Source organism: Schistocerca americana, chromosome 4, assembly GCF_021461395.2.
Source record: "Schistocerca americana isolate TAMUIC-IGC-003095 chromosome 4, iqSchAmer2.1, whole genome shotgun sequence".
Taxonomy (NCBI): domain Eukaryota; kingdom Metazoa; phylum Arthropoda; class Insecta; order Orthoptera; family Acrididae; genus Schistocerca; species Schistocerca americana.
The window spans coordinates 615,911,846-616,200,203 of NC_060122.1; the positions used below are offsets into that span (position 1 = coordinate 615,911,846).

The window sequence follows — 288,358 nt, forward strand, 5'->3', positions numbered from 1 at the left end:
TACATGTATATCAGTAGTCTTAAATATATATTTGAACTTGTCGAAGTGAGCTGGCAGAGATTGGACATTTGCATGTGCAATATGCAGCTTGGTGCGTTCAGGTGTTGATTGCCCGAGGAGACTCCCGACAGATGTTTGCGGGTCGTGGTTAGCGGTGACAAGAGGGTCTGGCATGAGGAATGCGGAAGGTGTGTGAAGGAGGGGGAGTGAGGGAGTGTCCTCCCAGTTCTGTGCAGTGAAAGCGGCTGAGAGGGGGAGGGGGTGGGTCCCCGGGGAGGCAACGGGATCTGCGGCCAAGGTCAACGAGGTCTGCAACAGTTCTGGAAGTAGCCATGGGCTGGCAGGGGAAGGAATTTCGCTATACACAATGGGAGTAATGTGCACGTAATGGTAGAGTGTGATGTTAATTGCACTTATGAGGATAACAACTAAAGTATGATGGTGGGTTGCTAATTAAAGATTGAAGTGAGACTACCTTATGTAATAATTAACAAAATTACATGAGAAAAACAATTAGAGATGAAAACAGTTATGTGGAGAAACGAAAAGCTGATGATACAAATAATAACAAAATTACATGAGAAAACAATTAGAGATAAAAAACTGTTTTCAGATCTGGATATGACAGTTTTAGAAAAGCAGTGATAATACACGTGTGTGGCACATTTTGCATGATTACATCAAATAACTTAACTGTAACTTAGTCCCCAAGAACACTTGATTCTGCAATTTCCTGTTAGTCCTTTAGGTTCAGCAAGCCACTGTTTTAATGACTGTTGTGGCTGCTTCTTTAGACAGAAAAACTTAAATCTTACTGCAGCTATGTAGATCTGTGTTTCAAAATGCTCATCGGCTTACAAATGAGGTCCTCATAAGGAAGTTCTTCAGGATAAGAGTCTGGCCACCACTTAAGACAGAGTCTGTACATGTGAGTTTGAATTGTGAACAGGAAATAAGCAGTGTCCACCATATCTTTAATGTTGTAAGCTGTGAAGTGAGCTACCAGTTGCACATGATATTCCAGACAGTCCTCATCTTTACTGTTAATGTGGCAAAACTTGGGAGCAGCAGTTGGTTGTGGTGCTGCTTGTTGAGACAACAACATGGTCTTATGTTGAAAAATAAGCAGCAGTTGTTCAATTTGCTTTGCCTGAAACTGAATAACTTGGTTTAGAGACATTTCTTGGGCAGGGGGCTCAGACTGAGTTAAACACTTTGTTGAATACAAAGATAAAGTTGCAATTGAATTCCACTGTAACAAGCATTTCCCAACAAGCCACAATGTAAGCATGGGAAGACTATTCACTGAATAAATATTCATCCTTCAGCATCGCCATTATGTGGTGGGCAAAAGACAGAAAAGGGCCACCTTCATCAGCATTGTGGCATATTGTAGCAAGTCAAGTTCAGGAGGAGGTCGAGTGTATACAGCACACACACATATTATTAGTAATAAAGTAATTAAAACTTGAAAATGCTAAATACTTAACTTTGAAAACCAGTGACACTCACACAGATGACATGCAATTGTTGCTGTTGCTGACTCTTATAGCATTTAGCACTTCCTTACAGAATGATGGTTTCACATCAGAGTACAATAGCCTTTAACCAATAATAAGTTCAGAAAAACTGTTACATTGGCACACAGCCATATGTGCACTACGACAGTGCTGTCATCATAAGCAATGATTGCAGTGGATTGCTGATTACATGGAGAGTGGGGTGAGTGGCTCCACTCTTGGATATGAGTAACTTTTCAGTTGCAGCAGCATAAGGAAACACATGGGGGTGTTTCTATGCCAATGTTTCCGATTTGTTGCTGCATTTGGCAGCGACTGTCTTGACTTGTGGTGCCTTCTTGAGGTACCAACTTTTGCATGCTACCTTATTCTGTGGATGTCACCACACTTCCAGTTTCCTTTTTCCAAAGAATTTTCCACATATTGCTCATTTTCACATTATCATACTCCTCCCCATTGCCTACATCCATACCATGTTCATAGTATCTCTCATAGAGATGCCTTACACTGAAAATCAGATCCACTGTCAACCTTCCTGGCTAAAAACATATTGTACCTCTCTGTCCTCCTCCTGCTATCTTCTGTACTCTCTTTTCCAGAATCTTCTCAAATACCTTGGCACCATGAGACGTCAAAGTGACACCCCTGTAATTTTGACATACAACCCTTCTTTAAAAAAATTGGTACCATGACTTTCTTTTTCCAGTCTTCAGGCATACATCTTTCATTCCATACTATTTCCATGATGTGATAAAGCCATTACACTCCTGCAGTTCCAGCTAATATCACCATCTCCACACTTACTTCATCCAGTCCAGGCACTTTTCCTCCCTTCCAAGGTCTTCATCATTTCCCCTACTTCTGTCCAGGTAAGGTCCATCTCAATATCCTCTACATTTCCTTGCTCCTCATTTTTCTCTTTCATATTTTCACTGGAGTTAACTAATTCTTAAAAATATTCCGCCCACTTCTTCTTGATTTCCAGTGCATTTTCAACTTCCTTTCCTTCTTCATTGATCATCCTGACATTTTCCATCATGTCTTTTTTGTTAGTTGTATCCATTCCATAGAGTGCCTTCCCACTCCCCTAACTGTCCTCTTCCATCATTTTTGCCCACTCTTCCTTCCATTTCCTCTTCTCTCCTGGTACTACTCACTTAGCCACCGTCTCATTGTAATTCTTTCTTGCTTTCTCTGTCCTCTCCTGAAACCATATACAGAATGCTTTGTTTTTCTTTACATCTTACTGTATCATTACGTCATGGTGTTTCTTTCCACCTTCTTGCATCATTGGTTCTTTTGCAGACTTTTCTGCTGCTTCCACCACTCTTGTTTTGAACCTTCCCCATTCCTCCTCTACTGACTGCTTTTCATCACTTGGTATGTTGCTCTTTATTAGTTCCTGAAATTCTTCTTTGCATTTCTCCCCTTTCAACTCCCACACTCTTATCCTCCTCTTCCACCTTTCTTTCCCCTTTTCTTCTTTAATCCCTCTGACTGTCACCACTAAAAGATGGCGGTCACTATATAGGGCTTCTGAAGGTATTATCTTGACATCTGCAACTGTTCACTTTGCTTTCTGGCCCACGTTATGTAGTCTACCATAGATTTACTCATCAAATCAAAGCTGTGCCATATTACCTTATGATGTTCCTTCTTCTTAAACCAAGTGCTGCACGCTGCTTGTTCATTCCCTTTACAAAAGTCTTAACAGTTTTCATCCTTTCTCATTTCGCCTTCCCCACGTTTCCATTCCTGCTACTTCCTCATACCCAAACTTTCCTTGCTCATACATGTATTTAGGGAACCCATTTTCATGACCCTCTGTCCAGTTATTTGTCTCTGCATTTCCTCTTCAGAATCCTCCTTGTCTTTAGTGGAATATCCAAAATGGTGGTGCATATGTGGGGTGATTGTAATTATAGTTTCATATATTAAAAAAAGATGCTGTGACTTACCAAACGGGAAAGCACTGGTAGATAGACACAATAAAAAACACACAAACACATACACAAATATCAAGCTTTCGCAACCCACAGTTGCTTCATCAGGAAAGAGGGAAGGAGAGGGAAAGACAAAAGAATGTGGGTTTTAAGGGAGAGGGTAAGGAGTCATTCCAATCCCGGGAGTGGAAAGACTTACCTTAGGGGGGAAAAAGGGACAGGTATACACTCGCACACATAGACATATCCATCTGCACTGTCTCTTGTGTCTGTATATGTGCAGATGGATATGTGTGTGCGTGTGTGAGTGTGTACCTGTCCCATTTTTCCCCTAAGGTAAGTCTTTCCACTCCTGGGATTGGAATGAATCCTTACCCTCTCCCTTAAAACCCACATCCTTTCGTCTTTCCCTCTCCTTCCCTCTTTACTGATGAAGCAACCGTGGGTTGTGAAAGTTTGATATTTGGTGTGTGTTTTTTTATTGTGTCTGTCTACCAGTGCTTTCCTGTTTGGTAAGTCACAGCATCTTTTTTAAATGTATTTTTCCCATGTGGAATGTTTCTTTCTATTATATTCATATCAATAAAGTGTCTTTCCGCCATCCACCTAACCTTCGTAACCTGTTAGTTCATCCCTATGAAATCCCCAAACCACCTTCCCTACCCTCTGGCTCCTATCCTTGTAACCGCCCCCGGTGTATAACCTGTCCCATGCACCCTCCCACCACCACCTACTCCAGTCCTGTAACCCGGAAGGTGTCCACGATCAAAGGCAGAGCCACGTGTGAAAGCACCCACGTGATTTACCAACTGACCTGCCTACACTGTGATGCATTCTATGTGGGAATGACCAGCAACAAACTGTCCATTCGCATGAATGGACACAGGCAGACAGTGTTTGTTGGTAATGAGGATCACCCTGTGGCTAAACATGCCTTGGTGCACGGCCAGCACATCTTGGCACAGTGTTACACCATCTGGGTTATCTGGATACTTCCCACCAACACCAACCTATCCAAACTCCGGAGATGGGAACTTGCTCATCAATATATCCTCTCTTCCCGTTACCCACCAGGCCTCAATCTCCGCTAATTTCAAGTTGCCGCCACTCATACCTCACCTGTCATTCAACAACATCTTTGCCTCTGCACTTCCGCCTCGTCTGACATCTCTGCTCAAACTATTTGTCTTTAAATATGTCTGCTTGTGTCTGTATATGTGTGGATGGATATGTGTGTGTGTGCGAGTGTATACCCGTCCTTTTTTCCCCCTAAGGTAAGTCTTTCCGCTCCCAGGATTGGAATGACTCCTTACCCTCTCCCTTAAAACCCACATCCTTTCGTCTTTCCCTCTCCTTCCCTCTTTCCTGATGAAGCAACAGTTTGTTGCGAAAGCTTGAATTTTGTGTGTATGTTTGTGTTTGTTTGTGTGTCTATCGACCTGCCAGCACTCTAATTATAGTTTCAGTTTGAAATGCTGAAAAAAAAGAAACAATGCTCAGAATGACATCAAATTTGAATAGAAAATTATTGATGAAGGGGGAAATGTTATGGAAACAATAACATTTACGAAAATTTTACCACTGTATGGTGCTGTAAGTGACAGAATATGCAAAATAAAAGATTTCGAGTTCCTGCTGCTCCTCAATTTGGATCTGAGATGCTTGGCATTACTACTGCAACACAGGATTGTACACCACTGATAAAGCTCTTTTACAAGAATGGTGACTGTTCATCAGTAGTTCTGCAGAACTTCCAGACACTCAAGGGTATGAAAAAAGGTTTTGGTCCACTGTTTGCCAAGAGTCTGGGGAAAATGGTTATGAAGTTCAAAAAGACTAGTTCTTTTGAAGTGCCATATGGCAGAGGGAGGAAAACAGTCTATCCAGCATCAGTAGATGATTGCAGGAGGGGTCAAGTGGTGCTGTGCAAAAATGTAGTGCACTGGGAACAGCCCGAACTTTAGATATGACTATGACCACAGCGCATAAAAATCTATGAAACATTCTGCACTTCTATCCATACAAAATTTCCCTTGTTAGGGAATTTCTTCATGCTGATGTCCCTGTAAGACCAATGTTTGCTGTAGAACTTCTTGCTCATGTGGAAATGGACAATGAATGGCCATGGAACACTCTGTGGATGGATGAATCCCATTTTCATCTCCAAGGAAAGAACTATACACAAAACCTCAGAATATGGGCAATGGAAAATCCACTTGCACATCAACAGTTACTGCTTCATTCTGCAGAGGTAACTGTGTGGTACAGGTTGACGAAATTGTTTATCGTAGTGCCAATTTTTTATTTTTTTTTGAGAAGATGAGTCTTGCAGGTCCTGCTACCTGTACAGTCATTGGTAAACACTTTGAGTCTCTTTGTGTACCTACATCATTCCAATAATGCCCTATAAGTTCCTTTAAGTCTAAATAATTTCTCTTATTTCCACTATTTTTCAGTTCATTATGACCTACCTGACCTATTCCTTTAAGAGCTGTGTACTGAAGTACATTGGCAATAATTTCTGTGTGTCCTCTGCTTTCTTGAACTTCTAGAGCATATCTTTTATCTAGCAGGGCAGCAACTGATGCATTTTCTCCAAACTTACTTTTTAAATTTTTGAAAGACTTTCCAGCAACTACTGAGTTTTTGTGTGTGCCGCTCTTCTCATGCTGCTTCTAGGCAGACTTAAGCTCTGTTACACATTTAGAGTTAGTGAATCCCTCAATTATAAAGTTAAGCAATTCACTGTTTGTATGATGACTTTGGAGACAGAAAATTGACAGACAAAAAAATGCAGTATCATTTATGGTACTATATTTCAGCCATGGATGAATTTTGTACCAAACTGGCTGGAAATTTCTCTCTCTGTATCCAAACAAGGAAAGAGGAGAATGCCTAAATAGAGGGTTTTTGTCTTATCAGTAGGTTTCATAGCTATATCACAAACTGAATCAGTTGGATTAGTGCTGCTGGTGCTAGTGTTAGAAATAGAAAATAATGCTTTACCTTTATTTTCTTTGAGTTTTTCATTTTACAATTATTTTAATTCTTTTCTACTTCCATTTCATCATCATCAAACACCATGTTTCACTTTCTGGATCATGAGAACTAACCTCTGCAGTCACAGATGGAGATGACCTAATTACCTCATTTAGTTTAGTAAATTTTGGTTACTGACTGAAGAAGTTTGCACAAATGGTCTCAGGTTTATTTAATCCATGGGAGAGTGTCACGGAGATACTGAAGGAATGAATTGGAAGACTCTTGAAGATAGATGCAAACTATCCTGATAAAATCTATTAACAAAGTTTCAAGAAGCGTCTTTAAATGATTACTCTATGAATATGCTACAACCCCCTCGATATTGGTCACATAGGAATCATGAGGATAAGATTAGAATAATTACAGCAAGCACAGAGGTATTCAAACAATCATTTTTCCCACACTCCATACATGAATGGAACGGGAAGAAATCCTAATAGCTGGTACAGCGGGACATATGCTCTGCCATGCACCTCACGGTTGTTTGCAGATCATGGATGTAGATGTAGATGCAGATGTAGATATGCTAGGCCATTTTGCCATGTTGCTACTTTCACTTCCAGCAACACATACAATTCACTAAACAAAAATGAGACACAGACCATGATGATAGAACATCAGTGCCTGTAAAACTAAGTTAGCTGAGGAGAAACTAAAGGATCAGAAAACAAAAGGGAAAATTTTTTATAGGACAGTGGTGAAGCATTTCAACTGCTGCTGCCCTCTCAAAGAAGTAACCAGGATATGAACCAACTCTCATCTTGAAAGTAATACTCTTGAAAGTAATACTAGGCTGAAACTTACACCTAGGCTGATTAAGATGAAGCAGAATATATATGATCTTGACTGTTTATATAAAGAAACAAAGCTACATATATTTAAGGAAAAGTACAATCAACCCAAAAAAAACTTTTAAGACAGACCTTTTACACTTGAGGAAACAGATAAACAATGATGCAATAGAGTGTTCAGCCAACATTGGTAAGGCATCCTGGAGACTAATCAATAAACATTGTAAAGCCAGCAGCAAGGGACAGAGTGAACCAGTTAGCATTTGACACGAGGGCCATCTAATGAAAGATCCAAATGAAATATGTAATTTATTCCATAAGCATTTTATCTCTCTTTTTGATCGACCAGTCCCTATTATAGACCTACAGGCTGGCACACCAAGTGATTCATGGATGGTATAGAGCTCGAATTTATGGAGGTGAATCAGCAGGAAATATTTAACACAATACAGAAGCTAAAGAACAAGTGCTCATCTGGAGTGTGGTGCTAAATAAATGAGCCAATGAAATAACTAAATCCCTTACCTATCTTATCAAATGCATTATTAATGAAAACATATACCCAAATGCCTTAAAAATAAGTGTAATTCAGCCAATCCATAAGAAGGAGTAAAGAAGGAGTTTCAAATTATTGACCGATATCACTAATCCCTACCTTCAGTAAAATATTTGAAACAGTTGTCCTATCACAAGTCACAACATTTTTCTCAAGACACAGAATGCTTACCGAGTCGCAGCCTGGGTTTAGGAAAGACCTAAGCACGGCCACTGCTGTTACCAGTTTCTTCCATGAAGTATATAGCAATATAGAACAGGGTATGCACACAGCCAGAATATTCCTTGACCTGAGCAAATCTTTTGACTCAGTAAACCATGAGCTTCTCTTAAAAAAACTGCGGGTGTACAATATTAGTGATGCATTAATGAAACTATTATCCACCTCTCTGGTGAATTGAAAACAGTGTACCAAACTTACACATCAGATTGACAATAAGATCTTAATTTTTAAATCCACAAGTGAGACAGTGACACAGGGGGTCCCTCAGTGCTCAATTCTTGGGCCTTTCCTCTTTTTAGCATATATTAATCACGTTGTACACCCCATTAACTCGCACATTGTAAATTATGATGATGACACCTCAGTTTTATTTCATGGTAAAGATTGTGGGGAACTGAAATTTTCAGCAATTAATGGGATACTAGAATTAAGTTCATAATTTCATGCACAAGGATTAAAGGTCAATGTAAATAAATCCCAGATTCTAATATTTACAACTGGCAGCACACACCACTCATGCATAAATGAGGTATATGGCATAGTGGCAGAGGAAACAAATGAGTGTAAATTTCTAGAGGCCCATCTAGACTCAAACCTCTGGCTGATTAACCACATTAATGCTGTATACAAAAAAGTCAGCAATGGGCTGTATCTTCTTAGCCAACTGTCAAAACTGGTGCCCACCCACATGCTTAAAACTGTGTGATATGGGACAATCTATCCCCATCTTAGCTATTGTATAGAAATACGGGGTTGTGCTGCAGAGATTCATGTTAACAGATTACTATTGCTACAAAAAAGAGGGTTAAGGATTATACACAGACTAGGCTATAAAGACTCTTGCCGTGATGTTTTCAGACCGCACTAGTACTTCACCATATACGCTTTGTATCTTTATAAATTAATTACTTTTTTGTCTCAAACTACCGACGAAGAACAAGATTAAAAATGACGGACTAGAGCCCATATACTAATGGACTGATATGGTATAATAAACTGCCAGAGTCCATGAAAAACAGTAATAAAAAGCAATTCAAATCAAAACTAAAAGAATTCTTAACTGAAAAGTGTCTCTATTAACTCAACAAATTTTAACTGGTTAAGTTTAAGAGCTGTAAAACAATGTATAAAAATAATTGGCTCTATTAATGTGTGTAAGATATAATTTATTTTGACAAGCATCAATTTACTGTTTAATTATTACCTATAAGGCTAAGATCTAAATGTATTTTATGTTTGTAACAGTACTTGATGTTTGAAAAAGCCATCATATTGATGACTCCACGCAAAAAAAATCTAAATAAATAAATAAATAAAAATATGCTTTTATTGTTTGCTGTTAATGGAACTTATAAAATACATGTGCAAACACAAAACAGAAACTAGGGAAGAACCACTCTTTCAGTAGATCAATCGACTAGTTCATTTGCTTGTTTTTCAACATGCACAGATCATAGGATAGATTGTCCACCTGCTTAGCTGGAAGGTAATGTGTTTGCCTCCCATGCAAGCAGGCTCGGGTTTGACCCCCGGCCAGGTTGGAGATTTTCTCTGCTTGTGGGCAGTGTTGTGTTTGTCCTCATCATCATTTCATCCCCATCACCAGCTTGCAAGTCACACAATGTAGCTTCGACTGAAATAAGACTTAAACTTGGCAGCCAAACTTCCCCAGATGGAGCCTCCCAGCCACCAGTGCCATACACTCATTTCATTTCCATTGGCTAGATTAATGTTAATTTCATCATTATAAAATCCACTTCAGATATATTTATTTTATTTTATGGCTTCAATATGGGCCAATGCAAAATTGCTTATCAAATTAACAGAGTGGTTTGTCATATGTCTCTAACTGTATGCAAGTTATTTTAATTTTATAAAATGAAGTTTGGCTTTAGAGTTTGATTCCAAAATTTGTCTGCCTTATTTGGGTGGGCCAAGCAAAATTTGGGTGGGCCCAGGCCCACCCCTGATGCTACCACTGTAACTACTGCCACTCCACATCTCCTTCCTTCCTCATTGTCAGTCCAGTACAGACAATGTCCAGTCCTCAATTCCTTACTTCCTGTAGCCTTGCACCTGGTTTCTGACAATCCTAGAATATCTAGTCTCCTCCTATATGTCAAGCACACCGCTTCCTACACCTCCTCTATCAGTGTGTGTGTCTGTTCAATGTACCAAACCATATTATCCATTTAATACTAATTGACCACTGACTTTGAGCTCATATTCTGGTTACATCACGTGTCGCATATCATTGTGTTGTATCTTGCTAGAATCATAGAAATGTCTGCTTTTATTCTATTTATGAATACTACATTTTAGTTGAAAATGGGGTAATATTTGCAATAATATTTAAGAAAAAGTGTCCTTCTTTGAGCATTTCCTTGTGAGGGTCATCTTTGAGGAGGCATAGAAGCCGGACCATAATTAGGAGGAAAGTTCCCTTTGCACTGCTTAAAGATACAACCAGGTTCTGTATGTAGACGAACTTCCATTATTTTCTGAGTAGTTGTTTTATCACTTGTCAAATGCCACATGCTGTGATTGAGCTTACATTGTAGCTTATGCGGCGCTGCTTCCATTGTATGTTATTACTACTGAATACTCCCTATATTTGTCAGTTAAGAGTTTGTAAAGTAATTGTGCTAGTAGTTCCAATCTATGTGAGGCTGTGGTGAAGCGTAGTTGTCATAAAAGCATGCTGTTACTCTAGTAATGTGCCAAAAGTGCCCATTCACCAGCAATTAATTGCAACTTTTTACTTGCTCCTAGTACAGCTTTGCCACAGTTAACTGCTGCAAGTAGAGGGCAATAAAATGAGAAATTGCAAATGAACAAGCAACATACAAGCAGCTGTCATAAATGAACAATGAAATTTAGTGTACATTTTAACAGGAAATGAAAAATTGATTAGCTTGAATAAATTATGCAGGAAAGAATGATGAATGAAATAAAACCTACGTTCATCACCTTCACTGGTGGGTGATGTCCTGTTGCCACTATTGCAGTTGCCTACCTGGAACAGCAATGGTTCTGTTGCTGTGTCAAGATGATGGGCTCTTTGCGTGTACGTGTTTTCAGGTGTGTACACATGACTCACTGAATTGTTCAAGACACTCTGAAGAACACTTCCCAGTGTGAAGTGACACAACTGTGAAGTATCATTGATCTGAAGGGCAAGAATGCACTTACCTGCTACTCACCAAGGTGTGTGGGCACAATCACTGGTTATAACACTCTGGCTCGCTGATTGCTGCAGTGTGCGGGGTTTGCGGTTCTGCAATTTTGACAGGTTACAGTACACTGGACTACTAAAATCCACAGTGTGTGGGCTTGGTCTGTAATCTGTACTGCAAGTCCCATGGCAGATCTTGCTCTTTTAGTCATTTTGATCATAACACAGTAGATGAACATAATTTGTTTATGTGGATCATTGGAAATAATAAACAAAAATGAAAGTGCCTGCAGAAGCTGCTGTGACCATTTGGTTCTTGGTATGCCATTTAAAGAAGGAAATATGAAGCAGATGTGGAAAACACATATGCTCAGTGCATCCTTCCCTGCACTAAAGAAATACAAATGGAGTTTTTGTCGCCTTGCGCAAGGTGTTAAGAAAATATGAGGCTAAGTTTTTTAACTATATCAAAATGTCAACATCTTCCTTTTATGAACTGCTTTCAAAAATTAGAGAAACAGTAAATGGAATGACAATGCACTTGTGCTCATGTATAGACCCTGAAGAAAAGCTACTGGTAACAAACAGATAAGCATCTTAATATTCAATTTAAATATTTTAATGCCATCAGGTTTCATATAATTAAATACACATATCAGTAATACAAGGAGCATACAACAAATAATGCAACACATTTTTTTCTCAGCCAATTTCAATTGCAAAAATGTAGAATTTGTTGTGGGACATTGTGGAATATTCCTGTTTCAGCCTCTGTAGTTTCATGAAATTCCACTAGGTGATGGCAGTATACATAACCTTCAAAATGGCATCTGTATTGGAGGTGCATTCCAAGCAGTGAGCTGTCAGTGAGTTTCTGTTGATGGAAAACCAGAGTGTTGCAGATATTTGTAGACACTTGCAGAATGTCTGTGGAGAGATCTGCTAGTAAACAAAAGCACGTGAGTTGTTGGTCAGTGCATCTGTCATCATCACAACAAGGTTGTACAGAATTGTCTGATCTCCCCTGTGCTGGTCAGCAACAAACAGCTGTGGCTCTTGCAGTGTGGGAATGTGCAGACACTCTCATTCGAGGTGATCAATGGATCACAATCAAACATCTCACAGCTTAATTAAGCCTGTCTGTTGGTAGTGCTGACACACTCATTCACCAGTTGGGGTACTCAAAGGTGCACACCTGTTGGGTTCCTCACTGCCTAGCATGAGACCATAAAGAGCAGTGAAGAATCATTTCTGTGGAACTGCTTGCACATTACAAGGCTGATCGTGACAACATTTTGTCAAACTTCATTGCAGGTAGTGAAACATGGGTTCACCAAACTGAACCAGAAAAAAATCAACAACCCCAGAGTGGCACCACACTATCTCTCTTCTGAAGAAAAAGTTCAAAGCTGTGCCCTCAGCCTGTAAAGTCATGGTTATCTTCTGGGACTCTGAAAGGGTTAATCTGTTTGATCCCCTCCAACATGGTGCAATGATCAACTTTAAGTGTATTCTGCTACATTCAGAAAATTGAAGAAACGGCTTCAGTATGTTTCTTGCCACAAAAATGCAAACAAACTTCTCCTCCTCCTTGACAAAGTGAGGCCTCACACAAGTCTGCCCACCTGCGAGGAGCTCACAAAACTTCATTGGACTGTTCTTCCTCATCTGCACTACAGCCTGGATCTCACTCCATCTGTTTGGGCCAATGAAGGATGCACTCTGCAGGAAGCAGTACATGGGTGATAAGGGGGTTATCGATGCAGCAAGATTTTTGCTCTGATATTGACCAGTAGAGTGGGCATACAGGCCCTCTCAGTACAGTGGCGTAAGCATTGGAAATTATGCTGAAAAATAGGGTTTTGTAGCCAAAATAGTGGGGAGTAATGCAGTGTATTGGAAGTCTGAGTAAAACCAACCCACTTTCAGAAGAAAAATGTTGCATTACTTATTGAATGTCCCCCGTACACACTGTGTCATTGTAACTCAATAATAATTGTTTATGTTATTCTGTGTGTTAGCAGTTTGGGATCATTTGATATCTGAGAGGAAGTTTCTGGAGACGTCACATCAGCTACATTTACGTATATGTTTGTGTAGCTAGCTGATGGCTGGATGGTACTAATTACAGTGGTGTTCCATGGATAGATCTGGGGTGGTCGGTTCAGTTGACAATGACTTTCATAGTATTAATTTTGGTTACTGTCTTCAGATGTTCAGGCAGTTGTCTGTGATCATTCAGCATTGATAACAATGAAGTGGGAACATTTAGGATTGCCGCTTACAGGTTACTGGTGCAGTGGGCCAGTATCATTGCCACACATACAATAGTACCTGACAAAGGTCATGTCTGTACGGTTATGCATTTATCTGTGGTGAAGGAATACACCTTCAATTAATAATATATTTTAATAATGAAAATCTGTGCTCTCATGATCGAATCGCCACAGTAACAGGTGTTGGACAATAGATCTGCTCAAATGCTGTTCCCAGAGGGTGTACACTCCTCAGTGATAGAGCACATTGTCCAGTCAAAAAACGCTAAGAAAATTATGGACATGTGAGTGGACAAAACTGGTAACTGTCTTCCCAAACCACAGGCCGCAGTGTGCTTTCAATCGGAATGAAACGAGACTGATGAATGGACAATGCTGACTAAATTATCCCATATGTGTTGTGGGGAGCTCACATTAAGCTGGAGCCACATGGCTTGCAGCAAACAGAATCAGGCGCCTGGGGAAGCATCTACAGCATTCCACTGCTCAGCTCTCAGTGATCTCTGCTTTGTCTCCTGCATACCCATGTACCTCAAGCTGTTGCCGAAATTTGGCCTGATGGTACATCTACGGGCACACTGATGAATGCTGGGCTCCCTAGCTTGTGTTGGCTGGAGCTACAGCTTTGGCATTCATGCATTTCTCAGTGTGGCTGCCACACAGATCTGCCCTTGGAGAAAGGAGCTCAGGAGCTGTGAGAAGGCACTGTGAGAAGGCACCAGTGATCAGCTTGTTGCTAGCATATTTGGAGCTTGTGCACTTTGTTCTGACATCAGCATGAGTGCGATGGTGGCAGGCTGGTCTGTGGTGATTAGGTGGCAGCCAATGGCAATTGACACTAGTTTGAGTCATAGGCTGTTGGAGGTATTGTGGTGGAGGCTGTCCAGTTATTTGATGCTCTGCTGTTCACAAACAAAGTCCTCAATGTTCACAGCAGGAATGGCACAAGTGTGGGACAAGCAGTTGATGGTGGTATTGTCTATGCCAGAAATATTCTGAATGTCTGTGGAAAACTGTAACATGTACTTCAACTGTGGGGACTGGCACGACAAACATGTGGTGTATTTGCATAAAGTGTCAGCGATGGGCTTGTGGTTAGTGTAAATAATGAAGGAATGGGCTTCTGCTGATGGGCAGAAGTATTTTACTGGCCCATATACTGCAAGCAACTCGTGACCATAGCCACTCCAAGGACAATATGACGTTGATAGCTCCCATGAGAAGAAGTCGAGTGGCTACTAACTACCAGCAATTTGCTGCTGAAGCACTGCAGATATAGTGGTCTGGCTAGCATTCACAACCATGGCCAGGTCAGCACCATATACTGGGTAAGTTAGCAGTATCACTTCTGCAAGGTTTCATTTGGTTTCAGGAAAGCCTTTATCCAGAAAGTCCAGCCAGCATCCAGTGCATGGGTGTCCTTCCCTTCATGGTGGGACTGCGTAGAGCTACTGTCAGTGGTTCCTGCACATTGACAGCATTGGAGAGATGGCACCAATGAAAGTTCAGCATACTGAATTATAGTGGCATAATTCTTTATGCATCTGTGGGGGCAGCATTTTTAAGAACACCTGTATCTTGCCAGGTAGTGGTGTGGATCTGCTCAGAATTATTAAGTGCCCCAGAAACTCTATTTCCATGGCACTGAACATGCACTTCAAGTGGTGAATAACAATGTCAGCCTCAGACAGGCACTGAAAGATGGTTGTTAGATGTTGGCGTTGGAGCTTAGACAACTTTGAGGAGACCAAGATGTCATCACGATATGCGAATATGGTAATCCAAATAAGATGCCACCCAGGAAGTGCTGTCAGGTCTGAGCAGCTTTCCAAAGGCTGAACATCATATACACTATGTGATCAAAAGTATCCGGACACCGCCAAAACATACATTTTTCATGTTAGGCGCATTGTGCTACCACCTACTGCCAGGTACTCCATATCAGCGACCTATCAGTAGTCATCAGACATCATGAGAGAGCAGAATGGGGCACTCCACAGAACTCAATGGACTTTGAATGTGGTCAATAACTGGGTGTCACTTGCATCATACACCTGTACACAAGATTTCCACACTCCTAAACATCCCTAGGTCCACTGTTTCCAATGTGATAGGGAAGTGGAAACGTGAAGGGACATGTACAGCACAAAAGCATACAGGCCGACCTCATCTGTTGACTGACAGAGACCGCCAACACTTGAAGAGGGTTGTAATGTGTGATAGGCAGACATCTATCCAGACCATCACAAAGGAATTCCAAACTGCATCAGGATCCACTGCAAGTACTACGACAGTTAGACGGAAGGTGGGAAAACTTGGATTTCATGGTCGAGCAGCTGCTCATAAGCCTCATGTCATGCTGGTAAATGCTAAACGACACCTCGCTTGGTGTAAGGAGCATAACCACTGGACAACTGAGCAATGGAAAACCATTGTGTGGAGTGACGAATCATGGTACACAATGTGGCAATCCAATGGCAGTGTGTGTGTATGGCGAATGCCCAGTGAACGTCATCTGCCAACGTGTGTAGTGCCAACGGTAAAATTCGGAGGCGGTGGTGTTATGGTGTGGTCGTGTTTTTCATGTAGGCAGCTTGCACCCCTTGTTGTTCTGTGTGACACTATCACAGCACAGGACTACACTGATGTTTTTAAGCACCTTCTTGCTTTCCACTGTTGAAGAGCAATACAATTGCGTCTTTCAATACAATCGAGCACCTGTTCATAATGCAGACTGGTTACATGACAGTAACATTCCTGCATTGCACTGACCTGCATAGAGTTCTGACCTGAATCCTATAGAACAATTTTGGGATGTTTTGGAATGCTGACTTCATGCCAGCTCTCACTGACCAACATCAATACCTCTCCTCATTACAGCACTCCATGAAGAATGGGCTACCAATCCCCAAGTATCCTTCCACCACCTGATTGAATGTATGCCTGTGAGAGTGGAAGCTGTTTTCAAAGCTAAGGGTGGGTCAACACCATACTGAATTCCAGCATTACCGATGGAGGGCGCCACGAACTTGTAAGTCATTTTCAATCAGGTGTCCGGATACTTTTGATCACATTGTGTACGTGCTCTCGAAGAGTCCAGATGGTGTGCTGATTGCCATTTTTTGAATGTCCTCAGGTGCCATTAGAATTTGCATGATCCACTTTTTGCAGCTGGTTTTGCTGAAAATTGCTGAGGCCTGTCTAAACGCCTGAATGTGCAGTACTGGATATCGATCCAGAACTGCTCGTGAATTCAAAGCATGTTAGTCACCCACATTGCCGCCACAAATTGTCTCTTTTGAGGAGTAAGTGCAAGGCAAAAGACAATGGCTGCTTGATGGTCAGACAGTGATTTGTTACAGCATGGCCGTGAACTCAGCCTTTGCTGCAGTGAGCCCACCGGCTGTAAGTCGACATGTATGGCATAAGGCGGGGGGACCAAGTGTAGTTTTGGTGTGGTGGACCATCCAATGTTTCACGTCCCTTGGAGCACCAGGCAGGCAAGTAAGCTCTGGAAATTTGTCATGATGTTGGCGTAGGGTATGGGGCACTTGACTGGTTTTACATTGATGAAAGTGATCTGCCACCATTGTCCCACTATATTCAAACTTGTGGTTGCATCTATCAGCTGATGAGGGTTTCTTTGCCTCATATTTAGCCCACTGATCCTTTATGGGTCCCCAGTGAAGTGGGAATGTGTAGGATCACCACTTACAAGTTAGTGGTGTATTAGGTTGGTCTCATTGCCACTGCCAGGCATTGTGTTCAGGGCGTAGGCCATGGTGACAATAACTGACAAAGAACATGTCTCCACAAGTATGCATTTATCTGTAGTAAAGGAATACACAACCAATTGACAATATTTTCTAATAGTGGATGTCTGTGCTCTCACAATCATGACTGCAATAGCAGGCATTGGACAATAGATTTACTCAAACGCTATTCCCAGAGGGTGTACACTCCTCAGTGATACAGCACATTGCCCAATCCCATAACAGTGAGAAAGAAATGGACACTTGAGTGGTCAGAACTGATAACCCTCTCCCTGACCCATAGGGTGCTGTAAAGTTCACAGTCATGATGAAACGAGATTGACAAATGGACAGTGCTGAGTAAATTATCTCATACAAGTTGTGAGGACCTCACATTAAGCTCAACCCACATGACCCATGGCAAGCAGAATCAGACTCCTGCAGAAGTGACTACACCATTCTGTTCCTCAACTCTGACTGGTTTCTGCTTGGTCTCCTGCTTGTCTGTGCACATTGCACTGTTGCTAAGATTTATTCCAACAGTGAATCTGTCGGCATGCCGGCAAATACCAGGTACTGCTAGCTCGTGCTGGCTGGAACTACAGTCCTGGCATTTCTGCATTTCTTGGTGTGGCTGCCATAATGGAAACGGATGGTCAGGGTCATCATCATTTCTTGCCAGACTTTCTGTCAATACTCCAACTAGCTATACTCCTTTGTTTTCAGTTTCTGTGTACTAGCCTTTGTCTTCTCCAGCCTTAAGGGCCTTAACGTGGAAGTCTCATATGGTTCTTCAGTAGCCTCAACTCTTTGTCCTGGTGTCCTATTTCAGTAGAACCGAAACTGTTATCCATATTATTTCTTACAACATTTACAAGAAACATAACCTCACTGAAGTAAACATAAGTGGATTTCCTTGTAGCACTTGATCTTCTTTATAAACTGCTGACTTTCTTATACTACTTCCTGAAATTATCTCTCACATTTTCCCATTTCTTTTGCAGTGATTTTCCTGAAAAGAAATGTGTTTTATTTTTTATGTACTTGACTTCTGGATGTTCTTTCGCTGATATTCACTACACATATTGCTTGGAAAGAACTGCAGTCAGTGAAATTATGCAACAAGTTTGTGAAGTGATATGTATCAATATGAAAGCAAATGTCTAACCCAAGTGACAGAAGAATATTGATTGGATATAGCTGACAATTTTGAATCCAAAGCGGATTTTTCTCATATTACAGGGACTATAAATGAGAAATATATCTGTGGAATAAAACCAGGCAACATTATAAACATTTTTTTCAGTAGTTTTAATGGCACTCTGTGATAGAAAATATAAATTCATGTACATTGATATAACCACATTTGGGGGTTGTTAGTCCCCCATTATGCACCTCCTCAGGTGGTGGACTGGGGAAGCCTCCCGGATATGGATGGCACTGGGGAAATGAAATACCTGAGGTGAAGCAAAACTAGCAGCATAGGCAGTGTTTGTACTCCAGAGGAGCAGTCAGCCAAAGATGTCTGTACTCCACATTAGGAACAGTCTCAAAAATTGGATTTCGAATCAGTTCTGAACCAAGAATGGTGATTACACTTCAGACCATTGAGTCACAATCTGCCACAGGAAGGTAAAATATTCCAGAGTTAAATTAGCCCAATCTACAGATCTCTAGGTGGGAAGCTGTTTTGAGTCATGACCTGTGACACTAAGGTAAAATATTCCATAGTCAAATTAGTCCCATCTTCAGATCTCTGGGTGGGAGCTGCTCTAGTGTCACAAAATGCTAAGTCTTCAATATGAGAGAAGCAACATTTTCAAATGTACCCATACTATTATTCAGTTTCAGTTTCAGTTTATTGAGCACCCATTTTATCATGTACAATGATATGGGATTTGTCATATGTTACATACAGAAAAAATATGAATAACAACATATTATGTAAAAACTATCAGTGAATAATCTGAATTAAATATATGGGCAAAACAATTATAGCTTACATGATATAAATTTGTAACAATATAGGACACAAATAAGTTACATATATTCTGTGTATAATGGACAGCAACAAGAAACAATGATTATAACACTCTATATTGACAGATTAATTAATTTTTGTGTGTACATAAAAGAGTCTACCCCACAACACAAGTTTGTATATGAGTGACTTATAAGATAGGTGAAGGCACGCTATCTTTCTGAAGAATTCATATATTCACTAACACTGTAAAAACTATTACTGATTAACATTCTTTTGAGTTCACTTTTAAAACTGCTCAGCTGCTGAATCCTTTTTATTTTTAAGGGAAGAGCACTATAGAGAATTTTTGGGTGGTATATTGCACTCTTGTTGTATTGGGCTTTCTTATGCACTTCTCTGTGAAATTCATTACTCTGTCTTGTTGTATAGTCATGGAACTCACTGTTTAAAGAAGAAAACTGGGGGTGAGACTTCAGAAAGCATATACTTTCATAGATGTAAATGGATGGAAGAGTCATGATTTTATATTCCTTGAAAATTTCCCTACATGGATCTCTAGGTGCAGCTCCTTTTATGATTCTTATCGCTCGTTTTTGAATAATAAAGGAGCGTTTTGCCTGACTTGAATTGCCCCAAAATATGACACCATATCGCAAAAAACTATGCATAAATGCATAATATGTACACAATACTGTTTGATCACTGCAGCAATTTTTGAGCATTCTAAATACATAGCAACATTTACTTAACTTTTTATTGAGCACATCTATATGCTTGTCCCATTTTAGATGCTCATCTAACCAAATTCCTAAGAATTTTGTATTTGGCGTTTGTAGTATATTCTGTTGGCCTAGCTTCACAGTTATATTGGGCTTCATATTATTTGAAACATGTCTGTAATTCATCCATAATGTTTTCCCCTCATTCACAAATAAACTGTTGTCCCTGAACCATTTACTTGCTTCAACTGCTGTTGTTTCAATTTTGCTGTTAAGGTCAGTCTCATTCTGAGCTTTAATAAAGAGACTTGTATCATCAGCAAAAAGTACACAATCAGCTTGTGTTAAATAGTTTGGCAAGTCATTTATAAAGATCAAGAACAACAGGGGTCCCAACACCGAACCTTGGGGCACCCCATAACTAACTTCCTTATAACCAGAAAAGTATGACTTTCCATCATGAACTATTTCTACTTTCTGGGATCTGCCAGATAAATATGACTTAAACCATGCATGAGTCCATAGCAACTAAGTTTTTTGAGCAGTAGTTTATGATCAATAACGTCAAAGGCCTTTGATAAATCTAAAAAGACCCCACAATTTACTTCATTATTATCAATGGAATTTAGGACAAGTTTTAGAAAGTTGTATATAGCTGTTTCAGTTGATCTATTCTTTTGAAAGCCATTTTGTTCATCGACCAATATTCCACTTTTTTTAAGGAAAGTAGAGAGTCTTCCATACATTACTCTTTCTATAATTTTTGAAAAACAAGATAACATTGATAAAGGCCTGTAGTTTTTTACATCATAATGATCCCCATTTTTGTATAATGGTTTTATAATTGATTGTTTCAGCTTTCTAGGGAAAGTGCCAGTACTGAAAGATGCATTAATTATATCTACAAGAAGAGGAGAAATATATCTGCTGTGTTTAATGATTTTGTCTGGAATGCCATCGGTGCCACAGGATAATTTATTTTTTAGTTTGCTGATGGCATTCTCTACCTCATGTACTGTTACAGGATACAAAAACGTAGTTTCGGAATTCAATGTGAAGTTATGACTGATGTCTGTACTACTTTGGGTTTGTATGAGGTTTTGAACTACACTTGTAAAATGACAGTTGAATATATTGGCAATTTGTAATGGATCATTTATAGTTTTGTCCTCAGTTTTAATAACAATGTTTTTTCTTACTTTGCTTCTTCCTAAGTTACTATTGATCACTTTCCAAACTGATTTAATTTTTTTGTTGCCATTATTTCTACTGATATATGAATCATTATTTAATTTTTTTGCTGCAGTGATTACTTTCTTGTATAATTTCCTATAACACATAACACGTTGTTTCAAAGCAGGATTTTGTCTTGCTGATTTACTTAACATTCTGAGTTGCTCTCCAGATTTTCTTATGCCCTGTGTTATCCATGTGTTAATTTTGCCTTTTACTTTCATTTTCTTAAGGGGAAAAGCAATTTCAAAGTTATGTTTGTAATCAGCTAGAAATGACTCAAACTTCATGTCTATACTATCATGTTTATCTAGATCCCAACTTGTATTTTTTAACAAGGAATTAAAAATCCTAATGTTGTCCTCATTAATACATCTCCTGTGGATGTGTTTCTCACTTGGCCTAGAGTTTTTACAGACTACATTATTTATACTAAGTTTTAGTGCTTTATGATCAGAGAATCCAGTGTCAATCACTTCTACAACATTGTCTAGTTTATGTAAGTCAAGAAATATTTGGTCTATTATTGTTTCAGAGTTCTTTCCATGTCTAGTGTATTCAAAGATAGTTGGTGCTAAATTATGCGAACAAAAGACATTGGTCAATTTTGTAACATTTAAACAGTTGATTTTGAAGTTGACATTGAAATCTCCAAGTACAATAATGCTTTCTGTAGAATGTCTTAACTCACTAAAAAGACTTTCAACACTGTCCAAAAATTCCATAAAATTACCTGATGGGGAACGGTATACACACACAATAATTATTTTAAGGTCTGTTAGTTTGCAAACGCAATATTCAAATACTTTTTCAATGTTTTTATCTTACTAAACTTGATTTCTTTATATTCAATTCCTTGTCTGACATAAATGCATGTTCCTCCCCCTTTAATAGTTTCTCTACTGAAGCTACTAACCATTTCATATCCTGTTATTCTGGCAGCAAAAGCTTGATTTTCTTTTAACCAATGTTCACATACACATAAAACTGAAACATCCTTTAGTTCATCAAGCAATAGTACTTCTAATTCTGGAATCTTACTAATTATACCCTGTACATTTTGATACAAAACTACTAATTTTTTATGCTTGGCATCTGTTGCAGTGCTCACTGCATTGGCTGATTGGTGCCTGCCTCCAATAAAAAATCTTTGAGATGGCCTGGTGGTGACACTCTTCTTTTGCTTAAGGGGCGGGTGGTTTTCATTGCTTCTGTTCGGGTAGTTGGTACTGTTGTTGAACCTGTTAGTGATGTAAGTTGATCTGCTTCTAATGAAGATGGTGATTGTAGTACTGGAGAAGATGCTGTAGACTGGGCTACTGAAGGCAGAAGAATAGTGGGCTCACTTTCCTTAGTAGGTACTGTTGTTGAAGCTGCCAGCAGTGTAGGCTGATCTGCTTCTGTTGAAGATGGTGATTGTTGTCCTACACACGATGCTGTAGACTGGGTTACTGGAGGTGGAAGAATAATGTGCTCACTTTTCTTGCATCTGCCTAGTGAACAAAGGAAGTCTCGGATTTTTTGTCCTAATACAATCTTTCCCCTGTTGTTTAAATGCAGGCCATGTTGGGTATAATGTTCTCTCTCCAGTGAATCTACACTAATGAAATGTGAGTTCTGAAATGGTTTGCACATCTTCTTGAACTGTCTGTTAGCCTTAATAATTTCTTTATTTACAATAGAAGTAGTCATAAGATCGTGTCTATGGGGAATACCAACGACAATTACAGGTGTTCTAGCAAAGCTCAAAAGGCAATAGAATGACAGAAATAGAAGATTAATTAGAAAAAATAGCTACAAGAGTAATTAGAAAAAAATAGCTGGAGCTATAGTGAAATACGTCATAAAGGTGAAAAATTCCTTTAATTGAATTCAGGAAATCTTTTCTGTTTCTGTGGTGAACCAAATGGAAACCTAAATGGAGCCAGATTTTAGTTAATAAAACCATAGTTAGTTAGTTAGTTAGTTCCATGTTCCATGGATCATTTTGTATGATGGATCATAATCTTATGGGATGAATCATTTTATATTCACATTGCAAATTAATTTGTACATGTGTTATCTTGAATACCTACACCATGGTGTTGACCACCATGTGACTGCAGGTCACATGTCACTCAGCCTATGGCCAGCCATTCTTAGTACAGGCACGGTGCTGGCAAATAGGGTAGTGCAGACTTGGCCCAGCACATGCCCCACCATTGTACTCACATTAAATAGCTACATGACGGTACCATGCCAATCATAGCATCTCACACTGTTGTAGACTCATACTCCTATGGTGCCCAGGGCTTTAGAAATGCGTGGAGCTCTCCAATTCAGTAGTCTCATCTTGGATTTTGCTACTGCTGGTACTGTGACACTACACCGTTCAGATACTATCCTCAGGATATCAACCCCGCTCTGGAACTGGACTACCCTAGGGATTCTGCTTCATGGCACTCTGACCTCAGTGTCAGCCAAGGACTTTGCTGATAACTGCCCCAGTGGCTGCTCTAGATCATTCCATGCTCTATAGTATTATTCTCTTTTGGCTTTACCCTTGTTGCAGAGTAAACCTGTTGTCTACTCACAACTAGTGCTCCAAAAATGAGGGTGTTTAGCTTTAAGTTTTGGGGGAGCTTCTCTTTGCTCTTGTGCTTGTCTTACTTTTTACTTATACTTTTTTGCCATGGCAGCTGCCCAGCAAGAGAAACCTGCATCATTACGTGAACTTCTTAAGTTTCAGGCAATGCAGTTAGATCAACTGATGGACAAGATGTCATTACTGTTGGAGGACTGACAGCTTCTGCAACAAGCCCTCTTCAGTGTCACCCACACTGATGAGAACAACAGCAGACACCATTCAGTTCCACCATTCCATAAGTTTGATGCTGCCATAGAGGAATGGGACAAACTGCAACTGTTTCAACATTTCTTGGCCTTCAACATTTCGAAAGATGTTTAATGCACATATTTCTTTTCTTGGGTTAGTATGGATATCTTGCACATTTGCATTAAGTGTTTCCCCCTTACTCAGCCCGAATATGTTCCTTTCCTGGAAGTCACTACCACTCTCAATAAATATTTCAACTCCCAGGTGTTGGTTGCTGCTGCTTGATATAAGTTCTTTTGAATGAAGCGCCGACGTACACAGCCCTATCAGCTCAGGTTCATGGTTTTACATGATATGACCCACATCTGCAAATTGGTATGTCCTTGTGGTATGTCTTACGTGGGTGCCATGGTGTGGAACACTAATGTTCAAAATGTTACTGATTCCCAATTTTGGGCTGAGGTCCTCAAACTATCAGACCCTTTGCTTGAGGATGCCATTCATATAACCAAGGCACCCGGATTGTTTGACACATCAGAGCTGGAAATGTTGCCTTCTGTGCTGCCTGCTGGCAATATCCACCATTCTTCCCCACGTCGTATGTCTGCTTCTTCTGGACACCATAAACAATCTACAACAGTCTGCAGTGGTCTCACAATGGTGGCAAATTGCAATCCTGCCCTCAGTGTTACATCTCTCATGATAAGGATGCTTGTCATTTCCGCCGAGCCAAACATTTGGTTTTGCAAAAAGGTTGGGCACATCCAAGACATTTGCTGAAAGAAACTGTGAAGCCTGTCTGTTCACATGGCAATCCACAGTTCTGAGGCAATGGATGTCCATCAGGTCAATGTCGATGATGCCACAATCCTGAACCACATGGCTGGGGGTGAACAAGGATGTTTAAACAGTTGCTCCCTGGCAACAAATTTGCGATGATGTCATGGGGCCATTTTTGGATTCATGGTGCCTTATTGTAGTGGACACTTTTTCTAAATTTCCTTTTGTGGTTCCTTTGAATTCCATGATGCTGGCCAGCAAGATTCAAGCTTTAGTGACTATATTTTGCCAAGAGGGATTACCAATTACCATTATATCTGGTAATGGCCCACAGTTGACTTCAACAGAATTTGTATCATTCTGTAAAGCCAAAAGTCTGCTCAGCTACTTTCTCCCCACAATCCAATGAGGAAGTGGAAAGATTCATGTGTACATTCAGGGTGCAAATGTTTAAATTAAGGCAGTCCCATTTGAAGGAAAATGCTCTGCTACTATTCTTATTGATCTGCTGTATTATGCTGCAGGGGAATAAGTCACCGGTTGAACTTCTGCATGGCAGTTGTCATGGGAATATGCTACATCACCTCCATCCTCCACCTTCCCCAGATGCCACCTCATCCTCCTTGAAATTTCAAGCCACTCATAAAGTATACTTCAGGGTTTTCAGCAGTGGTCATTCGTGGGAACCTGAGACTGTTGTCCAATCTGTGGGCAGAGCAACCTATGTTATTCAGGACAGGTCATGACACAATCATCTGAGACAGCAGAATCAGCTGTGCCCACAGACTATTTCTGATCCTGCTGTGGACCTTCCTGTTCCAGAACATGCTCCAGCAGATGATGTCTCTCCTAGCAGTCATCCATCGCAGGTTGCAAGCCAGCTCACTCCCTCCACCACAGCAGCCCAGCTATCACAGGCCCTGGTGTTACACCCGCCACCATCACAACATCCTTTGGTCCTACCACTGCCATCCCAACTGCCACTGCTTTCCTCTTCAGTGTCATCTACTGTAATGCCTACGGACCTGGACACACCTTTTCCATCACAGGAGTGCTCACACCCAGGGGGAGGAGGAGCATTCTGCCTCTGGTTTTTCTTCTAAATTTTCTGGGTTTCCAAGCAGTGGATGCTGGGATGTGGGTCAGCTATCTCTGGACCCAGCTCGTGGTCCGACCTCATCACCCTGCCTCCGTCCAAGATCTCGCCATCATCCCCATGGTCCTGCACAGTACATCACCATGGTGAGGCATTTTGGTGAAGTATATGTGTGTGTGTGGGGGGGGGGGGGGGGGGGGGAAGGGGGAAGAGTGTGGTATCATCAATACCTACACCATGGTGACAGCCACCTTGTGACTGCAGGTCACATGTCACACAGCCCATGGCCAGCCATTATTAGCACAGTCACATTGCAGGTGAGATGGACAGCAGAGCACAGCCCATGCACATTGCTGTCTTCATGGTAACGCAGCAATGCTCAGACACTGTACCCAGGTCAAATAGCTACAGGACGGTACTGCGCCAGTCACGCTATGCCATGCCACAGTAGCCTCATTGACGGTGGGCATATTCCTATGCTGTCCAGAGCTTTATAAGGACGTACAGTCCCTCACTCGAGCAGTATCATCTTGAACTTCACTACCACTGATACTATGAGGCTACATGATTCGAATTCCCATCATCAGGATTTCAACTCCACTCTGGAACTGGAGTACCATAAGGATTCTGCTTCACAGCACTTTGAACTCAGTGTCGTCCAGGGCTCTACTGATAGCCATCCCTATTGGCTTTACCCTTCTTGTGGAATAAACTTGTCTACTCATGCCTGCTGTTATTTGTTGTTCCCCCTTCATGAGCCTAAGAGTATGTGTGGTTACATCCTTAAAATTTCTAACCCTTTTTTGCGATATTAGAAGGAACTTCAAGAAGATCAGCACATATGATCTACAAAATATCACAAGGTTATAAAATCCAAATACTCTAAGCGTGGTGCATCTACTTCTGTTCACTTGGATGAGGTGATAGAATCTTTCTGAGTTCCTGAAAGAAACCTGTGAAAAAGGGAGAGCTGGTTTTTATAAATTAATAATGAGTGATTTTAACGCCAAAGTTAGAATGTATGAAAAAGGTGATTCATTTAATAGCAGATATGGAACAGATGAAAAAATTGCAAAGGTGAGAGATTGGTTCAATTTGCTGAATGTAAGGCAACACCTATTATGAAAACATTCTTCAAGAAGCAGCCTAGTCACAAGTGCAAAATGAAATAGACTTAATTTTTGCTAACAGGTCTCAAAATGTTAAAGATACCTCTGCGCTGAACAGTTTCAATGGAGTGATGATGATCTTTAGTTTGTGGGGCGCTGAACTGCACCCGTACAAGTTCCCAATTTTTTCACAGTCCAGTTTTTTACACAGTCCAATCTAGTCATTGTCATGAATGATGATGATGATGATGATGATGATGATGACAACACTAATACCCAGTCCCCGGACAGAGAAAATCCCCAACCTGGCCGGGAATCAAACCCGGGACCCTGTGACCCAGAGGCGGCAACACTAGCCACTAGGCCGCGAGCTGCGAACTTCAATACAGTGATAATTGGTTAAAAGTAAGATTTTAATTGAATGCAAAAGATGATTAATGGAAAAAGAAAAATTCTAAATTTCTAAAATCTTGAGGAATAGAAAGAGGAATTTCAGGAATGAATTAAGAGAAAATTAAAAAGAATGTGAAGCAGAAGAAGTACTAAAATTTACCAATCACAACAGCTGAAGAAGTGGGTGCACAAGGTGCAAATCTCAAAACCTAAGAAAGAAGCTTACAAATAAAATGATAAGTTTGTTGGACAAGAGAAGAAAAAATGAAAGTAGAAACAGACAAAGATAAGACAGAATATACAGAACTGTGCAAGGCTCTAAGAAAGAGCATGAAAGAAGACATGAAGAACTTTGAAGAAGATACACTAAAAGACAGTATCAAAAATAAATCTAGTTTAATGATGACCAAGTGGAAGCTTATGGTTGGAAAGGATCAGCTAATAGCTTTAGACACAGATCAAGGCTGAATTATGGATAGGAAAGAGATAAAATGAACTGCTCCTTGCATAATGAAAACTTATGTTAACCTGGCCTGACACATTCCACATCATTACAAAATATCATAGTCGTGATCTATGAAACAAGTAACAATGTAATGTAATATATCGCACTGTCAGTACAGTCATACTGCACATCATTTTTAGCAAAATTTTGACTGCCAGATTGAGCAACACACTTGACATAGCTCAGCTCACTGAGCAAACTGGATTTGACACAGGATTTGCTACAACTGATCGTATCCTCACTCTATGCCAAACCTTTAGTAGAACAAACGAGTACCATCTACCTCTTTGCCTTCCATTCATAGATTTTGAAAAGGTATTTTATTTGATCAGTCAACCATCTGTGTTTGAGGCTCTAACAGAACAAGGACTAGAACAGGAATATGTTACATTTTCAGATTTATTTGTTTTTCATTTATTTATTTAACCAGATCGGATTAGGGTTATCAGGCCCTCTCTTACATTGGAACAGGGCTTCACACACACGCAGTACCTTTTTTACATCATAGTGATCTAAGAAATAATAATTTTAATATGAGAAATAGTATTAAAATGATTTTAGTATCTAAAGTGGCAATGTGAGTAAATAATACTGACTATGAACTACTAAAGTTAATACCGGCAGTACTTGTACTGGCACTGCTACCAGTAATAATGGTAACAGTAACAACAATAATGATAGTGGCAGATATAAAAAGAATTTCTAGGTGTAAAAGATAGATTTTTTCTGATATGGCAAGTTCTGGTGAAAGGAAATGTAAGGAGACTACACTAGCTAAGAACACTGGGAGATGAGTACAATCTAGATGGAAGGCAGGATGTACAAGAATAATAAGTGTGTACAGGCACAATGGTAATCATTATTCTTATCTTAGTAGATATGTCATTAATTGTCTTTTGAAGCTGGAAATGTTATTCAGTTCTCTAATATAATGTGGGAGATTATTCCAGAGTTTGGTTCCTGCTATTGAAAGTGACTCAGAGAAAATGGCTGAACAATGGAGTGGGAAGTAAGGATTCTGTTCTGGTGGAAATGGGTGTTTCCACCATGTTGTTCTGACAGGAGTGTTAAGGTCGAGAAGAGAAATGGGGGACAACGTACATTGATAAAACAATAGAGAAGACAGAGGGTATGAAAATCTTTGTGCTTGTCTGTACACAGCCAGAATAGCTGTGAATATGAGGGTGAAATGTGATGATCTTCAAATATCAGAGATATAAGGAACACAGACATTCATAACCAGTGCCAGACACTGTGAGCTTTATTGAGAAAGGCCTTGCAGGATAACATTGCTGTAAATAGTAACTGGAAGTATAAGTGCTTGTACAAGTTTCTTTTTCAGGTCAAGAGAAAAGAGCCTTTTATATTTTTGTAGGGCATGGAGAGAAGCTGATGTATTCTTGCACATTGCAGTTAAATGCTCAGTCCAGTTTAAACTTTCATCTATTGTTACTCCTCTACTCTTTGCTCAAGGAGAAAAGTTGATATTTACTCCATTCAGGCCTAAGGAAACTAGGGATTCCCGATCATTTGGACCAATGAGCCTAGAATGACCACCCAGTACCACTTGAATAGTGGATGGGTTGAGCTTTTAATGCTATGCCTTGCACCCATTTTGATAGAGCACACAGGGCAGTACTGAGATTCTTGATAGTTGTTGTCAGGTTTATTGGTTTTGCACTTAGATACAACTGGGGGTCTTCAACGTAGATGTGGTATCTGCAGTAGTATAAAACTGATGATACATCATTGACACACAATGAAAAGAGTATAGGAGAGTATAGGACCTTATACAGAACCCTGGGATTCCTTGATACTACCTGCCTCCACTGTGACTTCATTGTGCCGAGCATACCACATTGCTGAGATGTCAGGTCTGAGTGAAACCATTGCACTGCATCTGGCAAGAAATTTAGGCTGCTATGTTTGGCAAGTAAAATGTTGAAGTAGATGGTGTCAGAGGCCTTGCTGAAGTCTAAGAAGCACATTATAATTGCCTCTTTTGCATCCATGGCAAGCTTCATGTCATCTGTCACTTTTGTTAAGACAGAAGTTGTGCTGTGGTGTTTATGGAAACCGGATTGGCATTTGTCTAGTAGGTTGTTTGTAGTTCAGTAGTTTGTTAGCTGGTCATGGACTATATATTCTAAGCCCCTGGACAGTGCAGGAAGAATGCAAATAGGTTAGTAAACAGAGGGTACTGTGCAACATCCTATTTAGGTAGTGGCTTAACTAGTTCCTGTTTTCAAGCTTCAGGCAAAACACTTTTGGATAAAGAGAACTGGAGATATCTGTTACAGTGGGTAGTAGTGAGTCAATACTAAGCTTCAACATTTGGACTGTGATGCCAGAATGTCCAGTAGATACTGATCTGATATGCATGATAGCTTTTTTTATGATATTCCAACTCCTAATGTAACCAAATACTTTCAAGAAAATGTCAGTTCAGTTGTACATAAGCTACCCAATCATACTTTAATCATTGGCAGAAGCTTTAATCATCCAACAATTAATTGGGAAAATTACAGTTATGTTAGTGGTGGGTGTGATAAAATATCCTGTGAAACAGTACAAAGTGCCTGAACTCCACTCATGATGGAAAAATATTGGATGTAATTACACTGAACAGACCTGACCTCTTTGAGGATGTACACATTGAAACTGGTATCAGTGACCAAAGTGGTTGTGGCAACAATGATTACCGAAGTACAGAGGACAACAAAACCAAGCAGAAAGTTATGTGTGTTCAATAAACTAGATAAAAAATAAGTAGTGTCATATCTCAATGAGGAACTTGAAACCTTCAGCATAGGGCAGAAGCATGTAGAGGAACTATGGCTCAAGTTTAAAAGATAGATATGTATCCAGTAGAACTGTCCATAATGGGAAGGAACCTCCATGGCATAAAGTCACTGTAAAGAAACTTCTAAAGAAACAGAGATTGAAAATAGTTGTAAAACGAAGTGTAGGGCTATGGGTAGAGAGATGCTGAGTGAAATGCATTTGGCTGCCAAGAGAGCGATGTGTGATTCCTTCAATGAATATTATAGCAGAATATAGTCAAATGATCATTCACAGAACCCACAGAAATTCTGGTCTTATGTAAAGGTTTTTAGTGGCACCAAAGTTAGTATCCAGTCCATAGCGAATGAGAGAGAAACTGAAATTGAGGGTAGCAAAGCAAAAGCTGAAATGCTTAACTCTTATTCTCTAATGTTGCTTTATGGAGGAAAATCCAGGAGAACTGTCCCAATTTAACCCTCGTATCTTTGAAAAGATGAAAGAAATATATATTAATGTCAGTACTGTTGAGAAACAGCTGAAATCATTAAAGTTTAACAAAGCTTCAGGGCCTGATGGAATCCCTGTTAGGTTCTATACTGAATTTATGGCTGAGTTAGGCCGTCCTCTAACCATAATCTGTCATAGATCCCTTGAACAAAAAACCCTACTCAGTTCTTGGGACCGAGCAAGGTGGTGCAGTGGTTAGCACACTGACTCGTATTTGGGAGGATGATGGTTCAATCCCACATCCGGCCATCCTGATTTAGGTTTTCTGTGATTTCTCTAAGTCACTCCAGGCAAATGCCGGGATGGTTCCTTTGTAAGGGCACGGCTGACTTCCTTCCCTAATCCGATGAGACCGATGACCTCCTGTTTGGTCTCTTCCCCGAAACAACCCAACCCTCAGTTCTTGGAAAAAGCAAAGATCACATCCATCTACAAGAAGGATAGTAAAAGTGATCCACAAAATTACCATCCAGTATACTTGACATCAATTTGTTGTAGAATCTTAGAACATACTGTGACCTCAAACATAAGGAGTATCTTGAACAGAATGACCTCCTCAATGCCAACCAGCATGGATTCCAAAAACTTTGATCATGTGAAACCCAACTTACACTGTTTTCACAAGACATTATGAAAGCCTTGGATCAAGGCAATCAGGTAGATGCAGTATTTCTTGATTTCCAAAAAAGCATTTGTCTCAGTAGCGCATCTACACTTATTGTCAAAAGTTTGAGCATATGGAGTATCAACTGAAATTTGTGACTGGATTGAGGACTTTTTGGTAAGGAGGATATAGCATGTTATCTCAGAAGGGGAGTCACTGTCAGGTGTAGAAGTAACTTTGGAGGTACCACAGGGAAGTGTGTTGGGATGACTTTGCAGACAATATGAATAGTAACATCAGGCTTTTTGGAGATGATGCAGTTATCTACAATGAAGTACTATCTGAAAGAAGCTGTATAAATATTCAGTCAGGTCTTGATAATATTTCAAAGTGGTACAAAGATTGGAAACTTACTTTAAATGTACAGAAATGTAAAACTGTATGCTTCACAAAATGAAAAAAACATAATATCCTATGACTATAATATCAATGAGTCACTGCTGAAATCAGCCAACTCATACAAATACCTGGGTGCAACACTCTGTAGTGACAAGGTGGAGAGTGGGTGTAGGGCAGCTATGTGCAGTCTGGAGATTAGACGGAGGGAAGGGGAGAGGTGGGGAAGGGTGAGGGTAATGGGAAAGGAGAGAAGTAAAAATACTTGGTGTGATGGTGGAATGAGGGCTGTGTAGTGCTGGAATGGGAGCAGGGAAGGGGTTGGATGGGTGATGACAATGACAAACTGTCCTGAGAAAGTCTATTAACAAAGTTTCAAGGACCGGCTTTAAATGGTGACTGTAGGAATGTACTACAATGTCTTACATATCGTTCACATAGGGATCATGAGAATAAGATTAGAACAAATTTCTGCATACAAACAATCATTCTTCTCATGCTCCATAGGTGAATTGAACAGGAAGAAACCCTAATGACCGCTACAATGGGATGTACCATCTGCAATGCACCTCACGATGGTTTGCATAGTATAGATCTAGATGTAAATGTAGATGTAATGTGCTTTAGATAGAATTTTTCATGGCTACAGTTGTTTACCCCCATGAAGTAATCAATGAGTCTGTTTCATTTGTGGTTCAGTTGTGGTTGTAGGTAATGTGAAGTACCAGTTCAGTTCTTCAGATGGAGTAATTGGATCAGCTGTAACTTTACTTTGCCTGTAGCAATAACATGCAGGTTTTTCCATAGAGCAGCTAGTCTATTTCTGTTGTCAGTAAATGTATGGACACACCTGAGTTTTGTATCTGTCCCACGTTGATTGATTCTGTTCTGCTTCTGCTTTTAAGCAATATGATTTTCAGGCCTGGGGTGCAGTTTTTATGCTCATTATGCAGTGTGTCTGAAATTCATGATCTGTTTTAGTTTTTCATTTACCCAAGGTGCAGGTTTTCTTTTTACTTTCCTGGCCTTTATGGGGGCATTTTTGTCATAAGCTTGGTAAGTTTGTTAGTAAATATATGAGGTTTTTTGTTTATGACTGAGAATTGAATAGAAGATTTTCCCCAAACTATTTCTTGTGCCTCAGTTGCAGGTTCAGATAAATGAATGTGTTTGAAGTCTCGGCATGTAGTCAGTTGTATTTCTTTCTGGAACATTCTAGCAAGTATGTCACGAAAATTATGTCATGGGTAGACATGCCAGGAGCAGATATTTGAGAGATATGAATTACTGTGTTTGGGAATTTTGTTGCAAATATATCTATGAGAGTGTGACTACTGTTTGTATGATGGGTAGGAGCAAGCTGAAGGAGTGACAAGTTTGAAAAACAAAGTATCTGGTTAAATTTCACACTGGAAGGACTATTGTACGGAAAATTTATGTTAGTGCCACCAGCTATGATTAAATGCATGCATGTCAATTTGGGACTTGAAAGAGCAGTTTTGAAACAGCCAAACTTGCTTATTTTAGGAAATTTGTGGAATACACATATTGGGCACTTTCTGTTAAAGAACTTGGTGAATGTATGTTCAACTTGTTTACTTCACTATTGTTAGATGTGTGTAGCACAGTAGGTGATAAATCAGATTGTGTTTATGCCCATATTCCACCCCCTCCCCTTCCACCTCCAGTCTGTTGCACCTGTTGTGCCTCAGAAAGATTGAGATTTAGCCATCTACATTTACTGAACATGTGAGAATACTTTGTTTGAACCAGGTCTCCATCAAAAGTATTACATAGATGTCTATGTCCTGAAATATGTGACAGAAATCTGCAATATGAATTGGCAGAGATTAGACATTTGCAAGTGTAATGTGGAACTTGGTACGTTGAGGTGCAGAGCTAGTGAGAACGCCACTGCTGGAATATTAGTGCCTCTGTGACAGGGCTAGCAAAGAAACAATGGATGGTGAAGCACACTGAGGTAGAAGAGTGCAGTTTTCCAGAAGTGAAAGCAGGAGATATCTCCAGGATGAGAGAGGTTTTGTGGCGAAGGCCGGGGGGCTTTGCATTGGTCATTAAACAACTGACTGGTGACAGGAAAAGAAATTTGCTAAACAGAGCTAGAATAATCTGTGCACAGCAGTATTGAAAGCAAGATAAACATAATAAAAACAGAGTGTACTATTAACAGTGCTAATGGTGTTTAGCAGCAATAATATGATAAGACATTGCTAAATAAAAATGGAGTAAGCCTAAGTTGATACAGTGATTGACACAAAAAAACTTGAATTAATAGTGAAGGAAATCAAAATGGTTAACACATTAGTTATGTTATGGTTAACTATAATCTACAATAACAATACACACAAACTGGCAGCAGCAAGCTCCTAAAGACAGGTTTTCAAGTTCATTTGCTTTGCAAACTGAACTTTTTCAGTTTCTGGTCTTCAGCATTATCCTGCCGTCATCTGTCGATATGTTTTGTAGCCCAAATTTTGAAACTGTGTTGTTCAAAATGCTTAATTTTTCAGAGGTGAGATCCTCTCATATTTTCAAACCTGACTTAATGATTTTCTTCTTTGCTTTGAAGATTTCAGATCATTTTCTGTATGACACAAATTTCACTATTATTGATCTAGATTTTGTAGATCCTGGCATCCTACATTCATCTCTGTGACTTCTGTCAATATCATTCAGTGTCTCATGGGTAAGATTAATCACTTGTTCATCTGTGTTTGCTCTACTTTTCTCTGGAATCCCAAGCAGTCTGAGATTATTGTGTCTCTGTTACAGTTTGTCAGACTTATTGACCAATCTCCATTCAAGCAGTCATGCCCTATCCTCAGTTTCTTTTAATGACTTGTTCAGAGTGTGGATATTGTTCCCATTTGCCTCCACAGTTTGCTGTATTTTGTTTTTAACTGCTGTAGTGACAGTATCAGTGTTGGTCTGGGCAACATGCCCAAGTGTGTCCTGTGCTTGCAGAATGGCACTAACCTCAGCCTTGATAAGTGCAGTGAAGTCAGCAATGCTGGGTGAAGCAGCCACACTTCCTGGTGTTGACTCGACCCCAGCATTCTTGGTGGCTTGTCTGCTGGTGGTGCTGTATATGGTTCAGTGGTTTTCCATTTTGAGAGCATATTCATGTAATATATACTCAAACTGACACTATGCACTTGCCACATGACTCTTGAATATATGTTGTTGTTGTGGTCTTCAGTCCTGAGACTGGTTTGATGCAGCTCTCCATGCTACTCTATCCTGTGCAAGCTTCTTCATCTCCCAGTACCTACTGCAACCTACACCCTTCTGAATCTGCTTAGTGTATTCATCTCTTGGTCTCCCTCTATGATTTTTACCCTCCACGCTGCCCTCCAATGCTAAATTTGTGATCCCTTGATGACTCAAAACATGTCCTACCAACCGATCCCTTCTTCTAGTCAAGTTGTACCACAAACTTCTCTTCTCCCCAATCCTATTCAATACCTCCTCATTAGTTACATGATCTACCCACCTTATCTTCAGCATTCTTCTGTAGCACCACATTTCGAAAGCTTCTATTCTCTTCTTGTCCAAACTGGTTATTGTCCATGTTTCACTTCCATACATGGCTACACTCCATACAAATACTTTCAGAAACGCCTTCCTGACACTTAAATCTATACTCGATGTTAACAAATTTCTCTTCTTCAGAAACGATTTCCTTGCCATTGCCAGTCTACATTTTATATCCTCTCTACTTCGACCATCATCAGTTATTTTACTTCCTAAATAGCAAAACTCCGATACTACTTTAAGTGTCTCATTTCCTAATCTAATACCCTCAGCATCTCCCGACTTAATTTGACTACATTCCATTATCCTCGTTTTGCTTTTGTTGATGTTCATCTTATATCCTCCTTTCAAGACACTGTCCATTCCGTTCAACTGCTCTTCCAAGTCCTTTGCTGTCTCTGACAGAATTACAATGTCATCGGCGAACCTCAAAGTTTTTACTTCTTCTCTGTGAATTTTAATACCTACTCCGAATTTTTCTTTTGTTTCCTTTACTGCTTGCTCAATATACAGATTGAATAACATCGGGGAGAGACTACAACCCTGTCTCACTCCTTTCCGAACCACTGCTTCCCTTTCATGCCCCTCGACTCTTATAACTGCCATCTGGTTTCTGTACAAACTGTAAATAGCCTTTCGCTCCCTGTATTTTACCCCTGTCAACTTCAGAATTTGAAAGAGAGTATTCCAGTTAATGTTGTCAAAAGCTTTCTCTAAGTCTACAAATGCTAGAAACGTAGGTTTGCCTTTTCTTAGTCTTTCTTCTAAGATAAGTCGTAAGGTTAGTATTGCCTCACGTGTTCCAACATTTCTACGGAATCCAAACTGATCTTCCCCGAGGTCCGCTACTACCAGTTTTTCCATTCGTCTGTAAAGAATTCGCGTTAGTATTTTGCAGCTGTGACTTATTAAACTGATAGTTCGGTAATTTTCACATCTGTCAACACCTGCTTTCTTTGGGATTGGAATTATTATATTCTTCTTGAAGTCTGTGGGTATTTCGCCTGTCTCATACATCTTGCTCACGAGATGGTAGAGTTTTGTCATGACTGGCTCTCCCAAGGCCATCAGTAGTTCTAATGGAATGTTGTCTACTCCCGGGGCCTTATTTCGACTCAGGTCTTTCAGTGCTCTGTCAAACTCTTCACGCAGTATCTTATCTCCCATTTCATCTTCATCTACATCCTCTTCCAGTTCCATAATATTGTCTTCAAGTACATCGCCCTTGTATAAACCCTCTATATACTCCTTCCACCTTTCTGCCTTCCCTTCTTTGCTTAGAACTGGGTTGCCATCTGAGCTCTTGATATTCATACAAGTGGTTCTCTTCTCTCCAACGGTCTCTTTAATTTTCCTGTAGGCAATATCTATCTTACCCCTAGTGAGACAAGCCTCTACATCCTTACATTTGTCCTCTAGCCATCCCTGCTTAGCCATTTTGCACTTCCTGTCGATCTCATTTTTGAGACGTTTGTATTCCTTTTTGTCTGCTTCATTTACTGCATTTTTGTATTTTCTCCTTTCATCAATTAAAATCAATATTTCTTCTGTTACCCAAGGATTTCTATTAGCCCTCGTCTTTTTACCTACTTGATCCTCTGCTGCCTTCACTACTTCATCCCTCAGAGCTACCCATTCTTCTTCTACTGTATTTCTTTCCCCCATTCCTGTCAATTGTTCCCTTATGCTCTCCCTGAAACTCTGTACAACCTCTGGTTCTTTAAGTTTATGCAGGTCCCATCTCCTTAAATTCCCACCTTTTTGCAGTTTCTTCAGTTTCAATCTACAGTTCATAACCAATAGATTGTGGTCAGAATCCACATCTGCCCCTGGAAATGTCTTACAATTTAAAACCTGATTCCTAAATCTCTGTCTTACCATTATATAATCTATCTGATACCTTTTAGTATCTCCAGGATTCTTCCAGGTATACAACCTTTTTTTATGAATCTTGAACCAAGTGTTAGCTATGATTAAGTTATGCTCTGTGCAAAATTCTACAAGGCGGCTTCCTCTTTCATTTCTTCCCCCCAATCCATATTCACCTACTATATTTCCTTCTCTCCCTTTTCCTACTGACGAATTCCAGTCACCCATGACTATTAAATTTTCGTCTCCCTTCACTACCTGAATAATTTCTTTTATCTCGTCATACATTTCATCAATTTCTTCATCATCTGCAGAGCTAGTTGGCATATAAACTTGTACTACTGTAGTAGGCATGGGCTTTGTGTCTATCTTGGACACAATAATGCGTTCACTATGCTGTTTGTAGTAGCTAACCCGCACTCCTATTTTTTTATTCATTATTAAACCTACTCCTGCATTACCCCTATTTGATTTTGTATTTATAACCCTGTAATCACCTGACCAAAAGTCTTGTTCCTCCTGCCACCGAACTTCACTAATTCCCACTATATCTAACTTTAACCTATCCATTTCCCTTTTTAAATTTTCTAACCTACCTGCCCGATTAAGGGATCTGACATTTCACGCTCTGATCCGTAGAACGCCGGTTTTCTTTCTCCTGATAACGACGTCCTCTTGAGTAGTCCCCACCCGGAGATCCGAATGGGGGGACTATTTTACCTCCGGAATATTTTACCCAAGAGGACGCCATCATCATTTAATCATACAGTAAAGCTGCATGTCCTCGGGAAAAATTACGGCTGTAGTTTCCCCTTGCTTTCAGCCGTTCGCAGTACCAGCACAGCAAGGCCGTTTTGGTTAATGTTACAAGGCCAGATCAGTCAATCATCCAGACTGTTGCCCCTGCAACTACTGAAAAGGCTGCTGCCCCTCTTCAGGAACCACATGTTTGTCTGGCCTCTCAACAGATACCCCTCCGTTGTGGTTGCACCTACGGTACGGCCATCTGTATCGTTGAGGCACGCAAGCCTCCCCACCAACGGCAAGGTCCATGGTTCATGAGGGGGAAGCTTGAATATATAGAACAGCCTAATTGCTTAATAAAACCTTCAAATTTATGGTAAACTCATGAGCCAAACTAGCATTTGTCACTAACTCACTACCATCACACAACACAGAGCATACAGGGTGAACATTAATAAAACTGACAAACTGCAGGGACGGATTTCTGACTGGAAATGGAGGGAAAAAGGCCCTATTAACACATGTCTGGAAATGTGTCATTGCCACTTTAGATGGCACTGATGAACGAAAGTTCCTCAGACCATACGCCGTGTGTTCCTTGTGTGTTGCAGGCTGTGTGATTGTGCAGCATACTGTAAGCAGCAGAAGGGTCTGGTATTCATATTGGGAACAGGCAGAGATGATGTTTGTGTATGGCCAAGCAGATGGAAATGGTCAAGAGGTAGCATGATTATACCAAAACAGGTATCCTCACAGACACCAACCACATCATACAACATTTCAAGCCCTTTTTGGGTGTTTGTGTGATCATGGGTCCTTTCAGACAGAAGAATATGCAGGGAGATGGTAGACAGTGTGTACACCAGATTTGAAGGACTGAATTATATAGGATATTGAGACAAAACCTAGTACAAGCTCCAGGCAAGTGGCCCACTATCATGGTGTAAGCCAAAGCATGATTATGTGTATGCTGCATGATGATGCTACTACACCTATCACCTGCAGTGGTGCACGGATCATTAGCAGCAGATTTCATTCTACAGGACATATTTTGTCAATGGTTTTGCACCAGACCACTGTAATTATGAGATTTCTGTCACCAGTCCTCTTTTACAATGAAACAACCTTTGCCAGAACTGGGATCATCAGTTTCCATAATCATAGTCTGTGGGCTACAAACAATCCTCAGGGAATGGTTGAGGCATCTCATCAGCATCGGTTCAGCGTCAGTGTGTGGGCAGGGATTCATGGTGACCATGTATTTGGACCAGTTATTATTCCACAACACCTCAACAGAGGAACATACCTGGACTTCCTGCAGAATACTCTGCCTGGGATGCTTGAGAATGTACCTTTGGAAAAATGGCAGGTTATGTGGTTTCTGCATGACAGAGCACCACTCCACTTCTGCATTACAGTTTGCCAACACCTCAACAGCATCTTCCTTGGATGCTCCATAGGACATGGAGGCCCTATAGCATGGCCTACTACATCACCAGACTTAAACCCCCTGGATTTTTACCTCTGGGCATCTGAAAAGCACTGCATATGCTGAAGCAGTTCCTGATGTGCAGACCCTTCAACAATGTGTTCACTAAGCGTAGCACCCCATGGAGGCCACTTTAAGACTGTGTTCTGGGACAGTTTGTTGTCATTGCACACACACTGTCCATTTCTGGACACATGTTCATAGGACCTTTTTTCCTCTATTTCCAGGTGGGATTCCATCGCTACAGTTTGTCGGTTTCATTAATGTATACTCTGCATACAGAACCTCCACAGCATTTGTGAAAATTGTTACAGAAACCAATGAATTTCTCATTGACAGGAGTGTAAAGCAAGAGACTATATCTCGAAAACTGTTTTAGCTGTCTTAGAAATAGCAATGTCTAAATTTTATTGGAGAATGGAGGGAATCCAGACATATGGATAAGAGATTAAATAATCTAACGTTTGCTGATGATATTGTTCTGTTTGCAAATAATATAGAAGAACTTCAAATACTGCTTAGTGAACTTGTGTTAGTCCACTCTGAATTTGGTTTAAAAATGAACCATGATAAAACCAAGATCATGATGAATGAATACACACTGGAGGGAAAAATATCTGTTGTAAGTTTCTATCTGTGAATGGTTACATAATATGTCTATATAGATTAACTTGTAAATATGAAAAGAGACCTAAAGCCATAAATATTTTGACATATTAAATTATTCTGGCAAACTTTTGGTGGAAACTCTTCAGTTTCGAATTGCAAGATGTCAGCTGCACTGATGAAAACAGTTTTTCACCATTGCATACTGCCAGTAATAACTTATAGGTGTAAGATATGGACATTAAATGAATTCATTGTTAGAAAACTAATAGTAACCCAAAGAGGAACGCAAAGATCAGTGCTGAGTTGCACAAAGAAAGATGAAAGATGGAAAGAAAGCATCTGATATCGTATGGACAACAAAGGTCAGTGACATAATGGAAATGGCAGTGAGCTGGTCATGCCACTAGAAGAAATGGTGGTGGCAGGTGGTCAAACCAAGTGCTAGATTGGAGCCTAGTTTACCAAAAAAGATAAAGGAGAGGATAACTGGGCAGATGGGACAGAGACTTAAGAAAGATAAGTGATGATAGCCACAGCTGTTGAAATTTATGGTAAATTGACTTGAATAAAACCAAAAACAGCTGTTACTTGATGATTTATTCACATGACTGGCTTTGCTGCATTAAAGCAGTATCATCAGGTGATACTACATATAGTTAAAAAATTAAGGATAGCGAATAGAAGTAAACCTAAATGAAAAGTAATTAAAGTAGTGCACATAGATTGACACACAGGGATTCCCCCAGTGTTCACCATCACAGAATCCAACCCCATGAAGAGGAGAAGTAGTCAACAAATAGTATTAGGGTGAATGGTGCGGAGGATGAGGGACTACGGCAATAAGAACCATAGTTAATGTAATAAATATGATTAAATTGTAATACAAGAAGCATAAAATAAGATACTAGCAGCAGAGTGTTTGTTTCAGAAACATAACCCATTAACCAGCCCCATTATTACAAAGATAAAAACGACAGAACAAAAAAGTTACACAAGATTAAAAATCAGGAAATGAGAAGATAGTTAAGCTATTGGGCCTACATGTGCAAACTGAATGCAGATAAGGACCAAAAGGTATTTAAAAAAACTTACTCGTGTTCCCACCCAGATCTTTGTCCATCCTTGTCATCCTGTAGGTGGTGTCTCTCATCCTCAGGTCTGAGTGGTCTGCCATTACTTTTTAACCTTCCACGGCCTGTCCTTCCTTCCTCCCTGACAAAGGAAACATAAGTTCTGAAAACTGCATAGTGTGTCCCTTTCACTGTTATGTGTTTCTATTAGCAGCATTATACATTTTGCCTCCTGAAGGTAAAATAATGGTCAGCAATTCTGTCTGATTTATCAGTTTTCTTGATTGAATTTTCCTTTGATAGGATTGAGTGACACATCTCATGGTTAAAACAAATTTTTGTAACTACACACAGATCACAATAACGCAGCACGGGAGCAGGTAACACATTAGTCTTTTAGATTATAGAGAGAGAGAGAAGAATTAAGGAACAGTACAAATACTGTAATTTGATCTGAAGTGATACTGTGACTATCTTTTAGTTATATGGGGCTCCCAAAGGCAAGCGATATGCAGGTCACATGAGAACAGCCCCTGCTGTAGTACAGAAGCTTCCCACAAAAACACACACTATTGTATGTGCAGGTACCATTAAAAGTCCATTACAATTTTGTAAGTTGTTGAGGATTTATGATGTGGGGATATTTGACTGCTAAGCCACTCACATGAAAACAAATGAGATCTAAGTCAGCTTATGATATTGAGTTGCGCAAACAAGTTGTGATGTCTCTAATGCCTATCATGTGAAGGAGTCTGGGGAAGTTTCTGTGATGAACGTGTAACCTTATGATAGATGTTAAATATTGTCTGCTGCATATCCAGCCTATGATGAAAGCTCCTGTAATGAAAGGGTAACCTTATGATGGATGTTAAGTACTATCTGCAGCATGTACAGCCTGCGAACCATGAACATTTATGGGAAGCAGGTTGTTCATTATACTACTGGCAATCTCTCTGCTATTGTGTTTCTGACCACTTCTCTTTACCAGGTGTTATGTTCTCTCACTTTTTAAGTTGAAGGATGTGGCAAGATGCATTGAAAATGGGGATACTTGACTTCCCATATTGGATCTGTTGTTTTTGAGAAGGTCAAAATACTTATTTTATTTAAGGTTTCACTGCAATGGAATTCAGAGAAAGTATGCCAGTGTTCCATACTGCTGAAGACTTTATATTGATTCCCACATCTAAAGAAATTTGTGACTAAAAAATATTTTGAATCTTATGATGATGTTAGCAGATCTCCCATAATTACGCTTCAGGAATGGAATATACTCATTGAGGAAATACTGGACAAAGCACATCGGCCTAAAATACGACTATATCAAAAAATAAATCCTTCTTTGACTAAAAAAGCATAGTATTTCTCTGACAGGATAAGACATTTTTGCCTTATCCTTGCAAATCTGTTCATGTTCTATTTCTGAGGTAGTCTGGCTATCCTCTGCCTAGTCTAGGTAACATATTTAAGTGATTAACACTGCAAGATCGCAGGTTAATGTAAGTGTAACCACCAGAATGTTGAATGCAAGCCAAGAATGCAAATGTGCATTCATTGTGTTATACAGGAGCCAGATGTCACTTTGTGGGGTGGATTTCCAAGCCTGTTGCACTTAGTCAGACAGTACAAGGACTGTTAATGCCACTTGTGGATGATGCTGGAGTTGTCATCTAATGATGTCCTGCGTGTGCTCCATTGGAGACAGATCTGATGATGGAGCAGGCCAAGACAATATGTCAATACTCTAAAGAGCTTGTTGGGCTACAACAGCGATATGTGAGTGAGTGTTATCCCACAGGAAAATATCTGCTGAAATGCTGTTCATGAATAGCAGCACAACAGGCCGAATCACTAGACTGATGTACAAATTTGCAGTTAGGATGTGTGGGATAACCACGAGAGTCTTCCTGCAGTCATATAAAACTGCACCCCAGGACATAACTCCAGCTGTAGGTCCAGTGTTCTAGCCATCACTGGCGCTGAGGAAGAACCAGCTTTCATCAGAAAACACAACAGACATCCACCCCAGTCTCCAATGAGCTGTCAATTGACATCACTGAAGTCACAAATGGCATCAATGGGATCAATGGCATGCACACTACTGGTCATCTGGTTCGGAACGACCTTGAAGTAACCAGTTTGTAACAGTTCATTGTGTCACTATGATGTCAACTGCTGCTCATATTGCTACTGCAGATGTAGTACAATATGTGAGAGCTACACACCGAACACAATGGTCTTTCCTCTTGGTAGTGCCAAGTTGCTGTTCAGAGCCTAGTCTTTGCAACCGTACACTCTCGTGACCACCACTGCTAGCAATCTTGTCCAATGACTACATTTCTGCCAAGTCTTCCTGTAATATCACAGAGGCAAAATCCAGCTTCTTGTAGCCTTATTACTTGACCTCATTCAAAATCAGTGAGGTTTTGATAGTGGCGTCTTTGTCACCTTAAAGGCGTTCTTGACTAACATCAACTCACCATATCCAATGTCAAAGGTAACTAATACTCATGACCATTACAGCATGTATTTAAAGCAAACTTGATTTACATTCTCGTAGTGGCACTACTAGTGTGAAATGTGAATAGACATTATCTTTCAGATGTAGAAACACACCTGTCCACTTCTATTAATGTCACACAACACCTTAGTGTTGGGATTTTTTTTCTGTCAGTGTATTTGTGTTGTACTCTCTTATTAGAATTGTGAGCCAATCTAAAATGAAGAGAAAGATTGAAGTGCTGAGAATAAATCTGTATTATTAGACCATAGTGTATGAACTGTTAGATGTTTTATTTGGGTTTGTTTATGTGCCCAGTCTACACTGTTGGCGAGCTCTGCAACAGAAATACTTTGACAGTGGAACAATCACATATGGTTGATGATGAATGGCTGGCTATCACTTGCTTTCAGGAGTTTTTTTCTAGGGAAGAAATAGGAACTGGTTGGGAAAGTAAGGCATTTTTGGTGGGCGGCGGGGGTGGGGGAAGGGTGAGAATGTCCTAGACACTAGTTTGATAAGATCACAACAGTTGTGATGATGAGAGGAGGCAAATGTAGGACAAAAGTAACAACAGAGAGTAGAAGTACAAAGGGAATGCAGTGGTAAGTGTAGGGTAGTTTAAAAGCACACAAGTTTTGATATATCCCTTTATGAACTAAATTTTTTAAAACACATTAACAAAATACATAAACATGTTCATTATCTTCCCATTTGTGGTATGGGAATAAATGCCTGGCTTATGACCTCCTCTACTGTGCTGGCATGCAGGAAATCTGCCCTTGTAATTCACTATAACTACCTGATAGGACTCCACTTGTATTTCACCAATAACACATCAAATTTCCTCCTTTCACTTGTGGATGCTACAGGGTTTATCAACATATGTCAGTGGTTTAAGATAACTCCAAAGAAATAAATCACAAGGTGTTGAGCCACATGGCCATGGTTGTCACTGTTGGTCACCCTTACATGAGATGAGGTAGCCTGAAAACCATTTGTCGAGCAACTCAGTCATTTCACAGGAAGTGTGAGAGATGGCACCATCCAGCCAGTACCACCATTTTTGAACATCCATTCTGTTGGAATAAGTCCACAAAAAGATCTGTCACTTCACAAAATTGGTATCAATTAATAAAGCATGTCTTGCTTCATATTCATTAAAAAAGAGCTGATGGTGCCACCCACCGAAAAGCCACACCCAACCATTAACTGCTGTGGGTGCATTTCCTACTCTTGAACCATGCAAGGAATTTCTGACGTGTGGATATGGCAATTCTGTTTATTCATAAATTTATGTAAGTGGAAGTTAACCTCATCACTAAAGATGATGTTCCTCACAAAACTCCTGTCTTCTTGTTGTGTTCTCATAAACCAGTCAATAAAATGTTGCCTTTTCTCTTGATTGGCTTCTTTCAGATGGTGCATTAATTGAATTGTAAGGGTGATAATAGATAGAATTCAATGTACTGAAGAATACCCTACGCCCAATTCTTAGGAATGTCAACGAACTGCCTTCACTGGCCTAGCAGCCACACTGTTGCAAGTCACCCACATCAACCAGAATAAGAGCACCAAAATTAATATTTGCTGTTGAGTCCATGTCATTGAAACTGACAACAAGTCTGTGAAATGTGGGTTCATTTAGTGCTAGACTGCATGAAAGAGTCACACACCTGCAGCACAACTTTCTACATTTTGATAAAATGTTTTCAGTATTAGCACATGCTGCGTGAAAGTAAACTGCTTTTTAGTTTGACACACAGTAAGAAATGTGAAAAATTGAGACTGAAGCATCGACTGAAATGTTTATGGAAACTGAAATGATAGAAGACAATGTGATCATGTGATAAATAAAAATGTACTATGCAATTAAAAGCTGACAAGATTCTTGTGCCATGTTTCATTGGGAGATAATTGAAATGACACGGTGAGAAGTAAAAATGTATTAAAAGAGGAAGAAAAATGAAAAATGGAAAGAATAATACAATTTGGAAATAGCAAGCAAGATGAAAAGTTAGGGGAAAATTTTAAATATTAGGGAAGACTCCTTTGATCCTTACACTTCTAAAAAGTCAAAAGCACTCCCCTTGTCTCTCAGCACCACCCAGGCCTTGAATTATTCATTAGATAACTCTGCCAGTGCTATGATTCTACCAAATTAAGCCCTGAAAGCAAATCATCTATTCTTGATATCCTCCCCACACCAGCCGTGGACACCTTCTGCTGCCCTACTTACTCTTGCAGTGTCTTCACTTGACTGTATTACATACCCAAACCATTACTGCTACCCTTGTAATTTTTCCTACTGCAAAATCTGCCCCATGCAATTGCTACTACATACTGAGCCCAATCACTGCTAAGTCCTACAACATTACAGGCAGAGCAACTTGTGAAATCATTTATGATGTTTACCAACTGACAAGTGATCACTGCATGGCCTTTTATACAGGAATGTCACCATTAAACTAGCTGTGCACATAAATGGACACAGGACTATCCACCTTCGTGGTACCCATGCTGGACACACTCTACAGCTTGATTCGTGGGATCTGAGTCTGCTAAATCACATAGGTCATGTCATTATCACATAGGCCATGTCATCATCACATTTGGATCCACTTATCCAGTTCTGGTTTCCCAAAACACTGTAGATGGGAGCTTTCTTTCCAGCAGACCCTCTCATCTACCACCCTCCTGGACTTAACATTCATTAATAACTCCATTCCTTCCCCCTTCAACCCTTCCCCCCCCCCCCCTCCCCTCCTTTCCCAGTTTGGTAGAATTTTGTATATTAAACTTTCTTTATTTTCCAGTCTCGGTTACAATAAGGATCATAACTGTTCCTGATTTCTTACAAATTCATCATGATATGATGTTTTTAAAAAGAAAGGGAAAGGTGGTAATAATGAAGCACTGCAAAAGTAGATTGCAAACTCAAACTTGTGTATTGCCTACAGGTTCACACAATTGACTACATTACACATTCATCAAACTATGACTGAACAAGCCAGGAGAGACACTCATAGTGTAAACTATCCTGATCGGTGGAACTGAAGCCAACAGTTAACTGCATAACACTATAAAGCCTGTAAGTCTTAAATAATAAAAAGAAGATTCACAACACAAAACTGAATGTGAGCTATACCCTCCTCAAAGTAAAAATCAGTAAAAACTACTTAACTACTGATACAACTGCCAGACATTGACTAGAAGCAAGTTAGATGACATTGCCTACATGTACAATCCACAAGAAGCCAAATACTGTGGAAAGAGGCATGTCATTCTCAATGGAGAGAAGTCTTCAGAAGTAAGAGTGATTTCAGGTGTGTAGGACCATTGATATTCACAATATATATAAATGACCTTGTGGATAACATCAGAAGTTCACTGAGGCTTTTTGTGGATAATGTTGTAGTGTTTCGAGAGGTTGTAACAATTGAAAATTGTACTGAAATGCAGGAGGATCTGCAATGAATTGACACATGGTGCAGGGAATGGCAATTGAATCTCGATGTAGACAAGTGTAATGTGCTGCGAATATATAGAAAGAAAGATCCATAATCATTTAGCTACAATATAGCAAGTCAGCAACTGGAAGCAGTTAATTCCATAAATTATCTGGGAGTAGGCATCAGGAGTGATTTAAAATGGAATGACCATATACAATTAATCATTGGTAAAGCAGATACCAGACTGAGATTCATTGGAAAAATCCTAAGGAAATGCAGTCTGAAAACAAAGGAAGTAGGTTACAGTACACTTGTTTGCCCATTGCTTGAGTACTGCTCACCGGTGTGGGATCCATGCCAGATAGGGTTGACAGAAGAGATAGAGAAGATCCAACGGAGAGCAGCGTGCTTCGTTACAGGATCATTTAGTAATCATGAAAGTGTTACAGAGATGATAGATAAACTCCAGTGGAAGACTCTGCAAGAGAGAGTCTCAGTAGCTTGGTATGGGCTTTTGTTGAAGTTTCGAGAACATACCTTCACCGAGGAGTCAAGCAGTATATTGCTGCCTCCTATGTATATCTCGTGAAGAGACCATGAGGATAAAATCAGATGGATTAGAGCCCACACAGAATCATACCAACAATCTTTCTTTCCATGAACAATACGAGACTGGAATAGAAGGGAGAACCAATAGAGGTACTCAAGGTACCCACCGCCACACACCGTCAGGTGGCTTGCGGAGTATGGATGTAGATGTAGATGTAGATGACAGATGTAAGGATTTCATTATTTACTCAATATCTGTTAATGTGCAAATATAATTTTATCTTCATTTTCCCCTCATTGTCTCTGTTCCACTCTCTCTCTCTCTATCTACAACTTTTTGAATTTTTCCATTTTCTCCTTTATCCTTTTTTCCAAGGGGGTGCACTCAGTCCATGATGCCAATCGTGTAGTTACTTGAATGAGAAGTAGCAGCTAGAAAGCCAATAGCAGTTAGAAAAGCAACATGCTGATCCTGTGCTCCTCGATAATGAATCCAAATGATGCCATTAGCACAGGGTGAAACAATTGTTGCTAAGTCCTGGTTAGCCCATCTGGGTCAAAACTTGGAGCTCTTCTTCTTCTTCTTCTTCTTCTTCTTCTTCTTCTTTCTATTTCCAGACTGAATTATTGGTTTCACTTTTTAATTCTCTTCTTCTCTTAATCCATCTTTACTTCTCACTCTGCCCCATCTGTCATTGCTGAACTGAAACTGTTGTGGTGCTTAACAATACATTCTCTGTGACCTCCTACTCTGTCACTCTTTACGTCATCTTTGCAGCTCCAGGTCCTCACAACCTAGTGTGTAAGAGATCTAACCGCACCCCTATCCCTCAACCCCACCCTCCCCTTTTCCAAACTTCCACAGGCAATCCCTCTGTCTTCTCTGGACAAGGGACATCTAGTTAAAAAACTAGAATTACTACTTTCTGCATTAAGTACCTCTGTCAGCAATACAATACATAATGTTTTGGTGGTTAGTGTTGGCCAGTCGTTCTATTCCTGTATTTTTAAAAATTTCCTCAAACTATATTTTCTATTTGATGCCATAGATTATAGATGGTCAGATCATCCCTAAAGTTTAGTTTTCTTTGTATTTAAGTGAGGTGCTGGATTCATACCTTTTTTTTTTTTTTTTTTTTTTTTTTTTTTTTTTTTTTTTTTTTTTTTTTTTTTGAGATGATTTTGGTGTGGGGGCAGGGTAATGACACAGTTGTACTTGAAAAAATTATATAGGAGAAATGAAATGATAAGAGAATTCATTAAACTGCACCTTTGTCTTTATATGTCATTTTGGTTGCACATAGTCAGAACCTTACAATACATTACACACAAACTTCTCAAACACAGGGCACCTTTATGTTCAGCTAATTTGGGAGAATAACAAAGAAACCACAAATACAGTTATTATTTTGTTAAAAAATGAACTTGGTTGCTACTATTTGAATTCCACAAAATATCTAAAGGAGATCTCGTATTCAGCCAAAAAATGCTGCACACTTTCACTTTATACAGAACAGTAAATATTGTAATCCTATACACTGAGTTCACTTAATTAAACAGTGCATGCCTCCACAGCTGGCCTAAAGAGGCCACCTCACATAGGCAGAGAAGCACAAAGTAGCTGTATACAAGCCAGCTCACTGGGCCCCTTGGCCACTCTGATGCTTATGGGACTTACAGATTACTTTGCTGTCAGACTGTGTTTCTATGTCGTGTGTTTATACTTTTAATTACATTGTTCAGTGTTTCAGTATATTCCTGCGCATGGAAGCAGATTAAAAATTGGTTGGTGGGAATTCTGATACTGTGTTTGTGCACCATTACAATACTTTTGGCAATGAGTGCAGTATTCTACTCAGCATATTTCATTTCGAAACTCACGATCACCAGTATGTCAGTAGAAGAAATTCTTCAGTCTCTTGTAGATTGTCAGTGGGCTCTCACCAATCAGCAGCAGGCTCTTTCCATTGCACTAAACAATCCAATGACATAGTTGATGCACCAGAGCTCCCCGCTGTTGATGTGACCCCTGCTGTTTCTTTCATCTCATGATACTGCAGTATATTGGGATTCTTATGAAAAACATCTTCAGCAACATTTCCAAGCTTTTGGTGTCTCTGAGCCAGAAATGTGTAAGGCTCTCTTTCTGTCATGGATTTCTCTTCCTGTTTATCACTTTTTGTGTCAGCTTATCCCTCTTTAGGAACCTGCCAGTCTCTCTTTTGATGAAATGTGTCAGTTGTTCTCTATCACTGTAAATGTACCCATGTTATAGTTGTCTCCATTGAGTTCTACCATTGTCAAAAAGACCACAACAGTCATACAGAGTGTGTGTAGCAGAACTTCATGGGCTTAGCCATTGTTGTTAGCGCTCACAGGGACTCATATTCTGATTCAATGGTTTGTGAGGCTATAATACAGTTGATGCCTGTTAGAGAAATTCATGAATGTGCCTTACAATATGAAAATTCCTCTCTCACAGAAGTTTTGAACATTGCTCAATCTTTTGAAGTATCCAGGGAAGCACAAAATCAGATAGAAGCTTTGTATTAAGTAGGTGCCATTACTTCTCCCTCTCAGCTGCCATTGGTTAGCTCATGGGGGGAAGATGAGACAACACAACCATGCAACCATAGCCTCCGTGTCACACAGGACAGCATCATGCTACACAGCAACAGCAGTCAGTATCACAACAGTGACCGCATGTGCCTCTCCCATCATGCCCTTGTTGGTTTATTCATTATGAGCAGGCTGTGTACCCAATGCGTTGCGTGATGTGCAACCGTAGTAAAGAAAGGAGACGTATTGTGTCTGTATACAACTCTCAATCTCATTCATCAGACATGAACATGGTCATGAACAGTGTTTCCCAAGTGATTGAAGCTCCAACCAAAAGTTATGTTGAAATACACGTTATGAACAAAGTGTTAAAAATTCAAGTGGACACATGTGCGGCAGTAATAGCTTTGTTAAAGTCTCAACCTATGTGGATATCAGATCACTGGCATTGTCCCATCTCTTGTTATTTGGTAAGTTACAACCAACAAAAACTTCCTATATTGGGACAGTTTTCAACTCATATAGTGTGTAAAGCAGTGATTCAAATTATACCAATACCAGTGCCTTCCATTCAGCGTCGCTAGCACCCCTGCTCTTTTCCAATGATTTTTGGAGCAACTCATGGCTTCCACACCAGACCACATTAATTACCTGGATGATACTGTTGTCTCTGATTCCTCAACAGATGAACACTTGCAGAACCTTTGTGCCTTGTGAATGGTACTGCAGGCTGCTGGTTTGAAGTGTAACTTGGACAAATCACAATTCTTTCAACTATCTATCATCTATTTTGATTTTGAAGTCTTGCATGCTGGTGTCAAGCCTTTATGCTAGCAGGGTGATGCCATTATGCTTTGCTGCATCCTACTAATATCAAAGAGTTACAGGCCTTTCTATGAAAGGTTGTGTGCTACCATAAATTTCTTCCTGATGCAGCCACAGTGACTGCAACTTTGTACTCTTTTATGCAAAGGTGTTCCTTTTCCCTTGTCACTGTCTGCAAACATACTTTTACTCTATGGAAGTAAAAATTGCACTTGGCAACTTCCTTGATTTCCTTCCAACTGAACCAACATCTTGTTTTGGCCACAGATGCCTTCCAGGATGGCCCTGGGGCCATTCTTGCACACAAGTACATGGACAATTCCACACACTTGTCTGCATATGCTTCTAAAACTCTTAATCAGATGCAACAGTGCTACTCACAGATAGCAAAAGAAGCCCTTACTATGGTGTATGCATTCAAAAAAGTTCTTGTTTTCCTTTATGGTTCTAAATTTAATTTTATTACAAATCATAAACATTTGGTTTCTCTTTTTCACTCTTTGGCATCTTTACTGGACAAATTAGGTCCACCTCCTGCAATGCTGAGCTCAATTTTTGTCATGCTATGAGATTCATTTCTGACTCAAGCACAACACTCTGTTGCAGATGCTCTTTTGCAATTGCCAATTGGCCCCAATCTGGCATTTGATCAAGATGAAATGTTGTGTTTTCATTTAGCTGTTGAAGCCCAAAACACTGTGGATGGATTTCCCATTACCAATTCTTGGACTTCAGCAGCTGTCATGGATGATCCTATTTTGTATCAGGTTGTTCACTTTGTCCAATGCAGCTGGTCAGATGAATTACTGGGCATCAGATCCCTTATGTAATTATTGTGCTCTTTGCCATGACCTCACTGCTCTTGGTGATGTATTACTGTTGGCCACTGAAGAGTCAACCCCCAGGGTTGTGTACACATCTACATTGTGACGAGACATCAAGTGCCTTCTCCACCAGGACCATTGGAATGTTTCTCATACAATAGTGGCCAGCCACCTATGGTGTGTTTTGGCTGGGTATTGACAATGAGATCACACACATTGTGTCAGCCAGCCCACAGTGTGGCACCCATCAAGCAGCACCATGGGCCTCCCTTTCCACATGGCCCACCCTTAGTGCCTCTGGGAGCATATTTGTGCTGATTTTCTGGGTCCCTTCCTTAGCTCCTTTTGGGTTGTGGTAGCTAACGCTTTCCCAAAATTTCCTTATGTGATTTGTTGCCAATCTACATTCACAGGAGCTTTGGTCAAGGCCCTTGCAAAAATCTTTTCCTTGGAAGGATTACTGTATACACTTAGGATGGACGATAGTCCACAATTTTTCTATTATGATTTTGAAAATTTTTGTACAAAGAGTGGCATCTGGCATGTTACAGTCCCTCCGTTTCATCCACAGTCAAATGGTGAAGTGGAGCAGCTGATCTGTACTTGAAAAACATGGATTAAAAAATACATCACATAGTCTTCTCCCTAGGAAGCCCTCGATAGGTTCTTGAGCTCAGGTAGGTTCGCTCCCATTGGTGACCAAAGCCTGGCAAAGCAGCTTCACAGCCGCCAGCCCTGTACAGTGCATCACCTGCTCTGGCTGACACCTGGCCACCCACCAGCACATGTCTCGCAGTGGTTCCATCTGGCTCTGCTGTTTGGGCCCATGGGCTAGGCCAGCGCCCTAAGTGGATACCTGTTGCTATCCATCACTTTTGAGGCCACAATCTCTGTTTTATGCACACCTCCAATGGCCTGGTGCCACAACAGTACAACCGGCTCCACCCTTGCATGACCAACCTTGTACCAGAGACTCTGCTGCCCCTGGTGTTGCCTCTGCCATCTGCACCAGCCCCTGCAGTGCAGTCTGTGGCCCTTTTGACTCCTGCACTCTCTTCATTCTGGATGCTGCCGCCTCCAGGTGGGGTGGTTAGTGCCAGGCCACCTCCATCTCTAGCCCCTGTTACTGCCACCACTGCCACTGCCACCACCATCCCCTTTGTTGTCTCTGCTAACCCTGTCATCGAGTGACTGACCGCAATGTACACTCATGCTCATAAATTAAGGATAATGCCGATACATGGTGAAACAATGCTCTGGTGGGCAGTTTGTGGGTTTAAATCAACTTGGGGTATGACCATGTGGTGCATTTGACCTGCGGTCGTCGCACGGTGGCGCTGGCAGTGGTCCACATATGCAGAGGTGTGTTGGTGCATGTCAGAGTATGGTGCAGCGAGTAAGTGTGCAGACGTTTTCAGACATGCTAATGGTGACTGTTCATTGAGCACGACTAAAAGAACACATATTGATGACGTTATGGAGGGTAGAATACTAGGACGACTGGAGGCTGGTCAAACACAGCAGGTCGTAGCACGGGCCCTCCATGTTACACAAAGTGTGATCTCAAGATTATGGTAACAATTCCAGCAGACAGGAAACATGTCCAGGCTCTACAGTACGGTACGTCCACAGTGTAGAACACCACAAGGAGACCAATATCTCACCATCAGTGCCAGCAGACGGCCACAGATTACTGCAGGTACCCTTGCTTGGAACCTTACTGCAGCCACTGGAACAGTTGTATCCAGACACACAGTCCACAGACAACTGAACAGACATGGTTTATTAGCCCGGAGACCAGCAAGATGCATTCCACTGACCCCTGGTCACAGGAGAACCCATAAAATCTGGCGTCAAGAACACAGTACATGGTCATTGGAACAGTGGTCCAAGGTTATGATCACAGATGAGTCCAGGTATAGCGATTCTCACCGGGTTTTCATCTGCCATGAACCAGGAACCTGATACCAACTCCTTAATGTCCTTGAAAGGGACCTGTATGGAGATTGTGGTTTGATGGTGTGGGGTAGGATTATGATTGGTGCATGTACACCCCTGAATGTCTTTGTCAGAGGAACTGTAACAGGCCACGTGTATCTGGATGCCATTTTGCACCAGTATGTCTGCTTTTTTCAGGGGTACAGTAGGTCCCACCTTCCTCCTGATGGATGATAATGCACGACCCCACCAAGCTGTCATTGTGGAGGAGTACCTTGAAACAGAAGATATCAGGCAAATGGAGTGGCCTGCCTGTTCTCCAGACCTAAACCTGATCAAGCACATCTGGAATGCTCTTGGTCAACATATCACTGCACACCTTCAAACCCCTACAACATTTCAGGAGCTCTGACAGGCACTGGTGCAAGAATGGGAGGCTATACCCCAGCAGCTGCTCAACCACCTGATCCAGAGTATGCCAACCCATTGTGCGGCCTGTGTACGCGTGCATGGTGATCAAATCCCATATTGATGTCAGTGTACATGCTCAGGAAACAGTGGCGTTTTGTAGCACATGTGTTTCGGGACGGTTATCTCAACTTATCACCAATACCGTGGACTTACAGATCTGTGTCGTGTGTGTTCCCTATGTGCCTATGCTATTAGCACCAGTTTTGTGTAGTGCCAGGTTGTGTGGCACCACATTCTGCAGTTATCCTTAATTTATGAGAATGAGTGTTCATGGACGTGACACCCCAATCAATGATGCTTGGTTACGATCTCTCATGAGGGAGTGGGTGCCATACCTATACACGCTTGCACCATTTCAGATTGTATTTTCTGGTAAAGGCATACCTGATCCAGCAGTTGTCCCCTTCTGATGATTACACAGACATCTCTGCAGTGAACAATTTTCCCCAATGGGGAAGGAGTGTAGTAAGCCTACACAGCGAGTGCACACAATTTCTGGCTTATCATTTCCCATAAGGCCAAATGTCATGGTGAACCACCAGCTAAATATAAGATACAAACAATAAACTCCACCTTTGACAAAAAGAAAAAAAAAAAAGAAAAAAAAAAAAAAACCACGCACACTGGTCAATGCTGCCAGTATGCAAAAAAAGGTAAAGTTAAAATGTAACTTGTATTTTACAAGTGGCTAAGTGGTTAAGTGTCCTACTATCAAGCTAAAGCTCTGGAGTTCAATTCCCAGTTGATTCAAGTATTTTTTGTTATTTTTCTTTCACATTTGGTAATGTGAAAAATACCAAATGCATCATGGTGCAGAGTTCACACTAAACTGTAGGTCCCCCTACAACTAGCATAGTAAGTTACTTCAAAGTTGATGAGAAGGCAAGGGTGGAACAGCTCCAATAGGACCACACTTAGTAAAGCAATGTGGTGTTCAAACCAACCTTGAATTCAAGGAAAGTTTTACCTCACTTTCCCACATCCTTCACTTTATATTGCATAATACTGAGAGTAAAACAATATTTTGATTGAAAGGCCAATTATTTTATTTTAATGAAATTAGTTACTGACAAATTAATGTCAGTTTGTAGTCCTTACACTTTTCTCCATGTTAGTTGATTATACACACATTCATTATACATACAACACAATACATAAATTGTTTGTCTTATATTTGTGCTTTTAACTTCAATTTATCAACTGTGTAATTACTGCAACCAGAAATATACAGAAGTTTAGCATTATTTACTTGTGCAGTTGCCTTTATTATTTTGAAAAACAAAAGTTTTGTTCAGAAAAGTAATATATAGTCCCTTTCAATAACAACACTATTTTCAGTCAGAAAATGGAAAGCATTGACTTGTTCAGCAATAAACTACATGTAACCTAAGTATTGTTTAATTTTTATATCACTGTGTCTCAATAAAAATACATCCCCAACATATTAAAGAGCAGCTTTACAATTTAGTACTGCTTAAATCTTGCTAATATCATCTAATATTTAAATATTATCAGAGTATACAAAACATGTCTAGCAGTTGTTTGAAAAATCCAAAGTTCTACCTTTGCAACAATAAGTAATCAAAAATCAGCAAAATTATAATTTTGAACATTTGTGACATGTTAAAACTGTGTCCCTGAGTGGGATTTGAACCTAGATCCACACCCTTCATGGGCTGTAAGTGACTGATTGTGCTATTTGAGCACTCCTTTTGGACTGGCTAAAAGTTTCAACTTGCCACTAGTTCCTGTCCTCCATAATTTTCATTCTCAAAGTGGAATGTTGCACTTTCAGATTGCATACCATTACTTTTGGATGTAGGGCGAGGGGGCTGGGAGATACGCCATGTGTGCTGTGGTGTACTAACAGCAGAGTACAGATAACTATATAAAATTATGCCAAATTGTACTCTCTTTCAGGATCAACAACTGGCCATAAAATATATGCACAGAACATAGAAGAGATAGTTTAATCATGGTCCAAATTCTGCAAAGTGCTTGCACCAATATGCAGGTAGCCTCTAAGTAGTACATGGGGTTAAATAACCATAATTTCTAATAAAAGTGTGTTTTATGACAGAACATGTAGCAGAAGTGTCATATTGCAGTGCTCTGAAAAACCGTTTTCTCAAAAGCTACAGGTTGAAATCCTGACTATCCTGCATGTTACAAGTAAAACTTACCAGAAAATGCTCTTTCACTAGACTTTATGATGATGAATCTGTGGTCTATTGCTCATGCCCCCCCCCCCCTCCCCCAACTCCCCCTGTATTATATCTACTATCAAGTACACAGATGATCTTACTCCTGCAGAGAAAAAATACATACTGCTGCTTAATTTTGTTCACTGTGTTCCAGATATTTCATTTTTAGCTAGTGAGTCACTACATTAGTACCATAATAATACATTCATTTTACAATGTATATTCATGCCAAATGGGAGAAAAATGAAGGATTTTCTTTGGGTAGGGTAGCATGCATCTGGTATTATGATTTATTTATGTATCAGAGACTGCCATCCTGTCAGCAGACCACTATACAACTGCAGTAAGAATACTATGCAAGTATTAATAGTTGTAGTAGAACTGTTTTTAAATATCAAATCTTCGGTATATATAATGCAGTTGGTATTCATAAACTTACTCCATTTGTGTTAAACATATCACATATATATGTGTAATGCATCACATAAAGTAGAAAAATGTTCTTTATTTTATTTACTTTCAAACATTAATGGCTCTGAACAGTGCAGTCCATTATGGATATAACAAAACCGAGGTTAATGTATCCACAGTGGATCATACAGTGCACGAGCTGAAAACATGTCACTAGACATAACATGTTTTGTACCTGTTCTTCATATTTAATGGACCATTCATAAAGAGGAAATTCATTTATTAATGATTATAAGTTAACATATCATTGTAAGAAACAGCTTTTATTTCATAAAAAACAGCAATTATGACTACCAATGCAATATTCAAGCAATCAATATGTAGTTTTATTGTAACATCATATAAAACTGTTTTGCTAAAATGCTTCAGTTGGGAAGCATGTAAATAAATGAATCAATTACAATTTATCCATCAATTAACTGGTTCTAATACTCTTTTAATGGCTGATGTATTTCAGCTAGCAAAAACAAATAGCAGATTCATAGGACAGTCTAAACACATGCCACATATAGGAATTCTCTAACTTCACCTTTGCTAATTACTACAAATAAACACTGGCATAAAAATATGAAATAAATGGTAGTACAAAATGGCACTTTAATGTGTGCTATTTCAAGGGGAATTTCTGCATTATGAACTATCTATCAATAATCCAAAGGCAGCACATTTTAAAATTTAAATCAATTACCTACAGCTTGGGAACAATGCACAGATTGCAGTATTTTTAATTACTACAATAATATTCCAAACATACATAAAACAAGTAAGTTCATGAATTATATGTAGGATGAATTGTGGAATCTATGTTTCATGGTATTTTCTTTTTTCATAAGTTTTCCTCAGTTTTGTTACAAACACACATTCCAGCAATACTGCACACACAGCTGCATGTGCAGGTGTGAAGACTTGCTTGCTCATTACTTCTCATATCTTACTGGCGGTTGCGTCGGCCTCCTGTGGAGAAACACATTTTAGTGAAACAGTTTCACCTAATTTATTCGTCATGTGAAATTTGTCAACTGGTGTGTTAAATAAAAATAATAACAAAGACAAATACTTCATGCAAAATAACTCTTTTAATTTGCCTATGGTACCATATATTTTGACACTCCACCAACAAATATCTATTGGAAGTGCTTTTTCTCCCAATATTTTATAGTGGAAATGATGTCTTTAACATTAGTAGATATTGTTCATATCTTTATTCTGTAAAGTGTGACCATTTATCCTTGTCTCTTGCATATTTACATGTTAACAGAATGACTACTCATCCCTGTTTTAATAGTAGTCCACAAGTATGTTACCTGACTCCTCATATTTATGATAGCTTCCACTGGTGTTTCCTGATTCCTCATATTTATGATAGCTTCCACTGGTGTTTCTAACTACAATTTCAGCTGCTATTACAGGAGTTCTCCTTTTGCAGCTAATTCTGAATGATTGCCTATATCTTTCACTTAGCCACTTATTCCATTAAATGCATTCCAGTCAGCCTGCCCCTCTGCAAGATCTTGCAGGTACCTAATACTGATTCACCTCTCTCCACAAAAAAATCTTATTCTCCAATTTACAGACAAAATTCATTACAAACTGTTCCAAAGCTGAAATCATATTTCATTATTATATGTAACAGAGTGTATGTGTTTTTGATGTGAAAAATAACACCATATACATTTTGGTGTTACACATGCATGTAAAATTTAATGTTTTAATCAAAGCCAATGAAAATACTGTATAATCGTACAATATTAATAGTGGATATATTATATACTAGCCTTTTAAACAATGGCTTTGCCTGCTGATGGAAACAGGACATATAGTCCATAACTCTCCTCCTCCTTCTCTCTATCCCTGACCTTCCCCCCCCCCCCCCCCCCCCTCTGTCTGTGGATCGGCTTCTCCCCTCACTCCATTCCATATTCTTTGTTCATATCCTCCTCTCCCTCTCTCTGACCATCTCCTTCCCCCACTCACCTCTATCTGTCCATCTCCTTTTCCCATCTCTCTGTATTCATCTCCTTCTCTCCCACTTCTCTCTAACTATCTCATCCTCCCCCTTGCTCTGTCCATCTCCTCCTCTCCCTCTTCATTCTCCCCTTCTATGTCCTCATCCTCCTCACTGTCTGTTCACTTCCTCCTCCCCCCTCTCTCTATCCATCTCCTACTCCCACATCTACCTGTCCATCTCACCCTCCTCTCTTTCTCTGTCCTCCTCATCCTCATAACAAACTTGTCATGCAGGGCAGCCTAGATGTCATGGGGTTACCAGACCTTTTCACATCCACCCACATCTCTGTGGGAGGTAGATGGTTCTTATCAGGACAGTACTTCTTCCCACACAGTAATTACAGGATGTTCCTCTCAAAAGAGGCTCCACAAACATGTTTATCAATTTCACTGGAACTGCACCGTGTAATTTGTGATGTCTGATGTGGCAACACTGCACTCTTGGAACATCATTCGATGCAACAGTGTGTTTCCATGCATAGCTATAGCTGGAGCTCAGTGTTTAATGTTTAGTGGCAATTGCAATTGCTATTGTGTCGAAGAGCACATCTTTCTCATAAAACAATATTGAATTACTGGTTCCATTAAGACATGTCAGTAATGTTTGTTGAAGGGTTTGGTGATCAGCATATACTGTGTAAATGCTGCATGCAGAAGTTATTGAACAACATGGAGAGCACTAGAATGGTGCTGGGTCTTCACGGGTGGGGGACAGCTGCCATTATCAGAAGGAAAAGTGACTGACGTGAAATGATTACTGGTGTCTCCTGCATAGTCTGATTAGTGTTTATCTTAGGAATGTGGAATGTGATGGAGCACATGTCACAGAGCTGTGAAGAAAGCTAGCATGTATCCATACAGGTTTACAGTTGTTCACAAACTGAATGTCAATGACAAAGATAGAGACACATTACATTTTGCCATTGATTTCAGCAATTTATTGCTCAGAGGCCAAGAATATTGCAGTACACATGGTTGAGTGATGAGATGTGGTTTCACTTCTCTGGCTATGTAAACTCTCAAATACACATTTGTAGTATAATGAAAATCCACATGCACTGGTCCACCAATCTCTGCATTCACAAAAGACTGACATGTTCTGTTCAGTATCACCGTGTGGCATCATTGTACCTGTTCTTTTTCTTTTTAGTCTACAAATGCAGTTTACATCAGAATGTTTTGGGAATTTATGAACCAGTTGGATAATGAAGAACTTACCCTTGGCTGGTAACAACAGGATGGTGCCACATGCCACACGTCTCAAGTGGCTGAGATTGAATCATTTTTCCCCAGCAGAGTGTTTTTGAAAGGACTGTAGCTCCCCAAGGTCACCTTAATTAAAACCACCTGACTTTTTCCTCTGGAAAGGTATACAGGAACAACCCACACAACTTGGAAGATTACAAGAGATCCTCATCTGTGAAATCCAGGCAGTAGCTCAAAGGTCCTGGCAGTGACATTCGAGAAACTACAGCGTTGTGTTCAACAGTGTTTACAAGTTGACAGTGGTCACTTCCAGAACTTTTTGTGATTCATTTCTATTTCCCCATGAACACAGTACAACATGTTAATTTCATTTCATTTCCTGTTTTCTTATGCAAAATCTTTAAGTGTAATTTAACCAAATTTTTGTTTGTGGGGCTTCTTTTGAGTGTGACACCCTGTAGTATGTGTACCACATTTGATTGAAATTGATCCAGTGGTTTATGAGGAGACATGGAACACACACAGCATTTAGTACTGACAGGTTTGTCAATATAAATAAATGTGCAGTTAACTGTACCTTCCAGCATGCATTACAGTGTTCCAGTTTATGAATCACAGGCTGTAAATACACAATTGTAGCCAATTATATTGTAACAGATAACGTTTCCTACAGCTGACTGATACTCTGGGTAACATGTTAGTATGAACAACTTTTCTGGGAGAACCTTCAACTAGCTAAACCTTCAGCAGTTGCAGTTATGGAGGCATTACAGCCAAACTAGTTGAAATTTTACACAGAGTGCAATTTTGGCCTGTAGATAATCCAACCATCTATTAGAATTTTAGAGATTTGATAAGACTGTGTCAGGATAAACTGACATGTATTTATATAATTTATTATTTTTCAAATTAAAACATTATTCTAATGAATAATTGCCATATTAATGAGTAATGGTTCTTAATATGTGTCTAACTGCTATATAATTCCATCTTTCCACATTTCACAAAAGTGAGAAGAGGAGGAGCTGTGAAAGGGGGGAGGGGGGGGGGGGGGGGGGGAGCACTGGCGGCATAAGATCAAGGTTATGGGTTTGAGCTCCAGTGGGACACATACTTTTAATCTACCAGATAGTTTTTATGTCATTCTGCTATTGGCATAGTATTTTTATGCTTAGTATATAGTTTCTGCTTTGTCCACAGTATCTCACTTGGAATCAACAGATGTCACTATCATTCACTTCCACATGCGAATATAGTGTTCCTATGTCATATCATTAGAGCTATTCACTTACCATATTTTACTAGTGAATAGATCTGAATGTCTTCACTGAATTCATTCATTACTTACTCATGCTTCAGACAAAGGTTTTGGAATTATGGCTCTGATTCACAAACGAACATCTGAACTGAAAGTTATTGCCCTACTTAAAAGCATTCACAAGTTACTACTTGAACAACAACAATTGTTTGAAACTTTCAGGCAGATTGAAACAACCACACAGTTTTAATTTATCAAGAAGTTTTACCACAGTGCACACACTGCTGCAGAGTGAAATATTCACTCTGAAAATAATATGTTAGGCTGTGGTTAAGCCATTTCTCTGCAATATCCTTTAGTCTGGGAGTTCACGCTCCGTGAGATAACTATCGTGAAGTTTGTAAAGTAGGGGAGAGGTACTGCCAGGAGAAAAGCTCTGAAGATGGGTCATAGTCATGCCTAAATAGCTCAGCTAGTAAGAACACTGCCCACATAAGGTGGGTTGCAGGTTTGAGTCCCGGTCTGGCACACAGTTTCAATCTGGATGAAAATTTCATAAAATTGAATGCTCCACTGCAGAATGAAAGATTCATTCTGGAAACAGTTATTTACTTTCAGATGAGCATTACTCTGAGATAAAACAACTTTGTTTTTAAAAACATCACAATTGTTTTCTTACATCGTGCACTGGCATCAAGAAAAGCAAAGCGTTCCAGGGTATGCTATTAAGATAAAAGGAAATATTTCAATTTTTATTCAAGCTATGTGCACATGCATTCCATGCAAAACATACATAAGTACTAAGTCTAAAATAACTAGATTATCTTTATTTTAATATTTTGAAGGGCATTAAATTGGGAAGCAAATTCCTTCAGTCTTCAAAAATTCTCTCTCTCTCTCTCTCTCTCTCTCACACACACACACACACACACACACACACACACACACACACACACACACACACACACAAAATGTGTGTGTGTGTGTGTGTGTGTGTGTGTGTGTGTGTGTGTGTGTGAGTGAGTGAGAGAGAGAGAGAGAGAGAGAGAGAGAGAGAGAGAGAGAGAGAGCTGGCTGGAGTGCACTAGTAATTATAAAATACTATCATGCTATTTATCCCTATTTCCTATTTGTGTTTGTATAGGTACCTATTAATTCAACTATCACAATCACTGTTATTGGAGTTATTCGTAGTTATAGCAAACTGCCTTTTTTCCAATAATTTGACTCCAAGACTTCTAAAATCTGTATTTTGTTGTTGCATGTATTGTTGAGTAAAGATGTAGTGATTACTTGCACAGACTGTTGTTAAGATTAACTGTATTAATCTATGTTGATATTACTGCTATTTACATACAATATTCCTGTTGTATGAGTATGGCTTCATTAATGCAACAGTGCTGTAGGTTATCTTAAATAAAACTTTTAAAAATAGAAGCTTAATCTTTTTATAACATCCGATTTACCTCTGAAAATACTATCAATGAATGAAGACAAATGTAATCCCATTTGACAAGCTTTTGCAGAGATCAGAAAACAGTCTGATAGTTTAAAATGTATGGCTATTCACTGGTATCAAAAGGATGTAAACGTAAATGTTTGCACAGTAATGGATTGATTGCTCTGCAAGATACATTGCAAACTTGTATATTATGATACCATCAGTTGAAATAATATTTCTCAGTGTTAATTTAGTAAGCCTCTAAGTTAACAGACCAATTGCTCACTGTATACAAGCTACACATTGTATAAAGAGCTGCAACTATGTTACTTATTTTTTCTTGCGCTGATATTCACGAATTAATGTGGCAAGAACATTGTATGCTGTCTTGTCTTTTAGAAATATTTAATTACTTCTCTTATCTGACACAGACACCTTAGATTAGATACAGATTATTTTCCTTATCTGTATGTTAGATCTGCAAGATACTTTGTGTGATTTACCTTTTCCAGCCTTAGCACCTTTGCTTTTACACTTCTTAGTTATTTGTCGGCTCTGTTCACATGAGGGGTCACTGTTGGCCTTAAGAGTGTCACTCCGTGACATTTGGTTTTGGGGGGAACACTCGCTCCATGTGCCTTTCTCATAACGGCAGGCTGCAGCAAGAATGGGCAACCATTAATATTGCCTTTTACTACAATTCTGTTATTGCACTCAACTACACAACATAACAAAACAACAAAACAGTAAATCAAAACCACAGCAGTTTTTAAGGCTGCTAAATTAAGAAGACACTGATTTACACCCATTTCACCAATAGTGAATCACTATATGTATACAACATCTTATTAATGTAATACTGCAGTCACATTTCAAACCCTATTATGAGCTTCCCCGTATTGAAATATGCAATGATACAACTGAACAAATAAACATGTGCTGTGTCTCATACTTCAATATATTTAAACATATAAGTTCAAAAATAGTGTTCCAGTCATGTATGTTTTGGTATGGAGGAGTATAGAATTTCATATGGCCCAACACGTGTGCAAACAGTGACAAATAAAGTGACAAGCCAACCTATAGGAATGGTGGGACATGATTAAATCTTTCCCATTCTCCTCCCGAGTTTTTTGCCAAGGATATTTTTCCAGCTGCTATTTATATTGTATGGGGAACAAGGTTAACTGATATTTGAAAAACTCAGAGAAGAGATAAAACATCATTGCAAAATGGAGTTCACATTACCTGATCATTATTAAAATAATCACCTAATTCTTCTTTCAAATTCAGAGTAATCTTCAGTATTACACCAAGAAATGTCTTCATTTATTCTGATGAAACATTTTTTTCCATGAATGCCACAATGAATTTTTTGTTAGTGGAGCCACCGTTTGTATTTTTCTGTTGCCAACACATTTGTTATGGTTACAATTTCACAAATAAAGCAATCCATAAAATAGAGCTGGGAAGATTCAAGTTCAGTTGTTGTTTGGCCACCTGCAGGAATCATGAACCCCTGTTGTTCGAGTGACAATGGAAACTTTATACGACCAACATCAGGAAAAACCTGTCATTAAAATCTGGTAGACTACACATTATTGTGTCTTTCTTCTTCATTTCTAATTTCACATTACCAGGGATTTATGACTGCTTTGACAAAAAGATAGTTCTTGCTCACTCTCACATGTAAACTCTTCTTCATCCTCAGTACCTTCTGAAACAAACTCTGTAATATCATTGCCAATTATACCCCTTATGCCTGCCATCTCCATACAAGCAAAAACTGTACAAAAAGGACTGAATTACTTGCATGTGTCTAAGCACTTGACCTAAGCACTTGGCCTAAGGGGGCTTAGGGTGAGAACAACCTGTGACTATGTCCTGATGATGCTGCTGTATATGGGAAAGTGTCATCATTGGAAAACTGTCGGAGCATACAGGGTGACTTTGATAGAACTTCTATTTTGTGTGATGAATGGCAGCTTGTTCTAAATGTTGAAACATACAAGTTACTGCAGATGAGCAGGAAAAATAATCTTGTAATGTTCAAATACAGCATTTGTGGTGCACAGCTGGACACAGTCATGCTGATAAAATATCTAGGTGTAAATTTGCAAAGCAATATGAAATGGGACAAGCAATAAGATTTGTAGTAGGCAAATGGTCAACTTTAGCATAAATGTAGTCCAAAAGAGTGTTAGATGTCATTCAGCATTGGAACCAAATAAGAAAGTCTGTACTTTGGATGAGGTCTGATGATGGAGTGAAAAGTGTTGAAAGCCCATAATAAATCTGAGTTTTGTGAACTGAATATCACCTTCATAAAATCTAGTACTGGATCTTAAGGCTTAATAATGTAACTTGTACTTCTGTGCAATATTTCAATCTCAGATCATTTCAGCTGCCAAATTATAATTTTTAGCTAGGTTGTCTTCTGAGCAATTGTGTTCAGTGAGCAAATGCATGTACAGGGTTTTTCACAATTCATGTTACACACATCTAGAGGCTGTAGAGGGGACTTAGTAGATCAAGTTTTACACAGGAACCCATGTCTGGAAGCGTCATCCAATGACACTATGGAGTGTCAGAGTTATAGAACCGGCACCTGTAAATATATGAATATACAAGGTGAGTCCGTAATGAAGTTACAAACTTTTTAGAATGATGAAGGAGGATAACTGTATCGATTTGAGATAAGGATATTGGTACTGTTAACAAATGAGTTGAAAGTTATAAGTGAAAACCATTCTCATACCTCTGACAAAGGAACACTGTTATTACTGAGATTGTAGGATAGGCAGCTTTCAGAGTTGGTAGTATGGATCAAAACATGGAAAAAATGTCCAGTAAATGTGGGCTCTAAAATTCATAACTGAGGAGCTAGGAGCACATGTTCATCTTTGCTACTGTGAAACACATCTTCTTTACTGAACAAGTGCTCATAGTTCTTAAGGTGTGAATTTTAGAGCCCATGTTTACCAAACATTTTTTCTTGTTTTGATGCTTACTAACACCTCTGAAAGGTTTCTACCCTACAATCTTAGCAACAACAGTACCAGTACGTGCATTCCACTGTCGGAGATACCAGAAGAGTTTTCTTTTATAGTTTTCAATCCGTTTGTTTCTTGTACAGGGAACCTTGCCTCAAATTGATATATTTATCTTTCTCCATCATCCTAGAAAGTTTATAACATTGTCACTGACTCAGCTTGTTTATACATACATTTACAGGTACTGGCAACTATAACTTTGTTGCTCTGTAGCATCACTGGGTGACGTTTCCAGACATGGGTTCCTGTGTAAAACATTATCCACCAAGTCCCTTCTACAACCTCTAGAAATGTGTAATGTGAATTATGAAACACCCTGTATATAGCTTGCACTTTTGGCTTTTGTGATACTGCTCACTGGGATAGCTTTCAGCACCATTTTAATGACACCAAAGGCAATTCCTGTTATTATTATTCATATTTTGTGCTTATCATAGTTTTACCCGTGTATGTTTCCACTGCTTATGGTGCTAATTTGACTACTTGCTTAGTCTGCTTGTTGTTTTTTAGTTGCTTTCTGATTGCACTTGTTAGTAGATTTATCCTTTTAGCAAATGGATGGAAAGTGTGCTTGTTGTGTGCTGATACATGGTGAGTTGGTTGCTGTCTAGAAACAGTAGGAGCTGCATTTGCCACAGCTGACAGACTTCAGGCTGCTGCCATGCACTTCTGTGGCTGCTGGAATTCTTTGGAAAACACGATGACACTGTCTTTTCTGATGTGCAGCATCTTATCAGTTTATCCTCACTGATAGGTGAGTGGTGGACAGAGTTGGATTCATATACCTTTGGAAAGAACACAAAAATGGGAACTGGCCATGTGGATATCCCCCCCACATCTTAACAACAGGTTTGAAGAGCCGCCCAGTGTTGATTACACATCAAAGCCAGCATGGTGTGCATTGCCTGTTGATCCAATAACCAGTTTTCCTGTCACATGTCAGCAAGCACAGAGGGTTCATATGCTGGTCATTGGAAGCCCCAATATTATGTGGGTAATGGAACCTACCAGCAAAATAGCAAGCAGCTCATGAAAAAGGGCCAGTAAGCACTGGATGTGCTTGTCAGGAGGTCACATCTGAGATGTGAAAGAGACTCTGCTGTCAGCTATTGACTGCACTAGGAGCAACTAGCATTTCATGGCTCACTGTTTGCAGCAACATACCCAGAACAAATCAGGGTCCTCTGGTATGACATGAACTGGAAGCTTTAAATCAGAGGCTCTGATGATTTTGCAGTGATCACAGGAACAAAGTTCTTGAGCTTCACTAATAATCTGAGAATTGTAGGGCCCCCATCAATAGATCAGGTATGAGTGCTAATCAGGTAGAATAGCATATGTTACATCCACATGTAATTTCCCCCACCCCCACATTAAATGAAACCCACTCCCCCCTTCCCCATGGAGTTAATGATGCATTATGTGCAATATTGGGAAAAATATGAGCCATGTTACGCTCAGAGAATAACTATTTTCTCTGTTGATCAGTATGAGAAGATGTTAATTTGCTAACAGCAAATTGCAGGTGCACCCACAGAACAGCATCACAGAATTCATTTCACTTGTTAAAGGTAAACAGTGCCAACACAATATTGGGAATAGAAAACTACTTGAAACTGGAAGTGAACAGCAGTATAATCCTAAATTAAGACTGGGATACATATCACATGGATAGATTATGCACCACAGTATCTAACTCTACAGTATCTAATGAAGTTCTTACAGATTTCAAATGTAACTGGATGAAACTCCCTGACAGATTAAATCTGTATGCCAGACCAAGACTCAGACTCAGGATCTTTGCATTTTGCAGGCAAGTGCTCTACCAACTGAACTACCCAAATATGTGTGCAAACTTCACAGAAGTTCTCCTGTAAAACTTACAGGACTAGCACACCTGGAAGAAAGGTTATTGGGGAAACATGGCTTAGCTGCAGCCTGGGGGATGTTTGCAGACTGAATTTTCCACTCTGCAGTGGACTGTGCACTGATATGAAACTCCCTGGCAGATTAAAAATGTATTTTGGACTGAGATTCAAATTTGGGATTCCTGTTCAAGTCTCAGTCTGGCACACACTTTTAATCTCCCAGCAAGTTTCATATCAGTGTACATTCTGCTGCAGAGGAAAAAATTCCTTATGATAGTTGGATGTTTTCATAGACCACAAGGTATCAGAAACTGTAGTGTCAGAGCATTTCTGAGTAAATCTGGAGAACACTATTGCTTTTCTGTTCATGCTATTATAATAGAAGAGACTTCAATTTGCCAGCTATAGAATGGAAGAGTAATGTGGATAAAAGTGATGCCAGAGATGGGCTTGTGAGAGATTGTTCTAAATATTTTCTTTTTCTTCTTCTGAAAGAATAACCCAACTCATGAGAGCATGCTAGTAATTAACACACCTAAAATTTTAAATAAATTAACATGGATGTGAAATCACTAATTACATGTGTTACAGGGAACATTAATAAAGGTAGGAAAATATTTGTACTTAGCAAAAGTGGCAACAAACAAATTGCAAAGTAAATGAGCAGTCAACATTGGGTATTCAGCTCCAGGAATGTAGATGTGAAGCACTAACAGATAAAATTCATGAAAGCAAAGAGTGCTTCACCAGACATTTCTATGCAGTAAAGACCTTGTTGACAAACAAAATCTGAACAAGTTCAAAAAGGGTGTAAGGAGACCAGTTCAAGACATTTTCAATGAATTTGAAACTGCAATTTAGCTAGTCAATCTGACTAAAAATCCTGACAGTTTAGTCTGTATCAAATCATTAAGCACACTGAAACATCTATTCAGATGTTCAGTGACCATATTGGCATTGAAATGGGAGAGGAAGAGGGAAGGATGAAATAGTATATTTGGTTTAAGATCATAATATGGTTCCTCCTTTTAGTCACTTCACAGACACCTAAATAGCATATATTGGGATAGATGATCATGGAATAGAAAATCAACTAAAATTGTACAACTGTGGAAAGGCACCTTGACTGGACAAGATACCTGTGAGATTCTATGAGGATAATGCAAAAGAACTTGTCCCCTTGTACAAGCAGTTTATAAAAGGTTGCTAGAATCACAAAGGGTACCAAGGAACTAGAAAAAAAAAAAGCACAGTAAGACCCTGTCACCAAAGGGTCATCTGGTGGAAGTGCATAATAATAGACCAGTCCCATTGAAATCAGTTTATTGTTGAATTATGCAACATGTTTATATTCACACAGTATTACCTTTGTGGAGAGTGCAAAATCTGGTGTATAAAAACCAACATGGCTTCTGCAAACAGAGATCTTGTGAAACTCTGCTCATCCTGTCCATCCAAGAGATTAAAAATGCCATAGACTCTGGTGCTCTTGTTGATTCCATGTTGTTTGACTTACAAAAAGCATTTGATACAGTTTTGAGCTGTCATTTAGAGAACAAAATATGAGCTTACCACATAGCCGACATTATCTGTGACTGGATTGAGGACTTCCTAGCCAGATATAACTCAACAGGTCATTGTTAATCGGATGAAAGTATCAGGTGTAAAAGTAACATGGGAAGAACCCCAAGGGAATGTTATAGTTCTCCTACTGCTTACCTAAATGATCTAGTGGATAAAATAACAAGCTTTGTGAGATTGTTCTCAGAAAATGCCATTGTCTATAGGAAGCTAGAAAAACCTGCAGCAGATCGACGACTGGTGCACGGTTCACAGTTCACTGAACATAAATAAATGTATTGTATTGCATGTAAACAAATGAAGAGCTACATTACTGTTTGATTACAGCACTGGCAGATGCCAGACTGAGATTCATTGAAAAAATCTCAAGTATGTGTAATTCATCACAAAAGAAGTATGTTACAAAACACTCATTCAGGCAATTCCTGAGTATTGTTCATCAGTCTGGGACCTTTAAAGGGTTGGATTAACAGAAAAGATGGAGAAGATCCAACAAAGAGTGGTGTGTCTCACATGGAATCATTAGGTAAATACAAGAAATTTAGGGATATGCTCACCAAACTCCAGTGGCAAATGCCACAAAAGAGTATTGTTCATAATGGAGAGGTTTGATCTGAGAGAATGTGTTAGCTGGGAAACATATCACTTCCTCCCACTTATGTCCCATGAAATGACTATGATGAGAAAATCAAATTTTTTAGAGCTCATACAGAGAATTACCAGAAGTTGTTCTTCCCATGCAGCACTCAAGAACAGAACAGGGAAGAGAGGAAATGACAGCAGTACTGGACTTATCCTCTGCCACATACCATAAAGTGGCTAGCAGGGTACAGATATAGGTGTAGGTGTAAGGATGGGCAAACTATAGTCCATGGTCCAGAGACAGCCCCAGTAAGATATATTCCAGCCTGTGGCAATTTTATTTATTTATTACCTCTATGATCATGATCATAGCCACAGTTTTCGTAATTTGAACATATGGATCAAAATTTAATGTTATTTGCTCTTGAAGCTTTTCATTACTAAAAAAGTTGCAAATTGACTTCTTCTGATATTTTTGTCTTTTATTTAATCTGTAATCAGGAAAGTTTGTTAATCACTCACTCAGAATATAATGTTATTAGAGTGTGACATATGCTGCTGCATGTCAATCACTTCTGGTGTTTTAAGAACTAATCCTCTAACAACCATTGTCTATAATCAAGGAAAGCATGAACTGCAATGCATGATTTCAGCATATTTGCTTACTTAATGATATATGGTTCCAGGGACACAGACTTTGGCTTTGGCACAGGAATCAGAGAGTATAGTGATGTTGGCTTTGGCCCACGATGTAATGCTGTTGTGGTATGTGACATAATATGCATGCAGACATCTAGAACAGAACATTGACAATACTTATTTTATTTATGTATTCTTTTCTGGAATGGAGGTAGTAGTGCCAGAATAATCTGTAATATAGCCTTAGGTTTTGGTTAGATTGGAAGGTGACAGTTTGTTTGAGATTTGGCAAAACCAATGAATGTGAGTATGAAATCTTTATAGTGTGACATACTGCTCTTCAGTGTAGTCCAAAGTCTATACTAGTTTGAAAGGTGACAATCAGTGGAGCCATTGAATGTGATGTCATGAGAGTAACTATAATACTCCTGTAATGGTGCATATTTTATCCTCGCTGGATATCAAAGAGTAGTTTATGCCTCCCATTTTAATTCTTTATAAATTAGCTTCAAAGCAAATCATTAAACAAAACTAGAAAAGGCACAATAACTCATCAGCAGACAATATTTAGCCATTCTGTATAATTCCTCACTGGTACTTCCTTATGACAATACAGACAGATGTTATAATGTGGGTGCATTCACAATAAGACACACAGAAAGCAGTGAGGTTGCTAAGCTGCTGGCATTTATTGATGATATCCCTAGTACAAATACAAATACTCTCTTAAAGATACTGTAGACCAAAGGATGAAGGGCAAAATGTCTTGTCTTGTATGATGGTCAAGCAGTCTGTTGCCAATGAGGTCAAATGACTCTGCCATGTGCAGCACTCTTACCTTTCTCCTTAAATCCGCAAAAAAGAGCAAAACAGCTGAAAATTTACTGATGTTGACACAGAGACAAATGGAAATAAAATGAAATTGCTCTCAGATTACTTTTGTGCATCTTCATTTTGACATGTGGAATGAGTTCTCTTAGTGACAGTATTTATAACAGCTCTCACATCAGTTTATCTATTTTATTTGGGACATATGTAAATGGAATCAATATTCACCAACTCTCAAGCAGCATGGTATATAATTTAGTTATCAAATCTTACTAAGACTCAGTTTTTATTTCAAATACTTATACATCAACCTTATACTACACAGGAGCAATGATGTTCTTGTTCCAGGCATGCAGTGCTTGGTGGTCCACTTAAGAGGGAGGCAAGAACATATAAAATTCAAGGAATAACTGCTAGAACATAGACACTATTTTCTGTTACTGTTGATATACACTCCTGGAAATTGAAATAAGAACACCGTGAATTCATTGTCCCAGGAAGGGGAAACTTTATTGACACATTCCTGGGGTCAGATACATCACATGATCACACTGACAGAACCACAGGCACATAGACACAGGCAACAGAGCATGCACAATGTCGGCACTAGTATAGTGTATATCCACCTTTCGCAGCAATGCAGGCTGCTATTCTCCCATGGAGACGATCGTAGAGATGCTGGATGTAGTCCTGTGGAACGGCTTGCCATGCCATTTCCACCTGGCGCCTCAGTTGGACCAGCGTTCGTGCTGGACGTGCAGACCGCGTGAGACGACGCTTCATCCAGTCCCAAACATGCTCAATGGGGGACAGATCCGGAGATCTTGCTGGCCAGGGTAGTTAACTTACACCTTCTAGAGCACGTTGGGTGGCACGGGATACATGCGGACGTGCATTGTCCTGTTGGAACAGCAAGTTCCCTTGCCGGTCTAGGAATGGTAGAACGATGGGTTCGATGACGGTTTGGATGTACAGTGCACTATTCAGTGTCCCCTCGATGATCACCAGTGGTGTACGGCCAGTGTAGGAGATCGCTCCCCACACCATGATGCCGGGTGTTGGCCCTGTGTGCCTCGGTCGTATGCAGTCCTGACTGTGGCGCTCACCTGCACGGCGCCAAACACGCATACGACCATCATTGGCACCAAGGCAGAAGCGACTCTCATCGCTGAAGATGACACGTCTCCATTCGTCCCTCCATTCACGCCTGTCGCGACACCACTGGAGGCGGGCTGCACGATGTTGGGGCGTGAGCGGAAGACGGCCTAACGGTGTGCGGGACCGTAGCCCAGCTTCATGGAGATGGTTGCGAATGGTCCTCGCCGATACCCCAGGAGCAACAGTGTCCCTAATTTGCTGGGAAGTGGCGGTGCGGTCCCCTACGGCACTGCGTAGGATCCTACGGTCTTGGCGTGCATCCATGCGTCGCTGCGGTCCGGTCCCAGGTCGACGGGCACGTGCACCTTCCGCCGACCACTGGTGACAACATCGATGTACTGTGGAGACCTCATGCCCCACGTGTTGAGCAATTCGGCGGTACGTCCACCCGGCCTCCCGCATGCCCACTATACGCCCTCGCTTAAAGTCTGTCAACTGCACATACGGTTCACGTCCACGCTGTCGCGGCATGCTACCAGTGTTAAAGACTGCGATGGAGCTCCGTATGCCACGGCAAACTGGCTGACACTGACGGCGGCGGTGCACAAATGCTGCGCAGCTAGCGCCATTCAACGGCCAACACCACGGTTCCTGGTGTGTCCGCTGTGCTGTGCGTGTGATCATTGCTTGTACAGCCCTCTCACAGTGTCCAGAGCAAGTATGGTGGGTCTGACACACCGGTGTCAATGTGTTCTTTTTTCCATTTCCAGGAGTGTATTTATTTGGCAAATAAGAAACCTAGAGGATGAACTTCAGTGTTGTGAATGCAGTGATGAAATTGCTTGGTTTAAAGTCGTAAGCTTGGCCATGACAGTTAAAAAAATGCAGCATTCAAGAGAAGCCCGTGCTAGGTATCATTTAATGGAAAGGAAGATTCAGCAGCAGTACTCATTCAGACCACATAACAAGCTTAAATCCAGCACAGCACTATTTCAACAGAAAATTTCATGCACACTTATACAGCTTTGGCCATGTCTAATTTCATTACTTTTTGGGCTCTTTAGGTACATTGTAAAACATAAATTAGTCTGTATTAAAATTACTTTTGTATTAGGATATACTCAGTAAAAATAATGAAGCAATGCAATGTATAAAAATTACATTTTGTAATGGTATTTGTTGCTTTTCCCAAAGACAAAGCACAAAACAACAGAGATGGATAAACTGTAGTAACATGGGGACAAACTGTGCTCCTTAACACAACCCACCTTTTTTGCACTTTTTCTGAATTGTCTTTGTCTGCTCACATGCTGCTTGGTCACCTTTCTTCAGTGTTAGAGTACGAGTTCTCATGTTAGTTTTTGGGTCACATTCTGACCATGCTCCCTTCAGGTAGCGACAGGGATCTGAAAGAATTAGGAGATGTCATTAGTTCTAATTCAGGCAACAAAATTTAAATAAAGATTATTAAATTTTCAAATTTATGACAAATTAACAGCTTCTACATTTATTGCAAGAAGCAAACGTATAATTTATTTTGCTCAGTCACCTTTCATTACAATATTAAATCATGTTGTCATGAAATGTGATTTGTTTACTTTTGCAGTACACTGATTTACATGATGAAAATACAGGGTGTGCCACGGGGAATGGTCAGTATTCAGGGATATGACCGGAAGTATAATCTGAAGCAAAAAAGTCTAGTAAACATCGGCACTAAAATGTATAAATTATTAGTTATGACCACTTGTTCAGTAGAACGACGTACTTTACAGCAGCGAAATCATCAAGTGCTCACTGCTCTTGAGGTATACACTTTAGAGCCCATATTAACTGAAAATTTTTTTCCTTGTTTTGATTCATGCTATCCTCTCAAAATATGGAGAGCTAAGAGCATGAGACTTGTTGCTCACAGCTCTTAAGGTATGCATTGTTGAGCTCATGTTTACTAGACTTTTTTATTTTGAATAATCGTTCCTGTATATCCCTGATTATTGACCACTGCTCCCGGGACATGCTGCATGCACGACGTTTCTATCAGTTTTCTGGGGATTTATGCCTCCTGAAGGCAAGTAGTGGTCAGACTCTCTCTCACTTTGTGACTTTAACATGTTTCTGAATGTAATTTTTATATTTGCATGAATAGCAAAAAGATAACTTGGAAAACTGTTTGAGTAAACTCTTCAGTTTCAAGCCACATAATTTAAAATAAAATTCTTGAGCTTTCAAGTGTCTCCACCAATATCTTCGGGAGTAAACATGGCTAATTTCTGGCCTAGGTGATGCAACACTAGAACCTTCCAGAAAACAGCCAAATTGAAGCATGTGTGGGAAAGTGAGTTGTGCAGTTTTCAGCGGTCCATCCCCTGTGAGACTGAAAGATGTTGTGTGGGAGAAGGGGAAACACTGTATTTGAAACTTCTACTCCTGCCTCCCTGTAAGTGTCAGCTATCTTTGTTTTTATTTGGCGTCCAAAGTCTGTCACCATGCCCTAATATGTTTCTGAGCCAAGGTCTCCATCTATTCAAATTGTTTGCCAGTGTCCTAGGTTGTGTAGAGTTAGGCTGACTTCTCCAGCTCCCTTTGTTTTATGTCACAAATGTTCTATGCAAAACACTTAGTGACAATGGGAATTATTTGGCCTATATATGATTTGTGATCAAAAAGTAATGGGAATTTTTGTTTTTCTTAAAGTATTTTTATTGATACATACATCAACATCAACTTTGTCCCCTTCAAAATAATGTCCATCAGATGTAATACACTTATCATCATCATCATCATCATCATCATCATTATCTTATTCCTTTCAAGGATGAGGCTGTTGCCTGTTCTGACTCACAAACAAAATCATTCCCACCTTTCTATAGGTCTTCCAACATATCTTTTCCCATTCAGCTTGTAGTTCAGGATCTTCTGAGGAATTCTGTGACCTGTCATTCTCATGACCTGTTGTTTCACAATATTTTTGAATTTTTTCGTTCATGCTGAAAACATTTAATTTTGTTCAAATATAATCATTTCTGATCATATCTCTTCTTATGCAGCTCTTCATCTTTCTTAGAAACCTCATCTCTGCTGTTTGATCTGTTGTTGTTGTTGTTGTTGTGGTAACCCAGATTTTGCTTCCACAGGACAACAATGGAACCACCACTGCTTTATAGAATTTCATGATGGTTTCTTTTCGTACTTTATGGTCCAATGTCCTGCTAATGGTACATGGTACCACAGACAAGTTGGAATTTGTGTTTTTTATTTTCAATATCAGGGTCCAAATCAAAACTTATAGCACAGCCTAAATAGGAGATTTGAGACACTTGTACTAAAACTGAATTATCCAATCAATTTTTGGTCTGACTGGAAATTTTTCTCAGAATACCATTAGTTTTGTTTCGTTACTAAAAATTTTAAAGTTGTACTTCTTGCAATTTGTTTAGCTGGTATACTGATCTTGGGAGATCATCTTCATTCTTTTGAATAATAGCAATGTCATCAGCAAACAATAGTACATTCAGGTATTCCTCATTCATTACCTTAATTCCATTGTTTACTTTACATTTCCATTTGTGAAGAATGAAGTCAGTGTAGATATTAACAAGGGTAGGTGGTAGTCCACATCCTTGTCTGACACTTTGGTCTATAATTATTTCTTCAAATTGATTCCTAACGGTGTTTATTACAGTGTGTGTAGCTTTGTAAAGCCTTTTCATTACTTCTATTAAATGATAGGGATATCTGCATTCAGACATAACCTTCCATAGGCTATCACAGCTCACACGGTCAAAGGCCTTCTCAAGGGCAATAAAGGCCATATGGGTTTATATATTACATTCTCTGTGATGTTTTTAATTACAAACACATTGTCTGTGCATAAATGACCTGATCTAAATCCATTTTATTCTTCAGAAATAATAGCTTCATAATATTCTTCTGTCATTATTGATGATCTTTGAATACAGTTTGTAGCCAGTGTTTAGAAGACTTATGCCATGACAGTTTTTACAGTCATTAGGTTTCCCTTTTTTGAAAAGAGAGATTACTTCTGCTGTATACCAAGGATGTGGGATCTTGCATTTCAACCAACATTCATTTATTAATTGTAATACACCTGTGACATCACATTTTCCAATCTTGAAAGCACTACTGGAACTAATTTTCCATTACGATTTTCAACTCTTTCAGCAATTTTGTATATGTCTCACCAATGGTGGCAAAATGACGTCTGTCCATGGTTCTCTTCAGCCTCAGGAATAGCAATAAGTTGCAGGGGCCATGTCTGGTGAATAAGGTGGCTAGGGCAAAATAACTGTTGGTTTCCTTATCGACCATACAACCATAATGCAGGAACTCATGAGGTACTATCCTATTTAATAAAAAGACAGTGAGAAGAACCTTTATATGTTATCAAAATTGTTGAGATTTTTTTTCATTCTTGGCCTTTCAGGCAGTTTCCACAGGGATGATTCAGCCTTGGTTTCAATGTCATGCCCATGTACCTATGTTTCACCACATGTTATAACCTTCTTTAGAAGTTCTGGATAATTGTCAACTTCATTCAGCAATTCCTGAGTGGTATCTATGCAATGCTTTTTGTACAAATTCAAGTATTTCGGAACAAACTTTGCTGCTATGCATTTCATGCCCAAAACATTCGAAAAAATTGCTTGGCTTGAGCCAAAGAATGTGCCAACAGCATCATCAAGCTCTCTAATGGTGATTGAGCAATTTTCCAGAACCATTTTCTTTACTTCTTCCACATTGTCATCAGTAATAGGGAGTCCACGGCAGTCATCATCTTCAATGTCTTCTCAAGTTTTTAGATTAGATTAGATTTACTTTCATTCCAATTGATCCATAGTGAGGAGGTCCTCCAGGATGTGGAACATGTCAGAAAAACTACAATACATGAGAAATATTTACAACTAAAACAAATAAGCTAATGTACTATTCCACAGGTCCCAAGTGGAATGATCGTCATTTTTTAATGAACACTATATGAAAGTCATTTTACAAATACTAATGCACTGAATTTAAAATAAAAAAAGTTTTTATTTATTTATAAGGTAATAAAAATGTAATACAACTACTATAATGCTTATTTACAATGAACACATTACTGCACTGAAATGGTGCAGAAGTTAGATTGTACTTACTTACTTACACACACACACACACACACACACACACACACACACACACATTTACAATGAACACATTACTGCACTGAAATTGCACAGAAGTTATATTGTACTTATATATATATATATATATATATATATATATATATATATATATATATATATATATATATATATAATGGAAGGAAACATTCCACGTGGGAAAAATTATATATAAAAACAAAGATGAGGTGACTTACCGAACAAAAGCGCTGGCAGGTCGATAGACACACAAACAAACACAAACACACACACAAAATTCAAGCTTTCGCAACAAACTGTTGCCTCATCAGGAAAGAGGGAAGGAGAGGGGAAGACGAAAGGAAGTGGGTTTTAAGGGAGAGGGTAAGGAGTCATTCCAATCCCGGGAGCGGAAAGACTTACCTTAGGGTAAAAAAAGGACAGGTATACACTCGCACACACGCACATATCCATCCACACATACAGACACAAGCAGACATATTTAAAGACAAAGAGTTTGGGCAGAGATGTCAGTCGAGGCAGAAGTGTAGAGGCAAAGAAGTTGTTGAAAGACAGGTGAGGTATGAGTGGCGGCAACTTGAAATTAGCGGAGATTGAGGCCTGGCGGATGACGAGAAGAGAGGATATACTGAAGGGCAAGTTCCCATCTCCGGAGTTCGGATAGGTTGGTGTTGGTGGGAAGTATCCAGATAACCCGGACGGTGTAACACTGTGCCAAGATGTGCTGGCTGTGCACCAAGGCATGTTTAGCCACAGGGTGATCCTCATTACCAACAAACACTGTCTGCCTGTGTCCATTCATGCGAATGGACAGTTTGTTGCTGGTCATTCCCACATAGAATGCATCACAGTGTAGGCAGGTCAGTTGGTAAATCACGTGGGTGCTTTCACACGTGGCTCTGCCTCTGATCGTGTACACCTTACGGGTTACAGGACTGGAGTAGGTGGTGGTGGGAGGGTGCATGGGACAGGTTTTGCATCCTTCATCAAGGACACCAACCACTTCCTTGAACGTCTGGAATCCTTACCCAATCTGTTACCCCCGGAAACCATCCTTGTAACCATTGATGCCACGTCCTTATACACAAATATTCCGCACGTCCAGGGCCTCGCTGCGATGGAGCATTTCCTTTCACGCCGATCACCTGCCACCCTACCTAAAACCTCTTTCCTCATCACCTTAGCCAGCTTCATCCTGACCCACAACTTCTTCACTTTTGAGGGCCAGACATACCAACAATTAAAGGGAACAGCCATGGGCACCAGGATGGCCCCCTCGTACGCCAACCTATTCATGGGTCGCTTAGAGGAAGCCTTCTTGGTTACCCAAGTCTGCCAACCCAAAGTTTGGTACAGATTTATTGATGACATCTTCATGATCTGGACTCACAGTGAAGAAGAACTCCAGAACTTCCTCTCCAACCTCAACTCCTTTGGTTCCATCAGTTTCACCTGGTCCTACTCCAAATCCCATGCCACTTTCCTTGACGTTGACCTCCACCTGTCCAATGGCCAACTTCACACGTCCGTCCACATCAAACCCACCAACAAGCAACAGTACCTCCATTATGACAGCTGCCACCCATTCCACACTAAACGGTCCCTTCCCTACAGCCTAGGTCTTCGTGGCAAACGAATCTGCTCCAGTCCGGAATCCCTGAATCATTACACCAACAACCTGAAAACAGCTTTCGCATCCCGCAACTACCCTCCCGACCTGGTACAGAAGCAAATAACCAGAGCCACTTCCTCGTCCCCTCAAACCCAGAATCCCCCACAGAAGAACCACAAAAGTGCCCCACTTGTGACAGGATACTTTCCGGGACTGGACCAGACTCTGAATGTGGCTCTCCAGCAGGGATACGACTTCCTCAAATCCTGCCCTGAAATGAGATCCATCCTTCATGAAATCCTCCCCACTCCGCCAAGAGTGTCTTTCCGCCGTCCACCTAACCTTCGTTACCTGTTAGTTCATCCCTATGAAATCCCCAAACCACCTTCCCTACCCTCTGGCTCCTATCCTTGTAACCGCCCCCGATGCAAAACCTGTCCCATGCACCCTCCCACCACCACCTACTCCAGTCCTGTAACCCGGAAGGTGTACACGATCAGAGGCAGAGCCACGTGTGAAAGCACCCACGTGATTTACCAACTGACCTGCCTACACTGTGATGCATTCTATGTGGGAATGACCAGCAACAAACTGTCCATTCGCATGAATGGACACAGGCAGACAGTGTTTGTTGGTAATGAGGATCACCCTGTGGCTAAACATGCCTTGGTGCACAGCCAGCACATCTTGGCACAGTGTTACACCGTCCGGGTTATCTGGATACTTCCCACCAACACCAACCTATCCGAACTCCGGAGATGGGAACTTGCCCTTCAGTATATCCTCTCTTCTCGTCATCCGCCAGGCCTCAATCTCCGCTAATTTCAAGTTGCCGCCACTCATACCTCACCTGTCTTTCAACAACTTCTTTGCCTCTACACTTCTGCCTCGACTGACATCTCTGCCCAAACTCTTTGTCTTTAAATATGTCTGCTTGTGTCTGTATGTGTGGATGGATATGTGCGTGTGTGCGAGTGTATACCTGTCCTTTTTTTACCCTAAGGTAAGTCTTTCCGCTCCCGGGATTGGAATGACTCCTTACCCTCTCCCTTAAAACCCACTTCCTTTCGTCTTCCCCTCTCCTTCCCTCTTTCCTGATGAGGCAACAGTTTGTTGCGAAAGCTTGAATTTTGTGTGTGTGTTTGTGTTTGTTTGTGTGTCTATCGACCTGCCAGCGCTTTTGTTCGGTAAGTCACCTCATCTTTGTTTTTTTTATATATATATATATATATATATATATATATATATATATATATATATATATATATATATATATATATATATATATATATATAAAAATTCATCAATGGAGTAGAAGGAGTTGGCCACCAATAAATCCTTTAGGCTTCTCTTAAACTGAATTTCATTGGTTGTTAAGCTTTTTATGGCTGCTGGCAAGTTATTGAAAATGTGTGTTCCTGAATAATGCACACCTTTTTGTACAAGACTAAGTGACTTTAAATCCTCGTGAAGATTATTCTTATTTCTAGTATTGATTCCATGAATTGAGCTGTTGGTTTGAAAAAGTGATATATTTTTAATGACAAATTTCATTAAGGAATAAATATATTGGGAAGTAGTAGTTAGTATCCCTAGTTCCCTAAGCAGGCTTCTGCAGGATGTTCTTGAGTTCACACCACATATAACTCTTACTGCACGTTTTGTGCCCGGAAAACTTTAGCTTGGCTTGATGAATTACCCCAAAAAATAATCCCATATGACATTATGCAATGAAAGTAAGCATAGTATGCCAGCTTTTTCATTTTTATATCCCCTATGTCTGACAAAATTCGCATTGCAAACAGAGATTTGTTAAGACGCTTCAGCAGTTCTGTGGTGTGCTCCTCTCAGTTGAATTTATTGTCAAGCTGTAATCCCAAGAATTTAACACTGTCCACTTCTTCTATCTTTTTGTCATCGTATGTTAGACATATACTCGTGGGACACCCCTTACAAGTTCTGAACTGCATGTAGTGTGTTTTTTCAAAGTTTAGTGACAAAGAATTGGCTAGGAACCAGTGATTAATGTCCACAAATATTTCATTAGCTGATCTTTCTAAGACTACACTTGATTTGCTATTTATTGCAATGTTTGTATCATCAGCAAACAAAACGAACTTGGCATCTGGTAATGTTACTGATGAAAGGTCATTGATATACACAAGAAAAAGTAAGGGCCCCAAAATGGAACCTTGTGGGACCCCACATGTAATTAGTTCCCAGTTGGATGATGCCTGATAGCTTGATACATGTCTGTTTCTTAATAACACCCTTTGTTTCCTGCCAGAGATATAAGATTTGAACCATTTTGAGGCATTTCCTGTTACACTATAATACTCTAATTTACTTAAAAGCATATTGTGATTTACACAGTCAAATGCCTTTGACAGATCACAAAATATACCAGTTGCCTGCAATTTTTTGTCTAATGAATTAAGCACATTTTCACCGTAAGTGTAGACAGCCTTCTCAATATCAGAACCTTTTAGAAACCCAAACTGTGACTTTGACAGTATGTTATTTGAGATAAGATGGCTATAAAGCTGACTGTACATTACTTTTTCGAAAATTTTTCAGAATGCTGGCAACAGTGAAATTGGACGGAAATATGATGCTATTTCTTTATCTCCCTTCTTAAACAGTGGCTTAACTTCAGCATATTTCAGCCATTCTGGAAATATTACACTGATAAATGACTGGTTACACAGATAGCTTAATATGTTACTTAGCTCAGAATCACATTCTTTAATTAACTTTGTTGATATTTCATCGTACCCACTAGATGTTTTTGATTTTAAAGATTTTATGATGGACATTATTTCTGTTGGGGTAGTGAGGGTCAAATTTATATTATGGAAGTTGCTTGAAATTTCTGGTCTGAGGTATTCCATAGCAGCATCTACTGAACCTGACAACCCAATCTTTTTGGTAACAGTTATAAAATGTTTATTAAAAAGTTCTGCAACACTATACACATCTGTCACCAATGTATCATTTACTCTTAATGCTATTTGTTCCTCTTCATGTCTGGTTCTACCCGTCTCCTCCTTTACTATATCCCATATTGTCTTTATTTTGCTATCTGATATGACTATCTTTTCCTTGTAATATATTTGCTTTGACATCCGTATTACAGTCTTTAATATTTTGCAGTATTTCTTGTGATGTGCTATAGCATCAACATCGGAACTGTTTCGGATTGACAGATACAGTTTTCTTTCTGTTTTACAAGATACCCCTTCCTCGAGTAATCCATGGCTTTTTTGTAGACTTTGCTCTAACCTTGGTAAGTTTTAGGGGAAAACAGTGTTCGAATAAGGTAAGCACTTTATTAGCAAAAGCGTTATATTTTTCATTCATGCCATGAGCACTGTAAACGTCAGTCCAGTGAATGTCTCTGAGGAGTGTCCTAAAATAATCAATTTTTGGCTTATTGATTACCCTCTTGAGCTCAGATTTAACAGATTTTATATCCTGTTCAGTTTTGTCATGGTCTGAGAGGCCATTGACTATTGGTTTCGTAATATAATTTTGTTCATTGGGCTTTTCTGTAAAGATATTATCAATGGCTGTTTGTGAGCAAGTGGCTACCCTAGTGGGGAACTTTACAGTGGGAATTAAGTTGAATGATAGTGTTACTAACTTAAATATCAACATCTACATCTACATCCGTACTCCGCAAGCCACCTGACGGTGTGTGGCAGAGGGTACCCTGAGTACCTCTATCGGTTCTCCCTTCTATTCCAGTCTCATATTGTTCGTGGAAAGAAGGATTGTCTGTATGCTTCTGTGTGGGCTCTAATCTCTCTGATTTTATCCTCATGGTCTCTTCGCGAGATATACATAGGAGGGAGCAATATACTGCTGGACTCTTCGGTGAAGGTATGTTCTCGAAACTTTAACAAAAGCCTGTACTGAGCTACTGAGCATCTCTCCTGCAGAGTCTTCCACTGGAGTTTATCTATCATCACTGTAACGCTTTCGCAATTACTAAATGATCCTGTAACAAAGCGTGTTGCTCTCTGTTGGATCTTCTCTATTCTTCTATCAACCCTATCCGGTACGGATCCCACACCGCTGAGCAGTATTCAAGCAGTGGGCGAACAAGCGTACTGTAACCTACTTCCTTTGTTTTCGGATTGCATTTCCTTAGGATTCTTCCAATGAATCTCAGTCGGGCATCTGATTTACCAACGATCAACTTTATATGATCATTCAATTTTAAATCACTCCTAATGCGTACTCCCAGATAATTTATGGAATTAACTGCTTCCAGTTGCTGACCTGCTATTTTGTAGCTAAATGATAAGGGATCTATCTTTCTATGTATTCGCAGCACATTGCACTTGTCTACATTGAGATTCAATTGCCATTCCCTGCACCATGCGTCAATTCGCTGCAGATCCTCCTGCATTTCATTACAATTTTGCATTGTTACAACATCTCGATACACCACAGCATCATCTGCAAAAAGCCTCAGTGAACTTCCGATGTCATCCACCAGGTCATTTATGTATATTGTGAACAGCAATGGTCCCGTGACACTCCCCTGTGGCACACCTGAAATCACTCTTACTTCAGAAGACTTCTCTCCATTGAGAATGACATGCTGCGTTCTGTTATCTAGGAACTCCTCAATCCAATCACACAATTGGTCTGATAGTCCATATGCTCTTACTTTGGTCATTAAACGACTGTGGGGAACTGTATCGAACTCCTTGTGGAAGTCCAGAAACACAGCATCTACCTGTGAACCTGTGTCTATGGCCCTCTGAGTCTCGTGGACGAATAGCGTGAGCTGGGTTTCACACGACTGTCTTTTTCGAAACCCATGCGAGAACCAGAGTAGATTTCTAGTCTCCAGAAAAGTCATTATACTCGATCTTAATACGTGTTCCAAAATTCTACAACTGATCGACGTTAGAGATATAGGTCTATAGTTCTGCACATCTGTTCGACATCCCTTCTTGAAAACGGGGATGACCTGTGCCCTTTTCCAATCCTTTGAAACGCTATGCTCTTCTACAGACCTACGGTACACCGCTGCAAGAAGGGGGGCAAGTTCCTTCGCGTACTCTGTGTAAAATCGAACTGGTATCCCATCAGGTCCAGCGGCCTTTCCCCTTCTGAACGATTTTAATTGTTTCTCTATCCCTCTGTCGTCTATTTCGATATCTACCATTTTGACATCTGTGCGACAATCTAGAGAAGGAACTACAGTGCAGTCTTCCTCTGTGAAACAGCTTTGGAAAACGACATTTAGTATTTCGGCCTTTAGTCTGTCATCCTCTGTTTTAGAACCATTTTGGTCACAGAGTGTCTGGACATTTTGTTTTGATCCACCTACTGCTTTGACATAAGACCAGAATTTCTTAGGATTTTCTGCCAAGTCAGTACATAGAACTTTACTTTCGAATTCATTGATGCCTCACACTACATTTCGCTTCGCGTAATTTTTGTTTGTCTGCAAGGCTTTGGCTATGTTTATGTTTGCTGTGAAGTTCCCTTTGCTTCCACAGCAGTTTTCTAACTCGGTTGTTGTACCAACGTGGCTCTTTTCCATCTCTTACGATCTTGCTTGGCACATACTCATCTAACGCATATTGTACGATGGTTTTGAACTTTGTCTACTGATCCTCAACACTATATGTACTTGAGACAAAACTTTTGTGTTGAGCCGTCAGGTACTCTGTAATCTGCTTTTTGTCACGTTTGCTAAACAGAAAAATCTTCCTACCTTTTTTAATATTTCTATTTACAGCTGAAATCATCAATGCTGTAACCACTTTATGATCGCTGATTCCCTGTTCTGTGTTAACTGTTTCAAATAGTTCGGGTCTGCTTGTCACCAGAAGGTCTAATATGTTATCGCCACGAGTCGGTTCTCTGTTTAACTGCTCAAGGTAGTTTCCAGATAAAGCACTTAAAAAAATTTCAGTGGATTCTTTGTCCCTGCCACCCGTTATGAACGTTTGAGTCTCCCAGTCTATGTCCGGCAAATTAAAATCTCCACCCAGAACTGTAACATGGTGGGGAAATCTACTCGAAATATTTTCCAAATTATCCTTCAGGTGCTCAGCCACAACAGCTGCTGAGCCAGGGGGCCTATAAAGACATCCAATTACCATGTCTGAGCCTGCTTTAACCGTGACGTTCACCCAGATCATTTCACATTTTGAATATTTCAGCTGTTTTGAATATTTAGCTTATAATTAACAGCTGAAAAGGTTGTTGTGTTTTCAAGAATTGGAGAATTTTTACTTTTGGGAAAATTGAGCAAAGAATTTTTATATTAAATTTTGATTGAAAAATGGAGTAAAGTGCAGCTCCACATTTGAAATGTTGACTGTGGCTTTTGGCAATTCTACCATAAGTAAGACAGGAGTTTACAAGTAGTATAAATGTTTCACAGAGGGCTGGGGAAATAGCAGGAAAGTTAAAGGGGGGAGTCTTTAAGGAAATCTACATTGAAATCACCAGCAACCACTATTTCTTTGTTTTTGGTTGTTAAATGGGCCAGTACAGCTTCAAGGTGGTTTACAAACAGATTAAAGTTACCTGCAGGTGCTCAATATACACTTAATATTATGAAGGATTTTTTGTAAAATTCTAATTCTGTTGCACATGCTTCCATATGCTGTTCTAGGCAAAATTTATGAATGTCTATGTTCTTAAATTTATGACAGTTCCTAATGAATGTGGCAACTCCTCCTTTCTCCATTTCTGATCTACAAAAGTGAGATGCTAACCTAAACCCTGTAACACTTAAAAGTTCTATACCAGTGGTCACATGATGTTCAGAGAGGCAGATTATGTCAGCTGGGTTTGAAGCCTCTAATTCATCTATGCAGATAGTTAATTCATTTATTTTATTTCTCAGTCCTCGAATATTTTGATGCAATAAAGATAGCTAACATTTCACATTGACTGAGTTAAAATGTGGTAGAGTTATAATATCTGCTGACTGTTGAAAATTCTTAACCAACAGCTGTTTATGCTGATGTAATAAGCTGGAATTATGTTTTTTGAGTTCTTTCTCAAGCTTAAGGATTGTCTCAGTTCTAACCTCTCTTAAAATTTGCTTTCTTTCTGTCCTCCCTACCCTAAAAAAGGGTCTTTTCTGAACCCTATAACCACTGGTATTTTACCACTCACGACAGTGCCTCCCCCCTTTAACTTTCCTGCTATTTCCCCAGCCCTCTGTGAAACATTTATACTACTTGTAAACTCCTGTCTTACTTATGGTAGAATTGCCAAAAGCCACAGTCAACATTTCAAATGTGGAGCTGCACTTTACTCCATTTTTCAATCAAAATTTAATATAAAAATTCTTTGCTCAATTTTCCCAAAAGTAAAAATTCTCCAATTCAGCTGTCAATTATAAGCTAAATATTTAAAACAGCTGAAATGCAAAAATATATCAGGAACATGATTACCAACAAGATAAAAAAGCTTTGAAAATTCATATGTATAAGGCCAGCAAAATTAAAAAATTTCCCATGTTTTTTGATCACACCTTGTAGATATTGCCAAATACACATGGGACACTGTACGTGTAGGGATATAAAGTGGAATGATCAGATAGGCTCAATCACAGTTAAAGGAGCTGGCACACTTCAGATCACTGGCGGGATACTGGGAAAATGCAGTTGGTCTTTGCAGTCTGTTTACAAATCACTTGTGTACCCCATCTCAGAATAATGCTCAAGTATGTGGGACCCATATGAAATAAGCCTAACAGGGAGACTGAAAGTGTACAAAGAAGGAGAATATGAATGGTCACAAATTTGTTTGACTCATGGGAAAGTAAAAAAACTTGAATTTGCAAATTCCACACAAAAGCCTACTTACAGAATTACAAGAACCAATATCTAGAGATATTCTTCATCCCTCCTATGTATCACTCCTGTAGGGACAGTGAAAATTATATGAGACTAATTACTTTATGCACAGAGGCATTTAAGCCATCATTCTTTTCATGTTCCTTATGTGATTAGAACAGGAAGAAACCATAATATTTGATACCATGCTAAGTATCCTCTGCTGTGCACTTCACAATAGTTTGCAGAGTTTGTTTGTAGATGTAGGTGTACAGGTTCTGGATCTTGGAGGCAATCTAGAATATTGGTTTTAGTCCTCATCTCTGGAGCATGTTTGATATTTTGTTGGTTGTAGCCCCACTGCATGAAGAAATCACTGCCTTGTTCTCCTGCACTGTGATGCAAGCATCTTTCATTTGCACCTGAAAAAGTTTGTAATATCTTCTTTTACCTGGAAATGAGCCTCAAATGCTGAAATTCTGACTGGAGATTGTCATAACAATGTGTCATCGTAGGTCTCTGCACTGAGATGCTAAAGACAGTTTCTTTGTGCATGACATAATGAAACCTACTGGCATTGTGGTGGCAGCCTCAGTGGTTTTGTCTGGTATATATTAAATGACAAACTGGCCGTCTGCCTTCTGGTCTGCTAACACACCCAGGAGAGGCAGCTTTCCATCCATGTCTATCTCACTATCTTTGGTCATGTGATCTACGAGCTGCTGCAGAGTACTTACACTGTTCATCTAATAAAATGACATGGGACTTTGTACATGTCTTCATAATTGCACTGCATGATAAAAGAGGCAACCAGTATGAGATTGTATCTAACAGTTTTAACTGAGATCAGTGATACATATTTAGTCAGGCAGGGTAACGGGCTTCGGACACTGAATGAAAATGGTGAGGGATGCTTGGGGCTTATAGGGATGCAGCAGCAGCAGTTTCAAATGTGGTACTGTTCCCCTGTGCAATGAAATACCATTTGATCATGTGACAGAAGTTGCTCAACTTGCCCTCCCATGCATGCATCACTTTGTCAACATCCAGAAAGTTCTAGGTGCTGCTGTCTATCCTATATAATCAGAACACAGTGCCTACCCCAGTAGTCAGTACTTTTACTCCTGAAAGCAATGTCAACAACAGCCATCAAAAGCTCAGTGATTTTATCTGAAATGATGTGACTCGAATACTGAGAAATGTGTTGCCACTGCAAAAGACTCTGAGGATATAGAAAATTGTTAAAATCACAAACAGACAAATAGGGTTGTCATTACTTATATTCAGGAATCAAAACTCCTAGGACAATCAATAGGATCACAAATAAATACGACGCAGCAGTCCTAGCTGTCAGAACGATTTATTCTTTCACAACATAGCAAAGGTCTTCTCCTTCACCTTTGCCTCTCCCAAAGAAAAACTCTGTTTTTCTGGAAGCTAATATTACTGTGATATGTTGTTCTATATTACCTTCACCAGTAGCTGCAGCAGTGAGGGAAAAATGAAGAGACTCACACAGCATACATTAGTGCGAGACCTACATCAAACTAGTCTTTGGATTGAAGACAACAAGTCTTCTGTAGACCCCACAAAGATAAACCTACAGGCATGTTGAATGAGTCAAGATATAGGTTAACACAGGGGAAGCAGCTCTTAGAGACTTAATCTGTATGTTGTATTAACAGTGAAATATCTTTGGATTATTTAATGCTATTTATGTGTGTGTCAGCCAAATTTACCCTTTAATTAGAAAGAAAGATGTTATTTTTTAAGATTCTGTGGCTTCTTCACCTATGTTTGATAATTATTCTTCATCTTCTATTGGTAGATAAATATTTACTTAATTGCTTTGGTATTTTTAAGACACATAGTTACATTCTGTTATAATATACAACTACCTATCATGCATATCTGCGTTGCCACTTGCTATGGAGCTAACAGTAATTTTCAGTCCAGGTAATAAGACATTTGTAGTAGATGCTAATGGAGTATTTTTTTAAATTTTTCTTTGAGTTAGTAGAGAGACCCAATTTCTTACATTATGTTAAATGGAAGTTGATTGTATACTGTTTCATCAGAGTACATAACTTGACTACCTTTTGCGTCTTTATTATTTTTTAGTGTGTGAATGTCTTTAACAAGCTGTCTTACTTCATAAGCTAATGAACTGAGAATAAGGGTTAATATTCCTTCTACAGCAACAATTAAAAAATAAATTTATGAGCTGCAAAATAGAGAGTAAACAGTAGACAGAGTTTTAGACAGAGGACATTATGAAGTCATTTTCATACTGCTATAAACCTTTCACATGCATGAAGATTATATCAAACAGAAATAAATTATACAGTGCCTGACAAAAAAAGTGAAGCACCCCAAAGGGAAGGAGGAAATAAAATGAAATCCTTTGCCATATTTTCGATGCATCACTTAAGCAACAAATAGTTCCTGAAAGACTGAAGTGTGCAGTTGTCAAACTTCTGCTTAAGAAGGGAGATAGGGCAGATACTGCAAACTATTGGCCAGTCTCACTACTGACAAGTTTTTCCAAGGTTTTATAGAAGCTAATGCAGGCTAGTATTGCTTAGCATCTCAGTGAGAATAATATTATCAGCAAAAATCAGGTTGGATTTCAGAAGGGATTATCAACAGAACATGCAATATTTGCAGCTGCTGCCATGTTTTAGGTGTCCAACAACAAAAAGATGATAATGGTTGGAATATTTTGTGTCCTATCAAAAGCATTTGACAGTGCCAGTCACCAAACACTTTCACACAAAGCAACATATCTAGGTATACGTGATGCAGCAGGGCTCAGAGGTCTGTTCTGGGCCCTTTACTTTTTATTAATAATCTACCTCTTTGTACAGAATATTGTAAATTTACCATTTTTGATGATGACTCTATGCGACTTATTGAGAATTTAATACACAAACTTGAGGTATCAGCTAATAAGGATTGTACGGATATTTTAAACTTGTGTAGTTACATTAAAAAGATTATATTCAGTTTCACACAACCTCTAAAGATGAAAGAAAAACTGGGTGACCAGCCGATAACTAGGGTGGATGGTTCAAAATACCTGGCCTTACATACTGTTAGCAAACTAAATTGGTCAAACCACATCCTCAGTCTGCATAAAGACTGAATTCTGCAACTTATGCCTTATGCATTGTTTGCTCCTATAAAAATATGGAAACCATTAGATCAGCTTATTATGATTATTTTCATGCCATTATGGCATATGGAATTATATTTGGAGAAATCTTCAATTGTCTAGAAAAGCAGTATATGCACAGAAAAGGTCATAAGAATCATGAGTGGAGTCCATCCTAGAGTCAAGTGCAGAAATATTTTTAAGGAACTTGAATTCTTACATTGACTGCACAATATATATTCTCCCTGATTTTTTTCATAAGGAAAAAAAACCTTTTCAAACCTAATAGTGTGTATCATAGTCATGAAACTAGAAGGAAAGGTGATATCCATTATGAGCATGCAAACCTGACTATGGTACAGAAGGCGGTCTACATTGGTGGCTTTGTGATTTATAATGGCCTCATTTCACAAATTAAGCATCTAGTAGATGATGTGCTCTTGTTTTAAAAAACTTAAGGCAGTTCCTATTGTGAGAGCATTTTCCACTACAGAAGAGTTCCTAAACACAGTGAATAGTACCCATGTACTCTTGGATACATTCCTAGAATTTTTATTTGGGTTTCCTGTCCCTTTATTATTGTAAATGTACTTATTTTTCTATAACAGATTTTCTGTAATATTTATTTTTTCTGTAACATTTATTTAACTGCAAAATTTATTTTTCTGTAATAGAACCAAGCTGTAGTATTTTGATGCAAAACTGATTAGCACTATTTATATACTACCACAACAAATTTGTAAAACTGACACTGATATATTTACAAGATGGATCACTGGAACATGAGATAAGTACACAAATAAACAAAATAACAACATTCTGGACTGAGAATTTTTTTATCACTCAGAAATTTTGTAGTTTCTAGGTCTTCTGTGCAGGTATACATCAATTAAATATGTGAATTCACAGTATGCTAACAAAGTTTTTATAATGTAAATCCCATCATTAAGTAGAGCTTTAAGGGATCTGTAATGAGTCAAGTCCTCAATTAAGAGTAAAAGTTTACTGTAGGTACTGGGTAAAGAATTTTTTTTCAATTTACGAAATAATGGGCTGTATCTATAATAAAACAGATACATACAGTTGCTATTCTTTTAGATGATTTTCATTGATGCAAAGATGTTATGGAAGTGTGGAGCTGCAAAATTACATCACGAGTATGTCATCCAAGGTTACTATATAGACAGTTTCAAACGGTATCTAATTTACAAAGTTCACCATCTCTCTGTCCCTGTAGCATTGCTAATTCATTTATTATTGTTTCTATAGACAGTTTCAAATGGTATACAATTTATAAAATTCATATAATCTTGATGTATAGAAATTAGATTGGTGGAATACATATGAAAGTAATGAATAAGTGGTGGTCCAATTGGGATACAGTGATTTATGTTTTACCTAATCACATAAAACCACTGGCTCCATACAAGCAGTAGAATAGGTAATAAAATAAATTGGAGATCACAAAAGGTGTTCTGAGACTCAAGTTTTTGGAAGGCTGACAGAACCAGAGGACAGTAATGTTACTATCTTTAGTTCTATCTGTGAATAAGAACATCCCTCTGTTTGAAACAAATTATGTAATGCATACCATTAGTGGTGACATTTATCTAACAAGTCAGGAACAGAGCAAATGCCATGGTAGTTTGAGACACACTGACAGCATACTTTACGAAACTGACCGACTTAGTAAAAAATAGTAACTCATTTAGAAACAGTCACTAGTACACTGCTCCAACATTGTTTTTATTTGGTTGGTGACTGTATGGAGACCAATAAATGTCAAATTTATGTGCCAATATAAAATTTCCTGATGCGTTAGCTGATGATAGTCTTCTTGGATGTGCAGCCAGATCATACAATCATCTTGACACAATATTTCAGTGGACCATCTGGTTAGATGATTTATGATTTGGCTGCAAACATGACAAGAATTTGATGTCAAATTTCACTTAAATTTTGCCTATTGGGATAGTTAACTTCACATTAATTCTTATGTTGTTTTTATATGGTTGCAGAAATTACGAGGGTTAAATTTTATAATATGTACCTTTAATTTTGCTTATAATGCTATAATCATAAATCCAATAGTAGTCAACCTATAATTAAATCTTACAGTGATATGGTTAGCCTCATGTGCCCATTTCAGATCACATCTAAGTAAAACCAATTGCTATCAAGAGAGATATACTTTATCAAAATTTGCATTAATGTGTAGCACATAAAATGAACGTAATTTTTTGGATGAACAAATAACAAAGGAATAAAAGTTAATTTGGGACTTGGGAATAATTTCTGTAGCCTTTTTCTTTTGGTTCTTTTTTCTATGGACATAAATAATATTACTTAAAGTGGGAACAATCTTGAGAACACCGACATAATGACTAAGTACTGTAATATGCAAGTACATAATATAATATAAAAATGACTTCTTGTAACTAGAGGAAAGGTTATGCAATTTTAAAGTATTGCTTAATCCTAAACAGTGCCAGTATAGCAACTGGACCATTATTTTTAAATAACTGCCCAATCCTATTGTAACTTTGCTGGTATATTAATTGTGCTAATGTTTTACACAATACTCTAGCATAGTAACTTCTCTATTGTTTTCAGTGTAGACATGAACAATAATGTTTATGGTTTTTGTTGACTGAGTTTAGAAATACTTAAAGTTATTGCATTACCATAACTCTATACATTTGTAACACATACCCCTATTCTTTGCACCCCTCTCGCTGCGGATGAGTACCTCGTGGTCATCTTCCTCCCATATTTCTCCCTCAGCCACAGCTACACTTACCAGGAGGAGGGCAGCAACGAGGATGGACACCCACTTCATCTTAAAATTGTGCTGTTGACATGAAAATGATTTCCTTACAGTCTCAGTTCAAAGAAACAAATGGTAATAATTATATAGATAGTTTAATAAATTGTGTCACGTTAAGGGTACTACGGCAATGTGGTACCAACCACTAAAATGCCTAGAACCATACATAATGAAAACACACATAAAAAACTGAACTTTAAATTTATTGCTTTGGTTTATAGCCCTTAAAAATGAAAATTGCATGAGTTTTATATCTCTCAATAAAATCATTATTTCTTGCTAAAGGTTTATGTATGTATCATTCTGGATCCTTCACCATTTCCTATCAATGTTCTAAGAATTCTCAGGAAATACTTAACATATTACCAGCATTAGCAATGCCAAGAAGTGCTCCAAATTCCAAATAAAAATTCTATGATAGCACTCATCATTATTGCATCAGCATCACAATGGAAATTTCTCAGTTGGTGACCACTCATTCCATATCACTAATGATAAGCTATATGAGAAAATATAACAGGCAAAACTCATGTAGTGTGTTACATGACACATTGGACTAAGATACAATTCAATTCTGTTACATTTATATGTGTATTGTTGTATTTTTATCTTTTCAATCTACATAAGTTATTATTAATTACATTTGATGCTAGTATTTTACGTCAATGAATTATTTTTTATAAAACAATGTAAACTGCCATAAGAAATTACTACAATTGGAGACAAGTGAAATTTATAATGCAGTTCTGTTTAACATTGGCGTTTTGTGATATTAATTGTTAAAAATGCTAATGACATAATTTTTGGAATAGAAATCATCTGTACTTGATAAAACTGACAATAAAAACTATATTTATGTTCTATGCTTTGCAAAATGACAGACTTAAATAATTACATATATGTCTTTCATAAATGTAGGTTAATTAAATATTATGTCCGAATATATAAAACTCTTGTTATAGTTGCTGCAGCCACACCCACACAGAACTAGTAGCAGTGACATTATGAGCATAGCTATTATTATACCAAGGTGAATTATGTACTGAGTTTTCAGGAGATAGTTAATGAGTTTAATATTTTGAAAGGGAATACAAGTTTTGTTAAACCACAGATGATAACTGGAGAGAGGCTTTGGAAAAATTCCATCTCCATGAAAATACACTTACGCATAAAGAAGGTGCTCTGGAACTAAATTCTATCACTAACCCAAGTGTGGTGTGCCAATTGAAAGAACAGTTGGACAGTGATATGAGGAAAGGCCGTTTAGCTCTTGAGACAAGTTTACTGCCGTGCAATTTCTATGCCGACAAGAACTAGCAATTAAAGGGCACAAAGATGTAAACTCAATTTTTTTTCAATTGTTGGAACTCCTAAACAATGACATACATGAGTTTAAAAATTGGTTAGGGCGTTTGGGGTATAAGTGGATGTCCCACGATATTCAAAACGAGGTCATTGATCTACTCGGAAAGTCTGTGTTGAGAAAGGTATTGGCTTCAATCAAGAAGACTGAACATTTCTCTATTATGGTTGATAAAACAAGTGATTCTTTGATTCACGAACGAGTGTCGTTTTGTACTCGTATTGTCAATGATTCCTTAATCATCAACGAAGACTTTATTGTCTTGAATGGGACTCCCAACACTGAATACAATTTGAAAGTCTTCATCACTACTCTATCTTGGTAAGTTCAGATTGTCTGAATAACAAACACATTTTCTTCAGAGCCCTGCCCAGTATCTTTCCATTGTACAGAATTGCATTGTAATGGAACCCACTTCCTTCAGGATAGTCCTTTCTGTGGCACATCAGTTGCCACAAGGTGAAGGGCAGCGTGTCTGTTAAACTCCTTTCTCTTAATGTAATTATCAATTTTTGGTGCTTAGGACGAACAAAATAAAAACACAATGCAGAGTTTCAAATAATAGTATATTTCAAAGTGATAATGTATTTAGCTTGTATTATATTCTGAAGAATGAAAAAAATCTTGTTTACACTTCGTTCATGTGTTATTTAGTAATGCAGACACAGTCAGTGAGGCCACTGAGGCTGAGGAAAAACCTAATATGTATTATATTCTGAAGAATGAAAAAAATCTTGTTTACACTTCGTTCATGTGTTATTTAGTAATGCAGACACAATCAGTGAGGCCACTGAGGCTGAGGAAAAACCTAATACGACTGCATGGATGAATGCACATTATTTACGTTATGTACTACATACAGTATGTGATCAAAAGTATCCGGACACCTGGCTGAAAGTGACTTACAAGCTCGTGGCGCCCTCCATCGGAGGTTCGAGTCCTCCCTCGGGCATGGGTGTGTGTGTGTGTTTGTCGTCTTTAGCGTGAGTTAGTTTAAGTTAGATTAAGTAGTGCGTAAGCTAAGGCACCCATGACCTCAGTAGTTTGGTCCCATAAGACCTTACCACAAATTTCCAAATTTCCCTCCATCGGTAATGCTGGAATTCCCACTCTCGCAGGCATACGTTCAGTCAGGTGCTGGAAGGTTTCTTGGGGAATGACAGCCCATTCTTCACGGAGTGCTGCACTGAGGAGAGGTATCGATGTCGGTCGGTGAGGCCTTGCACGAAGTCGGCGTTCCAAAACATCCCAAAGGTGTCCTATAGGATTCAGGTCAGGTCTCTGTGCAGGCCAGTCCATTACAGGGATATTACTGTCGTGTAACCACCCCGCCACAGGCCCTGTGTTGGAACAGGTGCTCGATCTAGTTGAAAGATGCGATCGCCTTCCCCGAATTGCTCTTCAACAGTGGGAAGCAAGAAGTTCCTTAAAACATGAATGTAGGCCTGCGCTGTGACAGTGCCATGCAAAACAACAAGGTGTGCAAGCCCCCTCCATGAAAAACACGATCCCACAATAACACAACCGCCTCCGAATTTTAACGTTGGCACTACACATGTTGGCAGATGACGTTCACCAGGCATTCGCCATACCCACACCCTGCCATCAGTTCGCCACATTGCGTACCGTTATTCATAACTCCACAAAACGTTTTTCCACAGTTCAGTCGTCCAATGTTTACCCTCCTTACACCAAGCGAGTCGTCGTTTGGCATTTACCGGCGTAATGTGTGGCTTATGAGCAGCCGCTCGACCATGAAATCCAAGTTTTCCCACCTCCCGCCTAACTGTCATAGTACTTGCAGTGGCTCCTGATGCAGTTTGGAATTCCCGTATGATTCCTATTATACATTACGACCCTCTTAAACCGTCGGCGGTATCTGTCAGTCAAATAATAACTGACGAGGTCGGCCTGTACGCTTTTGTGCTGTACGATTCCCTTCACGTTTCCACTTCACTATCTCATCGGAAACAGTGGACCTAGGGAAGTTTAGGAGTGTGGAAATCTCGCATACAGACGTATGACACGAGTGACACCCAATCACCTGCCCACGCTCGAAGTCCGTGAGTTCCGCGGAGTTCTCCTGCTCTCTTGCGATGTCTAATGACTACTGAAATCTCTGATATGGAGTACCTGGCAGTAGGTGGTAGCGCAATGCACCTAATATAAAAAACGTATGTTTTTGGTGGTGTCCGGATATTTTTGATCACATAGTGTATAAACTACACAACCCAGTATGCAATGCATGACGGAGGGTATTTTGTACCAACTGCAATGTAACATTACCCTCTGACGACACATCTTTCAGTTTAGTTCCGCGATTTGGATATTCGCGCTTTTGGTTGTTCCCTACAGATTTCTTTTTACACAGTCAGAGAATTCACTTGAGACATTAATTCCGCTGTCAGCGTTAACCTTCGGATGTCACCGGAACACGAAGACAAGGGTAAGGTGAGAGGAAATTTACTCGCTTTGAAGGAACAGAGGTCACATATGGGCGTTTGACTGACTCCATGAAGTGTCCTCCGAAACGGCTATATCAGTTATGGACTGGAAAGGATTGGGAACGTCAAAACCACAAGTGGAAAGAGTTGCGAAAAATAACGAAGGACGTAGATAGTACCGCAACCGGCGCTGGACAGTAGACACCGGTCTGTCGTAAATGTTTCAAGCCTTATTTTCAAAGTTTTCGTTGCTTCAAAACTAATGCATAAACATTTTCTTTTATTTCCAAGGATTGGTTGGACGTGCATTCATAGTTAATATTACAGACTTGCTTAGCAGCACTTACACTTTGTTTCTCCCCACTGCAGCAAAATTGCGCGCGCAACTTGAGTTGTGTGATTTATCATACTATGTGTTTGTTCACGTACAAGGAATGTCAAATTAAGACTTTGGGATTTTTGATTGGTATCACAAAAATGACGGAGCAAATTACCGAAATTCCTGTATCAACAGAGCCAGAGGCATAACGTTAGCCAAGTTAACCATGCTTACACGTGCCCTGACGGGTATAATTGAATTACAGAAAAAACTGACCACGACAGTGTGAACACTGTCGATAACGATCGGCAAAATATCTGCCAACCAAGATGCAAAATTGGAAGCAAAGTCAGACACAGTCGACAAAATGTCCACCAGATATTTTAACCGAACACGAGGACACACTTTCAGTTTATCCCAAAACCAGGTAAAAATATTGAAAAAATTTAAAAAAGAACCAATTGAAACCATTAGCAACTATCTCGAAAAATGGTTAAGAAAAACAATAAATTTGTTGAATTGTGTGATAGCAAATTCGACGATTATAAGAATAATCAACAAAGCCAAAAGTTGTTGTAATGTTACGAAACACAAGCGAAGGAACGTGAAAGACAATCCCGATAACGTATATGAGTCGCACACGGGATTCGACGAAGTTATGACCGAAAAGTTAAATGAAAACTGTCTCGAATGAACAGGGAGATTCGCGAAAATTAGAGTATAGGTGAAAGCAATCAGGACGTGACACGAAAAACTTACAAGCGCGCTCAAGTCTCGCACAGTCTAGAGAATATACGAAAGGCAGTGAGGTAATATAAAACCCAAACATCGTAAGAGACTTGGAATCAGAATTAAAGCAGTTGGGTACTGAGATCGGCTTCGGATGTGCGATATTGCGAACAGGGGCAAAAACTTAATAGTGGCCCCCCCTCCCCTCCCCCTTCGAGCGTTTGAGACAGGACGTCAAATATTTAAAAAAAAAGATTTTTCTAAAATACGTTCATTTTGTAGTGCACAGCTTTCAGAGGAGTTTGATGTATAAAACACACATGTTCGAGGAAGGTAAGACATGTTATTTGTTCTTAAGTGTGCAAAAGTCCAGTGCCACGCTCCTTCACACAGCATTATTCTATCGCACGCCATTGCATTTCGCTCTGTGGAATTCAAACGTGTATATTTTGTGATGGACGTCAATTAAAATGTCTTCTGTCTCTCCTGCGCCCCAGCCGGCCGGTTTGACATCCTACCCCCTTGAAAAAAAAAAAAAAAAAAAAAAAAAAAACTCACAATTAATAGTGGGTGGGATTATTTGTAACCAGGAGAATAAGAACTCTTCAGAAAACTTTCATTTTTTATTGCCTCTTTCTCTTTTGTGTGACGTAAAATTAAATATAGGAAACACAAAACCGGTAAAGTTAAGAGACAAGCAAGACAGTACGTATTTCTTCAGTCCTTAGCTCTTAGCATTTTTTTCTCTCTAATCTTGTTATAGGTTTGTACGGGGTGCTTTCCTTTCTGCAAAAGAATCTATTACCTCATCAAAGTTCGTCAGACGTTTTGCTACGTGAAAAATCAAAATGTTGTTGTCTGATACTAAAAATGGCTCTGAGCACTATGGGACTTAACTGCTAAGGTCTTCAGTCCCCTCGAACTTAGAACTAATTAAACCTAACTAACCTAAGAACATCACACACATCCATGCCCGAGGCAGGCTTCAAACCTGCGACCGCAGCGGTCGCGCGGTTCCAGACTGTAGCACCTAGAACCGCTCGGCCATTCCGGCCGGCTGTCTGATACTGAAAAAGCTATTAATACGAATAGTACCCAAGACTAGCGTGGTTTCTCAATTTGATTACGTCTATTTTGTCACTGTCTGCTAGACAGAACGAAATTGGCCTTTCCAATATTGGAACAATTGTAACACACGCCAAACAAGCGAGACTGTTTTGGCACAAATGGTCATCTTTTCCACGTCATTTACATAAATAACGCGACAGAACATAAATCACGAAGTACCAATAGTAAATGTCTATTAGGCGTATTACAAGCACAAAGTTTTATATTAGGAAATAGTTTCACATTTCATTGACACCCTCCAGTTTCTCAAGCTTGAGATCGAAAAGTAGTAGTACGAAATTTTTATATAAATTTGGGACCGTCATATTGTTTCATTTAATTCGTGTGACGTCCCCGTTTCTTCTCCATCCTCGTTCTAACGAACAATCTTGTCATGACTAATTCTGTAACTGTTCCTGCCATTCTCAAAACTTATTCTCCAGTTAACTTCACTAACGCTGCCAGAATCATCAGTGTAGTTATCCCGCGTTTATTCTCCGGTTAAGCGTTGTTACGTGTTCGTACAACGCGTTTTCTGCGCTGTTCCGAGAATAGAACTAAGGCGACTGCTAACCGGGGACTGTACAACTGGCCCTTCCTTAGTGGTGTAGCGATCTGGCAAAACTTTTCTGTCTAACTTTCATTTTCTTGGAGACACCGAGAAGATTAATATGTAATCTTCCTCACACGTTACTGCTGTTAGTCATTTATTTCCGCTCTGGTAGTCTGAATCTATGAATTTCGTTAATAATTATAACAACGCTGATCATTCGCACACTCAGTCAACCACATAAATATACAGCGATTGAAATTCACCCGCTCGGGTTTATTCGTCTTAGCTCGTATAGTCCTTTTGCCTGCGGGGAAACTTTTGTATTTCTAGGTGCGACAGGGATTCCCTGGCAGAGACATTACATACCCTATGCACTTATTCAAAAATCAACTTACGATTCGTTCAGAAATCAGCTTAGAATGTGTTCAAAAATGTTTAAAAACCAATACGGATTAATTTCAAAAAATGTTCAGATGTGTGTGAATTCTGCTTAGGTCATCGGTCCCTAGACTTACACACTACTTAAACTAATTTATGCTAAGAACAACACACACACACACATGCCCGAAGGAAGACTCGAACCTCCAGCGGGAGGGACCGCGGATGGATTTCAAAATCAAATGAATAATCGATAGACCAACGTGCACTGGATGCTAGGCGCTTCGCTTTGTGAAACAAGCTTTTTTCGTCAAGAATATGAACCTGGCGCCCACTGAAATTGCCGCCCGGGGCAGATACCCGGGTTTGCTCCCCCACCGCTTTTCCCCTCCAAGATCCGGCCCTGACTGAGATGCGTGGCACGACCAACACGGTAAATATGTCATACTCGCAAATGCGTACCGGTATGATGTTATGAGGACTAAACTAAGTTTTTCCTTGTACATAAAAGAGAAAAAAATATTGTACAAACATTCAGTAGTTTTTTATCTAGCTAACGCCACTTTTTATGAAGTCTTTTCATGGCGAGGTGCGACTTGAATAGATTAGTGGCATGTAAAAGATAACATAGGGGAAATTTACACTACATTAGAGTTTTTCTTCGCTTTTCCATTCACGATATTAGGCGAGGGGGAAAAGACCGTCTATATGCCTCCGTACCTATGTACAACAAATGTAAAATTGCAAACGTCATATTGATATGAGGTACTTTATATGTCGAAAAATATCGAGATACGCTATTATAAACTTTTGTAATGTAGAGATAATTTCTGTGATTTTATGGCCACGTGTTTTATGAGACAAGTGCTACATGAATTTGCAGTTTTGTTTAAATTAGCTGTCTGTCAGTAGGCCTATGCACATACTGGTGCTCTGTTCATAGGCAGATAAAATTTATACATGACAGTTACCGACAATTTATGCATGTTCTCAAACCCTTTCTGCATGAGACAGTTTCCTATACAGGATCGTTGCAATATAGTTAATCACAAAAGATTCGACAGTATGAATCATTGCAACGGAAAACTAAAAAAAAAGTTGCTGGCCGGCAGTCTTTTATTGCTCCAAAATTCGAGAAACGATCTTCTATGTTTTATTTATTTATTTATTTATTTTTGTACGTCGTGTATGGTTTTTACTTTTCTGATGAGATGATGAAAAAAGCTATTTTACTTGACTATAAAAAGCATAATGGTAAATAAAGAAAAATTGAAAATAATAATGGACAAAAGCAGGTGGTGCAAATGGTTCAAAGCACTATGGGACTTAACAGCTATGGTCATCAGTCCCCTAGAACTTAGAACTACTTAAACCTAACTAACCTAAGGACATCACACAACACCCAGTCATCACGAGGCAGAGAAAATCCCTGACCCCGCCGGGAATCGAACCTGGGAACCCGGGCGCGGGAAGCGAGAACGCTACCGCACGACCACGAGCTGCGGACAGGTGCAAATCGCTTGCGTTATTTTTCCGAGTGTCATTGTAACGTAATCAATTAAAACAGAGATTTGACTATATAAATAAGCACAATAAAAAACGTAAAAAATATTGCTGGCCATCACTTCTTATCCGGTTAAAGTAAATAAAGTGGAATCTAAGTTAAAATACTGTGGCGAAATAGCACAATAACATTGCTCTTCGCCTCTACACATCTTTAAGCCAACTTCTGCTCGTGGTATCAGATTGTTAAGATGTCTGTAAAACGCTTATACAAAGGTTAACTGTACGTCTGAAGGTGATCTATTTGTAACAGTGAAGTAATAACACTCAAAATACGCTAAGCACTTTTTTGTGGTGCCATCAGTCACCTGACTGGTTTGATGCGGCCCGCCACGAATTTCTCTCCTGTGCCAATCTCTTCATTTCAGAGTAGCACTTGCAACCTACGTTCTCAGTTATTTGCTGGATGTATACCAGTCTCTGCCTTCCTCTACAGTTTTTTCCCTCTGCAGCTCCTTCTAGTAGACCACGAAGTCATTTCCAGATGTCAGAACAAATGTCCTATCATCCTGTCCCTTCTTCTTGTCAGTGTTTTCCACTTATTCCTTTCCTCTCCGATTCTGCGCAGAACCTCCTGATTCCTTACCTTATCAGTCCACCTAATTGTCAACATTCGTCTGTAGCACCACATCTCAAATGTTTCGATTCTCCTCTGTTCCGATTTTCCCACAGTCCATGTTGCACTACCATACAATGCTGTGCTCCAAACATACATTCTCAGAAATTTCTTCCTCAAATTAAGGCCTATGTTTGATACTAGTAGACTTCTCTTGGCCAGAAAAGCCCTTTTTGCCAGTACTAGTCTGCTTTTGATGCTGTCCTTGGTCCGTCCGTCATTGGTTATTTTGCTGCCTAGGTAGCAGCTGTTGTTGTGGTCTTCAGTCCTGAGACTGGTTTGATGCAGCTCTCCATGCTACTCTATCCTGTGCAAGTTCCTTCACCTCCCAGTACCTACTGCAACCTAAATCCTTCTGAATCTGCTTAGTGTATTCATCTTTTGGTCTCCCTCTACGATTTTTACCCTCCACGCTGCCCTCCAATGCTAAATTGGTGATCCCTTGATGCCTCAGGACATGTCCTACCAACCGATCCCTTCTTCTACTCAAGTAGTGCCACAAACGTCTCTTCTCCCCAATCCTATTCAATACCTCTTCATTAGTTACGTGATCCACCCACCTAATCTTCAACATTCTTCTGTAGCACCACATTTCGAAAGCTTCTATTCTCTTCTTGTCCAAACTATTTATTGTCCATGTTTCACTTCTATACATGGCTACACTCCATACAAATACTTTCAGAAACGACTTCCTGACACTTAAATCTATACTCGATGTTAACAAGTATCTCTTCTTCAGAAGCGCTTTCCTTGCCATTGCCAGTCTACATTTTATATCCTCTCTACTTCGACCATCATCAGTTATTTTGCTCCCCAAATAGCAAAACTCCTTTACTACTTTAAGTGTCTCATTTCCTAATCTAATTCCTTCAGCATCACCCGACTTAATTCGAAGGTAGCAGCCATACAGGCAAAAATGCGCCGTCCCAGAATCACGTGACTCGAGCAGCAGCAGATGTTGCGCACAGAGTTCTCGTTCTGCGCAGTAGAATATTCAGCGCACAAATATTTATACTCTATGGCCCTCTACAGTTAGTGCGCAATAATGTCTTAGAAGACGGTATAATTATTTTTCAAACATTATAGTAGGACTGATACACGAATATCAGGAAAAATGAATAATTCATTCGAGTCAGCAAACAGCGGCTCGATGTATTCATTCAGCTGCTCTAAGCATCCCAAACACGTCACGTCGAAGCGCCTGCTGCCACCCGCCATGTTAGGGTGGCGCGCGAGATGAGTATTGATCAGGTCGGCAGGCGGACCGCGTCTTGGCTTCGATGTTACCGTGCGAGCTGGCTCGCTGCTGCGGGAGAATACGGCAGGTGCGTCATGGGACCACCACTGCAGGTGTGGTGAGGTGCGTGGAAAATGTCCGGAACTACTGTCGTGGCTGAAGAACTAATTCAAGTACGTGTTGCAGTGGGGAATCTATTTACATATGATGTTAATCACGATATATGTTCTGAAACATGTTCTCTTATCTCATTAATTGCACATAGCTGAAAATGACAGTTTTAAAATAAATATACCATATGATTATATAATAAGCAAAATCTACTCTTTCTCTTTACAGGGCATACAACTATCTTCCTGCATGTTGTTGTTGTTGGCGTTGTCATTAGTCCGAAGACTGGTTTGATGCAGCTCTCCATGCTACTCTCTATCCTGTGGAAGACTCTTCATCCCTGAATAGCTACTGAAACCTACATCCTTCTCGATTTGTTTACTGTATTTATCTCTTGGCCTCCCTCTACGATTCCCTCCCCCTCCCCCCACTCTTCCCTCTTTTGCTAAATTGATGATCCCTTGATGTCTCAGAGTGTGTTCGTCCAACCGATCCCTTGTTCTAGTCGGGTTGTGCCACAAATTTCTTTTCTTCCCAATTCTGTTCAGTACCTCCTCACTAGGTACGTGATCTACCCATTTAATTTTCAGCATTCTTTTGCAGAACCACATTTCCAAAGCTTCTATTCTCTTCTTGTTCAAACTGTTTGTCGTCCATGTTTCTTCCATACATGGCTACATTCCAGACAAATACTTTCAGAGCCGGCCGAAGTGGCCGTGCGGTTAAAGGCGCTGCAGTCTGGAACCGCAAGACCGCTACGGTCGCAGGTTCGAATCCTGCCTCGGGCATGGATGTTTGTGATGTCCTTAGGTTAGTTAGGTTTAACTAGTTCTAAGTTCTAGGGGACTAATGACCTCAGCAGTTGAGTCCCATAGTGCTCATAGCCATTTGAACCATTTGAAATACTTTCAGAAAAAACAGTTAAATCTATACTTGGTGTTATCAAATTTCTTTTCTTCAGAAACGTATTTCTTGCCGTTGCCGGTCGACATTCTACATCTTCTCTACTTTCTCTAAGTCTGCAAATGCTGTAGACGTAGGTTTTCCTTTCCTTAATCTAACTTCTAAGATAAATCGTAGGGTCAGTATTGCCTCGCATGTTCCTACAATTCTCCGGAATCCAGACTGGTCTTCCCCGAGGTGGGCTTATACCAGTTTTTCATTCTGCTACAAGGAATTCCTACCCATTATTATTGTAACTGATCTCAGCTAAATATATTAACGATTTTGAGTTAGCGCATGTGTGTACCTGATATCGTTTGTAATATTTTCTCCGTGTCGGAGAAGCCATGCGAACGTTGTATGTATTCTTCGTTATTCAGTCCCACTGTAGCCCACGTATCTGTTCATATTCTTTGTGAGATCGTCGTATTTGTGTTTTATTTGTTCCTGCACAGCGTTTACGATCATGGGTCTGGCCACCCTCTATGATAAAAAAAAAATTACGTAAAGTTTTCATCGAAAGAATGTGAGGGATATCTTGCGGCACACGACTAAGAAGAAAAAAGACGAAGAAACACATACAAAGGGCAATGAAAAAAAAGTGTTACCTGTAGTACACAATAGCTTCCTAACATCTGTTTAATATTTACAGCACATTCGAACAGGATTAAACAAATACTGTACAGAAAATTCGAAATGGGCGGAAGTTTCCATTTCCCACTATTAAGGAAGATTACGTGCAGGAAAAGAGAATGGAGCATGGACCGGGAGAATAGCTGTATTGGTAATGTTCCTAGTAACTACACAACACACACACACACACACATATTCACATTGCGCCAATGTCTAGGTAACATTACACCCAAGTGTGTACCGATCAAGGGCAGGATTGGGCAGAGACCAATCCTCCCCCCACCCCCCCTCCCTTAAGGAAAAAAAAACTTCGTAAACCGAATCGCCTTTTATCCCATCAGTCAAAAGTATTCGGGCACCTATTAGTGGACATGGAATGTGTTCACTCGTCACCACTTATGTGACTGCTTGAACTCTACTGGGGATGTTTTCAGTGAGTCGTCTTTGTCGTACCGGTACCCCCTCTCCTACTTCACTGTTCGGACTACGCAAGATGGCAGGTTACGTTTTCCAGACATTATTCACCAAATCCAAAGCCTTCCAACCGAGTGCCATAGGCTATAGCGTTATTTATCACTTGTTTCCAGCCATTCACTGTTCAGCGACGTCACTCTTTACACCATCTCAAGCACTGCTTAACACTTACTACAGAAATGTGTGGAGCTGCTCGACATTGTACCCCATTCTTTTTAACTCCCTACAAACAGTCATTGTGGTAGCTGCACTTTGGAATTCAGGAGTATTTCCGCTGATTTCATGTGACTTTTTGCAACCACCCTCCGCAATGTTCGACGCTCCCTGTCTTTCATCATTGTGACATTGAATTGATTCTGGCCATTGTCGAAGGGAGGCAGTAGTTGTTCTAGGGTAGAACAGCAGGCAGAGAAAGAGACTTACTGAACAATAACAGTAGAAACATCAGGATTTTAGATTTGTGTGTGAATTTCGAGTGAAGTGATGCCATGAACATGCTGAGTTTTGTATCTACGAAACAGCATTTGCAGGAAGTGCTACTCCTCTGCTTTCATCTTACGAAATCTGCGGAAAGTCATCTTTTCCTAGCGGTAGAGTGTACTCTGTCGGAAACGACGAGCAGAGATTGTAAACAATTTTTGATGTTGCTGAGCAACAGTGAATAATTTTCTTAATTTATGGCCAGTTTCGAGCTTGATGTCCTGCAGTATATGATAATGGCATAAACTCAATCACTAGTGGCATAAAAGGCCGAAAATTGGGTCGTAATTAAATAGATAACATTAACGGTCGGTTCAATTATTTTTTTTAAAAAAAGAGCAGAGACTGGTTTCGACGATTCAACGACAGCGGTTTTAAGTGCATGGCGGCCTGGTCGGTGTGGTGTGCTGTGAGCTGATCCAACTGATCACGGGGCGAATGCTGAACGCAACGAAGCACTGTTACTCGTTTTGAATCGTGCGCTTAGATACAAACGCTCGAAATATGCTCACTGACATCAAAAATTCGTTCTGACTCATGACAATGTCAAACCACATGTTACAAAGTCGAGTGATTGTAACCTTAAATTGACTTCGATGGGATGTCTTCTCCCGTCCCCCCTCCTCTTCCATATTCACCAGTTACAGCCCCTTCCAATTGAAATTTCTTTCTGTACATGCAGCATGGCCTTTCTGAACAACACATCTTCAACCGATATCAAGAACAGTTTCGGTCACCTCAAAATAACCTGAATATTTTTATTGCGGAATTTATTTGTTACATACTGGCTAAGTAGGAAGAGGACACTACTTTCAGTAAATTATAACCTATTTTAGTTAATGTAATTATGCATGTGAGACAAAAAATGTTGTTTTCTTACGTAAACAGTCAACGTCATTTTTTGTATCTTGTGTACAAATAACATCCGTGTATGCCGCACATCATTTTATCTGTGTATGCGACATTCAGTTGTCACCTGAGGATGGCTTAAGAAAACGAAAGCCCCTTCGTGACTAAATAAATGTAATTTAGCATAACATCAGGAAGTGTTCCCTAATTAATATGATTGTCATTTTCTGCGGAAAATTCAGTTGATGTTATACCATTCCACTAAAATAAACTTACGTTTTCTGTCCAACAAACAGAATTAATTCAAGTATCCAGTACATGCGGTTTACCTAGTTTTTGGTTTAGCTGTCGTTGTTCCTTTGCTTTTTCACTTCACAGTCACATCACGAACAGTCGACTCGGGCAGTTTTAGAAAGGTTGACATATCCCTGATGCATTTCTTACACAGGGGACATCCAATGAGCAGTCCCAACACCTTCTGATACACAGGCCTCACGGCGGAACTATGACGTCATCAGCGCTAGGCTAACATCTGCCGCTGCAAGACAGCCTGTGCGCTAGAGCCGATGAACGTGTATTTCTTTCGTGAAACCATAGCAAATTCACTGATCGTTAAATTTGCCCTTTACAGAGAAATTGTGCCGCCCTTGTATGATATCGCGCGCAATGTGGCACACTGATCACAACACAGTGTGATCTCCTTCTGTTGTGTTTAAAATCGTATGCAAAATCTGACTTACTTGTTAAGAAAAACGTCGCTGCAGAAACCTAGATCCATTAGTCAGTAAATGACACTAACGGAGATACTTCGTAACAGTTAACAGACAGCATGACGAAATTATTGTAGTGATCATAAGTTCATTACTGGGGCAAAAATGTAATTCACTGCGGCATGAGTGGCTCATCAATGATCGCATAGATATTGGAGATATTGTCACAGTGAGAAGTTTAATTACAAACGCTCATTTAGCCAATGCAAAAGCGTGAAATAACTCATTTGTGGTGTACATTCAAGAACATAATGTATAAACCTACTCAAAGAACTGGTTATTTTAACCACTGCTTCCCAGTATATTTATTCCTTAATGCAATCTGTTGCAAACAATATGTCTCTACTTCCAACCAATAGCTCAATACATAGTACCAATACTAGGAATAAGAACAATCTACATAAAGACCTAAAATCACTTACCTTGGTCCAATATTCAGGAATACACATTTTCAATAAATTACCAGTAACCATTAAAAACTTGATTTAAGATAAAGCACAGGTTGAAAAGCTTCTTGGTAGGTAACTCCTTTTGTACTCTATAGATGAATTTTTTAACAGGGACTGTTAGAACAGCTGAAGTAAAAATGTCTGTTAGATTTAAGCTCTGACAGCACTTGGCCACAACAGTCAAGATTAGGTAATTTGTGTATGAGATATTTAGTAAAAGCGTATAATTATGTTTCGTTCTGACTGTGTACATTCTGTAGAAAATGATTCAAATGGCTCTGAGCACTATGGGGCTTAACTTCTGAGGTCATCAGTCCCCTAGAACTTAGAACTATTTAAACCTAACTAACCTAAGGACACCACACACATCCATGCCTGAGGCAGTATTCGAACCTGTGGCCGTAGCATTCTGTAGATATTAGCAGTTTCAGTTTATTGTTAAGTATCTGGATATCTTGACAATCTACTGGCAAAATGATCAGGGAAGTGAGTATTATATTAAAGTGTCCTGTATTTTTATGTTATATCTTCTGACATGTCCCACACCCATGAGACTCATATCATCTTTGAGTCTACAGTACAAAAACTGAATCTACTCTAACCTTTAACCCACAAAGCAAAATCAGGGATTTTGTAAGTTTGACACCTTTGTCTGTCTCTCTCATCAAAACTCTCAAATATTTAACAGAATATTCTTGATAATGATATGACATCATTGTAAATAGAATATAGGCCTAATTTTATGCACATTCATTTTAAGCAATGCAGCTACACACATCAAGTAGAGAAAGGTAGGAATTAGGAGAGAATGACAAATGTAAATGTTTGTTAACCTGTCACAAAATTTATTCTAAACTACTTTACAGTTGACAGTTTTCTCTTTTACATTTTACTGCCAATATGGCTGTCATTAATTTTTTTAACATAATTATTGAGAAATATATTACATGCTACTTTTACTACAGACTGAAGAATTTTGTCATCAGTGTGATCTACCTGACTACAAGAAAATTCCCTTAGGAAAAAGTCTTCCCTTTTAATTACATCAACAGCTAGTCTTATAACTAGATTTCTCTGGGATGTACATCTCATGAAGGAGAGCTCATGTTCTCCAGACACCAAGTTTTTAACAATCAAATAAGTGAAAATAACAGCATTAATGACCTCATTATTAGGGCAATACAATCCACCTCTATATACATTTCTTAGAAGTCCATAGCTTTCATCACTTTCTATTACTGATAATGTTTTATCAAGCACTAAGTACGTTTTACATGTTTCACACCTCAGCTTCTTAAGAACAGCTCTGGCACAGTATCCTGACAAGTATGTGAAAACAGGCAAGTATTCCTGAACAGACTGAACTTGTTCTTCACTGAAATCCATTATGCTCTGAAAGTTTGATGGTGGTGGTAAGGTAATATCATCTACACAATCACTTTCAAAAGAATCTAAATCCATGCCAACTTCACCAAGAGCAGAGGATGAAATTTTCAAGGAAAGCAGAGTCTGAATTCTTAGCTTGGATTCAATTTCAAATACCTGTCTCATTTAATTAAGTCATTTAAATGGTTTATAGTTAAGGGAACTTTCTTGTACCAAGTTTTGAGATTACACTTTTACCCTCATATAAATACATGCTCAGGTCAGTAGTCACCACAACAGAACACAAAAGTGTAGGAATACCTTTGACGTCTGTTAGAACAAAAGTTATTGAACTTTCTGACTTTATCAGATGCCAGTCATTAGGCAGCTTGATACCCTCTAAACACTTAACAAAACCATTAAAGTCCACAAAATGTCTTTCCTGTTCATACTGAGCATGAGTTGCTACACTCGCTGCAATAGCTATTTCTAAGTCTCTATTTTCCAGACGCTTTCGTCTCTCATCTCCACTTTCCCTCGAACAAGAAGCTGACGAAAGATACTTCGGACAGTTAGGCAGAATGGATGGTATGGCTCCTGTTTTAAGGCGAGGTTTTGGAAGTGGCACAGAATATTTCTTCTCTGTGGAACTGTCAAAATATTCACTGTGTTTCAGAATGAGGTCTTCAGTGAAGTGGAGCTCGCAGACCTTGAAATAATGAGAAAATCTTTTATCAGCTACATGTAATAATCCCGAGGGGGTACTAATGCTAACACATGGGATTAGTGTCAGTTATCTTCAGATCAAATCGATTATTGTTCACTCGGTATTTCAGGTTAAAAGGCTAAAGCTATTCTTGCATAAGTAAATCACAGTTTTCCAGTGACTCAGTAATGTACGTAATGCAGTTGATCTTCTAGAGAAGGGCATCAAGTCAATCGAATTCAGCTGTTAATGAACATCTAAAGGGCGTGCTACTTAAATATGTGATTAGTTGCTCCCGCTCTCTAAATTAAAGAACACACACCCTGAGACAATCTAACTGAATTGTAAAGAACCTGAGCTTACCTTCGAATTCTGTGTAACCTGGAAATTTTCACGATGTATTGCAGATATCCATTTCTGCTGTAGTTCAGTGCTTTTAGGAAAAGAAAACACCGCTACTCGTGGCTTATTTTCGTAATTTCCTCTACAACGTGGAACACAACACTTATACACCATTTCGAACGATTAAATCAAATCTCAGAGTTAACCGGAGATGTAATTTCGATGAATCAACCACTATACTTTGAAAGTAAACAGAACACAAGTTTTGTTTCCCGGGTAGGTTAGCCAACATAAACACAGAATTTCGAATTGCTTATAACGGTAAATCCATACAAATTAAGCACAGCATCTCACGGTGCAGATTTCGTATCGTATATTGCTTTGTAAACGGTGCTACTTTTTCTTGCAGTGCTTCATATACTCATTTTCAATTAAACGAACAATGTATTCTACCGGTGCCTTTTGTTGCGTAGTTGGTATGGCTATTAGATCCAGTTTTGGCCACCAGCAGCGCTAGTTGTAGCAAAATCTGCCTTTCCACCACTGGCCTAGTGAAAGTGACGTCACATGGCCTACTCGTCTTGGCTGGGAGGCCTGTATGTTAGAAGGTGTTGGCAGTCCACGTTGAAAGTCATTGAGCTCTCCTGATCGACCCATTCAGCTGTTACGCTTCTCTATTGACAACAAGGGTCTGTTGATGAAATATCGATATACTAGTGTCGTCCACAACGTAAGTTCCATTTCTATTTCTGTCCGCGGCAGCGCTACGATCGCAGTTCCGAGCAGGTACGGCAGTTACTCTGTGCTGTGTCAAGGAAAAGACACGTACGCCATTTTCAGATCGTTGCTGCTGACGTATGCTTTGTAATGATTTTTTATAATGTCAGCCGTAATTGAAAATGCCGCCGCGTGTAAAATCAGATCTGTGATTCGTTTTCTAAATGCAAGGAAAGTTAAACAAAAGGAAATTCAACGGCAAATCTGCGAGATTTACGGACAAAATGCTATGAGTGATTGAATGGTTAGAAGATGGGTCAGACTGTTCAATGAAGGACGTGATCAAGTGCACAACGAAGAACGAAATGGACGCCCGTCTGTGGTTACTGATGAACTGGTTCATGCAATAGAAGAGAAGATTAAGCACAACCATAAGTTTACACATACGTTAGTGCCCTTGCCTTGGAAGTTTCTCACGATCACTAATTCGTGAAATTGTTACTGAAATTTCGAAAACTGTGCTCACTTTGGTTGAATACACAGGCGGTAAACTTCTGTGAAGAAGGCATACAAGAACTTGTGCTACGCTATGACGAGTGCCTACAAAATTGGGGAAGCTATGTAGAAAAGTAGTTTAATAGTTGTAGATTTTTGTACAATAAATATTTTTCCTGTATCTGTACACGTTTGTTTTGTATAACCAAACGGAACTTACTTTGTGGGCATATCTCGTATATCGGCAATATCTCTTACCTCGATATATCAATATTGAAATGGCAATATCGAGTGCCGAATTTTTATATAATATTTTTTCTTAATTTTGGTAAATATATGAAATTGCTTTTTTTAAATTGTAGAACGTAATTTTACTTTCGCTGTGTAAGGAGTCTAACTACTTTTTGAGCTCCTATCACGTCCAGTCTTTCTCTCTGTCTGTGTGAAGCAAGTATAGGTAGCAGAAAGACGTTAGATTGCACTGGAGGGTGGCGGTGTGAATGAAATGTCAGGATTTCCGATATGGAGAAATAGCCTTCCATCGGACAATTTTTAAAGCAGCTAGTATGTTATTTCTTTACATCGGCATTCTTCAAAAACAGATGCTGAAAATGGTGAACAAAAATCTAAATGACAAGATTGGTCTTTATAGTGGACGGAAACATGTGAGGGGATATGCTGACGTACTCAGCACTCGGCGCTACCAACAAAAACCGCAACATTTAGCTTCACCACCCAATTTTGACATTACGCCTGCTATGCCGCTGGAGTTTGCAGAAATGAAAAAAAAAAAAAAAACAAAAAAACAGTGAGGTCGGGATGAAGTGTTCCAGATAAACCGATATGTGACGAAACCAAGCGGCGGACCCATTGGACACCTTTTATTGTGCCCCTTACATGCAGTGTTCGCAAAATGGTTATCGCCAAGCGTTAACATGCATAGTTTTCCCTTCAATTCTTGCTCGAAAGCAATAAGGAATCAGCTACCTTGTTGATATACGGGATATCTAATAATAAATCAATGATTAAATATACAGAACTAAAACCGGCAATATACATTTACAATGTGCACTGTGCAGCCAGTATTTTTATAAACCGCACGTCGATAGTTTTTTCGTCGATATGTCGATACCTTTATATATATATATCGATGACCGACCAAGATATTTTTTAAATATCAATATATCGGATTCCCAATATTTTCAAAAATATCTACAGTCCTACTGATAAAGTAATACTCCCACCTCCTTTTATACCGCGGAAATGCTTCTCCTGAACTGCGGTGGTCAGCTTCATAGTACGTAGGGGTGTCCAGAAACTTTCGTTCAGATAGCATAACACACATAACTTGCTGAGTTCTGTTTGATAGGAAGTCATCGATCCTGGATCCGATGCTGCGCAGAAGTTAAAATAAAGAGAGGAGAAAAAAGCAGTGTCCATTACCTTCCGATGTGAAGTTTAGAACCGACCGTCGGAAAGGAGGTCTGGGGTGCCGCAGAGAGCAGTGTGGCGGGTGGCGGTTTTTTTTCTTTGTGCCGCCTGTGGAGGGTTGGCTGTGACGTGCGCCTGATGGATGACCCCCACCCCTCGCCCGTCCAGAGCCCGTGTATCATCAGGCCCATCTGCTACACAGCCGCCGAAATACTGCAGGCAGCGACCATTACTCCCCTGTCCCATCCCTCTCCGCCCCTCCCTCACAGCTCACTAGTCTTTTGCTGCTCAGGTGCTTTTGCCTTTACTATTTATAATATCGATGGGACAGTACTGAAGCGTAAAACAGGGGCTGCTTTAGTTAGATTAGATTAGATTAATACTAGTTCCATGGATCATGAATACGATATTTCGTAATGATGTGGAACGAGTCAAATTTTCCAATACATGACATAATTAAGTTAATTTAACAACATAATTAAGTTAATATAACAACTTTTTTATTTTTATGTTGTTTTTTTAATTTTTTTATATTTTTTTTTCTTAATTTATATCTAAAAATTCCTCTGTGGAGTAGAAGGAGTTGTCATTCAGAAATTCTTTTAATTTCTTCTTAAATACTTGTTGGTTATCTGTCAGACTTTTGATACTATTTGGTAAGTGACCAAAGACTTTAGTGCCAGTATAATTCACCCCTTTCTGTGCCAAAGTTAGATTTAATCTTGAATAGTGAATATCATCCTTTCTCCTAGTATTGTAGTTATGCACACTGCTATTACTTTTGAATTGGGTTTGGTTGTTAATAACAAATCTCATAAGAGAGTATATATACTGAGAAGCTACTGTGAATATCCCTAGATCCTTAAATAAATGTCTGCAGGATGATCTTGGGTGGACTCTAGCTATTATTCTGATTACACGCTTTTGTGCAATAAATACTTTATTCCTCAGTGATGAATTACCCCAAAATATGATGCCATATGCAAGCAATGAGTGAAAATAGGCGTAGTAAGCTAATTTACTAAGATGTTTATCACCAAAATTTGCAATGACCCTTATTGCGTTAGTAGCTGAACTCAAACGTTTCAGCAGATCATCAATGTGTTTCTTCCAATTTAATCTCTCATCAATGGACACACCTAAAAATTTTGAATGTTCTACCTTAGCTATATGCTTCTGATTAAGGTCTATATTTATTAATGGCGTCATACCATTTACTGTACAGAAGTGTATGTACTGTGTCTTATCAAAATTCATTGAGAGTCCGTTTACAAGGAACCACTTAGTAATTTTCTGAAGGCACGAAACTAAATTTAGTTGAATTAGTGCTTTCCCTCGAGATTACGACAGACCTCTATGCAATTGCCCCAATTCTCTTCCCTGACCTCGAGATGACTGGGTGTTTGTGTTGTCCTCATCATTTCATCATTATTCATGCACGTGGCAAGACTGGACTGAGAAAAGGTTGGGAGTTTGTACTGGCGCTGATAACCGCGCAGTTGGGCGCCCCACAATCCAATCATCATCTCTTCCCTGAAGAGTGTTTTTAATTAAACATGTAGAAAAAATTACGGGGTTGACTTTGGCGATCAAAACACGAAGAAATATCCAACGAACGTACTCTTTCGAGTGTGATTTGAAACTTTTGTATTGACAGTTTTTCCTGAAGATGAAGTCATTATCTCGATACATATTGCATTGCTGAAATAATTTAATCTAGATGACAAGTAATTGTGGGTGGTAGGGCTCTTTGTGGCGCCTGTTTGAGGATCTTAACTGACAATCACAGTTGGGTGCCAGCCGATGTGGCTGTAAATTGTTTCATACCAGTATGGAAGCACGTTATTGTCAAAAATTGACACTTCAGCCGGGTTCAAACACGCAGTAGTAGCAGTGTCGCCACGGCTAGTGGCAAACTGCAGTTGCAGTACAGATGCATGTGTGAACTGACAGTTTTCAGTGGCGCAACTTAAATAGACTCAACTTTTGCCACTCCACAAGAAGTTCAGATTGGTTGTATTTTGTTACGTCCTTTTTTTCCACCACTGTTCCCTGGTGGCTGTATTTCGAAGCACGAGCATCCTGTCGCACTTATCGTCGAGTAATAGATGCTGTACGCCATTCGATTGCTACATGTTTTCATTTTATTACTGAAAAACGTCCAATCAGTGGTCGGTAGTTAAACTTCTGTAGCTTCTAGACAAATAAGAGCAACTTACTATTAATTTTCTGTAGCAATGTGTGTGTGTGTGTCATATTTGTAGTCGAAGGTTTACACCTATCCCACAGTCTTGAAAGATTTTTAGATGAATGTATAAATAAAGAAACTTGATTTGCAACAAAAAATACAAGTCACTTGATTTCAGTTGCGCCTTGTTGAAGGCTGTGCAACTACGTATAAATTGTGGCGTCCCGTGTGAACTGTGGAGCACGGTGTCACTACAGAAAACCATAAGCCGTGGCGATACATTAGTTGCGTGTGTGGACCCGCTTTTACAGGCACTCGTACTGGCAGTTCGGAGAGTGCTGTGTTTTAGAAAGGAATAGCACTTTGCGCAACCTGCTATAATTATGGATGTACAAGGGAAGCAGCAGAATAGCTGTGAAGCATTTTTGTTGCAACTGGGGGGCATTCTTCAGTGCAGAAGAGAGTTTACAACGGGGATTCCTCGCAGGATTACGTTGAACACAGAAGCTGTGTTATCGAGAGGCGAGTTAGGCCCCAGTGGCTTCAGATGCAAGGCCGCGCTCTAGGTTGTGAGGCGGACGACTTGTTTTCTTTTTATTTTTCCCTACCTCTTTGGTTGCCGTCTGAGGAGGGCGGAGCTGAGCCCCATTCTTCTTCCCGGAGGCTCGGGCCAGAGGGTGCGGACAAAGGCGACGCAAAAACTGGCAGCAGATAGTGCCGGAAGCACAAAGCAGGCTGGGCTTAACGAACGGCACGAGACGGTGGGGCAGGCGCTTTTCATAGCCAGGGCCTACCCCCAGCGGCGCTGCCTGAAGCTAGTGCGTGCCGACTACTGATCACTTTGTTTAGGCTTATCTCGTCAGAGGCCACCGGATGTAATTTCAATATTGTTGGATGTGAGGTCCGCCAGTTATGCAAAACACCGTTTTTCTCAGTACCCAAACATGTTTCGGCACCATTGTGCCATCGTCAGTAGGCTTTCATTTTTATTTATTCTGCAATGTGAACCTCTTTTGTTAAATGATTATAAAATTATGTGCATTTTTAGTTCAAACAACAGATCGTTCCTTTTTGTAAATACCTTTACATTTGGTGTGCATGAATTTTCTGAATCACTTGTGTGTTAATTACTACAGGTAGCTTGTCATCTGCAACCAAACGATGTTGATAAGTGTTTTTTTTTATGGGAGTTAACCTATCTTCTAGAATGTAATTCAGTATTTCGCGATGTTTTCGCGCCTATATTCGCTTTTACTTACGTTTTCGTGCGGCAAGTACTTCCATTCCCCACATAATGCTGAGGTGTTGTGATGCACACGTAACTACAGGGCTATTACGAATGATTGAAGCGATTTCATAAATTCACTGTAGCTCCATTCATTGACATATGGTCACGACACATTACAGATACGTAGAAAAACTCATAAAGTTTTGTTCGGCTGAAGCCGCACTTCAGGCTTCTGCCGCCAGAGCGCTCGAGAGCGCAGTGAGACAAAATGGCGACAGGAGCCGAGAAAGCGTATGTCGTGCTTGAAATGCACTCACATCAGTCAGTCATAACAGTGCAACGACACTTCAGGACGAAGTTCAACAAAGATCCACCAACTGCTAACTCCATTCGGCGATGGCATGCGCAGTTTAAAGCTTCTGGATGCCTCTGTAAGGGGAAATCACCGGGTCGGCCTGCAGTGAGCGAAGAAACGGTTGAACGCGTGCGGGCAAGTTTCACGCGTAGCCGCGGAAGTCGACGAATAAAGCAAGCAGGGAACTAAACGTACCACAGCCGACGGTTTGGAAAATCTTACGGAAAAGGCAAAAGCAGAAGCATTTCTTAAACAGGAGATTGGAAAACCGATGGATCGGTCGTGGTGGAGATCATGATCAACAATTCATGTCATGGCCTCCACGCTCTCCCGACTTAACCCCATGCGATTTCTTTCTGTGGGGTTATGTGAAAGATTCAGTGTTTAAACCTCCTCTACCAAGAAACGTGCCAGAACTGCGAGCTCGCATCAACGATGCTTTCGAACTCATTGATGGGGACATGCTGCGCCGAGTGTGGGAGGAACTTGATTATCGGCTTGATGTCTGCCGAATCACTAAAGGGGCACATATCGAACATTTGTGAATGCCTAAAAAGACTTTTTGAGTTTTTGTATGTGTGTGCAAAGCATTGTGAAAATATCTCAAATAATAAAGTTATTGTAGAGCTGTGAAATCGCTTCAATCATTTGTAATAACCCTGTATAACAAGTCTTTTTCACAAATAATGTAGTAAAACACTTTTCACTTCACTAACATGTTGTCAATTAGTTCCGTCACGTGCAGACGGACCACAAAGTATCCTCCCCCCCCTCCCCCCAGAAAAAACGATCCACTACAGTAGCTATAAGCATATTATACGCCATGCTTCAGACCGTAAATACCACAGAGCCATATCCCCATTGTGGTATATTTCATCTTCAGAACGCCGCAAACTCGCTCTTTCTTAGACTAAACTTAAAGTCTCACAGTCTGTATTCACGTGTGAGAGCGTCGGTTGGCTTGACCAAAGAAAACGAACCGATTTTTATTTCACCAGTTATCGCCCTAAGTCTGTGCGTTCGGACGATGAGATCCTCTACGGTGTGACCGCTTTAGTGCCGTACTGATCTGAAAAGATCGGCTGTCTTCGGCCGGTGTCAAGACGTCGGTGGAATCCACCGACATCGGTGCCACTGTGACCGCTGCCTTATCCGACTTCACGCACTTCCTTATTTGGGTACGAAACCACGAACCTGCGCGTGAGACAGCAATCAGTTTTATGTTCAAAACAGATAAAGCCTAAGTTCGAAATGTCGTAATTTATCCGAAATTACTAATCGGATTTCGAAGAGTGGAACACTGTTAAAGTTATCTCTTTTAGAACTACCGTACCAGCAGCAGAAATTACTATATAATTTGAGAAACATAAGTTGACACCGATATCTTTTTGATTAGTATGGCGATGAAAAGAGATTATACGACATTTAGTGAGAATTTTCTAATAATTAATCTGGGTGAAAATAGAATTACGATGCGTCGTAAGGTTACGAAAGTAACAAGGTGGTCAGGTTAGCTGTGGTACAATGGGAAGTATTCTCTGCCATGCATTTCAAAGTGGTTGCAGATTATGGATTTTTAAGTACTATGTAAGACGATGCGTTAAAGTATATGCTATCTTACTGATCTGATGGAATTAAATTTTCCTAACGCCATATGAGTCTCAACGAGAGTGGTCTGTGCAGGTGTGATAGTCACAATGCCACGGCGATGATGTGGTTAGCACATATGTCTAGTAACAGCTAGGGCCTTCAAGCCGTGGCCTTGGCACAAATTTTAATTCATTACTTCAGCTTCTATCCTTGTCGAAAAAAATGCTATCTTATTGTTTTAATAAAACAACCTGTAATGTCCAAAATGGTTCAAATTGCTCTGAGCACTATGGGACTTAACTTCTGAGGTCATCAGTCCCCTAGAACTTAGAACTACTTAAACCTAACTAACCTAAGGACATCACACACATCCGGGGTTGCGACACTTGTGAGGAGCGACATTTGTGAGGAGACCCGGCCGAACAGGTAGCGGGCGGTCTACAGGGACACCAAACAGGTAGCACACCGCAGTTCGGTACTGCATCGTCACATCACTGCCGTCACACAGAAGTGCAAAACGATAGCTGCAAATCATCAGGCAAAAAGCAAGGGATCTACACAAGATCCGACCGATGCTGCAGGAATATTTCTGCAAGAACATCATTTGCTAATGAATGATGGGGGCAAATTTTTACTTGCAGATGACGACAGAGGACCAAATGATAGGATATTGGTGTTCGCCAGCGAAAGGGGAAAATCCTGTTTAACAGACTGCAATTTGTTCTTTGTCGATGGAACGTTCAAAAGCCCCAGCAAGCAGTTTGGACAGTTATTTATTGTTCATGCCGATATTTCTAGTTCTGAGGAGGAAACAAACACAATTCCAACCGTGTACGCTTTGCTACCCAATAAAAAGAGAGAAGCGTACGATCGCCTTTTTCACAGCTCTTGAGAGCAACGAACCTGGATGGAATCCTACAGCTATCATGATCATGATGGATTTTGAAGCTGCAATCATCCAATCAGTAACACATTTGTTTCCTGATGCAAAGATTAATGGCTGCAACTGCCATTTCAATCAGTGGTTGTGGAGGCAAGTGCAGAATTGCGGCCTTGTTGCTGCCTACAAGGAAAACGAAGAAATTCGTTTTCACATAAGATGGTGTTCCGCTTTGGCTCACATTCCCCTGGACATGTTAGATGATGGGTGGCTATGCATTCAGGACAGTACGCCAGATAATGAAAAACTGCAGGATTTTTACGACTATTTTGTTGAACAATGACTGGATAGTGAAGACATGCCAAGAGATATATGGAACTGCGCAGGAAGGCGTCACCGCACCAACAATGTTTCATAAGGATGGAATCGGAGGATAAATACATCAATTTCGAAGGTTCATCCACATTTTTACTCCTTAGTAAAAATTCTCAGAGAAGACAGAATATCATGGGCACCGACTAGTTTTAAATCTAGGTGGGAAAAGAAGAAAGAAGTCCGCAATTAAGACAGATGAGATAGTTTCTAAGACTCTTACAAGACTCCAAGTTGACGGCAATATAAAATCATTTCTTACTTGCGTGGCTTTTGCACAGAAATTACGATGAAAAGGAAATGGCTGAAGCTACAACAACACTTGAAAATATTGAAAAGGGGTTCAGTTCACGCCGATAGCCCTATTGTAAGAATTGTAAATAAATAATCATCCTGTAAATAAATATAATGCGGGACGAAGAGAGACTACCTCCTCGTGATGTTCCCTGGAAACGACACAAAGTCAGCTAAATGTCTCTTGCAAATTGCAAAAGATTCACTAGTGAAGTCTGAAAAGTCATAGCTTTTCTAACAATCACAATCAGCATTTTCGTGTAGAGAATTTTAGAAACAATGCCTGTTTGAGTGGACGATGAATACACCTTGTTTCAATACATAAATTGCATTCCTTAACGCTAATTGTTTGCAGGACTCACATTAGACCTCAGTACACTTCCCTGCGTGGTACGGAAAAATTGAGGTTTATTTCGAAATAATTAAAGAAAAAGTTTCTACCGAGAACCAAATTCTTTAGTTGGCTCCTCTTAATATATGGAAAAAAGGTTTCCACTCCTATGATATCAAATTTTGGGTGAGGGGTTGAAAGATGGAAAACATTTTCGGTATCTATAGTTTCTGTAAAATATATCGTTAATTATGAGGTTGAGCGAAAATTATGCCCTATGTCAGATTAATCAGAACAAAAATTCCAATGAAAAAGGTGTTACGCATAACTGTGCTGCAACTAATGGTTGACATGATATCGTGGGGGCAAAATCAGCTCCGATTTCTAATTTGACTAAGGCTACTCTTCCTTGCCCAAAAAAATTCTGAAATAATGTAACCTGGCTGCACTGGAGGAGTGTGAATGTCCCTCGGCAGCTGCCCTGGCCGGCACAAGCCGAGCGCTCAGTGACACTAAGCGGCAGCAGGTAGTGGCGCAGCATTTGCTACACACCCTGTGGCGGTCCCTTAGCATCCCGGATTTCTCACAAGTGTCGCCACATTCCAGCTTCTCACAAGTGTCGCTTCTCACAAGTGTCAACAACTCCACACATCCATGCCTGAGGCAGGATTCGAACCTGCGGCCGTAGCGGTGACTCGGTTCCAGACTGAAGCGCCTACAACCGCTCGGCCACCCCGGCCGGCTATAATGTCCAGCTTCATGCTGTAATTACGTGGTTATATAAAGTTCTGCAAGTCCCATCTCTCATGATAAGCCTGAAATGACTCGTAAATGAGTTAGTGAAAACGAAGTAGTAAAGTGGAGTGAGTGGTCGCAGCTACCTGCATTTATGTTTCACGGAACATACGACAATGGCGCCGGACCATTCACCAGTCATTAGTACTGCAGAGTACCCCGGCAAGAGCAGAGCGGTGTGTTGTTGTTGGTAGCGGAGGTAGAGCGACAGCGGCTATACCTGCGCGCTGCCCATTATACCTGAACGGCTGTCGCCGGCTGTACCACAGGCCAGTACCAGAACCGGTTGCGCTCGCTCGCTTTGTCCGAGCCAGGACGCCACTGTGCAGGCGGAAGGAAACGCAGGGCAAGCCGGACGAGGGCCCGCCTGCTAGAATTAATGACACGGCGCTCGACGGCCCGCCGGCAGCCCCTCCGCGTCTACAAATGGTCGCGGCCGCGAGTAAATCTCCGAGCTGTCTGATAAACAGAAACACATTACGAGACCGCAACAGCCCTGGTCGGAATTCTGTTCACAAAAAGTGTAGGAGATCTGAGGCACAGAATTACGGACGAACGTCTGTTACAGCATCCTAGAGCAATTTCTGGACTGGAACGTTATGATGTCCTTGGAGGGAAAGAAACAGCGTGGATCCAGGAAAAACGACACGTGTGAAACACAGCTTGACTTTATTCATACACAATATCTTGCAAACCACAGATGAATAGGTGGATTCGGTCTTCTTCGATTCCGGAAAAAGTAGGCTGGCTGGTTGGCTCTGAGCACTATGGGACTTAACATCTATGGTCATCAGTCCCCTAGAACTTAGAACTACTTAAACCTAACTAACCTAAGGACAGCACACAACACCCAGCCATCACGAGGCAGAGAAAATCCCTGACCCCGCCGGGAATCGAACCCGGGAACCCGGGCGTGGGAAGCGAGAACGCTACCGCACGACCACGAGATGCGGGCGGAAAAAAGTAGGCATTTGACTTTGTACCACATTCTTGACTAATAACTAAAATACGACTGAACGGGGTATTTTACTTATGGGGCCTCTCATTTTCTCAAAACACAAACGGTTTATCTGATTGGGTCACCATCACTATGTGATCATTCGCTGACGGTGATGTAACCTACAGAAAAAATATCGTCGGTGTACGGTCGTAAGGAAATACAGAAAAACTGGGTAATATTTTCCAATCGGTGTGGGGAAAGATAGCTCTCTGTAAATATAGCTACACGGAAAATGACGCCAAGAAAAGAAAAAGAGCCCGACAGTATCCGATTTCATCATCAAGAGTTAATATCAGGAACAGTTCCCATAGTACAAATATTTCGAGGTAATACTAACAGCCGGCCGCGGTGGCCGAGCGGTTCTAGCGCTTCAGTCCGGAACCGCGCGACCTCTACGGTTGCAGGTTCGAATCCTGCATAGGGCATGGATGTGTGTGATGTTCTTAGGTTAGTTAGGTTTAAGTAATTCTAAGTTCTAGGGGACTGATGACCTCAGAAGTTAAGTCCCATAGTGCTCAGAGCCATTTGAACCATCCTTTCAGATTCGACTTACAGCAGAAGAAGAGAAGCACATTCATTATGTAACTACCTTCTGGCACTGCATACATTTTTTATACGTACGTCTCTACACCACTACATACAAAGACATACTGTAAAATTACTAGCTTCCTTACTCACCATCACTCATCATAACAAAATTACTGATAAGCTAGCGAAGCAGCGGGTAGTGGCTAGTGTGTCATATGGACATGGGTCCGAAAATCCTTTTTTCCATGTAAGAACACATTTTCTAATTCTCTTCTTAGTCTCATTTGGGATACACGCAGAACGTACCAGCTTTACATGAAACGTTTTCTTACATGAAATGTTCAACATATCCTCTTTGTTACAGTATGAAACACTTTCCTAAACGAAATGCTCAAAATGCCCTCCGTCACCATGCCGACAAAAAAATTAGGCTAAAAAAATTCTACCCTAGGTCTACCGTCTCAGTCGACTGCTCGAGGCAACTGTGTCTATTACAGCACAGCTGGCGTCTTGTTCCCGTACTGAGCCCCGCTTGTGTGTGTTTAAACGTGACGGCTCTGAAACCTGTTACAGACACAGTTGCCTCGAGCAGTCGACTGAGACAAGAACGTCGCTCGTGTAGAAGGAGACTTACGCAGCATGGGGGTACAGGGTTAGCTGCTAGCTGCGGTACATAGAGCAAGCATACTGACGTCCAAATTTTTAAAACACATCACACGTGACGTTGTAGCAACGAAGTCTTCCGCAGCCGCCCGATAGCGAAGAGACAGAGCGAGGGAGTTGCTTCTCGGCGACCGGAAATGCGAATAACCGGAGGGCGGACAAGTAGTCGGCGCGCTTGCGCAGGACTGTCTGATAGCGTCTCTCCACCTCCTTTCTTATCAGCCTTTTCGTCATCTCTAATTCTTTAGGACGTGTGGTAGTGTTTTGCTGCTATGACTTCTCCTCTTTTTATTCCATCATTTCTCTCTTTCCTGTTCTGCTCGCGCGAATGGTTCGCCACAAGGTAGACAGCGCGAATGGTTCATCACAAGCCCGGGAACCGGCAAGCCTCCGTATGAATTCTTAGTTTCTATGAATTTCCGCCCATGGTCACTCTGTCGGGCATATGATGGTGTGTATATAATGGAATGTATGCTCTCAGACTTTTAACAGCAAATCCTTCGGTGATGCACAACGCCTCTCTTGTAACGTCTGCGACAGGAAGTTGATGAGCATATCCGTAGCGCTTATTACACGAACCAGTGACGAACAGCGTCGCTCTTTTCTGTATCTTCTGGATCTTGTCTACTAATCCTAGCTCGTGAAGGTGCTAGACTAACGAGAAAAACCCAAATATCGGTCGAAAAAGTGTGTTGCGGGCCACTTCTTTCGTCTGTTAGCAACATTCCCTCAGGATTGTTCCAATGAATCGCATCCTGGTATCTGATTTGGAAATTGGAAATTTGTGGTAAGGACTATGGGACCAAACTGCTGAGGTCATCGGCCCTTAGGCTTACACACTACTTAATCTAACTTAAACTAACTTACGCTAAGGACAACACACACACACACACACACCCATGTCCGAGGGAGAACTCGAACCTCCGACGGGAGGGGGGGGGGGGCAGGGGGGGGGGGGGAACGCGTGAACCGTAGCATGGCGCTCCAGACCGCACGGCTACCCCGCACGGCGTGTATGATTTTCCTAGAACTCTGTTCTTTTTGGGTCGCTCCGTACAAATAATCTTGCAAGCATTTGAGACACTCTAAGACAAAAAAAAAAAAAAAAAAAAAGGTCGAAGCACGACGAAGGAATTACCCGCATGTGACGCAAATCGGTAGATGTGATGTGCATGGATAGACAAACACATGATAACAATTTCATAAAAATTGTCAGATTTATTCAAGAGAAACATCTTCACAAATTGAGCAAGTCAATAGCACGCTGGTCCACCTCTGGCCCTTATACAAGCAGTTACTCGGCTTGGCGTTGATTGTTAAGAGTAATGTTGTTAGATGTCCTCCTGAGAGATATTGGCCTGGAATCTTAATGACTGGAACAGAATTGTCTTCAGTGATGAGTTCTGCTTCCAACTCAGTCCCGATGACCAACGAAGACGTGTCTGGACATGCCCTGCGCAGCGGTGGGATACCAATCTGACTGCCCCCCGCCATACGACCCGACACACAGGAGTGATGGCCTGGGATGGCATCTCTTTTCATAGTAGGTCTCCTTTGGCTCATCCACTGCACTCTTACAGAACAGCGGTATGTCGACGATATCCTACGCCTCGTTTTGTTACCCTCCATGGCAAGCCTTCATGAGCTTATATTTCAGCAAGATAATGTCCGCCCACGCATGGTGAGAGTTTCTACTGCTTGTCTTCGTGCTTGTCAAACGCTACCTTGGCCAGCATTGTCGCCGGATCTCACCCTAACTGAAAACGTTTGGAGCATTATGGACGCGGCCCTCCAACCATCACTGGATTTTGACGATCTAACGCGCCAATTGGACAGTACTTGGGACGGTGCCTCTCAGGAGGGCATCCAGCACCTCTCTCAAACAATGTCAAGCTGAACAACCGCTTGAGTAAGGGCGAGAGGTGGACCAACGTAATACTGATTTCCTCAGTTTGTAAAGCTCGTACTCCTGAATAAATCATCCAATTTTTGTGAAACTGTAATAATATTTTTGTACATGTATGTCACACCTACTCGATTTGCGTCTCATTTGGATAATTTCTTCGAGGTACGTCATCTTTTCGTCTTAGAAATTAGTTGTTACTATATACCGTGGTTTATTGTCGGTAGTGTAATCTAACCAGTAACAGGTTCATACGCCTATTGATGAACGATGTACAACTGCAAGTCTCTGCACCAGCCGTCGATCCTCTGCAGGTCTTCCCCCATTTCACTACCGTCATCTAGACTTACAAACTACCTACGGACAACAGCATCGTCCGCAAGTAGCCTGACATAGCCTCCAGTTTTGACTACTACATGAATATCAGTTGTATAGAGTAGTGCTTCCATAAAGCTTGACTGAGAGCTTGTCTTTACATTTTTGGATTTTGCTACGTTAAGAATGTGTTGAGTTCTATCTGCACGAGTATTCAGTCACAAATCAAGGCCTGCATTTGGAAAGCTCACATTAAACGTGGGAACAATGAAAGCTTAAATGTGTCTCTTTTTTTCTTTATTGCTGTTTCATCCCCCTCGCCCCGTGTGCGTTTTCAACATTCCACTCTTCAGCCAAGAGCTTTTTTTGTAAAAAAATAAGACGAAAAACAAATATTATTAAAAGTGAAACTTTACAGATGGTTTTTTAGAAATGCTAAAAGGCTGAGTTTTGTTGACGTCTGCATAAAAAATTAACACCGTTGACTTCTTTTTTTTTTTACATTGAACTCTCAGCACTATAAGCTAAAAAAAGCCACAAGTGATTTCAAAAACATATCATGGAAAGATGTATTCGACATTCCACTAAGATAAAGCACTCCACTTTCACTTAAAATCTGAAGGACCTGCACTGGAGGAAAATGATTTGGGGAGCGGAGAATATTCTTTACGGTATAAGGGTGCGGGTAGAAAAAAATAAGTATATAGTGCTTCGTTAGGTAGGAAACTATGGAGATGATGGTAGGTGTCGGAGTGAAAAATGGGAAGATAGATGAAGAGAAGTTTGGTGAGTGGGTAAGGTAGTGGTATAAAAGATGGGTAGCGACGGAGAGGGGAAAGGGGGAGGAGGCCCTGATGATACTGGGTTAAGTGGAGAGGAGCTATAGTTGGTAGGACGGGTAAATATCGGGGCAAATATTGTGTCTGGAAGAGTGAGTCGGTTAAAGTTGAATATCTTCTTTTGCTCTGTATTTATCTACTCTTGTCTTCAAGGTACCTATGAGATCGGCACTATAGGCTCTAAGCACTATAGGACTTAACATCTGAGGCCATTAGTCCCCTAGATTTAGTACTAATTAAACCTAACTAACCTAAGGACATCACACACATCCATGCCCGAGGCTGGATTCGAACCTGCGACGGTGGCAGGCGCGCGGTTCCGGACTGAAGCGCCTAGAACCGCTCGGCCACAGCGGCCGGCGAAATTTGGTATTCTCGACACATTCTTGACTAACGATTTCCGAAATGGAATGCCCCGTGCGTCTAGCTCCAACTACCCTTCCACGATCAAAGTTTGTTCTTTCCCGTCGTGCGGCCATAATCACGTAGGAAATCTTTTCATGTGAATTAACTGAGTTCAAATAACAGCTCCACCAATCACTGTCGTTTTGTACCTTGTGTATGCGATGCTACCGCCATCTGTGTATGTGCATATCACTATCCCATGCCCCACAAACCAAACATCATATATATAATATCTTGTACTTCTTTTTTAATAAACGATTTTTAATTATTTGCTATCGAGTTGCCTGTCGTATGTGTCACGGTAGTATTCGCTCAGTAACGACAGTTCAGTTGCAGTCTTGCAAGCACGCCACCAGAACAGATCAGCTGCTTTTATGTGACTTCCTGCTAGCTTTAATATTCGGCTCCAGAACTATTTGGTATATACAACAATTATAATGATGATGACGATCTCTGCTGGTTTGGTGATCATTTATGCCTTTGAAGTTTGGGCTCCTGTGAGCTTCAGTTGTACACTCTGTTTCAATGGGAGCTACATTCACCGAGCGCCTGCGTGTAGCCGTGGTAACAAGTGGTGTCGCAACCTCGCACTGGAACGCTATCGCGAGGCCTGCCCAGGCGTCAAACGCAGCCCGCACGACACGCCTTTGTGCCGCCCAGACGCCAACCAGCCGAGTCTGACAGAAGCCATGGGAAAGCGATATGCACATATGCAGATGGCCGTAGTATCGTCTAAACGAGGTATAATTGAGAAGTGCATTGGTGGAGCTGTCATTTTTACTGAGGTGATTCGTTCGAAAAGTTTTCCGATGTAATTATGGCCGTACGACGGGAACTAACACACTTTGAACGTGGAATGGTTGTTGACGATAGATGGATGCAGATCATTACGGAATTCAATAGTCCATGATCCACAGGGTCAACAGTGTGCCGAGAATAAAAAATTTCAGCCATTACCTCTCACCACGGGCAACACTGTGGCCAACGGCCTTCACTGAACGACCGAGAGCAGCAGCATTTGCGTACCGTTGTCAGTGCTAACAGACAAGCAACACTGCCAAGCAACACTGCATGAAATAACTATAGAAGTCATGGGGAACGTAAGACGAACGTCTCCGTTCGGACAGTGCGGGGAAATTTTTGAGTTAATGGGCTATGGCAGCAGACGTCTGAGCGAATGCCTTTGCCAAGAGCATGACATCACCTGCTGCACCTCTCTTGGGCTCGTGAGCATATAGGCTGGACCTAGACGACTGAAAAACCGTGCTCTGGTCAGATGAGTTCAGATTTCAGTTGCTAAGAGCTGAGGTAGAGATCGAGTGTGCCATAGACCTCATGAAGCAATGGGCCCAGGTTGTCAACGTAGCAAGCTGGAAGTGGCTCCGTAATGGTATAGGCTGTGTTTACATGGAATGGACTGGGTTCCTTGGTCCAGCGGCAGGGATCACTGACTGGAAATTGATATGTTCGGATACTTCATTTTCAGCCAGTCATCGAGTTTATGTTCCCAAACAACGATACATTTTTATAGATGGCAATGGGCTTGCAGTACTACGACGGGCGAAGGGAGGTCCGATACGACAGATGGTAACACCTTCCTAGGGGGGAGGGGCGGGGGGAGCGGTGTTCCCAGCGGTGTGCAGGATGCACTGGTAAAAGAATCCCATCATTTGCTATCTTGAATATTCGTGCGACATTACACCACATCTAGAACCACATCAAAAGCCCCCATTCGACCTTATGGAGTGTGGCGAAGAGTACTTCTGCCATCTTCCCCTTCCTTGTTCTTTATTGTTTGACTCTTCCGGGATCGTACGCTCCCGGAATTTTAACAGTAAACCACATCGTAATGCAGAACACCTCTTTTTCAGCATCTGCCACTGGACGTGGCTGACCGTCTTCTGACGCTTTCGCTCTTACTAAATGGACCTGTAACGAAACGCGCTGCTGTTATTTGGATCTTCCCTGTTTCCTCTATCAGTTCCATTGGGTATGGATCCTTGACTGACGAGTAATATTCACATATTGGGTGAACGAGTGTCTTATAAGCCGAACTAGTGTCTTGTAAACTACTTGGTTTGTGTGTGAACTACACTTCCTGAGGAACGAATCTCAGTTTGGCCTCTACGGTACCTGTGATTAATTATAAATGGTCGTTACACTCAAACCACTCAACGCACAGTCCTAGATATTTCATGGATGTGACTGCTTCTAGTGAATGTTCCACAGTTGTGTAATCGGACGCTAATGATTCTTTCTGCCTCTTTATGTAAATATACACTACTGGCCATTAAAATTGCTACACCACGAAGGTGACGTGCTACAGACGAGAAATTTAACCGACAGGAAGAAGATGCTGTGACATGCAAATGATTAGCTTTTCAGAGCATTCACACAAGGTTGGCGCCGGTGGCGACACCTACAACGTGCTCACGTGAGGAAAGTTTCCAACCGATTTCTCATACACAAACAGCAGTTGACCGGCATTGCCTGGTGAAACGTTGTTGTGATGCCTCGTGTAAGGAGGAGAAATGCGTACCATCACGTTTCCGACTTTGATAAAGGTCGGATTGTAGCCTAACGCGATTGCGGTTTATCGTATCGCGACATTGCTGCTCGCGTTGGTCGAGATCCAATGACTGTTAGCAGAATATGGAATCGGTGGATTCAGGAGGGTAATACGGAACGACGTGCTGGATCCCAACGGCCTCGTATCACTAGCAGTCGAGATGACAGGCATCTTATCCGCATGGCTGTAACGGATCGTGCAGCCACGTCTCGATCCCTGAGTCAACAGATGGGGAAGTTTGCAAGACAACAACCATCCGCACGAACAGTTCGACGACGTTTGCAGCAGCATGGACTATCAACTCGGAGACCATGGCTGCGGTTACCCTTGACGCTGCATCACAGACAGGAGCGCCTGCGATGGTGTACTCAAAGACGAACCTGGGTGCACGAATGGCAAAACGTCATTTTTTCGGATGAATCCAGGTTCTGTGTTTACAGCATCATGATGGTCGAATCCGTGTTTGGCTACATCGCGGTGAACGCGCATTGGAAGCGTGTATTCGTCATCGCCATACTGGCGTATCACCCGGCGTGATGGTATGGGATGCCATTGGTTACACGTCTCGGTCACCTCTTGTTCGCATTGACGGCACTTTGAAGAGTGGACATTGCATTTCAGATGTGTTACGACCTGTGGCTCTACCCTTCATTCGATCCCTGCGAAACCCTACATTTCAGTAGGAAAATACACGACCGCATGTTGCAGGTCCTGTACGGGCCTTTCTGGATACAGAAAATGTTCGACTGCTGCCCTGGCCAGCACATTCTCCAGGTCTCTGACCAACTGAAAACGTCTGGTCAATGGTGGCCGAGCAACTGGCTCGTCACAATACGCCAGTCACTACTCTTGATGAACTGTGGTATCGCGTTGAAGCTGCATGGGCAGCTGTACCTGTACTCGCCATCCAAGCTCTGTTTGACTCAATGCTCAGGCGTATCAAGGCCGTTATTACGGCCAGAGGTGGTTGTTCTGGGTACTGATTTCTCAGGATCTATGCATCCAAATTTTGTGAAAATGTAATCACATGTCAGTTCTAGTAAAATATATTTGTCCAATGAATAGCCGTTCATCACCTGCATTTCTTCTTGGTGTAGCAATTTTAATGGCGAGTAGTGTATTATATCTGTTTATGTTGAGGGTCAGGTCTTCCTGCATTTCGCTGCAATTTTCTAGCGTCATTATTTCTCTTTAAACAACCTTATCAAGTAGGTGATTTATACAGAGTTGTCAGAAACAGACTGAAATGCTTGTCGCCGGCCGGTGTGGCCGTGCGGTTCTAGGCACTCCAGTCTGAAACCCCGTGACCGCTACGGTCGCAGGTTCGAATCCTGCCTCGGGCATGGATGTGTGTGATGTCCTTAGGGTAGTTAGTTTTAAGTAGTTCTAAGTTCTAGGGGACTGATGACCACAGATGTTAAGTCCCATAGTGCTCAGAGCCATTTTTGAAATGTTTGTCAAGGTGTTGCAGGCTAGGCTGTGCTGAGAAATGGTTGTTAAAAGTTTAGAGTTAATTAGCACTGAAGTTAGCCAATCAGGCCGTCATGCGCGCAAATTTAAGCAGCCTACCAGATACAATTAGTGGCAGTTGCTCCCACTGCGTAGATGATAGCGCACGGGACTGCTCAGCCTTTGAATCAGATTCAGTTCTTATTATCGTCCCATGTCCAATTTGTGTATCGCTCTCTTGGTCGGTTTTGGGAAACCAAACGAAGATTTTCGGTTTTGGTAAACCAAACGAAGAATACTGGTGGGCCGCTTGAATCTGCGCTAGCTACAGCCTGAAATGGTTCCTGAGTGCGTAGTAAACGTGTCTACGAATGATTTCGCCACCACGGCTTACTAAAACAGATTGTGCTGAGTAACTGGACCTAGAGATATTGGATCTAGAAATAGTATATCTCTTTCATCAATTGTAAAGTTGAGTGAGCTGTTTCATGACGTCCTGAGTGCATATGAAAAAACGCATTAGAACGGGAGTTTTGAAGATACCTTGTAGTATCATATGATTAGCGAAATGTAAACAGTATTTCTTCCGATATTTTAACACATAAAATCGTAAAATGTCTATTTCCGTATTTTTAGTAACTTCTCGTAACTGCGTTATAAAGGTGGCAAATCCTTACCAATTACGGACACACTGCTGCAGTTGGCAGCCATATTGTAGTACGGGAAGAAGACCGATACCACTACGGTCCAAGGATCAAGTGAGGTTATTTTAATCTGATAGTAGAGAAGGCGGTAACAGGCAGAACACAATGCTTTCACAACCTCTGCGCAGTTAAGTCCACAAAGGTAGCAGTTTCAACGTATTTCTTACCACGAAGCTTTTCCCACATTTTCCCAGGAACGCGAGAGATGTGGTTTTTTTATTTTTTATTTTAGTTCTCTTTTCAGTCAAACGCGGTGCCACGTGCACTGCTGCGGGACAGCTTCAAGTTCTGACGTCGCGGAGCGTCGGAAGAAATGGCGCTCGCGACTGGTAATGGATTCAATTTCGTGAGGCAATTTTGTCATTGGCCCGTATCAGCGCCGGGTTCCAGGAGGTGGTGGGAGGGGGAGGACAGAGATGGATGGGAGAGGTAACTGGGAAGGGGGTTGGGAGGGGAGGGAGGCGGCATCACAGATTGGGGCGGCGCGTGGCGTAATAGCACGCGTAGCAGCTCCTCTGGCGGCAGCTGCTGGCGTGTCGAGGCGCGAGGTGCGAACACCAGGCGGAGGGAAACTCGGAAGCCAAAGGCAACCGGCAGAGCCAGATAATGGCTCCGGCAGTAACGGCTGAGCTGTCAGAGGTGGCTGACGGGTAACGCGGTCGCGTACAAGATGGCAAAGTCACGAGATATTGCGAAGTGAAACTTTCAGTAACTTGTTTAGAGTCACTTCGCCCTCACATCGAAAAAGAAGACACAAGTACACCGAAAATATATTCTCTTCTACTTGTATCTCTAATGACACGTTTACTAAAATATCACGACGTAGAAACATATAGCCCACATCGTCCGTGGAAGATCTGGAGAACTTCGATATTTTTTTATTTCATTGCGTACAATACTGATTTTTTCGTAACCTCTTCTTGGGTAATATATGACTGGGAAAGGTGTGACACCTCTACCGTTTTGGTAACTGCCAGTGCTGTTTCGTTTTTATCCTTGATCGTAGTTTCCACAGCTATTGAAACTCACGATACAATGAGATTAATTGTAAGAAAACTATTTTTCACTTTACGTATGGGGCGAAACATCGACACAAACAACGTCCGCCATCTTGTCAGACTTTCCGTCAATCAAAATTTCTCGCAAATACTTCAAACTCGATCTGTGTTTGACAAACACGTCAAATAGCACCGTACACGGTCAAATGTGTGACAAGCACAGTAAAGTTTAACAAAACGTTTGATCGTGAATGGGAACCTTTAGTTCCTTCGTCAGGGTGGAAAGACGGTTGTATTCTGTACCGCCTCCTTCAATAATCAGTTAGCTTTGTGTCTTACGAGGCATCACAGATGCACAAACAAAATCGAAATAAAGTAATTATATCCGTGAGACTTTTTAAAAATATAAACACTTCTGTTTTGGCATTTCGTACAGCGTTATTAAGCTAAATACGCCGATCATTCTTTCGGACAAGATTAGTACGCTCAAATTTAAAAAAAAGCTCTCGATAACTAATCACACTTTAATGCATTTGTTAATTATCGGAAGTGATACAGATTGAAATGGGTTTAAAATGAATTTTTTCCAGTAGAATGTTATCACATTACGATTGTAACGCCATAATGTTAATGCACTGGGTAATAAGTTTTGATTACACACTTAGTGCTCCAGCGTACCAATCATAATTTAACACCTAATTTACAGCGTCAGAAAACGCTTTTATGTTCTCGCTACAGAAGCATTAGGTAAACGGCTCAGTGAAATTTTATTGCTTAAGCATGACACACAAAAAACAATACACTGAACTGTAAACGATTTTGATCCCAAAGGCATGACGTATAGCTGTGTATTAAAAAAGGGAAAGCAAAGACTGAGACAGGGAATTCTGGGTTAAGAAACTATGTTTTTTAATTTATAATTGACGATATCCGTCCCTATCCATGAAACGCCCCTAATAATATCAGCATCTCCTCCTCTCCCTGTCTCTGTTCATCTCCTCCTTTCCCTTTCTCTCTCCTTCTCCCCTTCTCGCTGTCCATTTCCTACTCTCTCCTCTCTCTGTCGATCTCCTCCTCTTTCCTTCTTCTGTCCACCACCTCCTCCTCTTCCTCTCCTCCTTCTGTCCATCCATCTTTGTACCTCTCCTCCTCTCCCATCACACTTTCTTCCCTTTCTGACCATTTTACATTCCTGCTTTATCTGTCCAGCTCCTCCTCCTCTTCATCTCATCCTTCCCCCTATCTCCTTCTGCCCTCTTCTCTCTGTGTTATCACTCCCACCCTAATAGTGGATTACCGGCTCTTACCCTAACAATATGTATTTCCAGATAGAAAGTAATATGTGTTCCCAGTGGTTCAGGAGATATGTAACATACATACTGTAAATACATTCACTTTTACACGGTCCAGTCACATTGTGACCGTTGCCTATGTTGGACGTTAACACGCAATAACAATCACAGGCGACATGTGGCAGCGTGTCGGGAGGATGAGGAAAACAGTGTAGTCGTTGTCGAAATGTGGAAACAAGCGATTTATCTGACTGATATCAGCATTATCATTGGTTGTCAAGGGCCAACGGTTGAAGCATTTCCGAAACAAATAAGTTTGTAAACTGTTTGCGTGCCGCCATGTTTAAAGTATGCCGAGCATGGCAAAATGGCGGTGTCCAAACCGGCGCCGAAGCAACCGTCGTGCACCACGGACCGTATATGACAGGGCTGAACTGCGGAGATGCGTAAGGGCGAATAGACGTGTCACTGTTGAGCAACTGACCACCCAGATGAACCGAGGGGCTACCAACAGTGTGTCGTTAACGGCCGTTCAGCGAACGTTGCTGCGTATGGGCTTCCGCAGCAGGCGCCTGTTTCATGCACCCGTGCCGACTGCTGTTCGTCGGCGGTGAAGGCTGGAATTTGCACGCCAATACCGCAACTGCACGTCCACTGAGTATGCACCATAAGACACATAGCCGTTGGCGTTTACTGTGTGAAACGTCGAAAAGAAAACACGCTGCAAAAAAGTTATTGTCCGAGGCACGTTTTCATGGCGTTGCCTGTGTGATCTCGTCATTCCGGAAGGCGTAATGGATCAACACAAGGATGCACCTATCCTCGGGGACCATGTCCACACCTACATGCAGTTTGTTTTTCCGCGGTAATATGGCATCTGCTAGGACATTGCAACGTGTCACACAGCTCACAGTGTACGCGCACGGTTCGAAGAGCTCCAGGATGAGTTTACCGTTACTTCCCTGGCCACCAAACTCCCCGGATTTAATTGGGAAACTGTGGGACCACCTCGATCGTGCTGTTCACGCCATGGATCCTCAACCGAGATACCTACCGCAGCTGGGCTCACATCCCAAAAAATGGCTCTGAGCACTATGGGACTTAACTGCTGTTGTCATCAGTCCCCTAGAACTTAGAACTACTTAAACATAACTAACCTAAGGACATCACACACATCCATGCCCGAGGCAGGATTCGAACCTGCGACCGTAGCGGTCACGCGGCTCCAGACTGTAGCGCCTAGAACCGCACGGTCACATCGGCCGGCGGCTCACATCCATGTTTGTGCCTTCCCAGAGTAGCAACTGTCCGCGCTGTCGGGCATCTGACAGGTGACTGGGCAGTGTATAATTATGTATGGATAATGAGACGAGCGACTCCTACGAAGAGGTAGATTACGTTGGTAGCTCCACTTGTGGTGTCATTCTTACAAAATATGCTTTCAGGTACGGAGTTTACGTGATTAGCTGCATCGTGTTTTTGCCTGTTAGGACATCGCCTTACGCATGATTTTCTGTCCGACATTTCGTCCCCAGTTGTGCGAGAGATACCCGGAGTCTAACTTGAAACATGCCTAACTTACCTGGTTCGAAAATCGAGTAGTCGACCCTTTTACAAATTACCAGAGAAAGTACAATTATGATCTTATTTACATGTATTTCGGTTGGGTCAGCAAACACTATCTCTAAAGTAGTTCGATGTTTTCTATTTTCGAAGCAATTTAGATATTCCCTATTATGTAAGTGTAGGCCAGATATGGCTCAAATTCAAACATACAGTATCGACAGCAATAGATATATTCATATCGCTTAAGTTAATAAGAGACGGGACTGATCCACCATGGTACACAAAACACGTCAGAACACTGTTGCAGAAGCAACGAAGAAAGCATGCCAAATTCAGAAGAACACAAAATCCCCAAGACTGACTTAAGTTTCACGGAAGCTCGAAATTTAGTGCGGACGTCAATGCGAGACGCTTTTAATAGTTTCCACAATGAATTATTGTCTCAAAACTGAAAGAGATTCTGGTCGTATGTAAAGTACACCAGTGGCAAAAAACAGTCAATACCGTCATTGCGCGATAGCGATGGAAATGTCACCGATGACGGTGCCACTAAAGCGGAGTTACTAAATACAGTTTTCCGTAATTCCTTCACAAAAGAAGACGAAGTGAATATTCCAGCATACGAAACCAGAACAGCTGTTAGCATGAGTAACATAAAAGTAGATATCTTAGGTGTTGCGAAACAACTCAAATCACTTACGAAAGGAAAGTCTTCCGGTCCAGATGGTATACCAGTCAGGTTCCTCTCAGAGTATCCGGACACAATAGCGCCTTTCTTAGCAGTCATATACAACAGCTCACTTGTCGAAAGGTCTGTTCCAAAAGACTGGAAAGTAGCACAGGTCACACTAATATTCAAGAAGGGAAATAGGAGTAAACTATTGAATTACAGACCCATATCACTGACCTCAATTTGCAGTAGGATTTCGGAGCACATACTGTACTCGAACATTATGAATCACCTTGAAGAAAATGACTTATTGATACATAACCAACACCGATTCAGAAAATATCGTTCTTGTGCATTACCATGAAGTAATGAGTGCTGTCGACAAGGGATCTCAGATCGATTCCATATTCCTAGATATCCAGAAGGCTTTTGATACCGTTCCTCACAAGCGACTATTAATCAAATTGCGTGCATATGGAGTATCGTCTCAGTTGTGTGACTGGATTTGTGATTTCCTCTCAGAGAGGTCACAGTTCGTAGTGACAGACGGTAAATTATCGAGTAGAATAGAAGTGATATTTGGCGTTCCGCAAGGTAGTGTCATAGGTCCTCCGCTGTTTCTGGTTTACATAAATGATCTAGGTGATAATCTGAGCAGCCCCCTTAGATTGTTTGCAGGTGACGCTGTAATTTACCGTCTAATAAAATCATCAGACGATCAATTCCAATTACAAAATGATCTAGAGAGATTTTCTGTATGGTGCGAAAAGTGGCAATTAGCAATAAACAAAGAAAAGTGCGAGGTCATCCACATGGATACTAAAAGAAATCCGATAAATTTTGGGTATACGATAAATCGCACAAAAATAAGGGCTGTCAATTCGACTAAATACCTAGGAATTACAATTACGAGCAACTTAAATTGGAAAGACCACATAGATAATATTGTGGGGAAGGAGGAACAAAGACTGCGCTTTGTTGACAGAACACTTAGAAGATGCGACAAACCCACTAAAGAGACAGCCTACATTACACTTGTCCGTCCTCTGCTGGAATATTGCTGCGCAGTAAGGGATCCTTACCAGGTAGGATTGACGGAGGACATCGAAAAAGTGCAAAGAAGGGTAGCTCGTTTCGTGTTATCGCGCAATAGGGGTGAGAGTGTCACTGATATGATACGCGAGTTGGGGTGGCAGTCACTGAAACAAAGGTGGTTTTCCTTGCAGCGAGATCTATTTATGAAATTTAAAGCACCAACTTTCTCTTCCGAATGCGTAAATATTTTGTTGACACCCACCTACGTAGAGAGAAATAATCATCATTATAAAATAAGAGAAATTAGAGCTCGAACGGAAAGATTTAGGTGTTCCTTTATCCCACGCGCCATTCGAGAGTGGAATGGTAGAGAAGTAGTATGAAAATGGTTCATGAACCCTCTGCCAGGCACTTAAGTGTGAATTGCGGAGTAACCATGTAGATGTAGATGTAGATTTTTTCGCAGGAGCATCCGTGTGACGTCGTATCAGCTAAGACTAGCGCTTTGGAAGACGAGACACGCATCGTCATCACCAGGAACTAACTGACTGCAGATCTTGTATGGTACACTCCGATTAAAATAACCTTTTGATTGACGGAGCAGTAAGTTGAGTGGCAGGAGATAGCTGCCAATCAATCGTAGACCTTTGTCGAGCACCACGTGCTCGCTATGTTTGCCTGTTCTGTAGAGCTTTTCAGGCAATGCTGGTTACAAGAGTCGGAGGCGGGAGAGCGAAACACAGAGTGAAACTGTTAGCTAGGTCAGGACTCGAGCCTAGGACCTTCTCTTTTGGCTGAAACAATCCTCCAGCCTGAGACTCTGGAAGGCTCAATGGATCAATATAAGTATGCATTTTATAACACTTGTTCCATGAGTTCCAGTCCTGCAAGGTATGCCGGAGAACGTCAGGTAAGTTCGGAAGGTGGGAGATGAGGTAATGGTGGAAGCGCTGTGAGAGCTTCAAAAATGGTTCAAATGTCCCTGAGCATTATGGGACTTAACATCTGAGGTCATCAGTCCCCTGGACTTAGAACTACTTAAACCTAACTAACCTAAGTACACATACACATCCACGCCCGAGGCAGGATTCGAACCTGCGACCGTAGCAGCAGCGCGGTTCCGGACCGAAGCGCCTAGAACCGCTCGTCCACAGCGGCCGGCGCTGTGAGAGCGGGTCATTATTTGTGCCTGTGTATCTGAGTCAGCAGAGCACTAGGCCATGAACAGGGAAGGGTCTCAGCATCTAGTTCCGATCTGACATAGAGTTTAAATCTGGCAGAAACTTTGAAATCGGCGCACATTCCACTCCAGAGTGAAAATTCATTCTGGAAAAAACATGAGTGCTTTAAGAGGGTGGTTTGATAAGTGCGGTAAAAAAGCAAGAATAAAGGTTCGTCTCTTAAACATCTCGCCTTACTTCTCGGTATAATCTCCTTTGTGGGATACACACCAGTATCCTTCAGTTTTTTTTTTTTAAGGTTATGACAAACTGCAAAATACTCGTTGACCGCAACTATCATTTCCTAATTTGATGAAAATTTATTTCCAGCAAGCCAAAGTTTCAAGTTAGGGAACAGGATGAAGTCACTTCGGTACTAAGTCTAGTGAATACGGTGGCTGACGAACCAGCTCAAAGCCCAGTTGATGCACTTTCGCGATTGTTATGGCTGACGTATGGATGGTGCATTATCCTGGTGAGCGAGCACTTTCTTGCGTGCCAAACTTAGTCTTTTTTCAGACAACGCAAGTTTCAGACGATCCAACGAAGCATGATAGGATCCAGTTATGGTTCCATCTTTTTCCAAGTAATCTGTTTGGGAGTCCCAAAACATAGTGGCCATTACCTTACCAGCTGGTAAAATGGTCTTTGCCTTCTTCAGTGCACTTTCAAAAGCCTTTGTCCATTGTTTTACCTGCCATTTTGACTCTGGTGTGTAGTGATGACGCCATATTTCATCAACAGTGGCAAATCGGAGCAAAAAGTCTTGCTGATTGCGATTAAACATCGCCAGACATTTTGTTGAAATGTTGTGCCGTATGTGCTTTTGGTGGACTGTGAGCAATAGCGGCACCTACCACTCACAATCATTCTTTATAATCAATTCTCCGTGCAGGATATTATGCACTCGCTCAGTTGAGATGCCTACAGTGCCAGAAATCTCAAGAATTTTTATTCGGCGGTCTGATTACCATATCATGGATTTTGTCAGTTGTTTCCTTTGTGGTGTCCTCATTTGGACGGCCGGAACATACTTCGTCTTCGGTGCTTGTCCGACCACTTTAAATTCATTAATCCAAAAGCAAATGGTCTTCAATTATGTGCAGAGTCCGAATGAACTTCATCCAATTCTGTTTTGATTTGGAGGTAGTCCAACCCTTCAAATGCAAATGTTTAATAACAGCACGAAACTCAATTTTCTCCACTTTCAAAAGCAGCCAACACATTTCTCAATTAAGATCACTGTCAGCAATGAAAAATGTGCATCGTTGAAATTCTGTATACCACCCCTGGAATAATCAAGTTAACCACCACGAAGAACCAACAAAAATGTTGCATTTTTCATGGAAATTTACCAGACATATCAAACCACCCTAGTATATCAGTCACATGAGCACGTGACATGGCGGAAATTTGTTGAGTTATCTGGTTCACACTGACATCACCAGAGGCGAGAAGTGACTTCGTCGGTGCACTGGCATCAACTAGCATGCCTCAATGCAGTGCGTCAGCTGGGGACGTAAGTGGGCCAAAAGATTAATGACTCTCAGGAGTCATCAAGCTAATACCGAGCAGCATCGGCTCTAGCGTTGAGAATGGTCTAAATTCGGCGAGATGAAGTCCACAAGTTGCTGCAGGAATGCTTTAATCAGATGAAGCTGCTCTGTAATAGTTAGACACCATAGAGCTGCCAAATTGCGGGGATATTTATTCTACATCTACATCCATACTCCGCAAGCCACCTGACGGTGTGTGGCGGAGGGTACCCTGAGTAACTCTATCGGTTCTCCCTTCTATTCAGTCTCGTACTGTTCGTGGAAAGAACGATTGTCGGTATGCTTCTGTGTGGGCTCTAATCTCTCTGATTTTATCCTCATGCTCTCTTCGCGAGATATACGTAGGAGGGAGCAAAATACTGCTTGACTCTTCGGTGAAGGTATGTTTTCGAAACTTTAACAAAAGCCCGTACCGAGCTACTGAGCGTCTCTCCTGCAGAGTCTTCCACTGGAGTTTATCTATCATCTTCAAATGGCTCTGAGCACTATGGGACTTAACTTCTCTGGTCATCAGTCCCCTAGAACTTAGAACTACTTAAACCTAATTAACCTAAGGACATCACACGCATCCATGCCCGAGGCAGGATTCGAACCTGCGACCGTAGCGGTCGCGCGGTTCCAGACTGAAGCGCCTAGAACCGCTCGGCCACTCCGGCCGGCATCTATCATCTCCGTAACGCTTTCGCGATTACTAAATGATCCTGTGACGAAGCGCGCTGCTCTCCGTTGGATCTGCTCTATCTCTTCTATCAACCCTATCTGGTACGGATCCCACACTGCTGAGCAGTATTCAAGCAGTGGGCGAACAAGCGTACTTTAACCTACTTCCTTTGTTTTCGGATTGCATTTCCTTAGGATTCTTCCAATGAATCTCAGTCTGGCATCTGCTTTACCGACGATCAACTTTATATGATCATTCCATTTTAAATCACTCCTAATGCGTACTCCCAGATAATTTATGGAATTAGCTGCTTCCAGTTGCTGACCTGCTATTTTGTAGCTAAATGATAAGGGATCTATCTTTCTATGTATTCGCAGCACATTGCACTTGTCTACATTGAGATTCAATTGCCGTTCCCTGCACCACGCGTCAATTCGCTGCAGATCCTCCTGCATTTCAGTACAATTTTCCATTGTTACAACCTCTCGATACACCACAGCATCATCTGAAAAAAGCCTCAGTGAACTTCCGATGTCATCCACCAGGTCATTTATGTATATTGTGAATAGCAACGGTCCTATGACACTCCCCTGCGGCACACCTGAAATCACTCTTACTTCGGAAGACTTCTTTCCATTGAGAATGACATGCTGCGTTCTGTTATCTAGGAACTCCTCAATCCAATCACACTATTGGTCTGATAGTCCATATGCTCTTACTTTGGTCATTAAACGACTGTGGGGAACTGTATCGAACGCCTTGCGGAAGTCAAGAAACACGGCATCTACCTGTGAACCCGTGTCAATGGCCCTCTGAGTCTCGTGTACGAATAGCGCGAGCTGGGTTTCACACGACCGTCTTTTTCGAAACCCATGCTCATTCCTACAGAGTAGATTTCTAGTCTCCAGAAAAGTCATTACACTCGAACATAATACGTGTTACAAAATTCTACAACTGATCGACGTTAGAGATATGGGGTCTATAGTTCTGCACATCTGTTCGACGTCCCTCCTTGAAAACGGGGATGACCTGTGCCCTTTTCCAATCCTTTGGAACGCTACGCTCTTCTAGAGACCTACGGTACACCGCCGCAAGAAGGGGGGCAAGTTCCTTCGCGTACTCTGTGTAAAATCGTTACGTTGCACCCCTGTTTCAAATAGTCCCATACATTTTCTATGGAGTTAAAATTGAATGATTTAGAGGGTCCGTCGAGATGCGATAGGATACCTAAATGTTCGTCTAACCAGGAACGGTATGTGAATATGGCTGTTGCCATTTTGGTAAGCCTGGAGAGTCCACGGCTTGAGGATGTAGAAGAAAGGGCAGCATTCATCGATAATGTTGAAATGAAGAACCTTGTTCATGTCTATGGTAACATGAATAAGTGGGCACACTTCATGGTGCAAACAACCCTCCCAAAACATCAAAGAACCACCACTGGCCTGATCTACGTTCCCTCAAACATTATGGGTAAAACACTTCAGTGGGCGGTCGTATAACTTGTAGACAGGCAAACTTACGACTCGCTGGATCACGTTAGACGCTTCTAGGCATCTGCTGCCCATTTTCTTTGGTGTTTGGCCCATTGAAGGTGTGCAGCTATGGTCTTTTGTGAGGTACCCAACTCAAAATGGCATGCAGTTGCCTTCAAAATGTTAGCTCGGAAATTGATTGAGATGGGCTTGCGATCACTTACAGCAGGAATTCCTGTCGGTTTTGAAACCGACACTCGTCTCTGATTCCTGACTGTTAGAATACTTTTACGACCTCTGCTCTTACGCGGTGTAAATTGCCTACGAGTCGTCCCATTTCTTCTAGACGCTTTGGTTAGTCCATGTGATACACCAACAAATCGGTCAAGCAGCCTCTCAGCTGGCATTACAAGCACGAGTAGACCCGCTCCAGTTCTTCCTTCAATGAAAAAAACCCCGGCACGTCTGGGAATCGAACTAGGGGCCTGTCATGGCAGCCAGCTAAGGAGGCGGACAGATTTGCACGAATACAAGCCTCTATTTAATCAAACGTGGATACGTGATGACGAAGAATACTGTATTTGCGATTAATACTTCAGTAAATACTGGTGTAGGTTAAGTTAATATTTTTCTCTCACAGGCAGCAGAATGTTGTACACCCTCAACGAAAATGTCAGAATGAGCAGTATACGTGATACTTAGTAGCCTTTTAGTGGAAGACAACGCAAACATCGCTCCCACTACGACTTATCCCAGAATAGGAAATAGAACTCCTACATTGTTCCCAGCACTCTGAGTACGGCACTGACTTTGAAAACAGCGAAATTCAGGATACGAATAAATGGGAGAGGATGAAATGTACACTACTGGCCATTAAAATTGCTACACCAAGAAGAAATGCAGATGATAAACGAGTATTCATTGGACAAATATATTATACTAGAACTGACATGTGATTACATTTTCACACAATTTGTATGCATAGATCCTGAGAAATCAGTACCCAGAACAACCACCTCTGGCCGTAATAATGGCCTTGATACGGCTGGGCATTGAGTCAAACAGAGCCTGAATGGCGTGTACAGGTACAGCTGCCCATGCAGCTTCAACACGATACCACAGTTCATCAAGAGTAGTGACTGGCGTATTGTGACGAGCCAGTTGCTCGGGCACCGTTGACCAGACGTTTTCAATTGGTGAGAGATCTGGAGAATGTGCTGGCCAGAGCAGCAGTCGAACATTTTCTGTATCCAGAAAGGCCCGCACGGGACCCGCAATATGAGGTCGTGTATTATCGTGCTGAAATGTAGGGGTTCGCAGGGATCGAATGAAGGGTAAAGCCACGGGTCGTAACACATCCGAAATGCAACGTTCACTCTTCAAAGTGCCGTCAATGCGAACAAGAGGTGACCGAGACGTGTAACCAATGGCATCCCATACTATCACGCCGGGTGATACGCCAGTATGGCGATGACGTATACACGCTTCCAATGCGCGTTCACCGCGATGTCGCCAAACACGGATGCGACCATCATGATGCTGTAAACACAGAACCTGGCTTCATCCGAAAAAGATGACGTTTTGCGATTCGTGCACCCAGGTTCGTCTTTGAGTACACCATCGCAGGCGCTCCTGTCTGTGGTGCAGCGTCAAGGGTAACCGCAGCCATGGTCTCCGAGCTGATAGTCCATGCTGCTGCAAACGTCGTCGAACTGTTCGTGCAGATGGTTGTTGTCTTGCAAACGTCCCCATCTGTAGACTCACGGATCGAGACGTGGCTGCACGATCCGTTACAACCATGCGGATAAGATGCCTGTCATCTCGACTGCTAGTGATACAAGGCCGTTGGGATCCAGCACGAAGTTCCGTATTACCCTCCTGAACCCACCGATTCCATATTCTGCTAACAGTCATCGGATCTCGACCAACGCGAGTAGCAATGTCGCGATACGATAAACCGCAATCGCGATAGGCTACAATCCGACCTTTTTAGGTGTCGGAAACGTGATGGTACGCATTTCTCCTCCTTACACGAGGCATCAGAACAACGTTTCACCAGACAACGTCGGTCAACTGCTGTTTGTGTATGAGTAATCGGTTGGAAACTTTCCTCACGTGAGCACGTTGTAGGTGTCGCCACCGGCGCCAACCTTGTCTGAATGCTCTGAAAAGCTAATCGTTTGCATATAACAGCATTTTCTTCCTGTCGGTTAGGTTTTGTGTCTGTAGCACGTTATCTTCGTGGTGTAGCAATTTTAATGGTCAGTAGTGTATAAAATATGCCATGGGGAATCATATGTGATGTAATGGGGAAACTGCGACCCCTCCTTATAGTAACCGTCACCTATGAAATCCAAGTGCGGCAAGTAACGTTGGGGACACCAGCGCGATCTCAGGACGCCTGGAGCTGCCTGTGGGGGATGGAGGCTTTTCGCGCCGACGCTGACGCCCGCGGTCGGCTCCCAGATTGGATCAGCTCGCTCGCCAATGACTTCTAAATTAGTTTATCCTGAGAAGGTTAGGGGTCGCTCGAGGTCCGCCGATAGCCGACCAAGGCTGTCCTCTGTGCCGGAGGTCAGATGAAGCGACCTCCCCCCCTGCGGGGAGTCTTCCAACACTGGCGAACAGTTTCTCACTAGCGAAAAGCCTCCGGATCGGCAAGGCATTGTTAGCTGCCTCTTCCCCAGTTGGTTCCACACAAACATTATGACCTAACTGGAACAAAATAATCTTCTGCATGGAGAACAGCACGGATTCAAGAAACAGTGACCATGCAAAACTCAAGACACACTCTTCAAACATCCGTGGTGCAGTGAACAGAGGAAACAAAGTTGATTCTGTGTTTCTATACTTTCAAACATCTTTGATTCAGCACCACATTGACACTTTCTCAAGAAATAAGTTCGTATGGGACAACTAATCAGGTTTGCGCCTGTATCTAGTCTACATTTTTCTGACAGTCAGAATGTGTCACGGTATCCTGGACTGAGAGTTATTAAAGAAACCGAAGCAACATCTGGTGGTCCACAGCAGAGTAATTAGACCGCTGCTGTTCATTTTGTATTGGGTGCTAGATTTAATTCTCGCTGTTTGTTGGGGACAAGACACATTTATTAGCAAATTGTTTACTGAAAGAAGTGTTATTCGTTAGCTACAAACTTTTCCCACTTTTTGGGTAGCAAATAATTCCGCGATAAAAAAGAAAAATGAGGTTCGTTTGAGGTAATCCACTCATGAAGGCAATCATGGAGACTGTTGAAAGAATTTGAGGTGTTGTTTAGAAAAGCCATGCTGCATGGACCGAAACTAACAATAATCGGAATTGGCGATGTCTGATGAATATGGCATATGGCGCGGTGGGGGGCATAATGACTTTTTTTTGGGGAGGGGGGGGGGGGGGGGGGTGAGGCGGAGGCACCCCATCGAAGTCCGTTCAAGATTTCCTTTTCTCGGTTTGCATGCGGTTTGGCACTGTCGTGAAGCACTATCAGTTCATCCTGTCTCTGAGCATATTGCGGACATTTGTCTTTTAGTGCACGATTCAAATTGGGTAACTGTGCAGAATGAAATTTACGCTCTACAACGGACTGTGCGCTGATATGAAACTTCCTAGCAGATTAAAACTGTTTGCCAGACCGAGACTTGACCTCGGTACCTTCATCTTTGGCGGGCATGCGCTCTACCAACTGAGCTACCCAAAGAGGACCCACGAGCCGTCCTCACAGCTTTACTTCCGCCAGTACCTAGTCTCCTACCTTCCAGACTTCACAGAATTTGGCCTGCGAAACTTGCGGGGCTAGTACGCCTGGAATAAAATCATTGTCGCCCAATCGTGGAAACCAATCGCGTTTTTTCCGACAGAGCACGTTTTCCACAAGCTGCCACTAGCAAACAACGACTTACCGCCCCAGATTTGTTGAGATGAAAGAAGAATAGTAACATTTTACCTCAAATGTTGTTTTGTAGGTACAAAACCCGACATATTCAAGGCTCTAGATAGGTACGTTCTTTCCAACCCACTCGAAAGTCATACACACAGCTGAAAGCCTGAAGTTTTTACTGTTAAATGGGTTTTGTGTCGCACTACTTCCCTCTCTTCCTCAACGTGGAGAATTAATTCAAGCTCCTAATACAGTAATGACTCAATGGAGAGTATTAGTCGCAATGGCAAACTTTTCACAAATGACGTAGTGTCCTAAAAAAAATTTGCGCCGTACATATTGTTGCGCTATCCAGTTACTTCTCCACAAAATATCAGCCTCATGCAACAACTGGTAACTAACTCATTAATGCAGAGAAATGCAAAGTTGAAATTTTAACGAAACGCAAAACAGTTGTATCCTCTGATTTCAGGCTTAATGATTCACAATTAGTCATGTCATAAAAGTATTTGGAAGTTGCGGCGTGTCGAGATAAGAAATGGAACGATTTCACAGACTCAATTATAGGTAATGGAAATGGCAGGCTACGATTAACTGATAGGGTAAACCTGCATTTTTCGAAAATTAATCTATAAAAATAATTGGAGGAGCCATATGCCAATAATGGCTACGCATGTGGTACCCAAATCAAGTCAAACTCCTCTAACGGTAGGTACATGTCTATGGTCTATCGAGAAGATTTTAGAAGTCTACGGAAATCAATTGCGTGTAGTGGTCCCCATAACAGCACAAACGACTGGATGAATTACCTGGGCCGGCCGGTGTGGCCACGCGGTTAAAGGCGCTTCAGTCTGGAGCCGCGCGACCGCTACGGTCGCAGGTTCGAATCCTGCCTCGGGCATGGATGTGTGTGATGTCCTTAGGTTAGTTAGGTTTAAGTAGTTCTAAGTTCTAGGGGACTGATGACCTCAGATGTTAAGTCCCGTAGTGCTCAGAGCCATTTGAACCATTTTTTTTTTTTTTTTTTTTTGAATTACCTGGTTTCGCGTATAGAGGTCTTAAGAGGTGCCAGTGAGGCACCGAAACTGGTAGTTAAATAAAGTTTTTAAATAAAATTACGGCTTTTGGTTTCCATCTTCTTCAAGAAATGTTTTCGCGGTTGCGAATATGAACAACCATCAGTTGTATAATGGAATGACTACAATGAAAATTAGTGTGTAATTCGTAATAACACAGGTACTGCAATGTATTTTCTTCAAGTCTTCGACCAGCCGCAGTCCGACTCCATTTGCACAGGACGAAGTTAACACAGAATTCTGTATATCCAAAGTGGAGATCTGAACCGCCGTCTTTCCAAATGCGAGCCCAGTGTCTACATTACCACCCACACTCCGCAAGCCACCTTGCGGTTTGTGCCTTACAGCTGCGCAAGCTAGCTTGGTTAGTACTTGACTTGAGGAAGGGAAGTGTGGAACGAAGACGGCCGGGCTAACAGCTGACGCCGGGTGCGTCCGCCTTTCCTACACAGCCGTCCGTCCCTGCTCTCGTGTGGCCATTATGGAGACAGTTCTATAAGCGGTGACTCACACGCAGCACAGAAGAGCCAGGCTCCAGGGCTGTCCAGTGGCAGGCACGCCCACGCGCCAGCCGCCTTGCCGCGCTCTACCTGCGGATACAGTTCTGCTGAGGGAGAACTGTGCGAGACAGGGGATGACCACAGGTCGCGTAAATGTACACTCGCTGCGCATGCCAGTCTTGTTTACAAAACGGGTAATACAATGCATGCAAGAAAATCAGAAGCCAGCAGCGCTGACGTCCGTCTGCTGCTGGTGGAAGCCAATCTCCTCACCATCTGCACGGCTTCACGTAAAACAACTTGGTACATCCATAGTTGAAATGTACGACAGTGGGACGTCAGCTGGTATAAATTTATATTAAAATGGAGAAATTCCTCTAGCTGTATTTAAGGTGACGATTTTATTTTGGCAATTAGTTTGCCGCATCGCAAATGCACATCGAACCAAGAAAAACTTGTGATTCTTTGCCACAAAATGACCCATGCACCGATTCTGTAAGTCATCTCAATAAATCTCTATATCATTCCAAAGCTGCAAAGTTCTTTTTGACTCACGCTGTATTACTTTGCACGTAGTGAGGTATAACGACAATCATATAAGTGACTCAACTTATTTCAGACGACTGAAAATCAGAAAAGAGTTACTAAAAATAACGGGACACGCTTCCTCTGTGAAACTCATTGACAAAAATGATGGCGTGTAATAGAACAGACTTGTGTCATCGCTTCTTGGCAGGCAGTAGCGTACTTCAGAACAAAAAAAAAAAAAGTTAAAAAAAATGCAGTGGACATTTTTCGCACCCTGGACACTTTACCTCACTTTCCCCTGCCATTTTAAGATAAGGAGTGACCATCTTGACCACGTCACGTCATATTTAGGGGTAATAATAAAGAACGTTATGGAGTACGCCGAAAACGTAAAATCTATGATGGGGAAAGTAAATCTCGCACGATCTATGATGGGGAAAGTATATCTCGCACGATACACTGGGGCAGTGCTTGGGCATTTGGAGTCATTGTCATGTAGATATTACATCAAACATCGAAAGAATTCGCAGTCGTGCAGCTAACAGCACTTAATGCTACCGTGTCGACTACTTATCCTTTTCAACCTATGTGAGAAACAATACCATTATTTTATGAATTTTTGCTCTATTGTGTGTTCTAATTTCGTTATTCAGCCTTATTCTGATGGTCCCACGTATACGTTCGAAGTGTTACACCTTTATTTCTACATCTCTGTCCTTTTATAACTTATGTCCACCCACGAATTAGCGAAGTACGACACCTGTTCAGTAGTTTTTACAGAGATAGCTATATTTTTTTCGGTACGAATGTCGCCACTTTAGATCTTGGGATTGATATTTTCAGGGTGTACTTTTTTGTAATCTGTTTTAATTTGTACATAGACCTTTTTTTTGTATAATAGTAATAACGTCAGTGTACAAAAATAATAATTTTTTACACTGCGAGAGTTGAAAGAAGCACTGATATCAATTAATATAAGCAAATTACTAATAAGCAAATGCCATGTTAATTTATTTGATTTTATAAATCACTCGATGTGCGAGGAAATAAAGATGTTGCGGCTATGTCGTATTGGTAGGAACCGTCATGTCCTACAGCAACGATGATCGGCGAAACCATGGATTGCATATGTGATTCCATTAATCCCGTGATCTGCCAACACTTCTGCGCTGCTGTGTTTCACCAGAGTGATTTCAGGTGTGCCGCAGGGGAGTGTCATGGGACCGTTGCTGTTCACAATATACATAAATGACCTGGTGGATGACATCGGAAGTTCACTGAGGCTTTTTGCAGATGATGCTGTGGTGTATCGAGAGGTTGTAACAATGGAAAATTGTACTGAAATTCAGGAGGATCTGCAGCGAATTGACGCATGGTGCAGGGAATGGCAATTGAATCTCAATGTAGACAAGTGTGATGGGCTGCGAATACATAGAAAGATAGATCCCTTATCATTTAGCTACAAAATAGCAGGTCAGCAACTGGAAGCAGTTAATTCCATAAATTACCTGGGAGTACGCATTAGGAGTGATTTAAAATGGAATGATCATATAAAGTTGATCGTCGGTAAAGCAGATGCCAGACTGTGATTCATTGGAAGAATCCTAAGGATATGCAATCCGAAAACGAAGGAAGTAGGTTACAGTACGCTTGTTCGCCCACTGCTTAAATACTGCTCAGCGGTGTGTGATTCGTACCAGATAGGGTTGATAGAAGAGATAGAGAAGATCCAACGGAGAGCAGCGCGCTTCGTTACAGGATCAGTTAGTAATCGCGAAAGCGTTACGGAGATGATAGATAAACTCCAGTGGAAGACTCTGCAGGAGAGACACTCAGTAGCTCGGTACGGGCTTTTGTTAAAGTTTCGAGAACATACCTTCACCGAAGAGTCAAGCAGTATATTGCTCCCTCCTACGTATATCTCGCGAAGAGACCATGAGGATAAAATCAGAGAGATTAGAACCCACACAGAAGCATACAGACAGTCCTTCTTTCCACGAACAATACGAGACTGGAATAGAAGGGAGAACCGATAGAGGTACTCAGGGTACCCTCCGCCACACACCGTCAGGTTGCTTGCGGAGTATGGATGTAGATGTAGATGTAGATTTTACATCATCCTTCATAGAAATTTAATTGCCCGCCTCTGCGCGGGACCGATATCCCGTTAACCTCATTTCCGAATTGGTCTTCCGGAAGCATGTTGAATGGAACATGCTTGCATGTAGAGACATCGTGACAATGACAGTGTCGGAAGTTACAAATCACTGTGAAGTGCACGGCGAAATATTCATTGTACAAAGTAGCACAGGTTTCTTCCAGTTACATTCTCCGATGGAGTGAGAGAGGAATAGGTGCTGAGCGAGCTAGTGCTATGATCTGATTTTATCTGCCCGCTTTCTGCGCAACTGATGCGATGGGGCTGAATAATATACGCAGTTTCTGCCGAGAAAGAACAGTTCAAAAAATGGTTCAAATGGCTGTGAGCACTATCGGACTTAACATCTGAGGTCATCATCAGTCCCCTAGAATTTAGAACTACTTAAGCCTCAGTAACCTAAGGACATCACACACATCCATGCCCGAGGCAGGATTCGAACCTGCGACCGTAGCGGTCGCGCGGTTCCAGACTGAAGCGCGTAGAACCGCTCGGGAACTGCGGCCGGCAAAGAACAGTTCTTACAGTTTTCTAAGCAGTGTCTCGTGAGATGTACGGCATCTGTCGTCGACTGTGGAGTAATTAAGATTTTCCAGTGTTTCTATTAAAGTATCTCGCCTGGCCGAGCACTTGTTTGTACACGCTCGATCTCCCTTGTTAGTCTGACGTGATGAGAGTCCGATACACTTTAACAACATTCAAGTATGGGCCCTACAGGCGTTTTTTATGAAACTCTTACAGAGATATACTGCAATTTCCGAGTATCATATCCTTACTTTTAATAGTTTCCTTTCGGGATCCATTCTTTGTAAAAAACTGAACTAGATTCTCACATTTTCTTCTGTCTTTTACGCTTCATATGTCTAATCCGTTTATGCTACTAACATTTTCGTTTCTGTTTATTATTTTACATCCATTGACACTTCTCTGAAATCTCATCTGCGCGCTCGAAATCTGCATTTCTTGATTCTTGTTTACCGTTCATTATTCACTTCCGTATAATAGTGTTAGCCGAGCAACAATCAAGTAAGACTTTTAATCGCGTATGTTTTTATTTCATTTTTCAGATATTTCCTCATTGTTCAACAAATATTACTAATCTTGTTCACTTTATTCCTTACTGTTAGCATTTTAAGCTGATTTTCAACACAAATAGTGTTTATGACAGTGCAGTACATTTCATATCATACATGGTTATAATTAAACTTTCGCTATTTGATCGGGCCCCAAGAAATATGAGTTGTTATAGGTCCTTGGAACTTTGTGGAGTCATTTATAAGGACAAATAGAAGAGAAATAACAGATTAACCATTGAAAGAAACACATTTTAGGTTCCACATGACATGGTACCATTTGTTAATTTGTACCAGGTTTATGTTTCGTGTTGTAAGTGTTGCTCAATGTGATGGCCGTCGGCATCCAAGACAGCCTGGAACCGCACGAGAGATACCATTTCAGAATTGTTCACAGTACTTTTCGAACGGTGGACCATGGAATGTTCAGCTGTCATGGCACAGCTCGTGCACTGCTTGAAGATCGCAAATTCCGTCAAGCATTCACAGCCATGGCAACAGTAACTTCTTCAACAACTTGTGGCGCAACTGGTTGCCGGCCACTCCCAAGAACAACTCCCGAATTACTAGTGAATTCGAACTTCCGAATTATGTTCTTCAACGCCAGTGCGTAAAGAGAGGATCTTTCCGTATTGCTTTAATGCGTCTATATTCGCGAAGAACAGCTGCACAATGCTCTCGTTTTGATAAGCTTTAAAAGGAAAGCCCTGCTCACCTATGTTGACTGATACTTGCGGTTGAACCCTACGTCGCCGTTACAGTACAGGCGTCAAACTGCAAGTCATGACAGTAACTTTTCTAACAACTCAAATCCTGTAGCACACAGTCATAACATCATTCCTATAAAGTTGGTTACCCATACGGTAAATAATTTTCGTGGCGAAGATTTAATATTGTAGCCGACCTGTGCATACCTTAGAACGTAGTAAGAATTTCCTGGGAAACGCTTCCAGCGTTGAAATTCCTATTCCACACTTCCTAGCTCATCACCGGCCATTCAGTCTCGCAAAGAATATGCCAAAGCAGCGGAAATTATAGGTGTATTGCAGGAAGTTTGGCAAGTCGCGTGAGGTAACAAAATCCAGACTGAACTCAGTCTGCAGGGCAGACGTTATGGCCGGACGCGCCCTTTTATCACGTGTCAATAACGGGAAAGTGCTCATAAAACGGGACTGCTCTGATAAGGGCGCAGGTAGCGGAAGGGCGGCCATAAAACGGCACAGAGGGGGGACGTAGATGGCACAGAAGGTGGCGACGCACGCGGGCTTGGGCCGAACTAACCTGGCTGTCGCATTCCGGCAGGTGGCCGCCACAGCATGGTCATCGGTATCAAGTCGAGGGTAATTAGATTTGGAAATAGTCTTTATATAATTTTATTGGCATCTGATCTGCATTTTTTGCAGCCAGCTTTGAATTTAAACAATAGTACATCTTATGAATACCATAAAACATGTAAATTCATATGGCATTCCTTCGAATCGTCAGAGTGGGCTGTTAGCATCTGTTTGCAAATTCTTGTTCTTAACCCACTTGTACTAGGGAAAGGACACCTACAGTTTAACGTAAAGTCCGAAACACATGTCATCCCTGGCATCACATCATTAACAGGTGATGGCTAGCGTAAAAGCAGACTGAAAATTCCGGTATCTGACTGGTATTTGATACGGCGACCTTCTGGTCTACAGGCTGTAAGAGGTACATGATTAAGGAATTTGTTGCTAGCGCACTCGAGCAGATGTAATTTCGATGGATTGCTCACACGCTGCCTGCGATATGTAAGCTATAAGAGAGTCTCAGACCAGAGAGCAGTGTTGTATGCAGTAGGAACTGTGTAGTAGTAATAGCTAGCAGTCGTGTGTATGGAGTTGGCTGGGCCGGTCTTGGGAACGATGGCGGAGCCTGAGCGTTGTAGTCTGAGGTAAAAGCAGCCTCGCGCATATGTACTATTGTTATATCAAGTTCCATGTAAATGTTTTAAAAAAATCTCTTAGTAATAATGTTTCTCATAAAAGTAACCTTTTACAATCATTCATTTCAATTTAAAGAATTTACTAATTTCCCATGAACCATGGACCTTGCCGTTGGTGGGGAGGCTTGCGTGCCTCACCGATACAGATGGCCGTACCGTAGGTGCAACCACAACGGAGGGGTATCTGTTGAGAGACCAGACAAACATGTGGTTCCTGAAGAGGGGCAGCAGCCTTTTCAGTAGTTGCAAGGGCAACAGTCTGGATGATTGACTGATCTGACCTTAGTAACATTAACCAAAACGGCCTTGCTGTGCTGGTACTGCGAACGGCTGAAAGCAAGGGGAAACTACAGCCGCCGGCCGAAGTGGCCATGCGGTTAAAGGCGCTGCAGTCTGGAACCGCAAGACCGCTACGGTCGCAGGTTCGAATCCTGCCTCGGGCATGGATGTTTGTAATGTCCTAGGGTTAGTTAGGTTTAACTAGTTCTAAGTTCTAGGGGACTACTGACCTCAGCAGTTGAGTCCCATAGGGCTCAGAACAATTTGAACCAATTTGAAACTACAGCCGTAATTTTTCCCGAGGACATGCAGCATTACTGTATGATTAAATGTGGATGGCGTCCTCTTGGGTAAAATATTTCGGAGGTAAAATAGTCCCCCATTCGGATCTCCGGGCGGGGACTACTCAAGAGGACATCGTTATCAGGAGAAAGAAAACTGGCATTCTACGGATCGGAGCGTGGAATGTCAGATCCCTTAATCGGGCAGGTAGGTTAGAAAATTTAAAAAGGGAAATGGATAGGTTAAAGTTGGATGTAGTGGGAATTAGTGATGTTCTGTGGCAGGAGGAACAAGACTTTTGGTCAGGTGATTACAGGGTTAGAAATACAAAATCAAATAGGGGTAATGCAGGAGTAGGTTTAATAATGAATAAAAAAATAGGAGTGCGGGTTAGCTACTACAAACAGCATAGTGAACGCATTATTGTGGCCAAGATAGACACAAAGCCCATGTCTACTACAGTACTACAAGTTTATATGCCAACTAGCTCTGCAGATGATGAAGAAATTGATGAAATGTATGACGAGATAAAAGAAATTATTCAGGTAGTGAAGGGAGACGAAAATTTAATAGTCATGGGTGACTGGAATTCGTCAGTAGGAAAAGGGAGAGAAGGAAACATAGTAGGTGAATATGGATTGGGGGGAAGAAATGAAAGAGGAATCCGCCTTGTAGAATTTTGCACAGAGCATAACTTAATCATAGCTAACACTTGGTTCAAGAATCATGAAAGAAGGTTGTATCCCTGGAAGAATCCTGGAGATACTAAAAGGTATCAAATAGATTACATAATGGTAAGACAGAGATTTAGGAACCAGGTTTTAAATTGTAAGACATATCCAGGGGCAGATGTGGATTCTGACCACAATCTATTGGTTATGAACTGCAGATTGAAACTGAAGAAACTGCAAAAAGGCGGGAATTTAAGGAGATGGGACCTGGATAAACTGAAAGAACCAGAGGTTGTACAGAGTTTCAGGGAGAGCATAAGGGAACAATTGACAGGAATGGGGGAAAGAAATACAGTAGAAGAAGAATGGGTAGCTCTGAGGGATGAAGTAGTGAAGGCAGCAGAGGATCAAGAAGGTAAAAAGACGAGGGCTAATAGAAATCCTTGGGTAATAGAAGAAATATTGAATTTAATTGATGAAAGGAGAAAATATAAAAATGCAGTAAATGAAGCAGGCAATAAGGAATACAAACGTCTCAAAAATGAGATCGACAGGAAGTGCAAAATGGCTAAGCAGGGATGGCTAGAGGACAAATGTAAGGATGTAGAGGCTTGTCTCACTAGGGGTAAGATAGATAGTGCCTACAGGAAAATTAAAGAGACCTTTGGAGAGAAGAGAACCACTTGTATGAATATCAAGAGCTCAGATGGCAACCCAGTTCTAAGCAAAGAAGGGAAGGCAGAAAGGTGGAAGGAGTATATAGAGGGTTTATACAAGGGCGATGTACTTGAGGAGAATATTATGAAAATGGAAGAGGATGTAGATGAAGATGAAATGGGAGATAATGTACTGCGTGAAGAGTTTGACAGAGCACTGAAAGACCTGAGTCGAAACAAGGCCCCGGGAGTAGACAACATTCCATTAGAACTACTGATGGCCTTGGGAGAGCCAGTCATGACCAAACTCTACCATCTGGTGAGCAAGACGTATGAGACAGGCGAAATACCCACAGACTTCAAGAAGAATATAATAATTCCAATCCCAAAGAAAGCAGGTGTTGACAGATGTGAAAATTACCGAACTATCAGTTTAATAAGTCACAGCTGCAAAATACTAACGCGAATTCTTTACAGACAAATGGAAAAACTGGTAGAAGCGGACCTCGGGGAAGATCAGTTTGGATTACGTAGAAATGTTGGAACACGTGAGTCAATACTAACCTTACGACTTATCTTAGAAGAAAGATTAAGAAAAGGCAAACCTACGTTTCTAGCATATGTAGACTTAGAGAAAGCTTTTGACAACGTTAACTGGAATACTCTCTTTCAAATTCTGAAGGTGGCAGGGGTAAAATACAGGGAGCGAAAGGCTATTTACAATTTGTACAGAAACCAGATGGCAGTTATAAGAGTCGAGGGGCATGAAAGGGAAGCAGTGGTTGGGAAAGTAGTGAGACAGGGTTGTAGCCTCTCCCCGATGTTATTCAATCTGTATATTGAGCAAGCAGTAAAGGAAACAAAAGAAAAAATCGGAGTAGCTATTAAAATCCATGGAGAAGAAATAAAAACTTTGAGGTTCGCCGATGACATTGTAATTCTGTCAGAGACAGCAAAGGACTTGGAAGAGCAGTTGAACGGAATGGACAGTGTCTTGAAAGGAGGAAATAAGATGAACATCAACAAAAGCAAAACGAGGATAATGGAATGTAGTCAAATTAAATCGGGTGATGCTGAGGGGATTAGATTAGGAAATGAGACACTTAAAGTAGTAAAGGAGTTTTGCTATTTAGGGAGTAAAATAACTGATGATGGTCGAAGTAGAGAGGATATAAAATGTAGACTGGCAATGGCAAGGAAATCGTTTCTGAAGAAGAGAAATTTGTTAACATCGAGTATAGATTTAAGTGTCAGGAAGTCGTTTCTGAAACTATTTGTATGGTGAGTAGCCATGTATGGAAGTGAAACATGGACGATAACCAGTTTGGACAAGAAGAGAATAGAAGCTTTCGAAATGTGGTGCTACAGAAGAATGCTGAAGATAAGGTGGGTAGATCACGTAACTAATGAGGAGGTATTGAATAGGATTGAGGAGAAGAGAAGTTTGTGGCACAACTTGACTAGAAGATGGGATCGGTTGGTAGACCATGTTTTGAGGCATCAAGGGATCTCAAATTTAGCATTGGAGGGCAGCGTGGAGGGTAAAAATCGTAGAGGGAGACCAAGAGATCAATACACTAAGCAGATTCAGAAGGATGTAGGTTGCAGTAGGTACTGGGGATGAAGAAGCTTGCACAGGATAGAGTAGCATGGAGAGCTGCATCAAACCAGTCTCAGGACTGAAGACCACAACAACAACACTAATTTCTCCAATCCTTGGTCATCCCGATTATTGAAAAGAAAAATCAGTTGTTTCTTTTTATACATGACACATCTATCGGCCAGCATTGCACTCGGCTGTGCCAGAAAAATTTCTTATAGGAGCAGATGTATATGCGTTATCCGGCGACCTTACTGAGGTAAGAATTTTCAATTTATATTCAGATTGATCTTTCAGGGCCATGACGCAGCACTGCTGACGTCCAAAATTTGTAACCTCCCAACAGTAAAAATATGTATTTCATTCACATTTAGCGTTATTTCCCAATAAATAAATTCAGTAACCTATCAATAATAAAATGTGACTAATCTCTCAATAAAAAATTGTGGCTCAGTTATAACCTTTCAATAATTGACTGTGAATCTAAACTGGTAAATTATAAATTGAAAATTCTTACCTCAATAAGGTCGCCGGATAACGCATATACATCTGCTCCCATAAGAAATTTTTCTGGCACAGCCGAGTGCAATGCTGGCCGATAGATTTGTCATGTATAAAAAGAAACAACTGATTTTTCTTTTCAATAATCGGGATGACCTAGGATTGGAGTAATTAGTAAATTCTTTAAATTGAAATGAATGATTGTAAAAGGTTACTTTTATGAGAAAGATTATTATTAAGAGATTTTTATTAAAACATTTACATGGGACTTGATATAACAATAGTACATATGCGCGATGCTGCTTTTACCTTAGACTACAACGCTCAGGCTCCGCCATCGCTCCCCACGACCGGCCTAGCCAACTCCATACACACGACTGCTAGCTATTACTACTACACAGTTCCTACTGCATACAACACTGCTCTCTGGTCTGAGACTCTCTTATAGCTTACATATCGCAGGCAGCGCGTGAGCAATCCATCGAAATTACATCTGCTCGAGTGCGCTAGCAACAAATTCCTTAATCATGGACCTCTTACAAGGCTAGCACTTTACCACTAGGCCACCAAGTCCGGCCATGATTACAATAGATTTATGTTCGTAGATACACTGTCCCGTCATATTAATGTGACCATCTGTCAATCTTCTGCAGCGCGAACCACTACGAGACGTGCAGGAAGACAGTCAGTGACGGTTTGGAAGATACCGACGAGGTTGTGGAGCCATGTTGACTGGTAAGCTGCGATAGGTTTCTCGGTTGAGTGTCCGTGGTGTTGGCAGCCCGATCTAGGTGGACCCACAGATTCTCGACTGGCTTTAAATCTGGGGAGTCTGGTGGCCTAGTGCTCTTCGTAACCGCGCACGCAGACTGTGAGCTGAGTGTATTGTCCTTCTGGTAGATGTTATCGTATCCAGGTAAAACAAACTGCTTGTAGGAGCGGGCATGGTCCCAAAAGATAGATGCATACTTGCTTTGATCCAGTGTGCCTTCCAGAATGACGAGATCACTCAGGGAAGCCCACGAAAACATTTCCCAGACCATAACTCTCCCTCCTCTGGCCTCGACGATTGTTGCAGGTTGTATGGTTTCAGACGTTTCACGCCGTACACGCTAAAGGCCATCTGTCCGATGGAGCAGAAAACGTGATTCGTCTGAAAAGGCCAAGTGTCGCATCACAGCTGACATGAAGTTGCGGTACTGGCGTGCAAATTCCACGCTTCGTCGCCGTGAACAGCTGAACATGGCTGCATAAACCAGGCGTCTGCTGCGGAATCCCACACATGGAAAAGTTCGCTGAACGCTCGCCAACGATACATTCTTGGTAGCACCTTGGTTCATCTGGGTGGTTAGTTGCCCAACAATTACACTTCTACACCTCATTCAGCTCTGCAGCCATCCTGTCATCTATGGCTCGAGGGGCACCACAATTGCCTCGGCGTCAGCTTTGGACAGCGCCACTTTGACATGCCTGGTACAGATTAACCACATCAGCACGCGAACAGTTTACAAACGTAGCCGTTTCGGAAATCCTTCCACTCTTGACTCGAAAGTTAATGATCATATCATTTTTGGACGTCAGACAAATCGCTCCGCGATCGGCTATCTTTGGTAGTGTTGTTGGTCCGTCTGCTTGAGGGCGCTCACACAGAGCGAATTACACTGAAGAGCCAAAGAAACTGGTACACTTGCTTAGTATCGTGTAGTGCCCCCGCGAGCACACAGAGGCGCCGCAATACGACACGACATGGACTCGATTAATGTCTGAAGTAGTGCTGGAGAGAATTGATACCATGAATCCTGCACGGATGTCCATAAATCCATAAGAGTACGAGGGGGTGGAGATCTCTTCTGAACAGCACTTTGCAAGGCATCCCAGCTATGCTCAATAATGTTCATGTCTGGGGAGTTTGGTGGCCAGTGGAAGTGTTTAAACTCAGAAGAGTGTTCCTGGAGCCAACCTGCAGCAATTCAGGACATCTGGGGTGTCGTATTGTCCTGCTGGAATTGGCCAAGTCCGTCGGAACGCACAATGGACACGAATGGATGCAGGTGATCAGACAGGATGCTTAAGTACGTGTTGACTGTCAGAGTCGTATTTAGACGTACCAAGTATCCCATATCACTCCAACTACACACGCCCCACACCGTTACAGAGCCTCCAGCAGCTTGAACAGTACCCTGCTGACGTACGGGGTCCATGGATTCACGAGGTTGGTCTCCATACCCGTACATGTCCGCCCGCTCCATACAATTTGAAACGAGACTCGATCGACCAGGCAACATATTTCCAATCATCAAAAGTCCATTGTCGGTGTTGACGGGCCCAAGTGAGGTGTAAAGCTTTATGTCGTGCAGTCATCAAGGGTACACGAGTGGGCCTTCGGCTCCGAAAGCCCATATCGATGATGTTTCGTTGAATGGTTCGCACGCTGACACTTGTTGATGTCCCAGCATTGAAATCGGCAGCAATTTGCTTAAGGGGTTGTACTTCTGTCACGTTGAACGATTCTCTTCAGTCGTCGTTGGTCCCGTTCTTGCGGGATCTTCTTCCAGCCTCAGAGATGTCGGAGATTTGATGTCTTACCGGATTCCTGATATTCTCGGTACACTCGTGAAATGCTCGTACGGGAATGTCCCTTCGTCGCTGCCTCGGAGATGCTGTGTCCCATCGCTCTTGCGCCAACTATAACACCACGTTCAAACTCTCTTAAATCTTGATAACCTGCCATTGTAGCAGCAGTAATCGATCTAACAACTGCGCCAGGCACTTGTTGTCTTAAAAAGGCATTGCCGACCGCAGTATTGTATTCTTCCTGTTTACAACACGCATACCTATACCAGTTTCTTTGGCGCTTCATTGTATTAATAGTCGACGTATGATGGGAAGCAGACACGTAACTGAATGGTCAAGGAATTTTTTCTGAAATTGAGCTGCTAAATACTGAATATAGATTTGCTGGAAACGATTGAACAAGATGACGATGAGAGTATTAATGGATTTTGAAAAGAGTTTCGTGAAGAATTGTGACTCAAGGTAAATCCGCTGTTTTACGTACTTGGGCCTGGTTAAAACTGAGTTGTAAAAGTGATTTTCGTACCGAAATATGGTTGAAACTTATCTCATGGATTGCTCACAGCTAGGGAAGTTAATTCCCTCCCCCTCCCCCCCCCCCCCTCCCCCGCCATATACGTTTTATGAAAGAATAGAGGTTGTTCTGGGTAGGTTAATCTTTGTGGAAAGTAAAATTTTTGAGTAACCAATCTGTCAAAATAACCAGTCATTCTTGTATAAAGTTAGTATTGTTCACGATCTTGAAGTCAAGCAACAAAATACTTCTTTCTTACAAATTTGTTCCAGAAAAATCATTTGTAAAACTGTAGCATCCAAAATTATTCCCATGCAAAAAATAATTTGTTTCTTGTGTCCGCCTTGCACTTGGCGGTATATACGCTTTTGAATGTCATTTGTAGCATACCATTTTAACTTAGCTTTACTGCGGCGCTGCTTGCTGTGCTCAATTTTTGTGAAAACTTTTACCGTCCAGTGTTAAGTGCGAGAATATTTCAGGGCCATAGTCATACTATTACATTATATATACAGAACAGTATCAGTACACAATTAATCAGTGTTTAGATCATACAGCTTACATTACGTTTGGAAGCTGTTTTCTTGTTACGCAAAGTACATTCCGGTAAACAGTGTGTCAGATCTGTGTGTGAAACAATTTACGTATTCTGAGTTTTGTTTCACAACTTATGTACGTAAATCTGCAGCAATTTGGATAATTTATTCAGACAAACGTCAGTAGCTCATTTGATGTATAATTTTTGTTAGTTTTTTGTTGGCATATTTTTGAGATGTTTAAAACTGTCCACTGTGTCGTCTGGTAACACACCACTGTTCATTCGACAGGGCTTAAGTGATCACATTTTCAGTAATTAATTTCCTGTACTTCACTCTATACCCCCCCACCCCCACACAGAGAGAGAGAGAGAGAGAGAGAGAGAGAGAGAGAGAGAGAGAGTTTGGGGGCGGGGTGAAGAAGAAGTTACAGAATGTATCACTGTTGTCCTTTGCTGTATCTGCTGACATCCGTTTCCGGGCCTAATAAACCACTGAAAACTACCAAAAATAGTCCGAGATATTCACGCCAGTCTCGTTTACCTTGCAGCGGCTATTCTCGGATGGCTTCTCATTATCAGTTATGATAGTGAGTTGGCAGCACGGCGAACACTGAAACTTGAACAGTCCTACCTCCTGGTTCCGAGCGATACTACTGCATTGTCTACAAGGCCTCGCGGGGAGGCAGTACTGGTTTGCCTCCTTATTCGGCCGTGTTGTCTGAAACCTTCAGGAGTCGCCAGTCCTTTTTATTCCGGGGTCTCCTGGCGGAAGGACGTCGATGCCTCGGATGAAACGGGGCAGTGGCTGCACCTCTAGAATTACTGTGAAGGCAGACACTGTTCCTCGTCTTTAGACTTTCAAAAAGATTCTGATTCAGTTCCACATCGAAGCCTTTTGAAGAAAATATACTGCTAAGGGATGTCTTACCAAGTTTGCCTCTGGAATATCTTAACAGGTTTGCGGCTAAAACGAAAATTCCGCGACAGTCAGGACGCAACACGTTGTGAAAGATCGAGAGAATTCTTTATTTACATGACACAGTCGCAGACCAAGGGCAGTGTAGGTTATTTTGCGTCTTTTGCTAATGATAAGAACTGTTGATTTAGAAAAGGCAGTTTAGAAGTTAAAAGCGATAAATTTCTGACAGTGAATTGTACTTACAGGGATGGCAGAGTTGTAAACGGTCTGCATACTGTTGCCTGATGTACGAGGGCTATTCACAAAGTACATTACGTTTTCGTTTGTGTCCGTTAGGGGCGGGGCTAGTGCAGCCATCTTGGTGTCATGGCATTCCGCCGCCCAGTCGGCATCCTGCCGTGCTAGTGAGAGGTTCGTGCTGTACTCCGTTGAGTTACTGTGACAGTTTGAAATGTCGGTGTTAATTGAAAATGCCGCGAAGTGAGTGTGACGTGCGTGCTGTAATAAGGTTTCTGAGTGCAAAAAACTGTACACCGATAGAAATCTATCGGCAGCTTTGTGAAGTGTATGGGGACAACATAATCACTGAAGGTGGAGTGCGTCAATGGGTCATAAAATTTAAAAATGGCCGAACTAACGTTCACGACGAAGAGCGAAGTGGAATACCCAGCATAGTGACTGCCGAACTTGTCGAAAAATACGATGCCGCGGTCCGTGAAAACCGTAATTTCACAATAACGGAACTCTCTATGAGTTTTCCACAAATTTCACGAAGTTTGTTGCATGAAATCATTACCGAAAAGCTTGGTTACCACAAGTTTTGTGCAAAATGGATACCAAAAATCTTGACAGAGATTCACAAAAATCAGCGAATGGCTGCAGCGTTAACGTTTTTGGACGCTTACGAGAAAGATGGCGACTCATTACTCGATCGCATCGTTACTGGTGACGAAACATGGGTTAAGCATGTGAACTGCGAGACAAAATTGCAGTCAATGTAGCGGGCGCACACAAATTCCCCCCAAAAACCCAAGAAATGCATGCAGACAATGTCGGCAAGGAAGGTGATGGCGACTGTCTTTTGGGACAGAAAAGGTGTGATTTTTGTGGATTTCCTGGAAAGAGGCACTATAATAAACTCTCAAAGGTGTTGCCAGACTCTGCACAACCTCAGAAGAGCAATACAAAACAAGCGCAGGTGAAAGTTGGGCTCAAAGATCTTGCTGATTCACGACAACGCCCGGGCCCACACGGCAAATGCCACTCGTGAAGTTCTCGAATCTTTTAAGTGGGAGTCGTTTCCTCATCCGCCGTACAGTCCCGACCTAGCACCGAGCGACTTCCACTTATTCCCAGCAATGAAGAATTGGTTGGCTATGCAGCGTTTTGATGACGACGCACAGCTTCAAGAAGAGGCAACCACGTGGTTGAAGGCGCAGGCGGCCGAATTTTACGATGAATGAATTTCCAAGCTCGTCCATCGCTACCATAAGTGCCTTAATTTAAATGGCAACTATGTAGAAAAATAGTACACTCCTGGAAATTGAAATAAGAACACCGTGAATTCATTGTCCCAGGAAGGGGAAACTTTATTGACACATTCCTGGGGTCAGATACATCACATGATCACACTGACAGAACCACAGGCACATAGACACAGGCAACAGAGCATGCACAATGTCGGCACTAGTACAGTGTATATCCACCTTTCGCAGCAATGCAGGCTGCTATTCTCCCATGGAGACGATCGTAGAGATGCTGGATGTAGTCCTGTGGAACGGCTTGCCATGCCATTTCCACCTGGCGCCTCAGTTGGACCACCGTTCGTGCTGGACGTGCAGACCGCGTGAGACGACGCTTCATCCAGTCCCAAACATGCTCAATGGGGAACAGATCCGGAGATCTTGCTGGCCAGGGTAGTTGACTTACACCTTCTAGAGCACGTTGGGTGGCACGGGATACATGCGGACGTGCATTGTCCTGTTGGAACAGCAAGTTCCCTTGCCGGTCTAGGAATGGTAGAACGATGGGTTCGATGACGGTTTGGATGTACCGTGCACTATTCAGTGTCCCCTCGACGATCACCAGTGGTGTACGGCCAGTGTAAGAGATCGCTCCCCACACCATGATGCCGGGTGTTGGCCCTGTGTGCCTCGGTCGTATGCAGTCCTGATTGTGGCGCTAACCTGCACGGCGCCAAACACGCATACGACCATCATTGGCACCAAGGCAGAAGCGACTCTCATCGCTGAAGACGACACGTCTCCATTCGTCCCTCCATTCACGCCTGTCGCGACACCACTGGAGGCGGGCTGCACGATGTTGGGGTGTGAGCGGAAGACGGCCTAACGGTGTGCGGGACCGTAGCCCAGCTTCATGGAGACGGTTGCGAATGGTCCTCGCCGATACCCCAGGAGCAACAGTGTCCCTAATTTGCTGGGAAGTGGCGGTGCGGTCCCCTACGGCACTGCGTAGGATCCTACGGTCTTGGCGTGCATCCGTGCGTCGCTGCGGTCCGGTCCCAGGTCGACGGGCACGTACACCTTCCGCCGACCACTGGCGACAACATCGATGTACTGTGGAGACCTCACGCCCCACGTGTTGAGCAATTCGGCGGTACGTCCACCCGGCCTCCCGCATGCCCACTATACGCCCTCGCTCAAAGTCCGTCAACTGCACATACGGTTCACGTCCACGCTGTCGCGGCATGCTACCAGTGTTAAAGACTGCGATGGAGCTCCGTATGCCACGGCAAACTGGCTGACACTGACGGCGGCGGTGCACAAATGCTGCGCAGCTAGCGCCATTCGACGGCCAACACCGCGGTTCCTGGTGTGTCCGCTGTCGTGTGCGTGTGATCATTGCTTGTACAGCCCTCTCGCAGTGTCCGGAGCAAGTATGGTGGGTCTGACACACCGGTGTCAATGTGTTCTTTTTTCCATTTCCAGGAGTGTATTTAAGTGTGGCTTTCATCTGTATATAATAAAAAAAATTTCCAATACTTTATTTATTTTTAATTCCAAAACGTAATGTACTTTGTGGATAGCCCTCGTATATCCTCTCCACTGCACATTACATTTACACTGTCGTTTCAAAGAAGCTGTCCATGATATAGATAGTGTTATTATTATTATTTTTTTTTTTTTACATTACATACAGAGATACAGTATTAAGTGGTTTCTGCAAAAATGTTTTTCTCTTTTAAATGATTATAAATATGTTTCAACTTCACAAGCAATTTGACTACAGATGATTAACCGGTACGTGAGGTGTACTAGTTTTATGTGGGACACCCTGTATCAAAACAGACAAAAATATTTATAAAGAGCGTGCAATATTTTGTCGATGCACTTCGGGTTTCCTTTATGTATTTCGTTCCCGTATTTGGAGTACCGGAGTAGCTTCAAGGGGCATTGGTGCCTTTTACTCGCAGCCGCTCGCTGAAGTGAAGGGGAACTGGAGTTACATTTACAGCCTAATCGTCGTGCGGTGTGGAGTGACGGTGGCGTCCATTATGCAGGCAACAAGCCCGGTGGTCGACTGGTTTACGCGCGGCTTGAATACTGGAGGATGCGGCCGTGCGGCTCCCGTCCCCGTGGTCCCTCTAATTGATGAACAGTGTTACGTCTTCCCACTGGACACGCCGCGGCACTCTTGACAGCCAGAGACGTGAGTAATGTGGCGGATATTTAGCGACCAGCACTCATAGACGCAGCCGCGCACTAACGCCCGGCGGCAGGGCTTTTGTCGGCCTCCTAAAGATCTGTTAGACGGTCGGACAGCTCTATAAATTGCAATCGCCCATTTCAGCGAAACGCATGCTGATGTTTCACGCACATTTGTTAACCAGTCACCCCACCCCCGCCCCCCTCTCCCACACCTCTTTACACGGGACGATCTCGTTGGCCTTGGTGCAGTTCTCCTTTCCGGAACATTCACGAACATGACACACAGAATAATTCTGCACAACGTGCTACAAGCCAGAACCACAGTGACGAAAGTCATGGGATAGCGATTTGCGTATATACAGGATTGCGTACACAACGTGTAAAAGGGCAGAACATTAGCGGGACTGTCGTTTGTACTAAAGCGATGCGTGTGAAGAGGTTTCCAACGTGATTATGGCCACAAGTTGGGAATTAACAGGCTTTGAACGCTGAGCGGTAGCTAGAGTTAGACGCGCGGGACATCCTATTTCGGAAATCTTTTGGGAAGTCAATATTCCTAGATCCGCAGAGTCACGAATGTGCTGAGGATACCAAATTTCAGGCATTACCTCTCACCGAGGACAACACAGTAGAATTGTCAATGCTAATAGACAAGCAACACTGTTTGAAATAACTGCAGAAATCAATGTGGGAAGTATGACAAACGTATCCGTTGGTGTTGATGGGCTACGGCAGCAGACGAGTGCCTTTGCTGACAACACGACATCGCCTGCAGCGCCTCTCCTGGGCTCGTGACCATAGCGGTTGGACCCTAGACGACTGGAAAACTGTGGCCTGGTCAGATGAGTCCCGATTTCAGTTGGGAAGAGCTGATGGTAGGGTTCCATTGTGGTGCAGACCCCACGAAGCCATGGACCCTATGCCAACAAGGCATTGTGCAAGTTGGTGGTTTCACCCTAGTGGTGTCGCTGTGTTTATATGGATTGGTCTGGGTTCTCTGGTTCATCTGAACTGATCATGGAAGTGATCATTTTCGGCTACTCTGAGACTACTTGCAGCGTTTCATGAACATTGTGTTCCCTAACAACGATGGAATTTTTATGGATGACAGTATGCCATGCCGCGGGCCACAGTTTTTCGCGATTGGTCTGAAGAACATTCTGGCCAATTCCTCCGAACGATTTGGCCACGCATCGAACATTTATGGGACATAATCGAGAGGACAGTTCGTGATCAACATACTGCACCGGCTACACTTTCGCAATGGAAATGGAAATGCCGTGTGACTAGGGCCTCCCGTCGGGTAGATCGGTCATCTGGCGCAAGTCTTTCGAGTTGACGCCACTTCGGCGACTTGCGTGTCGATGGGGATGAAATGATGGTGATGAGGACAACACAACACCTAGTCCCTGAGCGGGGAAAATCTCCGACCCAGCCGGGAATCGAACCTGGGCCGTGAGGTATGACATTCCGTCGCGCTGACCACTTGGCTACCAGGGGCGGAGACTTTCGCAATTATGGACGGCTGCAGAGGTAGCATTGCTGAACATTTCTGCAGGGGACTTCCAACGACTTGTTGAATCCATGCCAAGTCGAAATGCTGCACCAAGCCGGACAAAAGGAACACGATCATAGGAGGTGTCCCATGACTTTTGTCACCTCAGTAGACTGTGATATGTGATCGTTGTAACGTCAAGCTTGGTTTACACCGTTTCGAACACAACCTAACGAGAATTCTCTTTCGTGTAATCCGTAGGCTAGCGCGAACAGCATTCGGTCGTGTTCGGTTCGCATTCGATGGCGTTCGCTCGTATTCCACTGGCTGTCGGTCTTTTGGCGAACCATCAAAGGAAGTTCGCGTCCCTTTCGGCACTAGCAGTACAGAGAGAATTCATCTGCTGGTTTTCGTGCTAATTGTTTTCATTGTTGACACGAGTTGCGTGAGTGATGGAGTGCTCGGAAGAGAATGTATTGTCGGTGTTAGAGCAACGTAGATATCATAAATGCCCCTGGGATTCAAGAGATTGACAGCAAAAATGCCGAAGAAAAAGAAATATGAGGGGTAGTAAACTGCCAAAGCACCCAAAAGTCCAACGGAGACACGATATAAACGATAAATTAATCAGATACTTCCATCAGGCTGGAACGGAGTGAATAATAACTAGCTTTTTATTTCTTTTTACAGAATGTCCCACATACAAACGGTACGTCTCACGTACTGGTTAATCATCTCTAGTCGAATTTCTTGAGAAGTGGCAACACCGTCTCGAAAAAGTTGGCTACGCTCTATTTTATCGGAAAGTTGAGTGCACCTGTGTGTTCGTGCGTCAGTTGTTGTGAGAAGCTCTTATTGTTGAGATGTTACAGAAATGAGGCAGTTTGCATTAGAATGGCAAATTGATATTATGAAGTGTTACATAAAGACGGGTTTCATCAAAGAATGTAAGTAAAAGTCGGTAAGGAGACTAGCGTAGCAGGTTATTGTATCTCGTACATCGTGTACTAAAATATATGAAATTAAAAGCCTAACGTCTGAGTGTGGTACAAGACTTGAAACTGGAGGATTAGGAAAAAGTGTTCATTATTGTAACTGGCTGTTAACATCAATTGGTAATGGTTTCTTGGACCTCTTGCTTTGTTTCACTCCAGATGAGACCTGGTGTCATTAGTCAGGTTATGTAAACTCCCAGGATTACAGGTACTGGTCACAGGATAACCCACATATTCTCCATGAAGAACCTCTCCACTCGTAGAAAGTAGGTGTTTGATGTGCTTGTCTGGCATGCGCATTATTGGCCCCACATTTTTTAACTACACCTTAAACAGTCTCAGATATCTAGAGACCTTTCACTCTTTCTATGCACAGTTAATAGACGCAGAGAAGGTGTATGCATATTCCAATAAGGCGAAACAAACGCTCACACGTCGAACCAAAGTATGGCCCACATCACCAAAGTCAGACTTGTCAGTAGAGGTCTTCTGACCCACAAGGTCCCCGAACTTAACATCGTGTGATTTTTATTTATGGGACACACTGAAAAGCAAAGTGCATGCTGACGACAATCCTCGCACGATAGACGATCTTATATGGAAATTACTAGAGAAATTAACAACGTCACGCCTGCAGAATTACGGCGCGTTGCTGGTAACGTCATCACATGAAGTCAGCGATGCCTGGATTCCGATGGTCACCAGTTCCAGTGTCTCCTATAAACAGGTAACTACATGTTTTTAACGTTATTTTTTTCAGTTAGTTCATTGTTACCTGAATGTCAGCCGTGAGGCGTACCGATTTTGTGTAGGACAGCCTGTATTAAAAAGAACAGCACAATAAATTTAATTGAATGTAAACACTTACAAATATGTACGGTGCTTACGTTCATGGTAGCTGCAATTACATGAGTGATGTGTCACTGTTATTTTAGTGGTTTTTGATGTAACAACCCCTGAATCAACTGTACAGCAGATTTTATGAAGTACACGTGTGACAGGCTGTATATGTTTTTCACATTTCATTAATCATACTTTACTGTTATTATCGTTATTAAATCTTTGAATACAACGCCACTGTGTACATTACTCATTGAAGCAAAGTGAACTGAAGACATCAGGAACTACATGTGATGCAGCAGGTATGGAAATGCAAAACTGTTGCCAACGTAAGTGTCTCTAGTTTTTAATAAGTAAAAATGCTCGCCTGGCTTCTGACTATGTTCTCCGTTCTAACAGGCCTCAGAAGGTCCAACGATACCGACCGATCGCCGTGTCATCCTCAGCTGATGCGCGTCGCTGGATGTGGATATGCCCGTTGTAGCTTTTGTGATCGGAGCTGCCACTTCTCAATCAAGTAGCTCCTCATTTGGCCCTCTATGAGGGCTGAGTGCACCGCAATTGCCAACAGCGCTCGACAAACCCGGATAGTCATCCATCCAAGTGCTACAAGAACAACAGCGCTTAACTGTTACCAATGCGGCAAGGACGTTATATTGCTCGTCGGTAATTAGTGTTCTGCGTTTAAATTTCCTCTCGTTGTAATCAGAAACCAGCGAAAAGCGACGACTTATATTATGTGCAAAATGCTTCGCCGGAGCTGCAATTCAGTGTTATGTGCATTACTTCCACGCGTTTCACGCTCACTTGACGTACATATTCAAATAAATTCTTCTTTTCCTACCCTATTTTGCTTGCTTCTTCAAAAATAATGCGCTCGAGATGCAAAATAGTCCTACCTGAACACCTAAGACTTGGATTCTGCCTGCAAATATCATTGTACTGAATAAAACCATATGACAATTAATAATGCAGCTTGGTAGGTCGACAAGCTCTACTCGTTCCCTCAAATGCATACACTTCTTCACGGGTAAATGGTAGTGAAAACTGACAAACTGTCTGCGAGTGATTGGTCACAGCTAACACTTGGTTTAAGAATCATGAAAGAAGGTTGTATACATGGAAGAACCCTGAAGATACTAAAAGGTATCAGATAGATTATATAATGGTAAGACAGAGATTTAGGAACCAGGTTTTAAATTGTAAGACATTTCCAGTGGCAGATGTGGACTCTGACCACAATCTATTGGTTATGACCTGTAGATTCAAACTGAAGAAACTGCAAAAAGCCCGCAGCTAGAGGTCGTGCGGTAGCGTTCTCGCTTCCCACGCCCGGGTTCTCGGGTTCGGTTCCCGGCGGGGTCAGCGATTTTCTCTGCCTCGTGACGGCTGGGTGTTGTGTGGTGTCCTTAGGTTAGTTAGGTTTAAGTAGTTCTAAGTTCTAGGGGACTGATGACCATAGATGTTAAGTCCCATAGTGCTCAGAGCCATTTGAACCATTTGAACTGCAAAAAGGTGGGAATTTAAGGAGATGGGACCTGGATAAACTGAAAGAACCACAGGTTGTACAGAGTTTCAGGGAGAGCATAAGGGAACAATTGACAGGAATGGGGGAAAGAAATACAGTAGAAGGGGAATGGGTAGCTTTGAGGGATGAAGTAGTGAAGGTAGCAGAGGATCAAGTAGGTAAAAAGACGAGGGCTAGTAGAAATCCTTGGGTAACAGAAGAAATATTGAATTTAATTGATGCAAGGAGAAAATATAAGAATGCAGTAAATGAAGCAGGCAAAAAGGAATACAAACGTCTCAAAAATGAGATCGACAGGAAGTGCAAAATGGCTAAGCAGGGATGGCTAGAGGACAAATGTAAGGATGTAGAGGCTTGTCTCACTAGGGGTAAGATAGATACTGCCTACAGGAAAATTAAGGAGACCTTTGGAGAGAAGAGAACCACTTGTATGAATATCAAGAGCTCAGATGGCAACCCAGTTCTAAGCAAAGAAGGGAAGGCAGAAAGGTGGAAGGAGTATATAGAGCGTTTATACAAGAGCAATGTACTTGAGGACAATATTATGGAAATGAAAGAGGATGTAGATGAAGATGAAATGGGAGATAAGATACTGCGTGAAGAGTTTGACAGAGCACTGAAAGACCTGAGTCGAAACAAGGCCCCGGGAGTAGACAACATGCCATTAGAACTACTGATCGCCTTGGGAGAGCCAGTCATGACAAAACTCTACCATCTAGTGAGCAAGATGTATGAGACAGGCGAAATACCCACAGACTTCAAGAGGAATATAATAATTCCAATCCCAAAGAAAGCAGGTGTTGACAGATGTGAAAATTACTGAACTATCAGTTTAATAAGTCACAGCTGCAAAATACTAACGCGAATTCTTTACAGACGAATGGAAAAACTGGTAGAAGCGGACCTCGGTGAAGATCAGTTTGGATTCCGTAGAAATGTTGGAACACGTGAGGCAATACTAAACTTACGACTTATCTTAGAAGAAAGATTAAGAAAAGGCAAACCTACGTTTCTAGCATTTGTAGACTTAGAGAAAGCTTTTGACAACGTTAACTGGAATACTCTCTTTCAAATTCTGAAGGTGGCAGGGGTAAAATACAGGGAGCGAAAGGCTATTTACAATTTGTACAGAAACCAGATGGCAGTTACAAGAGTCGAGGTTCATGAAAGGGAAGCAGTGGTTGGGAAAGTAGTGAGACAGGGTTGTAGCCTCTCCCCGATGTTATTCAATCTGTATATTGAGCAAGCAGTAAAGGAAACAAAAGAAAAATGCGGAGTAGGTATTAAAATCCATGGAGAAGAAATAAAAACTTTGAGGTTCGCCGATGACATTGTAATTCTGTCAGAGACAGCAAAGGACTTGGAAGAGCAGTTGAATGGAATGGATAGTGTCTTGAAAGGAGGATATAAGATGAACATCAACAAAAGCAAAACGAGGATAATGGAATGTAGTCGCATTAAGTCAGGTGATGCTGAGGGAATTAGATTAGGAAATGAGACACTTAAAGTAGTAAAGGAGTTTTGCTATTTGAGGAGCAAAATAACTGATGATGGTCGAAGTAGAGAGGATATTAAATGTAGACTGGCAATGGCAAGGAAATCGTTTCCTAAGAAGAGAAATTTGTTAACATCGAGTATAGATTTAAGTGTCAGGAAGTCATTTCTGAAAGCATTTGTATGGAGTGTAGGCATGTATGGAAGTGAAACATGGACGATAAATAGTTTGGACAAGAAGAGAATAGAAGCTACAGAAGAATGCCGAAGATTAGATGGGTAGATCACATAACTAATGAGGAAGTATTGAATAGGACTGGGGAGAAGAGAAGCTTGTGGCACAAACTCCTCTTCTCCCCAATTCTATTCAATAACTCCTCATTAGTTATGTGATCTACCCATCTAATCTTCAGCATTCTTCTGTAGCACCACATTTCGAGAGCTTCTATTCTCTTCTTGTCTAAACTATTTATCGTCCACGTTTCACTTCCATACAAGGCTACACTCCATACAAACACTTCCAGAAACGACTTCCTGACACTTAAATCTGTACTCGATGTTAACAAATTTTTCTTCTTCAGAAACGCTTTCCTTGCCACTGCCAGTCTACATTTTATATACTCTCTACTTCGACCATCATCAGTTATTTTGCTCCCCAAATAGCAAAACTCCTTCACTACTTTAAGTGTCTCATTTCCTAATCTAATTCCCTCAGCGTCACCTGACTTAATTCGACTACATTCCATTATCCTCGTTTTGCTTTTGTTGATGTTCATCTTGTACCCTCCTTTCAAAACACTGTCCATTCCGTTCAACTGCTCATCCAAGTCCTTTGCTGTCTCTGACAGAATTACAATGTCATCGGCGAACCTCAAAGTTTTTATTTCTTCTCCATGGATTTTAATACCTACTTCGAACTTTTCTTTTGTTTCCTTTATTGCTTGCTCAATATACAGATTGAGTATCATCGGGGATAGGCTACAACCCTGTCTCACTCCCTTCCCAACCACTGCTTCCCTTTCATCCCCCTCGACTCGTATAACTGCCATCTGGTTTCTGTACAAATTGTAAGTAGCCTTTCGCTCCCTGTATTTTACCCCTGCCACCTTCTGAATTTGAAAGAGAGTATTCCAATCAACATCGTCAAAAACTTTTCTAAGTCTACAAATGCTAGAAACGTAGGTTTGCCTTTCCTTAATGTTTCTTCTAAGATAAGCCGTAGGGTCAGTGTTGCCTCACGTGTTCCAACATTTCTACAGAATTCAAACTGATCTTCCTCGAGGTCCGCTTCTATCAGTTTTTCCATTCGTCTGTAAATAATTCGTGTTACTATTTTGCAGCTGTGACTTATTAAACTGATAGTTCGGTAATTTTCACATCTGTCAATACCTGCTTTCTTTGGGATTGGAATTATATTCTTCTTGAAGTCTGAGGATATTGCCTGTCTCATACATCTTGCTCACCAGTTGGTAGAGTCAACATAAAATTTACGGGGATACTGTCTGGGCCAGATGTCTTTCTGGCGTCTGAGGATCAGTCTAGTGTGAACACAGCACCATTTGATGTCGCCTATCTCGGGAGCAGAGTGGGTGGTGCTGTGCCCGCCCCGGGAGCCGGCACGTGCGACCTTAGCCCCTGGCCGGCACACAAGTCGGACGGCGGTCACCGGAGCCGCCTCTTCCTTCGCCCCCACCGCCCCCAGGCCGTAATCTCGTGGCCGCGGCTCTCATTTCCTGCTCTCAGGGGGGCGGCAACCAGACGCCGGGGTTCCGCCGCCGACGTCATCAGCGGTCCTACCGCCCTCCCCCTCACCGGGACACAAATATGCGATAACGACGCGGTCCACAAGGCGACGCAACTTTTTACACCTTCATTCCTCTCCGTGCACTCGACGAAGAAAAAACGCTCCTGCTTTTTTTTCACATACGACTTCTTTCAAGCTGTAGATCCACATTAACAGGTAGTATTGTCTCGCGCGGGGACAACACGAGAGTCAGATTTTCGTATTATTTTACATTTACACTACGTGAAGTTCAGAACTCAAATGTCGGTCCGGAAAGGCAGCTCGATGCAACTGTTACAGATTCTCGAGAAAATCGAGTTTGATGTTTTCCGACCGTCTCTAATACGCTAAATCGTGATCAGTTTTTGTCGACTTATCATGTGCCTATGTGGTAGAATGCTCGCCTTTCTTATGTGTACCACGGCTTCGGTTCCCAGCCCTGCCACAATTTTAAACATAGAGGCATGTTCCATGACTATTGCCTTGAAGCGTACATCACAACGAAAAAGGTTTCAATTTGATATGTCTTTTACTCTAAACATTTTTTTGTAAAATATCAGTAATTAAGGATTTATACGAAGTGTGATCAAAAAGTTTCGGGAATTTTTGTTTCTCTTTAAGAATCTTTATGTATTCATCGACGTCGAAGTAATCCCCCTCAGATATAATACAATTGTGCGAGATCTTTTTCCAATCTTGGAAACAATTCTGGAACTCACTCGCCAAAAACCAATGTCAGCAATTCGAATGCAGTGCTGCACTCCATTCCATTTTTCAAGCAAAATTTGCTGCAAATTCTTTGATCTTTTTTTTGTAAGAGTACAAATTTGTCGAGCATTCGAAAACATGAATAACATTTTCGAGTGTCAACAATGAACAAAATATCCAAAACAGCTGAAAACGCAAACATGCATCAGGAACATGTGTACCAACAAGATTCAAAAATTTAGAATATCGTATGTATAAAGCCCGTGAAATTAAACAGTTTCCATTACTTTTTGATCACGCTTCGTATTTGCTATGAAAACACGATTTTTTGTGAATTATGTAATTAGAAATAAGAAGACGAGTATTTTTCATAAAGGTAACAATTAGATACGTGTTAAGTAGCATATATTTGTTGAATCTTACATTTAAATGACGTAGATATTCGAACTGAACAAAAAAAAAAAAAAAAAAAAAAACGAAAGAAAAGACCGAAACGAGATTTGATCCAGCCATTATCAGTTTTCAGGGCTACTGATTTTTTTCGTCTTTATGTGTTTTAAAATTCACGGAATTGCTAGTAGAACATGCACCTCTGTTTTGACATTTGCTTCATGGGGGGACAGAACCTAAAACCCCTAAGCGGGAGGCGAGCATTCAACCACACAACCAGACGGCGTGTCGAGCTGTGGCCTGTTGTGGGGTTGTGAACCATTGAGGGCTACGGCGGGACGAAGCCTTTCCGTCGTTTCTAGGTCCCCGGTTTAATACATACGTACAAGGTAGTTCTATGTTTTTTTTTTTGCATGTTTTGTCAGACCTAATGCACTGCGCTGTATGTAATGTTAAGAGGGTGTAATTTAGTTTCTTTTACTAATTTCAATAATTATCTCATTCTGTTGATTAAATTAATTGTAATGTGACTGAAATGTGTACCTAATGTTTAATCTCCAAGTAGTTATGAACTGTCCTTATTTTTGTGAAAAATCCCGTATTTTTAGGTGGATGTCCTTTACTTCTTTAATCAAAAAATGGCAACCCTGCTGATGATGCTTATACGCCAGGAATAAAATCTGTCTCGGAACATTTTGGGCGAACAGTGTATATCAGTCTCTTACATCCTATGAGAACCACGAGTAAATTTCAGGGAGATAAAGGCAGTCTACAACTGTTACGGAAACCAGCCCGTAGTTGTAAGACTGGAAGTGTATGAAATGGAAGCAGTAGCACTGAAGAGAGTGAGACATCGTTTATAGGCAGGGACAGCAACGGAAAGGATAGTGTCTCCGAAAGAAGTTATAAAATGAACACCAAGGAAAGTAAAACAAGATTATTGGCATATAGTCGAAAGAAATCAAGGGATACTGAGGTAACTAGATTAATATATGAGGCACTAAAAATGTAGACAAGTTTTGCTATTTGGGGAGCAAAGTAACTGAAATTGGTTGAAGGCGAGAGGATATAAAATGTAGATTAGAAATAGCTAGAAAATCATTCGTGAATAAGGAAAATTTGTTGATATCTAATATAAATTTAGGTGTTAGGAATTATTTTCTGACGGTATTTGTCTACAGTGAAACGTGGGCGATAAGAAGTGCAGACAAGAAAAAGACAGAAGCTTCTGAAATGTTATGCTATAGAAGAATGCTGAAGATTACATGGACAGATCAAATAACAAATGATGATGTACTGAATTGTACGTCGTAGAGGGAAACCAAGGCTTGACTATAGCAAGCAGGATCAAATGCATGTATTGTGTTGGTGCATAAGTTCGTAGAGTTTTTTTATAAGTCGGATACATATGACAGAGATTTTAGTCGTCAACAACACATTCTTCTTCACTGTTCACAATAGTCTGCCAACGCTGGGGTAACTTTTCGATTCCGCGACTGCAGAAATCACGTGGTTTTGAGGCGAAGAACTCTTAGAGTCATACTTGGAACACATTTTCATCCGGAAAGGGAGGTCCTTGAATATTGTCCGACAGAGACAGGAAAACGTGACAGTCTGTGGGCGCAAGATCAGCTGAATACGATGGGTGGAGAATGACTACCCAATTCAGCTCCTGTATAGCGTTTTTTGTCAGGCTACCAGAATGCGGTGGAGGGGGGGGGGGGCATTATCGTGGAGTAGTATCACTCCAACACTCATACTGCTGGTTGTTCTTGGATTGCGACTGCAAGACGTCTCAGTTATTGACAGTAAATATCAGCAGTGATGGTTTCACCACGGGGAAGCAATTCGCAGTATCTTTTGTGAATGCGCGCAGGTGTTTGTACGGGGAGCTGCTATTTTGCTTGGGGTCAAACATTCCTGTCTTTTCCTTATGTTAGGACAAAGACACCATTTCTCGTCACCAAGCCAGTTGATGACTAGCAAGCAGAGGTGCATATATGGCCACCCTCTGATTTTTGTGATTTTGGTTTAGAGCATGCGGCACCCATACACCATGTTTTTTAGCCTTCCCCATTGCATGCAAATATCGCTCGATGATGGAATGATCGCAGTTCATAACATTTGTCAGTTCACGAGTACACTGGCGTGGATCATAGTGGGTTAATCGTTTAACCGATCTTCATCAAACCCTGAAGGTCTTTCTGAACGTGGAGAGTCACTATCGACAAAATGATCCTCCTTGAAATGAGGAAACCATTGTTTCGCGGTGCTCTATCCAAAGGCATTATGCTCATGACGGCGCAAATGTTTCTGGTTGCTTCCACTGCTGCTAGCCCGCTACTGAACTGAAACGGAAGAAATGTTCCGATTTCTCCACATGTCACTCCAGTTTCTAGCGTTCACAGCCCCACTATCTCCAAATGACAAAATGACAACCGAGCGGTCCTAGGCGCTTCAGTCCGGAACCGCGCAGCTGCTATGGTTGCAGGTTCGATTCCTGCCTCGGGCATGGATGTGTGTGATGTCCTTAGGTTTAAGTAGTTCTAAGTCTAGGGCACTGATGACCTCCGATGTTAAGTGCTTAGAACCATTTGAACAAAATGACAACTTAAACAGCAGCAGTGTACTACAAATAAAAAATGATAATCAGTAAATAAACTCATAGGAACCGGAATACCAATATGCAAATGAAAACTCCACGAAGTTACGCACCAAACTGATAGATTGCATTAGTTGTGCAGGGATGAAGAGAATTGCACAGGATAGGCTAGAATGGAGAGCTGAATCAAACCAGGCTTTCGGACGGAAAACGACAAGATCTACGGGCGTGCAATTGAAAAGGGACAAACACCTAATCAGTAGAAGGGATGACAAACGGTGACACCAGTTCTAGGCTACTGCTCCGCCGTGTGGAGTCGTTATCAAGTGCTCATTACATCAGACATCGAACAAATTCAGAAAAAAAATTTGGTAGAATTGGCGTAAAAATGGTTCAAATGGCTCTGAACACTATGGTACTTAACATCTGAGGTCATTAGTCCCTTAGAACTACATAAACCTAGCTAACTTAAGGACATCACACACATTCATGCCAGAGGCAGGATTCGAACCTCCGACAGTAGCGGTTGCGCGGTTCCAGACTGAAGCGCTTAGAACCGCTCGGCCACTTCGACCAGCCGGTTGACGTAGGCTTCATGTTGTCCCTTGCTTTCAACAGTGCTTTGGGACTGCTCCATTAGGCCAAAAGTTGTAGGCACTAAGCGTAACCTATCCATTTCTCGAGTATATCCTTGATATGCCAAAGACTTCATGATAATCAATTATGCAGATTACCTAGCATTAGTCTTCCAGAGTAAAGACTTGTTGCATTGTGAGAGTGTGCTGACACGTGATCTGACGAAACTGAATGATTACTTCTAACCTAAATGAAACTGAGGTTACAGCAGTCCACCTAAATAATAAAAAAGCCCAAAGGAGGCCACAAATGACTTTCAGTGGGATTGAAGTACCACATAACTACAATCCAGGATATCTAGAAATCACTCTGGGTCGGTCCTTGACATTAAAACAACACCTAAGAGCTCTCCCTTGTTGATGCCCTACAAGATCCACAAACAACTCATCTGAAATCAAGCAAACTACCCTGGGCTGATTTAGAAAGTATCGGTTCGCCTGACATGACCCCCAAATGGCGACAACGCTGGAGCGAACATTCACCCAACAACGCTGACCTGTTTCAAGATCCAACAAAGAAGGTCGAGGGATTCGGAGTACCACGCCAAATCTGGTTGAGGCTGAGCCGCATTATGACTGGCGAAAGAAGATGTAGTTGCACCTATAGTTTCCGTCCATCTGGTGACTGCGACTGTGGAGTGGAGGTGCGTTAAGGAGTACCCACTTCGAGCATTTGACGATGATCTGAGGACTTTACATTAAGTGCCTCAAAGTGCTCTTGATTGGTTTCACAATTGGAAATTTTCATTTCGCTGTACTTTCGTGTACTTGAAACACCATACGATAAATAAATAGATAAGTAAATAAACCAGACAGAAAAAAACCATTTTGGAGACCGACAGGCAAGCGACCAAAACAGGCTTCCCAACACTGACGGACCCCGTACTGAACTTTTCGTTGACTGTTTCATTAGCCTGGTGGGTCGACCCTCCACGAACAGCGTGATGTCTCCAGTTATCATTCGCGGACTCTCGGTCCTTAATGAGCCCGCCGTCGACGGGCCGTTAACCCCGCTACGCGCCTGCGTGTATGACGCACGCTGGCCCGCTATCGCGGCCAGACAGCCAATTTGCCGGCACCAACCGAGCGTCGCAGGAGCGGCGCCATGTCTCCCCCTCGTTATCTGTAATTGGCGCAGTCGGCGAGCGGCGGCCCCTCTGCGCGTGCGCCTTGCCGGCTCCCGCGTCGCGCACTGCAGCTAGCGTGAGGGCAACGCGACAGTTGAAGGACGCGCGCACGCGTTCGCGAAATTGTGACAAACGAATAATAGCCTGTCCCTGTGCCCCGTACATTATACAGGGTGATTCAGGTGCCCCTACCGCTAGGTTTTATGCAGCCCGCAATGCCTTTAAATACCGGGCGCAAGATATTCATATTCTCTCGCTCGCTGCGTTCAAACTCTTAGTCACACAGAAAAAATGAACAGGATATGTTTGAAGAAAAATTAACATAGTTAAATTTTTGTACTGGGATGCGTTTTCAAATTATTCAAGCAAAACATATAAAAATGATTGTCAAATGCGGTGTTCTTGAATAACTCGAAAATCATGGACTTCAGCGTAATATAACTACATTAAATTTCCTAAAAAAAAGGCCCTGTTCGTTTTTCCTGAAGGAATAATACACTACTTGCCATTAAAATTGGTACACAAAGAAAAAATACAGATGATAAACGGGTATTCATTGGACAAATATATTATTCTACACTCCTGGAAATGGAAAAAAGAACACATTGACACCGGTGTGTCAGACCCACCATACTTGCTCTGGACACTGCGAGAGGACTGTACAAGCAATGATCACACGCACGGCACAGCGGACACACCAGGAACCGCGATGTTGGCCGTCGAATGGCGCTAGCTGCGCAGCATTTGTGCACCGCCGCCGTCAGTGTCAGCCAGTTTGCCGTGGCATACGGAGCTCCATCGCAGTCTTTAACACTGGTAGCATGCCGCGACAGCGTGGACGTGAACCGTATGTGCAGTTGACGGACTTTGAGCGAGGGCGTATAGTGGGCATGCGGGAGGCCGGGTGGACGTACCGCCGAATTGCGCAACACGTGGGGCGTGAGGTCTCCACAGTACATCGATGTTGTCGCCAGTGGTCGGCGGAAGGTGCACGTGCCCGTCGACCTGGGACCGGACCGCAGCGACGCACGGATGCACGCCAAGACCGTAGGATCCTACGCAGTGCCGTAGGGGACCGCACCGCCACTTCCCAGCAAATTAGGGACACTGTTGCTCCTGGGGTATCGGCGAGGACCATTCACAACCATCTCCATGAAGCTGGGCTACGGTCCCGCACACCGTTAGGCCGTCTTCCGCTCACGCCCCAACATCGTGCAGCCCGCCTCCAGTGGTGTCGCGACAGGCGTGAATGGAGGGACGAATGGAGACGTGTCGTCTTCAGCGATGAGAGTCGCTTCTGCCTTGGTGCCAATGATGGTCGTATGCGTGTTTGGCGCCGTGCAGGTGAGCGCCACAATCAGGACTGCATACGACCGAGGCACACTGGGCCTTGATAAGCCTGGGCATGGAGTCAAACAGAGCTTGGATGGCGTGTACAGGTACAGCTGCCCTTGCAGCCTCAGCACGATACCACAGTTCATCAAGAGTAGTGACTGGCGTATTGTGACGAGTCAGTTGCTCGGCCACCATTGTCCAGACGGTCTCAATGGGTGAGAGATCTGGAGAATGTGCTGGCCAGGGCAGCAGTCGAACATTTTCTGTATCCAGAAAGGCCCGTGCAGGACCTGCAACATGCAGTCGTGTATTGTCCTGCTGAAATGTAGGGTTTCGCAGGGATCGAATGAAGGGTAGAGACACGGGTCGTAACACATCTGAAATGTAACGTCCACTGTTCAAAGTGCCATCAGTACAAACAAGAGGTGACCGAGACTTGTAACCAATGGCACCCCGTACCATCACGCCAGGTGATACGTCAGTATGGCGATGAGGAATACACGCTTCCAATGTGCGTTCAACGCGATGTCGCCAAACACGGATGCGACCATCGTGATGCTATAAACACAACATGGTTTCATCCGAAAAAATGAAGTTTTGCCATTTGTGCACCCAGGTTCGTCGTTGAGTACACCATCGCAGGTGCTCCTGTCTGCGATGCAGCGTCAAGGGTAACCGTAGCCATGGTCTCCGAGCTGATAGTGCCTGCTGCTGCAAACGTCGTCAAACTGTTCCTGCAGATGGTTGTTGTCTTGCAAGCGTCCCCATCTGTTGACTTAGGGATCGGTACGTGGCTGCACAATCCGTTACAGCCATGCGGATAAGATGCCTGTCATCTCGACTGCTAGTGATACGAGGCCGTTGGGATCCAGTACGTCGTTCCGTATTACCCTCCTGAACCCACCGATTCCATATTCTACTAAGTCATTGGATCTCGACCAACGCGAGCAGCAATGTCGCGATACGATAAACCGCAATCGCGATAGGCTACAATCCGACCTTTATCAAAGTCGAAAACGTGATGGTACGCATTTCTCCCCCCCCCCCCCCCCCCCCCCCCCCCAGAGGCATCACAACAACGTTTCACCAGGCAATGCCGCTCAACTGCTGTTTGTGTATGAGAAATCGATTTGAAACTTTCCTCATGTCAGCACGTTGTAGGTGTCGCCACCGGCGCCAACCTTGTGTGAATGCTCTGAAAAGCTAATCATTTGCATATCACAGCATGTTCTTCCTGTCGGTTAAATTTCGCGTCTGTAGCACGTCATCTTCGTGGTGTAGCAATTTTAATAGCCAGTAGTGTAGTTTGCACGTCATGAGCGAGGTATTTGATATCATTGCGGGATACATAACACCCAGTGGTAGGGACAGCTGAGTCACTCTTTATACCCGTAGTAACCGACTGCTCATTGTTGCCCAGTTATACAGGGTGGTCAGAAAATGTGTGAAATGCATTAGGGGTGTTACAGGGCAGGTTGTACTGAGACATAAATGCTAAGAAAGAAATTCGATACGTTGCTCCGTTTCCGAGTTATTTAGCATAGAATTTAGCCAATCGGCGCGTCGCGCGCTTGCATTCAAGCGGCCTGCCAGGGGCGGTGTTGCCCAACGAGTGCTTTGTCTCGTTAGCTGAAACTTGAATTTACGCGCGCGACGATCTGATTGGCTAACTTCAATACTAAATAACTCGGAAACGGCGCAACGTATCGAATTTCTTTCTTAACATTTATGTCTCAGTACAACCTGCCCTGTAACATCCCTTCTAGCATTTCACGCATTTTCCTGACCACGCTGTATATCTACCCCTTACCCAGATCATTTGGACCATCGACGTAGATCGTATTTGCTTTTATGTGTACAAGATGTACGAGTAGAATGATTTCTCAGAACACCGAGGTGTTGGATATCGACCTCATGCATTTTTGATGTCTTCTAGAAAGTTCCACCAAGTTATATTCGTTCTGTTCGACTTAAACATCAAAGTGACTGTCTTCATTCAGCCTAATGACACCAAAGAGTATGTCCTCAACACTAACATCGGTCATCTCTGATTATTCCTTCATGTAACAGTCCTCATACCGCTATACCAGTGCCTTGCGGTGCATAGGTTGCCGTATCTACACAATACTTTTGTCTAGATAGTATGCTATATGTGTACTACATATTGACGCAACTTTAGGAGATTTAGAAACAGTAGTAAGAAAACAGAAACTCCTTCTTCATCTATTATGTAGTACTTCTAGTACTTGGCTAACGTTGGAAACATAAACAAACAAACTAACAGTACAGTTACATTTTCAGTTTTTACTTTTTCCCATTGTTTACGATATTTTCTCTTCGTTCCATCCTGAACCCTATTCTCCTAATTAACTGTTGCTCTGACATTAAAAATTTTAAAAATTTCGTTTCTCGTGTGGATAACATTTCTCAAAGTTGGTGCTTTTGAACTACTACCACAACTTTAACAACGATCGTCAAATCGACTTATGTGGGAACTACAGTGCATCACGATTCCTGTCACGAACAACCAGTAGGATAATACTTAACACAATCTGTTTCAAAATCCAAACCGTTTTGGGTACTACGTGAAATGTTGGTGGCACTTTTAGGGTCACTTTCAAAATGTTTTCACAATTTTTCACCACCTGACTGCGCTCTAAATTGCAACAAATCATCAAAAACGGAACCTGAATTTGCTTTTTCATTTAAAGTCATGTATTGCACAAAAACAATGTGCAAGAAACAACTGATTTCAATATAGCGCAGTTAATTTGTACTATTCCGCAAAGTTTTTATCGACTTGTTGTTCTATACTCCTGGTTCTGTTTATTATAACAACCACAAAATTTCTTGGCTTTTCAAGTGCATTCAAAATTCATGAGTATTTCTGTAGATTCCTAAAACTTTCTGAAACTGGTGAAGGACAGCTTATGAAAACACCATGATAAGTGTTATGTGTTATATGTAGTCAAAATTGCACTCACGACCTACAAAGCTGCTTTATAATAAACAAATCACGGATATGATGACAGCCAGTCCGATCGAAATGTTCTCTTTATGCTATTTACGTCATTCTTGAAATTATAATTTTTGTGTGGTTACTATGGATTGAATAAAATCTTGCTTTTTTCGGATCGTGTTTGCATTATACACTTAACTCTGTTCGAACAGGCCTCGTAAGGCCCAACGGTACCTACCGACCGCCAAGTCATACTCAGACGATAGGCGTCAGTAGATGCAAATATGGAGCGGCATGTGGCCAGTACACTGCTCTCTCTGCAGCTTTCAGTTTTCATGACTGGATCCGCTTCTTCTCAGCCAAGTACCTCCTCTATTGGACTCACAAGGGTTGAGTGCACTCCGCTTGCATATAGCACTCGGTAGACCACAACGGTCACCCGTCCAATTGCTAGCCAAGGCCGACAGCACTTTACTTCGGTGTCCTGCCTGGAACCGGTGTTATCACTGTGGCAAAGCCCTTGGTACATTATACACTGCATTTGACAGTAAATGTTGAAAGAGTAGATTGCATACTAGGAGGTAATAAGTGCAAAAGACTGATAAGTTGCTACCAGCAGTGACGAATTGTATGCAGAATCTTATTTGCTTGATTTTTATGTTGTTTCATATAGTGTGAGAGGATGAGAGAGTGCGAGAGGGACAAGCAGTTTGTGTTTGTTTTTGGTTCATGGTGTGTCTCAGTTTTGAGCAAAGTTTGGTGCAAAGTTCCCTGTTCATACCCTTCGCTCAAATAGCCATCCCCTACATACCAAACGAGTTGGAACAGCGGGTAAGATTCGGGATTCACATTCTAGAATACGACGGTTCGATCCCCATCCTGCTCTCCCGATGAAGGTTTTCTGTGGCTTCTCTGAGCCGATTACGGCAAGTGGCAAGATTTGAGGAAAGACACTAGCGAATTATACTCTAGAAAGGAAAAAAACCTATGCATCACGAAGGAATTATACGAGTGGGACGGAAATCGGTAGATGTCATGTGCATGTACAGACAAGCAGGTGATTATTCAGGTTCAAATGGTTTAAATGTCTCTAAGCACTGTGGGGTTTAACATCTGAGGTCATCAGTCCCCTAGACTTAGAACTACTTGAACCTAACTAAGGACATCACACACATCCATGCCCGAGGCAGGATTCGAACCTGCGACCGTAGCAGCAGCGCGGTTCCGGACTGAAGCGCCTAGAACCGGATTACGCAGGCTTGGTATTGATTGCTAGAGTTGTTGGGTCTCCTTCTGAGGGATATCGTGCCAAATTCTGTCCAATCGGCGCGTTATATCGTCAAAATCCCAAGCTGGCTGGAGGCCCGTGCCTATAAAGGTCCAAACGTTCCCAGTTGGAGAGAGATACGGCGCGCTTGGCAAGAGGGTTTGGCAAGCACGGAGACAAGCAGTAGGAACTCTCGTCGCGTGCAAGCGAGTATTATCTTGCTGAAATGTAAATATAAGATAGTGTGTCATGTATCTGGTTCGTACCTGGGCGTCTCCAAACAATACTTAGGCCTAGAATCTCACTGACTGAGTGTCTTCAGTGACGTGTCGCGCTTTGAACTGAGCCACGATGACCAGGAAGGACGTGTCTGGAGACGCCACGGACAGAGATGAGGTACCAACCTGCCTATCGCCCGCTATGCGGCTCGACAACCAGGAGTGATGGACGGTCTGGGATGCCGCTTCATTTCATAGCAGGGTCCCTTTGATTGTCATTCGCGGCACTACTAAAGCACAGCAGTACGTCAACGATATTCTACGCCCCATTTTGTTTCCTTTCATGGCATGCCATCCTGGATTTACATTTCAACGAGATAATGCCCCCCCCCCCCCCCCCCCGCACACGGCGTGAGTTTCTACTACTTGCCTTCGTGCTTGTTAAATAATACCTTGGCCAGCAAGGTCGCTGGATCTCTCTCCACTTGAGAAAGTTTGGAGTTTTTTGGGCAGGTCCCTCCAACCAGCTCGGGGTTTCGACGATATGACGGGTCAATTGGACAGAAATTGGCACGATATGCCTCAGGAGCGCGTCCAACAACTCTATCGATCAATGCGCAGCCGAATAAAGATTGCATAAGGGCCAGAGGCAGGCCAACGCGTTACTGACTTGTTCAATTTGTTAATCTATTTCTCCTGATTAATCGTCCAGTTTTTCTGAAACTGTAATCATCCTTTTGTCTGCAAATGTACGTCACGTCTACCGATTCGCCCCCCCCCCCCCCCTCCCCACTTTCGGATAATTCGTGGTGAGGCTTTTTTTAGAATGTACTTCCCTAATATAAGCTTGTGCCCAGTATCTAATGACATCAAATCTTTTTTGCCCAGGTAAACACTCACATAGTTAATACCGGCTCATACAAATGGTTCAAATGGCTGTGAGCACTATGGGACTTAACTTCTGAGGTCATCAGTCCCCTAGAACTTAGAACTACTTAAACCTAACTAACCTAAGGACATCACACACATCCATGCCCGAGGCAGGTTTCGAACCTGCGACCGTAGCGGTCGCGCGGTTCCAGACTGTAGCGCCTAGAACCGCATGGCCACTCCGGCCAGCCCGGCTCATCCAGTCCAGTAGCTGTTGTAAACTCGAAGCTCTGACTGGCGGTGGGATGAGCAATAAAGACTGTCTCTGCTTTGCGGTCATTCCTATGTACACACGCTTAGCAGCAGCTATGGCGATTTCTTGTGTCTAGACCAAACGAATTACATGTAGCTGCTAATGGGCACTGATTTACGTCGGTGGAGAAAGCTGAAAATTTGTGCCGGACTGGGATTCAAACACAGGTCTCCTGCTTACTTGTCAGATGCTCTCACCACTGAACCATCCGCATACAGTGATCATTCGAACTGCAGGGATTACAATAGCACGCCTCTCGTCAGACACAAATTCGCAGATTATCCGCACACTACTGACGTATTACCCCTGCCCATTATCCTCATTACTCGCGGCGTTTCGCCGATACAGTTTGAGCATGGTGTGCATCTGCACTGAAGGGATAATTGGCCAGAGTCGCCTTAACTGTATATGTGTCTGTTCATTCGGACATGTCCGAAACAACAGACACCATATGATTTCTTCTATGCCTACGTTATCAAGGACGTGCAGCAGGATAATAGATGACAGTTTCAGTTACAGGCAGCTATTAATCAAAATGAAAGGGCCACGCAGTTACAGTACGGGCCGCTGTTCCAGCTCGCACCCGATGTATCTAGTTCCCATTCCAAACGCAGGCGACCCGGCACGACATTATCACGGAAACATCTGACCCGCGAGCGGCCATCAGCACGCACCAGTGGTCGAGCTACAAGCAATTACTCCATCACTGCGACGGACGTCTCATTAGTTAGTGGCGTTTCGTCACGAGGAGGCATTATCAGGCGCTCTCATGGCCTCGTGCTTATCGTCGTTCACGCTGCGGCATTGAAATACACAGTTTAATGAAATGTAGTGTTCCCAAAATAGTTTAAGCAAAACCAGTCATTTTTCAAAATATTGTACAAAAATTTAGGACTAGTGGTAAAAAGGCAGGATGGAATTTTCAGTCATGCAGATGTACTACTGACATATTTGCTCTAAATAGGGTATCAGTAAGCATTACTGGGTATACAAATCAATTATCAACGCAAATGTTACATGTTTTGAATTGAAGTTGATAGAATAGGCTGTTGGTAAGTACTAAGATACCTTTCTTTCTATGAACAATCAATACAGACTCCAGACTGAAGTCTGCGCAGGTAGAAAAATGGATAGTAATTTAAATAGATTGCGCTACTTCAAGATCATGAAGTAGTTGTTCCATGCCGAGTGATGCAATTATGTTCGTTATAAATAAATTTAATTCAGTCTGAGATTATGAAAACTGCTGATTGTGTAATTTTGTGCAATATGATGGATCCATGAAGCTAGTTCACTAGTTATTCATCACAGTGTGGTATCCAAATCAGTTATTTGCGTTGCTAGTGTTGTTCCAATTTTTGTAACTGTGTTCACTGATAGATTGTTTTATTTTGAATAGCAAGTTCTTATCGGTTTGTTTTCATAGGAGTTGTAGTATCAGTTCGTCCTCTGCGACGAATGCTACATTTCGTACGACAAGCTGTGCAATCATCACTCTTACCCTGTCTTTTATGAACGGAAAATTTTACAGTAACTTACTCTTTAGTTTACAATTACGTTTCTCCATAACGAAAATAGGAAATATTGCGCTACCAAAGTGATAGATGCAAGTACGAGGAGCGTTTACTAAATAAGCCAAAACACTTTTTTCTGAAATAAGGTAGGTTTCATTCAGAATTACAAAACACCATATTATTCCGCATTCTTTTGGCTCCAAAAACCTATTTCTCAACATAATTTTCATTCAATCCAACTGGCGTATGCCACCTTATTGGGAGGCCCTGTATGCCCGCATGCTATCACTCTACTGATCGACAGCGTCTCGCTGCATCAGTAATCTCCCCATCATCCAATACCGCCTCCCGTGGAGTGTACCCTTCATTGGGCCGAACAGATGGCAGTCGGAAGGTGCGAGAGCCTGGCTGTAGCGTGGATGAGAAAGAACAGTCCAATGAAGTTTTCTGAGCTTTCTGTAACTAACCCTCACGACAGTTACAGCGTTTCTTTACGACAAACTTGAATTGCACCCTCATAGTGGCCCTACTTGCGCCACTCTTAGTCAGCTGGCGCGAAATTTCAAGACAGCATCTTTCAGATGTAGAAACGTGCCTACAAACTTTCGTTTATGTCGCACAGCTCCTCCTTGGCGTTGCGATTTTTTTCCGTCAGTGTATTTGCAATTTCGTGTTTGCAATGTGTAAGTGGAGTCAGCCCAAACAAATATTGCTCATCACGTAGCGTCAGTTTGTTCCTCATTAAAAAAAAAAAAAAAAAAAAAAAAAAGAGTGATTTTTCAAGCGGAATTTTACGTGCCCGTTCAATAGAGTGGTCCCAAATTAGTCTAGTGCGATATTTGTTTTGTCGAGATGTATACATAGAAATAATCAGCAATCAGTTTCGAAAAAAGAAATTTTAATTCCTCAGCTGGTTCAAATGGCTCTGAGCACTATGGGACTTAACTTCTGAGGTCATCAGTCCCTAGAACTTAGAGCTACTTAAACCTAACTAACGTAAGGACAGCACACGCACCCAAGCCCGAGGCAGGATTCAAACCTGCGGTCGCGCGGTTCCAGACTGTAGCGCCTAGAACCACTCGGCCACCCCGGCCGGCTTTCTCAGCTGGTTTCAGGGACTTAGTGCCATTCTTCAGGCGGATACAACTGTCGCATCATTTACGAGTGTCAACAATAAGACGCATGTAGCATACTACTGTGGTCGAATGGTTCACAGTGTATGACCACATCAATACGCTGCAAGCATTTTATTTTTGACGCTCGCAAATAATGCCGTAGTTATATCCTTCTGACGAAGGGCGCTAAGAGCCTGAAACCGGTTAAGGAAATAAAATTTCTTATGTGGAGCTGTTCGCTGATTATTTCGATATAAACTACAGTTGCTGAAGATGAATAAATACCAAATTATCGATATGTGTTAACAGGGACAGTAAAAGTCGAAGATAACCAGTACTCCAGCAACGAATGGACAGCGCTGTGCTTGGTGGTAACGCACAGCACGGGTCAAGGCGGGGCTGTCGCCGTGCGTCGCATGAAAGACGTGAAGGGCAATGTTTGTTTGGCCTAACTCGGAACTACACATTGCAAAAACGAAATTACAAATATCTGCCGAAACATCAGAGAATATGGACATGACGACTCTTGGGAGACACACCGTCTACGTCCAACGTAGGGGCTTTGTGAATATGCTAGGAGTGAGATTAGGACATGTACTGAGGCGTACACACAGTCATTTACTTTTTGCATGATACGTGAACGGAATAGGGCACAAAATCGGTAACACTGGCATCATATGCCCTCCGCCACGCACTCTACAGTGGAATGCGGTGTTTATAAGCAGGTTTACGTGTAGATTAATGATTTCATATTACTTAAACAGGCCGAACCACTGGAGGTAAAAGTTTTAAAAATGGGCTTATAAACTTCGTCTCATCAAAAAAGTAAATAAACATATGAAGACAAACAATGAAAATAATCAAGTGACATAATTAATGCAATCCATCGATTCGGTTAATACTTCAGCGTGACTGGGGCGGAACAAGATACTAAGTTCAGTAGTGAAAGGCGTAGAGGAGGTAAGGAAAAAAAAATGGTTCAAATGGCTCTGAGCAGTATGGGACTTAACATCTGAGGTCATCAGTCCCGCCGGCCGCAGTGGCCGAGCGGTTCTAGGCGCTACAGTCTGGAACCGCGCGACCGCTCCGGTCGCAGGTTCGAATCCTGCCTCGGGCGTGGATGTGTGTGATGTCCTTAGGTTAGTTAGGTTTAATTAGTTCTAAGTTCTAGGGGAAAGATGACCTCAGAAGTTAAGTCCCATAGTGCTCAGAGCCATTTGAACCATTTCATCAGTCCCCTAGAACTTAGAACTACTTAAACCTAAGTAACCTAAGGACGTCACACACATCCATGCCCGAGGCAGGATTCGAACCTTCGACCGTAGCGGTCGCGCGATTCCAGACTGAAGCGCCTAGAACTGCTCGGCCACACCGGCCGGCAGGAAAGGTAACTCTAGGGATTTACACTGAGATGACAATAGCTTTTACTATCGTATCGGATCGCTTTTTGCCTGGCGTAGTGAAGCAACCCCACGTGACATGGGCTCAGCAAGTCGTTGGAAGTCCCCTGCAGAAATACTGAGCCATGCTGCCTCTGTAGCAGTCCATAATCGCGAAAGCGTTGCCGGTGCAGGATTTGGTGTAAGAACTCACCTCTCGATTAAATGTTCGTTGGGATTCATGTCGGGCGATGTGTGTGGCCAAACCATTCGCTCCAACTGTTCAGAATGTTCTTCAAAGCAATCGCTGGCAATTGTGGCCCGATGGCATGGCGCATTGTCTTCCATAAAATGCCATCATTTTTTGGTGACTGAAGTCCATGAATGGCTGCAAACGGTTTCCAAATTGAAGAACATAACCATTTCCAGTCAATCACCGGTTCATTTGGACCAGAGGACCCACTCCACTCCATGTAAACATAACCCACTCCATTATGGAGTGCCTTATTGATGACTTGGGTCCATGGGTTCGTGCGGTCTGCGCCACACTCGAACCTATCAGTTTTTACCACCTCAAATCGAGGCTCATCTGACCACGCCATGGTTTTATAGTCGCCAAGGGTCCAACCGATATGGTCACGAGCGCAAGAGAGGCGCTGCAGGCGATGTGCTGTTAGCAAAGACACTCGCGTCGGACGTCTGCTGCCATGGTCCATTAACGCCAAATTTCGCCCCATTGTCCTAACGGATACACTGGTCTACGTCCCACATAGATCTCTGCCATTATTTCACGCAGTGTTGCTTGTCTTTTAGCACTGTCAACTCTGGGCAAACGCCGCTGCTCTCGGTTGTTAAATGAAGGCCGTCGACCACTGCGTTGCCCGTGGCGCGAAGTAATGCATAAAATTGGGTACTCTCGACGCACTCTTACTATCGTAATATTGAATTCCCTAACGATCTCTGAAGTGGAAAGTCACATGCGTCTAGCTCCAACTACCATTCCGCGTTCAAATTCTATTAATTCCCGTCGAGCGGCCATAATAATGTTGAAAACTTTTTCACGTGAATCACCTGAGTACAAATGACAGCTCCACCAATGCACTGCCCTCTTATACCTTCTGTAACTATACTACCGCTATCTGTAAATGCGCATTTCGCTATCCCATGAATTTTATCACTTGAGTGTATGAGACACAGTACTAGGTTTCAGAATATACACTCCTGGAAATTGAAATAAGAACACCGTGAATTCATTGCCCCAGGAAGGGGAAACTTTATTGACACATTCCTGGGGTCAGATACATCACATGATCACACTGACAGAACCACAGGCACATAGACACAGGCAACAGAGCATGCACAATGTCGGCACTAGTACAGTGTATATCCACCTTTCGCAGCAATGCAGGCTGCTATTCTCCCATGGAGACGATCGTAGAGATGCTGGATGTGGTCCTGTGGAACGGCTTGCCATGCCATTTCCACCTGGCGCCTCAGTTGGACCAGCATTCGTGCTGGACGTCCAGACCGCGTGAGACGACGCTTCATCCAGTCCCAAACATGCTCAATGGGGGACAGATCCGGAGATCTTGCTGGCCAGGGTAGTTGACTTACACCTTCTAGAGCACGTTGGGTGGCACGGGATACATGCGGACGTGCATTGTCCTGTCGGAACAGCAAGTTCCCTTGCCGGTCTAGGAATGGTAGAACGATGGGTTCGATGACGGTTTGGATGTACCGTGCACTATTCAGTGTCCCCTCGACGATCACCAGTGGTGTACGGCCAGTGTAGGAGATCGCTCCCCACACCATGATGCCGGGTGTTGGCCCTGTGTGCCTCGGTCGTTTGCAGTCCTGATTGTGGCGCTCACCTGCACGGCGCCAAACACGCATACGACCATCATTGGCACCAAGGCAGAAGCGACTCTCATCGCTGAAGACGACACGTCTCCATTCGTCCCTCCATTCACGCCTGTCGCGACACCACTGGAGGCGGGCTGCACGATGTTGGGGCGTGAGAAGACGGCCTAACGGTGTGCGGGACCGTAGCCCAGCTTCATGGAGACGGTTGCGAATGGTCCTCGCCGATACCCCAGGAGCAACAGTGTCCCTAATTTGCTGGGAAGTGGCGGTGCGGTCCCCTACGGCACTGTGTAGGATCCTACGGTCTTGGCGTGCATCCGTGCGTCGCTGCGGTCCGGTCCCAGGTCGACGGGCACGTGCACCTTCCGCCGACCACTGGCGACAACATCGATGTACTGTGGAGACCTCACGCCCCACGTGTTGAGCAATTCGGCGGTACGTCCACCCGGCCTCCCGCATGCCCACTATACGCCCTCGCTCAAAGTCCGTCAACTGCACATACGGTTCACGTCCACGCTGTCGCGGCATGCTACCAGTGTTAAAGACTGCGATGGAGCTCCGTATGCCACGGCAGACTGGCTGACACTGACTGCGGCGGTGCACAAATGCTGCGCAGCTAGCGCCATTCGACGGCCAACACCGCGGTTCCTGGTGTGTCCGCTGTGCCGTGCGTATGATCATTGCTTGTACAGCCCTCTCGCAGTGTCCGGAGCAAGTATGGTGGGTCTGACACACCGGTGTCAATGTGTTCTTTTTTCCATTTCCAGGAGTGTAAAAGCAACCAGGACAAACATTCTCAAGTCAGAATGAGAATTTCAACGTCGTTTGACTTATGCCGCATAACACATAGGCGCCCAATGTAGAGCTGAAACCGGTCAAATCTAAAAACGTGCTCTGTGGTTGTGTATGGATTGAACAAAAAGAAGTGTCTAGGCTGCAGTTTCCCAGTATCTTACCGCTGCATCGTAGTCAACCATTCGTTTCATCTACAAATCATCATCATCATCATCATCATCATGTCCTACTCGCCGTGTCCGGCGACAGCGACTCCATCAGTCGTTTAGTCCGTATTGTGGCGGGCTCGGATGTGGCTTGCAAAACCGAGCTTTGCTTCGAAGATCCGGTCGCACAAAGTGCAATGCAGTTGCCCAGTGGAGTTATACGTATAGATGTAATTAGGCTTGGGCTTAGATTTGCGGAGCATTCGTTTAAAGTCCAGGTTCTTTAGGCGGATATGCTCGAACTGTTCCACACTCGTGTGCACAGTTGAGCGCCACTCTGACCGGTGCAATGCAAACTCCTCCCAACGTTTGCTCGGATTGCCACAGGCTGTGAGGTGGCGTTTGATGGTGTCTTTATATCGCAGGTGTTGGCCACCTTGCCGCCGCTTTCCACACGAGAGCTCTGAATAGAACACCGCTTTGGGAAGTCTACTGTTGTCCAAGCGTATGGTATGGCCATTCCATCTCAGTTGGTGTTTCATTAAGAGAGCTTTAATACCAGGCAGTTTCACGGGACGCAATATCTCCGTGTTTGGAACGCGGTCTTCCTATTTCACGCGGAGAATTGATCTCAGACAGCGTGTCTAGCCTCCTAATGTCAGCTTTATAACAGCACCAGGTTTCCGAGGCGTATAGTAAAATCTACAAATCTACAAATACGCTTGTGTCGTCGTTCCAATTATTATCTATACACAGTTTTACTCACAGTTATTTGTATGACTTGCTAGACTAGTTGTGGCTCATTAATCTTGTACCCAAAGGATACCACGCTCTTACGTGCCGTGAAGTACTGATACATTTCTATACGTTATGAGTTACTTGCCAATCTTTGCGCCAGGCTGATATATCGTTGTCATATAACTGGGTATTTCTGTAACTTTTTACCGGATAGAATTTCCCCATAGAGAACTGCATCACTGCTAAAAGCCTGAGATTTAGATGACTCTCCATACAGGATAACGTGCTACGTCCTGCTGAACATGAAATTTTCGATCTAGCAGCAAACCTGGTTAGATGTGCCATAGAAACGCAGTCTCTTTATAACGAAACGTTGTGGTACTTAATCAAAAGCTTTTCAGTCTTGTTCCCTCTATTCTCTGTATTGAAGATATCGGGTGAGAAGTGGGCGAGTTGATTTTCGCGTGATCGATGTTTTCATAATTCGTGCTGATTTGCGAGGAGAACGTTAGTTTATTCTAGGTAGTTTATTTTGTTGTAACTCGTATGTTTGAGGATTCTGGTACTAGCAGATCTGAGTGATACTGAATGGTAGTTCTGTGGGTCCGTTGTATTTCCTTTTGTACGGACGTGTGTGACCTGTTATGTTTTTGAATGACTGTGAACATTTTCTCTGCTCAATGAATCTGTCAAAAGTGGAGCTCATTCACTCACAGATAATGTATATAACTTCACAGGAACTCTATTAATCTCTGGAGTCTTATCAGGTGTGAGAGATTAAAGCCACTCTTCACCCTACTACTAATGATTACTATGTCCCTGGCTACGGGATGATGGCAGCATACGTTGATTTCCCTCTGCTGAATGAACGTTTTAAATCAGATTTTTTTTACTCTTGGTTTGGTATTTTATATTTCGATTCCCATCTCACGCATTCCCCTTCTGTCAGCGAAGCACGTTTCACCTAGGATCTGTCGGTCTGGTAATGTACGCTTTCTATCGCACGTCTTGTGCAGCAGGGGGAGTTTCTTCAGATGCTTCCCAGCATTAACTTTTCACTGCCGAGGAGAACGTGGGAAGTGCCATAATCCGATTTCCCAGAAATTTCACTCAGTGGAAGAGGAGTCAACGTAAGCGACCACGTATCTCGACTCATCTGTAAATACTCGATCGTTTCTGAAAAAACGACGGGCAAAGTTTTGGACGTGCTTTAGATACCCTTTAGCTCGCGATAATCTCAGCCGAAATGGTGACACAGTGGCTAGCGTCGCAGTCTCTTACTTTTGCGCCCCGTGTTCGATACCCGACTATTGTTTTTATTTCTTGTCTTTTATTTTTATCTATCTTCCTTCTCCCATGAAGGTTACTACACGAATGTTTCTCTCAAGTTAGGGGATACATGGGAGTTATATTAATTGTAGAATTTCAATTGGATTTCGCAATAAATGTCATACATTTGTCATATAATATAAGTGAATGGTATTTTCATGGATTACAATCTTCTTGTGCCGGCCGAAGTGGCCGTGCGGTTAAAGGCGCTGCAGTCTGGAACCGCAAGACCGCTACTTTCGCAGGTTCGAATCCTGCCTCGGGCATGGATGTGTGTGATGTCCTTAGGTTAGTTAGGTTTAACTACTTCTAAGTTCCAGGGGACTAATGACCTCAGCAGTTGAGTCCCATAGCGCTCAGAGCCATTTGAGCCAATCTTCTTAAATTGGCATACTCTGTATTTCATTCTTATATCAATTATTTAGGAAGATTTGGTGCAGTCCCTTTGATGATACCGACCGCAGAAACATTCGAAAATGGTAATTCTAGGCACCTCGAGCATTGCGCGAAGGCAGGTTTGCCGTAGTGACATTTCTTCGTACGAATATCACTCGGGAAAGAAACTTCGTTAACATTGCTGAAGATTTCACGCGTTGATAATAATTACGCTGTAAACCACGCATAACGAGCAATTTACCGAATACTGGCGCTTGCAATTTATGAGTCAAGATACACTACAGGAATTTCACCGAAACGAATTTCAAAAAAATTTATCGTTCACTTATTACTTTATTTTATTAAATTCATTCACCACACATACAATTAACCGACGAATAACGACAACTTTGTTTCAGTATACTTTTGTACAACATTCGTGTAGGAATCTTCACGGACCTGGGTAGCTAAATGAAAAACAAAATTAAAAATAATAATCTGGCTTCGAACACGAAGTGCAAAAGTTTGCCACCGCTCCGGTTGAACTGCTTACTCCCTAAAAGGCATATAAAGTACGTTAAAACTTTGCCCGTCGTTTTTTCAGAAACGGTCCTCTGTCTACGGATGAGCCGCGACAAGTGTTCGGTCATTTTGACTCCTCTTCCACTGAGCGAAGTTTCTGGGAAACAGAGTTCTGTGTTCTCCTCGTAAGTGCTGGACTGCAGTCTTTACTTCTTTTGATATGTGTTTATTTTGCTAGATGTTGTCAAGTATTCATATGAACTTAAAGACAATTTCTCCACTTGTCCACGGGTCGAATCACGCAATTCTAGCTCTTGCCTGAGAGATGAATGAACTTCCTCCTTACTCATTGTATTGAACATGTGGACTACCGAACTTGCTTGAGAGCTAGTCTACGGCCTGCTCGTGCAATAACCGGGCCATTGGCGACCGGGCAGACAGTTGGCTTGGTTTTTCAGCAGCACTGCCTGGCTTCCAGCCGTGAGCGGACGCACCCTGCCTGTATTTTTGAGACTTCCTGTTTACATCCTGCGAGCGTGTCATCGCCCCTCCCCTCTCCTCCCCTCCCACACCCCCTGTCAACAAGATATTATAAATAGCACTCCGTGTTGAATCTCTCGGTTTATAGAATGATATCCTTGTTTGAATAACGGATGCGCGGGACATAATACGTGCAACGGGAATGGGCCGTGAAGAGAGTGGGCTAAAACTAGACTTCACACCGGAACCAAGTTCGCTTCCATCTCCATCCCCCCGTCTGTACCCCAGCCCCCAATCTCTGTCTACCCAACATCACTACACCTCCCTCCCACAGATAATTTCACACATTTGAATACAGATTTCAGAGAGTGTCCTGGAAAGAATGTCCCGTATCTTATTAACAGCTTGGGCAGTCGAGTCTTGGACATAGAGTGTGGTTTGAAAGACACTGTAACAGGGAGTTGACATGCCTGTTGACATTCATAAATATGAAATTATACAATGTAAGTTGTACTAGCGTATGATGACGATACTACAATGCAATCCTTATTTATTGCCCATATATTACAAAGCACAATTATCACGTTGTAATAACTAACTCATAGTTTAAACATCCTTAAAATACATGGTAAGAGCAAATGCATTATATTTACAGATAAATAGTACAGTTGGTTTAAAGTGTCAGGGCTGGTGCGTTTGTTCCCGTACAACCTACTGAAGGGTCGTTTAAGCGGCAAGTCGCTGGACATTATGTCGCTTTTAACTGTTCTCTTCTTTTATTTGCATGTTCTTGGAACACTGTTTGCCGTCACATATTTGACACTTTCAAATATATATTGTGCAATTTGTTTGAGCTATACAAAGCACGCAATCGATCAGACAGCACCATGTTCCAAATTCAGTACATGTTGAGCTTGCTCTGACGCGTTTGGCGCCAACAATTTATATATACGTATGTTCCCAGCTTCCAGTGCCTTCTAAAACAGGATATGGTCCAAAATAGCATTAATATGAATGTCTTAACTGAAATTATTTTTCAGATTTAATTTATATATTGTTTCCTGAAAATCATTATTTACGTGAAGATTCATAGGTCTAATGGTTAACAACAAAGACTGCAAATTTTGACAATATGAAAAGCAGAAGTTTCCTGTTCTTTTATAAAATAGATTTCATTATCGATGGTAAAATTAGAAAAATTATAAATGAAGACAAAAAATTTTTTTACATGAAAAGTGAAGCATAACAATATTACATTTAGATCATTTAAGCTGATAACTGAGATTACTAATTGTCATGGAACAAGATCGATATTACGAAATGGATCGAAATGAATAATAAAAATGTATTAACAGAAAAATAGTTTCATGGCAATCAAATATGTTCGGAAAAATCTACAGATCAGAAATATAATTTAAGTGTGAAAATTTACCAAAATCTGGCCAAACTATATACGGAATCCAACATTTTGCTTACCAAGAAGAGGTTCCGAGGAGGCTGGGTTCATTACTCTTCTAAGTAGTAAACAGTATAGGCGATAGTAGAAATCTGTGGAAGACGCTTGTCAGAAGAAGAGAAAGGTTTGCGGGATTTGTACTAGCTGATCAGAACTGCAGAAGCTGTTTCAAGGAGGTTTAAGATGCATGGAGAACTGCACCTGTGCATACCACAGTTCAACATGACAACGCTCGAACTGTATGGCGAGGTATGTGCGAGCCTTCTTTGAAGAACTGCTACACTACACAGTCATACGACATGGCGCTTATCGAACATGGCCGAGATATGTTTTGTCGGTGGCATGTTCTCGAGAAAAGTTAATGAACGTAAAATTAGTCAGGTTGCATGCTTTTTGCGGACGAGTCCGGCCAAATGTACACAGCTCAGCCCTGTTAGGCTTTTTAGCGTTGACGTACAGAACACACAACTAAGGTTCGTTCCAAACTAATAAAGTAAGCGTGACGAAGAAGTATAAGGATAACAAGGAGGTAAATCATCAGGATATACAGATACATCAATTATTAAAATTGGCAGGATATTACCTTGCTGTTTCAGCCCATTAGGCCACCGTCGAATGGGACACAATCACAAAGGTGATTTAGTATTTACCCACCTTCAGCAACTGCAATCGTATTTACCAAAATGACCAGCAACCAACTGCACAAAAGGAATTTTATTATTTTAACTGGTTTCCTACACTTAGTGCCCTGAGGTCATGTGGTTCGTAGTGACTATATAAAAATGGTATAAAGATGCCAACCATTTTTGTACAGGCTCTATGAAACACATGACCACAGCAATACGCTGCATGCGTCTTATTGTTGACACTCGCAAATAATGCGATAGTTACAGTCTTCTTTACAACCTTCTGAAGAAGGGCAGTAAGTGCCAGGAACCGGTTAAAATAATAAAATTTCTTTTGTGCAGTTGGTTGCTAATTGTTCGGGTAAACACAAGGATGACGTTGTTGTGTAATTTAAAAATAGTTCCGTCAATAGCGTTCTTGATGACATTGATTCAAGTGAGAAATATTAACACTAAACTGCAGATTATTGTTATTCCTTTATGAGTCTAATTGGAATGACTAAGGTACTTTTCAGTCTCAGAAGAATAAATAATTGTTTATTTTTGTTTAGTGTAGAACTTTTAGTTTATTTTGACATAAGATTATCTTAGAAAGAAGACTGGGGAATTAAGGAGACTGAGCACATAGTTGCTTTCATAATTGCCAAATTATGACGCTATTTATTGATTGTTTTTTAGTTTATGGGCTTTAATGTTGATCTAAAACAAACTAATTATTAATGAACGACTGAACATAGCCAAGTGACTATTTCTGACTAAAATAGTAGTCCGGCTTTTGGGGTAAAATGTCGAGAAAAGTATAACGCTGAGTCCAAGTTCTCTATTTTTGGGCGTTAAATTCTGCATGAAGGCTCACCAACCATCGTAAAAAAGTAAACAAACACCACCCACCAGGAAGGAATTATCCGAATGGGACGGAAATCGGCAGGTATACGTGATGTACATGTACAAACAAACAAATGATTACAAACTGAGAAGAACTGGATAATTTATTCAAAAGAAAGAGCTTCAGAAACTGACTAGTCAATAACGCATTGGCCCGCCTCTGGCACATATACGACCAGTTATTCGGCTTGGCATTGATGTATAGAGTTGTTGGTTGACCTCCTGAGGGGATATCGTGCTAAATTCCGTCCAACTGGTGTGTAAAATCTTCAAAATACCGAGATTGTTGGATGGCCGTGTCCACAACGCTCGAAACGTTTTCAATTAGAGAGAGATCTGTCGGCCTTGATGTCCATGGTAGGGTTTGATAAGCACGAATACAAGTAGCAGAAACTCTCACCGTGTGCGGACGGGCATTATCTTGCCGGAATGTAAGCCCAGGATGGCTTACCATGAAGGGCGACAAAACTAAGTGTAAAATATCGTCCACGTACCGCTGTGCTGAAGGGATGACAACCAAATGGGTATTGCTGTCAAAAGAAGTGGCACGCCGGACGATCATTCCTGGATATCGAGCCGGATGGTGGGCGACAGTTAGGTTGGTATCCCATCGCGGAGCGGGGTGTCTCTCGACACCTCTTCGGCCTGGAATCTGATTGACTGGAGTAGAACTGTATTCATTGATAAGTAACGCTTCGAATTAAGCCCTGGGCAGCGGTGGGATACCACAACCTGAGTGTCGCTCGCCATAAGGTCCGACAACCAGGAGTGATGGTCTGGGATGCCAAATCTTTTCATAGCAGGACCCCTTCGGTTGTCATTCGCGGCACAGTTTTAGCACAGCGGCACATCGACGATATTCTACGCCCCATTTGGTTTCCTCGTGGAAATCTATCCTGGGCTTACATTTCAGCAAGATAACGCCCGTCTGCACACGGCGAGAGTTTCTGCAGCTTCTCTTCGTGGTTCTCAAACCCTACCTTGGCCAGGTCGGTCGCCCGAGCTCTCCCCAACTGGGAACGTTTGGTGTATTGTGGGCAAGGCCCTCCAACTGGCTAAGGATTTCTACAATCTAATGCTCGAACTGGACAGACTTTGGCACAATATCCCTCAGGAGGCCATCCAGCAAGTCGATCAATTAATACCAAGCAAAATAACTCTTGCATAAGAGCCAGAGGTGGATCGATACGTTACTGACTTGTCAATTTGTGAAGTTCTTTCTGTTGAATAAATCATCAACTTTTTCTGAAACTGAAATCATTTACTTGACTGCACATGTACATCATATTTACCGATTTTCATCCCATTCAGATAATTCCTCCGTGTTGCGTCGTTTTTTTGTCTTAGGGTGCAGATCCAGATATATGTCGATTTATGTCTTTGGCTATACAGAAGAAGAATGGTGTATTTGCCACTTACCTTGTGAAATAAGCGGACATCGTTTTACTTTTTGAGTTGTTCACACTGCACAGAGCCTCCAATATTTTTTTCATGGCCTCAAAACCTTAAAACGAACCATATCGGGCTGCTGGTGTTGGAGACAGTTGTTGGTGTCTGACAACAGCATAACAGCCAGAGAGCTAACTACAGAGATAAAAAGGTCACGCCAAAATGTCCAGTGAACGGCAACAGGAAGACTGACCTCATTACAGATACAGATACAGACACTGCTCGGCTTAAATAAAACAGCACACATCTAAGTATTTGTTTGCGAGTGTATGCTTAGAGGCTAAGTTTCGACTACTACCACTACCTACAAGAATGTGGGGCACTTTTCTCTCCAAAGATGTACGCGAACTAGTATGTCTTGATTATATTGTCTTTATTTGTTTGCTGCCCATGACACAAACTCCTCAATCTCCTTTAACGTGGTTACTATTTTCCCACTGATGACGTACAGAACTTCCGTGCAGTACGAGAGCTCATGGCTACAATGCGTTGGTCTTCAGTTCCAAAACTTGGTAAATGACGGGGATTTTGAGGCGTCAAGTTTTTAATTTCACATCAATAAAACGTCCTTAATAATCATTCCACTACATATTGCGCATCTTGTCTCAATACTATTTCAGAATCTTCCTTCTTTTCTGGTACGTTTTCCCAGCATCGACGCAGGGGTCGGCGTGTTTATTTTCGGACTTAGCGTGGTTAATTTAAGGTGTGGCGTATGCCCTTCCTGTTACCACCCCGTGTCTCCCCAGCTGTCTGCCTCGAGTGTTATTCATGTGGAAGTGTACTGAGTTTTATACACGTTTGCAAATCGTGTAACTAATGTGGGACTTGTAAACCAGCCCGGTATTCTCCTGCTGGGACTTGGGAAACCTAAAAACCACATCCATACTGGCCGGCACACAGACCTTGGTCGTTAATTCATCGGCCGGATTCGATCCGGGGCCAGAGCACCTTCCAGTCCCGGACGCGGTGCTGTAATACGCACGGCTGTCCAAGACGGGTTCAGTATTGTTTCAGAATCTCTACCACGTTTAGCAAAAATCGTAAAACACACCCGCCTATTTTGCTCAGATATGGAACTTGACGGATGTCATTTCTGATTATGATGTTGTTGTTGTTGTGGTCTTCAGTCCTGAGACTGGTTTGATGCAGCTCTCCATGCTACTCTATGCTGTGCAAGCTGCTTCATCTCCCAGTACGTTCTGCAGCCTACATCCTTCTGAATCTGATTAGTGTATTCATCTCCAGGTCTCCCTCTACGATTTTTACCCACCACACTGCCCTCCAATACTAAATTGGTGATCCCTTGATGACTCAGAACGTGTCCTACCTACCCATCCCTTCTTCTAGTCAAGTTGTGCCACAAACTCCTCTTCTTCCCAATTCTATTCAATACCCCCTCATTAGTTATGTGATCTACCCATCTAATCTTCAGCATTCTTCTGTAGCACCACATTTCGAAAGCTTCTATTCTCTTCTTGTCTCAACTATTTATCGTCCAGGTTTCACTTTCATACAGGGCTACACTGCATACAAATACTTTCAGAAACGACTTCCTGACACTTAAATCTATACTCGATGTTAACAAATTACTCTTCTTCAGAAACGCTTTCCTTGCCATTGCCAGTCTACCTTTTATATCCTCTCTACTTCGACCATCATCAGCTATTTTGCTCCCCAAATAACAAAACTCTTTTACTACTTTAAGTGTCTCATTTCCTAATCTAATTCCCTCGGCATCACCCGATTTAATTCGACTACATTCCATTATCCTCGTTTTGCTTTTGTTGATGTTCATCTTATACCCTCCTTTCAAGACACTGTCCATTCCATCCAACTGCTCTTCCAAGTCCTTTGCTGTCTCTGACAGAATTACAATGTCATCGGCGAACCTAAAAGTTTTTATTTCTTCTCCACCTACTCCGATATTTTCTTTTGTTTCCTTTACTGCTTGCTCAATATACAGATTCAATAACATCGGGGAGAGGCTACAACCCTGTCTCACTCCCTTCCCAACCACTGCTTCCCTTTCGTGTCCCTCGACTCTTATAACTGCCATCTGGTTTCTGTACAAGTTGTAAACAGCCTTTCGCTCCCTGTATTTTACCCCTGCCACCTTCAGAATTTGAAAGAGAGTATTCCAGTCAACATTGTCAAAAGCTTTCTCTAAGCCTACAGATGCTAGAAACGTAGGTTTGCCCTTTCTTAATCTAGCTTCTAAGATAAGTCGTAGGGTCAGTATTGCCTCACATGTTCCAATATTTCTACGGAATCCAAACTGATATGGAACACATTTTCATACTTTTTTTCGAGGAATCGTCTGAAACCGGAAGTATTGCTACTCAACTGATACCGTCTCGGCCAGTTCTGCGTAAATGGTGAGCCACAAGACCCACATCACAGCAACAAAGAGGCAAATTCACTGAAGAAAAGATAATTCTGATGTTTTGGAAAAGTATACACGGACAGAACTATGAATACACTGCTCTGCAGTGCGCAGCTTGTGGTCTAGTCGCGCCGGCACGGTAGCTCAGCGTGTGCGGTCAGAGGGCGCCGGCACGGTAGCTCAGCGTGTTCGGTCAGAGGGTTACGAGCTCTCTGTAATAAAAAAACTGAGTTACTCGATTAACAACGAACGTCAATGGATGTTTTACGACGTCCGCCCTGAGCAGATGCAACGATCAAAAGCGAACAAATGCTCGCCCTCTGTAATAAAAAAACTGAGTAAAGCAATCAACGATCAACTTGAACGGATGTCTTGTGACGTCCGCCCAGACCAAACGCAACGAACTATATCGAACAAAATGAAAATAAAAGAAAAAAAGTGGAAAATAACAATAAAAAAGGTTGCTAGGGTTGCTGCCTCTGGATCACGGGGTCCAGGGTTCGATTCCCGGCCGGGTCGGGGATTTTCTCCGCCCGGGGATTGGGTTTTTGTGTTGTCCGCATCATTTCATCGTCATTCGGGAAAGTGGCGAGATTGGACTGTGAAAAGACTGGGAATTTATAACCGAGCGACGATAACCACGCAGTTGAGCGCCCCACAAACGAAGTCTCATCAACACTGCTGCGCAAAACTTAAGGGCGAGTAGATAAAGCAGCATGATATATTAAATACTCGGTGGAAATGAACGAAAGTGCGGGGGCTCCCAGTCCCGCACAGATAGCTAGACGTCACAGCGAGGTCAGCGCGAAATGGGCCTGGCCTTGCAACACGAGTTGGTTGAAGGAACGGGAGAAAGCTGTGTGTCAACCAGCGAACAGTGCAGTGCTCTGTGGTCATGTTCTTCATGGCCCGGAGACATTTAGACGACTTCACACAGGGAAGTATCATAGGGAAACTGGAAGAAAGACAAAGTGTGACGAGTATAGCTCAGGAGCTTGGTATTGCTCACAGCATTGTTACACGTGTTTGGGGAGTGGTCCGAACCACAGACCCTGTCGCCCAAAGGAGAGGAAGCGGTCGACAAAGGTCAAGTGCAGCAGTAGGTGACCGCTACATTGTGCGACGGGCAAGAAGGGACCCATGTCAAACAGTAGGTTCAACTGCAAAACATTTAACAGGATTTCAAGACACGCAGTCTCGTGCTTCACAGCGGCGTCGGAGTGGTCTCTTTGCCCGACACCCGGTGCGTTGTGTTCCGTTTGAACCCGCGCATTGAAGCATCGTTTGCAATGTTGCCCACAGCATAATTTGCTGTCAAATGTACAGTTTGGTTTTAGAAATGGTTGAACAACTGGAAATGCTGTATTCTCTTTTCTCTGTGAGGTTTTGGACGGATTAAATAAAGGTTGCGAACGCTAGGTGTTTTCTTTGATTTAACGAAGATTTTTGACTGTGTTGAGCACAAAAGATTACTGTAGAAGTTGGACCATTATGGAGTAAGGGGAGTAGTTTACAATTGGTTCGCCTCTTACTTTAAGAACAGAAAGCAGAAGGTAATTCTCCGCAATATTGAGATTGGTAGTCATCTTCAGTCCCAATGGGGCACTGGTAAGTGGGGCGTTCCCCAAGGGTCAGTGCTGGGGCCACTGCTGTTTCTTATTTATATAAATAATATGCCTTCTCGTATTACAGGTGATTCAAAAATATTTCTGTTTGCTGATGACACCGGCTTGGTAGTGAAGGATCTTGTGTGTAATATTGAAACAGTATCAAATAATGTAGTTCATGAAATAAGTTCGTGGCTTATGGAAAATAATTTGATGCTAAATCACAGTAAGACTCAGTTTTTACAGTTTCTAACTCACAATTGAACAAGAACCGATATTATAAGCGAGACGGAACAGTTCAAGTTCCTAGGCGTTCGGATAGATAGTAAGCTGTTGTGGAAAGCCCATGTTCAGGATCTTGTTCAGAAAGTAAGTGCTGCTTTATTTAGCATTAGAAAAGTATCTGAAATAAGTGACAGTTCAACACGAAAAGTAGTCTACTTCGCATATTTTCATACGCTTATGTCGTATGGTATTATTTTTTGGGGTAATTCTTCTGATTCAGAAAGGGTATTTCTGGCTCAAAAACGGGCTGTTCGAGCTATATGTGGTGTAAGTTCGAGAACCTCTTGTCGACCGCTATTCAGTAGACTGGGAATTCTGACATTGCCCTCACAGTCGTTTGTTGTTAGCACTATTAGCTTATCCCCAAGAGTTAGCAGCTTTCACTCAGTTAATACTAGGCAGAAATCAAATCTGCATGTGGAATGCTTTTCCTTGACTCTTGTGCAGAAAGGAGTGCAGCATTCTGCTGCATCCATTTTCAATAAGCTACCACAAGAACTCAAAAATCTTAGCAGTAGCCCAAACTCTTTTAAGTCCAAACTGAAGAGTTTCCTCATGGCTCACTCCTTCTATTCTGTCGAGGAGCTCCTGGAAGAGCTGAAAAATTAAACAAATTCCAGTGTTACATTGTTGATTTTCTTTATTTAAACTTACGACTTGTCACCTGAATATGTTTCTTATATTTCATTTTATCTGTTTCTACTATCGTGTTATGATTTCATGTATTGACTCGCTCCATGACCATGAAGACTTCTCTTTAATTTTGTCCCACAGAACAATAAATAAATAAATAAATAGGGATTGGACTAATAAGGACTAGGGTCGCTTTCTCTCCTCGGACGAGAGCAGGTTCAGTCTGAGTAGTGATTCTGGGTGTAGCTCCATATGGTGAGAGGTGGGAACACGTAATGCAGCCAGGGACACTGTCGAAGGAGCTCATTTTGCCGGTCCAGGTGTTACGGTATGGGGAAGCGTAACGTTGAATTGGCCTACTGACGTCCAAGTCTTTCAACATGGCAAATTCACCGGTCAGCGTTGTTAAACTCCGTACCCACGTTCGTCTTTTCAGGGGTGCTGTCGGGCCTGACTTCATTTTTATGGATGATAATGCGCGACAGCATTGAACAGTACAGTTGGGGGAGCACTTGGAACTAGAAGATATTCGGCGAATGGACTTGCCTGCCTGTTCCCCCGACTTAAATCCCACCGAGCACGTGTGGGATGCGTTGGAGAGAGACGTCTTGCAGCAGTTGTCAACCGCGTTGGTGGAGGAACGGAACACCCAACCACAAGAACTCGACACCAACCTTGTGACCAGAATAGGAGCACGTTGCAGTAATTATTGTCATTCAATAAAAGTCTACTCCTGGTGGCGGAACGGAACATCCAACCACAAGAACTCGACACCAACCTTGTGACCAGAATAGGAGCACGTTGCAGTAATTATTGTCATTCAATAAAAGTCTACTCCTGGTGGCGGAACGGAACATCCAACCACAAGAACTCGACACCAACCTTGTGACCAGAATAGGAGCACGTTGCAGTAATTATTGTCATTCAATAAAAGTCTACTCCTGGTGGCGGAACGGAACATCCAACCACAAGAACTCGACACCAACCTTGTGACCAGAATAGGAGCACGTTGCAGTAATTATTGTCATTCAATAAAAGTCTACTCCTGGTGGCGGAACGGAACATCCAACCACAAGAACTCGACACCAACCTTGTGACCAGAATAGGAGCACGTTGCAGTAATTATTGTCATTCAATAAAAGTCTACTCCTGGTGGCGGAACGGAACATCCAACCACAAGAACTCGACACCAACCTTGTGACCAGAATAGGAGCACGTTGCAGTAATTATTGTCATTCAATAAAAGTCTACTCCTGGTGGCGGAACGGAACATCCAACCACAAGAACTCGACACCAACCTTGTGACCAGAATAGGAGCACGTTGCAGTAATTATTGTCATTCAATAAAAGTCTACTCCTGGTGGCGGAACGGAACATCCAACCACAAGAACTCGACGCCAACCTTGTGACCAGAATAGGATCACGTTGCAGTAATTATTGTCATTCTATAAAAGTCTACTCCTCTTCGTTTCATAGCGCATTTATTTCAGTTAGCGTCTATACTGTACTGTAGCTGCTCTTTCTATGTATGGTCCAAATTTCATCTTAAGTTTTGTAAACGACGTTTTTATCTTTGTTGTGTTTTTATCTGTTCGAATATAAAACCAAGAGCCGTCGCATTAATGCTCGATATTATACTACAGGCCATTAAAATTGCTACACCAAGAAGAAATGCAGATGATAAACGGGTATTCATTGGACAAATACATTATACTAGAACTGACATGTGATTACATTTTCACGCAATTTGGGTGCATAGAACCTGAGAAATCAGTACCCAGAACAACCACCTCTGGCCGTAATAACGGCCGTGATGCGCCTCGGCATTGAGTCAAACAGAGCTTGGATGGCGTGTACAGGTACAGCTGCCCATGCAGCTTCAACACGATACAACAGTTCATCAAGAGTAATGACTGGCGTATTGTGACGAACCAGTTGCTCGGCCACCATTGACCAGACGTTTTCAGTTGGTGAGACATCTGGAGAATGTGCTGGCCAGGGCAGCAGTCGAACATTTTCTGTATCCATAAAGGCCCTTACAGAACCTGCAACATCCGGTCGTGCATTATCCTGCTGAAATGAAGGATTTAGCAGGGATCGAATGAAGGCTAGAGCCACGGGTCGTAACACATCTGAAATGTAACGTCCACTGCTCAAAGTGCCGTCAATGCGAACAAGAGGTGACCGAGACGTGTAACCAATGGCTCCCCATACCATCACGCCGGATGATACGCCAGTATGGCGATGAAGAATACACGCTTCCAATGTGCGTTCATCACGATGTCGCCAAACACGAATGCGACCATCATGATGCTGTAAACAGAACCTGGATTCATACAAAAAAATGACGCTTTGCCATTCGTGCACCCAAGTTCGTCGTTGAGTACACCATCGTAGGCCCTCCTGTCTGTGATGCAGCGTTAAGGGTAACCGCAGCCATGGTCTCCGAGCTGATAGTCCATGCTGCTGCAAACGTCGTCGAACTGTTCGTGCAGATGGTTGTTGTCTTGCAAACGTCCCCATCTGTTGACTCAGGGATCGAGACGTGGCTGCACGTCCCGTTACAGCCATGCGGATAAGATGCCTGTCATCTCGACTGCTAGTGATACGAGGCCGTTGGGATCCAGCACGGCGTTCCGTATTACCCTCCTGAACCCACCGATTCCATATTCTGCTAACAGTCATTGGATCTCGACCAACGGGAGCAGCAATGTCGCGATACGATAAACCGCAATCGCGATAGGCTACAACCCGACCTTTCTCAAAGTTGGAAACGTGATGGTACGCATCTCTCCTGCTTACACGAAGCATCACAACAACGTTTCACCAGCCAACGCCGGTCAACTGCTGTTTGTGTATGAGAAATCGGTTGGAAACTTTCCTCACCGGCGCCAACCTTGTGTGAATGCTATGTAAAGCTAATCATTTGCATATGACAGCATCTTCTTCCTGTCGGTTAAATTTCGCGTCTGTAGTACGTCATCTTCGTGGTGTAGCAATTTTAATGGCCAGTAGTGTAATTGTGTTGCTACGTGTGTAATACTAGTACAGTAGGTTTAAGTTCTTAACATCCATGCTTGATTTCATCTGTAAATTACAACTACGTGTTTCTGTCAACTCCACGTATACATAACGCGTATTCATAGTCGGATTGCCTTATTCCACCCGTCACGAGATACGATGTCGGTTTCGGAGACCAGTACAGCAGACTTGGGGGCAATCGCGGTCTATTTTTATATATATTGTCTGAGTGGAAGTGGATGACGGGAACTTATGGAACGAAGTGACTTGTAAGTCTTCGGTTCAGTTTCTCTCCCTGTGTTATGTCGGTTCTCTAACTTTGTTCTTGTTTAACTTGGAGCTAACCTGCGGCCAAGCTTTCCCGAACTCAGGACGGAAAGATATTGCTCCGCATCGGTTAACTTCTTCTGTTTCTTTTTCGTTCAGTGTTAGTCCAGTTCTATCGAAAATGGTGACCGATTCAGAAAAAACAGGCGACTTAACAATCTTTCTCGAACAAAGTATTCTCTCGATTAAAGTAGCGTGGATCTTTGTTCTTCCTTTCTTATTCTCGCGGCACGACAGGTGGCGTTCAGTAGCCTCACATCTTATGCGTGTAAACGTAAATTTGTCATCATCGTCATCTTTCGTATATTATGCATAGTTGCCTCTTATATCTCCTTCGTCTGCTGTGTGACGAACTAACTGAGCTCGCTATTCAGTTTGAAATTTTTTTTGGTAGCTTGAAAATTCCCTTTTATCCAAGATGCTGAATTCAATTTTGCCCTTATCCTTGAAAGTATTTTACTATCGACGTGAGGGCGATGTATTCTCGGGAAGGAAGTTTCAACGATGATCTTGGTGGAGTGATCTTCTTCTGTCAGCGGAAGTAAACCTATTATCATCGCGTTCACTCACGCTGTAGAAAGTAGTGCGTTTTGTGCTCTGCTGGGTGCTTACTTTTTATTTCATTGCTTTGTTTGTTTTTGTCACATACTGCGAGAGAAGATTGACGACAATTTCCAGCTAGAGGTTTCCGATAATAAATTAAATGTCGGAACACGAAACATGATTTAGTTTTCACAATACCTCGACAACAAAATACCATTCTGCATAAATAAGAACATAAAGAGAGGAAGATTTTTCAATCAAAATTTTTTCAACAGTGAGAATGTCAGGAGTGTTGGGGGTACAAAATACAAATTTTTTGATGATATTTTACAGTTAGACGCTAACGAGGAGAACACGGCAAGTGCCATCCCGATTTCCCATAAACTTCGATCAGTGGAAGAGGGGTCAAAATAAGCGAACACGCATCTCGGCTTATTCGTAGGTACTCAACCGTTTGTGAAGAAACGACGATCAGTTTCTTAGAGGAATTTTCCAGGTACTGCATGTGCCTTTTACCGCACTATGTATTGAGACGAGGTGGTGGTGGAATAATGATTAGAGCCGCAGGTTCTGAATATTGCGCCCCGTGTTCGAAACTCGGTTATTACTTTTATTTTGTTTTTATTTATATATCCATGTCCGTAGAAGATTACTACACTAACGTTTTCAAGTGTATATTGCTGTAGCGCTGTCCTCGTTCGTCTACAAATTGTAGAACAAAATAAATTAGGAAAAAAATGAGAAAATTATTTGAAATTGTTTTCGATGAAATTCCTGTAGTATATCTTGATTCATAATAAATTGCAAGCGCCAGTTTTCGAAAAAGTGATCGAAAATTATTGCCAACGCGCGAAATCTTCACCAACGTATCTTTATCGAGTGACAGTCATGCGAAGACATGTCACGTGGCAAACCACTTTCGCTCAGTGCTCGTGGTATTCGGTATATTTGTGTTTCGAATGTTTCTAAAATCGATATCATCCAAGGGAAAGCAGCAAATCATCCTGAAGAATAAAGATATGAACAAAATGTAAGATTTGACATGAGAATGAAATATCGCAATACTAGAATTTACTAATACTGTAACCCTTCAATATACCATACAGACAAATATATAACGTATGTGTGACACTTATTGTGAAATCCATTCATAGTTTCTCCATAACTATAACACATTTGTATGCCATAACTTTATAAGAAAAATTCATGTAGTAACCTTCTACAGTCATGGGTAGATAAATGAAAACAATAAAAATAAAGCGCGACCGCTACGGTCGCAGGTTCCAATCCTGCCTCGGGCATGGATGTGTGTGCTGTCTTTAGGTTGGTTAGGTTTAAGTAGTTCTAAGTTCTAGGGGACTGATGACCAAAGATGTTAAGTCCCATAGTGCTCAGAGCCAATAAAAATAAAAAAATACAATAATCGTGTTTCGAACACGGGGTGGAAAATTAAAAAGCAACGGCGCTCATCACCGAGTAGTTTGACGATATCGCAGCGTAAACGGCACATAAAGCACCTCGAAAACTTTGACCGTCGTTTTTTCGAGAATCGACTGATAGGCCGAGACACGTGTTCGGGTATTTTGACTCCTCTTCAACTGAGCGAAGTTATCGGAACACTTGCCGTGTTCTCCTCGTACGGATGAAGTAAAAAGAAGCCGTGTAGTCCTTTCAGAATTATTTTATCTGTAGATATTTTCTGGAGCAAATAAATGTTGAAGTTCTGAAGTGCTTGGAACACAGTTAGAATATTCGTTGAGCTCCATATGACCCAAGTGAAGAACTCTTCCTATGCAGTTTGCTTCTGTCATTCATTTCCGAGAAAGTACGCTCCTAGAAGAAAGAGCCTATGTATTGCATCCTTGAACACACACCTCGCGGAGAGACAGCTAGGGAGGGTCGAACTCACACGGAGGCTTACCAATAGTTGTTCTTCTCACGCGCCGTTCTTCAAAATAGGAACTGGAAAGGGAGAAAATGAGAGTGGTGCACAAATTACCTTCCGCCACGCAATGTATGGCGAACTACAGAAATGAAATCTACTACTATTGCTAGTGCCTTAATGCTGACACCACATCTGATAAGACAATAAGTCGGACGCTCGCTCATGACTTCACTTTCACCTTTCGGTGCTATGCTAAAGCCGTCCTCTCGAGGGACGTGAAAACGCACGTGGACGAGGAGATGGTGACGTCACAGCGTAGGATTCCACGTTCCACTACGATGCGGAGAGTCAAATACAGAATACGGTATATCAGATTTTTACCTCGTGGAGAGAAACGTGGCCAATGAATTGCAACATCTTTTTACGTTACAAGCAGAAGATAGAAGCTGCCACACACTGATGTCGTTAAATAACGTATTTGGTGGGTTTTCTTTCACATAGGCCGGCCGTTGTGGCCGAAAGGTTCTAGGCGCTTCAGTCTGGAGCCGCGCGACCGCTACGGTCGCAGGTTCGAATGCTGCCTCGGGCATGGATGTGTGTGATGTCGTTAGGTTAGTTAGGTTTAAGTAGTTCTAAGTTCTGGGGGAGTGATGACCTCGGATGTTAAGTCCCATAGTGTTCAGAGCCATTTGAACCATTTGAACCATTCACATAGAGTACATGGTATGAATATAAGCTGTTTCAAACCATCAGCAAATTGAGAACCTCTCGAAAACGCGTCGTTTTAGCTACTATTTGTTATAATTAAATGTCAGGAAAATAAATGTCTGTACTTGCTGCAGTTGTTTTAATGTTGTAACTTGAGCGCTACGAAAAATATACCGTTTCATTGCTACGGTGCAAGGATGATCTACCGAAAACGTGTCTTTCTCGTAAAATTTGCGTATTAAATATGAAATAATCACATTTGTAGATACAGTCTTTTTATAGACTGTGTACGATACACGGGGGAACGACTGAAATGTCGAAGCTGTAGCGTAGTTGATCGTCGTGGGCTGTGAGCTGGGTAATAAAAGCTCGCATTTTAGCGTCCGTCACCTTTCATAATTTTTTTTTTCTTTTCTAACAGATTAACAGATTCTGGGTCTTTCTTTTTCATTTAATAGAAGTATTATCTCAAAAGTCGGTGTTATTTACTGTAAATAATGTATTTTCTGCAATTCTTATTGCAAAGGCTAACGACTGGGGTGTTTCCCCAGTGGCTGGAAATCTTACCGTGACTGCCACTTAATGTCAAAGTAAAAGCAAGTTACACACTTGAAGTTTCTGCTGTTATGAAACTTCCTTTAAATACTTATAGACCAATCAGTGAGTTAATGGACTAGTTCACGTTTGGTTTCTTGCCGGTAAATATCTTTTTCAATGACGGTGAGAAGCTTCGAAAAAATTTCCTCTTCCATTCAAATGAAATTAGGAAAAGAATCTCGACCTTGAAGCCTATGTGATGAAGCACGTTATTTCAGAGAGTTAGTAGTAAATGCAACATCGAGAACATATGGATTATGCACGCGTCAACTGACATTAAACGCTATACCTTAACTGTGTTCTATTTAAAACCGAAGATGGGATAAAAACTCAATTGAGTTACCAAATAACTTCTACTAGTATGTATCTCAGATTGTTGTACAGCATTATGTAGTGTTCCTATACCAGGAATTCGCTGTTCAAGCCATCGATGAGTCAATAATCTTCTTCGCGGGTTTATTCACTCTTCTTTGACAATCGCAATCTTACGCGCATCCATTTTCGTAGGGATTGTGTGGTCTGCGAGCCAAATAAAGCCGACAACGGTGCTGGAGAGAGCGCAGATTACTTTAACCAGGTCGTCCCGTGTGCCGACGGTGCTCTGCCGCATGTCCTGTCCATGTCAACGTTAGCTGCCTCCTCCCATGTGAGAACGGCTTAAGCGAGTTATCTTGATGAACGTTCCGTTTCCTGCGATCACACGTGCATCTGACAGTGTTGTTCCGCTGACGTCCAGCACAGCAGCGAGAGGGGAGGGGGGGAGGCGGGAGAAGGGAGGGTAGTTTTTTTACGGCGCCATTGTCTCAGACAGGTCCTCCCCCCACCCCTCGTGGCGTTCACTTCACTTCTTTTGCTTTCCGCCGCCGCCGCCATCCTCTTGCTCTCGTGTGCCTGAGTCACTCATTAGCGGCAGAGCCTGTGCCCCCGCCTATCGCCGGCACTAACTAACCAGTCTCTGTCCTCACCACCCTCTGCCACGCTCCACTGTCTCCCGCTTCTTCCCCCCTCCCCCTCCCCATGCCCATCGTCAGTGCTTCTTCACTACACAGGCTGCACTAGGGTGATGCCTCGACTCGTAGAAGCGTCGATACCTGCCAGCACGAATCTGTGGCGGAGTGTATACACCGTTGTGAAAGAACTCGAATTCGTTCCACCATGCAGCCTGCAACTGTTAATTTTTAGCATATTTTCGTATTATTGTACAATTTCTGCCTTAGGTCGTTTTCAAGTGCCATTCATTACCTGTTGGTCATCAACAATCTCGCTGTCCGAACAGGCCTCGGAGGGCCCAACGGTTCATTAGATGTCAGCTTTCGTGACTAGAGTCCCTGCTTCTCAATAAAGTAGCTCCTCAGTCGGTTTCACAAGGGCTGAGTGCACCCCACTTGCCAAAAGCGCTCGGCACCCTCGGACGTCACTCATCCATGTGCTAGCCAACCCAACAGCGCTTAACTTCGGTGATCTGACGGAAGCTGATGTTATTACTTCATCACCAATCTGCATTGTTAAATATTACAATACTGGTATTGTGTACGTTTTGTATATGAAATATGCCCTTAACCTAGTACTTAAGGTGTCATACATTATGTTATCAAAAGTATCCGGACACCTGGCTGAAAATGACTTACAAAGTTCGTGGCGCCCTCCATCGGTAATGCTGCAATTCAATATGGTGTTAGCTCACCCTTAGCCTTGATGACAGCTTCCTCTCTCGCAGGCGTCAATAAGGTGCTGGAAGGCTTCTTGGGGAACGGCAGCCCATTTTTCACGGAGTGGTGCACTGAGGAGAGGTATCTATGTCGGTCGATGAGGCCTGGCACGAAGCCGGCATTCCAAAACATCCCAAAGGTGTGTCAGGTCAGGACTCTGTGCAGGCCAGTCCATTACAGGGATGTCGTGTAACCACTCCGCCGCAGGTCGAGCATTATGAAAAGGTGCTCGATCGTGTTGACAGATGCAATCGACATCCCCGAACTGCTCTTCAACAGTGGGAAGCAAGAGGGTGCTTAAAACATCACTGAAGGGCTGTGCTGTGATAGTACCACGCAAAACAACGAAGGGTGCAAGCCTCCTCCATGAAAAACACGACCACACCGTAACACCATCGCCTCCGAATTTTACTGTTGGCACTACACACGCTGGCAGATGACGTTCACGGGGCATTTGCCATACCCACACCCTGCAATCGGATCACCACATTGTGTACCGTGATTCGTCATTCCACACAACGTTTTTCCACTGTTCAATCGTTCAATGTTTACACTCCTTACACTAAACGAGGCGTCGTTTGGCATTTACCGGCGTGATGTGTGGCTTATGAGCAGCCGCTCGACCATGAAATCCAAGTTTTCTCACCTCCCGCCTAACTGTCACAGTACTTGCAGTGGATCCTGACGCAGTTTGGAATTCCTGTGTGATGGTCTGGATAGATGTCTGCCTATTACACATTACGACCCTCTTCAACTGTCGGCGGTCTCTTACAGTCAACAGATGAGGTCGGCCTGTAAGCTTTTGTGCTGTACGTGCCCCTTCACGTTTCCACTTCACTATCACATCGGAAACAGTGGACCAAGGGATGTTTAGGAGTGTGGAAATGTCGCGTTCAGACGTATGACACAAGTGACACCAAATCGCCTGACCACGTTCGAAGTCCGTGAGTTCCGCGGAGCGCCCCATTCTGGTCTCTCACGGTGTCTAATGACTACTGAGGTCGCCGGTATGGAGTACCTGGCAGTAGATGGCAGCACAATGCACCTAATATGAGAAACGTATGTTTTCTGGGGTGTCTGGATACTTTTGATCAGATAGTGCACATAACGTTCGTCACTCCAAATTGAGTGCGCATTATTAGAGGAGCCTGGTACCAAAGGCAAATCCATTTTTTTTTTCGATTTTCTGATATCGACTAGTGTTTGCCGCTTTGAATCGGATAGTAGCCTCACTGTCAAAAACCGACAAAAATGGCTGAAAAAGCCGTTTAGAACAGTGGCTTTGCTTCAAAAACGGCCAAGTCCTAGCACGTGTTGTTTCACAAGTGTCCAACTCCAACACTAGGTATTCATAAGACCGGACGCCGTATAGGGCATCTATCTTGTTCTGTTTACCTGCGTGCTGTGTGGGTATTAGCACTGTTTATTAATGCGTTTTTGTTAACTTTCGAATTGGCTGTTTCCTGTGAAAATGGAAGTGATTATGTCAGAAATTCCTCGTAACGATCGACGCAAAAGAAAAATTAATGTTTGAAACATGTTAAGTATTTCTCTTTTTATTCAAGAGCAACCAGTGCTAAAATTCATGTTAATGCAACTTTTTTTTTTTTTTTTTTAGGTGACTCCGTTAATAAATGTTTCGATCTGCTCGTTCACGAATTTTCTTTTGTTCAAATCCTTCCATTCTTTCTATAGTGTATGTTTATTCTATATTAAGTACCAATAGTGTCATTCGTAAAACAAACGTGCATGAGGCATGGACTGTTAACAATTTTTTAAAAACTTACAGCAATAACTAATCTAAGATTTTTACGCCTTAGCTATTGATTTTTGCCACGTTCTCGTTGATGAATGTCATTTACTTGACATAAAAGAGAGCAGACAAAAAATTTCACAGGCGCAGGTATTCTGCTAATGTGGCTTTCAGTTTTCCGCCTTTTCTGAAAAAAAAAAAAGAAATGTAGACTGGCCATCTTTGAATTTATGTTCCTTATTTTCTTAAACATAAAGTTTATTTACCATACTTTTGGTATCTTTACAGTATGTTGATACCTTATTGAGAGACAAAATTCCCTATCTGCACATCATATCCGTCTCTTCCAACTGCCTCTCGCCACTGGGAAACTAAGGCCTGTATTCGCGCACGGTAGAAGTTAGTACCAGAACGTCTGAGCCACTGTCTAGCAGCCTTCAGACGGGAGTCCTCATCTTAAAACCTCGCCCCGCAAAGGGGCTACTTTAGTATACCGAAGACGTGGTAACGACACGCTGCCTGATCGTGAATCTATGATGGATGTTTCAGTGTTGTTCCCCAAGCTTTGTGAACTCGGAACCCACATGAAGCAAACCGTTTTCAGCTTCAGCTGTCTCAGTATTTTGTGCATACTGCCGTCTGGCTGACAGTTGGTTCACTGTTACGTGTTTGTCAGCCAAAACCAGATTATGAACACCTTGAACATGGCCAGTAGTCTGTTCAGTGCTCGATCTGCTCTGGCTCTTGAAGGAATCAAGAGAGATTAGTGGCAATGTCATCATTAGAGACAGAGCAGAAGCTTGGATTAAGGAAGGTGGGGAAGGAAATAGATCGTACCTTTTCGAAGGAACCTACCCAACATTTGCCTTAAGCGATTTAGGCAAATCATAGAAAATCTAAACAGGAATTTGAACCGTCGTCCTCCCGAATGGGAGTCCAGTGTGCTAACAACTGTAACAACATAACCTGCTTGCCGAATGATTGATTGTACTGCGATCAACAGCGTCCTCCCCATACTCCTTCTTTAATCTCTTGTGAATTTTTGTCACTGGTGTAATAACACGCTGCTTCAGACGAACATCAAGTGCCGCGACCATCTTGATGGAGAGTTATGGCAGAGCGACATGTTTTACTGCTATGTGTAACGTGACGTGCTACCATCGCAGTAGGACTGCTTGTAAGTCATTTAAGAGGCCCTTTGGCAACTGTGGACAGGGCTTCAAAGAAAACCACACACCCTTGTCTTTCGTGGGGAATTGTGTTACACACTGAGCTACCCATGCACGGCACAAAACGCGCCATGACAGCTCCAGGACCGTTCCCCTTTTCAATCTCAGAACCTCTTGTACGTACCTTTCTTATTAGAATATTACGGAGATATTGCTTAGCCATTAGCTGTTTAGGGAGTTGTTCCCAGGTTGACCTTTCGCTCTGCAGCAGAGTACTGGATTTCTGTAAACTTACTGACAGATTAAAACTGTGTGTAGGCCAGGACTCGAACCCAGTACCTTCACATGCTGGCACGAATTCAGGCAATTCCTTCTTGATGCTTAAAAATGCCGTAGGTAATGTGCTGGAATTTAAAAACAAAAAAGGAAAAATAAAATGAAGAAGTTTTAAAATTTGTACATGGCTGGAGCAGCAACCGTAGAATAAAATCTTCTTGTAGAAATAGCAAACAGCCAATCAGTTGCAAATTTGAAGGTTTCTTAAAATCCCGTTACCATGGTTTTAACGTTTATACAAATGTCTTATTCAGAACGAAATGTAGACAACGAGACTACATGCTGAGGCAGAGGTACGTTAAAATATAGCCGAAAGGCGTCAGCCAAATATAAAATTATTATGGACGTGAAATTTTATATTTCACTGGCGCCTTTCGGCTGTATTTTAACGTATCTCTCTCATAACATGTAATCCAGTTGTCTGTATTTCCTTCTGAAGAAGATGTTTTTATGAACTTTGAAATCATCGTAAAGGGGTTTTAATAAACCTTACAATTTGCAACAGACTGGCTGTTTGCTATTTCTACAAGAAAATTGAAGAAGGTTCTGCCAGCCAATTCATTACGTTGTATCAGTGATCTCTATACTAATTGGGCGTGGAGTGATTAATGCATCACGCTATATTGTTATGGGCCGGCCGTTGTGGCCGAGCGGTTCTAGGCGCTTCAGTCTGGAACCGTGCGACCGCTACGGTCGCAAGTTTGAATCCTGCCTCGGGCGTGGATGTGTGTGATGTCCTTAGGTTAGTTAGGTTTAAGAAGTTCTAAGTTCTAGGGGACTGATGACCTCGGATGTTAAGTCCCATAGTGCTCAGAGCCATTTGAGCCATTTATACTGTTGTGGCAATCCGATGGAAGGGTTTGGTTTGACAGATGCCTGGAGAATGTTTCCTGTACTATGTGTGGAGCCAGCCGAGTAGGTGCTGTTGTGGTATGGAAGTGTTTTTCGCGATTAGGGTGTGGTCCGCTAGTTGCACTTAAGAAAACACGAAACGCTACGACAACATTTTAAGCATAGTATACTGCATACGGTAGAGGGACAGTTCGGAGACGATATTAATTCACCCTGTCATGTAGCAGCGTCGGTGAGGCAATGGTTTGTGGATAATAACGTTACTGGAATGGACTGGTATGCCCAGAGATCCGAGCTCAACCTAGTGGCACACGTTTGGGATGAGTCAGAAAGCCGATTTCGCTCCAAACCACCACAGCGTCAAACATCACTGCGTTCTCCGATTTTGGCTCTTGAGGAAGAACGAACTGTCATTCCTTCACAGACATTCAGATACCTCACTGAAAATGTCCCCAGCAGAGCTCTAGACCGATAAAGGCGAAACGTGGACGCGCCTCTGTATTGATGTCCACTACTGAGTTTCCATATACTTTTAATTATATAATGTACTTGTAGATATATTATGTTTGTCACTGTTTCGAGTGATTTAACACTAGTAATGTAATCGAAAAGTAATGTTTCTTTCCACCTATTTGTGCTCAGAACCTTATATTTAATTACGTTTAGAATTAATTGCCAATTCATGACCCTAACGTCGATCCTCCTCTCGTCTTCCTGCATTTCGTTGCTCTCTTGCGGCACTGCAACCAAACTGTAAGCAGCCTCACGAAGTTTCCTACTTTTCCACCAGTTCCACCGTCTCTCCATGCAAAGAATAGGGAATTGCCGAGTGAAACACTGATTTTGGAAGCAATTCCCTAGGCTGCGTCTAAGCCGTTTCTCCGTGATTTCCAGTCTTCCGTGAGTTCTAGTCCAGAAAGATGTTCTGGAAAAGTATTAAGTGAGGAAGCAGATGAGACAGGCGGAACTGAAGCTCTGAAGGTGGGAAAGGGGGGGGGGATGAATCGTAAGTCGTGCCTGGGTAACTAAGTCGGTAACAAGGTTGTTTACTTGCAGCTTTGGCAAGTCATCTGTCACATCCGATCACTAAATCACCGAAATTACCTAGCGTTTTATTTTATCATGCTCTATCCATTTCAACCTGTCTCTACATATACTCTGGACGATGTATGACGCAAGGTATTTATTTACACAACAACAAGATCTCGTTCAACGGCGTGGTCACTAGGAGCGCGGCGCAATTTCGGCAGGAAACACGGACCTCGGAATTCGCCGGAAGCAATTTAACGGACCGAGAGATATCTAGATCAGAATGACCGAACGGTGATCTGAACCGGCGTCCTCCTAAGTGCGAATCATGTGTCTCACCACAACTCTAACAGGAGAATATGTCGGAAATATTCCGAATTCTCGACTTTCCACTCCAGTTTCTAGCGTCTACAGCTCCTCTCACCATCCCTAAATGACAATATGTTAACTCAAGCCGGCCGAAGTGGCCGAGCGGTTCTAGACGCTACAGTTCGGAACCGCGCGACCGCTACGGTCGCAGGTTCGAATCCTGCCTCAGGAATGGATGTGTGTGATGTCCTTAGGTTAGTTAGGTTTAAGTAGTTCTAAGTTCTAGGGGACTGGTGACCTCAGAAGTTAAGTCCCATAGTGGTCAGAGCCATTTTTTTTGTAAACTCAAATAGTAATTGTGAACTACAACTGACAATCGATATATCGATAAATAAACCCAAACCGCAATGCCAACATTAAAAACAAACACGATACTAGCTTATGCACTAACTTAATACTAAGAACTGGAGTACAGTAGCTGAAAGGGGATCCGATAACGTACGTAAGAAGAAGTAAGGATTACTATAGCGATCGATTGCAAGATTGATGGTGGAGATCTGAAGCATGCCACTTGTTTTAAATATGGAGGGTTGATACCAACAAGCGATTTGAAATGAGGCGAAATTATTAACTCGGTAGCAGGAACGGCGAAGGAAGGCTTAGATTTATTGGAAATGTCATAAGAAAGTGTACCACATCAGTAAAGGAAATCACATACATAACGCTACTGTGATAAAATCGAGGGTACAGCTCCACCATTTGGCGATCTTGTCAAGCAGACATGACAGCAGACACGCGACTAGATCTGCGACACGCTCCTAGGACCGTAACAGGTCTGTAGAACCCATCCCACGCGAAAGGACGACAGAGATGGTCAGGAATTTAAGTGGTAGAATGACGACGTTTTTCTGGCGAAACCCTATTGAGCAAATTTAGAGAATTGGTATTCCAGGAAGAGTGTACTGCAACTCAGCTGCCAGTATCCTAAATTCTGCGTAGGGGTAATAACGTATGAGAGTTTAGTGCGCCTACAGAGGCGCATAGTGAATGCACTATGCAGGTAAGGGACAGAATGGTTTTTAGACAATACTGATGCGAAGTATCCTTCGCCACGCACTGTATGTGCGGTCGCGTGTGTGAACTAAAAAGCAGAATGCAAACGCAACTGGTCACAACTTCTCGTCCCCGTTAAAACATAGCTCGTAGAAAGTCTAAATTGGTTTCTGCATAACCCATTACTGTGTAGTTATAAAAGAATAATGCGTACACTATGTACCCTGCCCCAAACACCGTCAGGTTGCGAACGAGGTATAATTATAGAGGTACAATTTCCATGAAAGAATGGAACATTTTGTTGCGCTTTCATGGTTGGTAAGCTCGAGTGTTTCAACGATCGTATAAACGATTTCAACAATGTACAGTAATTAGTTGGTTGTTGACAGCCGTCTGAATTGGACATTGTGTCAACTGCGACTGAAAATGGAGAAAAATGAGTTTTGTGCTGTTATTAAACATTTTCACTTGAAGTGTTTGACTGCCACACAAATCAAAACAGAACTGGATGAAGTTCTCGCGGACTCTGCACCCTCATTGAAGAGCATTTACTTCTGGATTAATGAATTTAAATGTGGTCACACAAGCACCCAAGACGAAGCGCTTTCCGGCTGTCCAACTGAGGTCACCACAAAGGAAAAATGACAAAATCCATGATATGGTAATGCAAGACCGCCGAACAAAAATTCATGAGATTGCTGAGACTGTAGGGATGAGCGAGTGCATAATATGTTTCACAGTGAATTGGATATAAAGAAGCTGTGTGCGATATGGATACCGGCCGGCCGGCGTGGCCGAGCGGTTCTAGGCGCTTCAGTCTGATCCGCGTGACCGCTACGGCCGCAGGTTCGAATCCTGCCTCGGACATGGATGTGTGTGATGTCCTTAGGTTAGTTAGGTTTAAGAAGTTCTAAATTCTAGGGGACTGATGACTTCAGATGTTAAGTCCCATACTGCTCAGAGCCATTTTTTTGTGGATACCGCGATTGCTCACAGTCGGCCGAAAGCGTATCCGGTACAGCACTTCAGCACAATGTCTGGCGATGTTTAATCACAATCCACAAGACTTTTTGTTCCAATTTGTGAGCTGGATTTATCATTACACATCAGAATCAGAAGGGCAGTCAAAACAGTGGACAAAGGCTGGTGAAGGTGTACCGAAGAAGACATAGACCATTTTGTCAGTTTGTAAGGTGATGGCCACTATTTTTTGAGATTCACAAGGCATAAATCGCGTACATTACTTGGGAAAAGGCAGAACCGCATTCGGACCCTATTATGCTTCATTGCTGGATCGTTTGAAACCTGAACTGAGTGAAAGAAAGACCAAGGTTGGCACGCAAAGAAATGCCCTTTCACCAGGATACTGCACCATGCCACACATCAGCGATAATGACAAAAGTGCATCAAATGGGCTTCGAATTGGTTCCTCATTCATCCTATTCTCCAGACTTAGCCCCAAATTACTTCTTTTTGTTCCCTAACTTGGAATTTTGGCTTGCTGAGAAGAAATTTTCATCAAGTGAGGACCTGATAATTGCAGTCAACGAGTATTTTGCAGATTTTGACAGACCACATTTCTTCAATGGAATGAAAAAACTGGAGGATCACTGGACCAACCGTGCATCCCTCAAAGGAGACTATGTCAAGAAGTAAGGTGAATTGTTTACGAAACAACCATTTCCTTGCTTTTTTACCAGGCTTGTCAAACCACCTTTGTAAAGCCAGGTGATGAAAAGAGGTGCAGCAGTCCCAAAAACCACTGAGCTAGTTTCGGTGCCCAAAATCTATCTTCGTTTGGAATTACACACACCAACACACAAAGGCGCACACACACACACACACACACACACACACACACACACAGTAATTTTTATTCTTCTGGAAGAGGAGCACCGTACGTGAAATGTGCATCGCTGAAAAACCAGTGAAAAAAATGACATTTTATTTTTGCTTCAGCATCGAGAATTAATTTCACTTACGTTTACTTCCGGATGTCCTTCTACGTGCTCCTGAAAACATGCTATAAAGTTTAACTTAAAGCAGGGTGAATATCAGCGATTACAACTTTGAAGCTGACCAAGACTCGAACCTGGACGCTTCCTTCGAGTACTTGTCAGGTACTCGGTTTTAATCAGCCAGAATGTTTCAAAACAGCGCACATTCCGCTGCAGAGTAAAAGGTTCAGTCTAGTACAAATCGCAACTGATTACTGTTTGATAATAAGTTTCGGTAATACACCCATCCTCAGACCAATTTCATACCAACGGCGACATGGCACCTGTTATCAACCCAAAGATTGGTTTGAACACCACAGTGCTCTCCTAAGTATTGTTGTTCCTTCCTCCAGCCTTTGAGTTGATTTACGCAGCCAGTGCAACTCGACGTTTTTCACATTACGAAATAACTACCAAAGATATAAAAAGAGGTGTAGTTGACAGTACCGACTGTGGATAAAACTTAGTACATTGGCATCTGTAGTCTTGCAGTTACAAACTAATTTGACGCTGTGTTGTATTTGCTAGATGGATTTACTTCCTCGATGTTGCCGCCTCACCATTCAAATTGAAATGGCCTGCAGAAGGTTGTACAACAGAAATCCGTTAATGAGAAACAGTAAACTGCGATTCTGATAGTCAACAACTGTTGTTCCTTAGATGCTAGGTATAAAAAATTGCTAGATCATCCTCGGTGGGACAATCTCATATTTTGTTACAGGTGTACGTTGGTGGTTAAAAGACTCCTGCTCTGTTTGTGGAGCGCGTTTTTCTTCCGTTCCCAGCTGCAGTGGACGCGTCTGCATATTGATGAAGCACTCGGCGATTGTCGAATCGTTTATCAGTGCACCAGAAATGAAAAACCGAAGTTGAAAACTTGGATACCGTCTTACCAGATTTCCGAAAGGTGTTCCACACTGTATCACATCGCCAACTACCACATAAGATAGGATCGTGCCGAGATGCGTGAATGGCGATATGTGAATGGCTGAATTGTTTTTTTCACTAATAGGACCCAGTAAGTTGTACTGAACTACGAATGTTCAACAGGAACGAAAGTAATAGCGGGTGTGGCCCATGGAAAGCAGTAGGACATCTTTTGTTCTGAATGTACTGCACATCAGCGATTTATCAGAAGTGTCAGCAGCACCAACAATTTGTTCGCTGACGTTGCTGTTGCCGTAGGCATACCCAGAGGGGGATATCCAGAGGGGCTACAGTTCCCCCCAGAACCACACCTGTTCCTTCTTAATTTAAAGAGAGAGAGAGAGAGAGAGAGAGAGAGATACATTCATTGTAACACAGCTTTCACACTTAACAATCTCTAAATATTCTCGCTATATTGTAGTTGGTATTATAATAGATTACAGAAATACCTTCGTTTGCTGCGATGTGGTGCATCTGGAAAAGAAATCTCATACAAGACGCTAGTACGTCCAGTCTTAGAGCATTTCTCATGTATTTACAGTGCTTACCAAGTAGGCGTGCAAGTCAGTTGTCCTACGAAAGTCTACTTAAAAAGTATAAAGAACCAATAAGTGAAGAATATAGAGGTGTTATTGAGTCCCCTGAGTATCGCTCCCGTAGGAACCGTGACAAGGTTAAACTTATTACAAAGGCATTCCTGCTCTCCATTCGCGATTTTAACGGGAAGGATCCCTAACATATGGTACCACGCTAAGTACCCTCGACCATGAACTTCTTAATGCTTTGCAGCATATGTATTCAGGGCGTGCTGGAGGAATCGTCAGTATTCAGGAACACGACATGAACGACCATTTCAAGAAAAAATGTCGAGTCAATATGGGCTCCAAAATGCATACCTTAAGTACAACGAGCATTTATTCGTCTTAGAGACTGTGAAACAAACCTCTTCTATCGCCAAGTTCTTTGCCTTCAACACTTTGAGAGATTGTTCTATGGCCAAAAACTAGAAAAAATCGAGTAAACATGTGCTCTAAAACGCATACCTTAAGAGCTGTTGTGAGCACTTGTTCATCATCGCTACTGTGAAAAACATCTCTTCTAAAGAACAAGTGCTCATGGCGCTTATGTTAAGCATCTTAGAGTCCATGTTTACGATGCTTTTCTGTTTCGAATGATCGTTCCTATCATACTGACCATTCTTCCCGCGACACTACGTGTAGATGTACAGCAGAAATCGAAAGAATTCGGATTTTGGTGCTAGGACCATAGCAGATCGGTGTGGCCCATAGGGAAGTGTAGGAGAGATGCTACAAGAACTTGGACGGGAATGTTTCAAAGAAATGCGACGGTGCTCTCGATAAATGCTACCCAGTTTATTCAGAAACCGGTATTCTATGAAGTCTGAGGCAGCTCTGATGCCTCGGTAATATATATGTAAGGTAATATGTAAGGTAAGAGAGAGATTACAGCGCATACAGAGACATAAAGCCATTTTCCCTCGCTCAGTATGCAAATGCAATGGGACTGAATTAGCTCTAATATTGGTACGATTTATCTTCGACCACGAAAAGTACAGTGGATCGCGCTGTACATGTAATGCGGGTAGCTGCACGGCGTGTGGCAGGAGCTGTAACGCGGGCTTACCTGAGTAAGGCGAGATGTGTAGGTAGCTATGAGCTGCTGTGTGTGTCGTGTGGCTCGACCGCTGCTACTGCTGTCGTCTCGCCGCTTCGCTGCTCAGAGTCCGTCTCCAGTGGGCTAGGCGGGTGCAGCCGGCACAGTGGAGAGCGTCGTATTGATCGGCGCAGCCGCCAGACTGCGCACGAGGCGCCGCCCCAGCGCCCTACCTACTTGGGGGTGGTGTGGGGAGGGGTGGGGTGGGGGCCCGGCAACGGCGGCCGCTGGACCGCAGCATCAGCTGTAGCTGCTGCCATCTGCCGCCGCCGGCGCCAACTCTTCCAGGTCACGTACACAAAGCCAGAGCGAGCAGCACACAATACAACACTGCGCAACACAACACTCCAGCGCCCGTGGCGGCGCCGGCAGCTGGAGCTGGAACACACGGGCGTGCCTGTCTGTGCATAGACTGGAAACGAGCGCCGAGCTACCCTCCAGCGGCACCATCATTATGCCGCCGCAATGATTTTATTGTTCTCTCTGCTGGCTGCTCTACGTAATGAGTGAACATTTTCAACGGCCACCGTCACTATGTTAGCCAAGTTTTTTTTTTCCTTTCCTGATCGGCATTCTACAAGTTTCGAGGGCGCTTCCTCTTGCCAAGAATTTTTTATACGTGCTCCAACGTATGCGAACAATTTTCCAAAAGTAATAGCTGAACAGCCCTACAGTTGGTTCACAGCAAAGAGTTGCAGTCTAAATCTCACAAAGGCTTGCATGTTACAATTCCATTCAAACAAAAATTACCGCCGGCCGGGGAGGCCGTGCGGTTCTAGGCGCTACAGTCTGGAACCGAGCGACCGCTACGGTCGCAGGTTCGAATCCTGCCTCGGGCATGGATGTGTGTGATGTCCTTAAGTTAGTTAGGTTTAATTAGTTCAAAGTTCTAGGCGACTGATGACCTCAGAAGTTAAGTCGCATAGTGCTCAGAGCCAAAAATTACCTGCTAGAACCAAAAGTCGACGTTAATCGGTCTACACTACACGAAGCATTGAGTAAAATTCCTTGCGTTCCATCCGTATAACAAGCTGAAATATTACGTTGGTGCATAAATTCGTAGCGTTTTCCCGTAAGTTTAATAAACACGACAGATAACACATTAAAGAGACTTTAGTCATCAGTAATACATCCTCCTTCACTATTTACAGCAGTCTGCCGACTTTTTCGACTCGATGACAATAGAAATCACGTGGTTTTGAGGCGAAGAAATCGTCGAGCCATGTTCGGAGCGCGTTTTTATCTGGAAAGTGGAGGTTCTTCGATAGAAAGCGGAAATGCTGAAAATCCGAGGGCGCAAGATCAGGTGAATTATAAGGATGCGGAATGACTTCCCAACCCAATTCCTGTATGGAGTTTTTTGTCAATCTAGCAGAATGCGGGCGGGGACTGTCGTTGAGTAGCATCACTTCAGGCAGTGCTCATGGTCGTTGTTCTCGGATTGCCTCTGCAAGACGTCTCAGCCGTTGACAGTAAATGTCGGCAGTGATGGTTACACCACGGCCAAGCAATTCGTAGTGCACCATATCGTCGATGTGTAACATTATCCTTATTATTGTCTTTGCACGGGCTGTTGCTGCTTTGTTTGGGCTCATCCCTTCCTTTCTTTTTCTTATCTTAGGACAAAGATACCATTTATCGTCACCAGTAATGATAAAGGATGGGAATAGTCGGTACTGTTCAGCCATTTGATGACGAGCAAGCAGTGATGCACATTTGGCCATCCGCTAATTTCTGTGATTTTGGCTTAGTGCGTGCGGTACCCATACACCCAGCTTTTTAGCCTTTCCTTTTGCGTGCAAATGTTGCACAATGGTGGAATGATCACAGTTCAGCCGGCCGGTGTGGCCGAGCGGTTCTAGGCGCTTCAGTCCGGAACCGCACGACTGCTACGGTCGCAGGTTCGAATCCTGCCTCGGGCATGGATGTGTGTGATGTCCCTAGGTTAGTTAGGTTTAAGTAGTTCTAAGCCTAGGGGACTGATGACCTCAGATGTTAAATCCCATAGTGCTCAGAGCCATTTGAACCATCACAGTTCATCGCATTTGCTAATTCTCGCATAGAATGAGGTGATTCATTGTGGATTAAGGCTCGTATCTAGTGAGGCGATTTTAGGGGGCGCCAAATTCATATTCTTGAAGAAAAAAAAAACCTTGTATCACAAAACGCCTAGCATCCAGCGCACATTGGTCTATCGATTATTCATCTGATACTGTATGACATTGAAACACATCCCAGTTTGTTTTAGATATTTTTGAACACATTTTAAGTTGATTTCTGAAGGAATCTGTGGTGTCACCGCCAGACACCACACTTGCTAGGTGGTAGCCTTTAAATCGGCCGCGGTCCGTTAGTATACGTCGGACCCGCGTGTCGCCACTATCAGTGATAGCAGACCGAGCGCCGCCACACGGCAGGTCTAGAGAGACTTACTAGCACTCGCCCCAGTTGTACAGCCGACTTTGCTAGCGATGGTTCACTGACAAATTACGCTCTCATTTGCCGAGACGATAGTTAGCATAGCCTTCAGCTACGTCATTTGCTACGACCTAGCAAGGCCCCATTATCATATGATATTTATCATGTGATGCATGTACCGTCAGACCGTGTTCACCAATTATGGATTAAAGTTAAGTATTCCAGCAGCTACGTACTTTTCTTGCTAGTATAACTCCTTTAACTGTTCCAGACCTCACGCCAGCTTGTGTGAGCTTAAACGCGTGCCTTTCGGCTTCACCTCGTAGTGGCTTGGCTGTCTTGCCAAGTCACAACAGAATCATAAGTTGATTTTTGCATTTGTGCATAGTGTAAGTGATGCCTCTGCCAGGGGAATCCCCATCGCATCTAGAAATAAAAAAACAATTCCCGTAGACAAAAGGGGGTGGGGCTATACCAAGTGAGCCGAGTAAACTCGAACGGGCGAATGCCAATCGCTGTTTGTTTATGTGGTTGATTGGGTGTGCGAATGATCAGCATTGTTATAATTACTAACGAAATCCATAGATTCAGACTACCAGAGTGGAAATAAACGACTAATAGGAATAACAGGTAAGAAAGATTACATATTATCTTCTCAGTGTATCTTTTTTTTTTTTTTCTTAATTTCTAAGGGCCCAACTGCTTAGATCATCGGTCCCTGGACTTACACACTACTTAAATTAACTTATCCTAAGAACAACACAAACACCCATGCCCGAGGGAGGACTCGAACCTCCGGCAGGAGGGGCTGCGCAGTCCGTGACATGACGCCTCAAACCGCGCGGTCACTACGCACGGCCCAGTGTATCCAAGAAAATGAAATTTTGACACAATATTTTTGCCAGATTCCCGGTTAGCAGCCACTTTAAGTTCTGTTCTCGGGATACCGCGGAAAACACCGCCTTGTTCGAACACGATATAACACATAACCGGAGAATAAACGCGGGATAACTGAACCTGTGATTCTGGCAGCGTTAGCGAAGTTAACCGGAGAAAAAGTTTTCACAGTGGCAGCAATAGTTACAGAATTAATGATGACAAGATTGTTTGTTAGAACGAGGAAGGAGAAGAAACGGGGACATCACACAAATTATGTGGAAGAATATGACGATTCCAAATTTATATAAAAATTTCGTACCACTACTTTTCGATCTAGTGCTTGAGAAACCGGAGCGTATGGATGAAATACGAAACTATTTCCTAACATAAAACTTTTTGCTTGTAGTAGGCCTAATAGGCATTTGATATTGATACTTCATGAATTATTTTCTGTATTGTTATTTGTGTAAATGAGGTAGATAAAAATGACCATTTGTCCCAAAACAGTCTCACTTATTTGGCATGTTACAATTGCTGCAAAATTAGAAAGGCCTATTTCGTTTTATTTAGCAGACAGTGGCAAAATATACGTAATCAAATTGTGTTAACAGATTTTTCAGTATGAGACAACAACATTTTGATTTGTCAAGTGGCAAAACGTTTGACGAACTTTGATGTGGTAATACATTCTTTCACAGAAAGGAAAGCACGTTGTATAAAGTTGTAGCAAGATTAGAGAGAAAAAAAATTGCTAGGACCTAAGGGTTGAAGAAATGTGTACTATCTTGCTTCTCTCTTGGCTTTATTGGTTTTATGTTTCCTGTACTTAATTTTATGTAACACACAAGGGAAAGTTATTAGCTAATAGGCAAAAAAGAGTGCAGATTTTCAGAGGAATTTTTATTCTCCCGATCACAAATAATTCCACCCAGTATCAATTGCGAGCTTTTTTTTAAGGGGGATAGGATATCAAAATGGTCGACTGGGAGCATGATAGGGTCCACAGGACATTTTAATTTCCATCGTCCTGAATATAGGTTTGATGAATTCCATTACAAAATATAGATATTTCAATTCCACAGAGCGAAATACAGTGAAGTGCGATTGAAGAATGCTGTGTGAAGAGGCATGGCTCTGAACTTTGGCACACTTACATTTCCTCGAACATATATGTTTTATATATCAAACTCTTCAAAAAGACGTGCGCTACAAAATAAACGTACCTTTTAAAAATCAATTTTTTCAAAAAAAATTTGACGTCTTCTTTCAAACGCCGGGTGGGGGGGGGGGGGGGGGGGGAAGGGGCGCCTCTTTCAAGTTTTTGCCCTGTTTCGGAAATATCGTAGATCCGGGGCGAAATATCGTAGATCCGGGGCTGGATTAATGCGTTTAAACGATCTTCATCAAACCCCGAAGGTCTTCTTGAACGTGGAGAGTCACCAATGTCAAGACGATCGTTCTTAAAAGAGAAAACCATTTTCTTTCCGTGCTCTATCCAATAGCACTATCCCCATAAACGGCGCAAAAGTTTTTTTGGTTTCCTCCGCTTCAGTCACTCCTCTATTCAACTCAAACTGAAGAATATGTCTCGGAAATGTTCCGAATTCTCTACTTAGCACTCAATTTTCTAGCGTCTATAGCTCGACTTCATGCCTCCAAATGACAAAATGACAATATGTAATCTTAAATAGCAACAGTGAACAACAACAACAACAAAAAAAAAACGACAATCGACAAATAAACCCATAGTAATCAGAATACCAACACTCAATACAGAAACGCTACAAACTCATGGAACAGCCTAATAGGTGCAGATAAACTAAACTAGAAGATCAGTTAAAACTGTTTTGCTCTATAAAATGTCTTTCATTGTGTCGACCTGGAGACATGGGTGTTCGTTTGTTGCAGCCTCCAGTCCGAAGAGTGGTTTAACGCAGCTCTCCATGCTATTCCATCCTATGCAAGTCTCTTCTTTACATGATTACTGCAACCTACATCCCTTCGAACCTCGTTACTGTACTTGTGCCATAGTCTTCAGCTACAAATATAGGCATCTACACATCAACACATTACCAAATTGGTGATTGCTTGATTCCTCATGATGTTTGCTGTTAACCAACCTCTTCTTGTAATCAAATTTGGCCATCTAATTCTCAGCATTTTTCTGTAGTGTCGCTACATTTGACACTCTTTTATTCTCTTCTTGTCACTTCTGTAAAGAACTATTTTCCAGAGGTAGAGATTGAGAAGGAACTTCCACATTAAATGTTTAAATATACCTTTTTTCAATTATTTTTGCTCCCCCAAACCCAAAACTCTTCTCTTAGCACCTCATTTCCTAATTCAATTGCCTCAGCATCTCCAGATTTATTCGACTACACACCTTTACCCCGATTTTGTTTCTGTTTATGTTCGTTTTATACCCTCTTTCCGAGACACTATCCGCTCCTTTCAAGTGGTCTTCCAAGTCCTTTACAGTCTCTGATAGACTTACAGTGCCATCGACAAACCTTAAAGATTTCATTTCTTCTGCCTGAACTTCCCAAATTTCTCCTTGTTTTACTTTACTGCCGAATAACATGAATAAGCTGCAAGCTTGTGACTCTCTATTCTTTACCGCTGCTTACTTTTCACGTCTAGGAAAAAAAATTAGGTGTGGCTTTCAAAGCAAGGGATTAACTAATATTATTAAAGAAATAATCCCGTGTGAGATTTGTCAGCTGCCATCTGGCTCGTCCCCAGGATGGGTAGGGGAATGCCCGCCAGATATGCAAGGTAGGTGTGAAATAAAATACCACACGCGGACGAAAATCGTTGCTACGTCTATTTGGAGCAAGCGGTGTGTGCTGAGCGTCTGTTCACCAAGAGGTGCATCTGTAAACATGCTCCAGGAACTCACAGTCCCTGATTCTACACCTAGAAAATTGATGACAAGCAAACGTGGCTCGTGCAAGTAAACACTTAATTACCCAAAGTGGACCATTCACCCATTCTAAAGTGGGATTCTAGGGAGCTTGGACTTACGAGAGGGCAAGTCGGAGCGCTCTCTAAACTTCCATGAAGAGCACACACATACATTGGCACTTTCAACTTTCAGACACTCATTCGAGCAGGAAAGCAACACAATCTCGCAACAGAACTCATGAAGCAGAAAATCCAAATTCTCGCCCTGCAAGAAACACGCTTCATAGATTCAGAAACGATAGACTACAATAATTACAGAATCTTCAAAAGTGGAACAAACAAGAAAATGGGCAAAGGAGCAGCTCTATTTGGGATGACCTTCGTTGTAGACAAAGTTTTGGATTCTGTAAAAGATACGAAGCTCAACAACAACCGACTTATGACCTTAAGAATCAAACACACAAACAAAAACTACACCTATATTAACGTACATGCACCAAAGAATGGTGACACTGAAAAAGATCCCGAAGAAACAGAAAGGTTCTGGGAAGTTGAAACAGTGATGGCGTAAAGTCCAAAAGATGATGTGAGAATTCTATTCGATGATTTTAATGCCCAAATTGTCAGGGACCGCATGGAAGACTATTCGGCTCAGAAGGTCGCCAATAAAAATGGTACATGACTCGTTGAGTTATGCCAACAAAACAATCTGAACAGCACCTCAAGTTCACTTTGGGAAAAGCCCAATGGCGATGGCGACCACCTATCCATCATTAAGAAGAATTTCAGATTGATCACATGGCAATATCGTACGATTAGGAAAAGTAAATTCACGATGTGCAATTACGAAGACATGCAAACACCTATTTGGATCATTATTTAACCAGAATCAAAATTAAATTCACACCCAAAAGAAAATTCAACGGGAAAATGTAGTAGTCTCAAAATTTGATCTACAGAAAATCAAGGACTCTAAAATAACAGAAAAATGGAAAGAACAGCCAGCAGAAGACTGGGAGAAATTTCAAACTAAAATCAACGAAATAGCGAAAGATTTGCTTCGTCATCACAAAAAACCTAAACACCCTTGGCACAATCAAGACTGTGAAAATGCACTGGAAGATAGAAAAAAGGCATTTCAAAATTACAATTGCAACAAATCAGAAAAAAACCGTAGAAGAAATTTCTCGAAGTCTGAAAACAGATATCAAGATTTTAAGACAAAACAAACGAATGTATGTCACTAAACAACTGGAGTCAGTTGAAGACAACTTCAAAAAATTACAACACACACGATTTCTACAAGACCTTTGCGAACCAAATCAGAGGTTACTCGCCACAGAACCGATGCTTTCGAAAACAAGTTGGTAAATTAGTCTTTACAAATAAAGAAAATTTCTAACAACCAGTCACATATTTTTCACAGCTTTCAAATTGTCCGGAACCCAACGAGAGATTCCCGAAAACATATCCAGAAATCACAACAGAAAGTTCGTCACCACCAACACAAGGTGAAATTTATTCACACATCAAGAAACTTAAAAACAACAAAGCATCAGGGTAGGACGAAATTGTGGCTGAACACTTGAAACATTTAGGCACAAATTCACTCAAAGAAATTACACAAATAATCCGAAACATTTGGCAAACCGAAAAGACCTGGATGACTGGAAATTTGCTCTAATGCCTCTAACAAGAGGCAAATCAGATGTAAACAGTTGTAGAGAGATCTCCCTTTACCGCTCATCTGCAAAATTCTATTAGCTTGTCTCTTGAATAGTGTACGAAAACTATTAGTATCCAAATTAGCAGAATGTTAGCCAGGATTCAGACCGAACGGGTCATGCTCGGAACAAATTTTTAACCTCAAAACCATACTCAAAATGGGAGCGCTCAGACAGAAACCTCTAGTATGCACAATCGTAAGTTCCAAAAAGACATAAGACTCGGTAGATAGGCCTCAGTATTCCAAATTTTAGAGGAGAGGGGATTAGATCCCAAAACTCGTAAAATAACCGTTAACAGGCACAAAATCTAAAGTAAAATGTATGGGAGGAATCTGAGAGCCCTTTTTTGACATTCAAACAGGTGTGAGACAAGGAGTTGGTCTCTCTCGTTTTCTGTTTTAGATCATTCCTGGACAAGGTTATCGAAGGATGGGAGAAATAACTCAAGAAAAGCCAGTCCTACTGGAGTTTCCGAAAAACAACCCCAACACATAATATCTCGCATTTGCGGGCGACCTGGTGATACTTACAGAGAACGAAGAGACGGATGTCTCAGACAGCTCGAGACACTTAAACGATGTGCGGAAAAAGTAGGGTTATATATCTCAATTGAGAAAATTGAATTCTTATGTTCAAAGACAGAATCACGAGCCTGAAAACAAAATATGGTAAAATCAGTAGCGTCCCTTACTTTAAATATCTCGGAGAATTGCTCGAACCGTCAGGCTTTAAGAAAAATCTCACAGCAAAACCACCTCCAGAAAGTCAAAAAAGAATAATGGTTAGTGCAAAACCTCTACAACGAAAAAATCCGAGTCCAAACAGACAAAAATTCGGCACTACAACACAGTCATAAAAACAACAGCCCTATATATAAGCGAAACTCTGACTTAACAGGAAACACGAACTTTAAGAAATCAAAAAAGGAGAGGGAAAGATCATTGGGAAACTTTTGGGAGCAAGACATACCTAAGATGGTTACAGGCTATAATCAGTCAAAACAACAGGAAGTTTCCAAACAACGAAATTGACATTAAGAAAAGGCGAATGAAATTGTTTGGATATTACAACAGTGTATCAGGAAAGCGACTGATAAAAAGGATAACAAACCATGTTAACTTGAGAATTCAACACGTTGGCTGAATGAAGTCCGAAAGGACTTCAACAGTGCAAACATAAAAGACCAACTGACATTTTAGAAAGAGACATCTTCAGACGCAAAGAAGACAAATGGGAAGTTACATCAGAGCCACCAAAACAAAAACAGTACAGACTAAAGTGGTCGGAATAACGTAAGCAAACCTTTTCGGAACAATAAGAAGATCCTAAAGAAAAGTCGATCGAGTTATTGCTTACTGTCTTCCATTTATTGGGAGAGCTCGCTAATAATAATAATAATAAATTATTTAATTATAGTAGCAAGCTACCAAAAATGAAAATAAGAGGACATGAAATGGAACTGAAAATTCTAAAAAACGTGATTTTGTGATTGGGTATAATTAGTGCTCGTGAGGCCGTTGTATTTCTTTCTGTTGCGTGGTGGCGTCAGCGCTAGGTGCAAGTCATTTTAGTTGACGCCATTTAGGCAACTTGCGTGTCGGTGATAAAGAGGTGATGATGAGGACAACATCATAACGAATTCCCGCCCGAGCGGAAAAACTCCTCTAGCCAGCCGGGAGTCGAACTCTGGTCTCTTAGGTAGGTGTCCAGCCAAGCTGACTCCCCAGCTACCGTGACGGAGAGCTGTTGTACTCTTCATCTGCAGTCCGCTGATTGTGGTATAGTGGCTAACATTTCTGCCTCTGGATCACGGGGTCACAGGTTCGATTCCCGGTCGGGTCGGGGTCTCCTCCGTCCAGGACTGGGTGTTTGTCTTGTCCTCATCATTTCATCATCATGCGGGAAAAGTGACGAGACTGGACCGTGACACGATTGGGAACTTGTATGGCCGCTCATAACCACGCAGTTGAGCGCCCCACCAACCAAATATCATCATCATCATCATCATCTACACATGCACTTGAGGAAAGGCAAACCAATAATGGAAGTTTACGATTAGGTGCTCAGAACGCTGCAGCACCTCTGGAACTAGGAATGATGTCAGATCTGGTAAACCTGTTCCATGTAGGATGCCGTGCACTTGGCGTGACTTCGGTCCTGTCCGTTGTCTGACACTGCAGACACTGTTGGTGTGTTGTCTTTCCTTGCTTTACTACTGCCATACATTGCACAAGTTCAGGTCTTGGAAATGGCATCAAAATTGGCATCAAGCAAGAAAGAAAGAAAGACGGAGCCTTGTGGCATGGTTGGCTGGGAGATCCCGAGGGTAGGCTCAGCCGCTTATTCGGAAAGCGTTTTCCCCTCCACACACACATCTCGCCCTGTGTGAAAGTTCTGGGTGTATCTGTTGACTGCAAGATATTATAAAGACTGTATGTTTAGTGTGGTGTCATACATGTTTCGTATGGTGACGAGAAAAGGGACAAGACAAAATCAGCTACCAGTACGTAGCCCACTACTCTCAAAAAACGCTGAGGCCGCCAGGAGTTCGATGTGGGATGGCTCAAAAGCCTTCAACTTAATACACTGTTGGAAAAAAGTCGCAAAACCAATAAGAAGTTTTACAGCATAGTTTAGTATGTTGTGAGCGTGGGGTTGATCTGAGATTCTGTTACTCTACACAATAGATTAATCTAAGATGTACCCTTTACCCTGTGGCTCCTGCAAGATGCAATTTCCACCCCCACACTACTACAGAAATCAGACAGACGCTCCTAACGTTCTAAGGAGAAATGCCTAAAAATTTTTCAGCAATAAATATCTTCTGGAGTCGTCTGCTGTAAGGAAATGACACAAAAATTCACAAAATTTCTTACGTAAGTAGTGGGATACTTGGGTACTGGAGTTGTGCTAGTTAGTGTAAGAAAAACATGAAACTTACGAAAGTTATTATTTATTTTGCAAAAATTCTGAGAAGTCACAATGGCACTTTTAGTTATGAATTGAACAAGTTATATCCTGGTTCTTTTCGGAATGTGAAGTTACCTCTCAAGGATAGGATTCGCTAATGAAATTTCTATACGAAGTTTAAGATGGTTGTTGACTTGGCAGAATGGCTGACAGGCGCACCTATTCAACTTGAATAATTATCGTTTAGAATGTTGCTAGGTATGGTCGAGGCTGTTGCGTGTGAAATGCAGTGAAGTGTACTCTCCCTGGGACTCGCAATAGCTGTAGCACACAATACCGTAAGCTGCAATGACTGCTGTTTGCGCCGCTCACTGCTGACAAATAAGATAACTCTCGTTCTATCTGGATTGACCTTCGGCAATCAAACTCTCCCCTACGCCTTGATGAAGTCATGGATTCCTATTCGCCCCCAGTCTAACTATTGGCATGGTACACCAGTCAGATAACCAGTCCACCGCGATGCCACTCAAAAATTCGCTCGCAGGTGTTTAATTATAACTCTGTTCATAAGTGTGTTGGCCAACACAGTGAACATCGCATAATCGCAAGGACTCAATATAGAGAGTCTCGACTTCGATTCGCTCTCAACAGAGGTGCTCTCCCAGTGGAGTACTGAGGAGAGACTTGTTCCTCGCTCCAAGAGCGACAATGGAACGACCTCTCTGCATGCCAGATGTGAAGGGGTGTATCTTTCGTCTCTTCCACTACTCCTTCAGCTCAAGGCATCAGAAATGTCGTCTGCCAATCAGCACTGCTCTTCTAAAACGGGAAAATGACGTTTTGTTTAAGGTGACCAATCAGGAAATCCGTAGCATTGGCGTTTGACGTTTGCTGTCTCCCTGTGAAAATCTCTGAAACTGCGTGCTATGTGTAAAGAATGCATAGGCTGGCCACTCCCACACAATGTAGTGGAATTTGCTTTTAAGCTGAACACGGGGTCGTTCCTCCTTTCCCTCGGGCACATGCTGTCCGCTGCACGGGCGGTCACCGGCCAACATAGATAGGCTGGGTCGTCCTCTGAAGGGACCAGCATCCCGTTGTGTGGTTTCTCTCCCGAACTAAAAGCTCCTGTAACCGTCGTGTCTGGAATGTGTGTGTGTACGCCAGCCTCGAGTATTTCAACCCCGGTGCGCTTACTTGTTATTTGCATATGGTTTACATGAATTCATACAACATTGACTTTATCTTATGGAGTTTGGGTTCGAATGAAGCGTCTTGATGTGCTGAATATGATTGTGAGGGCGGAATATGTAAGCAATGAAGGTCAGGAGACCACGACGTCTTTCAATGTCTGTACATCTGACAGACGATGTCTATTTAAATTTCGTGCTAGTAGCTCCACTATGAGGATACAAATCAGATTTGTTTAAATACAAGCTGTGACATACGTGGGCATTGACTAACTTTGAAAATAGGGGTGGTTAGTTGATGTTAGTCAAGAATGCCTTTAAGGCGACAAAGACGCCATTATCAATATCTCACTGAGTTTGAACTTGGTCGTATAATGGGATTAGAGAAGCTGGATGTTCCTTCCGTGATACTGCAGAAAGACTTGGCAGTAATGTAGCCACTGTACATTATTGCTGGCAGCTGTGGCCACGAGAATGTTCGGTCGCAAGAGCTCCGGTCGGTCACGCGGCACTGCCGAGAGGGAAGATCATTGTGTTGGGCGTGGGGCTCTGTCGCATCGTACCGCATCTGCAGCTGCAATGTGAGCAGCAGTTGGCACTACAGTGACGCAACGAACTATTACAAATCGGTTACTTCAAGGACAACTCCGAACTAGAGCCCTGTAGCGTGCATTCCACTGATCCCACAACACCACCATTTGCGACTCCAGTGGCGTCAAGCGAGAGCTCATTGGTGGGCAGGGAGGAGGTCTGTTTTGTTTCTGATGAAAGCTGGTACTGCCTCGTTGCCAGTGATGGCCGTGTGTTGGTTAGAAGGAGGCCAATTGAGCGCCTGTAGCCAAACTATCTGCGTGCTAGACACACTGGACCTACACATGGAGTTATGGTCTGGTGTGCGATTTTGTATGACAGCAGATGTGCTCTCGTGGCTATCCCACCCACCCTGACTGGAAAACTATACGTGAGCCTGGTCATTTGACCTGTTAGGCTGACATTCAAGAACAGCATTCCAGAGTTTTTCTTTCCCCCGATAGGATAATGCTCGCCCACATAGCGCTGTTGTTCTACACAGTTTCGATGTCGCCTCGTCCTGCTCTGTCATCAGATCCCTTGCCAGTCGAGCACATATGGGACATCAGATGACGACTCCAGCGTCATTCACAAACACCATTAGCGTCCATGTATTGACCGAGCAAATGCAACAGGCATGGAACTCCATTCCACAAACTGACGTCCGGTACCTGTACAATCCAATGCATAAACGCTTGCATATTTGCATTCAATATTCTGGCGGTTACACCAGTTACTAATGTACCAGCACTTCACATTTTCAGTGGCTTATCTCGCGATTACATTAACCTGGGATCTTGCAGTGTTAATCACTTAAATATGATACCTAGAGAAATTTATTCCCGAAATTTCATTACTCTACACTAATTATTTTTCGCCGTTGCGATTTTTTCCGTCAGTGAACTGTTACAGTAATGGAAGTAGTTGTACTGTGGACTACAAAGTAAAAGAAATTTCTCTAACAAATTGCATTGCAAAACGATTAAATAACGATTAAATATCTACATTTTGGGTACCTCACAGAAATTCTCAATTTGTGTAAAAATGGTATATATCAATATTTTAAGAACTTTACCTGAAATCGGCACCCAAAAATACATTGCAAAGGACCTTTACATTTAAGAAAAAAATTATCGTCAACCAGTGCAGTCTATCTGAAACCTTCCTTTGCCTCCAAGACTCTTCGACGTACACAACATTCTATCATGACTCTTAAACGAGGTGTTAGAAATAGGTACGTTAAATTTCATTGAAACGATCTGGTAACCCTACTTGGAAGCTAACGAAGGTGCGGTAAACTAGTGAAGGAAATTCTCAATCTTTTATGTGGGAAAGTTCCGTAAGTTAAACGTAATGAAAAATGGCGGCTAAGCCGAGCAGTGAAAGAAATTAATGGCGTTGTTACCCGAGAAGGCGAACTGGTAGTGCGGCAACAGCTGGGAGTCGCTTGAGCTCTAACCGAAAGGGCCTGGGTTCGATTCCCGGTTGAGTCGGAGATTTTTCTCCGCTCGGAGACTGGGTGTTGTGTTAGCCTTACATTTGTATCGTCATTACTGATACGAAAATCTCATCAAACACAGCCTAGTATCGTCTTTCCCCTACTGGATGGGGGGGGGGGGGTCTACAAGGACACGAACCGAAAGCCAATAAACCGAAATAAAAAAAAAAAAGCTTGAGCACGTGACTAGGTATAGTCACACTGCGAGTGGAGTAGCGTGCATTTTTATACCGCTATGCAAACTTGAAAGGTGAGAGCGAAAAATGTCTACCCGGTCACGCGTGACAGGTTGCAGTTAACGTGATTAAATTTTGGTGGCTGTGAGAAAGAGGAGGGATTTATCATGCCGGTGGAGAAGGCGATGGAACGTGCTGCCAAGATCTTAAAGCTGAGCAAGAGTATGATTTGCAGATTACGAAAAAGAGTGACACGAAACTGAGCAGAAAGAAATTTAATTTCTACGCCAAAGAAGGAGAAACAAGATGTTCACAATAAGTATGGATAAATGTATTATCAGGCAGAATCTCTCCGCTATTACGAACAATATAAAGAAATACCAATACCAACTTTGGGAAAAGTACACAGCTTTTGTCGCACAGGACTCAACTTCAAGTCTGGCGAGGAAATTTTTTTAGAAAAACTGGCTATGGAATTTAATTGAAGAACGAGCCCAAATAAACCTGTTATTTGTGAACGAGAGGACATGGTTGTAAAAAGAGATACTGCAAAAAAAATGGTTCAAATGGCTCTGAGCACTATGCGACTCAACTGCTGAGGTCATCAGTCGCCTAGAACTTAGAACTAATTAAACCTAACTAACCTAAGGACAGCACACAACACCCAGCCAAGAGATACTGCATTAGGTTTTCTACGTAAGAACGAAGCATCAGAATTAAAGCAGCCAGTGGTTCACTTAGATGAAACTTGGATTTACACACTTCATGCCGTAAATAAATGTTGGCATATTGATACTGTTAGACGAGTATTGACGCATGAAAGTACAAATTGGCCTTTCATTGTGGTGCGTGAAGGCTGTGGCACGGGTTGATTATAAAGTGTTCACGTGTCATATGTGACTCAAAAACCAAAACGTCGGACCATCACTCAGAAATGGACCATGAAATCTTTTCTTTATTTATTTGAAGTGAATCACATTTTCTCTTTCTTTGACGAAACAAGATTTACAAATGCAGAAATATTTTCTAAATTAACAAAACAAAACTAACTGGCGACAACCGTTTAATTCTTCGTAGCAGGCTAGTTTGTTAATTATTATATCTACTTTGTCTTACTGGCAAACGTTCTCGTCCGTAATCAGACGCTGGTGATAAGACATTCGGTAACTCACAAAGGGAGGGATGAGAACGATTTTTTGAAACGCCCTATAAGGTGTTTAACGGTAATATGATGATTACTATGACGTGGCAAATGATTAGAAATGAAAAATAGGATTAATTGAATATAAAAAATGAAAAAAGTCATTTTGATAAATATTTAACAATAAAAATTTCAGTGCACCTGAACGGATATGAACTCACAACCTCCTGCTTAGATACATATTTTATGTCCTGATGCGACGCCACTAATCAGGACAACACTATTAGTTTCAATGCTCTAGACTTGTTGTAGTCAACCTGGTCCCTAAGGCATACTAGTAGGTGTTCTAGCTTTCATGATGGGTGGCAGGCGGTATGGATTTTAAATACATTTTCATTAGGTTTTCATAAAATTTTGACAAGGTATTTGGTGAATAATTATTATTATATATTTTAACTTGCTGTAGCTCTGCTTTGTAACTTTAAAGTGGGTAGTAGGTAAAATGGTTGACTACCCTTGCTCTAGACTCTAGAGTCCAGAGCATCACGCAGATTCTTTTTGTTGATTACTCGCAATGTCTTTATCCATTCGGTATATTTCTAGCCGTGCCAAATGTCCAAAATGTTTGATTACAATAATTTCAACTAGTGATCACTGCACAGTAATTTTCCATATTACGCGTTGTAATGATACTTGAATTACGTAACCATTACGGCACCTCATCTCAACCTCTCGATACCAGCAATATTCTACTGTGTTTCTGTAGAATAGTTAACATATTTTTGTGACAACATTCAGGTTTGATTTCATTAATGTAAATGTACTTTGATACATCGATATGTTTATATTGCAATGATATTATTCTTATGTGAATTCTTTATTTTTGTCACTATGATCTTTGACGTACTTGTAACTCTGATTTTTGGGCTCGTAAGCGGTTATTAGAGAGTCAAGTCTTGGTCGTCAAGACGCAAATTGTAGTCAGTTTATAAAATGTGAACTTTAACAGTGATGAAGATATTTTCAAGTATGTTTTATATCGTAAAGTGATGTTTTGTGAGTTACGTGATGTTGCAACAAAAGTAATAAAAAAGAAGTGTAGCTTAAATTCGGAGTGCTGATTACTATTTTACATCACCATTGTCCTAACTTGCAAAAGTTTAATATTCAAGAATGGTTTGTGAAGCGCATCTATAAAACTTCTGAATATCGCAGAATAACACTTAGGCCTCTTTACATCCGAGCTTGGAATCATCACTATCTAGATTTTCGTCGATTGAGCTATGAGGTCACAACGAGACCAGCGTGGGAAACAGGAAAAAAAGTGTGCCTAGTTTATCTATTATTTCATGAAATGACTTTATTAACTGTGCTCTAACGTCACCTGCCACATAATGTAACTTTGTTGTTGCCCGAAAATGCAATATTTAGCAGCGTGAGCAACACTACAATCATAATGAAATTTTACCTTTGTTGTGGTAGGGTTGTTAGAGCGTGATCCGTCGGGAGTAACAAAATAGTCTGGTACGGGTAAGATTTTTAAATCTTACTTCGTGAGTAGCCTCCTCCTATATTAAATAAAAAAAAAACTACGAAGGCGTTGATAATCTCACTTCACAGAGTTGGAAACCGATATTTGAAGGGTTTATCAAATAGATACAAGCTTAACACGACAGTGAACGTCGGATTCGTATTTCGAAATTAAATTCTCGTATCCCGCAAATTATGTCGCTTGCAAACATTGTGATAAAGGAGCGGAGTGTGACACCGCTCCACGCGTAAGAATACTAGAGTGTTCGCCAGTACTACTTCCCCCTCCCTGCTTCGCGGGCGTAAGCACGAAGATGCTGCCACCGGACGAGGTTACCACTTCGCTCTGCCGGTAATACTTATGAACGAACGAGCGACTGCTGGAATAGTAACATGGCGACATGTGTGCCATCTAACCGCCTCAAGCTGTAAGTTCGGCCACCCTCAACCGACGTAAAGCTCTCTTCCACTATTTGTAGATGGTAATGACTGTTACAGCCATATGGAAGGTAAGGGATTTAGAGACCGAACCCACTCTTTGTGAAACACTCATTGTATTCTCGATGGACTAGCGTACTAGAAAATGAATATATTGCCTCGTCAATATGACAGTCAGTTTTAAAATTTTTACCATTTATTAGCTTTCTTAGTGCTCGCTGCTTCGCTCACGTAGGCTACATGGTCTGTACAGCATTTTTTTTTAAATTTTTCTTTAATCGAATTTTTATGTTGTTCACAAATTGAAACGCCTTCTAAACTTTTTGCGCTAATTTGGCCGTAGAAGCATTATCTTTTCCAAATGTACTTCTGATCAAAAAGCGATTCTGGTGGCTGGAGTCCAAGATTTTTGTTAATAATGCCTTTTGCGTTCTTGTGGTGATATTTCCATAAACACTTTCATCCTCAAACATATTACTTTCTATCTTGCCAAGAAGTGAAATACCAACTTTAATAGATCAAGCTTTAAAAATTTCTTAATTCAACGAAATGGTTCCTTAACAATTTTCATCTCCTATTTCACCTCATTTGGGGCTGAATTTCCAAAAACAGTGGAACACGTATTTTTTTTATATCTGACAGAGAACACAAATACAAATTTTCATAGACTCAGCTTTGAAAATTCTTTCATAATTTGTAAGATGGCAAGAACCATGCCCCTTACATGAAGTCATTAAAGATCACCTAACTCACGTTGAGCGAACAGCAGGGCTGAACAAAAATGACTGACAAGGCACAATGCATCTTGTAGACGGCGTAGTATGGACGTATTAAAATAATTAATGTCGGGTGATGGTTTTAAAGTAATTAACATGACATGAAAACTTTGTGGAAACGTGTCGATTTACTGGAGGCTAGTTTATCTCAGGGAAGTACTCAGAATTGACCGTGGCCGCCAAGGGAGCGGCTAAGGGAAGCGACAATAGGCAGCTTAGGGAGGCTCAAGCTCTGAGAAAGCGGTAACGGGGCGCGACCTCCAGCCGCCTTAAGATGAGTGACAGTGAGTGGGTGGTTGACCCCGACCCCATGCTGGTGTACCGGGAAGCTGACGGAGAACTTGTATGCCTGTTGATAAATGTCTGTCGTCCCGTTTTCAGTGAAACATGCGAGAAAGCCGCGCAAAGCTATGGTGGAGCGGTCAAGAGAGGTCAAAATATGCGTGTTCGTGACTATAGTAACTTCACACTGAATTCACGGTCCCCAGAGTCTGAAGTAAATCAGGTGAAGAGCGACAGAATGAAATACGCCGGTCTCCGATTGGGAACGTGGGACCAACGAATTTGAAGTACTCATCTGGGAGTCAGAATTCCAGAAAAATTGGTGTTTGTGCAGACGCTAACCTTGATGGGAGGCTTGGGAGGAGCTAAATAGCAGAAGTTGAGAGGAAGGGAAATTTTGTGGGAATTTGTTCACTTCACAGAGCAGGCATTGGTCGGCACTGGGAAGCGACTCATAATTAACGCGACTTGTGCTGCAATTGGCGTAAGTGATTATGATGGAGTGGAAACCGAGGTGAAGAGCAGACTGGGAGAAGTCAACGTAGAGGTCTTCCATTCCCAGCTCGCCTAGAGTGCGGACGTGGCGTTCTCTACTCAGCTTGCCTGAGAAAGAGTGAGCATCTTTGCAGTTTAGGACTTAGCAAATGGAACGATTGAGCTTGGAGATAGAAAGTTTTGGTTAGTTATGTACTGAGCAAGATAGCTAGGAGTGAATAGACGAGCGCAGCCTTGCAGCACCACGAGGTCGGCCGACGTCCACACAACGACGACGCTCGGCCATGCTGTATTCGGTGATATTGCGCCCGCTCCGGCCACTGATTAATTTGTTGGATCACGTCGGCAAAGTTTCCACGAGGGTTTCATGGACAATGTATTGTAGAATTCTTCTCACACTTCCCATTACGCCTGGGTCAGTTGATAGGAATTACTTTTGAGTTATCGTGCTTTACTCCACGCAAACGCAATTTATTACCACTGCCTGGTAGGAGAGTCATGTAATGTGATGATTGAAGGTCATGAGTTAAAATAAATTTGTGCTAATCGACTGCATCTGTTTTCAATCGTAGTGTTCTAGCTTCCCGCGCCCAGGTTCCCGGGTTCGATTCCCGGCGGGGTCAGGAATTTTCTCTGCCTCGTGATGACTGGGTGTTGTGTGATGTCCTTAGGTTAGTTAGGTTTAAGTAGTTCTAAGTTCTAGGGGACTGATGACCATAGATGTTAAGTCCCATAGTGCTCAGGGCCATTTGAACCATTTTTTTTTGTTTTCAATCAAATAGTTGAAATCCCAAGTCATTTTCTTAATTAATTTTATGTTCAACATTTGCATCTGGTGTTCAATAGCTGAATATAACATCAATGTGCACCCGTTTTTAATTAAAAGTGAACAATTCTGAATCAATTAATGTCAGCACTGCCACCGCAGTTCAGTCAGGAGTCACAGGGCCTTAATACTTTCCTTGCGTTATCCGATATTGCGGCGGTTTTGCGCTCTCTGTTGATCTGTTAGCCAATTAGCTGGGCTGAACACACGCCAAAACCAGATAAGTGACGGGTGGGGTGTTACAAATTAAATAATTATATAAAACTTTTCATTCCCTGTTTCACTCCCTTAGGGGATAGATTTTTCCAAAACCACTGACTCACTTATTTTTTAATTTCTAACTGAAAAGTCAAATACTAGTTGCCATAGATGTAGCTTTAAAAGTGCTTTAGTAGCTCTTTAATAGTGATTTATTTTCAAAAAACTTTCACCCACTGTTTTACCCCCTTAGTGGTTGTATTTTCAAAAATGCTGAAACACGTATTTTTTGATTTCTGACTGGGGCATCAGATACCAATTTTCGTATTTCTAGTTTCAAAATTGCCTTAATAGTGACGTAGTTTTCAAATAGCCTTTCGTCCCCTATTTCACCGTATCCGGAGTTGAATATCTAACATCCTTTCTTTAATGCTGCCTACAGTCTACTCCAAACTTCAAGTTTCTATCCTTAGCGGTTTGGGCTGGGCGACGATGAGTCTGTCCCTATTTCAGCCCCTCAGTGGGATGAATTTCCAAAAACACTGAAACACATATTTTTATTTCTCCCGAGAAGTCACATACCAATTTTCATAGATGCACCTTTAAAAATTCTTAAGTAGTTCTTTCATAACGATTTATTTTTAAATAATTATTCACCCAGTATTTCACCATCGTAGGGGTTAAATTACCGAAAATGCTGAAACACGTATTTATTTATTTCTGACCGAGACACCGAAAACCAATTTTCGTAGATCTAGCTTCAAAATTACCTTACTAGTGACATATTACTAAAAAAAACTTTTGATCCCACATTTCACTCCCTTAGGGGCTGCATGTCGAAAAATCCGTTCTTAAAAGTATAAGATCAATAACCTCTGCAGATTTCAAATTTCTGTCCTTAGCGTTTTGGACTGAACAATGATGAGTCAGTGTGTCAGTTAGTCGGGACAAGGCCTTCTAAATATAGAGATTAATTTTTATAACATTTGCATTCGTTCGAAACAAGTGCGATTATTAATTGTTGACATTGATTTGTTTTTGGAACCAGTAGTGTTAATAATTAAAATGCTGCAAGGTTAGAAAAAGTTTCAATGTGAGAGGGCCCAAGGCCTGGGTTTGCGGGAATGGGAGGTCACCCTTTCTAAGTCATTCCCGGCTGGCTGGGAGTTGTGGCGCTGTCCTGTAAACCGAGCTACTGGGTGGCCGCTGTGTGGTGGAGACCTGTAGATAAACTAGAGTGTTCAACTGCTTCATGAGCTCGAAAGCGCCCGCGCAGCTTCCATCGTACTCTCGAATAATCCAGCTCACAGTGCGGAGAATTTCGACAGTGGCTCTCTGAAAGTTGAAGAAGCCAGACGTACAAAACTAACCTCCGGAATCTAAAGCGCAAGCCAAACCGTGGCGTGATGGAACCACGAAAACAAATATGTTATTGAAAATGCAACTTCGAGAAGTCGAACTTTGAAGCCGTTACTGAGCTGAGGTTCCACATATCGAAGGCAATCTGTTCAAGACCGCTCGACCACAAAACGATTTTCTTTACCAGTTTCTGTTACTATTTGTAGTGTGACATATTAATCATCTTTAGTTACCTCCTTGTCACACCATCAGATTCCCGCATAAGAATGTTATTATTGCACTACATCAGAAGGTACGAACTAAGTGTGAATGTCTTACTACAGCAGTACACAGACGGATGGAAGGAAAATAGATGAGACAGTGCGTGACCTCTGATCGGTTTTAGTTAAAAGTTACATTAAAACTACAAACTTATGACTTTTAAACATGTCCATATTTTGTCTCTTTTTTTTCTTGTTTAGGTGTGAAGAACAGCCGTTTGCACTCAAAAAAAGTAAATTATGCCAAAATACCCTGCAGATGGGTTATTTCCTGATTGTGCATTTTTGAGGCGTATTAGTCAAAGGCACATTGTAAATGACTAGTTTAGCGTCCGCTGCTTTGTCCTGGTAGACTGTACGGTCTACACAGATTTTTGTTGTTTTTTTCTATACTCTGATTTTTATGTTGTTCACAAATTGCAACACTTTCTAAACTTCTCACGCTTGATAAGGTCATTGAAGCATGGTCTCTTCCGTATTTACTTCAGTCCAAAATAGGATTCTGTTACCTGCGGTCCAAAGGTTTTGTTAAACACGCATTTTGCGTTCTTGCGGAGGTATGTCCATAGAAACTTCATCGTCTAACACTTATTTCCTTATATCTAACAGAGAAGTAAAATACCAATTTTTATAAATATACCTTTAAATTTTTTAAACTGACGAGATATTTTCTTAAAAATTTTCATCCCCTATTTTAACCTCTCTTTGGATGAATCTCCAAAAATGCTGAATTTAAATACCGATTTTTATAAATCTAGCTTTAAAAATACTTTAGTAGTTCTCTAATAATGTTTTATTTTCACAAAAACTTTCTTCCATTATTTTACCCTCACAGGGGTTAATTTCAAAACATGCTGAATCACTTATTTTCTTAATTCTGATCGAGAAAACGAATAACGATTTTCATAGGTGTACCTTCAAAATTACCTTAATAGCGACATGTTTTCAAAAAACCTTCTATTTCCTATTTCATTCGCTTAGCAATGGAATTTCGAAAAAAAACCTTCTTAAACGATTCCTACAATATAAGGTCAACACCCTCTCCAAATTTTAAATTTCTTTCATTAGTGGTTTGGGCTGGGCGATGATGAGTCACTGAGTGAGACAGTCAGTCAGGACATTGTCTATTATATATAGAGATTACAATAATGCACATCCATCAGGATTGTTGATTTAACGATCTCTTTCTATTTCAGATTTTTAATTTTCAGTAACAATAACAGTTTTGTGTGGATCAATGGCTGGTACAAATCTATCAGCTGGACGCCATTTCAGCACCTGCAGTTTAACGTGGAATCCGAATTATGTGTTGACTCTGGCGACTCCTTATATCATGGGTGTGTGAAGCCTAGCCGAAAAACCAGACTGAAAAGTCCGTCGTCCAAAAGGGGTTCAATCCTGCGACCATTCGCTTTCCAGGGACACAGTTTACACCTGCAGCACCAAACCAGACAGTTTTCAGTGCCAACCTAATATTATCGATATAATTATGAACAAATTATCTTTTGCGAATAGTTTATATTTTTCCTAAATCGTTGATCGTTTTGTTGGATACTTCCTGTATTTAATAATGCAAAAAATGGTAGGATAACATAATTTGAAATTATTAAATTAAATACGTTTCATCAACAGTCATATTAATATTCTTTTGTTTGTTTGCATGGCTACCTTCTGCACCAGCTGTTAAAATCAAAGCCGGTCGCTGTGGCCGAGCGGTTCTAGGCGCTTCAATGTGGAACCGCGCGACCGCTACGGTCGCAGGTTCGAATCCTGCCTTGGGCATGAATGTGTGTGCTGTCCTTAGGTTAGTTAGGTTTAAGTAGTTCTAAGTTCAAGGGGACTGATGACCTCAGATGTTGAGTCCCATAGTGCTCAGAGCCATTTGAACCATTTGTTAAAATCAAATATTATTGGTTTCGTTGTCTTGTGTACTGCATTTAACTAAGGAAAATTTTACACTAGACACTTTTCGCTTGTACTTACAAACAAAAGTGTCGTCCTAACCGCCATCTGCTTCACGTCTGCTGTGCAGCGAGCTACCTTAATTTAAGTATTAACTGTATTTTTCTTACTTGTCGCTTCTTCTTCCATGTGTTTTTGCTTTTAGGAAGCTTTAATTGTCGAGTGCTATTAATAGTGTTCCATAGATTTCGTGTTTGTTTTGAATACAGTCAGAGAGAGTCCCTTTAGTCAACCATAGTGCCAGTAGTGCTAGTGTTTGTTTTCAATACAGTCCAGAGACAGGTAGTGCTAATTTCATTGTTTTCTACAAGAAGTGGCTAACAATCACAGTTTAGTCAATAATCAGCCGCCTTTAGTGAATTAGCAGTCTAGTTAAAATTTGATTAACTCTCTTCAGTAAATTGATTCCTTAGGATGGATTGGATGTGTGACTGCTGTGTACGGACGCAGGAGGAGCTGGGTACAGCTGAACGTGTTGATGGCCGCGGTCAGCCGTCTTCAGGCTGCTGCCTCGGAGTGTAGCGGCAGTGGGGAGTCTGGTGCGTCGCAAGGTACACCCCAGGTGTTACATGCTTCACCCACTGTCCCTGCTGTCGAGACATCTTCGCGGGTACCGGGCGCGGATGGGCCACCCTCTCCCCAAGGGGAGTGGCGGGTTCAGCGGCGTTCGCGGCGCACGAGGCGGAGGGTAAATGTGGAGGTTGGCCGTGTGGCATCGTCCACTCTGCCTGTGAGTGGACATGTGGCCGCTCCTTCAGCAAGGTCCGAGCAGGCACACGGGGGGAGGGGTTTATTAGTTACTGGGAGCTCCAACGTTAGGCGGGTGATGGAGCCCCTTAGGGAAATAGCGGAAAGGTCGGGGAAGAAGGCCAGTGTTCACTCTGTCTGCTTGCCGGGGGGTCTCATCCGAGATGTGGAGGAGGCCCTACCGGCGGCGATAGAGAGCACTGGGTGCACCCGACTGCAAATTTTTGCTCATGTCGGCACCAATGACTCCTGCCGTCTGGGTTCAGAGGTCATCCTCAGTTCGTACAGGCGGTTGGTGGAATTGGTGAAGGCGGAAAGCCTCGCTCGCGGGGTGGAATCAGAGCTAACTATTTGTAGTATCGTTCCCAGAACCGATCGCGGTCCTCTGGTTTGGAGCCGAGTGTAAGGCTTAAACCAGAGGCTCAGACGATTCTGCGGAGATCTGGGGTGCAAATTTCTCGACCTCCGCTATCGGGTGGAGAAATGTAGGGTCCCCCTGAATAGGTCAGGCGTGCACTACAAGCCGGAAGCGGCTACAAGGGTAGCGGAGTACGTGTGGAGTGCACATGGGGGTTTTTTAGGTTAGATAATTCCCTCCCTAGGCCCGACAAGACGCCTCCTGAGACGCGGCAGGGTAGGAGCAGGCAAAATGCAACAGGGAATAGCAATATTAATGTGCTAATAGTAAACTGCAGGGGCGTCTGTAGAAAGGTCCCAGAACTGCTCTCATTAATAAACGGTCACAACGCCCATATAGTACTAGGGACAGAAAGTTGGCTGAAAGCAGACGTAAACACTAATGAAATCCTAAACTCAGATTGGAATGTATACCGCAGAGACAGGCTGGACAGTGAAGGGGGAGGCGTGTTTACAGCTATAAGAAGTGCAATAGGATCGAAGAAAATTGACGGAGATCCGAAATGTGAAATGATTTGGGTGAAGGTCACGGTTAAAGCAGGCTCAGACATGGTAATTGGATGTCTCTATAGGCCCCCGGGCTCAGCAGCTGGTGCGGCTGAGCACCTGAAGGATAATATTTGGAGTAGATTTCCCCACCATGTTATAGTTCTGGGTGGAGATTTTAATTTGCCGGATATAGACTGGGAGACTCAAACGTTCATAACGGGTGGCAGGGACAAAGAATCCAGTGAAATTTTTTTAAGTGCTTTATCTGAAAACTACCTTCAGCAGTTAAACAGAGAACCGACTCGTGGCAAATAACATATTAGACCTTCTGGTGACAAACAGACCCGAGCTATTTGAAACAGTTAACGCAGAACAGGGAATCAGCGATCATAAAGCGATTACGGCATCGATGATTTCAGCCGTAAATAGAAATATTAAAAAAGGTAGGAAGATTTTTCTGTTTAGCAAAAGTGACAAAAAGCAGATTACAGAGTACTTGATGGCTCAACACAAAAGTTTTGTCTCAAGTACAGATACTGTTGAGGATCAGTGGACAAAGTTCAAAACCATCGTACAATTGCGTTAGATGAGTATGTGCCAAGCAAGATCGTAAGAGATGGAAAAGAGCCAAACAAAAATTACGCGAAGCGAAATGTAGTGTGAGGAGGGGTATGCGAGAGGCGTTCAATGAATTCGAAAGTAAAGTTCTATGTACTGACTTGGCAGAAAATCCTAAGAAATTTTGGTCTTATGTCAAAGCGGTAGGTGGATCAAAACAAAACGTCCAGACACTCTGTGACCAAAATGGTACTGAAACAGAGGATGACAGACTAATGACCGAAATACTAAATGACTTTTTCCAAAGCTGTTTCACAGAGGAAGACTGCACTGTAGTTCCTTCTCTACATTGTCGCACAGATGACAAAATGGTAGATATCGAAATAGACGACAGAGGGATAGAGAAACAATTAAAATCGCTCAAAAGAGGAAAGGCCTCTGGACCTGATGGGATACCAGTTCGATTTTACACAGAGTACGCGAAGGAACTTGCCCCCCTTCTTGCAGCGGTGTACCGTAGGTCTCTAGAAGAGCATAGCGTTCCAAAGGATTGGAAAAGGGCACAGGTCATCCTCGTTTTCAAGAAGGGATGTCGAACAGATGTGCAGAACTATAGACCTATATCTCTAACGTCGATCAGTTGTAGAATTTTGGAACACGTATTATGTTCGAGTATAATGACTTTTCTGGAGACTAGAAATCTACTCTGTAGGAATCAGCATGGGTTTCGAAAAAGACGGTCGTGTGAAACCCAGCTCGCGCTATTCGTCCACGAGACTCAGAGGGCCATAGACACGGGTTCACAGGTAGATGCCGTGTTTCTTGACTTTTGCAAGGCGTTTGATACAGTTCCCCACAGTCGTTTAATGAACAAAGTAAGAGCATGTGGACTATCAGACCAATTGTGTGATTGGATTGAAGAGTTCCTAGATAACAGAACGCAGCATGTCATTCTCAATGGAGAGACGTCTTCCGAAGTAAGAGTGATTTCAGGTGTGCCGCAGGGGAGTGTCATAGGACCGTTGCTATTCAAAATATACATAAATGACCTTGTGGATGACATCGGAAGTTCACTGAGGCTTTTTGCAGATGATGCTGTGGTGTATCGAGAGGTTGTAACAATGGAAAATTGTACTGAAATGCAAGAGGATCTGCAGCGAATTGACGCATGGTGCAGCGAATGGCAATTGAATCTCAATGTAGACAAGTGTAATGTGCTACGAATACATAGAAAGATAGATCCCTTATCATTTAGCTACAAAATAGCAGGTCAGCAACTGGAAGCAGTTAATTCCATAAATTATCTGGGAGTATGCATTAGGAGTGATTTAAAATGGAATGATCATATAAAGTTGATCGTCGGTAAAGCAGATGCCAGACTGAGATTCATTGGAAGAATCCTAAGGAAATGCAATCCGAACACAAACGAAGTAAGTTACAGTACGCTTGTTCGCCCACTGCTTGAATACTGCTCAGCAGTGTGGGATCCGTACCAGATAGGGTTGATAGAAGAGATAGAGAAGATCCAACGGAGAGCAGCGCGCTTCGTTACAGGATCATTTAGTAATCGCGAAAGCGTTACGGAGATGATAGATAAACTCCAGTGGAAGACTCTGCAGGAGAGACGCTCAGTAGCTCGGTACGGGCTTTTGTTAATGTTTCGAGAACATACCTTCACCGAAGAGTCAAGCAGTATATTGCTCCCTTCTACGTATATCTCGCGAAGAGACCATGAGGATAAAATCAGAGAGATTAGAGCCCACAAAGAAGCATACCGACAATCCTTCTTTCGACGAACAACACGAGACTGGAATAGAAGGGAGAACAGATAGAGGTACTCAGGGTACGCTCCGCCACACACCGTCAGGTGGCTTGCGGAGTATGCATGTAGATGTAGATGTAGATGTACTGTGGTCATTCTGTGGATACATATGCTTACATGTTTGTACATTTTGGTCGATGTAAATGAAAAACAGTATTTCTTTATTTCGCTGGCTCTCTTTGTTTTGTTTTATTATTACTCGCGTAACAACTAATATATGAGATAAAATAAGTTGCTACGAAAAGAGCCCCGAAATACCTTTAAGTGTTGCTGTGCTGTGACTTTCTTTGGATCATTAATTTTCAAGAAAAAAAAAATATTATGTTCTTATTATTCTGGATCTGAATTTATATTAAAGGAACATTTTTTCGTTACTGTAAATCGCCATTAAGTTCAACAAATCTTCCTTACTTTACAGTTATTGAAAAGGTTAATGAAAATTATTTCGTTACCAATCAATACCGATGTTACAGTACGAAATGATTGTTCAACATCAAAATTTTGCAGTGGATTTTTGTTAACAGTAAGACACCAATAAGTACCACGACTAACACGAGAACATGAGACTATTATCATAGAGAAAGATGTTTTTACTATAAGGTTTGCCAGATCAGAATTACGCACAGCAAGATTTCTTTTATGTTATGAAGGTAAATTATCTTTTTGCACTGTTAAGAACATATTATCAGCAGCCCGCGTCAACCTGTAAAACACACCATAAAATCTGCTCTGCAATTCCGAAAGCTGAAAGAAATAATTTTAGTTCACTACTACCTGCCCGCTTCTTTGCGGTGTGATTGGTTTCGTTTAATGCAGTTTGAATGCGCCGCGGCAGCGGCTCTTTCGTTCGTAGCGCAGCTCTGCACCACGAGTAATGTTTAAATAAATGAAAATTCTTAAAGGGATGGGTTAAAATACCAGGCAAGCTTATAACAAATCATAATGCAAGTTTTCACTAAGTAACTCTATTCAAAACATTTAAACAGATTAAATTATTACACACCTTTACAAATCAATGTCTAATGGCGTCCTTCTCTCAATCTTGACAAAAGAATGCTACGCAAGCGAACAATATAGCGTCACAGGCTCTTCCTACTCACATAACTCCAAGAAGACGACAGAGAAATTAATGTTCGGTCATTACTATTTATACTAGTCTCATATTCTCATCTTTGTTTGATATTTAGTAAGTATCGTCTGTGGCGGTTTCAGTACTCGCCGACACAGATATTATTTTTAAAAAAATCAGTACATAATTCTATACAATAACAAAACATGACACATAATGCTTTCTCTTTACTACATAAAGATCACACAATCGTTGTCCACGCAATTACAGTCATCCAGTTCAATTATTCTTTTCTCTTTTTGTTTTTTTTTACCACATATAATATGTCTTTTGCTAAGAGACGTTACATTTATAAAGTTGGCGAACTCTTGTTCAGATATTTTGCAAACCATTGCCTTTTATTTTTTTTGTTAGTTGAGTTTTGTGCAGTCCTAAAGCATTGACTGCACACCGACCAGCACAGGGCTGTGAATGCATCAAGAAGGCGCTGACCCGCACGCCAATTGAAAGAGCGGACAGCGCCACACCTCCAGGAAGACCGAGTTCAGTGCGTCCTGTGAACACAGATTTAACCGACCGCCCAAAGCTGGTGGGTCCAGTTTGGTCGCACACTTCGAGAGTATCAGTACTAGGTAATAGAAAGCTGATACTTAGTCTGCGTTGTGCAAGTAGTAACAGCGAAAAGTATTGCATGTGTTAGCAACTGGAAGCAAGTTAAGTTGTGTTTCTTGTCTTTTTATAAATTAAGTGTTCAATTAATCTTACAGATCATTTTGGATTCCTGCCATCGCCCGCCGCAGATTCTCTCCTTGCTAGTTTGTGTCCATGCTCACTCGCACAGTAGCCGACACAACGAGGTTGAAGTCGAAAGAAACTTTGTTGTGCATTTGCACTTGCATTACTGTTACTTGCACTTCACCTCACTTTTGGAAATAGAGCTGCAGTTATATGTGTTCACACTCTGGTGTGTTTATGGTTGTCCATTTGCTTTTCGTATCAGAGTGGTCCTTTGATAGTGACCGGGTCAAATATCACACGAAATAAGCATCGAACGAAAAAAACTACAAAGAACGAAACTCGTCTAGCTTGAAGGGGGAAACCAGATGACGCTGTGGTTGGCCCGATAGATGGCGCTGCCATAGGTCAAACGGATATCAACTGCGTTTTTTTAAAATAGGAACCCCCATTTTTATTACATATTCGTGTAGTACATAAAGAAATATGAATGTTTTACTTGGACCACTTTTTTCGCTTTGTGATAGATGGCGCTGTAACAATCACAAACATATGGCTCACAATTTTAGACGAACAGTTGGTAACAGATAGGTTTATTAAATTAAAATACACAACGTAGGTACGTTTGAACATTTTATTTCGGGTTGTTCCAATGTGATACATGTACCTTTCTGAACGTATCATTTCTGAGAACGCATGCTGTTACAGCGTGATTACCTGTTAATACCACATTAATGCAATAAATGCTCAAAATGACTCCAATGCAGCCTCAATGTATTTGGCAATACGTGTAACGACATTCCTCTCAACAGCGAGTAGTTCGCCTTCCGTAATGTTCGCACATGCATTGATAATGCGCTGACGCATGTTATCAGGAGTTGTCGGTGGATCACGATGGCAAATATCCTTTAACTTTCCCAAAGAAAGAAACCCGGGGACGTCAGATCCGGTGAACGTGTGGGCCATGGTATGGTGCTTCGACGACCAATCCACCTATCATGAAATATGCTATTCAATACCGCTTCAACCGCACTCGAGTTATGTGCCGGACATCCATCATGTTGGAAGTACATCGCCATTCTGTCATGCACTAAAACATCTTGTGTAACATAGGTAGAACATTACGTAGGAAATCAGCATATATTGCACCATTTAGATTGCCATCCTTCCTCCCATAATGCCACACCATACATTAACCGCCAAGGTCGCTGATGTTTCACTTGTCGAAGCCATCGTGGATTTTCCGTTGCCCAATAGTGCATATTATGCCGGTTTACGTTACCGCTGCTGCTGAATGACGCTTCGTCACTAAATAGAACGCGTGCAAAAAATCGGTCATCGTCCCGTAATTGCTCTTGTGCCCAGTGGCAGAACTGTACACAACGTTCAAAGTTGTCGCCATGCAATTGCTGGTGCATAGAAATATGGTACGGTTGATGTAGCATTCTCTACACCGACGTTTTTGGGATTCCCGATTCTCGCACAATTTGACTGCTACTGATGTTCGGATTAGCCGCGACAGCAGCTAAAACACCTGCTTGGGCATCATCATTTGTTGCAGGTCGTGGTTGACGTTTCACATGTGGCTGAGCACGTCCTGTTTCCTTAAATAACGTAAATATCCGACGAACGGTCCGGACACTTGGATGATGAAACTTCCTGGCAGATTAAAACTGTGTGCCGGACCGAGACTCGAACTCGGGACCTTTGCCTTTCGCGGGAAAATGCTCTACCAACTGAGCTACCCAAGCACGACTCACGCCCCGTTCTCACAGCCTTAATTCCGCCAGTACCTCTTCCAGGATACCGAGCAGCATACATAGCACACGCCCGTTCGGCATTTTGATCACAATAGCCATACATCAACACGATACCGACCGCATTGTCAACTATAAAATTCCGACGTTTCGGCGACTATTACAAGACGGCTTCCTCAGGGTGTATGGCTAACTGCTGATGGTGTATTGCTAACTCTGATGGTCAGTTTCGACGTGAAGTTTTTATTCACGAATGTACCAGTAATGGCCACCATGAACATCTTTGAGAAACGCATGGCACCTGATATCAGCGAGCTAGTGCGCCACTGTTTGACGACCACCTATTTCAGGTGGAAAAGGGATTTCTGTTAGCAGACGGACAGTGTAGTTACGGGTTCCTCTCTATCGTCTGTTGCAACAGACATTTTTATGCAAGCGTTCAAAGAAAGAGCACTTCAGTCCGCACCACTACGCCCAGATATGTTGACGATACCTTTGTCATCTGGCCACACGGAGAAGAAGACCTTCAGAACTTCCACCATTTCATCAGCAGCACAGCAAAATTCGCTTCACCATGGAGATAGAAAAGAACGGGGTATTGCCTTTTCTCGACGTGGAAGTTTACCGAAGCCTGATGGGAAGCATGGACACAGAGTTTATAGAAAGCCCATCAACATGGGCAGGTACCTGCATACATCCTCCCACCACCATCCTACGCAAAAGAAATCGGCCCTTCAAACTTGAACTAAGAGAGCCTACAGGATCAACGATGAACACAATCTCAAAGCTGAACTACAGAACCTCCAGGTCCATTTCTTGGAGCTAATGGCTACATGAGGATGAAACATAAATCTATGGCGCCAAAGGAGGAGGGTAATAGCGAAATGCAGAACGAACAGGGAACACCATCCTTCTACCATACGTGCAAGGGTTCACTGAACGTCTGGGCAAAATTCTCCGTGGGACAGGTATTAAGCCGATTTTTCGTAGCACCAACAAAATTAAAGCCGTTCGGGGTTCGACGAAAGATACAATTGTCAAGTTTCATACCGCCGGAGTTCATGAAATCGGCTCCGAATGTGGACTGGTGTATGTATGCGAGACTGGGCGTCCAATAAGCACTCGGTTAGCTGAACACGAGAGATATACCCGTCTCAAACAATACAACTAATCGGCGGTGGCAGAACACGGGGAACAGTGCAGGATGAAGATTGAATTTCGAGAGGCCCACGTACCGGCGAAACAGCCGTTTAGCTTGAGGAGGAAGATCAGAGAGGCTGTAGAAGTAGCGAAGCGACCCCACAACATGAGTAGAAAAGATGGGTACCGACTCCCGGCGTCTTGGCTGCCAGCAGTGACAGCTCTGCGAGGGGACAGCTCTCGCAAAGCAACAGGCGCGCGGCAGGCCACAGCGGCGGAGGGTACACAGAGCGCTGACGCGCCCTAGCCGATACCAGGCAGATAGTAAACAACGCTACGCTGCAGTCGCCGCTCAATTTCCTATTCGTCGATTTCCATCAGTGACAAGCAATAAACGTAACTGCAATGGAAAACATTTCCACCAATGACAACGCGAAATGCAAAGACCAATAAAAGAACACCTAACATCCTTCCTCCTCACCCTCATATCCGACGATAGTCCTCCTCCATAATATATAAGTAAACAAACCAGCGCCCATTCAGTAGTTAGCAAGACACCCTGAGGAAGGTGTCTTGCAATAGTCGCCGAAACATCGCAATTTTGCAGTCGACAATGAAGCCCCAAACGCAGAAGAATTTTATTCATGCATGAGCATTTAATCTGTGCAGGACTCTGAAAACCGGCTTTACAAATTTTAATAGTATGGGTTGATCCGCTTCATGAAATAGCGAGAGGTGCGATGAGCCTCCTCTCATATTTCTATCTTACTCTGAGTAATTCGATTTTCCTCACTAATTGCATGCGGTGGAAAGTTGCTATTCCTTCACACGCAGACTTCCCACACAGCATCTCTCGTCACCCGGGTGATCCAGTGACATGTGGGTTCTGCTGAGCTTGAAAGGGTTAAGCCGACGGGTATGAGGGAGTCGAGTGGATGCTTTCCAGACGCCGACATTGTCATAAGAGCAGGAGCGACACGCCCACAGGGGCCTGAAGGAGCGGCTGGGCTAGAGATTCCGTTACTTCGCAGAAACTTAGTGAAAACACTTTCTGGCGGGCTGCCAGCGAGGCGTGGGAATGACTTGTGTTCCCAGGCAGTCATGGCGGGCAAATTCCCGCGTTTTCTGCAAAATCGTAACTGTGATTTGCTTGCTCAGGGCATAGCTCCGTGACGTAGCAAAATCGGCGCAGAAATTGGCGCCAAGAATCTCCACTGGTGGAATGGTAGTGCTTCGGCAATAGAGTGGAATTTTCCGCCGGTTTTTCGGGTTGCTGATTGGAACGTTTTAACCACGACCACTGTCGTGGGGGCGCGAATGTTCTGTGTTCGGTTTGTACGGGTGCTCTTGAGGTAGTCGTCTCTCGCCTTTTAGTCGAGGTAGGTTACAAGACTGAGCTCTCGCTGCTCTGGACACTCTGCCTTCCGTTGGCTGTCTAATATACTTTCATTTAATTGTAACTGTTTGACGAAGTTGCTGAAGTTTCGACTTCAATGTAACTTTCCGAGTACAGTTGGCAATTGAGCGTTCTGCGTACAAGCGGCCTATGTTTTCCGTCTTGAGCAGTTTTGGCTAAAGTTTACTGTATCTGAGTTACTGTGTGACTTCACTTGTTAAAATCAATCACTGCACCGTCAGTGATTGTGTGGCAAGCCTTCTTCGTCTCCCTCAGAGGCGCATTTGTATTGATAGGAAGTCCTTAGAGTAAAACAATCAGACCAGGACAATTTGTTTCGGGCTATATTCGCGACATTATCATCAGCACGATGGGACGTCGAAGCAACCAGCCATCGCTTCCGGTACGCCACATCGTGTCCTTTCAGTTAAGAAGACAGCTTGGTAATGTATGTCCGCAGCACCGGCAGATTAGGGAATTTGCTCTGTGATAATCAGAGCTCAGCAGAGTGCACCTGTTCCCGTCTTTTCTTACGAGGTTCTGTCTTGGATGTTCATTGCCTGAGTTCTCACTACTGTAGCAGCAATTAATGTTGGGTTGGCTGGGTGTTCGTCTTAAGATTTGAGTTGCAAGGAATTGGCTCCACATACCACTTGGTCATAAATGTCACAATCTGGTTTATGGACAACCTCACCTTCACAGCATTTATTTGAGTATCCAATTTTGATGTATTGTAAATGTTTCATGTGTTTTGTTTACTATTTTGAGTTTAATCATAATAAATCAAATTGTTATTTTGGACAGAATTTTCATTCTGTTAATCGGTAGAGCAACCCTTTCATTTCTCACTACGTTAATGAAACTTTCCTTTATCTAATTAATTTCTATCAAATTAAATTATTGTAGGTGCCAAACTTTTTTCTACTCCACTTGCAGGGTCGATTACAGTCAGTTCGCGTTTCTTCTTAATCTATGTGCTACAGCAAAAGTCGGAGTTAGAAAAGGGGGGGGGGCTTAGAGCATCATTTCCATATGAACATTCTAGAAGAATTTAGTGTTAAATACACTGCTAGCCCCGGCACCTCGCAATAGTTCAAAAACGGTCCTCTTTATTTATACATTCATTTAATGCAGATTTCGTACCATCGAAAGCCTGGGGAATGAGTTTAATGGCATCATTAATGGTAATGTTAGATACTGCTCCACCATCGGCGTGTTGTTAGGTGAGAACATGACTTACTTTGTTTGCTGGAAAGTTATTCAGAGGTAAGGTGAGATAACACCGTCGCTGAATGAGCTGTGCTGGGCTGTGCTGAGCTAGGCATGGCACGACTGTGTGACGCGTACCGTGTCACGTTTCTTTCAGTGTGTTGGGCCGTTGCCCACTGCTTGCTGCCTACCTGGCCACTGTTAAAGCCTTCGCTTCTGGACTGCGCTGAAGCTGCTGGTTGTTGCCCTGATAGTCCTCTCAGGACCACCATTTCTGCTCCGTTCGGCCTTTTCTGCGATCCCCTGCATTATCGTCGGTCTCGAAGGCAGGCTAACCTGGCCACGTCTTCTGTCGTCCGATGCCAATCTCCGGATGTCTACTTGTTTCTTCTTCTCTTCTCACTCCATATGTTCTCACTGGAGTGTAAGTGCTGCTTCTTATAAAAGTCTCAAAGCTGTCAGCCAAGTCAGGACGAGGGCCTGATAGGTGCAAAGTGCCTGTTTGTCTAAAAAATAATTAAGGAACCCTATACCTAGTACCAGAAATTATTTACCTCTGTCGAATCCTAGCATATGTAAAGGGAAAATGGGGGTTACAGGTAAGTGTGCATTCGCGAGTGCCTAGGAGCAAATGCAAAAAGACAGACCTCTAGTAATAGCAGGTTGACTGCTTCGGTCAGCGCCAAATACTGTCGCAGGGCACCTAAGAGAAGTGTGGATTTTCGGACGCCATAGGATGCTTGCAGGAGACTCAGGAGATTCAAGGGTCTGAATAAACTCATTTACTTCCTTCAGTCTAACTAATACATTGGAGGCTAATTCTAAGCACTACAAAAGCAAAGGATGCCACTGGCTGCACAACAGAAGTCAGTGTTTGAAGTAGCAGTCACTAGTAGCAATGTAAAGTAGAAACACTGAGAGCAGCATTGCAACTGAGAAAAATAGACTTGTCTGAGCTTACCCGGGACGATAACTGAATAGCTTCTTCATTTTCTTCCAATAATAATTGTTATTCAGAAACACAAATGGCTACTACACACATCTTCCAAAAAATACGTCTTTTCCACTCAAGAATTAAAGGCAGTATCACTCTAATGATTGACAAAAAAAGTGAAAGCAGTTTTTCTTATCATTTGTTATTCGCCTTCGGGCGTAGCAAAATATATCTTTATCGACACTTACAGCGGCCGTGCTAATAATTATTATCATTGGTTTTAAATTATTGTCATAGCTTGTTGGCGATTTTCCTTATGTCCCTATACACCTCCTCCTGCAACGTAGGTAGTGATGTTCCTGGCTTTTACACTAACGAACTCCGAGTTTCTTAGCAACAGCATTTAGCTGAAAGCTAAACGTCACTGCCCATCTTATTATGGCTAGCAACAATAGTGTTGTACATCATTTTGCCCCACTGTGAGGACTCTCGTGAGTGGGGACCGCTATCCGAGCACCTCTACTCATTTTCCAGCTCACTTTAATCTGTATGAATCCAGGAATGTTGCTGTTCTCAGAAGCAAGTATCAAGATTGTTGCCTACGCTAAGATGTGTCTGTTTGAGACCATCTTCTGATGCGACACCTTACAACAGTTTCTGGCCGGCGTATGAAGTTAACAGTTATTTCTCTGAAGTGAAGCTCCTACACTGGAACAGCTGACGTTGACAGGCTTGCACCGCTACTGTTTACCTCTGGCAAACTAAACATTAACACTTTTGCGTTCTCTCTGAATTGTGTCTCTGATTTCCTATCTTGGAATGCCTCTTTGGCCTCCAATAGCCTTAACCTTAACAATGTACAAGTCAGTAAGTGGATAATACGTGACACTGTGAAGCAGCCGCATCAATATAAATGATCTACTCAATAGTGTTGGAAGATCTATGAAGCTGGTATACTCCATTCGAAAAAATGTGACAGGAAAGCTCGGAGAGAGGACGACATATTTCTCCCGCAACGCTGTTGGGTAAATTTAAGGAAACTGCTATCTAAATCGACAATACTGTGTACAAAGATCTGAAGAGGATCGCCAATTGGTGCAGGGACTGGACGTGAATAAATAAAACATACTGGACATACGTACGAGAAGAAATCCTGTACTGTACAATTACGCTATCGGTGGCAACAGCAACAGTAACATAAAGGAAATGTAACACATTCCCAAAAGAAGCAGTTTACAGAACACTTATACGACCGATTTTTCGAATATTGCTCATCAGTCTGACACACTTTTCAGATTGGATTAATAGAAGATCCAATGTAAAGCAGTTGTTTAGTCAGTGCAACTCCTGTGGTAGATGCTACAAAGGGGGCGGTTTATTTTTTCCCCTTTGTGATACTGATGCACAGGTGCTGGGGTTCGAGATAGCTTTCTATCTAACGGAATGGTAATGCTGCAATGTGATCAGGTTCCGAGAGAATGCTAGATGAAATCCTTAAACTGCATAGAATGTCATTTATAATGCATAGATGGGAAACCAGCCGAAGAGTTTCATATGCTGATGTTCGACTTGGGTTTGTACCAGGTTAATCCCATCCACATACCACCTAGAAGTTCTGAACTACAATTCGATTCCCTCTTCAGGAAGAAGTGTTTTGTTTCTAAAATAACTACCTCCAAGCATATACACTCCTGGAAATGGAAAAAAGAACACATTGACACCGATGTGTCAGACCCACCATACTTGCTCCGGACACTGCGAGAGGGCTGTACAAGCAATGATCACACGCACGGCACAGCGGACACACCAGGAACCGCGGTGTTGGCCGTCGAATGGCGCTAGCTGCGCAGCATTTGTGCACCGCCGCCGTCAGTGTCAGCCAGTTTGCCGTGGCATACGGAGCTCCATCGCAGTCTTTAACACTGGTAGCATGCCGCGACAGCGTGGACGTGAACCGTATGTGCAGTTGACGGACTTTGAGCGAGGGCGTATAGTGGGCATGCGGGAGGCCGGGTGGACGTACCGCCGAATTGCTCAACACGTGGGGCGTGAGGTCTCCACAGTACATCGATGTTGTCGCCAGTGGTCGGCGGAAGGTGCACGTGCCCGTCGACCTGGGACCGGACCGCAGCGACGCACGGATGCACGCCAAGACCGTAGGATCCTACGCAGTGCCGTAGGGGACCGCACCGCCACTTCCCAGCAAATTAGGGACACTGTTGCTCCTGGGGTATCGGCGAGGACCATTCGCAACCGTCTCCATGAAGCTGGGCTACGGTCCCGCACACCGTTAGGCCGTCTTCCGCTCACGCCCCAACATCGTGCAGCCCGCCTCCAGTGGTGTCGCGACAGGCGTGAATGGAGGGACGAATGGAGACGTGTCGTCTTCAGCGATGAGAGTCGCTTCTGCCTTGGTGCCAATGATGGTCGCATGCGTGTTTGGCGCCGTGCAGGTGAGCGCCACAATCAGGACTGCATACGACCGAGGCACACAGGGCCAACACCCGGCATCATGGTGTGGGGAGCGATCTCCTACACTGGCCGTACTCCATTGGTGATCGTCGAGGGGACACTGAATAGTGCACGGTACATCCAAACCGTCATCGAACCCATCGTTCTACCATTCCTAGACCGGCAAGGGAACTTGCTGTTCCAACAGGACAATGCACGTCCGCATGTATCCCATGCCACCCAACGTGCTCTAGAAGGTGTAAGTCAACTACCCTGGCCAGCAAGATCTCCGGATCTGTCCCCCATTGAGCATGTTTGGGACTGGATGAAGCGTCGTCTCACGCGGTCTGCACGTCCAGCACGAACGCTGGTCCAACTGAGGCGCCAGGTGGAAATGGCATGGCAAGCCGTTCCACAGGACTACATCCAGCATCTCTACGATCGTCTCCATGGGAGAATAGCAGCCTGCATTGCTGCGAAAGGTGGATATACACTGTACTAGTGCCGACATTGTGCATGCTCTGTTGCCTGTGTCTATGTGCCTGTGGTTCTGTCAGTGTGATCATGTGATGTATCTGACCCCAGGAATGTGTCAATAAAGTTTCCCCTTCCTGGGACAATGAATTCACGGTGTTCTTATTTCAATTTCCAGGAGTGTACTTACTGCCAATGTGGCAGAAGATATATACTACTCTAACCTAAATCTGATACTAAAGTCATTCCACTCTGGAAAACTTAAGAATGCGTGTATTAAACCCCTTAGCATTGTGTGTTACCGTATCACGGGAAAATACTCTTGTACGAAATAATGTTGGTCTGTCGATCTTATACTAAGCAATGTACAATTAAAGATGCAGCAACAAGGCTCACTGCTTTGGAGAACTATTAGTCTGCCTTTCCCTACTTTCTCGCCATTAAGGTTATTGTCTTCAAGAAATACAACATGTGCTAATTTCGTTGCTCATGGTCGTCATGACTTTTCTTTCTGCAATGGTTAGATCACAGTTTGGTGACTGTCCAATTCTGAATCCATTCTGTACATGGTGGTAGGCCCTCTACAGATTTTAGGGGCTTTTTTGCCCTTTCTTCCATGGAATACTGTTGACTACAGAGGCGAGAAACCAGTAACGTTGTTACGCACATGCGATTCCAATGCTCGAATTTTTTGTTTGCTAAAATTAACCAGAGAATAGCAAAAACTATGTTGAAAGATAAAGTGATCTGCTAACTCATTCATAATATTTTGTTGCCCGGCCGGCACCCAACCAGCGGCGGTGCTGGCGCGGAGTATATTTCCCCTCTGCTACGAGGCAGCCTGTCAGAAGACTGAACGTGCTAGGGAAACTAGAAAATCTAAAAATTGAAGTGCGAAGGCTCAATCTAGATAAAGCGGTAGTCAGTGAAATGAAATGGAAAGAAGACAAGGATTTCTGGTCAGACGAGTATGGGGTAATATCAACAACAGCAGAAAATGGTATAGCGGGAGTAGGATTCGTTATGAATAGGAAGGTAGGGCAGAGAGTGTGTTACTGTGAACTTTTCAGTTAGAAGTCACCCTCATTCTGCTAACGGCCTTGTCAAAGAGGGCACTCTCTTGTCCCAGTGGTGGGAAACTGCCCCTAAAGGCGGAAGAATCAGCAATGATCAACGGTATGAAGATGCAGAAGGCAATGGAAACCACTGCATTAAAGACACGTAATTGGTATCCACAGGACATGTGGCATGTAATTGAAGAAGTGTCAAGATGATCTCTACATTGGCAAGAGTTTCCGGAATAGTCACCCATTCGGATCTCCGGGAGGGGAATACCAAGGGGGAGGTTACCATGAGAAAAAGATTGAATAATCAACGGAAGGCTAACGTTCTACGAGTCGGGGCGTGGAATGTCAGAAGCTTGAACGTGGTAGGGAAACTAGAAAATTTGAAAAGGAAAATGAAAAGGCTCAATTTAGATATAGTAGGGGTCAGTGAATTGAATTGGAAAGAAGACAAGGGTTTCTGGTCAGATGAGTATAGGGTAATATCAACAGCAGCAGAAAATGGTGTAACAGGAGTAGGATTCGTTATGCCCTACCTTCCTATTCATAACGAATCCTACTCCTGTTACACCATTTTCTGCTGCTCTGCTGTTCTGTGAACAGTTTAGTGACAGGGTCGTTCTTATCAGAATCGACAGCAAACCAACACCGACAACGATAGTTCATGTATCCGTGCCGACGTCGCAAGGTGAAGATGAAGAGATAGAGAATGTATATGAGGATATTGAAAGGGTAATACAGTACGAACAGGGAGACGAAAATCTAATAGTCATGGGGGACTGGAATGCGGTTGTAGGGGAAGGAGTAGAAGAAATGGTTACGGGAAAATATGGGCTAGGGGCAAGGAAGGAGAGAGGAGAAAGACTAATTGAGTTCTGTAATAAATTTCAGCCAGCAATAGGAAGTACTCTGTTCAAGAATCACAAGAGGGAAGATATACCTAGAAAAGGCCGGTTGATATGGGAGGATTTCAGTTAGATTAAATCATGGTCAGACAGAGATTCAGAAATCAGATACTGGATTGTAAGGCTTACGCAGGAGCAGACACAGACTCAGATCACAATGTAGTGGTGACGAAGAGTAGGCTGAAGTTCAAGAGATTAGTGCGAAAGAATCAATACGCAGAGAAGTGGGATACAGCAGTACTAAGGAATGAAGAGATACGATTGATGTTCTCTAAGGCTCTAGATACCACAATAGGAATAGCTCAGTAGGCAGTACAGTTGAAGAGGAATGGACATCTCTCGAAAGGGCAATCACAGGAGTTGGGAAGAAAAACATTGGTACACAAAAGGTAACTGAGAAGAAACCGTGAGTAATAGAAGAAATACTTCAATTGATTGATGAAAGAAGGAAGTACAAAAAAGTTTAGGGAAATTCTGGAATACAGAAATACAAGTCGCTGAGGCATGAAATAAATAGAAAGTGCAGGGAAACTAAGACGAAATGGCTGCATGAAAAATGCGAAGAAAAAGAAAAAGAAATGATTGTCGGAAGGACTGACAGCATATAGGAAAGTCAAAACAATTTTCGGTGAAATTAAAAACAAGGGTGGTAACATTAAGAATGCAACGGGAACTCCAGTATCAGATGCAGAGGAGAGAGCGGATAGGTGGGTGGAGTAAATTGAAGGCCTCTATGAGGGGGAAGTTTTGTCTGATGTGATAGCAGAAGAAACAGGAGTCGATTTAGGAGCGATAGGGGATCAGAATTTAAACGAGCTTTGGAAGACTTAATATAAAATAAGGTAAAAGGGACAGATAACATTCTATCAGTATTTCAGAATCATTGGTAGAAGTGGCAACAAAAGGACTATCCACGTTTGTGTGTAGAATGTATGAGTCTGGCGATATAGCATTTGACTTTCTGAAAAATATCATACACACGATTGCAAAGACTGCAAGAACTGACAACTGAGAGAATTATCGCACAACCAGTTTAACGGCTCATGCATCCAAGTTGCTGACAAGAATAATATAATGAAGAATGGATAAGAAAATTGAGGATGTGTTAGGTGACGATCTGTTTGGCTTAGGAAAAGTAAAGGCACCAGAGATGCAATTATGACGTTGCGGTTGATAATGAAAGCAAGAATAAAGAAAAATCAAGACACGTTCATAGAATTTGTCGACCTGGAAAAAGCATTCGACAATGTTAAGTGGTGCAAGATGTTCGAAATTCTGAGGAAAAAGGGGTAAGCTGCAGGGAGAGACGTGTAATATACAAGATGTACAAGAGCCAAGAGGAAATACCAAGAGTGGAAGACCAAGAACGAAGTACTCGGATTGAAAAGGATATAAGACAGGGATATAGTCTTTTGACCCGCTATTCAGTGTATACATCGAAGACGCAGTGATGGAAATAAAAGTTTCAGAAGTGGAATTAAATTACAAGGTGAAAGGATATCAGTGATACGATTTGCTGATGGCATTGCTATCCTGAGTGAAAGTGAAGAAGAATTACATGGCCTCCTGAATGGAATGAAGAGTCTAATGAGTACAGAATATGGATTGGGAGTAAATCGAAGAAAGACGAAAGTAATGAGAAGTAGCGGAAATGAGAACAGCGAGAAACTTAATATCAGGATTGTTGGTCACGAATTAGATGAAGTTAAGGAATTCTGCCACCTAGGCAGCAAAATAACCAATGACGGACGGAACAAGGAGAACATCAAAAGCAGACTAGCACTGGCAAAAAGGGCATTCCTGACCAAGAGAAGTCTTCTAGTATCGAACGCAAGTCTTAATTTGAAGAATGAATTTCTGAGAATGTACTTTTGGAACACTGCGTTGTATGGCAGTGAAACATAGATTGTGGGAAAATGGGAACGGAAGAGAATCGAAGCATTTGAGATGTGGTGCTATATACGAATGTTGAAAATTAGGTGAACTTATAAGGTAAGGAATGTGGAGGTTCGGCGCAGAATCGGAGAGGAAAGGAATATGCAGAAAACACTGACAAGAAGTGACAGCATTGTAGGACATCTGTTAATACGTCACGGAATTATCCTGGAATACATCCAGCAAACACGTAGGCTGAAAGTGCTGCTCTGAGATGAAGGGGTTGGCACAGGAGAGGAATTCGTGGCGGACCGCATCAAACCAGTCAGAATACTGGTGAAACATAAATCCAATAGCGGTGGTAATTCATCAGGTTAAAATCAGTGGAGCGTAGCACCTGTTAATCTGTTTAGTAAAGTGTATTGGCGCTACGAGTCTCACCGACATCTGCCGCTCATAATTTGCAGTGATCCTGATGTCACACATCCATCATTGCTCGACTGTTTATATCATGCCACGACATGCGCAATGAGCCACTACAGTGCGATGTCCTACACCACCAAATACGGCACTTAACTTGTCACAAGTTAAATGGCTCATATCTCTACAGGTTTTCGAAAACTGGAAATTTGTGGTAAGGTCTTATGGGACCAAACTACTGAGGTCATCGGTCCGTAAGCTAACACACTACTTAATCTAACTTACGCTAAGGACAACATACACATCCATGCCCGGGGGAGGACTCGAACCTCCGTCGGGGGGAGACAGGTTTTGGTTTTCGGACAAACAGTTACGTGAACTTTCCTGCTAGTTTTGACATATACTACCTCTTGTAACAATAACTGAAACTTTTTTAAACACTACGGTCGCAGGTTCGAATCCTGCCTCGGGCATGGATGTGTGTGATGTCCTTAAGTTAGTTAGGTTTAAGTAGTTCTAAGTTCTAGGGGACAGATGACTTCAGATGTTAAGTCCCATAGTGCTCAGAGCCATTTGAACCATTTTTTTTTTTTGCTACCTCTATTACTCTGCTCCTTACCACCTGTGCTGTCAGCGCTGTATGTATTCTTTATGTAGCGCTCCAGATATTCTACCGATACAGTCTTTGGGATCTGTCCATAGTGTCTGGTTTCCAAGCGATTGTGTTATATCGCTGAGTGAGTGCTTAAGTCGTCCTACCTGTGAGCAACAGTAACAGTACAGAACCAAGTGTTCTGGTGCCCCTCACTTCTATGGGTGCACTGAGTCTTTTGAGCGAGGTTTACATACAGCAAATGCTTGCGATAGGCCCATAGCCAGGTAATAAATGCATCATGCCCCAACTGGGATTGACATGTTTTATTGTCAAGCGCTCCTTGATGCTGGGGAAGAATGCGTATACCCTACAGTCCTTTTTGCAGTTGTCTCACTACCTTTGCCAAGAGATCGCTTTCCAATTTTTGAGCTCTCTCACTCTGTTCCCGCCCCCCCCCCCCTCCCCCTCAGATGTCTCTCACTATGACTGGTCTGCCCGTATCCAGCCAATACGTTGATATATGATACTTAACTATGTTACTTCTGTCAGGTATATCCCGAGCACCACACATGATACCTTCTGTACCGTGGTGACGAATGCCCCGACAACAGTAGGAACACATTCTTCGCCCATTAACAACTATTAAACTATTAGTTTTATTGACAAGTAGTACATTCTTATCGATAAAAAGTTTGTCCGCTATTTCTGAAAGTGTATCCGGTCTCGCTGCGTCGCCAGAGAAGAAACATGGCTGGAAAGATCGTCTATTTTCGTCTGCGAGCGCTACACCCTGTTCAACAATTTTAACAGGAATATTTCCTGTAACGGACATTCTAGCAAACAATACCTGACGAAGACTTTTCTTCATGAGCTACGTAAATGTCATTTATTTATTTGTTTGGTTCGTTTCTACAGCACAGGTTCACGAGTGACTTGTGGAGCACATTCTCTTCCTTATCCTACTCCTGTGTTTTTCATTCTGATCCGAGTATCAGTATATCTGTATGGAGCAACTGAAAAGCACGTAGAAGACTGCAACTGAAGATGGCCTTTATAAAGACCGTTCTGACCTCTAGCTGCAACGTGAAAGTCGTTTCTGGTGAATTCCCTGTTTCTACATCCCGAATACTCTTCTCTGTTGCACAAAGCTGCTAGGAAATTTTGTTAATCCTGCCACTCTGAATACACGTGAGGTGGTTTGTAAACAGCGGGATTCCCCTGTGGTAGGCTGTGCTATACTACCCAGCGCAAACGCATAGGAACGTTTTTTTTGTGATTTTTTTTGGTGATTTTAATCACCTTATACAAAGTCGGGCTGTCAACAGCATAGTACGCCGCTCTTCAGCCTTGAGTTTGACAATAAGTATTACATACAGGTGGCACAGAGAAGACAATGAAAACGGCGGTCAAAAAATGTAGACACTAAAATACAAAAAAACATGGAGCCGTTCACGCTGGACGAGAAACATCACTGACACTGGTTGACACGGCGCACATAACATGGATGATGGCGACGGCACACGTGAACAGTGGTGGCGTGACGGCGAACAAACACTAAACTCAAACGAAGGCACACACACGAGTCACTGATGGCGATGATCTCCAGCGCGCGAATGTTCACTGAGCATGTGCGAGTCCGGGGACCTGCCAAGAGAGGAGGAGGAGGAAGGGGAGTGGGGGACAGAGAGGGGAGAGCAGAGATGCCATGGGCAGAGGAGATAGGGGGAGGGAAGAAGGGGGAGGGGAAGCCTGGGGGAAGAAGGGTGGAAAAAGGGGGATAGGGGAAAAGGAAAGAGGGAGGTTGCCTAAAGGAAAGGACACAGCAAGTGGGGGGGGGGAGGATCAAAGTTGATAGGAGGGGTAGATGGACGGGAGGAGGACATCATCAGGGAGGGGGAGCTGGCGAAAGCCACCTTGGGAGAGGGTAAGGAGGGTGGAGAGATGGAGACCGGGTGGGACGTGGGAATACAGGCGCGGCAGCAGGTGGGGGTGGGAGAGGATGGGTGAGACAAGCGGATGAGGAGGATCGAGTTTACGGGAAGTGTATGGGATCCGTATCCTTTCAAGGAAAAGGAGGAGGTTGGGGAAGGGGATGAGATCGCACAGGATCCGCGTGGAGGAGGGGAGACGGATGCGATAGGTGAGGCGGAGAGCATGGCGGTCAAGGATTTGGAGGGATTTATAAAATGTAGGGGGGCGGAGATCCAGGCCAGATGGGCGTAACAAAGGATAGGGCGGATGAGGGATTTATAGGCGTGGAGGATGGTGAAGGGGTCCAGACCCCACGTACGGCTGGAAAGGAGCTTGAGGAGCCACAGTCGGGAGCGCGCCTTGGCTTGGATTGTCCAGAGATGGGGGGTCCAGGAGACTCGATGATCGAGGGTGACGCCAAGGTACTTAAGGGTGGGGGTGAGGACGATAGGACGGCCATAGATGGTGAGATAGAAATCAAGGAGGCGGAAGGAAGGGGTGGTTTTGCCTACAATGATCGCCTGGGTTTTGGAGGGATTGACCTTGAGCAACCACTGGTTGCACCAAGCAGTGAAGTGGTCAAGATGGGATTGGAGAAGGTGTTGGGAGCGCTGCAGGGTGGGGGCAAGGGCAAGGAAGGTGGTGTCATTGGCAAACTGGAGAAGGTGGACGGGGGGAGGGGGGGGGTGACGGCGGCGGCATGTCCGCTGTGTACAAAAGGTACAGAAGGGGGGAGAGGACGGAGCCTTGGGGCACACCGGCGGAGGGGAAAAAGGTGTAGGAATCTGTGTTATGGATGGTGACTTAGGAAGGATGGCGGGAGAGAAAGGAGCCGATCAGACGGACGTAGTTAATGGGAAGGGCGAAGGTTTGGAGCTTGAAGAGGAGACCAGAGTGCCATACGCGGTCATAAGCTCGTTCGAGGTCCAGGGAGAGGAAGATTGCAGAGCGACGGGAATTAAGCTGGTCGGAAAGGAGATGAGTGAGGTGAAGGAGAAGGTCATCAGAAGAGAAGGACGGCCGAAAGCCACACCGGGTAACGGGAAGGAGGCGGTGCTGGCGGAGATGCTGGTGGATGCGTCGGCTGAGGATAGATTCCACGACCTTGCTGAAGACCGAGGTAAGGCTGATGGGACGGTAGGAGGAGATGGCGGACGACGGTTTGCCAGGTTTAAGGAACATTAGGATACGGGAGGTTCTCCACAGGTTGGGGTAGTAACCGGTGGACAGGACTACATTGTAGAGCCTGGCCAGGGTGGAGAGGAAAGAGACAGGAGCTTCACGAAAGTGACGGTAGGTGACACGATTGTGACCAGGAGCTGTGTTGCGTTTTGTGCTTAGTGTAGCAATGAGATCCTGTGTAGTGATAGGGGCATTGAGTTCCGTGTGTGCAATGTTGTCCAAGTACTGGAAACCAGGTGCGAGGGGAGGGACAGATGTGTCAGTTCGATCGCGGACATCGGGGAAGAGGGAGTAATCGAACTGGGGATCATCGGGGATGGAAAAGACATTGGAGAGGTAGGAGGCAAAGTGATTGGCCTTACTAAGGGTGTCAGGGAAGGGGTGATCATCATGGAGAAGAGGTTAGTAGGGGGAGGGTTTAGTTCCAGTAAGGCAACGGAACGCTGACCAGAACTTGGACGAGTTGATAGGTAGGGTAGCATTTAAACGGGTGCATATCTGTCGGCAGTCCCAGCGTTTCTTAGCCTCGAGCAAATTACGAATGTGTCACTGGAGTTGCTGGTGGCGTCGTAGTGTGTCCGGGTCACATGTGCGGAGGAAGGCACGGTAGAGACGGCGGGATTCACGGAGGAGGAGGACGGCCTGTGGGGGTAAGGTAGGACGGTGGGGGTGGATGGCGACAGTAGGGATGTGGGCCTCGACGGCCTCAGACAAGGTCTGCTGGAGAAAGGAGGTGGCATGGGTGACATCGTCAGGGTGGTGGTAGGTGAAGGGGTGGCTATCGACCTGGGTGGAGAGGGTATCCTGGTAGGCATTCCAGTTGGCACAGGAATAGTCATGGACGTACTTAGGGGGAGCGTCATTATGAGGGTTGGGGTGGGGGCGACGACCGTCTGAAACGGTGAGGAGGACAGGGAGATGGTCGCTACCAATAGGCTCCAGGACATCCACCGTTATGCGGCCAAGGAGGTTGGGGGAGGAGAGGATAACATCGGGAGTGGAGTTGGATTCGGGGCGGGTGTGCTGGGGGATGGGGATGAGGTTGCCTTGAAGGGAGGAGAGGAACCAATGCCACCGCCATAACTGGGCGGTGGAATGACTGTGGATGTTGAGGTCGGAGGCGATCACGTAGGAGGAGAAGGTATGGTCAATGTGGGAGATGAAGTCGAAGGGAATTGGGGCGTTAGGGCGTACATAGATGGTGGCGCAGGTAACAGTAAGGCCGGGGAAGAAGAGACTGAGGATCAGGTGTTCGGTGGGGTCGGGAAGGAGAGGTTGGAGCAGAACTGGGATCTGGCGGTGGTGACCAATGGCAACTCCGCCACGCGCAATCGGGAGGGGATTATCGGAACGGTGAAGGAGGTAGGGCGAAGTGTGGACAGTGTGGTGGGGTTGGAGGAAGGTTTCATTGAGGAGGAAGGCATCCACGCGGTGGGTGGCAAGGGTGTGCAGGAAGAGGTTCTTGTTGGTGGGAAGGGAGCGGATGTTGTTGAAAAGGATATGGTGCTGTCGCGCCATGATGGGGATTTAAACGATGGTGTCAAGACGGGAGAAGGTGAAATGGGTCTGGTTGTTGGAGTAGGTGGCGTACATTTTTAGGTGGAAAACGGAACTGGTGGCGAGGGAGATCTGTTGGAGGGTGTGGGGGCGCTGAAAAGAATGAACATTCTGAAGGACGATGGTGAGGAATCTGATGATGTCCTCAGCGGTAGGGGGTGGGGGAAAGGAATTGCCGAGAGGGGTGGGGGAGTCCAGAGGGCGGACGAACGTTGCTGTAGCTATTTGATATTTTTAGTTTTGAAGCTTGACGTTCAGAATGCGAGCGCTTCCCTTCGGTAAAATCTTCGCTTCAAAGTATCGGAGTCGAGGAGCAGTTTCCATTGGAAGGAGACAAAACTACATCTGCATATACAGTGTGGTCCATTGATCGTGACTGGGCCAAATATCTCACGAAATAAGTGTCAAACGAAAAAACTACAAAGACGAAACCAGTCTAGCTTGAAGAAGGAAACCAGATGGCGCTATGGTTGGCCCGCTAGATGGAGCTGGCATGGGTCAAACGGATATCAACTGCGTTTTTTTAAAATAGGAACCCCCATTTTTTATTAAATTTTCTTGTAGTACGTAAAGAAATATGACTGTTTTTGTTGGACCACTTTTTTCGCTTTGTGATAGACGGCACTGTAATAGTCACAAACACATGGATCACAATTTTAGACGAACAGTTGGTAACAGGTAGGTTTTTTAAATTAAAATACAGAACGTAGGTACGTTTGATCATTTTATTTCGGTTGTTCCAATGTGATACATGTACCTTTGTGAACTTATCATTTCTGAGAACGCATGCTGTTACAGCGTGATTACCTGTAAATACCACATTAATGCAATAAATGCTCAAAATGATGTCCGTCAACCTCAATGCATTTGGCAATACATGTAACGACATTCCTCTCAACAGCGAGTAGTTCGCCTTCCGTAATTGTTCGCACATACATTGACAATGCGCTGACGCGTGTTATCAGGCGTTGTCGGTGGATCACGATAGCAAATGTCTTTCAACTTTCCCCACAGAAAGAAATCCGGGGACGTCAGAATCGGTGAACATGCGGGTCATGGTATGGTGCTTCGACGACCAATCCACCTGTCATGAAATATACTATTCAGTATCGCTTCAACCGCACGCGAGCTATGTGCCGGACATCCACCATGTTGGAAGTACATCACCATTTTGTCATGCAGTGAAACATCTTGTAGTAACATCGGTAGTACATTTCGTCGGAAATCAGCATACATTGCACCATTTAGATTGCCATCGATAAAATTGGGGCCAATTATCCTTCCTCCCATAATGCCGCACCGTACATGAACCCGCCAAGGTCGCTGATGTTCCACTTGTCGCAGCCATCGTGGATTTTCCGTTGCCAAGTAGTGTATATTATGCCGCTTTACGTTACCGCTGTTGGTGAATGACGTTCCCTTGCTCAATTGAACTTGTGCAAAAACTCTGTCATCGTCCTGTAATTTCTCTTGTGCCCAGAGGCAGAACTGTACACGACGTTCAAAGTCGTCGCCACGCAATTGCTGGTGCATAGAAATATGGTACGGGTGCAAACGATGTTGATGTAGCATTCTCAACACCGACGTTTTTGAGATTCCCGATTCTCGCGCAATTCGTCTGCTACTGATGTGCGGGTTAGCCGCGACAGCAGCTAAAACACGTACTTGGGCATCATCATTTGTTGCAGGTCGTCGTTGACGTTTCACATGTGGCTGAACACTTCCTGTTTCCTTAAATAAGGTAACTATCCGGCGAACGGTCCGGACACTTGGATGATGTCATCCTGGATACCGAGCAGCATACATAGCACACGCCCGTTGGCCATTTTGATCACAATATCCATTCATCAACACGATATCGACCTTTTCCGCAATTGGTAAAGGGTCCATTTTAACACGGGTAATGTATCACGAAGCAAATACCATCCGCACTGGCGGAATGTTACGTGATACCTCGTACTTAAACGTTTGTGACTATTACAGCGCCATCTACCACAGAGCGAAAAAAGTGGTCCAACTAAAACATTCATGTTTCTTTACGTACTACACGAATATGTAATAACGAACGGGGGCTCCTATTTAAAAAAAAAACGCAGTTGATATCCGTTTGACCCTTGGCAGCGCCATCTGGTTGCCCCCTTGAAGCTAGACGAGTTTCGTTCTTTGTAGTTTTTTCGTTTGATGCTTATTTCGTGCGATATTTGGCCCGGTCACTATCTATGGACCACCCTGTATACTTTGTGTACCACTGTATCTCCCCCCCTTTTCAGTTTCATTCGTGAATGGTAAGCGAAAAGACCGGTTGTTGGTAAGACTCCGCGTGAGATCGAATCTCTACTATTTCACATTCATGATCTTTTCGCGAGATACATACTGTCTAATGAAAAGTATCCGGGCTCAATTATGTAATGCGTAATTGAGAATAGATGTCACGAGACGCGGACACACCAGATAAAATAGAGGTGACAAAAGACACTGGATAGCGACGTGCCCGTGTACACATGGCGGTAGTATCACGTACGAAGGGTATAAAGGGACAGTGCGTTGCCGGAGATGTCATTTGTACTCATGTGACCCATGTGAAGTGGACGTTATCATGTCCGCACGACGGAAATTAACAGACCATGAACGCATGGGACATTCCATTTCGTAAATCGTTAGGGAATTCAGTATATTGAGATCCACGATGTCAAGAGGGTGCCGAGAATACTATGTTTCAGGTATTACCTCTCATCACGAACAACGCATTGGCCGGCGGCCTTCACTTAACGACCGAGAGCAGCAGTGTTTGCGTAGAATGGTCAGTGCTAACAAACAAGCAACACCGCCTGAAATAACTACAGAAATCAATGTTGGACGTACGACAAATGTATCCGTTAGGGGAGTGGGGCGAAATTTGACGACTAAAGCCAGTGCTTTTGCTAGTGCCTTTGGTAACAGCATAACATCACCTGCAGCGCTTCTCCTGCATCCGTGCTCCTGTCGGTTGGACCCTAGACAACTGAAAACCCGTGATTCGGTCAGACGAGTCCCGATTTCAATTGATGAGAGTTGATGGTAGTGTTCGATTGTGGCCCATAATCGCACGAAGCCATGGACCCGTTGTCAAAAAGGCACTGTGCAAGATGGTGGTCGCTCCATAATTGTGTAGGCTGTGTTTACGTGGAATGGACTGGGCCCTCTGGTCCAACTGAATGGATCATTGACTGGAAATGGTTATGTTCGGCTACTTGGAGACCATTTGCAGCCATGTGCCCAAACAACGGTGTCATATCACCAGGCCACAGTCGTTCGCGATTGGTTTGAAGAACATTCTGGACAATGCGAGCGAATGATTTGGCCATACAGTTTGCCCGACATGAGCCGCATCGAACATTTATGGGATATAATAGAGGGTTACTTCCTGCACAAAATCCTGCACCGACAACACTTTCGCAGTTATGGACAGCTATAGAGGCAGCGTGGATCACTGTTTCTGCAGGGGGCTTCCAACGAGTTGTTGAGTCCATGTCACGTCGAGCTGTTGCACTACGCGGGAAAAAGGAGGTCCGACACGATATTTGGAGGTATCCTGTGTCACCTCGGTGTATAAGGGGCAAGAGAGTATTGTGTAGTCAGTACAGAAGAAGTACCACCGGAAATGATAGTTCAGGAGAGATCAGTGAGTTCGGACGTTGGTGGTAATTGGATGTCACCTGAGTAACAAATCTAACGGGAACAAGTCAGTTCTTCTAAAGTTCCTCGGGTCATCTTTTGGTGCTGCAGCTGTGAAGTGGAAACGTCAAGTAACAACCACCACTATTTCAAGACCAAGAAGACCTCAAGTAGTAACGGACGCGGACCACCATGCACTGCCGAGGGTGGTTGCTAAAAATCACATGCAGTCAGTGGGAGGAATCACTCATCACTGGAGCTAGCACACTGACTGTGCGTAGGGAGGTAAAAAGAATGTTGCATCAGGGTCAGGCAGCTGTTCATAAGCCACGCGTTTCTGTAGTCAGTGCTTAGCGGAGCTTGAGGTGGTGTTAAGAGCGACAATACGATGGAAGGCTTTGTGTTTGGTGAATCCCTGGAGAGCGTTACCTGACATGGTGTTTAGTGACAACAGTGAAGTCCAGAGGAGGTAGTGTTACGGGAATGCAGAAAAATACTACAATCCCGTGCGTATCACTCCCGTAGACATCGTGAGGACAACATGAAATATTACTGTATCTCATTGCCCTATCAGAACCCCTCGGAGAGCATTAAAGATAAACACCAGTCCTAATTGCCTGATTGTAAAGCGACCTGTTTCCAAATTACATACAAAAATAACCACTATTTCAGTATACATATAATTCGAAAATGATGCTTTGCTGATTAACATTGTTCTTATGTGAAAAACACAATATAAATGTGAAATAATATTGTAATTAATCGAAAGAAATGTAGCACATGGTCAGGATGTACCAGTAAACCTATCATTATAAAATTACTACAGCAAATTAAATAGAACATATAAATAAAGCATGTTAATTGGATCTCCGATATATGTTAGCACTAGAATTCAGGCACTAGTTGATTTGTTATAAACAAATTTAGAAATGTAATTGTTACGTGTAACATAATTAGTCAGAAAATGTTATATTAACTCGTAACTAAGTTGAAAATAGGTTCACCTTGCTCAGCACTAAGATTGTAAATTTTTAGCAATGTGTATCTCATACTCGGTTTAACTTTTAATTGTGATTTTACATAAAACTGTAATTTTCATTGTAGGTAATTGTTAACAAAAGTATAAATTGAGGTCACACAGGCACCTTGGGGCACTCGTTTTTTGGCTAGGGTTGCGAGCAAATGTATTGTAGGCTCACTCGGTTGTTGATTGTTGTGAATTCTGCGTCGTTTGATGTCAAGTTGGGTACATGTGATGTAACCGGTACAGTTCACCAGCCTCGGACACCAGAGTCCTGGAAATATATTGGTGTTAAAACTGCACTGTACTTTGGAATTTATTTGGGAGTCTTCCGCAATCCTTTTCATAGGCTGCACAGCGAGGAGACGAATCCAGGAATTTTACAACACCCCGAGAACTAAACAACTCTCACTGTTGGTAGAATTGACGTGAAAACAACAGCACATCGACTGGGCATTTCACTCAAAAGTCAAAACATTTGCAACGCGGAGGTGGGAAAATATAAACATCTCAAACATTAGATTAATTTCAGGGCGCACAGAGGCATTCAAACATTCTTCCCACGCTCCAAGGGTGAATGAAACGGAAAGAAGGCCTAATAGCACTCACAGTGGCAAGTACTTTCTGCCATATACTTCATACTGATTTGTTGAGTATAGACGTAGATTTAGAGATCTTTCTCGAGGTAAGCGTGTGTTCTCCTTATTTCGCTTAAGGAAACGCTAAATTCGAAAGAATATGATCGCATTTTACAATATTGTGTACTGCGTACAATAAAAGAATAGTTCCGAGATAATGACTGTTTATATCAGAAGGACAGTGCTCCCTGTCACAAAGCGGCATCTATGGGACAGCGGTTTGTGGACAATAACATCCCTGAAACGGTCTGGCCAGTGCAGAGTCCCTACCTGAACCCAAGGGAACGCCTTTGATGTGGGTTAGAATGTTGACATCGCTCCAGACCCCACCGTCGAACATCACTACCTTCTTTATCTTCGGCTCTTGAGGAAGAATGGTCTGCCATTCGCCCACAGCCATTCAGACACCTCATTGAAAGTGTCCGCAGCAGCGTAAAGCCGTCATAAAGGCAGACTGTAGTCACACACCGGATTAATGTCCAGTAATATCTGATCAGATAATTTTCATCATATAGTGTACATAGGAGGAAGCAATATATTGGATGACTCTTCTAGGAATGACCACTCGCGGTATTTTAATCGTAAATCATGCCCTCTTTTGTAGCGGCTGCCACGAGAGTAGGGTGAGCTTACCCACCTCGCTTCTGAGCTTGCTAAATAAACCCCTAATGAAACGTGCTGCTCTTCTGTGGATCTCCTTTGATTCCTCTGTAAGTCCTATCTATTACGTATCCCAGACAGATGAGCACTGTTTACTTATTGGTAGAACGAAGGTTTTGTAAGCTACCTCTACAATATATAGACATCAGGGATACAAGTATAGGTCTATAGGTTAGCGCGTCTGTTCGACGGCGCTTCTTGGCAACGGGAATGTTCTGCGCACTTTTCTAGTCACTGGGAACAATTAATTCTTTCAGAGGCCTACGCTACACTGCTACCAGAAGAGGAGCAAGTTCTTTAGCGCATTCTACGTGAATTTAGCCCAGGAAAATTAGTAAAAATAAAACACGAAAAGGGAGAAATAATGTATGAAGTGTTGAAATTTCGGACTTCGCGATAATAGAAACAAGGAGTGTCGTAGTAAGAAACAGAAATGTCCGCTTCCTCACCCCCTCCCCTGTAGAGAGGGCGCTTTCCTCCACCAAAAAGAAGAGAATTGTAATTACAAAAAAAGTCTTCCTCGTACAATTATACACAAAAACGTCTTGTACATATTTTAAGTCAAACGCAAGTGTTGGAATAGTATTCTGTTAACGAACAATTTTTGCGGCTATTACTGGTTTGTCAGCTATGTAGATGAAAAAGGTATTAATTATATGGAAATATTTCGTATATTTTCAACTTGATGAAATTTCTTGAGTGTTCAGTGTTGTTGAATTGAACATTAGGTGCCTAACTATGAATACAGTAAGTTTCCCTACCCATTCACTCACCATTCCTCTACCACTGTTGCTGCCGTTTTTCCTACACGTTTCCGGTTTACGTGAGTTTATGTCGTGAAATGATTAAAGCCGCGCGAAACAATTTATTTATATGTGTTCTCTAGTGTTTCTACTTACTCTCTTTCCTTTTGCGTGGACTGAGAGAGGAATAATGCTGGACCCTACCACCTACTATATTTGCGATAAATCTATTTCGAAAGGAGAGACGTCACACGTGACGAAGCTGTCGTAAAGTTTGATAAATGTCAGCAAGGGACGAAATGATGACTTTCATACTCTTCTAAAAAACGTTGGCGTGATTGAAGTGCATGTGGACGTGAATATATTAAGCAACACAACGTGAAGAAATTAATTAATCAGGAAGCTGCATACGTAGATGACAAAAGTTTAAGGTCTTCGCCTTATCCACTTTCGGAAAAGACTGTTTAATATGTGCTGAAAAATGTGACTTATAGGTTGAAAGAAAAAAAAAAAAACTCCAAAAACGTTGTGGAATGTTTGAAGTTCGTTCTTTAACTCTGAAACATACACTGCGTGAAAAGGCAGAGAAACGCGATTATTTCGGTAGAAAAGTTGCCGAATGCATCAGCAGTGATTTGTGTTTAGTAGTTTGAGAAGGGCATTATCATCACGATTGCTATGCTAAATTAGTGTCCTCCAACTCATCTGTTCGAATAATCGAATAAGAGGTCACTTTCATGATACCAACTTTGATGCTGCTTTCCGAGAAATATGCAAATTTGTAGATTCTCCACAGCAATGTCAGTTTTTACTGCACCATTTATTGCAGAAAGTCAATAAATGTCTTCCAGAAGGACATGCAGTGACCATAAAAGCTCTGAAAGTCAAATTGACTCACACAGCGATGATGGAATATTGTTTGCTATAATACCAGAAAACCGTCCTGTTGTATGTTTTCATTGCATTGTTGAACCATTGGTACAATGAACTAGCTGTCAGTGAAAAGTTGAGCGAATGAGAATAGTGGAAGCAGCCGCAGGCATCTTCCTGCGTGAAAATAGAGAATGACTCCTTACAGTACTATCGATTATCTAGGTCACTGATATTACTGAGAATTCTGAAGTTTTGGTTCCTGAAACTTTACAAGGATTTGGAAAGGGTGTAGTTGTGAGAAGAAAATTAGTGTACAATCCCATTTAAGAAAATGACTAATCCCCATTGAAACTCGATCTTGCACAGTACTTGCTTCCCACAGTGGGATCAAAAGTCATTGTTGAAACTATCTCGAATTTGGGTTTCTGCTCTTCCTATAGTAGTGTAGCTTTATCTTAGGCTTCCGCTGTTCAGTTCTGGAAACCAGATATTTAAAATGATTCGTTATCATCCCTGTCTCCATCTTTCATGAGACGACCACCAGCTCCAGACGAGGTATTACTACTGATTTCATGTGGTTGCACTCAAGGTTGCGGAGGAAATGCAAGTGAATGAAAGCTGACTTATGGTGCACAATAATGTGTAAAACTTGTCGAGGACAAAACTGAACTAACGTGACCCGCAGTGGTTTGACAGAGGATTTCGAAGATGATTTTCTGTGAATAATTATACACATCAGCTTATTTGTTCAACGGCTTCTGTGTTATTTTAATTGTGTATACTGAATGTGTTATTAAGGGCCACGGAATTAATATGAAATTTAATCTTGTTGGGGATGTAACTTTGAATAAAAGTATTCAGTTTGCGTACATCGCGAACCTGTAGAAGTAAGAGATGTAAATAGAACTACACATTGATCTTGTTAAAGGCTGAGAAGCGATTTCTTCTTTACTTTTGTTGCCTTGGCCCTCAACTCATTATGTTGTTCTCTGGGTTCTGAATAGATTACGTAATCAATGAAATGTGCTGTTGCGGCCTGTTGACCTTGGCCGCTGACAAGAACTTGGCCCTGAACGCGCGAGTCGTGCCACTAGAATACCTTCTGGCATTGCGACGCTAAATTCACGGACTTAGAAAGTTTTTCGCCATCTTATTTGCATATTGCTATACAACTAATGTACATGTTAAGACGGCAGTCAGTCGTCGAAACGCCGCGCCGACGGATACATCGTGCATGAAAATGGCGTCCTACTAGCTACTAGCTACAAGACTGTGTTAGATGTTGAGACGGAGTATAATACGAATTTTGATGCTGGTAAACTGATTGATGTTTTGTATGGTCAGACAGTTTTTCGTGGTGGACTTTTGACTTTGCTTTGACGGGTGTTGAGATGCGTCCTGGACAAGCGTGGTCAACTGTAGGTATTGTTCGTCTTGATGTATGGTCAGACAGTTTTTCGTGGTGGACTCTTGACTTTGCTTTGACGGGTGTCGAGATGCGTCCTGGACAAGCGTGGTCAACTGTAGGTATTGTTCGTCTTGATGCAGCTCTACGACCTTCTGCTACTGGATTGTAGAGTTTATCGCCGCGTGATATATTAGTATATAGGACATTTATGATTACCAAATCTGATGTTATGACTCATAGTCTTATGACGATTGTTTTATGAAGACAGTAGTTGTTGATTAACTCTACAATAATTCTTAATTTTCATGACGAATGTTTTTGATTTCGATGTAAATATTAAGGAGCATTAAAACTGAACATAAAAATGTATAGCAGAATTGCTCTGAATCAAGAAATGTCACTTTTAAAACGAATTTCGCTCTCTTCTTTTATTTATCGTCAGGTTTTAGTACTTACATTTCTGTGCTACATGTCTGTTTCCAATATATTTATAAAGGCAAGCTGTTGTGCAGAAACAGAAGAAAGAATTAACGGAATTAAGATCGAAGTTGAAAATTATGATAAACTCAAAGGGTAATGGATTTGAAATCTCCCAGATAGAGTGTCAAAAAAACTGGTTATCTTGATTAAATTATGCATATGACCTTCTTCGAGCTGAATTTCGCTAAAAATATTTTTGTTGTATTAGGTGTCTTCTGAAGATGAACTTTTTTCATAAAAATGAAAAAAACGCCAAAAACTGAATTAACTATTCCTTCCTACTACATCCCTTATAAGTGTTTTTCCAAAGTTTCAAAATTGTCTCACATTTTTCCTGATTTGCCTAAGTTAATAGTATGAGTATTCCCTCAGGACCAGTCGCATTTCCTCTGTTGAGCGATTTCAGGTAATTTTCCATCCCGCGGTCAATTATTTCGATATATGTCATTATGATCGTGCGACGATTAAGTCTCTGAAATGGGTTTCTGCTTGAAAAGAACGTGTCAGACCTGGTAATTCGGTGATTAGCACCGTCTTCTGCGTGGTATCGTCTTCCAGGCAGACTGCTCGTGCACACACACACACACACACACACACACAAACAAACAATATCTGCAGTCTGATTGTCGAGGAATTTACTGCTGGCGCCCACATACGCGTGGTCTATGTTCCACAGTGAAGTCTACAATGCAGGGTTCAAGCCGAGCGTTAAATGAGACCCGCCGTATATTGCCCGTGCGCAAGGCAAGCAAGAGCATTTTGATTCATGAGTGGTGTGTTTGTATACTGACTGATCGTCCACTACACCATACTCTTTAGCGTTTCTGAGCTTGCCACGACTCCGTCGCTATAAGAAAGCACTGAACAGAAACTCGACATCGATACTTAAACACTGCGCAACAGATTTAGATATCACTTTTTCGAAACCCCGTAACAGTTTCCCAATGCGACACAAAAGTTTGAAATTTGGCTCAAAAGTGCATAAAAGCTTTTTCTGTAATGATCTAAATGCTTGGCACCCTGAGACGTCACCCTCGGGCTCGACGACGCTAAAAGCGAGGTGTCGGCACAATTGAAAAAAGGTCACAGCTCAGAATTTCATGTGAGGTGTAAAGTGGGTTAATGATGTCACATTGACATCAGATTTCACGAAAATTCTGTAAAACGCCACCGTGGACGTGTCATATGGTATGAGGGTCGTCACAGTCCTTCTTACCCACATTTAACCATTTCGTTTGACGGGTTAACGATGGAGGTCAGAACCTCGACGCCCGGCGTTGAAATCTGTCCAGTAAAAACTTTTAAGACACACCACTGCTCAGAATGCACAGCAAAACGCATCGGGGAGCAGCATAAAAGGTGCCAATGAAACCATCCCTTTCCTTAGGCTATTGGTTCCTACACATTTTGCGGTCGGAAACGATCGTTTACAGCGCGATGAGCAATAGGAAGACGTTCTTGAAACCTTTGGTACTGCTGACATCTCCCTGAAACTTCAGCTAATCTTTAAGAACATCGTGGTCCAGTAACCCCATTGAACGTGATCTCACCCACAACTTTTACTTGTAAGAACATACGATTGGTTGACTCCCATTCGAATAACTACCCATCCTTTCAAAACGTAACCCTTCAGGAAACGAATTATAGTCCAGAAAGCTTAGCGCCTGCTGCTTCACTCGTGTAGATCGCACAGATTTTTTTTATTTATGTTTAAGGATTTTTTTTACATGGTCCACAAATTGCAATATCTTCTAAACTTTTCACGCTAATGAAGGCCCTAGTATCATGGTCGTATCCGAATTTTCTTCTGACCAAAAACAATTCTGGTATCTGGAGTCAGAGATCTTTGTTAATTGTGCCTTTTGAGTTCTCGCTGTGGTATTTCCGTAAAAACTATTATCTCCTAACAAATATTTCCTTAGAAGTCAATACCAGTTTCCATAGGTTTTGCTTTTGAAGTGTTTTAATGTGTCAGCAACGAAATATTTCATTAAAACTTTTTTAGTTTCTAGCCGAGAAGCTAAATACAAATTTTCAGTGATTCAGTTTTAAAAATGGTTTCATAATGAAATATTTTCATAAAAATTTTCATCCCCTGTTTCACCCACCTTAGGCTTTAAATAACCAAAAAGACTGAAACATATTTTTCTTATTTTTAAGTAAGAAATCAAATACCAATTTCCATTGATGTGCTTTAGAATGATTTATTTTAATTAATTAATCATTAATAATGATTTATTTTCAAAAAAACTTTCACCCACTATTTTACTCTCTTTGTGGTTGAATTTCAGAAAATGCTGAAGCACGCATTTTTTTTGTTTCGGACCGAGAAACCATATACCAATGCTCGCACCTCTAGCTTAAAAATTGCCTAATAGCAACGTATTTTCAAACGGTTCAAAGATTTATTCGTTTTGGAGGGAAACTATTTTACCCCCATTGTGGTTGAATTTCAGAAAATACTGAAGCATGCATTTTTTTCGTTTCTGACCGAAAAACCAAATACCAAAGTTCGCACCTCTAGCTTAAAAATTGCCTAATAGAGACGTATTTTCAAACTGTTCAAAGATTTATTCGTTTTGGAGGGAAACCAGAGTGACATATTTTCAAAAAACCTTTCATTCCCTATTTCACCCCCTTAGTGGACGAATTTCGAACAATCCCTTGCTAAACGATACTCTCCAAGTTTCAGTTTCCTGTCGTAAGCAGTTTGGGCTTGGTGGTGATGAGTCAGTCAGTCAGGTCACTGTCTTTTGTAAACACAGTTTAGTTTCCATTGGCATATACGATCATGCTCGGACTTAAAAACCCAAAGGGATAGCATTATCAGGTGGATATGCTGTTGGAGTAACTCCTTAGAGTGTTACAAACTGTGGAGTCTTACCCACTCGACTCGTATAGGGTGCCTGAGGGACGCTGCGTTCTCGGAAGGCTACATAACAATTCAAGCGAATAACATTAATAATTTTTATTACAAATAAGAAGACTGACAATACTTAACTTTCAATTTACAACGGTGTCGCAAGCGATGGACGACATGCAACATAAATCAGAGTTCTTTGCTATGTACAATGTTCATGCAAGTTTGACACACAGTTTGTGGATCACTAATAACTGCTATCGTAGCGTCCTCTGTTAGTCCTGCCCGTATACTGTCCCGATACTGAGCGACCGAGGTTGGCAGGAGCGGCGCTTATATTCTCCTCTTGTAGAGGCCGCTCCTGTCGAGGTGCGGTCCTAATCAGCGCACCATTGGCCGACGTCATTTCATCGACTTTCTTCTCTTGCGTTCTTCATCTTCCTTCCGGCGCTTGTGGTTAAATATGGCTATCAGTGACATTCGAAGGAATATGCTCCACACTAGGATTGCACCCTACAGAGCAGCTGGAAACCTGTCAGTGACGTATTTCGGCCCACAAATGTTTGGAGATAGATATTATCCAAGACGCCCAACCAGAACTTCGCAACATCGAATTGCGTAGCAATTACTCCAACTGGCTTTGAACTAAAACGCTTGGTAAACCCTTAACCGGATCCACTGGGTGTGCTGATGTGTTTTTCGAGTGGCACATAGAACCTTCCCAACTGTGTGACTGTGCGACCGAAAGAGGGACAGTCCGTCATCGCAACCTGAGGGTTTATGGGGGAGATCAAAATGATTTTCTGACAGTGACACCAAGTGCAGTTGATTACATTAATAGCTTAGATATGAAGTTTTGAATTTTTTGATATTAACAGAATCTTCCGTTGGTTCTTGTTAGAACAACATTATAATAAATGAAAAGCACCAGTTTGCTTTTGTTCTACAATATTACTTTTATTGTTAACCGGTTTTCGGCTTACAAGGCCATCTTCAGACTTTTACTGAGTATTATCACCAAAGAAGTTAAATGTTAGCAGACAACATTGGAAGAGAAGTAACACACCTAGACTGAAGTAGAAACATACAGTAAGTAACATCTTTGCAGTGAAATTGTAAAAACTGAACAGTACATAAATAACAATGGAGTTGACAGGAAAACCTTTAGCACTTCAGTACACACACACATCGTTTCAAAATTTACAGAAAAACAACAACTACAGACACAGTAATACCTTCTTTCTCAAAACACCCCATAGCTCACAAGCATGCAGCTTTACACTCAATGGTACACCGTCTCATATTTATCCCCATGTCCAGATATGATTTTAAAGCAGAGTTAGAAACAATAAAATTTATTGCCACAGCCAATGGCTACAATCCAGTTCTTATTGACCACATCTTGCACAGGAAACAAAAACAGAAAATTATACCCCTCCTCTATGCCCCACCTGCTTCCCCATCCACTGTCTGCAAGAAATGGTGTACACTACCATTTCTAGGTCAGGTATCACAGATTGTAGCCAAAGCACTGAAATCCTGCAAGTATAGGCTTTCCTACTATGTCAGGAACACGACAGCCCAGTGTGTTTTTAATAGCAAAGACAAGATCCAGTTATTAGCCAACAGTGGGGTATACAAAATCACCTGTTCTGAGTGTGACAAATTTTACATTGGTCAGTCAGGCAGAGACACATCAACTAGACGGGCTGAACATGAACGCAGCTGGAGGTTGCAGAATTCAGACATTGAATTTGCTGAGCATGTACTGAGTGAGGGTCACAACTACCAGCCAGTGTCCCATGTACTTCACTTAGCAAACAAAGGTCATAAACTCAATCTGCTGGAAGCCCTGGAAATTAACAAATACCTTGCTCACAGT

At 42.2% G+C, this 288,358-nt stretch overlaps 1 protein-coding gene across 1 annotated transcript; it reads right to left on the bottom strand.

Moving 5' to 3' along the window:
- Positions 1-58,159: 58,159 nt before the first annotated feature.
- LOC124614013 lies at positions 58,160-225,976 on the bottom strand. The gene is made up of 5 exons (XM_047142828.1): positions 225,804-225,976; positions 93,350-93,488; positions 74,161-74,298; positions 63,747-63,899; positions 58,160-58,285 (listed from the first exon to the last, which is right to left on the bottom strand). The coding sequence occupies exons 2-5, from the start codon at positions 93,474-93,476 to the stop codon at positions 58,263-58,265; spliced, it is 441 nt and encodes a 146-aa protein (XP_046998784.1). The 5' UTR covers positions 93,477-93,488; positions 225,804-225,976; the 3' UTR covers positions 58,160-58,262.
- Between the last annotated feature and the right edge of the window lie 62,382 nt (positions 225,977-288,358).

What these genes read in the sequence shown, in the direction of transcription:
- LOC124614013 (XM_047142828.1), bottom strand. Translation starts at nt 93,476, where the DNA reads ATGAAGTGGGTGTCCATCCTCGTTGCTGCCCTCCTCCTGGTAAGTGTA. An exon ending in GAGGGGTGCAAAGAATAGGG is followed by an intron (nt 74,299 to 93,349) that starts GTATGTGTTACA and finishes TAATTCTTTCAG; the next exon opens with ATCCCTGTCGCTACCTGAAG. An exon ending in AGGTGCTAAGGCTGGAAAAG is followed by an intron (nt 58,286 to 63,746) that starts GTAAATCACACA and finishes GTTTCTCCACAG; the next exon opens with GAGGCCGACGCAACCGCCAG.